The sequence below is a fragment of the Malus domestica genome, chromosome 17, assembly GCF_042453785.1.
Source record: "Malus domestica chromosome 17, GDT2T_hap1".
NCBI classification, from domain to species: Eukaryota; Viridiplantae; Streptophyta; class Magnoliopsida; order Rosales; family Rosaceae; genus Malus; species Malus domestica.
The window spans coordinates 3,641,579-3,863,243 of NC_091677.1; the positions used below are offsets into that span (position 1 = coordinate 3,641,579).

Below are 221,665 nucleotides of genomic sequence, written 5' to 3' on the forward strand. Positions count from 1 at the left end.
ACACCCTTTTTTAATCCTTGCCATTGATTCCATTTGACTTATTCAATTTGATGGCCAGAAAGAACGAGAAATATGTGAGAAATTAAAAAAAGGTGTGTGAAAACAATTTTTCAAGTTAAATGCTATAGATGGTTGATGGTACCACATGTTGTGAGAACACACCCACACATAACTTATTCACCGCAAATTAGAAAATCAAGAGATGGCAAAAAATTTCATAAATCGGTGAATTCCCATGCTTCGTTCGTATTGGGATTAAAGATTTCACAACGAACCAAATCTGCTCATATTTGCATACGTCCTTGTCTTATTAATATTATCATTATTTTGATTTGTACATGTATCAGAAAAGTATGGTAAATATAAATGCAACCTTTACATTTCTACATATAAATATATGTCATAAGAAAGTGTGTAATTGAAGAAAGATGAGGTTCCACCATAAAACTAATTGGCAATATGGAAAGTAACTCATTCTTTTATAAGCACAAGCAAGGTCTCTCCTTTCCTTGATGTGGGATTCATTCACACCCTCACATGTGACAAAGTTTCAAGCCTAATACATGGACAACACAAATTAAGTGATGTGGAACACATGTGGCAGTTGGGCTTCATACTCAAGACAATATGTTTGATACCATGAAGAAAGTTGAAGTTCCACTACAAAACTAATTGGCAATATGGGGAGTAACTCCATTTACTTATAAGTACATACAATTCAAGGTCTCTCAATTTTTCAATGTGGGATTTACTCTCAACAGCAACCTTTATTCTCTCATAAAGCTTGTGTATATACCTATCATCCTCCTTTTTTATGAGTTGTTTTTATGCAGAAACAAGACTTCAGGAAAAACTTGTTCGAATATGATAAGTATTCGATTGGGGTCGATTTTTGTTTTTAAGACACTGTCACAAGTACGTAAAGGAGTATATATAAACACAATTAGGATGAGATTAAGGTGAATTATCTGGGTTTATGCAAGTTATAACAGTGTTTATAATTACTAATTAATTAGTATAAATAAAGAATATATATAAAGGATGGAGATTGTTAGGGGACTACTAGATCACATAGTAGCTAGGACCACTAAGTCACTAATATATATATTAATCTTTATGCTGCAAATAATTGTGTGGTCCTTCATTGACTTGAAGTATTAATTAATTGTGTTTTATCTCCAAATAAATATGTGTTTGTAATTGCATTCCTTTAATATGTAGCATGTTAATTAACGTCAAGAAAAAAGCATTCGAAGGTAGCCTGGTAATAAAGATGTTTCTATGAATCTTCTCGGTTCATGAAAAGGTGATTGTCGTGACGAAGTCATTAGCTGATCTCTTTTTTTTTTTTTTTTTTTTTTTTGAAAAATGAACTTTGGGTTGAGTGCTTAATAACAAAAATACAAAATGAAAGAGGAAAGAGGAAAATAACTCCTTTGTTGTTTTGAGGCCGGGTTTTGTTCCATACTGAGCATTATTTTACTTTCAACTACTCTAAAATGTATAGAAATGAATGAGAATTAGGGTGCACACCAGAACCACTTATGCAGTAATTAATATGATTACACTTGCATTTGCTTGTTGGTTTGCGTTTTAAAGAAAGATGAATAATTTTGCTCACCACCATCAAGTGAATAGACACAAATTTAAAAATTTAAACTCATTCAATGATAATAAGTAGGGTGTTGAACATAATCGCCACTTGAAGGTGATGAAAAAAAAGCACTCTAAAACAAAATTTAGAAATGAAAATCACATCATCGGAGAATCTACAGCTAGCTAGTTGCTTGTGTTAATATCAAGCAAGTTGAGGTGCCCTTGTTTTGTTGTATTATAGATGATGAAGGGTTTGATAATTAGACGTTGCAGCTTTCCACGCTCGTCTTTTTTATTCTTTATCTCATGATCGGTCTCTAATCTTTATACCGTCCATCGATCATCTCTATCGCGAGGTAGGTTAAAATCGATGTGAAGAATGTTAACACCCAATCACCATCTATCCAATTCAAAGAGATGGAAAGAACACCGTAAGGTAACAACTACAGCTACCACAACTTCAAAATATTCCCCAGGTACCACAACTTTCAAAATATTCCTTAGTAATTTAGTTTAGGGGTTTGATATCCACACACCCATTTTTACTTCCCAAATATTCTTTTAATTTTCGACCGTCAGATAACTCCGCCTATGTCTTACATGGCCGGTCCCAAGCCCGGATAAAGGAGGAGGGGGAGGGCGTCAGGTAGTCGACAGCCGGCACTCCATGATCACGTCGAATCCTTATGAAAATGAATCCAGAACAAAATCGCGCTAAAGCTAGGGCGTCACCCGTAAGTGGCGCGCTGTGTGGCCTGAGCACAGTGATAAGTGAGCAAGGGTCGCTGTATCTCCATCGGCACCCGGATGCAGTGTTAAATGAGCAAGGGGGCCATAGAAACTTCTTTTCGAACGACTCCACTCAAAGTTGTTTGGGAGCATATGCTCCTATCAACTTTACCCGGGACACACAAAAGAAGTACTTTGATCCTATTAGACGGGGGAGGGTGAAGAAGCTAGGACAGAAGGGTAGAGTTCAAGAGAGCAAAATGCGTTTAGGAACGTGGAATATAGGAACCTTAACGGGAAAATCTATGGAAGTAGTGGAAGTTATGGTGAGGAGAAGGATAAATATTATGTGCCTACAAGAAACTAAGTGGGTTGGTAGTAAGGCAAAGGATCTAGAAAACTCAGGGTTTAAACTTTGGTATTCGGGCACAAATAGAACAAGAAACGGTGTTGGCATAATCGTGGACAAGACCTTGGTACAAGATGTTGTAGATGTCAAGAGGGTAGGAGATAGAATCATGGCAATCAAGATTGTAATAGGACAAGAACTTATCAATGTGATTAGTGCGTACGCACCTCAAGTAGGGTTGGATACGAGTTCGAAGGAGAAATTTTGGGAAGATCTTGGAGACTTGGTGCAAGGAATTGCTCAGACGGAGAAGTTATTTATAGGAGGAGATTTAAATGGACACGTGGGCAGGGAGACAGGCAACTATGGAGGTTTTCATGGTGGCCATGGTTTTGGGGAGAGAAACGAGGATGGGGAAGCTATCTTGGATTTTGCAATGGCATATGATCTCTTCTTAGCCAACACCTTCTTTAAGAAGAGAGAAGAACATGTGATCACCTACAAGAGTGGGTCGTCAAAAACACAAATAGATTTTCTTCTAATGAGGAAAGGGGATCGTATAACTTGTAAGGATTGCAAAGTTATACCAGGAGAGAGCGTGGCTAATCAACATCGCTTGTTGGTGATGGATGTACATATCAAAAGTGTAAGACAAAAGAACAAGACTTGGAAGTGCCCAAGGACTAGATGGTGGAATCTAAAAGAAGAAAAACAAGCCATTTTCAAAGAGAAGGTAATCACCCAATGTGTGTGGGATAGAGAGGGGGAAGCTAGCCAAATGTGGGATTCCATGGCTAGTTGTATCCGAAAAGTAGCAAAAGAGGTATTAGGAGAGTCCAAGGGCTTTGCCCCACACCAAAAGGAATCTTGGTGGTGGAATGAGGAGGTACAAACAAAGGTGAAGGCTAAAAAGGAATGTTGTAAAGCCTTATACAAGGAGAGGACTGATGAAAATGGTGAAAGGTATAGAAAAGCGAAGCAAGAGGCGAAGAAAGCTGTCAGAGAAGCTAAGTTAGCGGCTTACGACGATATGTATAAACGACTAGATACCAAAGAAGGAGAGTTGGATATCTATAAACTATCTAGAGCAAGGGAAAAGAAGACAAGGGACCTAAACCAAGTGAGGTGCATCAAGGATGAGGATGGAAAGGTTCTTGCTACAGAGAACGCGGTTAAAGACAGATGGAGAGGTTATTTTCATAATCTTTTCAATGAAGGACATGAAATGAGTGCTTCTTTAGGGGAGTTGAGTAACTCAGAAGAGTGTAGAAACTACTCTTTTTATCGTCGAATCCGGAAGGAAGAAGTGGTTGTAGCTTTGAAGAAGATGAAGCATAAAAAAGCAATAGGCCCAGACGATATACCAATCGAAGTGTGGAAACTTTTGGGAGAGACAGGTATAACATGGCTCACTGACCTTTTCAATAGGATTTTGAAAACGAAGAAGATGCCAAATGAGTGGCGAATGAGCACTTTGGTGCCTATCTACAAGAATAAGGGCGACGTACAAAATTGCATGAACTATAGGGGTATTAAGCTAATGAGTCATACAATGAAGCTCTGGGAGAGAGTCATTGAACATAGATTGAGGCAAGAGACACGGGTTTCGGACAACCAATTCGGGTTCATGCCAGGGCGCTCAACCATGGAGGCAATCTATCTCTTACGAAGATTGATGGAAAGATATAGAGATGGGAAAAAGGATTTACACATGGTCTTTATAGATTTGGAAAAAGCGTATGATAGGGTCCCAAGAGACATTCTTTGGAGGATTTTAGAGAAGAAAGGAGTACGAGTAGCATATATCCAAGCTATAAAGGATATGTATGAAGGAGCAAAGACTGCCGTAAGAACTCATGAAGGACAAACCGAAAGCTTTCCCATAACTGTAGGATTACATCAAGGCTCATCCTTAAGTCCTTACCTTTTTGCGTTGGTAATGGATGAGTTAACACGACATATTCAAGATGATATTCCTTGGTGTATGCTTTTCGCAGACGATATAGTGTTGATAGATGAAACTCAGGAAGGGGTAAATGCAAAGCTTAACCTTTGGAGAGAAGTGTTGGAATCTAAAGGTCTTCGCCTAAGCCGATCAAAGACAGAATATATGGAGTGCAAGTTCAGTGCAAATGGAGGCCAAAACGAGTTAGGGGTGAGGATCGGAGATCAAGAAATACCAAAGAGCGACCGTTTTCGTTACCTAGGATCTATCTTGCAAAAGAACGGAGAATTAGATGGAGATCTTAACCATAGAATACAAGCTGGATGGATGAAGTGGAAGAGTGCATCCGGCGTGTTGTGTGACCGCCGTATGCCACTGAAGCTCAAGGGAAAATTTTATAGGACGACAATAAGGCCGGCGATGCTGTATGGCACAGAATGTTGGGCGGTGAAACATCAACACGTACACAAAATAGGTGTAACGGAGATGAGGATGCTTCGTTGGATGTGTGGGCACACGAGAAAGGATAAGATTAGGAATGAGGATATCCGGGGTAAAGTAGGAGTAGCCGAAATTGAAGGAAAGATGAGAGAAAATCGGTTACGGTGGTTTGGACATGTGCAAAGAAGGCCTACTGACGTTCCGATTAGAAGATGCGACTATGGGACAGAGGTTCAGGGCCGAAGGGGTAGAGGAAGACCTAGGAAAACTTTGGAAGAGACTCTAAGAAAAGACTTAGAGTACTTGGATCTAACGAAGGACATGACACAGGATCGAGCACAATGGCGTTCTAAGATTCATATAGCCGATCCCACTCAGTGACTTGGATTTTCCAAGTCTCCAACCGAGAAGTTTTCCTCACTCGGGAAATTAAGGGAACACTACCCCAACCTACATGCTCCACTCAGAAAGTTTCAACATACAAGCTTTAACAAAAGAAAATTCAAAGAACTTAGCGAAGAAGGCTTTGGTGTATTTAACACAATACGTTGAAATGAAGGAAAGCTTATTTATTGATATCCCCGATAAGCTACAAATATGTACATATACATGAGTCAAAATAAGCACACAAGAGGGAGCCTTCACAAAGGTTGCTTAGGAGAAGTCTCAGCAGTCGGTAGAGCCCCAGAAAGAGAAGGCACCGGAGGGGGATCATTTGGAGCCTCAGTACTAGACAGAACCCTAGAAGGAGGAGGCATCAGAGGTTGATCATTTGGAGCTTCATTAGGCGGTACAGCCCCAGAAGACGAAGGCAATAAATGCCTTTGGAACAAACCCACAAATCTCTGATGATCAAGTAAAACCTGACCATCAGTTTCCTTCATCTGGTCAAGCTTCCTCTTCATGTTTGTAGCATAGTCATGTGCGAGTCGGTGCAACTGTTTATTCTCATGCTTGAGCCCTCTAATCTCCTGTTTGAGACTCATCACTTCAGCCGCCAATGATTCAACTTGGCGGGTTCGAGCAAATAGGCGTTGGGCCATATTAGACACAGAACCTGCACACTGAACACTGAGAGCCAGCGAATCCTTAACAGCTAACTCATCAGATCGTTTGGAAAGTAGTCTGTTATCTTTGGGAGTGAGAAGGTTCCTGGCCACCACCGCAGCGGTCATATCATTCTTCATCACGGAATCCCCAACGGTAAGAGGACCAGTAGGGGAGACGAAGGATGGGCGCCATATGTTGTCTGGAGAAGGCGGGGCTGCCTCTTCAATAAGGTTCAAGTCAAAACGACGGTCGGAGGGGCCAGACATTTTCAAAGGTGTTGAAGAGAGAAGAGGTCGGACAAATCAAGATCTTAGAAGTGCAAGAATGAAGCTTCTACTGGTGGAGATTCAAGTGTGCTTTGGAACTTAATGCCAGCCCCTATAAAAATCTGCACTCGACGAAGCTTCAGAAATCGAAGAGGCGCCTGCTCAGAAATCGAAGAGGCGTTTGCTTTCTCAAAAGCTGGGCTGCTTAGAGATCACGAGGGTTGATCTCAGAAATCGAAGAGGCGTTTGCTTTCTCAAAAGTTGGGCTGCTCAAAGACCACGAAGGCCGATCTCAAAAATCGAAGAGGCGCTCGCTTTCTCAAAAGCTGGGCTCCCCAGATACCACGAGGGCCGATATCAGAAATCGAAGAGGCACCTACTTTTCCAGCCTTTTCCAGCCTTGTCAGCACCTGTCACACGCACACTCAGTTTTGCGGAAATTATGGGCATTCTGTCAAAGACTTCTGGGGAAGTAGAAAACACATGAATCTTACTGTTCAATCACCCACTTCCCACACGCAACAATAGCTCATGGGTACCACAGATAACTTTGCCAAAGTTCTCTGCCAAAGTTGAGCACGTGAAGCTTGCAGCTCCCACTACATCGCTCTGACCAAGAAGGGTAAAAGAATAGCAAAGAAACAGCACTAACAAAGTTTAGACCCATAAATTTTGAAGGTCTAGCTACCATATTATTACCCACAAGGGTAAAGGAACAGTACCACTGCTGGATAATTGGAAAGTCCCTGTGTGTCAACCTCTGTGCTTCGTGGCAAGGTAGACTAGCAAACATGCCCAACCTTTACTCACATTCGAGAAAACACTCCCAATAAGATTGCTTGCTCCAAAATCGAAGAGGCACCGTCCTCCGAATCTCGAGAGCCAGACTCCCAACATGACTACTTTCTTAAAAATCGAAGAGAGGGTAAAGGAACAGTACCATTGCTGGATAATTGGAAAGTCCCTGTGTGTCAACCTCTGTGCTTCGTGGCAAGGTAGACTAGCAAACATGCCCAACCTTTACTCACATTCGAGAAAACACTCCCAACAAGATTGCTTGCTCCAAAATCGAAGAGGCACCGCCCTCCGAATCTCGAGAGCCAGACTCCCAACATGATTACTTTCTCAAAAATCGAAGAGACACTGCTCCCCGAATCTCGAGAGCCAGACCCCCAGCATGATTGCTTTTTCAAAAATCGATGAGGCATCGTTCTCCGAATCAATCGAAGAGGCGCTCGCTTTCTCAAAAGCTGGGCTGCTCAGAGACCACGAAGGCCGATCTCAGAAATCGAAGAGGCACCTACTTTTCTAGCCTTGTCAGCACCTGTCACACGCACACTCAGCTTTGCAGAAATTATGGGCATTCTGTCGAAGACTTCTGGTGAAGTAGAAAGCACATGAATCTTACTGTTCAATCACCCACTTCCCACATGCAACAATAGCTCATGGGTACCACGAATAACTTTGCCAAAGTTCTCTGCCAAAGTTGAGCACGTGAAGCTTGCAGCTCCCACTACATCGCTCTGACCAAGAAAGGTAAAAGAATAGCAAAGAAACAGCACTAACAAAAGTTTAGACACATAAATTTTGAAGGTCTAGCTACCATATTATTACCCACAACTGTAAAGGAACAGTACCACTGCTGGATAATTGGAAAGTCCATGTGTGTCAACCTCTGTGCTTCGTGGCAAGGTAGACTAGCAAACATGCCCAACCTTTACTCACATTCGAGAAAACACTCCCAATAAGATTGCTTGCTCCAAAATCGAAGAGGCACCGTCCTCCGAATCTCGAGAGCCAGACTCCCAACATGACTACTTTCTCAAAATCGAAGAGAGGGTAAAGGAACAGTACCATTGCTGGATAATTGGAAAGTCCCTGTGTGTCAACCTTTGTGCTTCGTGGCAAGGTAGACTAGCAAACATGCCCAACCTTTACTCACATTCGAGACAACACTCCCAACAAGATTGCTTGCTCCAAAATCGAAGAGGCACCGCCCTCCGAATCTCAAGAGCCAGACTCCCAACATGATTACTTCCTCAAAAATCGAAGAGACACTGCTCTCCGAATCTCGAGAGTCATACCCCCAGCATGATTGCTTTCTCAAAAATCGAAGAGGCATCGTTCTCCGAATCTCGAGAGCCAGATACCACAGACCACTTTTTCAAAGTGCTCTGACAGAGTTAAAACATGTGAAACTGGCAGCTCCCACTACCGTGCTATGACCAAGCAGGGTAAAGGAATAGCATTACTACTTGTTGTTAGGGAGACTCCTATATATGTCGACCTCCATCCCCAACGGACAGGCAGACCTGCAAAAATGCTCAACCCTTCATCATATCTGAGAGGGCACTCCCAACGAAGCCTTTTGAAATATTCAGCTTTCTTTCCCCCCGATAATACCTCTGTAAACAAGCTATACTAGAGCAAGAATATCTCATATCATCAGGGTTAAAAGCAAGAGTATCCCATATCATGCCTTTTCCCTGTCTTTTCTTTTGGCCTTGTTTTTACCTACAAGACAAGGAGAAAGAGAGCAATCAGTCAGCACTTGGAATCAAGCTTCCAGCCAGGAACTGACTGCCTGGAACCCCTTACCTGATTACTTACCTGGCATTGCTCTCGAGTACTCATCTTCAACATCTTATGTTTCCAGGGAAGATTCTGCATCTGCTTGAGGAACAGATAGGGCAAGTGCGAAGGATACAAGGAAGCATGTGGAGACAAGCGTAACAGCACACGTGCCGATACATTCATTACTCTGTCAAAAGCAAAAGTATCCCATATCAGCAGGGTGGAACGTACTCTAGATTTGATGGACTTGTTTTGACCCTCAAATTCTTCAGTCGGCCTTATACTCTGGAGAAAACCAGAAAACCCTCCAGCTCAGTTCAAGAATAAGCCTGTGGAAAGTTACTTCTTCAAAAGCAAAAGTATCTCATATCATCTCTTCTCATTTTTCTTCTCTTTATCCTTCATGCTGCTGCAAGATGGGGAGAAGGTGAACAATCAGTCGGAGCTCTGATTGCTTACCTTGTCTGTCACCTCTTTCAGCAGACCCCCTAGCTCGGCGACTTGGGGGACTCCTACTACATGGTTTGTATCGCGCTTGACCAAGCCTGAAACTACAAGTAAGCTTCAAGTGAAATTGATACATTACCTTGTGCATCTCCACCAGTTAAAGATACCACCCCTGGATGGAGGAAGAGTACTTCCAGAGAAGATGCCACATCTACCTATGAGACAGATAAGGCAAGTCAAGACGACACCACACTCCGATACTTAGAAGTTTCGTGATTACGAGATCATTCTCCCACAATATTTCCTAATGTCATTTGTACTAAATCATTCACTTGTACTCACTAAATGAGAGCTTGAATCTATGTACTTGTGTAAACCCTTCACAATTAATGAGAACTCTTCTATTCCGTGGACGTAGCCAATCTGGGTGAACCACGTACATCTTGTGTTTGCTTTCCTATCTCTATCCATTTATATATTTATCCACACTAATGACCGGAGCAATCTAGCGAAGATCACAAAAAGCGATCGTTTTCGCTACCTAGGATCTATCTTGCAAGAGAACGGAGAATTAGATGGAGATCTCAACCATAGAATACGAGCTGGATGGAAAGAGTGCATCCGGCGTGTTGTGTGACCGTCGTAGGCCACTGAAGCTCAAGGGAAAATTTTATAGGACGGCAATAAGGCTAGCGATGTTGTATGGCACAGAATGTTGGGTGGTGAAGCATCAACACGTACACAAAATGGGTGTAGCGGAGATGAGGATGCTTCGTGGGATGTGTGGGCACACGAGAAAGGATAAGATTGGGAATGAGGATATCCGAGGTAAAGTAGGAGTAGCCGAAATTGTAGGAAAGATGAGAGAAAATCGGCTCCGGTGATTTTGAACATGTGCAAAGAAGGCCGACTGACGCTCCGGTTCGAAGATGTGACTACGGGACAGAGGTTCAGGGCCGAAGGGGTAGAGGAAGACCTAGGACAACTTTGGAAGAGACTCTAAGAAAAGACTTAGAGTACTTGGATCTAACGGAGGACATGACACAAAACCGAGCGCAATGGCGTTCTAGGATTCATATAGCCGACCCCACTTAGTGGGAAAAGGCTTTGTTGTTGTTGTTGTTGTTGTTGTTTCGACCGTCAGATCAAATGAATTGATGATAATCAAAGTATATAAATTAATAAGGGGTTTGTGAGAAGTAAGTTAGGGTGTATGGATAGCACCCCTTTAGTTTATTTGTATGTTAGGGTATTTTCAGTATTTAAATTTAGGGTTTTCTAGTTGCATAAAGATTTTGAAATGTTATATGAGTTTTCAATTTGTCATATGAACTAAAACTTAAGCGGTTTATCATATTAACTGTTCAAAATCCTTAATTTTTCATCTCACCCCTAACACTGTTAAGTTTTCTATCAAAAATAAGTCATGTACCTCACATATGATTTGTGTCTGGTTATTTCAGACGTTTAACCTACTTTTCATAAGTTCTATGCTTCTCTTTAGTACAAATCATTAAATTTTGGTTAGTTGAAAAAACATGTCATGTTCGTTTGAAAAAATATGGTCAACTACTAAAAAGATACATTAGACTCGCTAATATGGAGTTGTGGCTAAGTGCAAGCTTTGAGATTTCAACATGGTCAATCATGTCTATAAAAAAAAGAAAAAAGAAAAGGTGGTCAGTCATGGCCATCTCTTCCATTTCATCGCTACCATATCAAAAATATTAGTCCACTGCTTGATCATGTTGAAAATCAAAGACTAATTGGAAGATGAGTAATAAATTGAAGTTTGAAAGTAAGTCCCCTTCCTTTTCACGCCTTTGTCGTTCCACCTTAGTCTAGATGAGGTAGGTTGGAGTTTTCACTCCTGGCCATGTATGGGGTATTTCTAGATAAGCAACTTTTAGTCTCTCTTGCAATCTCGACTAAGTCCTGTAAAGCTCCTTCTCTAGTCCATGTTCTTTGGCAGCCCCCTCCATTTTCTTGGGCCATAGTGAATTCTGATGGCCTTGCTAAAAGTAACTAAGGTCCTGTGTGGTTTTCTGAGATTTTGCAGGTTATTTTCTTGGTGGTTTTTCCTTGAGCTTGGGGCATCGTACCTCTTTTCATCCGGAGCTTCATGCTATTGAGTTGGCTTACGCACGGGGTTGGCAAAATTTATGGTTTGAAAGTGATTCTTCTAGCGTGATATCTTGTTTTGCGTTTGATTCTTTTTCTCCTCCTTGGTCGCTCCAGACACATTAGAAAAATTGTATTTTCCAATTGCAAAACATGGTATTCCATTGCTCTCATACATTTCAAGAAGGAAATGCATTTGCTAACAAATTAACTAATTAGGGTTTCTATTGTCTTTACTTGTTTGGCATGCTGCTCCTCTTACATATATTCTTCCTTTTCTATACTCAGATTTCTTGGGCATGCCAACCTACAAGTTTGTCTCCCTTCTTGATGTGTGATTTTCATTTTTACCTAATCTTTTTGGATTTTCCTTTTGTTTTGCAGCTTGTTTTGTTGGTGCTTACCCTTTAGATTTTATAGAGGGGTTTGGTCCTATGTCCACCCCATCTTTTTTCTTGTATTTTCTTTTTTATGAGAGTTAAGGTCTATGCCCCTCTCTTTTTCTTGTATTTTCTTTTTCAAGAGAAGTAAGGTGTATACCCCCCTCTTTTCTTGTATTTTGTTTTCTTGTTCTATGAGGGGTAAGGTTTATGTCTCCCTTTACTAGGTGCAACTTCTTCTTTTTTCATATCAATAAATTTCCCTCATACCGCCGAAGTTTTGCAAAAAAAAAATGTTGGAAATATAATGAGAAAATATTGGTTAAAGTTCACAACATTTTCAACTGATTTTCTTAAAATTCTATGATTTCCAAGGAGAACTTATTGGAGTTAGGGTGATATAACAAATTAGCCATGAACTTAATAGGACATAAGTTGTAACTTATTTTGGATGGAAAACTAACAGGAATTTAGGTGAAATGACAAACTAATGATTTTGGATAGTTTGTATAACAAATTGCTTAAAATTTTAATTCATATGACAAATTAAAAAAAGAAAAACTAATGAAAAGGGATTGAAAATTTTGAGTTTTAACGATAAGGACAAAATAAAGGGTAAAGTGAATAGTACCATGATTGACTTTTCAGTGTAAAAATATGGTTTTTCATTAAAGTGAACAATACCAGGAGCTTTTCATTAAAGTTCCCCATTAAAAAAAGGTGTATAAGTTCATACAACATTTCAAAAAAAAAATTCCTTACTTTCTTTGTTGTTAAGGTTCATTCTCTTTGTTTCAATATTAGGTCTCTTTATAAATACACATATCTTGTATATAACTTAGAAGGCGTCTTGGCAATTTTATAGTTTTCTTCTCTCTTTTTTATGTCACTGAATAAATAATCATATAATTTGCAATCCATTATTTACTTTTCTCATGCATACTTTGATTTGTTAACATAATTTCCATTGAACTTGCTTCCTTAGTAACTTGATATGCTCTTTTTTGTTTTGCATCCATAGTCCGATAATCAACATAATATGTTATCAAATTATCAAATTACTGTATTTAATATGTGATTTTTAACGAAAAATCTAGTTCAAATCGATAGTCTAGCAACAACCACATGAGATAAGAAAGCCTAAGTTTGGGGTAAATTTTGATTTACCAAAAAGGACTTGGTAGGCCTTCCCTCGTTGTTGGAGCTTTCTTCAAAAGTAGCTTGGTGCTAATTTACCCACTTTATTTCTCATGTTTGGGTTGTGCTCAATTCAAGAGAATCCACTAGTCTAGAGAGTGTTAATGGTCAAATCCTATAGTGACACAAAATAGCCTATAAGATTTGAAAGGTCCTCTATGAGAATCCATAGAAATTAAATAGGCTTGAATAATTAAAATACCAAAAAAACGTAGCCTACCGTGGCTCTTGGAATCACTTATCGAATTTCCCTTGTGAAAAAGTTAGAGAATAAAACCACTCAATATAACATAAATGGTGATTCACTACCAAAAATTACCATTTGCCCAATCAAGTTTTATCCGACAAATAAAAGATAATTCTTCAGGCAAATAGTCTTTACTCGACAGAATACAAATATTCGTTGGGCAAAAACAATCAACATTTTGGTTTCTTAAGAGGCTTTTGCTCGACGATTAGAGTTCGAAGGATAAAACTTCTAGTATCAGGTAAAGTTTTCGTGCGTGATGAAATATAAACCCTAATTAAACCCTTAATTGAAGCCATACAATATATTATTTGTTACTTAAGACTAAGACCGAATAGTGTTCCTCTAAGTTAGAGATTTTAGATTTAAATCTCATGAATGACAAGTCCGAAATAACAATGTTTTCCTCTAATCTCTTTATGTAAATATATCATTATATTTTTTTTTTCTCGAAACCATACAATATAATATGTGTGTCAAACTAACCTGTGGTTCTGTGTTATCCACTAACCCTAGCTAGTTCCCTGTACCGGGTTCTCTCTTCACATGCAGCTGCCATGCATATTGAAATCGTGTTTTTATTATTACAACACATGGAGCATCATCTATTGACACAAATTTGGGCAAACCAGTAGAACAGTGTCCTATTCACTTTTTATTGGACTGGCAATTGAGGGAAACCCTAAATTTAAAAGGGATGAAACATTGCATGATGACTCTGATCCAAAGTAATGAAAAATAAAAAAGCTTCTTTGACTAGGAATAATCCATATGATCCCCACCACTCCATTTGATGGTAACACTTTTATTTCACAAGTCGCAGCTCAATCCAGTAGTGATGGAGGAATCTTATCGTACAAACTTTGACACAACGTTTAAGAGTGCATGAGTAAAGAGTTTACCGTAAATCGACATAAGTTACTGGACAAGTACATGCAGTAACCTTGGAGCTAGAGGTGACAAGTCAAAAGAGAGGAAACAATGCCTGAAAATTTGATAAGGAAAGGGACAAATCAAAAGAAAGGAAACAATACCTGAAAATTTGATGCGGGAGAAATCGAAAGAGAGGAAAAAAGGGGAGGGGGGGGGTTTGGGAATGTTGTGGTTGAGTTTCTTTTTTCTTTGGTTAAATATACAGTTTTAAATTAATAATATAAAATTTTGAAAATGTTAGATTTGGAGTTGAGTTGAGTGAGGTGTAAAAAATTAGAAAGGAGACATAAATTTGGGACAGCAAACGGCCAGCGGCCGAAACGTTCCTATTAATAAGCAATTCAATTAGCGGAACGAAGTGAAATTTTATTAAATTAAAAAATTACATCTAGTTAGAGAGGCATAAATCTTATTTCACATAATAAAGAAAAACAAAATGCAAAAATACAAGTAAAAAGAGGGCATAAACTTGACCCTCTTGAATGAAAATAAAATTATAAGAAAGGGGGACATATAAAATCTAACCCCTCAAAAACAATACTTAGAAATACAATGCATCTTTTATTAAGTATATGCTTGATGCTTCTCCACAAAGCATTACGAACTAACTTTTTAACCCATAAGTACTTTTACTATGTACAATGTCAAAATCACTTTTGGTTAGGAGAGGCAATGGATCGTGTTCGATATTAATCAGTCATATGCATGTCGTGTTAGTATAAACTTTTAGTTACGTTCTTTGGAACTTGATTTTGATCTCACATTGTTCTCTTTAACTCAAAAGTCAAAAGTCATTACTTTACTCCTTGAAACTCAAAGTTTGCTCTACTTTGGTCCCTAGAACTCTATTTTGATCCCATTTTGCCCCCAAAAACTTGAAAGTTGTCTATATAAAACTCAAAATTCGCTTCATATTGTCTTAAATCTATTAATTTCTTATGTGGGTTTGATTTGAGTGCAGCAGGCTAATCAATTTCATTTTTATCTTTTTCATCTCTTCAATTTTTTTTAAACTTAATATTCTCTTATTGTTGAATGTTAGCACATAATGGAGATTTATAATCAAATTTATTACACATGTGGCATAGTCTTATTGAGTGTTTGGATCCCACATATGTTTCAGGAGGCGACCTATAAGTTTCAGGGAGAGAAAGAGTCCACAAGTCAAAGTGGAACGAATTTTGAGCCTCATGGAGTAAAGTGGTAACTTTTGAGTTACAAGAGGCAAAGTAAGATTAAAATGAATTCACATGGGGCGTAGCTAAAAATAAGTCATAATACTATAACTCATGTTATTCATTAGAAAATCGAGAAAACTTATCATTTTAATCATGTAATATTAATTACGCATGTGGTCCAATATCTTAGTGAATAGGGTATTGAGTTTTTACCCATAAGTTTCGAGTTCGAAGCTCCTACCTCTCTTGAATTATTATAATAGTTTTGAATCCTCCCCTTCTCCTCAATAATACTAATAATTTAAAAAAAAATCATATAATATTAGTTGAAAAGTGCTAGTGCACTCCTTAGTCCTCTATAATTCTCCATGTGTTGGAGAAGTGGGTTTTCAGGGGAAGGTTCAACTCTCTCTTCTCAGGGTTCAACACAAATCAAACACTAGCATTTAATCTTGTGTTAAATAGGGTTATAAAACAGCTTCAATATGTTAACCGTGAGTCAAAGTTAGGAAAAAAGGGAATGTAAGATATTGTAAATACTAGGAAACCTTTATTGTGTAGGATATTGTTTGTAGCTCTTTATTATTTGTTTCCTTATTGAACAAGGATTGTATATGAATATATTTCAAGAGAAGTAATACATGAAAATTATCCCGTAAAATTCTATTTGGCATCAAGAGCCAGGGCTGCCGTCACCCTACGTAACCCTAGTTGTTTCCGCTGTATTCTGTAGACTGATTTTCTGCAATTCTTCTCGCAGAATTCAGTTTGGTTGTATGTGGGTACTGCCGTGTGTATAGCAGTGTGGTGAATCACTGTTTTTTTTTTCCAGCGTGCAAGTGTCAACGTGCAGTTTTTTTTCGTAAGCAGTGTTTCAGCGTGCAAGTATCAACGTGCAGATTTTTCGTAAGGTAGTATGGCGTCAGCGGAAGAGAGTGTTTTTTTTTTAAACTGGAGGACAGTGCTCGTACTACTAATCCAGTAGTGAATCCTGTTGTTATTCAGAATGATGCATCTGCTGTACCAAACACCGTGAAACTACATGGATCGAATTATCCTTTGTGGTCCAAGGTTTTAGAGATGCACATCGCTAGACGCGGTAGGAAGGGTTTTGTGACTGGGAGTATCAAGGAGCCTGCTGAGAATAGTGTTGAGTATAAGACGTGGGAGATAGGGAATGCAATAGTCAAAGGGTGGTTGATCAATTCCATGGAACCGACTATCATGGGATTTTTTATTCACCTGCATACTGCTAAAGAAGTTTGGGAAGAGGTGGCTCGGACCTATTATGATGGTTCGGATATTTCTCAAATTTATGAATTGAAGGTTAAGTCGTTTAGGCTTCGTCAAGAGAGTCGACCAGTTGGTGTGTACTACGCTAATCTCAAGTCCGTTTGGCAGGAGCTGGATCAACGAAGACCAATTAAGATGGAATGTGCTAGTGATCTCAAGACACTCCGGGAAGAAATTCAAATTGATCGTGTGTATGCTTTTTTGGCGGGTTTGGATGATATCTTTGATAAGGTACATAGCGATATTCTATGTACTCAACCCTTACCATCTGTCGAGGAGGTGTTTTCTATTGTTAGGCGTGAAGCACAAAGACATGCCACTATGATGGGTGAGAGTAACAACCAGGAGGGGTTGCCGTCCATGGCCATGGTCTCTCGGCCACCTGCAACCTCCTGTCCTAACAACTCTTCTAATCCATCTTTCAATTCTTGTTCCTTTAATCGAGAAAACAAAGATGATTTGAAGTGTACCTTCTGCGGTCAAACTTGTCATACTGAAGATACATGTTTTACCAAGCATGGAGTACCTGATTGGTTTCCGAAATTTAAGAAAAAATTGCGTGCCAAGGAGCGTGAAGCATGAGGGTCCAGTGGAGGCCGTGCCTCCCTTGCTGCAACTACACCAACAGCTCAGGAGGTTGTGCCTAGCTCTTGTGAGTCTGGTCAAAATTTGTTGACTCGTACTCGGGGTGACTCGTCTTCTGACACAGGTACTGTGGGACGAGTTCTCTTAGCCTCCGAAACTCATCCACATAGAGGTTGGATTCTGGACTATGGGGCAACGGATCATATGACTTATGATAAAAATATGTTTCAATACATGACTACATCTCACAGAAAAAACATCACGACTGCTAATGGCACTATGGCAGCCGTGTGTGGTGCAGGCATCGTGCATCTTACCCCATCTCTCCCTTTATATCGTTGCTTACTTGTTCCTTCTTTATCCCATCATTTATTATCCATTCCACAGGTTACTGAACAATTAGATTGTGTGGCTCTAATGTATCCGTCCTTTTGTCTACTTCAGGATATCCAGACCAAGGAGATAATTGGGCGTGGCACTAAGAGAGAGGGGTTGTACTATGTGGATGACGTTGTTCCTGGCAGAGCTAATGTAGTTCGAGCGTCTTGTTCTAGTAATTTACAAGAAGTGTGGTTGTTGCATCGTCGGTTAGGGCATGCATCTTTTGGGTATTTATGGCATATGTTATCTAGTCTATTTAGTGGAATAAATGAATCAGACTTACATTGTGAAGTATGTATTCGTGCTAAAAGCCATCGTGTTTCGTTTCCTCCTAGTATGAATAAAAGAGCTTTACCATTTGAACTTGTGCACTCTGATGTTTAGGGACCTTCTCCCGTTATTACTTCTTCTGGGCTTAAGTGGTTTGTTACATTTGTTGATGATTGCACTCGTATGACTTGGCTATATGTGTTGAAAATTAAAAGTGAGGTTGGTATGGTGTTTAAATCTTTTTCTCAGATGATTCAGACACAATACTCCTCTGTGATTAAAGTTCTTCGTTCTGATAATGGTGGTGAGTATATTAATCTTAAGTTGTCGAAGTTTCTTTGTGACCAAGGTATTCTACATGAAACAACCTGTCCGCATACTCCCCAACAAAATGGGGTTGCTGAGAGGAAAAATCGCCATATCTTAGAAACGGCGTGTGCTCTACTTCTTTGAGCCTCTGTTCCTAAGGTGTTTTGGCCTGAAGCCGTTACTTATGCAGTCTACGTGATCAATCGTATGCCATCTCGGGTTGTTGATTTTCGAACTCCTCTCCAAGTCCTCACTCAACATGCTCTAGTGGTGTTTACTCATACACTTACCCCTCGGGTATTTGGGTGTGTGGCTTATGTGCATATCCAGAAGATTCATCGCACTAAGTTGGATCCATGTGCTCTACGATGTGTGTTTGTTGGTTTTTCATCTCACCAAAAAGGGTATAAATGTTATCACCCGGAGACTCGGCATTTGTATGTTACCAAGGATGTGACCTTTTCTGAATCAAAGTTGTTTTATGCTCATGTGTCTTCATCTTCAGATCACCAGGGGGAGAACATTAGTGGTGATCTGGGATGGTTGGATCTGGGGAGAAATACTACAGTAGAGATTACACATATTGTGCATAGTAGGGCTCGGGGGAATGATAGTGTTACCGAGAGTGAGTCTGCCGAAGTGCCGACAAAGCAGCAACATCAGACTGCTGCCGAGTATAGTCTGGAGTCACAATAGCAGGCTGCTGCCGAGTACAGTCTGGAGTCACCCCAGAATCTTACCGAGAGCAGTGTTCAACCATTTGCCGAGAGCAATGTTCAGCCATTTGTCGATTCTGGTGTTGTACCCCCCTTTCTTTCTAGCTCCATTGTGCCGCCTAATTCATCCTTGTTGGATATACCTGAGGTAAGTATTGTGGATAATTGTGTAACTAATGCAAGTAACGATGTATGTACATATAAGTTGCCACCGAGACAAAATCGAGGTGTTCCACCTGACAGGTTTTCTCCGGAAAGGAAAGTGAAGTATCCAATAGCCAACTATGTCTTATGTAGCAATCTTGCACCAGAGCGCCAAATCTTGGTGGACAATATGGAGTCTGTTCAAGTACCAACCCGTGTGGAGGAAGCTCTAAACGATCCAAAGTGGGCAAAAGCAATGGATGAGGAAATGTCGGCGTTACAGAAGAACAATACCTGGGATGTGGTGTCCTTACCAAAAGGAAAAAAAATTGTTGGATGTCGGTGGGTGTTTACTATCAAATACAAAGCTGATGGATCAATAGACAGGTACAAAGCAAAGTTAGTAGCTAAAGGATACACCCAAACACATGGTGTAGATTATCAAGAAACTTTCTCTTTGGTTGCCAAGATGAATACGGTACGTGTTTTGATATCTTTAGCTGCTAATATGGATTGGCCATTGAAACAGTTTGATGTGAAAAATGCTTTTCTCCATGGGAACCTGGAGGAAGAAGTATATATGGATTTTCCCCCTGGGTATAGTGCTGGTGGAAATACCGAAGTATGTCGGTTGCATAAGTCTCTCTATGGACTTAAGCAATCTCCTCGTGCGTGGTTTGATAGATTTACTCAAGTCATGAAAAAGTTTGGGTACTATCAAAGTCACTCTGATCACACATTGTTTGTTAAACGAAGACATGAAAGATGACAGCCTTAATCATTTATGTAGATGATAGGATTATCACTGGAGATGATTGTGATGAGATTTCACAGTTGCAGAGTAATCTTGCGGCTGAGTTTGAAATGAAGAACATAGGGGATTTGAAGTACTTTCTTGGGGTTAAAGTTGCTCGATCTCCGAAAGGTATTTTCTTGTCTCAACGTAAGTATGTTCTGGATTTGTTAAAAGAAACTGGTATGCTAGGATGTAAGCCAGTAGATACTCATATTGTTGAAAAGCATTATCTATGTTTGGATCCGAATCAGAAGTCCGTTGATAAAGGGAGATATCAGATACTTGTAGGGAGACTAATTTATTTGGCTCATACACGTCCGGATATTGCTTATGCCGTGAGTGTAGTGAGTCAGTTTATGCATTTGCCGAGTGTAGATCATATGGCTGCTGTTATGCATATCCTAGCATATTTAAAGTCGGCACCAGGAAAATGAGTTTTATATGGGAAGCACGGACATTTGAGGGTTGAAGGGTTCACAGATGCTGATTGGGCAGGAAATGTGAGTGACCGACTATCTACTTCGGGATATTTTACTTTTGTAGGAGGTAATCTGGTTACATGGCAAACTAAGAAATAGAAGGTGGTATCAAGATCCTCAGCTGAGGCCGAGTATAGAGGCATGGCCCACGACATTTGTGAAATTCTTTGGCTTCGAAAACTTCTTTGGAGTCTTGGGTTCAAACCAAAGGAAACCATGAGACTATATTGTGATAATAAGTCAGCCAGAGATATAGCTGATAATCCAGTACAGCATGATAGGACAAAACATGTGGAGGTTGACAGACATTTTATTAAACAGAAGCTCGAGAGGAAGATTGTTTCAATACCGTTTGTGAAATCGGAGGAGCAACTTACAGATGTTCTCACTCATGCTGTGTGCAGTCGAAAGTTTGATGACTCACTTGTCAAGTTGGGCATGTGTGATATCTATGCACCAACTTGAGGGGGAGTGTTAACCGTGAGTCAAACTTAGGAAAAAAGGGAATGTAAGATATTGTAAATACTAGGAAACCTTTATTGTGTAGGATATTGTTTGTAGCTCTTTATTATTTGTTTCCTTATTGAACAAGGATTGTATATGAATATATTTCAAGAGAAGTAATACATGAAAATTATCCCGTAAAATTCTATTATCTAACAAGCAAACCCCAATTTGTTAAGCTAAACTGCTTACTAATTATTGGTTAATTAACACTGTTTATAGCATTAAAGAATATGGGAATACACAAGTCACACCATAACTGAGCATCGATAAAAATTTTAGTATGCTGGAAATGCGGTTAAAATAAAAATTCAACCAATTGAACTATAACACTTGATGTACCGGACCATATTTCCAACACACTAAAAAATTTCTCATGAGCATCATAAATGAATTTAAAGTCGAGGCTTTGCATTCAATATTGTGCCCATATTTCAGAAACTGCTCTTATATCATAAGAAAGTACGTCAAATCTAAGCATCTGTCCGGTGTTCAAATTCGAACTGTAGATCTGAGAATTTGCTAGCATAGATTCGTTTAGACTGAGAATTAAAGAGAACCTTCTTGGATTGTAATTATGGTGAAGTTTTAATTAGACCTTGCCTTACTATCGGTCCATCCACCCTAAATTTGAAGGAAGATGTCCATCTTTCCATTGAAATATTGAGTTTGAACTTAAACTTTTTCACAAACCATCTTTCGAAAAAGAGAAATGCTAAGGAGATTTTTCAAAATGGGACTCTTCATGAACTCTTGTCATTTCATATTTTAGGCACAATATTTTATAATGTTGGCAGGGAAATTGTAGCAAAAAATGTTTTCGACACAATGTTTTATAACATCTATGGAGAGTCCCACTTTTGAGAGAGTCTTCTTAGCATTTCCCTATAAAAAATATTATATTTTAACTAGCGATAAATAGATAAGCAAGTCTAGAACCTAAATACCAATTTACGATTAATTGCGTATACACGTGTGAGAGCTGATTATGACTATTCACACTTATGAGACCTACAAAGCAAGAACGGTTACTAAGAGCAAGTCCACCGTTGGTGATTGCTCGGGGGAAAAGCTCCAGGAAAGGGCTCGAGGGCCGGTGGGAGGAAGTCCAGCGTTGGCTGGCGAGGGAGCCCGAGCAGGCCCGAGCGCCAGGGTGGTGGATTCGTGCCAGCCCGAGCGCCTGAGGTGGATCTGACGTCAGACGCCTTTTTTAATATTTTTTTCTGTCAGGTTCTGCAGGTGCGTCCAGGACGACGGTAAGGCGGGTGGGATGGGGAGTACAGAGGTGGGGGTGAGGGAGGAGGCGGGTGAGGGCGTGAGGCGGGCGGGATGGAGAGTACGGAGGTGCATCCAGGACGGCGGGCGGGATGGGGAGTACGGAGGTGGGGGTGAGGGAGGAGGCGGGGAGGGTTTGGGGGATGGTGGTGCTGATGACGTGAGGGTGAATGCGAGGGTGAAGAAGGTGAAGAAGAAGAGGAGCCACGGTGAAGAGAAGAGAGAGAGAGAGAGAAATAAATAAAATAAGAGAAATAAATAAAATAATAATATTTTATGGATTGGGTGAGAAAAAAAATATTAATATTTTTTTTCCAATTGCCAGCGGAGGGTTCCAAGGGTGGAGATGCAAATGACAATTACTGTTTATTAAGGGCAGCTATTGTTCACTAGGTGGATTGAATAGTGGATTGTCAGGGAGAAGGGCTCCAAGAGTAGAGTTGCTCTAATCCTATATAGTATTTCATTTAACAAAAATTATAGATCCACATGTTCCACTAAATTTTTTGAAAACCAACATTTACATCTTTTAACTAGGGATAAATAGTCAACCAGCATGTGTGACTAGAGTTAGCATTTCCCTTAGACAAATAGTAAGTTCGACCAGCATGCTGGACTTGTGTTAACATTTTTCTTATATAAAAGGTTAAAGTAGCCCCATCCCATTTCCCCACTAAAACGCTTTAGAGGGTAATTGACCGAGCATGAGCTACCCATACTTGGCAGTTGGAGCCCGGAAGGTCATGTACAGTCAAAGGACCCGCCCCCACGAAAACAAGATTTCCGACTTCTTCAAATGACAAAACAAAACAAACTTACGTTTCGAAAAAAAATATTCAGTGTGTTAGAAATACTATTTGATACGTTAAGTGTCATAATACAAGTGGTTAGAATTTTTTTTTTCAAATATCGAACCACTTGTATTATGACACTTAATACACTATGCCATGTTCCGGACACACTAGAAAATCTCTTAACATTTTTCGGTTGGAAAAGACACTTGATTGTTTTAAGTACCATTTTCCACTTAGCGTCATCATCATATCATTCTTATCCATCTAATCGGATAATTTATTCCAACCTAATTAGGGTTATCACTAATATATCTGCTTCCCTTAAAAGGCAAGGGACAAAACAATTAGCACACCTTCAAGCTTACCAACTTAGATTAAACTAATTGATTAATGAACACTTTTGGAATTGATTAAGGTTAAAAATCATAAAGTAATCCCCAACTGAAGCCTACCATCCAAACCCCACCACCAAAAAGGTCACAATTTGCAGCCATTATACGGATTTGTATCCTCTCCAGACCTTAATGTACAGAGCCTAAAGAATAGAAAAAATAAGCTCTTAGTTTGTGTGAAAATAAAAAAATAAATAAAAATCAGAGCACTTATTGTGTGAGGTGAGCCAACGAAATGAATTGATTATTGTATGAGGTGAACCAACAAAATGAATTGATGAGAACCGTCGAATCCAATTTAAGTGATCTGATTTGTCTGATCCTAAACTTCGGGCAGTGAGATCCGAAGTGGATCTCTGTCCATTGTTCTATGTATTGCCTTGTTTTTCTTCTGCTTGCACATATTTAGAAGGAATAAATAATTAAAGCCATGAAAGCTAGCTAGCGATTTCTTAATTTAGAGGCATATTAATATATGATCCAGCAGCAAGATGGTCCATACCACAATTATTAATTAATTAATATAAAAATCTAAGCCAATAATAGGGATGTGGATATTAATATAAAATTTTGTTTTCTTGAGATCTCTCTCGGATCATTCTCTAGTCTAATTTATATAATTTTTTAGATGTTGCTACACTTCTTTTTACCTATAATATATTTTCTTTCAATTTCTGTCATTTCATTATCTTTAATTCATTTGATTTAACAGTCAAAAATTAAAAAATTAAAAAATGTGCATGAAAGATAAAAAGAAGTGTGTTTATAACGCCATCCTAATTTTTTTTTGCCCCGAATTATTATATGCTAAGGAGACTCTCTTGGAAACTCTTTATGGTCTTTTTCTACATTTTTGACATATAAATTAACGTTAAACTGTAAGATGACAGAGAACCCATAAAGAGTCTCACTTTGAAAATCTCCCTAACATCTTTTTTTTTTTTTTTTACCACTCTAACCTTTTCACCAAAATTAAACGAGCAACTTAGTAATTATACGCAGCATAAATTTTGCTGTTTTCTATACCACTCTCGCAGACATGTAACAGGTCTTATTTAAAATTTAAAAAATAAATAAAAACAAGTAAATGTATTCTAACTTCTCTCAAGCAAACTTGTATTTGTAGAAGTGGGTGCAATTTGCTAATATAATTAAAAGTAAAGAAATTGCTTAAAGCTAACGGGATAATGTAGAATAAATTTTTTTTTTTGCAACCGCCCCCCAATGAAATGATCTTATGTTTTGCGCTAACACTTTCTGCTTCTTTGTATCAGACACAGGATAAGAAAATCTCTCCCTGATGAGACATTAGATCCACAAATTACAATGCCTCTCTCTCATAATAGGATTCTCTTCCCTATTTTTTCCCCTTTTCTTCCTTTTTCTTCAATCATTTTTCTTTTATTTGAACGATCACGGTTAAATTATTTTAATATTTTTTATTAATTATATATAAATAAATAAAAAATGTGAGAAAAATAAAGAAAATAGAATGAAAAGAAGAGAAGAGAGAATCATCCTTCATCAAGAAAATCTCTTCCTGATGAGACATTAGATTCACAAATTACAAGACCTCTCTCTCTCTCCCAACCCCTTCTGAAAAAGAGAAAAGAGCACCCTGCATTTCTGCAGCTTATTCTCAGAACAGAACATTAATAAAATCCAGTTTATGATATATTAATATGCTTCTTTGTTTTAGTAACAAATAATTGAACACATTTCAAGCTTCGCATAGCTTCACAACAACAACAAATAATAATAATTTTTGCACTCTTATTTTTTCTACCCACTACGATTTATTTCTATTTCTTTCTTGACGTTTGCTTGTAAACTTATTCATTATAAATGCAATAAATTTATTTAATACAAATGAAATAAATAAACAGATACTTTTAAGCAAAAAATAAAATGTCTTTTAATACCAAAAATTGGGAAAATGGAAACAAATTAAAAAAAAAAAATTAGAGAAGATATGGGCAGCAAATTAATTCCCTTTTTTGGACCAATCAATCTGTTCCCAGGTAATCCTCAGCAAACTGAAGTATTGATAGTCTCTCATTAATTAAACTAAACACGATGAGAAAGAAAAATTAAGAAAGAAAGAAAATTAAGAGCAACTAATTAATAGCACTGGCCTTACTCTAATGCTAATTAAGCTCCTCTTATTATTCATCAAAAGGATCAAGAAGACGACGACGATCCATTGTTGGCACCACCGTCAGCACCCTGGTAATGATGATTCGGATTCGGAACTCCGTTTTTGTTGTCGTCTTGATCATCATCGTCGTCCTCGTCGTCATCATCGTTGTTGTTTCCGTTTCCGTTTCCGTTGCCGTTGGTGCCATTGTGGGGGTGGGTCTGCTGCAGTAGAAAGTTGGGTCTACCTAGACCACCACCAGCACCGCCGCCATTTAGCACGTCTCGCTTGGTGAAGGTGTTCTTGTTGTTGTGCATCCAGACTTTGAGAACACCTTTTTCGACGCCGACCTCGTTGCAGAACTCCTGTACGATTTCCTCCTCTCTCTTCTGCATCTTCCACCCGACCCTCTCTGCGAATTGGTGCATCTTATCTTTCTGGTCCTGGGTGAACTTGGTCCTGAACCTCTTCCTTGCATTCGGGCTCGCCGACACAATCGGGGGCATGACGGCGGCGTGGTTATTCAAACCCACTAAGGCGTTTTCGTGAGCGGTGGACAGAGCCAGGAGCATGTGGGGGGCGGAGGGGTAGTAGGAGGACGAGATCGGCGGCGGAGAAGCTGAGTTGGGGCTCCGGTTGCCTGGGTGAGTCGGCGGCGGAGGGTGGTGGCGGTGGTGTGGCTGGTACTCGATCACATGCGTTGTAGCGGCGGGGGTATTTTGCTGCACGGGGTCCTCGGGGTCCCGGCGGTGAAAATTACGGTGGCAGCCACATGCAGCGCATTTTAGAGAGGTGGGGTCGGCGGAGTTGGCGGTGGGAGACGGCATAAACTCGCCGCAGCCGTCTAGGGCGTGGCCGCCCAGCGTGGCGGCGTGGTTCTTGAGGCATTCTTTGTAGGTGACTACAACAGGGGTGATGGGGATGTTGTGGTGGTGGAGGTGGTGGGTGGGGTTGTGACGCTTGAGGACGCCGTTGCTGAAGGACAGAGGCTTTATGTGTTGCTGGATCCGTGTCGGAGTTTCGCTGTCTGCTTCCGGGGATTTGGTGCTGGCGGTGTTGGTGGTGGTGGTGATGGGAGGGGTTATATCCATCTCTCAAACATCTAGGGGTCTCCAAAATCAGAGAACGAAAATCAAAAGCAAAAACAGACAAAGTTAAAGGGTAGCTGCTTTAAGTCGTTAGGGTTAGATTTCTGTGCAGATTACAGCTCTGAGCTGCCATGGAAGCTCTGAGGATATTGAGAAGGAGAGGGGAGATATGGAGGAGTGAGAAAGATGGTGAGTTTTTTGGGGGGATAGAGAGAGAGAGAGTTTAGCTAGCTGAGAGAGGGTTGATGATGATGATGAGCAGTGATGACTGTCCATAATAAAAATCTGGGTTTTGTGGTTGTCCTTCTTAACCACTTGTATTTTTAACCCTAGTTCTAATCCATGGTTAAGTTGCTTACCCCACTTGGGGTTAGATGTTGTGTGCTATAAATTGGGTAGTGTTCCATTTACTCTTTTACCTCACACACACTCTTCTTAATTTTTAGTCACCAGATCGATTGAACTGAAGAAGATTAAATTAATGTAAATTAGAAAGGGATTTGTGAGATACTACACTTACCACATATTTGTACCGTCATTTATATCATCTCTCTAATAGAGATATTGTCTACTAACACATGTAAGTCTTATCTCTATTAGAGATGGTACAAATATGTAGTAAGAGTAACATTTGTAATAAATATAGGAAGCATTTTTGCTCGAGTAATGTTACACGTACCACGTATTTTTACAATCTCTCTAATAGATGTAGGGCCCACCAACGCATGTGGGTTCCATCTCTATTGGAGAGATAATACAAATTATGGTATAAATATAAGGTAAAAGTAGCATTGTTTTTGCTCACTAACCTAACTATAGTGTATGATCACCATACACCTAATAATTTGCCATATGTCTTTTTAACTAACTCTAGTTAACTTTCATTTAAATGTTACTTTTTCAATTTTTGAAAAAAGTAACCATAATAAAGTGAAATGACACGTGGCAGATGATTTTGTGTGGTGAGCATACACAAAGGTTTAGAGTAGTAAGCAAAAATGCTCCCATAAATATACCTTAGCAGCTTATGCTATAGTTGCTACTAAGTTGAGTCCGAAATAATTACCATAAACCCAATTTTTCCTTCTATGCTTTTACTTTGGTCTCTTTAATTCTTCACTAATTTATTCAATCTAATGACTAAAATTAATAGTGTGTGTAAAAAAAAAACAAAGGGATGTACAAAAATCACTTCAAATAGAGATTAACCTTTTCACATTTTCGCATTTATTGATTTTAACTGATTCTGACTTAATAGCTTATCCTTCACGCATGGTTCATACGTGTCGCTGATTATATATGCATATTTAAGTCACTGTTAGCTGGACTGCATCGTTGCTCCACATCTTGACAGCTTAATTTTTTCAGAGCCAAGTGGTTGTCATGCCGAGTTTTGCAGTTCATTTGTCTGCATTTCTTTCTAAGTGCAATATGGAGTTGGACCGTTGGTGGTAGTGGCTTGATATACATCGTTGTGTCAATTCTCTTTTTGCACACTCTATTTATTTTTGTTTGTTAATTCTCCTTTAGTAGCTATAAACAAACAAGGTGCATAGTAAAAAATAAATAAAAATAAAATAGGAGTGCGAAAATTATTTCCCATAAGAATTAGCCCTTCTAAACTTTTTCTATTATGGACTTTAATTAATTCTTTGACTTAATAGCATAGACTTCATCCATGGATCGTATGAGCAACTGATTATACATGTAAGAGAAATGCTAAGGGGGCTATCTCAAAATTGAAACTCTCCATAGACTCTCTGTCACCTCACAGTTTAACGTGGTTCCCATGCCAACATTATAAAATATTGTGCAAAAAATATGAGATGGCAGAGAGTCCATGAAGAATCCCACTTTTAAGAGAGTCCCTTTACCATTTCTCTACATGTAATAATGTGCGTATTTAAGTCATAGTTAGCTGGATTGCTTCATTGTTCCATATTTCGACAACTTAACTCTAAGTGCGTATTTAAGTCATAGTGTTGTGTAGTTTGTCTGTCTACATTTCGCTCTAAGTGCAAGATGAAGTTGCATGGTGGTGTTGGCTTTATATACATGGTTGTTTTGTGCAACTCTGTTTTTGTACACCTTTTTTTTTTGTCCGATGATTCTTCTCTAATAACTAATGACAAATAGGATGTGCAAAGAGAAAATAGGTGTGTGAATATTACTTTCCTATCGAGACTTCACCTTTCCAAGTTTTATCAATATAGATTTAATTAATTCTTTGACTCGATAGATTATACTTTGCTTATTGATCATACACATTACCGGTTATACATGTAATAATGTGCATATATAAGTCGATCTATATCTCTTTATGTGCAAGATGTAGTTGCCCGAGGGTATTGGCTTGAAGTAAACAAGAGTGTGCATGTGAGAAAAAATGTCGAAAATCACTTCTCTTTTGAGAAATGACCTTCCCACAAAACTTTCCTTTATCAATTTTAATCAATCTTGTACTTTGTAGCTTATATTTCACGTATTATTATTTACGTATCCTCAACTGTTTATGTAATAATGTGTGTATTTAAGTCTCTGTTAGCTCGATTAATTGAATCGTTGCTCCATATTCTAATTGTTTAACTTTTTGAATCCAATGGTATGTCATGCTTAGCGTTGTCATTTATTTCTCTGTATTTTTCTCCAGGTACAAGATGGAGTTGCACAGTGGGTGTTTGTCTCTCGAAGTGCAAGATGGAATCCCACGTTAGTGTTAGTTTGAAATACATTGTAATTCCATGTTCATTTCCTTGTTTGTCTTTACAATGTAACCTATGAAAGAAAGTACATAAGCATTGTGACCAATAATAGTTATGACTCGGTTGTGGAATAGGCCGAGTTAACTCGGTGGTGTCAATTCGCAGTGTAATTTTGGAGTGAACGAGTTAACAAAATCTTGATGTGGGGTGATGAGGAGGGCCTGCAAATCTCGGACGTTGACTGTAACCTTTCTTCATTTTTTTTAGGTCAAGTGGGCACGGTGAAGGTGTGGACCGCTTTCACAGTACGTTAAGCTTTGCGATTTGCTTCTTGGACCGTCAAAAGACAGTATTGCCCTTGTTCACGAGCTCTGTGTGTTGCAATGTACGTGATGATATGCAGTGGCACTGTTGAGTTTTTGAATGATAGGGGGCGGATTTATCAAATCAAGGTGTTTAGGCAACCACGTCCCTATAAATCAAAGGTATCTTTGTCGGCTTTGACAGAATTGACGGTGAATGGTGGTTTGTCCAAAGAACATTTTTTGATTTTCTCACACTCTAACGACGTCGTTTGCGGTACCTCATTCCCCATGTTCAAAATTCGACCATACATCAGATGCATCGTTTAATTTGATGGCTGAACTTGCGTTCTTAAACTTATGGGAGTTTTAACAAAACACTTCTGATACTGTTTATTTTTAATAAAAAAATTATATTTTTTACCTTTAACTGGCATTATTCACTATACCTTTAAAAATGACTTTTCGTTAGTTTTCCTTAAACGCAACTACAAGGACAACCCAACTGTAGTTTTCACATATGTGAGTGCATGAAAAGAAAATCATTACAAGACATGAACACCATCAAAGTAGCATTCTCATTTTAGCATTCTTTCATTTCTCAGTGGTTGTAGACTAATTCTAGGATCGTATTCCACATGACACATTCTGAGATCGATTATCGCCTGGTGATTAGGGAGAGGTTGACACTGAGTCTTTTCAACCCCAAATTGTGGATTGTCGTGGCAAAGCCACGAGCTGATCTTCTTTTTAAGACATTATTATGACCAGCCTAGTTTGAGGGTTAGCTCACTCTCCTACCCTCTTAATGAAGATAATATCGTTTGTTAAAAAACATCTTATAAAAAAATGGTGTCGTAGGCAGGTGTAAATGATAATTCTTTAGATTTAGAATTCGTGCATTTACCCATATTTAGATCTAAACAGTTGAAATGGTCTGATAGCTCAAAGTAAGCCAGTTCTGAAAAAAAATGACAATTAAAAACTCAAAATACTGTGATTTTGATGGGGCTTACTTTAAACCATCAGATCATTCTGAATAGCATACAGATGTGCACGAATTTTAAATGCATAAACTTCAAATCCGCGCAGACATATTAGACTCTCGTTTGGAGCTTAGTGCATGGCCCTAATCTTACTTAGCACGTAATAAAGCACCTTTATTCCCCGACACGTGTATGAGAGCTTCTTACTGTCGACACGTGTGTGCTAACTTGGTCCCTTACGCTTGCCACGTGGCTTGGTAATCCAAGTTTATCCAGCAATTAAAGTCAGATTACGATGTATTTAGACGCGGTGAGGGGGGAATGTTACGCTACGCGCGCGATTACTGAAGTGCAGCGTGGTCCGAAAACCGTTGGGCTGCACTGATTCCGTTGTTCTTAATTAACGGCTGATTGGCTGACTAATTCTGTGATTAAAGGTGGGATTAGCGAAAAGGAATGGTGAAGCTGACGTCAGCAGGACAATCATGGCGCAGCAAAGGTTTACATCGAAGGGCGTGCAGATTAATCAACAGCCGTTGCATCCATTGCATCGAAACTCACAATTCGTTGCTAATTTTTTTTTATATGATTTAAAAGGATAGAAAGAAAAAAAAAGCGCTCTGCATAAGCAACTTTGAAGTTTTTCTATGCGGCTAGGAAATTAAGAAAAAATTTGAGCCCCAAACAAAGGAAAATGGATCATATTTTATGATGTGTTAAGAAGATTAAATTTGTAAAAAAAAAATTAAAAAATGAAATAACATGAAAATTAATGATTAATTTATTACTTAAATGTCGATAAATATGTCATTTCCTAATGCTGACATATCACATTTAGTTTCTCTATCATTATTTATATTGTATAATTTACATTTTGTTTCAAATATCAAAATTTAGTATTTTTTTAGACATGTTATGGAAAAGTCGACTTAAAGCCACCGGAATCATAATAGAGTTATCCAAACTAACCAAATTCATAAAAATTAATATTCTTTTTATAAAAAATTCGAGCATTATTATTCATAAGCATTTGAGGATTTTTAGCTTCAATATGAGGTTGATCAATTGTTTGACAACTTAAACTCGTTTGAAAGTGTTTTTCAATAACTGAAAGTATTTTTTTATGCAAATACTCTTTGAATTAATCGTTCGTACAATGATAAGTGAATCTTGAAAAAACACCTTATTGCTTCATGCAATAAGCACATAACTGGTGCTTTGCAGAAAGCACTTTAAGTACTTTTAGAATCTAAAAACATTTTCTTCAAAAATAGGGTTTCAATCATTTTAAAAGCAGTTCCAAATAAGTTTTTTAAACTTTTAAAGATTAATGATTGTCCAACATAGTATCATAACTTTGTTGGATGTGTAATCTTATAGTACAATTGTACAAGTACGCCTAAAGTTTCAAATTCATACCTCAACTCACGAATTAACATTTAACTCTTATTTTAATCTTGTTCTTCTATCCCTTTCAACTATAAACCTTTTAATTTAACTAATGATTAAGGATCAATATATTGGAGATGAAAATCTTGAATCACAATCAAAGTAAGGGCCATATATGTAACAAGGCACATGGGAATTTCAATCTATGAGGATACATTGCCTTAATTAGAGATTTAGACCAATAATTTTCTTACGCCATCAATCCCACTGGCTAAATTGCTAAGGGGAAACAGAGTTGTATGACTTTGTTGCTGGATTTCATTGGTGGAGCCCATGATCTTTAATGGGATAAGAAATGTTTAGTATGTCGGGAAAACGTCTCAGTACACTAAATGTCTTATATACTTAGTTGGAAATTGTTTTTTTTAAGTGTCAAACCTTGTGGTTTCACATTTTGTCTACTGAATTGTATTCACGGCAAACTAAAAAGTCACTCCGATGGGACTTAAACTTTCAACTTGTGAGCTAGCCCAAGTTCCTCAGTCCTATGTCCCGACCATGACCGCGGGTTGGATATAGGGACAGACCACCTCCCTCACACCTACAAACTTCCCATCCTTTAGGGGACACCGTCACATTTTGTGGAGTGGTATCACTGCCATGACAATTACTTGCTCTCTTCTCCTCTTAATTTCTTTTTGTTTCTTAAACTTTTTACATTTGTCTATGTCAATTTGTTCGTAGCCTGTCTTGGACTACGATGGTTATATTTTTTGGAGAAGTTTCTTGTGTACGACTGTCGCATGTGTTAATAACTTCTGATACATGAAGGGTCGAATAAAACTAGGTTATAATTTCATGTTCTTGGTGCAATGAAAAGGACACTTAATCCATTTGGCACGTAGCAAAAAGATTTGCTGATCGATCCAAGTTTATCAAATTCACAACTCCATAACGATACTATTGCAGGTCAATATGCTTATTTGCTGTGAGTCACATCTTCAATCTTATCATATAGGCTTCCCATACATGGATGGACTAGGTTGGACATATAGGAAAATGACTCCTACGACGTCTATCTATCCTGCCTTTCTTGATGTAACTATTTTCGGGTTTTGTTAAGAATTATATTTCGGTTTCTTAGATTCAATGCACATATGCTTTATATCCCTGTTGTTTAAGTATTTATTTTGGCATTCACCATAAAAGTTTGACTCTTCTTTGTTGATGTACTTCAATAAAACTTTGATTTCTTATGAATCAATTCATGAATCAAAGATGCACGATCTTAGCACTCACAATTATTTTAGCACTCACGATGATTTTAGCACTCACGATGAAAGTTCGATTCTTGTCTCCATGGTTTTATATCTTTGATGTTTAAGTATTTATGTCATGTCTTGATCCCGACCTACGTCCAAGATCGACACATGACATCATTAAGTAACCATATATCCAATAGATCCCGCCTTTGGGATATGTAAGAAGCATAACTTCATAATTGAATCGCAAAGTAATTTTTCGTATACTTTATGGCTACATCTAACCTCCTCGTTAGATTGCCTACATACCCTCAATAGGGATCAAGTCATTCGTATTTCACCCAAGCATTATCCTTAACTTTTATCATAGTACTTTTAAGTGGAAAATCATAGCACTCATCAATCAATTAATAGAACTTGACATGCTAGAAATTTCTAGGTTCAAGGTTACATAACAATCCCACATGACCATTACTATTTCCACTTCATCCATCGCATAAATTATCATGTTTCTCCACATAAAATCACAATACTTAGCATGTAACATATTAAAGAATCAACAAAGCACAATTTTATTTTCTAGCCACATCGATCAACTAAACAATCATATCCAGTGTCATTCCACAATCCCGTCAATTAATCAATTCATGAATCAAAGATGCACGATCTTAGCATTTAATTACGTTAATCAATCAATGCAATAACATATCATTTCACGAATTTAACCAAGGAACTCTATATAATTCCATACTTAGATTATGAGTAATAAACATGGTAATTCTAATTTATATTCACAATGTCTATTAGGAGTAATTCCCATTCACTCGAATCTAGAGTTCTAGACTAACCTTATGGAAATGAGCAAGAGCAAGGATTCCATACCACTCAATGGAACTAAAATACCAAGTTGTTTCCTATAATCTACCCAGACCTGTCATATGTACAATCAGGCCTACATTAAGGAGATAGCACACTGGGCAAATCAGACACTCAAATAAGGTGCGAAGATCAGATGAGTGACAATAATACAAGTATGTGATATTCAATTAAAACATACCATCGATCACAATCATTAACATCAAGTATAAAATCATGCTTTATGGAATCATAATCAAGTCGCTGAAAACTCTGTAGAAGTCACCCAGACATCCAACAATTTTTCTAATTCAAAATCACAAGATTCTTAAAAACCATTGTTCATATGTATATTAAAAACTAGGGTTAGAGAGATGTAGTTCGGCCGAAGCCTACATAAATAACCAAACAGGAAATGGCCCCCCAACAATTTTTCTAATTCAACAATTTTTAAATAACCAAACAGGAAATGGCCCCCCAACAATTTTTCTCTGTAGAAGTCACCCAGACATCCAACAATTTTTCTAATTCAAAATCACAAGATTCTTAAAAACCATTGTTCATATGTATATTAAAAACTAGGGTTAGAGAGATGTAGTTCGGCCGAAGCCTACATAAATAACCAAACAGGAAATGGCCCCCCAAAGTGGATTAACCAAGCAGAGCCACCCCTGAAAAAGTAACCAAGTAGACAGTGACCCCCCAACGCGGATTAACTAAGCAGAGTCATTCCTACAATTGTTAAGAAGTGATCACCCAATGCGGATTAACCAAGCAGGACCACTAGTGACCCCCCAATGCAGATTAACCAAGCAGGGTCAAGATAATCAGGTAGGTAGTGACCCCCCAATGCAAATTAACCAAGCAAAGTCACACCTACAGAACTGTTAGGCAGTGATCACCCAACGCGGATTAACTAAACATGATCACCCCTAAGTATAAATGGCCATAATGATCGCCCAACGCAGATTAACCAAGCGCAATCCATATATAGTATGGTCCCCCAATACAAATTAACCAAAAAGGACCACTAGTGACCCTTCAACGCTGATTAACCAACCAAGGTCACAGTCCCCTACTAACCCTCAATTTACAAAACATTTCAATATCCAATTCGAATCACTTTTTCACAAATATTACCAATTCATGAATCAAATCACTTTTAAAAAAAATAGATCGATGGTCAATTATAAAAGAATCACATCTAAACAGAAAACACATTTATAAAACCGAATCATATCCACAAAGGACATTAATATAAGGAATCGGGTAATCACCATATCACATTTATTAAAGTCACTCACCGAAACAAGTTCGCAAAGCTTCACTGAGTCTCTAGTAATACAAATTTTAGTAATTCAAATGGTTCACGACCTGTTGTCCAAAAGTCAATGGTGGGTTCCACACCCTAGCAATTTAATTCGGAAAATCCATACATCACAATCTAGATCTGTAACTTCCTAAGGTCCACATTATGCTCAACTAACAACATACTAAAATCACATTGCGATCTGACAGTCGGATCTCCACCAATTGCTAGAATTAAGGGCAGCTAACAATTAATTTTACTAACTTAGAAATCTAATTCGGGAAGATCCGTACGTCGAATTACCAATCCGTCAGTTCCAGTAATCCTCAAATATTATTTTCTATAACGCATTAAGTTTTGGTGACGATCCAATGGTCGGATTGTTGATTCATATTTTGATCAAGTAATGTTTCGTAATGAAACTAATTTCAAACAATCAAATTACGTCATACGGACATCCATTATGGAATCAGGGTATCTAATTGAACTTAGGAAGACATCATCGGCCCACTAGCCACCCGCTGCCACACGAGCCGCCGTGTGTGGCGGTCGACCGGCCCGACTCGTCGGAAAATTCAACTATGTCTAAAAATTACCAAATTTTATAGGCATGTAGATCTTAGTGAGGGGATGTCGCATCCCAGCCCTGGATGTGGTGGGGGCCCAGCCCCCAGGGGAGTGGATCCTATAAGCTTATATGTATATTCCCGTCTCTACCTAGCACGAGGCATTTTGGGAGCTCACTGGCTTCGGGTTCCATTGGAACTCCGAAGTTAAGCGAGTTCACACGAGAGTAATCACATGATGGGTGACCCACTAGGAAGTTCTCGTGTGAGTTCCCAGAAACAAAATTGTGAGGGCGTGGTCGGGGCCCAAAATGGACAATATCGTGTTACGGTGGAGTCGAGTCCGGGATGTGGTGGAGGCCCAGGTCGGGATGTGACAATTTGGTATCAGAGTCAATCCCTGGCCGGATGTGTGTCAACGAGGATGTCGGACCCCTAAGGAGGGTGGATTGTGACAATTGTTACATCCCACATCGCCCAAATGAGTGGATCCTGTAAGCCTTATATGTATATTCCCGTCTCTACCTAGCACGAGGCTTTTTGGGAGCTCACTGGCTTCAGGTTCCATCGAAACTCCGAAGTTAAGCGAGTTCGTGCAAGAGCAATCCCATGATGGGTGACCCACTGGGAAGTAAGGGTGGGTTCGGTTCAAATCGGTTCGGTTTTTTGCCAAAACCGAAACCAAACTGAAATTTCGATTTGGTTCTTTTTTTTTCGGTTTGATTTTTTTCGGTTCGGTTTTTTCTGGTTTGGTTTCGGTTTTTTGTTTTTTTTTCTTCAAAAAATGAAAAACATTGAAATTTTAAATTTTAACATCTCCAACAGAATCATAACATAAGCATTCTAACTAGAATCAAGGACAATGAAAATAAACATTTAAAGTTGAACTAAAATAATCAATCAAGTCTTCCAAAGTCCAAACTAACAACCTCACAACACAAAAATCGTACAAATGATTTAGAAAAGTTAAATTGTATGATGTTGTTCAAAGATCAGGGATGTATGCTTGTAACTACATGTCAACAACTTGATTAGTAAAAGTAATGCATGGATGGATTTATTTAGTGTGTGTTGGATTCTTTTCCATCACAAATTACGCAAGTAATCTACCCGAAATAAATGTTTATGGATTCTGTTACATGTTATATGAGAGTAGATTTGGAAAAGAAAGTTGGGGCAGAAGTAGATAGTGCTATGGAGATGGATATAGGTACTTCAGGATGAGGTTTGGTTCTGGAACCTTATATGGGGGAGAAATAATAGGTTAGGGTTTAGAGTTTTTATAGGCATTTTTTAAAATATTTTGAGCTTAAAGTTTGGCAACACATTGGGTTTAGCACATTTTAACTTACAAATTGGGTTTAGAAAATAATACCCAAAACAAATAATTAAATAAAAAAAATTAATTTAATTAATTCAGTTCGGTTCGTTTTTTCAATTCGGTTCGGTTTTTTGGTTCGGTTCGGTTTTTTCGGTTTCGGTTCGGTTTGGTTTTCGGTTCTTTTCGGTTTTCGGTTTTTTAAACCCACCCCTACTGGGAAGTTCTCGTGTGAGTTCCTAGAAACAAAACCGTGAGGGCGTGGTTGGGGCCCAAAGCAGACAATATTGTGCTACGGTGAAGTCGAACCCGGGATGTGGTGGGGGCTCGGGCCAGGATGTGATAGGGGAACAATTTTCATACTTGTGACCAAGTCCAATTTGGTCGGGAAGTGATCGGAAAACCCTAAAAGGGTGAACATCGATTCGTTTATTCCGTCACTTTGCCGCCCCAAATATTGATTGGGCTTTGTTCCTGGCTTCAAAGGGAGTGGTTTGATGGTGGTGGTGCTCGACATAACCTTAACGATTGTCGGATTCCGCCATGACACCCTCGGAACCTATGGGTTTCGTTCTTCTCGAATCCGTGTTCAAACCTAATACAATTTGGTTGGAAATGGAAGAGGGAAGGCTAGGAAGTTGTTTCCATGTGGCAATTTGCATCGATTCGTCGTGGAACGCCGTGAATGGCGTCGAGTTTGCAAGTCGTCGGGTCGGGTCGGCTGTTACCCGATTCCCCCTATTTTCTTCTTCTCTCCTTTCCCCTCCATTTCCTCTTTCTGATTGGTCCTCCCTTGACTAACATAAATTTTGATTGGCCTCTTTCCCACAAGGTGGGAGTTTAAAATAAATTTAAAGTCTATAATTTAGTAACACAACTTCAAATGTCTGTATCTATATCATTATAATCCAGACTCACAAATGGCTTTCGCCTATGCGCTCGTAGTTTCAAGATCTATTAAAAAACGTTACTTGTGACCTCGAAAGGTCAACAAATTTTAGATAATTAATTTCCAAACTTCAAACTTCGTTACTAATTTAATTAAAATCTAAATTCAAATAAATTAATATAATTTCTCGAAAAATAATATAAAATCTCAATAATACAAATATGTAGATTATAACAGTGAAATCCAAGAACGGGATTTCACAATTTATCTCTCCCTAAATTTTCATTTGCAAACAATTCAAAGAATTAATGAAAATGCAAAAATCGTAAACAAAAATTCATCGGATGACTTAAAATTTGCTAAACAAATGGAAGTACAAAATTCAAATTCCCCAACAAATATTAATAATGCATCATGTTACCTTTGCACAGGTGCCAGAAGATAGTGCCACAAAGTGAAAGCTCAGCTACCAAAATAAATCAATTCGGACTTGGAAGAAAAACAACACACCTTCTTCAATCATACAACAAAGCCAGTAGTGATGCATTTGGACCATCAGACAGTTCCCTACCATCCAATAATAATATCACACAATCATTGAAATATAAATGTGATATTGATGTTATAAGGGCATTTTGTAGCTTCATTTTTTTTTTTCAAGTTCTCTTTCTTTTCTCGGCGGTGTTAAATTGTGTGGTGTCGGTATATAATATTGTGTCAATATTAAATCGTGGTATGAAAAATATTTGCAAATTACTTGGCTCATTTCTTATAAAAAAAACAGTTATCCTTATATACAAATCATAGATTAATAAATATGCATAATATTCACTAAATGCATGTAAACGGAAGATTATGTACATGTATAAACGACTCAAACCGTGTTTTTGTTTCTAAAGAGAGTCCTAATTACGGAGAAGAGCCATGTATTTATCATGGATTATCTCTTTCGTAGCAACTAGCAAGCATTTGCTTGTAATTGTTTTTTTGGTCAAACTAAAAAACAATGCTAATAATTTACGCGTGCATTGATAACTAATTAGACTCACAGCCAATGACTGAGTTAGAGGAGCGAAGTGTCTCTTGTATTTTGGTAGAGAAATGCTAAGGAGATTTTTTTTTTGGCAGGCTAAGGAAATTCTTTTAAAAATGAAACTTTTTATAAACTCTCTATTATCTCATATTTTTAGTACAATAATTTTATAATGTAGGTACGGAACTGTAAGGTGACATTGTGACAAAAAATCCATAAAAAAATCCTAACTTAAGAGACCTTTGTTAACATTTATCTTTTTGGTATCCAATAGACCCAATAATGCTGGTCTTTTTCTATTAATGTTGTCTGATTTGCTCATTTACCTAACCAACCAATCAGTGCCAAACTATTTAATTAATTTCTGACCAATTTCCCTTATGGAGGAAAAAGTCAAAAAAAGAATTAAAGTATTAGATACTAAGGATGCATTTGTTGTACCGGACTATCTCGGACTGGACTAGCTTCAGGGACTAAGCTAGACTGGCTTAGACTAGATTAAGCTGGATTAGCTTAGTGAAGCGTTTGGTGCAATGTCGGACTAAGAAGTTGGATAATTATCTAACTCAAATATTATATTATTTTATCTATATTTATTAATATTTTATTATTAATTTATCATTTTATTTGTTTCTAGAATCATATATCCTTCCGTAAAGGCCAAAATATTTTTTTATTTTTTCCAAAAATTATCTCTCTGTAGCCTATTCATCTTTTCCTTCGCCATTCTCCCTCTCATCTCCCTCTTTTTATTCCGTTTCACCATTTTTCTAGAATATTCTTCCTCTCTCTCCATACTTCTCCCTATTTTCTTCCGGCTATTGTCTCCCCCCCTCTCCCTTTTTTCCTCCGTCCACTTATCCCTAACCTCTCCCTCTTTTCCTTGTGCAGAAGATTCACGCCGAGGATTCATCGGAGCTCTCCACCCAGCGCCTCCTCTGAATTTCTTGAAAAATTTCAGGGTTATGTAGTGATTTTGCCTTTTTGTTTTGAATTTGTGTGGAGATTCGTAGGTGCTTAAGCATTTGGTACGCTTTTGGTCCCGACTTGCGTTTGGGTCGCGCGTGAACGTGGAGATCGACGATGAGCTTCTGGTGATGGTCGTCTGGTGGTGGTCTGGTGGTTGCAACCATGGCGATTTTGCTGAGAGAGAATGAGAGAGTGAATTGAACGAAGAAGAAAGGAAGGGAATCAGTGGATTGTTTTTCAGTTTTTGTTTGAGGTCTGGGTTTAGGCTTTTAGGTGGGATAGTAAAGGCCCAAGGGAGTGGACGAAGGTGCGAAGGAGAAGGAAGTGGACGAAGGTGCGAAGGAGAAGGGATAAGGCGAAGCAGCGAAGGAGAAGGGAGACGTAGAGGGATCAGCGGCGGGGTAGAGAACGGGACTAGCAGTCCGCTTGAAATTAAGGGGTCTCGCTAAGAACGTTTAGTGAAGCGTTCAGTCGGGGCGAGTCCCCCGTTAGTCCCATTAAAACTAGTCCAGTGTGGACAACAAACATAAGACTCGACAAACAATTAATCTAGTCTAGTCCAATGACCCCTAAGAAGGTCAAACAAACACAGCCTAAAGATCCAATCTTAGTACTTAGTAAGACTTCTCATTTCTCCACATCTAGTTAGAACTTAATTAATTAAGGGGGTGTGATATCCACACACCTTTTTTACTTCTCACACACCTTTTTAATTTTCGGCCGTCGGATCGGATGAATTGAAGAAAATCAACGAACAGAAATTAACAAAGGGTGTGTGAAAAGTAAAATGGGGTGTGTGGATAGCATATCCCTTAATTAAGTCCTAATCATTGGAATTGGTGCATCAACTTGTAGGGTTAATGCCAAGTACTCAGTAGGGCAGTGCTAATCCTTTTTTGGATATTAAATCTAGTTGTTGTACTTTGACAAACTTAAGAGAAATCAATGTGCCAAAAATACGGATCAATATACAAATATCATAATACAAGTAGTTGAATTTTTTTATTTATTTTTTAAGTGTGATGATCCAACTACTTTTAATATGACCTTAATGTTCCGTGTTCTCGACAAATTATAAAATATCTCTGCACCTCGGGTCCAAAACAAAATCATACATTGTTGCGGTAAAACTAAAAGCTACCAGAGATCGGTAAAACATTGAAAACTACAATATTGACCATTGACATCCTGCACTTTTTTGTTTTGTTGGGTTAAGGCAACAACCAGCATCACTTTAAAAGAACACTTGCGTGTTTCTCCAATGGTCATGGTGGTAAAGTATACGACCTACATGAACATGGGTTATTAGGGATAACCAAATAGGCCAAATGTGTATATGATTAAGATTATTGGGTACGTTAAAGTACTTTTTTAATCCCTGTGTTTTACTAGCTCGAATTTTCAATATGATTTAATCATTTTCTATTTGGCTGATTTGGTTAACTGATTAGTCATTTTCGTCAAATTTATGCGTTATTGTGCCTACATTACTCATAGAGAGATTCACATATCGTAGTTGATTAGTGCAAAGTTATGCATAATTAATTATGATTGTCAATGTGACGAGACACAAAAATCAAGTTAAGAATCGTTTTATAACCATTTCGTTTTCAGATTTATATATTTTGTTTCCACATTTTTTTTAAAACTAAAAAGTGAAAGCTATTTTTGTAAATTCATTGATATATATATATTTGAGTTCCGACTTGAAGGCTCTTAGAAATTCAAAACCAAAAGGCATGCATAAAGTGAGACTAGTGGCAGCGAGTGAGTAGTACTCCAACGGGTATGTGAACCAAAAATTATTGCAGAGTTTAACCCCCAAAGAGTATGCAGGAGTCTAAAATGATGGCCTATGTGTCAAGAAAAGTTCCAGCTGGGTTGATTGGGCAAACACTAACACATGAGGTTTGCCAAAACATTGACACCAAACTCGATTGCTCGTGGTTCTTACACATGGCAATAATTATTGATGATGGATCTGCTGCCACAAATTTCACTCCTAAATTATTGAAAGAAAGATATAATTAAAACAATATTTCTTTATAGAGACTTATGAATATTTATCTTTTACACAAACAATATTTTACCGTAAACTAATTTAAACTGTGAGATAGAGAAGATTTCAACTCGGCTATCGAAGGTAACAGATCTCACAGAGAAACCAGATATATTCTTGGAGATATGGAGCAGTAATGATTCCAGGAAAACCCAGATATAATTAAAACAATATTGAAACTTATATTATTGAAACGAAGATATAATTAAAACTGATGGGGGAATGTTAAAGGGAGAGAATCAACTAGACGAACACTAGCACAACTAGAGAAGGAGACTAAGATAAAGAGCCAAACTCTGTTCATAAATTCATTCAAATACATCCCCCTCAACCTCCAGAATTCTAGCATTTTAAAAGCCTAACCAACTGCTTAATTAAACGCTAACACAACTTCTTAGTCCACTAAGACTTCATAAATGATAATCAAGCCCCAACCCAAATACATAATTAAGACACAACTTACAAAAATACAAATTACTAAAATATAAATTAGCCACTTAATTATGAGAGCTCAATGAATTTCTCTTTCATGCACTGCATCAAAAACAATATTTTTTTCTTATAGAAACTTATAAATTGTTTAATACAAACAATATTCTACTGTAAACTAATTTACACTGTGAGATAGAAGATTTTCAACTCCACAATCGAAGGTTACAGATCTCACAAAGAAACCAGAAATATTATTGGAGAAATGGAGCAGTGATGATGCCAGGAAAACCTATGGTTTCAGAGGGTGAAGAACGATCAAGAACTCAACTAGTCTCATACAATTCAATGGATGTTTCTTCGTTAACATTACAAGAGAAAGCCATCTGAGCCTTATACAACTGCAGACAAAATTAGTGCTACCTAATCAGAAACTAATCATTAACAAAAAAACGCCATGATTAATCGTCACAACATGCAGTAGAAAGTGGGAAGCATATGGACTAATCAACTCGCAGAGCTGTAATTAAAACTGACTAACAGTAGAAAGTGGGAACCTAGATATAACTAAAACTAATCATTAACAAAAAAACACCATGATTAATCGATTCACTAAACTAATCAACATGCAGACTGTCGAAACTAATTTAAATATTGCACTGATGCGGAATATACATGGACTAGCTACTACTCAGGAGAAAGTGAGCACATCCGCTCCAACCAATGAAGCTCCGACAACGTATGCAATAAGTATCTATTTTTAGTTACAAACTCGTAGTGGAAAGGATCACCTGGGGACAAGCTTATCACATTAATGGCGTCTGACAAGTCTACCTAACAGACCTTCAAATTGTTGTACACAGTTTGTATAATTTCTCTGGCTGGTGGTGGTGAATCAGCACAGCTCATATGAGGCATGTGAGAAGCCCGTTGTTAGACTAATACCCAGTGGTCCTACGTGCATGCTGCTCCGATCGGGCACCGGGTCCCCCGTTCAGGTCCGTTTCGAAACGTAGGACTCAATTTGCATTGTTAGTCCAAGATTCTTAATGAGATTGGTAGTATTGTCCAACTCACTAGCATGAGTTGTTGGTGTAATTACGAGCTATCCATTCGGTTCATCTGTTCTTAGGAACATGGATTTGAATTACCCTGTAGTACATCCTTTCTACTGCTACAAGTTCGCAACTCAATTTATTTGCTTTCTACTTTAAGTACAACAACCTGGATTGATTCACTAAACAACAAAAGAAAACAAGTTTTTCAAGTTGAATCTATCTATGATATTATGAAGGAATATTACTATTCGACTCACCACGGCTATCACAACGATTCTTCGGTCCCTCAATTCACTCCACCACCACCAGCCTAAAAGAGCCCTTAATGAAGGAGAAAAAACAAAAATGACAAGATAGGATGCCCAAACAAAGCCATTTCAAAGCAAAAACCGCTCTATAGGGGGTAAATTCACCACGAACAAGAAGGAAAAAGCTCAACTACTTACATTTTTCTCTTTTACCTGGTCGAATGGTTTCGGCAGCTCAAGTCTTCGATAGTCAAGAAAGCTTGACAACATCTATTCTCAAAATACCTAATCTCTGAGACATATCTACCCCTAGTCCATGCCTTCGGTTTGTCCAGTGCATAAATAACTATTCGTTTCCTCTCCCGATGGTCGTGAGTAATGTGTCATATATATTTTACTATAAAAAATAATAATTTAAGGATTAAAGTTTCAGGCAACCTAATCACCAAGGGTGGAGCTAGAATTTTTGAAAAGGATACGAAGAAAAGGAATTACAAAACAAAAACCAAGAATCACCAATTAGGGTTTGAAAATGGGTAGAAAATGGGGTGATAGTCAATTGTCCACAAATGTCTAACCCTAGTTTTTATCATTTTATGTGCTAAAATGGCAAAAGCCCAAAATCTTTCAGGATAGCCCCAAAGCTAATTAGGCATGAAGCTGCCCTGGCCTACAACCCAATAAGCATAGCTCCTTGGGCTACAACCCAATGAGCATAGTGAGACATTATTATGAGAGTATCTCACCATTTAGATCGCCAAACTATCTTATTCAGTTATTTCTCTAATCTAACCCTTGCTTCCTTTTAATCCCGACAAAAAGTAATCAAAAGCTTGGGCTTAGGGATTTCTATGAAACCCATATACAAAAAGACCAAACGCCAAAAGGCAGAATTGTGACAACCTTGTGGAAGAGGGAAAAAAAACCCCAACTTCTTAAGGAAATGTAAATATATGTAGGCCCATTTCTATCTGGCGTGGCATACCTCTCTTTGTAGTCCTGTCCATGAGTACTTTCTTTTGGGTAGATAGCCCATGTTTAATACTTTCTTTTGGACGAGCACTATATTGCAAATCTGTTAATGTTATGTGCGCATCTTATCTTTACAATGTGGGCTCCTAAAAGAGTGGTACCACGTGAGATGGCGCATTGGAAAATGTTAACTTCCATATCGAAGGGTTCTATTATGACTGCATCGAGGTTTTTTGGGACAAAATTCCAGATACGTTAAGCTTTGCAAGTGTTTAAGTATCAAATTAGTGTTAATTAGTGGTGGATCGTTTCCCTGCTACCCTAAAATAAAATACATTGGTTTTATTAAACCTTTCCTCTAACAGGAAAAAAAGTAAGAATTTTGAGAAAGTGCTAGTTGTGATCATGCATGTGGCTTTTAAACAAAATTGAGCCTCTCCCCATGTGGAAGTTGGATCATGTTCACATGAAAGAACAAGAGTACTTGAATAAGGCATACCTTCGGTCCTTCTTTCCGTGATGTACCTTGCAATGCATGATACTTTTTATATTCTTGCAAGTTTAGGCATCATTCATTTCATTTATGTATGATTGTGAAATCTTGTTGTAAAAGTTTCTCAAGTTGGTGCAATTTCTTCCCAATTACCAATGCCAATGCCAATCTAAGAAATTGAGGATACCCTACAGGTTTGTTTGCCCATCCGATTTGGTAATTTAGAGGATGTCACACATCATAGTCGAGAATATATGACAACATATGCTTTTCGGTTTAGAGAGTTATCAGAAAATTTAAAGTTATTTTGCGTACAGTCGTGTGCAAAATCTACTTCTTTTGATTTATAATATAGTAGTATATGATAAACTAACAAGCATTACATTATTTATTTATTATAAACCTATGCACTTCTCATGTCATATAGGATGGTCAAACCTTAGTTATTATTAATCTTGATTAGCAATGTTTTATTGATTTAGATAAAACATGACACGAGGTCTTAATTCTCATTTTCTTTGTTGGTTTTGCTAATTGATAGATATTGTTGTTCCATAACATGAGGTCTTCTTATATTCACAACACGCTGAGCTTGATACGTCAAATTTTGTTGAGTGATGTGAGAGCATGAATCGTTGTTGTTGTGCCTCCATCCATATGCATAAACTACTATAACATCAACCCAAAACAAATATACAAAGGAGAAAAATTAAGCACTAAATGTAACACACACATCTAACATTCAAGAGAAATTTACCTACAACGTAAAAGGATGTTACGATAACAATATTTCAAGCTGATCATGCATCATCATGCGCTTAACTATCTTATATAGCAATACATTATTGATTTATCGTTCCATCATTATGACATTCTCGTTGTCTAAAAGTTCATTGCCTCATCTAGATACATAAAACAAGTACCGAAAAACACAAAATTTTGGACTGTGGATGTAAACCCTAAGAGCATCTCCAATGGAGATGTCAAAAGATAAATGTCAAATGTTAATTTGATGGTTGACGTGGCAATATCAAATTTTCTTTTTTTCCAACCGATATGTTTTTTTTGTTATAAATGATATTTGTTGGACCCATTTAAAAGAAATTAATTAAAATAAATTTTCAAGATCTATAATTAGTGCATTAATTAATGAAACCTACACAATAAAATAATTAAAAATTATTTGACATCACATTTTCTCATGTGTCAAATTTGACATATGAAAACTCATATATCAATCCACATAGATTGGCGTATCGATTGGAGCTTGCTCTGTCTTCAAATTTTAATTTGACGGTCTCTTACAGTTGCCATAGGGATGAAACGGAAACAGAAATGTCGGTGAATCCGTTGAATGTAGACCTAGTTTGGGAGTGAGGTGCTTAAAAAAAAAGCACCTATGAAAAAAAACTGTGAGGGTTTTAGGTGTTTGGTAAACTGAAAAAAAAAGGCTTATTTTGGAAGCTGCTGTGAGAATAAGCTGAAATCAAAGGAAAAAGCTGAAGCTGCTATTTGCAGCTTTGGAAAACTGGTTTTTTTTCAAAGCACACGGAATTACAGTGCTCCTTTAATGAAAAGACCCACTATCAAACTGCTTTTTTTTCTTAAAGCACTTTTACAAAAAAGTTTACCAAACGCTCTGCTGATTTATTTCACAGCCGCTTATTCTTACAGCACAGCCGCTTATTCTCACAGCAGTTTTTTTTCAAAGCACAGCAATACCAAACTAGCCCGTAGAGAGTTGAAACATAATTCACCCAGCCATTTTTGATTGGCACAGAGAGACTGAGAGATGAGATTTGGACCAGACACCGAAAAGGGATGGGAAGCACTGTATGCGCACTTTGTCAAAACCACAAACGCATGCAGATCTGCTTTGGCTCATGTGCTCTCATCAGTTGAAGCACATGCAGGTGCAGTAGAGATACAAAACCCTTAAGACTTTCTTTTAGCTTTTCTTCTACTTCTTTTTGTTTCTGTATTTCAATTTTGTTGTTCTTTATATGGAGCAGGTTTACTATCACTATAGCTGTTTAATCCAACTACACATTGTCATGTAAGAAAAACTTAAACACAAAAAAAATATTATTAATCTAAACATTATGCGGTGATGAATTGTTCATATAAGTTTTCATTTTTCAGTATTGTGTGAGAATTAAAAACATATATATTCATCTAAGAAAATTGTTATCGACATTCTAAAATGAGAATTTTCCGTTTTCTTGAAATCTCTGCCCATTATGACATTGGAGGACCCTCAACTCCCTTAACTACCTCTACCCTCCCTTCTTCAATGCACCGTTTGCCTCCATTTACTTGTTTAAAGAAAAATAAAATATTAGGGCACATTATTTCACAAAGGTCGGGTTTGATATTGAATTATTGCTATATTATACGATCTAGTCAAATTCTCAACTCTGTTATTGTATCAAAGAGAAAAAAAATTAGGAAGGTAATAATTCCACTTTTTGCTTAATAATTTATTTGATCACAAAGTTAAAACAATATACCTAAAGAGAAAATAAAAGTGCGGAAATTAAAAACTCTACATAAACCTAATTGAACTAGTGGGCAACTTTGCCCTCCTTTTTTAAGGCTGAGCATGAGCATGAGCTATACCCTTTGATCCATAGCGACCTGCCAAGTTACCCAACTTGTTCACCTATACAATGTACCTTTCTTTCCCTTCCATTAAGGCTCACCATTTTTGGACCAAAATAATAAATTGCATCCATCCATGGACAGGAGAAGGAATTAGGTAGAACGTAGGGATTTAGTATTTTGTTTCTAAGTTTCCAATTTAGTTATATCCTAAATTAATTGGTTGATGCAATGCTATCTGAATTTATGAATTGCTTGGCGTCCGGAGTTATGCCTCTTTTTTGTAATTGTAATCAAAATATGAGGAATTGAATTGATATGAAGTAAGAATAAAACTGCGTTCATACAAGTAGTTTACTAACTCACCTGAATCTGAATAAAAATGAATATGATTACTAAAATACCCTTTTTTCTAGATAATATATTTGTATGTTAATTAATTGCATAATTTTTATTCAAATTAATCGTATCATTACTGATGGACAAAGAAGCATTCCCACAAGTCACTCTATTCTATTTTTATATTTTCATCTGTCAAAACTTAGTTAAGTTGGTTATAATTATGTACTTTTTTTATAGGGCACTTTAACGAAAAACTCCCGGTACTATTCACTTTAACGAAAAATCACATTTTTACACTAAAAAGTCAATCATGGTATTATTCACTTTATCCTTTATTTTGTCTTTATTGTTAAAATTCAAAGATTTCCAGCCATTTTCATTAGTGTTTTTTTTTTTTAACTTAAGTTATTGTTTATACATATATATACACACACACATATATGTATGTATAATAAAATAAAATAAACATTTCATCCATACATCCTGCTGCCCATGTGATGATGTTTTTATATTAACAGTAGATTCAGAAGGATATTTTGAAGCAATGATGAATCAAGAAGACAAAAGTTTGGATAATGTTATGAACCTCTTTTCCCTTTTTAAGCCATACTTAACCTTTGCTTCATCCTAGCCGCTCAATCAATGCGCCTGCACACGTGTCAGTTGATGCCAAAGCTGGCACACCTAGTAGTCTGTGTGAGTGTTTTTTACCCCACAATTGCATGCTTATTGATTTTCTGCTATTTATAGCCCCGCACCACCAAGTACCCACCACACTTGAATCTAAATAACTCCCACTTCCTTCTCTTCTTGTTCACATCTCCCTCCTCTTGCTCCTGAGGTTATTTTTGCCATTTCAGGAGGGGATTGTCTGTAACAATGGCCATGGCTAAGTTCTTTGCTGCCTTGTTCTTGGCTCTCCTTGCCATCTCCATGCTTCAAACCATGGTATGAACTCAAATATTTATCTTTACACCCCCAAGAAGTTAAAAAGGAAAAGAAAACTTTTTTTCCAATGACAATATAAAGCCCACCTACAATTACAAACTAACATATTTTGTTCATCAATTTTGTTGCAGGTTTTGGCAAATCATGGGCATGGAGGTCATCACAAGGGCAATGTAAGCTCTCTCTCACTACACCTCTCTCACACACAGACCCACTATTTATACCCAGCAAATAATGTGTATTGTTCTATAAAGATTGAATCTTTATCTTTCTTTTTTATTAATTTTTTTACGAATTATGATGATGAAATGTCATTTTGCTTAAATGTTGTTTATTTTTTTTTTTTCTGATTTCAGAATGCCTATGGACCTGGGAGTCTCAAGAGCAGCCGTAAGTAGATAATCTAACAACCTAATTTTCTTTTCTCTTCTTTTTTAACATGACTATATTTCAAACTATTTTAATATACCAAAAAAATAAGAAAAGAAAAGGATTTCAAACTTGGATGCAACCGTGCCACCAGAAGGCGAAAACACTAAAAATATTGTATTGATCAACTGACTTAACATACTTACCTATTAACATTTCTTTCTTGATACTAAAGTAAAGATTTTTCTTTAGCCAAAAGAAGAAAAACAAGCTTGAATTTCTCTTCCCAGTCAAGTTCTTGATGATCTTTGACTTTTTACTTTAAAAAATCACTCTTATACTATTCTCTTACAACATATTTTTATCATTTTGATTAAAACTTAAAATTTTCAATATATTTTCGTTAGTTTTTCTTATGTTTATTTGTTAGGTTGAAAAAGCAGGGTGACTGTTACAATTTCGATTTTGTGACTTTTGCCTGTCTCGGTGTGTGTGATAAAATGACCAGAATGCCCGTCCGAATGCACGAGGAGGTGCAGCCAGACGCAGTACCACAAGCCCTGCATGTTCTTCTGTCAGAAATGCTGCAAAAAGTGCCTGTGTGTGCCCCCTGGGTTTTACGGGAACAAGGCCGTGTGCCCTTGCTACAACAACTGGAAGACCCAGCAAGGAGGACCCAAATGCCCCTGATTAATTTATCCCTTAATTATCCCTTAATCATCTTAGTATTACTAATTAACTATATATAATAATAATATATAATATAAGTTACATATATACATAAAATGTATGAGTTCTCTTTGGAGCTGGGTTTGTTCTGTTGGTTTGAGAAAGACTTGAATTTGTCATTGTCTTGCCAATTTCCAGTCACTGAGAATTTGGTTTGAATTAGAGAAACCCTAATATGTATTGTCATCAATGCAATTTCTGGTTTTATAAATGGAATAATTAAAAATTAAAATTTGCACTATCTTTTGTATTGTGGATGGTGGAATCCTACTTGAGTCTTGTGCCCCCATAGTGGTCGGCCTAATGTGAGGGTGGTTGTCCACAGGAAGCAAGGGGGTACTCACGACTCATATCTATTGTGTGCCTTTTAAACAAGAGATTTTCTATTGTTTTAGTGGCGTTACCGATCTAATAAATGTTAGACATATATTTTAGTGTGAAATTTCTGAAAGATAGCATGCCAATGCTTAATTGCATGAGAATATCTCACATTTGAAAATTATGGGGTAGCACAAGACTCAATTTTGTGCAGTTTGATATGAACAAGTATAATTAGTTACAAAATTTCAATTGAAAATAGAAAACTACAATAAATGTGATTTGGGAAAGAAGGAACAATGCATAATTACTTTATTAGTGTTGATAACAATCATTACAATTAAAATGGGCCACAAGCCGCAAAAGCTTTTGCTTGAACAAAAGTCCTAAAGAATGTTTGGGCCTCTATCTTTAGAATGTGGGCCTATCCTATTGCAAGCAGCAAGGAGCCCGGTACCATATATAGTAAAATTTTCTCACCTCCAAATCTCCTTCCCTCCCTTCCCTTCCTCTCGTACCCTGCTTTTCTTTCGCTCTCCATGAAGAAGTCAATACCAGATGTTGACATGCTTAATCGTAACTATTCAAATAGGAGGGGACTGGAAGGAAGGGGAACTTGGAGGAGAGAATTCTATTTCGTACCATATATATGCCATCATATGAGGCAGCAAGTATAATAATGGGAGTTTTAACGAAAAGCCCACGGTACTGTTCACTTTAACGAAAAACCACATTTTTACACTAAAAAGTCAAATCTGGTACTATTCACTTTACCCTTTATTTTGTCATTATCATTAAAACTCAAAGTTTTCAAGCCCTTTTCATTAGTTTTCCTTATAATATATTAGTGGTTTTCCTCTGATGAAATGAACGGCTGTTTATATAGTTCATCCCTACTAACTAGTTTGCTCCTGTAGATATTAATAAAAAAATAGTACAGAAAAGTAAAATTACAAAACCACATGAATAAAACCCATAGGTACATTACATACTTTTCTTACAGGAGAAGAGAATTTACTGGTTTATACAACCATCGTTATTCACCATACAATACACAATTGTTTTAAATAAAAATAACACAGACACATACTATATGCCAACATTACAAACACATAACTTCAGCTTTCCATTCAAGGTGATTCGAAACACCGAACTCCGAAGAAGAGTCTTTATATCAATATCGATGAGAAGTCGTGTTAATACTGCGACGCTGCAACTGAGACCTCCCCCGCTGCCAAATTGCCTTCACTTCGGTTCTGTGCACAACACTAGTTATTAATGAGAATGTGTAATTAGATAATTTATCATGGAAGAGTTCAAGGTAACAGGAACTAAATATCTGAGTCTGAGTCAGTGCTTGCTTACACGTGTACTTGCCCACCATGCTATGAGATAGGATGGTAAAAGAAAACCCAGCAAAGCCTGTGTGTATCAATCGTCATGGTGCTGAGTTAATCTTAACCTTAACAAAAAAGAAACATTTTCTAAGAAGAAAATATATAGATTTAGTGTTGATTAATATCCCACTTACACAAAAGACAGTAAGAAAATCGCTATCCTCTCCATTTTCGTGGATGTAGTAGATATCTTTCATCACAAGAAATGTGAGGCACTGCAAGGCAATTAATTGGACATGTCAGGAGCGCATTCGGTTCTATATTTGTGTGTGTGTGTGTGTACATTTGTATATGTAGTTCATGAATTTGATTGATATATAACTGAAACTATTATGACTTAACAAAGATATATGATTAGCTTCTTGGCCTTACAATAACAGCTGCAATGCGACATAGTACACCTGCATTGAAAGATTTACCACCATTAGCCTGCATAGCATGCTGTTGGCGGAGGAACTCTGCCGCTGCCTCTATCTGCGCAGTCCTTTGCGCAGCTTGCAGCCCCGCCTGATCAGTATCCACCGTAAAATAAGTTCCATCTCTGCTACACATGCATCCATACGCATGTATATCATATTAGGTACATGATCAACGTTAATTTATATGGTTATAACTATAGCTTTGGGGCATTGGACTTGCCTGATGCCAACAGTGACATTTTCTGTTTGAGCACCAGGCGGTGGTGGGGGTATCACCATCGTATATCCGGCCTCATAGGGCTGTGTATTCAGTGGCACAAGAGAAACAGAAAAGAAAAAAAAGAAAAAAACTTCATTTTTCATAAACCCTAAAACCAATATTTATATAGAAAAAAATGCAGAAATGAGTTAAGAAGCATGCTATATAATATATACCTGGTTGCAGATTTCACAAGTCATACTTAGCCTCTCGTTGATCCACTTTTGAATGCAATCCCTGTGAGCAAACTATACAGCGGAAAAGAAAGCCAGCCATATTAATTATTGATGCCAAATTGAAAAATATTTATTTGAGCTATTTGCATGGTTTTTTTTTTTTATTATTTTCAACCGATAAAAAGATAAATAATCATCACATTTGGACATACGAAACTGACATTATTGCTGATACATCTCTAATAAATAGGTCCTACAAACCTACCAAACCTAAAGTTGACTAGCTGACATTGCTGACACGTCTTTTTGAGGATAAAAAGCGTTACATGCATGTTCATATGCAAGTAATTAACAGCACATGTATGCTATGGTGTACCTTAAGTGTGCCGTTGCAGCGGCAAGGAGCTTCGAGTTTGTGAAGGTAATCCTCCTCCTGGCAAATTCTGCATTCATTTTGTTCTCCAATACGAGATCCCTGCCCTTCTTCTATGTTCTCATTCGAGGATCCATGACCTGCTTTTATGTCTTCACCCAACGCCTCTACTTTCTCCATTGCTTCAGTGCTACTACTTTCGCCGGAGGCCGCCGATTTCTCTGCCATCTTGCTCCCGGTCTCCATCGAAGATTAAGTACCGTTACCTTAAAAAAAACTATACAGATCAGTACTTTTTAACACACAAAAAAGCCTAATTTGTCAGCAGATCAGGCATACATAATAAGATGCCACCAGACCAGATGATCAGATCTTGAAACATGCAAAAAAAAAAGAGAAAGAATATATAATCACAATAACCAATTAAATGTAAGCATTTTAATTTGCACGAATATGTAGAAAAATCATCAAATGTTTCCATGGGGAAAACTATTAAACAGAAGCAAATCCTTGAAAAATATGAGGAAAAATTGGGAAAGGTGGTCTCCTTAAACCCTAGATAAATATTTATATATGCTGTATTATATGTACATAACCGACCAAAAGAACTATATATACACACATAAAAATAGCTCGAAATCAGTATATATATATATACAGCAAAATTAGACAGAATGCTCAAGGGTAATGAACTGAAGGACAGAAAGAGATCAGAGAAAAAATGCACCGCCGACTGGTGTTCTTCTCTAAGCTTCTCTCTTCTCAGACTCTCTCTCTCTCTCTCTCTCTCAGAGCAGTGCGTGTTTTTCGCTTTGCATCGAGGGCTTAGAATAGCTCACATTTATAACGCAGTGGGTGGACTAGGCTCGGAAGGAAACAAAGTTCATGAAATCCATTTGGCGCCCGGCATGCATGGCTGGGGATGGACGCGTAATCCAGTTTTTGTGCCACATAACCATGCTTTTGTGTTGCAATTTGCTTTTTCATTCAATTTCTTCTGGTTTTTTCTCCTCTTGTTTTTATCTACGACGGTTACCCAAGGTTGGATTTTTCCTACTCAATTACTACCATGCCATTCATTTTATCAGAAAAGCCCTTCTTATATTTTACAGATATGTGTTCACGAATCCACAAGAGAAGTTAACATGTATAATTAGCCATGAAATTAATACATACTGAATTTCATGATTAACAACTGCACAATACTTGTGCCTTAATCAGAATGTCATTCATATTTTAATCACAATTTATAGGAAAACTAATGAAAAGGGTTTGAAAACTTTGAGTTTTAACGATAAGGACCAAATAAAGGGTAAAGTGAATAGTACCAAGATTGACTTTTTAGTGTAAAAATGTGGTTTTTCGTTAAAGTGAACAGTACCGGAAATTTTTCGTTAAAGTTCCCTTTTAAATATTGATTCTACAAATGTCAAAATCAGAGTACCACTTATATATAAGTATTAAACAAATTGATGGTTCATAATGAGAATGCCAGTTTTTATCAGATCATTGATTTGTTATATACATAAGGATAATTACATTAATGACCTCCAATTTGTTATTGTTTTTGGTTTTTTTTTTTTTGTTTTGTTTTGTTTTGTTTTGTTTTGTTTTTTTGTTTTTTTGGTAGTGGTATTCACACATTTCTTTTTACCTATCACATACCCTTGTTATGATCTTCTTCAATTTAATTAATTCAACGGCCGAAATTTGAAAAGAGTGCGTGAGAGATAAAAATGAGTGTGTGGATAGCACCATCATTTTTTTTTTTTTTTTGCAAAAAAAATATTTATATTGATGGTTAACAAAAAAAAAAAAAAAAGAAAGGCAATTACACTGTGTGTATGGTTAAATTTCATATTCGAATATGGGTGACACCAAGAAGGTGCCCTAATAAAGTGTATGTGAGTATTGCCACTAATTAATAAATATGCATTCCTCACCTCTTAGTATAAAATATACTGTTGTATTAAAACAAACAAATATACGTGTATTTTAAATTTTAAATACTCAATGTTGATGCACAAAACCGGAGGTCTTGGTACAATGTAAATCCGACCGTGAATCTGCATGAAATGTAAATAACACAAGATGTATCATGGTTCACCCCAAGGTTTGGGCTATGTCCACACTGATTATGTATTTATCTGAGGGAGAGAGAGCTCTAAGAGTGAGAGCTTGGAGAGGGGTGAGGAGCCTTAGGAATTGGCCTAAAAAATGGCCTCCCCTAATTGTGAGGGTAAGGGGTCTTTTTATAGAATAAGGACTCCTCACTTATTACATATTTGCCTCTTCCTTTATCACATAATTACATTTAAGTCTCTCGATTATTTGTACGAGATCTAAATACGAGGCCCTAAATATGGTATAAACAGTAGTCCCCCAAGTCTTCAGTCAAGAGAGTCCTTTGGTTGGAGACTTGAAATTCAGTCCATGTGTGGGCCGAAGTAACTAGATGCTATCTTGAACTGATGCTCGATATGAGGCAGTGCTCAATCTGAAATGACGCTCAACTGAAGTAGCACACACTGCGAGGCTACGAGGCTCGTGGCTTATGTTGCCTTGGTTGGCTCGGCTTGCGGTGTTTGAAGGTGAGGGAGTCCCTTTTATAGAATAAGGGCTCGCTCCTCAATACATGAATGATGGGCTAGAGTTGATACTCTCTAATGATGGTGAGGGAGTCCCTTTTATAAAATAAGGGCTCGCTCCTTAATACATAAGTAATGGGCTAAGTCCCCCAAGTATTTTTCATGAGGCCCAGTTGAGGCCCAATATATGGTACATAATGTAGTCCCCTAAGTTTTCGGTCAATAGAGTATGTTGGCTGGAGACTTCAAATTGAATCCATGTATGGGCCGAAATGACGGTTGTTCGAAGGCGGTATTTGTAAACCCTGCATTGGAGCTTTGTAGGTGAAGCTTTGCAAGTGAAGCTTTGGAGCTAGAGCTCTGTAAATGAAGCTTTCGAAGCTGGAGCTTTTGTAAATGAAGCTTTTGAAGCTGAAGCTCTGTAAATGAAGCTTTTGAAGCTGATTGACATGAGTGATGCTCATGAATGTTTATGTTGATTGATATGAGTGATGCTCATGGATGTTGTCATGAGTGATGCTTATGAATGTTAACATGAGTGATGCTCATGAATGTTGACATGAATGATGGTCATGAATGTTTATGTATGATTGTCATGAGTAATGCTCATGAATGTTTATGTATAAATGACATGAGTAATGCTCATGTATAATTTGGAGTACTATGCGTACTTTTGATCACCTGGTTGGTGGCATGAAGGAGAGTACGGGTTGTACATTTCATCCCCTGGTTGGTGGCATGAATGGCTAGTTGCCAAATGATATTAGAGTACGGGTTGTACATTTGATCACCTGGTTGGCGATAATAGCGGCGGGTTGCCCGAATAATTGTGGAGTACTGGGCGTACTTTTGTTCACCTGGTTAGTGGTAATAGTGAATAATTGTGGAGTACTGGGCGTACTTTTGATCACCTAGTTGGTGGTAATAGTGGCGGGTTGCCGAATAATTGTGGAGTACTGGGCGTACTTTTGATGACCTGGTTGGTGTTATTTCGGGCTTATGGGCTTTCGCCCTCCACAACATGCCAACCCATTTGTTTTGGGCTTTGCCGTTTTTTTTTTAAATTTTTTTATTACCCTCTGATGGGGTTTATACAGATATCTCCGAAAGATAAGAAAAATAAATCACATCATACATATGCCAAGAAAAGTAAATCACATCATTCTGGTGGAGTGTTTATTCCTTGCTTTTGTTTTCTCTTTTACTTTCTGCTTTTGCTTTCTCTTTTCCCTTTTGGCAAATGGTAGACAACGCTTCCGTATTGGTTGAGGAAGTGCGCAGGCAATTATAAGCTATTACAGCTGGGTTTCTTTGGTCATCCTCGGGAATATTTCTTTCAGCCTTGCCGACAAGATTTGCACCGACATAAGCAGCTTTGGTATACATGCCTTCTCCTTTTTCTTTTTCTGCTGTTTGAACACAAGCTGGTGTACTCCAGCTATAAAAACCCCATTAGAGTGCTTTTCTTTCTTTCCATTTTACCCCTCATCTCTTCTTCAATTTCACATCCAAATGCCATCCCACCTCCACCACGAAATCTGAACACCGGAAGTGTGACTAATAATTAAACAACGGTGCCGTTTCACTCATGTGCACCCTCAACAGCCGGTCATAAATGATTTCGTGGCACGACCTTTACAACGTGTTGACAGTTGTGGTGCCGCTGTATGTGGCGATGGTTTTAGAGCTGCCATTAAGCATGTAATTGTATACCAAATTGTCCCGAGCTTCCATTCTTCTTTATCAACATTAACATAGAACTGCTTGATACCCTCAAAGGTGAGCTCATCACGCTTTACCAAGATCCTCACAGGTTTGTTCATAAACTTCCTTATGATTTCTAGGGCTTCAGGTGGCATGGAAGCAGAAAAACACCCCAACCTAAACCTTTGATGGTAGGAGTTGGAAAATGTCATAGATCTGATCCTTAAAACCACGAGAAAGTGTCAGCGACGATTTCCCAATCACTTAGCGGCATCTTCTATGAGTTGGGTTTCGCGGGTGGGACTCGCTGTCACTGTCTCCGCCATCGTGGACCACGGCTGAATCCAGAGAAGAATGCATGGCCCTTTTCGAAGTCAAAAATAGAGGGGATGACGACTCGGGTGAGTCACTGAGTTGGTGATGCTGCTAATGCGAAGCAAGATGATGATGGATGAATGAGTGATTGATCACAGGCACCCAAAAGAAACAAGCAGCAGAAGTAATAGCATCAGGATTCGGATTGGGTGATTTCCATTCACCAATCATGACAACGTCGACTTGTCAAACAAAATTGAGGTAGGAAGAAAAGTAAGAACCTTGGCTATCAAGAGAGAGAGCGAGAGATCTGCGAAGGTTTGTCTCTGGAACAGCCCAATGAGGGAGGTTCTTGAAGCTTCGTGTGGGTGGTGGAAGTTTTTGGTGGTGGGAGTGGGAGAGACAGTGTTGTCTTGTCCAAGGATGATGAAATCATCCATGAGGTCATAAGAAGCTTCTGCTGTAGCTGCAAGGTTATCGGTGGGTCTCTGACTGAAACTGCAAGTAATCCCCTATTTTCTCGTCTGATGAAGATAGAGACACTTGCAACTGTGGGTTCCCGCCTTCCATGATTCTGGTTCAAGGCGTTTTGGCCTCAGGAGATGGTGGTGGTGGTTGACTGCCGCCAGAGCAGGAACTTTGGCCAGCATTTCTACTGCTTCTGGTTCGAACTTCACAAGTATTTGTGTGTGAAATTATGATACAAAATGGAAGTGCAAGTCATTTGAGTTGGAGTTGGATAATGGAGGTGACAAGTATTAACGGTTATCTCTTTTCTATCTTTCTTGTTTTTTTTTGTTTTGGTTTCCGTGTGTGATTGGCTAAAAGAGGAGAGAGAGGTGGTTGGAGGTCTGCGAAAGTTTTTCTGGAAAGCCCAAGGGAGGTTCTGGGTTCCTGGGTTGTGCGGATTCATGGTGGTGAGATGAAAAAAATGAAAGAGAACCGACATAGCTTTTTGTGTGATTCCCATAGACGGCGCCAAATGTTGATGCACAAAACCGGAGGTATTGGTACAACGTAAATCCGACCGTGAATCTGCATGAAATGTAAATAACACAAGATGTATCGTGGTTCACCCCAAGGTTTGGGCTACGTCCACATTGATTATGTATTTATCTGAGGGAGAGAGAGCTCTGAGAGTGAGAGCTTGGAGAGGGGTGAGGAGCCTCAGGAATTGGCCTAAAAAATGGCCTCCCCTAATTGTGAGGGTGAGGGGTCCTTTTATAGAATAAAGACTTCTCACTTATTACATATTTACCCATTCCTTTATCGCATAATTACATTTAAGTCCCTCGAGTATTTGTACGAGATCTAAATACGAGGCCCTAAATATGGTATAAACACTCAATAATTAGATATTTACATAGGGCGCTGATAAAACTTCACACGTAAAGAAACTGTATTTCATAGTAATATTACAAAAAGTACAAATAAAATGAAAAAAAAATTTAATGCACACATAACATAATGACTAGAGAGATCTCAGTAATTTCATTCGGATTAAAAGAAATGTAGCCATTCGCAGTGACAAAATTGTAATTCAAAACGATGATTTTTTCGGACAACATCTAATCAAATTCCGACAAAATTTTACTTTTAGGTTCGTTAGTGTTCTTTTATAACCTAGATTTGTTTGTTTGTTTTTTTTTTTCCGATAACCTAGATTCGTTAGTTATGAACTTATGATACGTTACGTAGACAATTATAAATTAATACGACAAAATTGTAATACGAAATGATCGTTTATTCGGCATAACGTTGCGACAAAAATATACTTTCGGCTAGATTTGATAATTATGATGTGTGCTATACGTAGACAAATGTAAAGGAATTGCACTTTTAAGACATGATCAATTAACTAAACCTAGTTGTGTTGTGCCTAAATACTAAACCTAGTTGTGTTATGCCTAAATGTAATGCTTAACTAGATTGCACTTTATTACAAATTTGCTTGGGTGTAAAGTTGAATAAATTATGTGGAGAGCTTATAATTCTAATGCAGACAGTCCATACCAAAAGTCTTTAAGATAAATAATATATGTATCCCTTATTATTATTTTTTTATTCTTGGTCATCCAAACATAGAAAAAGATGGAATAGTTACTCACAATTTTACGTCATAATTTTGATTTGGCTAAATAACCAAAATGGTCCTTAAGATTTGCATAACTCATCACTTTGGTCCCTAACATTTCAAATCAATAAAAGTGGTCCCTGAGATTGTCCACCATCCATCATTTTGGTCATCCCGTTAAAAACTTCGTTAAGTGTCCCGGAGCTCTTGTCCGGAAGTTTGGGCAATTTTCAAAGTTTCGTAACTCAATCGTTTCTTAACCAAATTCGACCCATAATATATCAAAATGAAGATAGGAAAGTGTAGAATAAGATTATACATATTTGGAAGTCCAATGGTTGCCGGAGATGGCCGGAAAATAGCCTCAAAGTTGACTGGTCCGATGGAAAACTTGAAAACTCGTCAGAAACTGGGTAAACTTTAAACGTTCATAACTTCTTCAATACTCAATGAAATCAAGTGATTCACAAGATAAAATCATACTTCTCGACGAGAAAAAGAGAATGATACCTTTTTCGACGGCTAAATCTCTATGGTTTGGCTAGAAAACGGCTCGAAAGTGGTTGTCTTGGTTTCGATTTAGCCACTTTCGAGCCCTTTTTTTTCCCAAACCACTGCGATTTAGCCATCTAAAAGGTATCATTCTCTTTGTCTCGTCGAGAATTATGATTTTTGTTTTTGAATCACTTGATTTCGTTGAGTATTGAAGAAGTTATGAACGTTTAAAGTTTACCCAGTTTCCGGCAAGTTTTCCAATTTTCCTTCGGACCAGTCAACTTTGAGACTATTTTCTAGCCATCTCCGGCAGCCATTGGGCTTCCAAATAGGTATAATCTTATTCTACACTTTCCTATCTTCATTTTGATATATTATGGGTCGAATTTGGTTAAGAAACGATTGAGTTACAAAGCTTTGAAAATTGCTCAAACTTCCGGCCAAGAGCTCCGGGACACTTAACGGAGTTTTTAACGGAATGATCAAAATGATGGATGGTGGACAATCTTAGGGACCACTTTTATTGATCTGAAATGTTAGGGACTAAAATGATGAGTTATGCAAATCTCAAGGATCATTTTGGTTATTTAGCCTTTTGATTCTCACCTTCTATTCACTAAGAAAAGAGCTAAGCCCAAAGTAAGAAAAGGGTTGGCCCACTAAAGGAACAGTATGATGAATGGAGAAAGAAGAGGCCGTTAACGTGAGGTCAACCAGTGTGGGGTTAGTTGACTATGTAATTAGGATTTCTTATAATTTTATAGTTTTTCTATTCTTTTGTAATTAGCTTGTATAGATATTGCCTCCATACAAAGAAGAATATTATTCAGAACTTCCCCAATATTTTAGCATGGTACCGAGAGCATGACGATTCTAGAATCATTCTCTCAACTACATATGTGATCCCCAAACTTTAAATTTCAACACACAAATCAAATCTCAAACACAACTTCAAATTAAATTCCTTAATTTTTTTTAATCCTACATTTAAATCAAATTCCTCAAAAGCCCAAAATCTAAAAATCATTCATACAATTAATTCCGCTGTGATTCAAGAAGACGTTCATGCCATAATCCAGGCTATATCACATCAGGTGCCTCTGCATCATGACAGACTAGTACTTAGATTATTGATTCTGAAGTGACGGATCACGGATCACGGATCATATGACATGTGACCCGAGATTAATCAAATCTTTTCTTCCATGTTGGCAGTCGTTGTCTACGTCTGATGCTACTCCCGCAACTGTGATTGGGGAGAGCTCAATCTATCATAGAAACTCTTTGCATATGTACTCCATATTGGTGGTTCCCTTCTTAAATTACAACTTGTTGTCTATGCTCAAATCACAGATGCTTTGTTTTGTGCTATTTCAAAGTAAGATTCAAGTTCTTCGTTCTAATAATGTCGGTGGGTTTGTGAGTCATGAACTATCAAAGTAAGATACAAATCACAGATGCTTTGTTCTTCAGAAGTTCACTACGTACACTCCTCAACATAATGAGGTAGCGTGGTAGAAAAATCGTCATATAATGGAAATTGTTCGGGCTTCTCTATTCGAAGCCAATATGCCACAATGTTTCTGCGGAGAAATCGTGATATATGCAGCTTACCTGACTAATCGTGTTCCTTCCAGTGCCGTAAATTTTTAAACTCCAATTCAGACTCTTTATCAACATGTAGAAGTTTCACCTCAGCAAAATCTTGAGCCTTGGGTGTTTGGGTGTGTAGCCTTCGTTTATGTTCACAAGCACCAGAAAGTAAATTGGATCCATGTTCGGTGAAGTGTGCCTTCATGGGTTATGGTCTTGATCAAAAGGGGTACCGGTGCTATGATTTGACTATATAGAAGATGCATGTCACTATGGATGTGTTTTTCAGTGAATACGAAATGTATTACTTAGGAGGTTCTTAAAGAAAGAGCTGCACTATAAACATACTTGTCCCAAGAGTTTGAGATGAAAGACATTGGTCCTTTCAAGTATTTCTTGGGGACTAAAGTGTCTGGATCGCTGAAAGGCATTTTCCAATTTCAACGAAAATACGTGACAGAATTGCTAATGGAGACTGGAATGCTTGCTTGCAAACCTGTTGATACACCTATAAAGATGAATCACAGGTTTTGTGAGTAAGAATATCAAACACCAACCAACAAGGAACACTACAAACACCTTGTTAGGAGGTTAATATATTTGGCACACACCAGACCAAATTTTGCATATGCAATAAGTGTGGTTGGTTAGTTTATACATGCTTCTAGTATTTAGCATCATAGTGTGGTTGATCGCATTTTGAGATCTAAAGGCTACCCCAGGGATAGGACTTACGTTTTCAAAACATGGTCACAGGATGTTTCTGGGTATACAAATGCAGAGTTGGTAGGTTCTATTACATTCATTTCTGGAGGCAGTCTGTTACCTAGCGAAGCAAGAAACAAAATGTTGTTGCTAGATCAAATGTTGAGGCAGAGTTTTGAGGTGTGTCTTATAGCATTTGTGAGTTGTGGATTTGAAATTTACTTTCAGACTTGAGCTTTAGAACACGGAAACAATGAAATTTCTTTGTGGTAACAAGGCTGCAATCAACATTGCTCACAATCCAATTCAAAATGATCAAAATAAACATGTTGAAGTGGATCGACATTTCATCAAAGAGAAATTGGAAGTTAGACTAATTTTTGTACCGTTTTGTTAAGTCTAAAGATCAACCGACAGATGTTCTTACAAAAGTTGTGTCTAGCAAAGTATATCATAGCTCGCTCGACAAGTTGGGCATTGGTGAAATCTATGTACAAATTTGAGGAGTGTTAACGTGAGCTCAGCCTGTGTGGGCTTATTTGTCTTTGTAATTATGGTTTCCTATAATCTTATAGTCTTCCTATTCTCTTGTAATTAGCTTGTATATAAATTGGCCTCCATGCGGAGAAGAATACTATACAGAATCCCCGAATATTTTAGCAGAGGCATGCCAAAGTTGTAATTTTAATTCATCTGAAATTTTGTGATTGTAGGTTAGATGAATTCATGACAGGATTCAATGCAATGTCGTTGAAGTTAAAGGAAATGTATCAGATTGGTCAACTGATTTCTTTTTCTCTCCAATTTGTGATGGACTTTATATTTCTTTCTCTGCATAAGGTTGGTTGATTGCTGTTAATGGATTATAACTGGAACTACTGATATCAAATTCACTTTGAGCTGTCGTTTCACATAACATTTTATATTGCTTGCATCCTAAGGAACAATATGTTTGAGTTGGGGGATAGATTGGTTGGGATATATATACAAAACGGATAATTGCACGAAGAGCATTATCTTCAATCCAGAGAGTTTTCTGGTATGCGTACAAGTTGCTTTACGCGATTTGCTGACTTTTGGAAGTTCATATAATTATATTGATCTGTACACAGAAATTTCAAGCTGAATCCAGAGGGTCTCTGAAGGTAAGTTGTCCGTTGCTGTCAGTCTTGATTCGACGAAGCTTGGATGTGAATGAGGGTGGTGATACTGCCTGGATGGGGTTATTGCTGACCCGAATGAAGCTGTAGGACCATGAGCCAAGTAGGGCTCCTATCACTGGTCCAACGACGTAGACCCATATTCCTTTGTAGTATGCATTAGCGATTGCTGGCCCTATTGTTCTTGCTGGGTTCATTGATCCACCTGATATTGGTCTGTGTATTCACAAAACACCATGCATGTTAGCTGTTTCACTTGCTCAAATATATGCACGGCATGTTTGTCTAGTCTCTCGTTTTTTGTTTTTTATTACATGTTTCTAACCAGTTCTGTTTGTGTGTATCTCCATAATCTTTTACTTACCCGGCAAAGATTGAAGTTATGCAAACCGCGGAGCCAACTGCGATGCCTGCTAGTTCTCCTACCTGTTGTGAACAGTCCCCATTGAAATGTCAAATAAAGAGTTTGAATTTCTTTTTTTAGGTCGAAGAAAAGAGTTAGAAATTCATGTCAATATAAAAGAGTTATATCTGTGGAAACAGTACAGCTTTGGTATCAGTTGCGACGGCGGAGGCGATGAACACCATGGAAAATGTCATGATTATCTCTGCGATCAAAGCTTGGGTCTCTGATCCAGAAGGTGATGTGGTGCCAAGTTGTTTAATTGGGTGCAACAGTACATACAGGGTAAACGAGGCAGATATTGATCCTGCTATTTGAGCTACCGCATAAATTGGGACCTGAAAATAAAGGTCCATAAATATTTGTGCTACAAAAGTATATGGTATACATTCCTAAACCACTACTTCCCCTTTTCTCTCTCAATACAATTGCTTCCCCTTTCCCTCTCTCTAACGACTTTGCAGACAACACAACTCGCCCTCTTCACTTTCTCTCACATGTTCACTTCCTATTTCTCCTTCTTAGTGCAGAGGTATCGGTGCTCATCCCATTCGTTGTCGACAAAAACTCCCTCTCTCACAGCCAAGCTAATGAACAAGTCACACAATCAGCAAAACCCATGGCACGATTTGGTATACAATTCCTAAAATCACAATAAAGATTTGGTAGTCCAAATTCTTTTTAATTACTCCATGGCTCCAAAAGCCTTTTGGGAACTTTTTTATGCTTTTAATTTTTTTTTATTCATACAATGGTATCTCTCTAAAAGCGGAGAGAATTGGATTAAGCCACATAAAGAGTTAAGAATAAGGATAGTATTGTTCACTCACTTTTTTTTTTATTTTCTACACACTCCTTTTAACTTTTAGCCATTAACCTTATTTAATTCATTTGATTCGACGGCCGAAAATTAAGAAGAGTATGTGAGAAAAAACAGGGGTATGGATAGCACTACCTAAGAATAATAACTAAGTATTGAACCCATCATAAAAGTAGGTCGAACTTCATAGACCTTTCACATATAAGCATAGATGAATACAACTAAATTACCTTGTTAGTAGCTTCACGAGACGATATTTCAAAATATTCAAATTACTGGTAAAAGAATTTAAATTTGTAAGGGGATGGGCACACGTCTACTTAATTGGACTAACTCACATTTTTACTTAGATAAGAAACGACACACAAGTATTTTATAAACTTTTTGGGGTTTTTTTTTTTTTTCGAAGGGTGGGGGAATTGATTTTAGAATCTTGTGTATAAAAGTAAATGCTCTTTATTACTTGAACTAGAAACACCTTATAAAATCTTCGGGTGAGGGACTTACAAGTATTAAAGAGAGTGAGATCAAGTTATTATTGTAAAGGATAATGATAGGGAGACTAAAATTTTAAATCAAATAATATGTCATTAATAGAAAATAAGCACATTAATCAACACTTAAGTAATAATCCAATCATCCACCACAACATCATTGGTTTACAAATTTTGTTTAAAAATTTGGTCTCCCTAACATTACCTGTAGATCGGAGGGATTAAAAATACATTACATGTGCAGTACAAAGACATGTGAAAAGAATTTGCAAATCCCTCATTGGAAGGTGTTATTTGTAAATTCCTCTTACATAATTTTAAATGATCTTGTAGTGCATTTTTAAGAGAATAGATCATCTCTGGATCTTTTCCACCAAGGTCACCGGATCAAGTGATTCGGGCCCTTCAAATTTCATCCAATGACCCACCTGTTTTGACCCCTTAAAAACTGTAATAATTTTTTGCCGTTTGATGAAATTTGAAAAGCCTGGATCACTTGATCCCATGGCCTTGATGGAAGAAAGGAGAGGATCTCTTCTCTATTTTTAATCCCTCTTATCTAAATTTTGTAATAATTTTTTATATACTTGGCCATGGGCCCAAATGGGCCTTAGTTTGGACCACACACAAGCATCTATCAAGTGAGTTTCATGGGCCTTTCTATGGCATTATATTGTCCATAAATCACGTTGCACACATAGTTCCGAAACGAGGAAATAAAATAAAAAATTTGCTATTCCATTAACTTTCTAAGTGCTCCATAACAAAACAGAAACATGGGGACCTCAGAAGGCTAGCTGCAGGTGTACCTGTTTCCATGGAAAGTGCCTAACGGCGGCGAAAGCAAGAGTGACGGCCGGGTTCATGTGTGCACCGGAGATGTGGCCGACCGCATAGATCATCACGGTTATGATGAGCCCTCCTGCAATCGAAGCTCCAAGCTTTGAGACTTGGTGTTCGTCGCTGGCAGCAAGAGCAGCCGAGCCAGCCGTGACAAACACCAACATATACGTTGCTATCATCTCTGCAACCACCTGCAAACATACACACACACACACACACACACACACATATGAAGTTGCATATTTTTTCTACTGAGTTACATTAATTCATTTATACTGTGGGAAAGAAGATTCGAACTTGAGTTCAAAGAGAAGTACAGTATTCTATCTGCGAAGTTGGATAATTGAAGAACATGATGAAAGTGTATGGTTGCAACCAAAGCGGAATTATATATACAATGTTTGTACCTTTTCGAAAAAGCCATGTGGGTAATATTGTTGTTCGACAATCGGTGACTGCGGATTGTGATCATATGTGTTTGGATTTTGGGAGGTTGCCGGGTGGTTTTCCGGAGAGGCTAACTGATCAATTGGAGCCATTTCTCGATTCACAATAAAAAACCTGGAATACTTGAAAAAAATTTATAAACTAGTGATGGAAGAAAAACTAAGTAGTGCAATGGTTGCAGCAGCTCTTGACGGATAACTATGTCATCCTCCAGGCTAGTTTGGTTCCTAGTAAGAGCTTAGTTGATCACCATATATAGAGTCCAACAATTCATTGCCCTATGTGGGGAGACTTTGATTGATGGAAAAGAAGAGAATAAAATAAGGTGGCGAAAAGGACTATATTATTTAGAGAGATATATTTATGTTGCGGCTAACTTTATTTATAAAAAAAAAAAAAAAAAGACATGTAGTTGACATGTCATTTAAAAATTATCGATATTATTGTTAAGTCGACATTATGAAGTTACACTTTATCAAATATTATTGTTATAGTCATTGATATGGGGTTAATTATACTAACACCCCTTGAGGTATATCGTTTTTTTCACAAAACCCCCTCAAGTTTGAAACATTACACTCACACTCCTTGACGTTTTAATTCACTTTCACATCCACCCCTTAAGGACAAAATTTGTCACATCTTGGCCCGGGCCCCCACCACATCCAGGCTCGACTCTGCCGTAGCACGATATTGTCCAGTTTGGGCCCTGACCACGCCCTAACAGTTTTGTTTCTGGGAACTCACACGAGAACTTCCCAGGGATGCAATTGACATGTCATTTAGAAACTATTGATATTATTGTTAAGTCAACATTATGAAGTTACACTTTATCAAATATTATTGTTATGGTCATTGATATGGGGTTAATTATACTAACACCCCTTGGGGTTTATCGTTTTTTCACAAAACCCCCTCAGGTTTTAAACATTACACTCACACTCCTTGACGTTTTAATTCACTTTCACATCCACCCCTTAAGGACAAAATTTGTCACATCCCGGCTCGGGCCCCGACCACATCCCAGGCTCGACTCCGCCATAGCACGATATTGTCCGGTTTGGGCCCCGACCACGTCCTCACAGTTTTGTTTATGGGAACTCACACGAGAACTTCCTAGGTGGTCAACCATCATGGGATTACTCTCGCGCAAACTCGCTTAACTTCGGAGTTCCGATGAAACCCGAAGCCAATGAGCTCCCAAAATGCCTTGTGCTAGGTAGAGATGGGAATATACATATAAGGCTTAGAGGATTCACTCCCCTGGACGATGTAGGATGTTACAAAATTACCCTTGTAGTTAATTAGTTAAAAATAAATTTTTTAATAAATAAATGGAAAAACAAAATCAAAATAAACAAATTATATTAAAACATTAAAAAATAAAATGAAACCCTAGATGCATGTCTTATATCATTGGATCCTTCATCCATGCCAATTTCTTAGCCGGCACCCTAAATGCATATATATATATATTATCTCTTCTTCCAAATGAAACCCTAGATGCATGTCTTATATCATTGGATCCTTCATCCCTGTCAATTTCTTAGCCGGCTCCCTAAATGCATATATATCGTATCTCTTCTTCCCTTGCAATTGCTTAGCAAGCACACCCGGTGGGATGCAGTGAACATCCTAAGTTAGAGAAATATTTTCCTTTGTTGATCTCATGCTGTTCACAGGCTCCACCCAAAGACAAAGGGGCATATTTTACAAGGTCTTTTTTTACTGAAGGATTGGATTCAATAACATGCATAGCCATTGATTCTCTTGCTGTAAGGATTTTCTGCTGATCATAACGAAAAAGCTTATGTAGAAAATCAATAGCCTCTGGAGAAGCTAGATGCCGATTTCCCACATTGATAAATCTTAGAAGAGGATTTCTTTGGGTTTTTTTTTTCTTCTAATGTTTAAATGTAATTTTTGATTTATTTATCTATAAATGTTATTTTTAATAATTAACTACAAGGGTATTATCGTCCTTAAGGGATTCTTAAGGGGTGGATGTGAAAGTGAATTAAAACGTGAAAGAGTGTTGGTGTAATGTTTCAAACCTTAGGGGATTTTGTGCAAAAAGGATAAACCTCAAGGGGTGAGTGTGTAATTAACCCCATTGATATGTTGTGGTTATTATGTCTACAAGTTCAATTAACCGCAATTTTGCTGTTTGGTGTTTCTAGTTAGCAAGTGATAGAGCATGGTCAAAGAGAGGACCGTCTAGAAAATCTTTGGTGTCATTAGGTATAATCTCATATGTTATTTTACAAAATTTTGGTCTCACTAGTAGGCACAGTTGTGTGTGGCTTAGTTAGTGTCAGTAGGTATAGTCTCCACTAGTACGCATTTTTTTGGTCTCAACCCCAAAAAATTAAAGAAAAACTAATGAAAAGTTTAAAAAAAAACTTCTCTTTTAACGAAAAGCCATTTTTACAGGTATAGTGAATAGTAACAGTTAAAGGTAAAAATATGGTTTTTCGTTAAAAGTGAACAGTACCAAAAGTATTTTGTTAAAACTCCTGAAAATTAAACCTAACTTGACGGATCAATTCATTTAAAAAAGAAAAGCATTAATACAAGCATAACGCAATTTACAAGCACCAAATAAATCAGTCATAAGAGCTGGCCCAACCTTGGTAGGAGGATCACTGAATTCAAAGTTGTTCCATGTTAAAACTCTAATTCACCATTTGGTCAGCAACACAATTCTCTTCGAAGTAAGATTCTCTCTCATTCTAATCTCTCTCATCTTCCATTCTCTCCTATTTAAACAATTACGAATAAACCACGTCAACATTTGTTTTGAAAATTTTATATAGAGAAAAGCAAAAATGAAAAATGAGAGGAGGAGAATGAAGGAAATGGTAATATAAAGGAAAATAATCATAATCCCCTTAAAAATATGTTTCAACTCGTATCTTACTAAGTGTCTTATCATTAATCTACAACTGCTCAAATTCATACGATTCATACGAAAAGAATGAAAGTTGTTAATCAGATTTTCACGTGAACTCTTTATAATTCTAATGTAGAAAGTCCATACCAAAAGTCTTTAAGATAAATAATATATGTACCTTTTTTTTAAATTTTTTATTCTTGATCATCCAAACATAGAAAACGATGGAATAATTACTCTCACAATTTTATGTCATAATTTTGATTCTCACCTTCTATTCACTAAAAACAAGAGCTAAGCCCAAAGTAAGAAAATGGCTGGCCCACTAAAGGAGCAATATGATGAATGGAGAAAGAAGAGGCCGTTAACATGAGGTCAATCTGTGTGGGGTTAGTTGAATATGTAATTAGGATTTCTTATAATTTTATAGTTTTTCTATTCTCTTGTAATTAGCTTGTATAAATATTGCCTACATACAAAGAAGAATATTATTCAGAACTTCCCCAATATTTTAGCATGGTACTGAGAGCATGACGATTCTAGAATCATTCTCCTACATATGTGATCCCCAAATTTTAAATTTCAACACACAAATCAAATCTCAAACACAACTTCAAATTAAATTCCTCAAATTTTTTTTTATCCTACCTTTAAATCTAATTCCTCAAAAGCCTAAAATCTAAAAATCATTCATACAAAAATACAGGCTACATCACATCAGGCGGTGCCTCTGCATCATGACAGACTAGTACTTAGATTATTGATTTTGGAGTGACGGATCACGGATCATATGACATGTGACCCGAGATTATAATCAAATCTTTTCATCCATGTTGGCAGTCGTTGTCTACGTCTGATGCTACTCCCGCAACTGTGATTGGGGAGAGCTCAATCTATCATAGAAACTCTTTGCATATGTACTCCATCTTGGTGGTTCCCTTCTTAAATTACAACTTGTTGTCTATGCTCAAATCACAGATACCTTGTTTCGCGCTATTTCAGAGTATGATTCAAGTTCTTCGTTCTAATAATGTCGGTGAGTTTGTGAGTCATGAACTATCACAGTATTTGCATGATCATGGAATAGTTCATCAGAAGTTCACTACGTACACTCCTCAACATAATGAGGTAGCGGAGGGGAAAAATCGTCATATAATGGAAATTGTTCGGGCTTCTCTATTCGAAGCCAATATGCCGCAATGTTTCTGGGGAAAAACCGTGATATCTGCAGCTTACCTGACTAATCGTGTTCCTTCCAGTGCCTAATTTTAAAACTCCAATTCAGACTCTTTATCAACATCTAGAAGTATCACCTCAGCAAAATCTTGAGCCTCGGGTCTTTGGGTGTGTAGCGTTCGTTTAAGTTCACAAGCATCAGAGAAGTAAATTGGATCCATGTTCGGTGAAGTGTGCCTTCATGGGTTATGGTCTTGATCAAAAGGGGTACCGGTGCTATGATCTGACTATATAGAAAATGCATGTCACTATGGATGTGTGTTTTTAGTGAATACGAAATGTATTACTCAGGAGGTTCTTAAAGAAAGAACTGCACTATAAACATACTTGTCCCAAGAGTTTGAGATGAAGGACATTGGTCCTTTCAAGTATTTCTTGGGGATTGAAGTGTTCAAATTGCTGAAAGGTATTTTCCAATTTCAACGGAAATACGTGACATAATTGCTAACAGAGACTGGAATGCTTGCTTGCAAACTTGTTGATACACCTATAAAGATGAATCACAGGTTTTGTGAGTAAGAATATCAAACACCAACAAACAAGGAACACTACCAACACCTTGTTAGGAGGTTAATATATTGGGCACACACCAGACTAGATTTTACATATGCAGCAAGTGTGGTTAGTTAGTTCATACATGCTTTTAGTATTTAGCATCATAGTGTGGTTGATCGCATTTTGAGATCTAAAGGCTACCCCGGGGATAGGACTTACGTTTTCAAAACATGGTCACTGGATGTTTCTAGGTATACAAATGCAGAGTTGGCAGGTTATTTTGCGTTCATTTCACATTGTTGGAGGCAATCTCATTACCTGGCGAAGCAAGAAACAAAATGTTGTTGCTAGATCAAACACTGAGGCAGAGTTTTGAGGTGTATCTCATAGCATTTGTGGGTTGTTGTGGATTTGAAATTTACTTTCAAACTTGAGCTTTAGAACATGGAAACCAATGAAGTTTCATTGTGATAACAAGGCTGCGATCAACATTGCTCACAATCCAATTCAACATGATCAAAATAAACATGTTGAAGTGGATCGACATTTCATCAAAGAGAAATTGGAAGTTAGACTAATTTCTGTACCATTTTGTCAAGTCTGAAGATCAACTGACAGTTGTTCTTACAAAAGTTGTGTCTAGCAAAGTATATCATAGCTCGCTCAACAAGTTGGGCATTGGTGAAATCTATGCACAAATTTGAGGACTGTTAACGTGAGCTCAGCCTGTGTGGGCTTATTTGTCATTGTAATTAGGGTTTCCTACAATCTTATAGTTTTCCTTTTCTCTTGTAATTAGCTTGTATATATATTGGCCTCCGTACGGAGAAGAATACTATACAGAATCCCCAAATATTTTAGCAGAGGCACGCCAAAGTTGTAATTTTAATTCATCTGAAATTTTGTGATTGTAGGTTAGATGAATTCATGACAGGATTCAGTGCAATCTCGTTGAAGTTAAAGGAAATGTATCAGATTGGTAAACTGATTTCTCTTTCTCTCGCCTCTCTCTCTCTCTCTCTCTCTCTCTCTCTCTCTCTCTCTCTCTCTCTCTCCAATTTGTGATGGACTTTATATTTCTTTCTCTGCCTCTCTCTATCTCTGATACTGTTTATGTTTATTTCCTTTGTTCGGAAGGGATTTTTTCTCGAATCTTTTCTTCATAGTTGCGCCCTAGGTACTTTTTTCAATGAATGGTAGAGCTAAATTCTAATTTTATATCATATCAGTTTACGCATCTTTTGTATTCCTTTGACCATCATCCTTTTATGCTTGATGTCATTGTAGACTTAAAGAACGTTTCAGCCGTGGGACATTACGTGAACAGAAGGACCGCGAAAGATGCCCAGTTCGTAAGCATAAGGTTGGTTGATTGCTGTTAATGGATTATAACTGGAACTACTGATATCAAATTCACTTTGAGCTGTCGTTTCACATAACATTTTATATTGCTTGCATCCTAAGGAACAAAATGTTTGAGTTGGGCGATAGATTGGTTGGGATATATATATATATATATATATAAACAGATAATTGAACGAAGAGCATTATCTTCAATCCAGAGAGTTTTCTGGTATGCGTAAGTTTCTTTACACTATTTGCTGACTTTTGGAAGTCCATATAATTATATTGATCTGTACTCAGAAATTTCAAGCTGAATCCAGAGGGTCTCTGAAGGTAAGTTGTCCGTTGCTGTCGCTCTTGATTCGACGAAGGTTGAATGCGAATGAGGGTGGTGAAACTGCCTGGATGGGGTTATCGCTGACCCGAATGAAGCTGTAGGACCATGAACCAAGTAGGGCTCCTATCACTGGTCCAACGACATAGACCCATATTCCTTTGTAGTATGCACTAGCGATTGCTGGCCCTATTGTTCTTGCTGGGTTCATTGATCCACCTGATATTGGTCTGTGTATTCACAAAAACCATGCATGTTAGCTGTTTCACTTGCTTAAATATATGCACGACATGTTTGTCTAGTCTCTCGTTTTTTGTTTTTTATTGCATGTTTGTAACCAGTCCTGTTTGTGTGCATCTCCATAATCTTTTACTTACCCGGCAAAAATTGAAGTTATGCAAACCGCGGAGCCAACTGCGATCCCTGCTAGTTCTCCTACCTGTTGTGAACAGACCCCATTGAAATGTCACATAAAGAGTTTAAATTTCGTTGTTTTTTTTTTTTTTGGTCGAAGAAAAGAGATAGAAATTCATGTCAATATAAATATCTGTGGAAACGGTACAGCTTTGGTATCAGTTGCGACGGCAGAGGCGATGAACACCATGGAAAATGTCATGATTATCTCTGCGATCAAAGCTTGGGTCTCTGATCCAGAAGGTGATGTGGTGCCTAGTTGTTTAATTGGGTGCAACAGTACATACAGGGTAAACGAGGCAGATATTGATCCTGCTAGTTGAGCTACTGCATAAATTGGGACCTGAAAAGAAAGGTCCATAAGTATTTGTGGTACAAAAGTATATGGTATACATTCCTAAACCACTACACCAACTGACTAACTTGTTGAAAAGAGGACCATGAATGTACATGGTATACAATTCCTAAAAATCACAATAAAGATTTGGCAGTCCAAATTCTTTTTTATTACTTCAGGGCTCCAAAAGCCTTTTGGGAACTTTTATATGCTTTTAATTTTTTTTATTCATACAATGGTATCTCTTGAAAATGAGAGAGAATTGGATTAAGCCACAAAAAGAGTTAAGAATAAGGATAGTGCTGTTCACTCATTCATTTTTACTTTCTATACACTCTTGTTAACTTTTAGCCATTAACTTTTTTTAATTCATTCGATCCAACGATCGAAAATTGAGAAGAGTGTGTGATAAGTAAAAGTATGGATAGCACTACCCAAGAATAATAACTAAGTATTGAACTTGTCATAAAAGCAAGTCGAACTTCATAGACCTTTCACATATAAGTATAGAGGAATACAACTAAATTACCTTGTTTGTAGCTTCAGGAGACTAAATTTCAAAATATTCAAATTACTGGTAAAAGAATTTGAACTTGTAAGGGGATGAGCACACATCTACTTAATTGGACTAACTCACATTTGTACTTAGATAAGAAACCACACACAAGTATTTTATAAACTTTTTGGGTTTTTTTTCTCGAAGGGTGGGGGAATTGAATTTAGAATCATGTGTATAAAAGTAAATGCTCTTTATTACTTGAGCTAGAAAAGCCTTATAAAATCTTTGGGTGAGGGACTTACAAGTATTAAAGAGATTGAGATCAAGTTAAATAATGTGTCATCAATAGAAAATAAGCACGTTAATCAATAATTAAGTAATAATCTAATCATCTACCACAACATTATTGGTTTACAAATTTGGTCTCCCTAACGTTACATGTAGATCAGAGGGATTAAAAATACATTACATGTGCAGTACAAAGACATGTGAAAAGAATTTGCAAATCACTCATTGGAAGGTGTTATTTGTAAATTCCTCTTACATATTCTTAAATGATCTTGTAGTGCATTTTTAAGAGAAGAGCTCCGGATCTCTTCCACCAAGGCCACTGAATCAAGTGATTCGGACCTTTCAAATTTCATCCAACGACCCACATGTTTTGACCCTCTTAAAAGCTGTAATAATTTTTTTGTCATTGGATGAAATTTGAAAGGCCCGAATTACTTGATCCGATGACTTTGGTGAAAGAGATCCGGAGAGGATCTCTTGATTATCTCATTCATTTTTAATCCCTCTTATCTGAATTTTGTAATAATTTTTTATATACTTGGCCGTGGGCCCAAATGGGCCTTAGTTTGGACCATACACAAGCATCTATCATGCGAGTTTCATGGGGCTTTCTATGGCATTATATTGCCCATAAGTCACGTTGCACACATAGTTCCGAAACGAGGAAATAAAATAAAAAATTTGCAATTCCATTAACTTTCTAAGTGCTCCATAACAAAACAGAAACATGGGGACCTCAGAAGGCTAGCTGTAAGTGTACCTGTTTCCATGGAAAGTGCCTAACGGCGGCGAAAGCAAGAGTGACGGCCGGGTTCATGTGTGCACCGGAGATGTGGCCGACCGCATAGATCATCACGGTTATGATGAGCCCTCCTGCAATAGAAGCTCCAAGCTTTGAGACTTGGTGTTCGTCGCTGGCAGCAAGAGCAGCCGAGCCAGCCGTGGCAAACACCAACATATACGTTGCTATCATCTCTGCAACCACCTGCAAACATATATATATATATATACACACACACACACATATGAAGTTGGATAATTTTTCTACTGAGTTACATTAATTCATTTAAACTGTGGGAAAGAAGATTCGAACTTGAGTTCAAGGAGAAGTACAGTATTCTATCTGCGAAGTTGGATAATTGAAGAACATGATGAAAGTATATGGTTGCAACAATAGCAGAAGTATATATACAATGTTTGTACCTTTTTGAAAAAGCCATGTGGGTAATATGGTTGTTCAACAATCGGTGACTGCGGATTGTGATCATATGTGTTTGGATTTTGGGAGGTTGCCGGGTGGTTTTCTGGAGAGGCTAACTGATCAATTGGAGCCATTTCTCGATTCACAATAAAAAACCTGGAATACAAAAAAATTATAAACTAGTGATGGAAGAAACTAAGTAGTGCAATGGTTGCAGCAGCTCTTGACGGATAACTATGTCATCCTCCAGGCTGGTTTGGTTCCTAGTAAGAGCTTAGTTGATCACTACATATAGAGTCCAACAATTCATTGCCCTATGTGGGGAGACTTTGATTGATGGAAAAGAAGAGAATAAAATAAGGTTGCGAAAATGACTATATTATTTAGAGAGAGATATTTATGTTGCGGCTAACTTTATTTATAAAAAAAGACATGCAGTTAACATGTCATTTAGAAACTATCGATATTATTGTTAAGTTGACATTATGAAGTTACACTTTTGTCAAATATTATTGTTATGATTATTGATATGTCGTGGTTATTATGTCTACAAGTACAATTAACTGCAATTTTGCTGTTTGGTGTTTCTAGTTAGCAAGTGATGAGCATGGTCAAAGAGAGGACCGTCTGGAAAATCTTTGGTGTCATTAGGTATAATCTCATATGTTATTTTACAGTATTTTGGTCTCACTAGTAGGCACAGTCGTGTGTGGCTTAGTTAGTGTCAGTAGGTATAGTCTCCACTAGTACATATTCCTTTGGTCTCAACCCCAAAAAATTAAACCTAACTTGACGGATCAGTTCAATTAAAAAAAAAAAAGCATTAATGCAAGCATAACGCAATTTACAAGCACCAAATAAATCAGTCATAAGAGCTGACCCAACCTTGGTAGGAGGATCACTGAACTCAAAGTTGTTCCATGTTAAAACTCTAATTCGCCATTTGGTCAACAACACAGTTCACTTTGGAGTAGGATTTTTTCTCCTTCTATCTCTCTCATCTTCCCTTCTCTCATATTTAAACAGTTACGAATAAACCACGTCAATATTTTATTTTGAAATTTTTATATAGAGAAAAAAGCAAAAAAGAAAAGTGAGAGGAGAAGGAAGAAAATGATAATATAAAGGGAGAGAATCCTACTCCCCTTAAAAATATGTTTCAACTCGTATCTTACTAAGTGTCTTATCATTGATCTACAACTGCTCAAATTCATACCAAGAGAATGAAAGTTGTCAATCAGGTTTTCTCGTAAACCCTCCCAATCAATCAACATATGAACCTCATTAACCACGTTCCAATTCCACCCTCATGTATTGTATACGCGCGTACAGACACAAGAATTTATTGTCTATAGGTCTTTCAATATCCTCTTAAGCCATCTCCAACTGAATGGCTTGTTTTAGCCCTCTGGCCCTCCAAGATATTAAGGTTATCTCTAACCGAAGAGTCCAGAGGATCAGATGGTCGAAAATAGCCCGAAAATGTCTCCAATCGAGGGTTAGGCCAGAGGGCTCGTGGGCCCCACGGAATATGAAATGGCCAAAGGGCTGGCCCAATGCAGCCAGCCAGCCCAGGAATTGCCAGAAATTTAAGAATTGATGTCAGATATAACCGACATCATTGTTATTAATCATGTCGGTTATATCTAATAGGAATTCTTAAACAAATTTTTTAATCCAACGGCTAGCCGACGTCAGCTAGGCATTATTTTTGAATTTTTTTATTTACAGTTTTATTTATTTATTTTTATTTACAATTTTTTTTTCCTATAACTTCTATTTTTAAATTCTATTTTTTTTCTATAACTTCCTATAACTTCTATATTACAAAATTTGTTTCATATTTTTTTTTAAATTCTATTTTTTCCCTATAACTTCCTAAGCCATCATACAACATTAAATTAAATTAAGTAACATAAAACAACATTAAACAATATGAAAAAACATTAAATAATATTAACCAACATAAAAATTATACAACATAAAAAAGACATTTAACAGCATGAAACTTAAACAACATTTTTAAGAACATTTAACAACATAAAACTTAAACGCCTACTTGTGACGACTCATCCCTACTTTTCACTGAAATTTCTTTTCCATTGGTGTGAACTAACGATTTTACCCCTTTTTGGACAAAAGTGGAATCTAACGTGGACGTGGTTTTCAGCTTTCAGTTTCATTTTCTTGGTTTTGTATTAAATTAGTACTCATTGCCACGAACGCGTAAGTGCGTGTTAGACTTGAATCAGATCTGTAATGAGAAAGCTACGCTCTGTTAAAGTACGTTAACTACATGTATTTTTGTACACGCACGTGCAAATTTACAGTGTCGAAACACTGTCAAAAGGATAGATTTTGTATAATTAAAATTGTACAAATCCATCTAATCCCTAAAAGGGATCCGGTCCCCTTCTTTCACACCCATCAACCATCAAACTTTTGTTTTTTCCTTCTTTTCCTCTCCACCACTCACATCCTTTCCTTCCTTGTGGCACCCAATCACTTGTTCCCTCAATTTGGTATCCAATCAATGACCTTCACACTCACAATAGCCACCAATAAAAAACTCAACTTTCTCTTTCTCTCTCTCCCCCGAAGGTCTCATTTTCACTCTCTCGCTCTCTGCAACAAAGAAAAACCACCCTCAAAAGTCACAAGCGAGACCTGCAACCTACACCATTGAATCCCCCTCAACCCCACGAACACAACCATGCAACCAGATTTGAGAACGGATGAGTTTTGACTCACTAACTCGGAAAGTATGACTCAGTGAGTTTTGGTTCAACGATTTTCAGGCCGTTCACGGCTTAGGTAAGCCTCGGTAAATCCTAAGAACCTTCATTTCATTCATATGGGTTGATATTGACCTCGTGTTCATGTTTTGAACGAACGTTTTAGCACAGAAAGCTCGAGGGGGGAAAGACTGCTCAGTTTTCCAGCAAAGGAACTGTGACCATTTGGTCACTTTCAACTCATTTTTCCGACCAACCTCGACTACGACTGGATTCCTAATAGGTATAGACTTGTTCTCTATATTCCTAACTTCAAAATGGATTTTGAATGATTGAGTTTGATTAACTATCGAGTTAGGAATCAACTCTGAAAGTTGAGAAAAAATTCCCAAATTTCTGAAAAAGTTTGATCGTGGCCATTTGGCCACTTTTAGGCCAAATTCCTTGACAGCACGGACCATATTTAAACTTTATGTGATCATATATCGTTTTACTACATTCCTAGCTGCAAATTGGTCTTTGTAGAATTAAATTTGATTAAGAATCGAGCTCGTTAGGAGCTCTGAAAGTTGGACCTTCAACCTACAAAACGCAGGAGCTTGTGAGAAAGGCGAGTACAGCCGTACTCGCAGGCGCATGGGCACGAGTGGAAAGCCCAGCATGGTCGGCATGTGCAGCGCATGGCTGCCAGTGCAGCCACTTGTGGAGGCGCGTGGCGGCGCGTCCAGCCTCCGATTGACCTTCTGTCTATTTGTGTAGGTCCGTGATGTCGAGTAGATCGATTTCATGTATTCAAGCCCTATGTTTGAGCAATCTACAGAGGTTTTATTTAAGTTTCCGTGTATGTGTTATTAAACTAAGTTAATAAGTAATTTCACATATAGGGGAAACGTATCCCGAGGACGTACGAGGTCAAGCAAGGCTAGGAGGCTTCATTTCGACTACGTATCTGTGAATGGGCAATTTATTTTATACCTATACATATTGATAGTTTCCCTAAATGTGTAGTTACTTCACTTTTTCGCTTATATTGCCAAGTATCCGTTATTATGATATTAAATGTGATAAATGCTGTTATATGGTTGAGATATTATTGTCATGACATTCATACACATTTGTACATGTTCATCTTCCTGCACCGGTGTTAGTACTCGCCCCAGGGTCAAGGCCAGTCCTTCACGTGTATGTTCACATCGCACCGTTCGCTCTCTTTGGATCCAAGTTAGGTGCCATTCTTGTCTGGTAGATTGCATTAGGCAATCCGACTTGTATGTGACCGTGCTCCTACACCAGCTTTCACGTGATCGTAGTACTAGAGCATATTGATTACACCCAGTCTTGTTCGTATCAGAAATTATCTGTTCGAACTCGTGTGTCAGCTTAGATGGATGAGCACTTAGCTATACTTGATTATCACATGATTTTATTACTGTGGCATTTATTTATCATGACTTGACATATTTCTTGTTATAATGTTGTCGTATTATTGTTTACATACTTACATAGTATGTTTTAAGGAAACTATACTTGTTTTACAGTGATGGGTTATTATATTCGAAAATAAAGGTTTTTACAAAACGTTGTTTTGCTGACCCACTCAACTTTGTTTTTCACCCTTCCAAGTTTAGTAGCTTACGTATTTACAAGGATTCTGGAAAATCTCAGGAGATGGTTACCTTCAGTGGTATAACCTTCATCCTATTCATTATACTGTCTTATACTCTAACATCACGTGTGAAAATGGTTCAATCCCGCTCACCCGTGCACTCTTTTGTTTAGGCACTTTTAGGTTTAAATTTATTCACATTCTTTTTTCACTACACTACACTTTATGGCTTCGTCACCCTTCAGGTGTCAGCCAGCACAACTCGATTCGGAGTCCAATGGAACTTTTCAGGTTGGGGTGTGTCACTACTCCATGCTTCATTTGGCCCAAAGATGTGCAACAAGATCATGTTGTAGGTACTTGTTTATGGCACGGGAACATATCATTATATAGCGTCTCATGTACTCATTTATAGAGATACTACCGAGTTGGGGTTGAAGTAGTTGTTCATCAGATTGGCATCTGTCATCGTTCTGTTTCGTGGTTTGTAAGAGCGACTAGCAACAGAGCCACCCCATTGATGTTGTTCCTCAGTTGGCTGACACACCATGGTCGCAACCATGGCTGCTGCTCTTTTTTGTTTGTTGCGCCTTACTTGAACTTCTTTATCAGACTCCTTATCTTCTCAACTCATTTGCGCCCATTTTACATCCAATTTGGAATTGGATGAGGATCCCCAGTTGGAATCCAAAGTTGGAATTCATTGCAAACTTGAATTGAAATAGATTGAATTGAAATAGATTGACTTCAAAGTTGTGTGAATTATAACCTAATATCCACCTTATTTATAGCAAAAAAAAAAAATTCAAATCTAACGGCTACCTGACGTCATGCTAACGTCACTTAGCCATTGGATTTGAATTTAAGTTGTAGTTTTTAAATAATAAATTATGTTTGGCCCTATGGCCTTTGACCCTCGGTTGGAGATGATTTTTTGTGACAGGGCTAAAACGAGTCATATGGCCCTCGGTTGAAGATGGAGGCAAATATGACCATGTACGGTTCATTAAAATATTAATTTCTTGGAGGGCCAGAGGGCTAAAACGAGCCATCTGGCCAGCCTTCGGTTGGAGATGGCCTAAGACCATCTCCAACTGAAGGGTCCAGAAGGCCAGAAGGCTAAAACGAGCCATTTGGCCAGCCTTCGGTTGGAGATGGCCTAAGACCATCTCCAACTGAAGGGTCCAGAAGGCCAGAATGCCGAAAAACTCCGGAAAACCGTCTCTAACCGAGGGCTAGTGGGCCTCACTGGACAAGAAAGGGCCAAAGGGCCAACCAACTGGCCCAAATGAGCCAGCCAGCCAGCCCCGGGCTAGGCCAGAAAATTGAGCATTCCTATCGGATATAACCGACAGGAATTCTAGGCCAAATTTTCAAATACAACGGCTAGTTGATGTTAGCTAGCCGTTATGTTTGAATTTTTTTTTTACTGTTTTATTATTATTATTATTATTTTACAATTTTTTTTTCTTATAACTTCAGTTTTTTTTTTTTTTTTCTGTAACTTATATTTTACAAAATTTGTTTCATATATTTTTTTTTAATTCTATTTTTTTCCTATAACTTCTATTTTACAAAATTTGTTTCATAGTTTTTTTAAGTTCTATTTTTTTCTATAACTTCCTAAGCCATTATAGAACATTAAATTAAATTAAGTAACATGAAATAATAAATTATAGAACATTAAGTTGTAGTTTTTAAACATAAGTTGTAGTTTTTTAAATTTAAGTTGTTGTAGTTTTTAAATTTAAATAATAATTTATGTTTGGTCCTATGGCCATTTAGCCTTCGGTTGGAGACCGTTTTTTGTGACAAGGCTAAAAAGAGTCCTATGGCCCTCGGTTGGAGATGGAGGCAAATATGGCCATGTACTATTCATTAAAATATTAATATCTTGGAGGCCAGAGGACTAAAACGAGTCATCTGGCTAGCCTTCGGTTGGAGATGGCCTAATATTTTAATGAACAGTACATTGTCATATTTGCGTCCATCTCCAACTGAGGGCTAAAGGGTCATAAGGCTCGTTTTAGCCCTGTCACAAAAAATCGTCACCAACCAAGGACCAAATGGCCAAACATAATTTATTATTTAAATTTAAAAACTACAACAACTTAAATTTAAAAACTACAACTTAAATTTAAAAAACTACAACTTATGTTTAAAAACTACAACTTAATGTTCTATAATTTATTATTTCATGTTACTTAATTTAATTTAATGTTCTATAATGGCTTAGGAAGTTATAGGGAAAAAATAGAATTTAAAAAAACTATGAAACAAATTTTGTAAAATAGAAGTTATAGGAAAAAAAATAGAATTTAAAAAAAGATATATGAAACAAATTTTGTGAAATAGAAGTTATAGGAAGTTATAGAAAAAAAAATAGAATTTAAAAATAGAAGTTATAGGAAAAAAAATTGTAAAAATAAAAAAAATAAAAAATAAAACTGTAAATAAAAATTAATGGCTAGCTGACGTCAGCTAGTCGTTGCATTTGAAAATTTGGCCTAGAATTCCTGTTGCTTATATTCGACAGGAATGCTCAATTTTCTAGTCCAGCCCGGGGCTGGCTGGCTGGCTGGCTGGATCATTTGCCCCAGCCGATTGACCCTTTGACCCTTTTTTGTTCAATGAGGCCCACCCCACGATCCCTTTGGCCTAGCCTTCGGTTGAAGACGATTTTCGGGTGTTTTTCGGCCCTCTGGTCCTTTAGACCCTTCGGTTTGAGATGGTATTAGATATCAGTTCCTTTATGACTCACCTGGACCTATTTGTAAATGTTTAGAGTAGGACCTCCTTAGAACATTTCCGGTTGTTTTGGTAGATCAAGACGGAATTGTTAGAGCCGATGTTCCTTAAGAAAGGGCAGAACTTAAATATAGTGTTGAACAAGTAGGTGTAACTGTTGAGTTCTATGGCGGTGAACTCAACGGAGTAGTTATAATGATCCCGCCACTATGAAAAAATATGTTAGACGTGCTCAATTGGGTGAGATTTTTTAATTAGATCATGCTATGTTGAAATCCGATGGTGTTTTTCTTAGCAGTCCAAGGGATTGGTTTACTTTTGGACATGCTTCATTTGCTTTGCTCTTCTTTTTCAGACACATTTGGCATGATGCTAGAACTTTGTTTGAAAATGTTTTTGTTCGATCCAGATTTAGATGCTCAAGTTAAATTGGAGCATTCTAAAAACTTGGAGATCCAACTATTAAGAAGACAAGCAGTCTGATACAATAAGCTTGTGGCCCATCATATGTTGTTTTCCCTTGGGCTTAGCTACAATTATTCCAGAAAGAGCAAAACATACAAGCATGTTCCATCAACGTGTGTACAACCATTCTTCTATCTATTCCTAACTTTTTTAGTCTCAAAACGACAAAAAAGGTAAAAGAAAAAAGCAAATAGAAATTGCTAAATATTGCTAATGATTGAACTAGTGGGATTAATTGAACATATATGTAGCAACTGGCAACTAGTACTCTCCCACATACGAGTTTTCAATGAAAATCCAACCCTATCAGCTAGATTTTCTTTTCCAGATCAACACGATACGATACCTATCCTTATCCTTTCAGCATATAACAAATTATATAATCCAGGCTTTAACTTTTTCTCTACAGTACAATAATTTTATTTTATGATAAATGATGTTAAATATGATTCATGCATGTTGAGTGATGTTATTAAATTTAAACTTAATTGAACATGACTGACACACTTCAGTATTAATCAACTATTTACATATGAACTATATCATTTACTCTTATTATAATTCGTGAATTAATAATATACGACTGTCACATTAAAAAAAAAAATTCTCAATATCATTCAAAATCCATGATTGTCATACCACATCATTGTTTTGATGATGTGGTGCAGCAGTGATTGGGGGCCTTGAGCCTTGTTTGTGGGGTGTTTTCAAGCGGAATTGGATCCTTTCTTGAGCACAAGGAGTGAATCTTCCTGACCAACACATATGGACCGTTAGATAAAAATTCAACGACTACAAACAGGAGATCCATTTAAAGTTATAATAATATCGTTTGATGAAAATCCAACGGCCCACTTGTGTTAAGGATCCGCTCCTTGTGCTCAGAAGATGATCCAATTCCTTTTCCAGCCTCCTCCCAAAGAATGGAGAAGTGGGGTGAGACTGATTCACCAGAGCCATGATTATAGTTGATTAAGTTAAAAATACACTACCCTTTATACATTAATGTGTATGAAGTGTGCAATGTCCAGGTTTTTCTTCTTCCTTTAGAGCCGCCCATCAAAGCAAACAACTTACAGTCTTTTCTTTGTCTCTTTCTGTGTCTATTTGTGTCCCTCTGAATCTGGGTCATGGAGGCGGGAAACCGTGATGGATTTCTCCTGCATGAAAACCACGACAAATTACATGACGATGACGTGCGCACCTCATTTTACACGGCTTGCTCTAATGGACTAAATGACTTTTCAGGTACGTTCTTCGTCTTGATCCGCTTTCTGTTCGGAAGTGAGCATCAAATTCAAAATCAATAAGCAATAATAAGAGAGATCGAGTTGATCTAAATTTATGTTTTCGTTCAAACCCTAGCTGGTTTGGGTTTTTCTTTTGGGACATTATTTCATCACAATTATTTTCTTTTGGGAACTTTAATGAAAAATTTCCAGTATTGTTCATTTTAACGAAAAATCATATTTTTACACTAAAAAATTAATTCTGATACTATTCATTTATTCTTTATTTTGTTCTTATCGTTAAAACTTAAAATTTTCAAATCATTTTTATTAGTTTTCCTTTTTCTTTTTCTGCTTATCTATGAAATTTGAGGACGGCAAAAAATAAACATGCATGAGTATGTAGGAGAAATGTTTTTTTTTTTTGCTCTCTTTGTTTGTAGATAAATGCTAAAGATATTCTTTCAAAAGTGAAATTTTCCATAAATTATCTGCTAAATAACATTTTATTTGCATTGGGACTCCTGATCCCTTTGGAATCTTTGATTTGCAGATCCACAGACTGGACGAAATTTTATAAAGCCATTATTTGATTTAATTTTTCTTCCATGACTAGTTTAAAGTAGTGCATGCAGCACGCCTAATGAGGCTTCTGACCTAATTGTTTTTATTAATCTAAACACAGATATGAAAAAAAAAAAAAAACAAACAGAGAGAGAGAGAGAGAGAGAGAGAGAGAGAGAGAGAAAGATATCATGTGTTTGAAAAAGAAGTAAGGTAGGTAGCTTCACCAACCCACTATACTCCCTTTATATCCAATGAAAAGGGTTTTGTATCCAAATGTCAGCCTCTTTTTGGAGTCAAGAACTGCATATAGCTGCACTGCAAGAGCAACTTGAATTATATGAGTAGAATACAATGTTAGACCATCTCTAACCAAACGAGAATCAGATGCTCGTTTTAGTCATCTGATCCTCTAAGATATTAATATTTTAATAAATATTACATTATCATATTTGCCTTCATCTCCAACCGAGCGCCAAAAGGCCATATGGCTCGTTTTAGCCCTATCACAAAAATCGTCTCCAACCGAGGGTCAAATATAATTTATTATTTAAATTTAATGTTATTTAATGTTGTTTCATGTTACTTAATTTAATTTAATGTTGTATAATGGCTTAGGAAGGTATAGGAAAAAATAGAATTGTTAAAAAAAAAAATTTAATTTGTAAACAAAAAAAAGGCCTACCATTCCTGTCAGATATAATCGATAGGAATAAGTACAATTCTGTTGGATATAACCGACAAAAATAATGAAAATTCTGGCTAGCCCGGGGCTAGCTGGCTGAGTTGGGCCAGCCGGTTGGTTCTTTGACCCTTTTTTGTTCAGTATGGTCCACGAGCCATTTGACTTAGCCCTTGATTAGAGACGATTTTCAAACTATTTTTAACCCTCTTGACCCTTTAGACCCTTCGGTTGGAGGCTCCCAGAATATTGGCTTTTATACAGCAGCAGAGTTGGCATGATACAATAAATTATTCAACCTTCCATCTGTTTTTCTATTACTGTTTACAAATTATGTTGCACATGCTGTTCTGTTGTTTTCATATAAAAATTATCAGTGGCAAAGATAAGTCTCTTTCAATAATAACGTAAGTGGTGGTCTTCCTCAGTCTGCACGTCAGTTTTGATTGAGGAGAAAGACTTACATGAAATGGGTTTATAGTTACGTGGTGTGTTTTTTTTCAGTAATGCATTATTATGTGTAAATTTTTTTCTACATGACAATGTATTACTAAATTGGAAAATTATGTGACTATGAATTCATTCCATGTAAGTTGTTCTCTCGATCAAAGGCCAAAATCTTGTAATTAAGCCTTCTGTTATATATTATTATAACTTCCACCGAATTAACTTAATGAATTTTAATGAGGAGAAAACAAAAACAGTACACAATTTGAAAACTATTTCTAAAACTCCATATATATACACATATCACTACCCCTGTTTACACATATTGCACGTGTCTGGATTCATTGTTGCTCTTCCTTCTGTTATATATTATTATAACTTCCACCGAATTAACTTAATGAATTTTATTAAGGAGAAAACAAAAACAGTACACAATTAGAAAACTATTTCTAAAACTCCATATATATACACATATCACTACCCCTGCTTACACATATTGCATGTGTCTGGATTCATTGTTGCTCTTCACTCCTAGTTCTTTTGACAACTCTCTCTCTCTCTCTCTCTCTCTCTCTCTCTCTCTCCATGGATGCTGATCCTTTAGAAAAATCATCATCCTTGAGCTTGCCTCTTATTCTTGGTGAGGGGCAGCATGAGCAAGCTGGAGGCAAGGTAGTAGAAGAAGTAGAGTCAAGCTTTCATCACCAAACTACAGCCACAACCTCCTTCCTCAAAACCTGTTTCAATGGACTCAATGCACTCTCAGGTAATTATCTACTTCTTAATTAATTATGTCAAATTCGTCTTCTCAAATTATTGTTATTTTTTTAAATAAGCTTAATTAAGGCATAAACTTATCATCTTAACAACTTTTTTGGTGTTCCTTGCTAGAATATATTGCCTCTTCATTTTGCACTCAGCAAGTTTAGTTATGAACAAATTTATTTTATTTTTCATACTGTTAGTCTGATGATAGCTAACCTCATCTGAGACTATAGATGGTGATTTTCACACTCTTGTTTTCTCCTTTTTGCACCTCTCCTTTTTCTTTGGTCCCTTGATTCTCCTTTGATTTATTCAATCTAAAGGCTAGAAAAACGAAGAGTGGATTTGGAGAAAAGTGGGGTGTGAAAATCACAACCCAGGTTCATGTGGAACCATGACATCTGATCTGTGTATGATTTCATATCGTTACATTTGCATTTAAAATGTTCTTCACTTCTAGCTCAAGAAAAGTAAGGTTTTAATGCCCAAAATTGTGCTCTTTTCGGTTTTCAGGAGTAGGAATACTGTCAGTTCCTTATGCACTAGCATCAGGAGGATGGCTAAGCTTGATCTTCCTTTTCTTAATTGCGGCTTCAGCCTTCTACTCGGGTTTGTTAATCCAGAGATGCATGGATGTGGATTCTGATATAAGAACTTATCCGGACATAGGTGAACGCGCATTCGGGAAGAAGGGAAGAATACTGCTGTCGATTGTCATGAATGTAGAACTGTACTTGGTTGCAACGGGGTTCCTAATTTTGGAAGGAGATAACTTAAACAATTTATTTCCTGGCGTAGAATTAGACGTGGCCGGATTAAGAATTGGCGGAGAACAGTGCTTTATAATTGTTGTTGCCCTCATTATTCTGCCAACGGTTTGGTTAGATAACCTGAGCCTTCTTTCTTACGTATCTGCAAGTGGAGTTTTAGCCTCTGCCATCATCCTCGGTTCGATTTTGTGGACTGGTGCCTTTGAAGGAATTGGATTTCATGAAGAGGGCACACCACTGAAGTGGAATGGAATCCCTACGGCTATTAGCTTGTACGCGTTTTGTTACTGCGCGCATCCGGTGTTCCCGACCCTCTACACTTCAATGAAAAACAAACGCCAGTTCTCCAATGTAAGCAGAAACTTGTTACCAAGTGACATTCATTCTATTTTGTTTCAGGATTTTTATCAATCTGTTGTTTCCTTGTTGCAGGTTCTTCTCCTGTGCTTCATCTTGTGCACCATCTGTTACGCATCAATGGCAGTTTTCGGGTACCTAATGTTTGGATCTACGGTTCAATCACAAATAACTTTAAATCTCCCAACACACAAAATCAGCTCAAAAGTCGCGATATACACCACGCTGATCAATCCCATATCCAAATATGCTTTGATGGTTACACCAATTGTGAATGCTGCAAAGAAGAGGTTCCCGAGTCACTACAACAAGAGACTCATCAGCATGCTAGCCAGCACCACCTTGGTGACGAGCACCGTTATAGTAGCTTTGGCTATACCATTTTTCGCTTATCTCATGTCACTTGTCGGAGCATTTTTTAGTGTAACAGCTTCGATTATATTGCCGTGCTTGTGCTACCTTAAAATTTCTGGTATTTATCGACGCCTCGGATGTGAGATGTTGATGATAGGGCTTATATTACCACTGAGTGCTGCAGTTGTTGTATTCGGCACTTACACATCTCTAGTAGATATAATAGGGCACTTGTAAACGGATTCTCTTTGTGGCCAATATATTTGTTTCGGTGGCAGTTTTCAAATTCATTCCTCCTTTCTTTCGGGATAGTGTATCTGCAAGCTGCTGCAGTTTGTACCAATCTGCATAGAATGATAAAACAGACTCAGAGTTTGAGAGGTCTAGGGTTTGTAAACAAGAGTGTTTTTAGTTATTGAAACTACAGATGCTTCCTTTATTTTGTTTCTTTGGGATCGAAAGGATTCTTTATCGAAGAAATTCATTTGATTAATGATCAAATAACTCGGAGAAGACCCTTTCCAGAATGTAATGCATTACATCTAATATGATTGAAAATTCATCGTTTCTTCGATTCTACAAATCACAATTCGAGATACACAGAGGAATATTATCCATGACGGACAACACTTTCGAAAAATCAGCAATGCGCTATTCCATTAATGAATTTTGAAATAGAAGAGGTTACATGATTACTGATTTTGATTACATGTTAACCAACTTCATGTGCAAGCTCAATACATCTAGTATCTGGTAGACATCCTCATAATCAGCTTGGGAATCAAAGCCAGAAAAGAACTTATGGATAGACCCGCCTAACTCAACGCAACTCTCCCCCGCCATCTTCTTCATTTGTCTTTCTTTCATAACCATCCTCAAATTTGCGGCTTTGTCCCACATCCCAACTTCGGCAAACATGTTCGCGGCCATCACAAGATTCCCACCCCTCTTTGGCTCCAGTTCAAGCAACTTCTCTCTTACTTTGTTTCCTACCCCTTTGTTATCCTTGGCACTATGAGTAGTGCATGCACTAAGCAATGTTCTCCATATAACGGGATCGGGGTCAAGGGGCATGCTCATCATGAAGCTATAAGCCTCGTTGAGACGGCCAGCACGACCTAAGATATCCACCATGGCACCATAGTGCACCATCATGGGTGTAATCCCATGTACGTGTTCCATATCATTAAAGAATCGGTACCCATCCTCCACCAGTCCAGCATGGCTACAAGCACAGAGAACCCCAAGAAAGGTGACGTAATTCGGGTTTATTGGTGAGCTCAGCATCTTCGGGAAAAGTTCAAGGGCTTCCTTGGCAAACCCATGCTGTGCTAACCCTACAATCATGGCACTCCACGTCCACACATTCCGCGTCTCCATCTTATCGAAAACTATCCTAGCATAACCCAAAGCCCCAGACTTTGCATACATGTCCACAAGTGCAGTACCCAACTGACAATTCAAAGCCAACCCTCTTACAATTACTTGGGAATGAACCCATCTCCCAATGCTCAAGTTCCCAAGCTCTGAGGATGCGTTCAACACAACCACCATCGTAGTCTCATCCGGCTCAAACCCACAATCCCTCATCTTCACAAAGTATTCAATCCCCTCGTTGAACCAGAAATTCTCAATGCAAGCGGTTATAACCGCATTCCACGAAACAACACTTCTCTCAAACATTTCATCAAACACTTTCCGCGCATCCTTAATTTTCTTACACTCACCATAAAAATGAACCAGATTGTTCTGAACATACACATCACAGTCCAACCCACACTTCACAACTCCCACATGCACTTGCTTCCCTTCTTTCAGTGCAGCGGCCGAAGCGCAGCACTTGATCAGGAAAGGGAACGTCAGCAGATTGGGTCGAACACCGCTGTGGAGCATCACGCGAAAGACCCAGATGGCCTCTCGGGGGGAGTCGCTGGGGGCATAGCCGCGGATGAGGAAGTTCCATGACGACGGCGGTGAGGACTCAGAGTGGCGGAGGAGGGTTCGGGCGTAGGCGAAGTTTTTGGCGGGAGAGAGGGCGCAGAAGCGGACGAGCTGGGTGAGGAGAAAGTGGTCTTTTCGAAAGCCGGAGACTTGGATTTGGGCGTGGATCTGAGAGAGGTGTTTGAAGGTTGAGCAGAGGCTGAGGAGGTGGAGACATTGCTGCTTTTTGGAGCCAAAGTTTGAATTACAGTTATTGGCGGTTGGGATTGGAAGCCGAACCATGCATTTGGATTTGGGGATTGGGATTTAGGGAGAAGTCTCGGCATATAACAAAGTAAAAAGCAATAGTGTAGGTTAAAGTTTAAGAGGCTTTTAACGAAACACTTTCAGTACTATTTATTTTAACAAAAAAAGATATTTTACTCTAAAAATTCACTTCTTATACTATTCACTTACAACATCTTTTTGTCCTTTTGATTAAAACTCAAAGTTTTTTTAGCCATTTTTATTAGTTTTCCTTAAGGTTTAAGAGAATTGTTATTAACATTCCAAAAATCTCATTTGACACTCCAAACTTTTTAAAACTAGAAAGAAAAATACACTTTTGAAGAGTGTATAATGAGATTTTTTGAATGCTAATAATAGTTTCCAAAGCTTAGTTCAGAAAAATTATTGAGATATTACATTTTTGTATCATTTGATGGGACGTGATGTGTACATATCACATCAATTATCAAATGTATCTTATTGGACGATAGTTATATGCATCACTTGCCACATGAAATAGTACACTAATATGGTCTAAAATCATGGAGAGATTTTTCAGTGTGCTGAAAACACCACACGGTACGCCAAGTGTCATAATACAACTGATTGGATATTTGAAAAAAAAATTACAACTACTTGTATTTTAACACTTGGTGTATCGAGCCGTGTTTCCGGCATACGGAAAATTTTCTCAAATTGTGGTCTCCCTTGAGAAACACCAATTGTATTGTTACATTTGGTTTACCAAACCGTGTTCCCGATATACTGAAAAATCTCTCCTCCCTAGCATTACTTTTTTGATAATTCCAAAATCATGCATTGAGTTTGAGATGTGTATTTTTTTTATTAACAAACGATATTATCTACACTAAGGGAGTAGGGGAATAGATTAAGTCTCACACTGGACTAATAATAATGTAGTTCAAATTCGCCTTTAGCGAGAATCGAACCTAAAATCTTTACTTACAAGTGAGAAAAACATATCACTAACTAGATCGTAATACTAAGTAGTTGTATTGAGATTTGTATTAACTTGTCTACATGACAATGCTTTAGAATACTCTTAGAGTAGTTCCACCGGAGGTGGATAGCCTAGCACCTTGTCTAAAATCAAGGCCAGCACACTATCAATTTACTCCACCCCTTCAACTTGATTGGCCCCCAGCCCAAGCTGGTCTCTGGGCCAGCCTAAAATAGACTGACCAAGAAGCCGGGCTGTTTGCCTGGCGTGTGCATTTCACGGGGCCGTGGCGCGAGTGCCCGATAGCTTTTCAGAGGCGGGACCCCTGTCGCAGGCGCACTTAAAACTCACCACAAGTAGGCGACGTGGCTCACTTTCTGCCATTGGATTTCCAACGGCTATTTTTTCTAGACCATTGGATTTCCAACGGTAAAAAAAATTAATTTTTACTTTTAAAATAGATCGTCCAATCACAGATCAATGGTCCACATTTTTTTCACAAAAAATTAAAAAAATTAAAAAAAAAAGGCCCAACGATAAGAAATATGACCATTGGCCACGTGGCAACTCCTTGGCTCTTGGATTTGAATATTTTTCAAATCCAACGGTCCAGATTAATTAACTATATTAAAAATTATTAAAAAATACAGAAAAATTATTAAAAAATACATAAAATTTTTAAAAATGTTATTTTTTTTCTATAAATACCTAACCCTCATCTTCCACCTTTACACCACATTTCAATATTTTCTACACTTTAAGAGAGAAAAATGTCTTCGTGGAAGCTCATTGAAGATGTTACGTTGTGTGAATGTTGGGTTCACACTACTCATGACCCAATTACGGGTAATGAGATGGATAAGCGAGAAATGTGGAGTAAAATTACGAAAGCGTTTTGTGATGTACATGGAAAAGACGCCAGAACTAGTCAAGGTCTTCAAGGTCGTTCGAAAAAACTCAACGCATCCTTTACTTGTTGGAAAAACGTCATCTTTCATGCTTCCGATAACCTCCGTAGTGGGACAAGTTTAGCGGATCAGGTGACAATATTTTTATTTATTTTTACGCATTCCACCCACATCAATATTTTGATTTATTTAATTTCGTATGTAATTTTTATGTTATTTCTTATGTAATTTTTATATGCATTCCACCTGCATCAAAATTTTAATTTATTTAATTTCTTATGTAATTTTTATTTAATTTCTTATGTCATTTTTATGTAATTTATATGCATTTCACCTATATCAATATTTTAATTTATTTATTTGTGTTACACCCGCATTTTTTAACACTATCTTATCCCACATTTTTATAGACACTACAAGCTCAAGCATTCTACAATTCAAAGAACCAGAACAAATCATTCACCATATGGGAATGTTGGCAAATTGTCAAAGATTGCCCTAAATACAAAATTGTGGTAACCGGTCCAGAAGTTGTCAAGCACGGCGTGGGTCTACATAGTTCGCCAGAACCAGACACAGCCGAACAAGAAGCCGACACATTTCAAGACACGGAGGGACGCCTGAACAAGTGCCCGAGACCCAACCGACTCGTCACTCCCCCAGGCCTCAAGGTAAAAAGGCATCAAAGAAAAAAGGTAGTTCTTCCAAAAATGACTACACTAAATATATGGAGGAACTTGCTCACCAAGGTGAATTGAACATGGCACGGGAAAAGGCTAGAGATGAGGAAAAAGTTACTGCTATGGCAGCAATAATAGCAGCTACCGAGGCCCGTGATGCGGCGGCTGAGAGACAAAAAGAAATAGTTAATTGAGAGAACGAGCTGGTTAGACAAGCACTTCATCGAGAAAATGAAATGCTTAGAGAAGAAAGGATGGCTCAAGCAGATCGTGACACTATGAGCAAGTCTCTAGTAGGACTGTCTCCGAATTCAAAATATTTTTGGACATTGGAAAAAAGAGATGTCGTGCGAATGAGGCGTGGAAGAGATGAGGAAACAAGTCAAGGGGGTTCTAGCTACACAAATCATAGCAACCAAGATCCTAGCACCACATATCCTAGCTCCAGAGACTTTGTATAATTTTATGTAATTTCTTATTTTTTTAGAATTTTATTTAATTTCTTATGTTTTTTTCTTTTTTTTTCTTTTGAACTTTATTTAATTTCTTATGTAATTTTTATGTTTTTTTCTTTTTTTCTTTTGAACTTTATTTATTTTTATTTAATTTATTATGCAATTTTAATGTAATTATTTATTTATTTTTGTACTTTATTTAAACACATGAAATAAGATTACATAAACTCACCAAATAAGATTACATAAACTCACGAAATAAACTTAAAAACAAAACACACTACATAGAATTACATGAACTTAAAAAAAAATACACTTTATTTTTCAACCACAAGCCTCATTTTAATTATCTTCACCTTCATACAATCTCCACTGGTGCTCAATCAAGTCATTCTGGCGGGTTACGTGCCAATATGGCATTTGCACATCAGTGTACCGCTGAACGATCAATTCATTGTAACGTCCATCACATTCCAACAGCTCGTGTTGCACGGGATCTTCGGTCCTGTCATGAGCACAGTAGATACGTGTTCTTGAGTTGTTCATCGGATCTGGCTCATATTCATCGACGACATCATAATCATACTCATCTTCAACAATCATGTTGTGGAGAATAATACATGTCATCATGATGGATCGAAGAGCCTCGACATCAAACAATCTAGCTACAGCCCTGACAATCGCCCAATGAGCTTGCAGGATACCAAAACAACGCTCGACATCCTTTCTACACCCTTCTTGACATTTTGCGAAGTCTTTTTCCTTTTCAGTCTGTAAATGTGGCACTGTTTTGACAAATGTTGATCACCTTGGGTAAATGCCATCTGCAAGGTAGTATGATCCCTCGTATTGGGTACCATTAACCCAATATGTGCATCTCGGTGATTTTTCTTGTAGCAGTTCGTCGAACACTGGGGATTGGGCAAGGACATTTAGGTCATTCTGAGCTCCTGGAACACCAAAAAAAGCATGTCAAATCCATGTATCAAATGAAGCCACCGCTTCCAAAATGATGCTTTTGGCTCATTTTCTGTCGCCATAAGCTCCTTGCCACATACTTGGATAGTTTTTCCAAGTCCAGTGCATGCAGTCGATGCTTCCAATCATGTCAGGGAAGCCTCGCATCTCACCCTTCCTCAGAAGCCTTCGTATGTCCCTTGGCGTGGGTGTCCGGAGGTACTCATTGGTGTAGAGGGCTTCAATTGCAGAGCAAAATCGCATCAGGGACTCCAGAATAGTTGTTTTTCCCATCCTCGCGATCTCATCCCCTTGATCTGCAGATGCTCCATATGCAAGCATTCGCAAGGATGCCGTAATTTTTTGCTCGGGAATAAGACCTAGAACATGAAAAGCATCATCTTTTTGCACAAAGTATGGATCATGGTTGCAAATAGCACTCATGATTTTGTCGAACAAATTTCGTTGCATTCTTAAACGACGTCTAAAAACATGATCAGGGAATGTGCTGTTAGGAATAAAATAATCCTCCAAGAGATCTTTACCTCGTCTTTCTCTTTTTCTATCAAAATTTGCAGCACGTCTTGGTTTGGCTATCTGACCCACGGCTTCCATGACACGGCGAGAATGTGAGGCCCTCTGCCTTCTATGGTGATCATCCTCATCCTCCTCCATAAAGAAAGCCTCATCTCCACCTCCACCTTCCTCGAGATTGGCCAATTCTGACTGTTGTGCCAACAACCTTTTATGTTGCTCCTGCAACTATTTATACACTCTCCTTGAAGAAGACATTGTAATAAGCACTCAAGATTTGAAAACAATGAACAAGGATTCTGAGCTAAAAAGAAGGATTGAGCTTGGTGTGAGGATGGATGTAGAGATGTAGGGTTTATATGGACAAAAAAAAAAAAAAGATGAGGTTCTGGACAATGCCATGTGGCACTATGTGATTGGTTGAAAATCTTATCGAAATCTTGGCTAAATTATTGTAAACCGGAAGTGAAACGTGGCGTGTCGGGATTGGTCGAAAATATTATCGGAAATCTATCCACAAAATAGTATGTTCGGATAATGACACGTGGCATGACGTGATTCGTTGAAAATCTTATCGAAATCTTGGCTAAATTATTGTAAGACGGAAGTGACACGTGGCACGTCGGGATTGGTTGAAAATCTTAGCGGAAATCTATTCACAAAATAGTACGTTCGGATAATGACACGTGGCGTGACGAGATTGGTTTAAAATCCAATCCGAAATTAAAACTATTTTATTTTTTTATTCTTTTAGAAAAAAATTTAAAAATATTTTAAATGGGCTGGGTGCCAGCGCATTTTGTAGGGATGGAGATCGTTTGTGCAAGCGCATTTTTTCATTGGGTGCCAGCTCATTTTTTTAGGGGTGGAGATGCATTGGCCTATTACTGTTCATTGGAGTCTGTTACTGTTCACTGAAGTGGATAAATAGGCTGAGTGCTGGCACAAAGTCCTTAGAGGTGGACTTGCTCTTATGAGTCATGACGTTCCAAGAGCATGAAATTTCTTTTTATTAGTCATAGGGGAAATGATCTAATCGTTGTTGTATGCTAACATGGAGAATCAAATTTAAAAACCTCGAATTATTTGAATTATTTTCAGAAAAGCAAAACAGATAATTATATAAACCAGTTAACAGTTCTCCAAATAACCGTTGATGAGTACCTAAATTTTGAATTTTAAACTACTGACAAAAACCTTTATATATATATATAATTCAGAAACCGTTCCAAAGTGAAAATCCATATTCACAAAACCAATCAATCGAACTTTCCCAGAGAGAGAACAACCGCAAAAATGGACCAAAAGACTGACGGCGTCGGAATCAAAATCTACAATAATGTAGTCTACGGGGATCCACACGACGACGAGGCCACCAAATCTCCACCAAAGCCACCGCAACCTTCTTCTTCATCTCAGCCTCTGCCCCTGCTCCGACTGAACCCGGACCACTTGCACGGCCGTAAACGGCGTGCCGTTGCGAAAGGGGTCCAGAAAACCCTATCCAAGACTTCAATGCTGGCCAACTTTCTTCCCACGGGCACTCTCCTAACCTTTGAAATGGTTCTCCCCGCTATCTACACAACCGGGGAGTGCACGCGTGTCACCACCATGATGACGTACGGGATCTTGGGCATGTGCACCCTCTCATGCTTTTTCTTCCACTTCACGGACAGTTTCCGTGGTCCGGACGGGAAGTTGTACTATGGGTTCGTGACGCAGAAAGGGCTAGCGGTGTTTAAACCGGGCCTGATGGTGGAGGTGCCGAAGGAGGAGAGGTACAAGTTGGGGCTGTCGGACTTCGTTCATGCCATTATGTCCGTCATGGTGTTTGTGGCGATCGCATTTTCGGACCGCCGCGTGACGGACTGTTTGTTTCCGGGGCACGAGAAGGACATGGATGAAGTGATGGAGAGTTTCCCGTTGATGGTGGGAATCGTGTGCAGCGGCTTGTTTCTTGTGTTTCCGAGTACTCGCTACGGGATTGGCTGCATGGCTGCGTGAATGAAGCAGATGCGTAATTCAAGATACAGTTTTATTAGTTAATGATGTTTGTATTTCTGTAAGTTGTATTAATATGTTATGTTGTTTGTGTTTATATATATAATATATGTTATATTGGAAAGAAGTGTTTCGGGAACCAGGTTCGGTACATCAACCAATTATATTATTATATTTAGTTTATCCGTCCATATATCTGGCACAATAAAAAATCTCTCGTTATATTGATATGTTGTATTACGATTCACTTTGACAATGATTTTGCTTTGAGTAATAGTATATTAAGTTGCAAATTTTAGGCTTTATATATTTGATCGATAGATCATTAGTTGACCTAGGGCATGTGCTTGACTTGATTTCCTCTCCTAATATCGCTTAAATCTTCTTTTATATTTGCAAAAGAAAATCAAAATAATTATCAAATATAACTTATGTTGTAATCATTAATTTTCCTACTCAGTAAATATATGACATATGTTGTAACCATTACCTTGCCTAATTCCCATATTCATGTGAAATAATCATTAATTTACCTTCCAATATTGGTCTAAAAAGTAGTGTACATATCTGGACAATCGAGCATATATAGTTTCTCATCCAAATTAAGGTGGATGAGTTTTAGATATTGATCAACCCACCCATCAATTATATTCTTGTTAAGTTGTTAATATTTCTGAGAAATGGCTAGCGTCAACAAAATTGTATTTTGCATGGCGGTCGTACTGTTTATAACTGTGACTACGACCATGAAGGCTCAAGCAACTACGCGGCTCCCAGACCTCTCATATCCATATGCAGTTTATCTCAACGACACCAGGCTGTCTTCCCCCGCCAAGGCCGCCGTCGCCAGTATGTAATTAAAAAGTTTAATGAATCCCTAATGGTACTCTAATTATTAATTAATTATATACTATACACATTTAATCGACTTAATTTTGTTTGTTGAATAATATGTTGTAGAATGGGACGGGAGATGTGCATGCTGATTGTGCTGTTAAAATGCATGAAATAAACATGTTGGAATAATGGTGTTGGATGACTAGTGAAATTAGGCTAGTCAACTTTCTTGTTCAAAGTTAGTCAAGTTAGGTTAGTCAAGCAAGATAGGTAAGTTAGGCAAAATTAGGCTTATGATCTTTTTCTTCCCTATATATATGTTTCATCTTGTAATTGTTTCATTAAGCAAATATACATCAAAATTCAATATGGTATTAGAGCTGTGATCTGGGAAAAACCACAAAACACAGCTCTAAAGCAGCCACGAGGTCAACCATTCTAGGCATGGCCTCTCATTCAAAATGGGAAAATCCCAACCACCCGCTCTATCTCCACCACTCGGATCAACCTGGTGCAATCCTCGTACCACAACCATTGGTGGAAGACAACTACAACACATGGGTTCAATCCATGAGTATGGCCTTAACGGTCAAGAACAAACTTGGTTTTGTTGATGGAACGACCAACAAACCAAGTGAGGATAATTTTGAGGAGCTACAGCAATGGAATCGCTGCAACAACTTGGTCAAGACATGGCTACTAGGCTCTATGTCAAAGGAGATTTCAGGGAGTGTCATCAACTACAAGGATGCTCGACAAATGTGGACCGATCTGCAGGAGAGGTTCTCACATGTGAATATAGTTCAGCTGTTCCATGTTGAGAACGAGATCCATGATTGCGTCCAAAGCAATATGAGTGTAAGTTCTTACTTCACTAAACTTAAAAGTTTATGGGATGAACGTGATACTTTGTGTTCCATTCCAGCATGCAGTTGTGGAACAAAGAATGAGATGAACTCATATGTTGAAACTCAGAAAACCATGAAGTTCCTTATGGGACTGAACGAATCGTATGCTACGGTTCGAAGCAATACTCTTCTTCTCGAACCACTACCTACGGTGAACAAGGCATATGCGTTGGTCCTTCGACATGAACGCCAGGCAGAGGTTTCCAATGGGAAAAGCACACAACTAGAAACTGCTGTCTTTGCAGTGAAGAATCTGTCGCGAGAACCTACACCTGAAGACAAGGAGATGCGATGTGGAAAGTGCAATAAAACCAATCACATCACCAAAAATTGTCGTGCACATCTCAAGTGCACTTTTTGAGGATGGAAAGGCCACACCTTCGATTTCTGTCGAAAACAGAAAGCAGCCACAGAGACCGAATCCAATCGTCTCTTTTCTTCAAAGGGGAATCAAGTTTCACAAAGTAACAAGCAAGAGACAGTGCCTAATTTCCCGTTCTCTCAGAAGGACTGCAAGCAAATCCTTCAGATGTTGAACAAGAACAAATCATCATTTGCCAATCAAGTCAGTAATCTTCCTAGTCATGAAGAACTTTCAGGTAAATCCTTCTCTTTTTCATGTAAAAGAACCAAAAGTATTTGGATCCTGGACAGTGGTGCCACGGATCACATAGTTTGCAGTCCTAGTCTCCTTACACACTCACGAGCTGTTGAAAATCATACAGTTGAACTGCCAAATGGTTCCGTTGCCAAAGTCACTCACATTGGACAAGTTGTTTTCTCTCATAATCTTATCCTTGAAAATGTCCTATGTGTGCCGTTCTTTATGTTGAATTTAATATCTATCAGTAAACTAGCCTATGATTCCTTATATGTCACCATTTTCTTCACCCAATTTTGTGTCATTCAGGACCTTCGCTCGGGGAAGATGATTGAGACAGGAACTGAAAGGGATGGACTTTACTACCTCGACCCATCAAAGAAAGGAACATGCAACAATATTCAAACCGTCTCACCAAAGCTTTGGCACCAACACCTAGGACACCCATCTCATAAAGTCACTTCGTTATTACCTTTATTTAACAATAAGGCTTGTGATTTGGAAAAATGTTTAATTTGCCCATTGGCCAAACAAACAAGATCACCCTTTCCTTTGAGCTCTATTTCTACCAAATCATGTTTTGAATTATTGCATATTGATATTTGGGGTGGTTATCAAGTTGCTTCTATTTCAGGTGCCAAGTATTTCCTTACCATCGTAGATGACTACACTAGAAGCACTTGGGTTTATTTGATGAAACATGAATCTGACACAAAAGACATTTTAGTCGGATTCATTCAAATGATTGAGACTCAATTCAATACCAGAGTTCAAATCATACGAAGTGACAATGGCCCTGAGTTTAAGCTTGAGCAATTTTATGCTCCCAAAGGCATCATACATCAATCTAGTTGTGTCAATACACCACAACAAAATGGTGTTGCCGAACGTAAACACCGGCATTTGCTCAATGTTGCTCGGGCTTTGCTCTTTCAAGCTTGTTTGCCAAAACATTTTTGGGGGGATGCAATCTTAACCTCAGCCTACCTCATCAATAGAACACCCACTCCACTTCTCCAAGGTAAAACACCTTACGAAAAACTGTTTCACAAAGCACCTAACTATTCCCATTTAAAGGTTTTCGGTAGTTTATGTTTTGCTTCTACACACGCCCAAAGACCCTCTAAATTCGACCCCCGTGCAATCCAATGCATTTTTCTTGGGTATCCTTATGGTCAAAAGGGTTATAAATTGTTTGATATAAAACACAATAAGACTTTTGTTTCTAGGGATGTTGTTTTTTTTTAAGATCATTTTCCATTCCAAAATCATACCACTTCCGCTGCCCCGTCTCTATCAAACATTACACCCTCACCCATCACGTTTGACTTGACCTCTCCCATTGAGTCACACTCAAGCCTTGCACCCGAAGAAATAAACATCACCTCTCCCACACTTGCCGACATCACACCACTCTCATCTCCTTTACCTACTACAACTCCACCACCAGATACCTTATCAACACCTTCACATACCCTACACTCTTCACCACCTCCAACCACTCCATCACCAGACCAACCACCTCCACTCCGTCGTAGCACTCGACCGACCAAAACTTCCACATTTTTGCAGGACTTTCATGTTGAGGTGGCCCTCCCTTCCCGTGTTGCTCCCACATCTTCCACAAGCATGGTCCAGTCATCAGGTACATCTCACCCCATATCTCGTTATTTATCTTATGACCATGTATCCCCCACTCACAAAACCTTTCTCACCACCCTCACCATTATTAAAGAACCCACCAGTTTTTCGCAAGCTGTTCAGGATCCAAAATGGCGTGACGCCATGCAAAAAGAGATTGTTGCCCTTCATGAAAATCGCACTTGGACTCTTGTGCCCTTACCACCTCACAAACATCCCATCGGTTGCAAATGGATCTATAAGGTGAAGCTTAAACCTGACGGCAGTGTTGAACGCTACAAAGCTCGTCTCGTTGCTAAAGGCTACAGTCAAATTGAGGGGCTTGATTATCGGGAAACTTTTGCTCCAGTTGCCAAGCTCACCACCGTCCGCGTCCTCCTGAGTATTGCTTCCATACGAGGCTGGCATCTTCATCAACTTGATGTGAACAACGCCTTTTTGCATGGTGACTTATACGATGAGGTTTATATGTCCCTGCCTCCTGGGTTCGGACGAAAGGGGGAGACACGAGTATGCAAATTACACAAATCCATTTATGGTTTAAAACAGGCCTCGAGACAATGGTTTATCAAGCTGTCTAGTGCTCTCAAGACTGCTAGTTTTCATCAATCATGGTCAGATTACTCATTATTCGTCCGAAACCGTCAAGGCAGTTTTATGGCATTACTTGTGTATGTTGATGACGTGATACTTGCAGGTAACAATTTGAGAGAAATTGAAGAGACTAAACTCTTCCTTTCCCAACATTTTAAACTAAAGGATTTGGGAAAACTCAAATACTTTTTGGGGATAGAAGTTGCAAGATCTAAACAAGGGATTGCCTTGTGCCAACGCAAATATGCGTTGGAGATACTAGAAGATACTGGGTTCCTTGGTGCGAAGCCCTCACGATTACCAATGGAACCAAACCTATCCCTTACATAAACTGATGGGACGCTCCTACATGATCCTTCTTCATACAGGCGACTCGTAAGGAGGCTGATTTACTTAACCATCACGCGGCCTGACCTGACTTATGTGGTTAATATGTTGAGCCAATTCATGGACAAGCCACGACAACCACACCTTGAAGCGGTGCATAAGGTTCTCAGGTACATCAAACAATCTTCTGGACAGGGAATTCTTTTGCCTTCTACAGGTTCACTACAATTACAAGCCTTTTGTGATGCTGATTGGGCTCGGTGTAAAGACACTAGAAGGTCAATAACCGGTTATTGTATCTTCCTTGGACAAGCACCGATATCTTGGAAAACGAAGAAACAAAGCACAATATCTCGTTCTAGTGCAAAGGCAGAATACCGTTCTATGGCTACTACTTGTTGTGAAGTTATATGGCTAAGAAACATTTTGAAGGACTTGCAAGTAAATCATGCACAACCAGTCACAATGTTTTGTGATAATCAAGCTGCCATGCACATTGCTTCGAACCCAGTGTTTCATGAACGAACGAAGCATATAGAGATAGACTGTCACCTAGTACGTGAGAAGATTCAAATTGGAATGGTGCAAACAGCTTACATACGGACCTCGAATCAACCTGCAGACTTATTCACCAAACCACTAAGCTCGGCACAATTTGAGGTCTTAATTAGCAAGTTGGGTGTCATCGACATTCACACTCCAACTTGAGGGGGAGTGTTAAAATGCATGAAATAAACATGTTGGAATAATGGTGTTGGATGACTAGTGAAATTAGGCTAGTCAACTTTCTTGTTCAAAGTTAGGCAAGTTAGGTTAGTCAAGCAAGATAGGTAAGTTAGGCAAAATTAGGCTTATGATTTTTTTCTTCCCTATATATATGTTTCATCTTGTAATTGTTTCATTAAGCAAATATACATCAAAATTCAATATGTGCGTGCATAATCCAAAGCCCTATTGCTTTGAGTGTTGCGATCCGACAGGCACTGCCCCGACCCCGACCCCGACGACCTCTGCTTTTGCAATATGATGCATAATCCAACTGCTCTCAGGACTCTGAAGAGTGAAGGATGCCTTTAACTTTTTGATTAATTAGTCAATAAATGGTGATACTTCCGTCAAATAATCATCTGGATGAACTATATATATGTATTAATTTTTAGGGTAAAAGACTGTTTACTATCCTCATGTTTCGTGGTTTTCAACATTTAGTACATCAGGTTTTTTTCGTCTCAGAGTCATACCTAAAGTGTTAATTTTAGGACAGTCTCATACATCTGTTAGTCAAACTGTTAATTCTCCCATTAATTGATGACGTGGCGCCTATGTGGACAATGATTAGGCGCCACGTGTCATTAAAGTGTCCACGTGGAAATTAAAAATTCAAAAAAAAAAAAATTTGGTCTTCTTCTTCCTCCCTGACATTCCCTTGCTCCCTTATCCCTCCATTCTCTTCTTTGCACGAATCCACCAAATCCCGAGTTCCTTTCAAACCCTCGCCACGGAGTTCCCTCCCCTCACTCGGCGTGCCTACTTCGCGGCCACCATCTCCGCCATCGACGACATATCATCCTCTGTGTCCAGATCCTGGACCCACCGCCACAGTGGCGCTGTTGTAGTTCTTGGCCTTTTCTCTGCCCTCCTGTCTCTTTTCTTCCCTTCTTCTTCCTTTTTCATTTTGATTTTCCTTTTCCATTTCCATTTTCTTTCATCTCGAAAGAGACCCCAATTTTTTTGGGTTCACAAAAGAAACCCAATATTAGTTTATTTGATTTTTTTTTTCTTTTAACTTTATAGTTTTCTGGAAAATTGGGAGGATTTGGGTCTCCTCCACCTGGGTTCACAAAGAGAAGATCCATACTTGAAAATACCAAATTCTTGAACCAATTCCAACCAAAACCCTTTTGGATCAAAACCTAGTAGATTCGTACCTTTAGAATTTGAAAAATATAACCCCAAATTGTTGAACCGACTCTCCAAATCGCCCGAATAATCAAGGAGGAGTACCTGAATTCGCAAAGGTTAGAAGCAACAGCTTGGAATCTTCTCACTTCAGCTTTTCTGAATCTCTGGCTGTGCGAAGAAGAGAATGAAAAACAAAACAAAAAAAGAAAAACAAGAATCAGGGAGAAACCCACCAAACCCTCAAAATCGTTAGTCTGTCCCTCGCTCCCTCCCTTCTTCTCCCTCCATTCTCTCCTCTGCACGAACCTACCGAATCTCGAGTTCCTTCCAAACCCTTGTCGCCGAGTCCCTTCCCTTCACTCGGCTTGCTTACTTCACAGCCACCATCTCCGCCATCGACGACCGGCTTTTTTCCTAACCTTGTGGTTAAATGCTCCAGCATGCACACCCATGGTTAATGGCTTCGAAAGCTGGTACTGGATACGATGGTGAAGAGATCAGTCAACGATGGTGGATCAGAGCTGAGAGTTGAATCAAACGAGTCTGGTAGTTGCGGGATCTGGGTTCTGTGGGGGTTTGGTGGGTTGGTGCATATATCCACACCTTGAAGAGTTGAATCAGAGCTAAGAGTTTGGTGGGTTGGTGCATATCTGGGTTCTCAGCTTCGTACTCATTGTGGGATCTGGGACTCGTTTTGAGGAGAGAATGGTGGGATAAGGGAGGAAGGGAATGTCAAGGAGGAAGAAGAAGACCAAATTTTTTATTTTGAAATTTTGAAATTTTAATTTCCACGTGGACGCTTTAATGACACGTGATGCTCAGTCATTGTCCACATGGGCGTCACGTCATCACTTAACGGAAGAATTAACAGTTTGACTAACGGATGTATGAGACTGTCACAAAATTAACACTTTAGGTATGACTTTGGGACGAAAAAAACTTGATGTATTAAATGTTGAAAACTACGAAACATGAGGGTAGTAAACAGTTTTTTACCCTAATTTTTAAATGGAAGTTTTCACTTAAGGACGAATTTTTACTTCTTTGGTTTGCATTTGTTGCAAAATTATGCAAAGTGTGTAAATGGGATTTTGCAATTGGTACTAGATAGGACCCTTTGGAGAAGATAGGTCTAGCCGATCCATTGCATGTAAGGCTGGTCACGGTTCAGCTTGGTTCGGTGTTAATTGATTGATTATTTAATAGTAGATTACGACCGGTTCGATTCCAATTTGAACAAAACTGAGCAGATCAATGAACAAAACTGGATTTATCCAAGAATGCTTCGGCACAATTGGTTATGTTTGGTTTCTGCCATTTGATTTTTTGTTTAGAGATTTTAAGAATCTCAATACAGCCTTCAGTGGGAAAGGGTCTTTTGTTTTTGGGGGGGGGTTGATACCAGAGAGTAGACCATGATGGCAACTAGGGCAGTGGTTTGTTTTTTTTATGTCTGCAACTTAAAAGTTAGTTGGTCCGGCTGTGAGACTAAGAATTTCTCTTTTTTTCAGAAACATGTACATTACATTATGGCATGCTTAAAAACTCTACCAATTGAACCAATTCATTTCAACTTTCAAATTTGTTCATTATTCGAAAGCAAAATGATTGACTAAAGCACTTTCAAGTTTAAAAAGCAAAAAAGTATAAAGAAAGCGATTACAAAACTACTTGATTGATCAAAGATTGGAAAGTAAGTAGAAGACAGTTGTCTTCTAAATTTAAACAAATAGATAGAAGAAGTTGAGAAAAGATTTTGGGATCCTTCAATTACATTCATTCATCGTATATCATGCAGTCAATTTTTGTCAAGTACTGTTTATATTCAATTTTAAATAAAAAAATTTATAATGATTTTTAACTGTACGATGTACAATAAACGGATATGATTGAAGGATCCACTTATTTTTGGGAACAAGTTATCATTTCATGATTCAAAATACTAAAAAATTCCTTTGATGAAAACTTAATCCTGACATGTTAATCTTGTAAAATATTCCACAATTTCAATCATCAACCTCTTAGGTCTATCTACCAAAACCAAAAGACACTACAACTTTTCACGGTGTCACAGTCAATGAGAAACATGTGGCAGCAGATTCGAAATAAAAGGAAAAACGTGAAATTCGTTTGTGTTCTTTCTTATTTCTTACAGATATAATTCAATCACCTAATGAGATTCTGGATTTCTATATCTGGAGTTCGCATATCGAGAAATGTAAACAGTTCAAGAGAAAAAAGATCTGAACTATTCAAGTTTTCGAATTTTTGTAAAATGAAGTAATGGAATAGATCGTAGAAATCGTATAATTAAAATTAAACGATCCAAATTTTTTGGTCTGTAAATTTCGAACACAAATCTAAGGTGAATCTCAAATTTTCAATCACTACCACTGAGTCTGAGCTGGCGGTGAATGTGACTCATTAAGGTATATGCCTACATACACGTTTTCAATGATTTTGTGGAAAAATATACAATAGTTTTGGACTGCTTGGATAGGGTCAGTTGATTTTGCATCGAGTTCGAGTCTTTCCTGCAGACAAACAGACAAACAGAAGGGGTGGGCTGGGGAGTGAGACCAGAGAGTAGACCGTGATGGGTTTGAAAATCAAAGAGGGTAGAATAGGGTGTTCCTTTATGCGTCTCAAACGTCGGAATTGGTTAGTGGAAATTCTACGAACACTACTTGGTTACTAGAAGTTCAGCGGCCACTCTTGTAAACGTAATGCTAAAAAGGTTAAATTTACAAATTAAATGATGTATTATCAATAGAAATATGCACGTTTATCAACATTTAAGGAATAAACCAATCATCAACTTTCATGTCTTTTAGTTACCAAAATTTTGTCTACAAATTTAATTTCCTTAACATTACCCATCTTGTAATTACATTTAGACAAGTGTCAAAATAATTAAAATGATAAACGCAAATTAGAAACGAGTTTAAATATGATTAGGTATCAATACGAGTGGTTGGTGATCTTTCAGCAACCAATTAGTGTCCAAATTCTACCAATTGGACCAATTCATTTCAACTTTCAAGTTTGTTATCATTATTCTTAAACAAAGTGATTGACTAAAGCACTTTCAAGTTTAAGCAAAAGGTTTAAAGAAAGTGATTACCAAACAACTTGATTGATCAAGATTGGAAAATAAGTAGAAGAAAGTTTCCTAGTTGTAATCATTTCATGATTCAAAAAACTAGCAAATTCCGTTGATTAAAACTTTATCCTAACATGTTAATTTTGTAAGAGAAATGCTAAAGAGACTCTTAAAAGTGGAATTCTCTATGAACTCATTTTTTATATAATATTTCACAACATTAACACGAAAATTAACGTTAAAATATAAAATGATAAATAGTTTATAAAGAGTTTCATTTTGAAAGAATATTCTATAACGTTTCTTATTTTGTAAACTATTCCACAATTTCAATCATCAACCCTTCAATTCTCGAGAATTCTAAAGAAATGCTTGTGAGATGGCAAATATTATACAAAGATTACCAACACCAACCTTTTAATTTCAAGAATTCTCCAGAAAGCTCTACCTCAATTCTATCAAAACCAAGATACTTCCACATAATTCTCGAGAAAGCTCTACCTCAATTCTTCAAAGATTACCAACACCACCCTTTTAATTTCAAGAATTCTCAAGAAAGCTCCACATCAATTCTATCAAAACCAAGATGCTTCCACATAATTCTTGAGAAATCTTTACCTCAATTCTATCATTCTATCAAAACCAAGATGCTTCCACATAATTCTCAAGAAAGCTCTACCTCAATTCTCGAGATGGTAAATAGTGTACTTTCTTATTTCTCGGACTTCAATCACGTACGAGGATCCTTTTCGGATTCTTTTTATGAGGATTTCAAGAATTCTTAAATTATGTTCGTTTATCGTACATCGTACGGTTAGAAATAATTTTAAATAATTTGATTTAAAATTAAATATGAATAGCATCTAACGAAAATTAACCAAACAATATACGATGAACGAACACGATTTGAGAATTCGTATGATGCTCGGAAAGGGGATCCGAATAGGATCCTTATTCTTCAATCACGATCTCCGAGTCTGAGCTGGTGGTAACTATAGCTCATTAAGCCATATGCCTACTTGCACGTTTTTAATAATGTTGTTGAAAAATATGACCTGTAGTTTTGGACTGATGCATTTGGATGGATCAATTAATTTTAAGCACTGCTTTCGATAAGTTCGAATCTTTCCTTCGGATGATGATTGCATTTAAAAACATATATTCACATTCACATAATTATATTTAACAAGAGGTGGTTGTATTCAATGTGTGACTATTATAGCTAATTCTATTCATGTCAATTTCTTTGTATTTTTTTTTATTTCTCCTCCTTTCTAAACTAATATAATTTTAAGAAGAATATCGCTTTGTTGAACAATATAATAAGTGAGGCAATTTTTATTTTTTTAAATTTTATATCAAAAAAAATATAGAATAACAATAAACAGAAATGTGCAAATAGAAATTCATTTTAGTGCCGTGCAATTTATATAAGGAGTGTGATATCCACACACCTCTTTTTATTTCTCATATATTTTTTTAATTTTCGGCCGTCGGATCGTATAAATTGAAGAAAATTAAAGGACAAAAATTAACAAAAAATGCGTTAAAAGTAAAAAAGAATGTGTGAAAAGTAAAAATGATGTGTGATTAACACATCCTTTACATAAAACAACGAGTTATGACTAAACTAAACAACAATCTTTTCTTTTTTTTTTATCAAAACTGAACGATAATTTAATTTAATAATATAATGTTATGTGTGATTTTTTTTTTTTTTTTTTTTTTTGACATTGTCACCAAATCTATAAACGTCGTTAAATACTCCTTTTTCACTTCACGAGGGTGCCAAGGAAGCCCAGGCCCACCACAGAAGCCGAGTTTCTGGCAGAAGAATCACAGTTGAGCAAGGACTCTGTTTGTGGTCAGTAGACACTATCATCCTCATTTCTTCCCCAATTTCCATCAGCAAATTTGAGCCTCATCAACCCTTCCATGATTTCCCCTTCTTCAGTGGGACCCATCTCAACGACCCTCCTCCCCGATTGTTCTGTTGCTTTTTCTATCCCCGTCTATGGTTTCTCTTTCTCCCGTTTCAGTTTCTCCTCCGATTCGTCATCATTGTTCAATCCGGCTTCGTTTTCCCACAATTTCCTCGATCGGGTTTGTTTCTGATTGAATTTCCTCAACTGGGTTTGCTTTATTTTCAGCGGAATCGCCTCAGTGTGTTGTATCCGGTCTATGACCTCCTGCTAGCTCTCTGAGGCATTTCGTCGAACACCTTGTCTAATGGCTTCCATTGGGTCTCTGCCTTGTATAATAGAGACCAAGACTGACAGCTCTGTGCTTGTTCATAGCATTATTAATCGCCGGCTCAGATTCCCATTCTTGACGAATCGTCCAAGAAGCTCCATTGAAGTTAGTGGGATCAATGCTTCTGCAGGTGGGTCTTCAGAAGCTGTGGGAATGTGCAGAGGACAGAATGATTGGTGCTCAAGAGGGAATCTTTGGAGGATTAAGCCGCTTCATGCGATTGGAAAGAGCTCCGCGCAAGGTGAGGACGGCGGCGAGCCGGAGGATCCCCTTCAGGCCACCATTGAAAAGAGCAAGAAGGTTCTTGCTACGCAAAGAGAACTGCTTCAACAGGTAATTTCAGAAATTACTCTCTTTTGTAATGAAAGTAAATAATTTTAGGCCAAAAGATTGCATCTTTTGTGCTTTTTTTAGTAGTTTGGGATAGTTCAAAATTTGGAATAAGCAAGTTTGGGTTTGCAGATTGCTGAAAGAAGGAAATTGTTATCTTCTATACAAAGTGGTGATATAAGCCAAGAAGAAGAGGAAGCTTCTTTTGAACAGGGGAACGAATCGTTTTCGAATGCAAAAAGTTCTTCAAGTAGTGGTGATGATACGGTTGAAGACCAAATTGGCAGCATTGCTTCGAGCGGCTATGAGCATTCAACTGAAGAAAAGGAGTTCGAAACTGTGCCTTCTGCTCTTAGTAGAGGGCTTGATGAAATAGAAAAGGATCATGGAGACGCTTTACCTTTTAATAAGTCTCCCATTGAGCTAGAGTCCAGTAAGCATGTGAGTACGGATAGTTCCAAGACAGAGTGGTCTGATGGTTTGCCATCTTTTCTTACAAACCTTGAGTCGTCAACGCTAAAAGATGAGGAGCTTGTTGATCTGAAAGAACCAAGTGTAGAGGAGGTCCATGAGGGGGCAGCTGGTTTTACCAGTGAAGACGTAAAGCCGCCTCCTTTGGCGGGGCCTAATGTCATGAATGTCATATTAGTAGCTGTAGAATGCGCTCCATGGTCGAAAACAGGTAATGTTACGTAAGACCAGATTGTGAGATGGCAATGTCCTTGATAGAGACTGAAAATGACGAATTCTTTTAGGTGGGCTTGGAGATGTTGCTGGGGCTTTGCCAAAGGCATTGGCTCGGCGTGGACACAGGGTCATGGTAATGCATCTCTCTTTTGTAATATGTAACTTATTTCCCAAATTTCCCTGCTCTGTAGTTTCATGGAAAATGAGCTGGGAATATAATGAGTTAGGCATGGGGATGAAGTAAACTGACATTTCCAGCACCTTGCATTTGATTTATTATTGTATGGCTGTTAAACCCAGAGTCTCTCTCTCTCTCTCTCTCTCTCAGGTTGTGGCACCTCTCTATGGTGATTATGCGGAACCCCAACATTCAGGAGTTCGGAAAGTATATAAAGTTGCTGGCCAGGTGGGCAGCATCTGCAGCATTTGACTGTAAATTAGATACATTTTAACTACTCTTCGTCTAACAAATAATTTACTTTGCAGGATATGGAGGTAGCATATTTCCAAGCCTATATTGATGGTGTAGATTTTGTCTTCATTGAATCTGCTGTGTTCCGTCACATGGAGAATAATATATATGCAGGAAAGCGTGAGGTAAGATATTTGTTCTCATTTTAGCTTCAATTACTTCTCAAGAAGGATAAACAATGTTCGTCTTATTTAGATTAATATTAGATTACTTTTGCCATGCTAATGCGGCAGAATTATCATTAGAGACTTGTGTTGAAGAACCACTACCACTTAAAAGAATGACTCTGACTTATTGACACCTCTTTCTTCTAAAAACTCTTAACATCTATGTCATTTGTACTCCTCGTTAAAGAAGATTGGTTGGCTGATTGTTTACTACTGTATCAGGATTTAAATGTGTAAGGTTTGTGCAGATGGTACTCGGATGGGCTTAGTTTCTTAAGCAAAAAACAAAGTTTAGGCGGGGTTTGGGATTTTAAATTAGACCTCATGTAGCCTTGTGCAGCTCAAGATTTATTCCTTAAAGTATATTTTTTCATGAATCGGTTAGAATTGATTAGGACTTGCTCAGACATACTCTAATCTTAACCTTTTGTGATTAGAAATGAGAAGGTAAACTAAAAGTAGATAACTCTGTGCGTGAACATTTACAAGATAGGCTGCAGCGGCTGCACAGATAACCAAATAAATAAATTAAGTCTCTATAATCAAATAAATAAATTGAGCCTAAGCTTGGCTGGCTTCTCAACCTTGATGGTGATCCTGTTTCGATTCTTGCTGATTACAGTGTTGATTTGGGGCATCGTCAGTTTAAATAAGATTATAAATTCCTTTTTGCAATATGGACCGCTGTTATTTGCCTGCCATTTTATGCAAATTGAGTTACTTTTCTTTGGATTTATGGTGCAGGATATTTTAAAACGCATGGTGTTATTTTGCAAGGCAGCAGTTGACGTACACCAGCTCACCCCTTTGTGTAGACTCTGTAGAGTCAAATTAGCAAATGCTATTTTCCATTTTATCTGTTAAGACATAACAAAACAAAAAAACTGGTTGCAGGTCCCTTGGCTTGTCCCCTGTGGTGGTGCTTGTTATGGTGATGGAAACTTGGCTTTCATTGCAAATGATTGGCATACTGCATTGTTGCCGGTGTATTTGAAGGCATATTATCGAGACAATGGCTTAATGATATATACGAGGTCCATCCTTGTAATCCATAACATAGCTCACCAGGTTAGTTCCTTTGATAAAAGTTCATTTAACTGAAACTTATTTTCAAGTCATTTTATTGTCTAATGGAAACACAAGCTAAATTTGCATCATAGGTCGTTAGACAGTTAGCTATGAACTAAGCTCCTAGTGTATTTTATCCAGGGTCGGGGGCCAGTAGCTGATTTCTCCTTCGTTGATCTTCCTGGACACTACCTGGACCTTTTCAAATTGTATGACCCTATTGGAGGTGAGCACTTCAATATCTTTGCAGCTGGTCTAAAGACAGCAGACCGTGTGGTTACTGTAAGTCATGGATATTCGCGGGAGCTTAAAACTGTTGAAGGTGGTTGGGGATTACACGGGATCATAAATGAGAATGACTGGAAATTCAGAGGCATTGTTAATGGAATTGACACGAAAGACTGGAACCCGCAGCATGATGCTTTCTTGAAATCAGATGGTTACACGAACTACTCCCTGGAGACACTTAAGACTGGCAAGGCTCAGTGTAAGGCGGCATTACAGAAGGAGCTGGGTTTACCACTCCGTGAGGATGTCCCAGTAATTGGTTTCATTGGGAGGCTGGATCACCAGAAGGGTGTCGATCTCATAGCAGAGGCAATTCCGTGGATGATGGGTCAGGATGTGCAACTAGTCATGTTAGGCTCTGGGAGACCTGACCTGGAAGAGATGCTCAGGGCATTCGAACACCAACACCGAGACAAGGTCAGGGGATGGGTTGGGTTTTCTGTACAAACAGCTCACAGGATAACTGCTGGTGCAGACATTTTGCTCATGCCGTCAAGATTTGAGCCGTGTGGACTGAACCAACTATACGCTATGAACTATGGGACAGTTCCAGTTGTTCATGCAGTTGGTGGACTGAGAGATACCGTGCATCCTTTCAATCCGTACGAGGAGTCGGGACTTGGATGGACATTTGACAGCGCTGAGGTCGGTGAGCTAATCCATGCATTAGGGAACTGCTTATATACTTATCGAGAGTACAAGCAGAGCTGGGAAGGAATCCAGAGACGAGGGATGATGCAAGACCTGAGTTGGGACCATGCTGCTCAGAATTATGAGGAGGTTCTTGTGGCTGCAAAGTACCAATGGTGAGCTATTGCTGCTTGGTGGCCTACAATTCTGACCTTTTGCAAGCTCCGTCCAACCACATCAATCCGCCGAAGTTCTGTTAAGGAAAATAACTACGGCCGTTGTTACCATGTAAATTTTGTTCAGACTCTTCTTTTTTCCGATCAATCACACGGTTGCTCTTTGTACTAAGTCCGGCATGCAAAAGTGAAAGAATGATGGTTGTTTCTCACTCTTGTTTTTAATCAGTATTGCTTCTTATTGCTATTGGAAGCCATATTCTAATCTGATTTAAATTACAAGAAAACGTTTCGAACTTGGGGGTAGATGGGAGCACATTGTTTTAGTCAACTTCGTTACGCGTATGTTTACAGAAACGTCACCTTATGTCGCAACATCCATTAAGACTCGGACACACCAGGAATACAAACTAAATTTATTAGTTTATCAATCCGAATAGAAGACTATTATTAACACTAAGCGAACAAATTGATAAGATAGACCAACTCTAATTTGTGTTCCAAAGCATCCAAATATATCAAACCGCATCTCCTCGTAAAAGACACATTCGATGTTTGCTACTCTACGAAAATGAAACTCCCCTCTCCCGATCAAACTGCAGACAGGAACGTGTAGAAAGCAGTCCTGCAAAGCCCTTCAACAGGCAACCTTCAACTGCGCATGGAGATTTTGAAGAATTCAGTGGACTGCTATGTCTTACGGTTTCCATGGAATCATCCACAGTATTTCCTGATGTAGTATCGTCCCAGTTTGCTGGTATGCATGACATCGCACGACTTTTTTTAGTGCTTAATGCAGGATTCCAGTCTGTACAGTGTGGGAACAGGGTGGGTGAGGATACCATTTCATCGATCTGCATGTCCCCAGGTAACTTTCTCTTCAAACCGGGTACAATCTTCAATCCTGCATCACAATATTATTAGGACGAAGGCTTGGGATGTTCCACCAAATACAAGTCTGGCATTAGCTAAGGTAGTGAAAAATGGGTCTGAGCTTGGAAGTATAGTGACGTACCAGGAAGAGGGTCATCATATGTACATGACCAGGATTCTGAATCACCGCAGTTACAGTTGAAGCTAGAGTTATCGCTCGATCCCAAAACCCTGCAAGACAAAAAGTCTGTTCAAGTATACATTTACGTAGACCTATCATTATGAATATTTAGACTCACATTATGAGCTATTATTACAAGGGTACAGAGATCAAACCTGTACATATGTTCAACGAAGTCATCTATTAAAACAGGCCAAGCTCCTGCAAAAATGATTTAAAGCAATGATCATTCAGATAGGAGTCTCATATCTGATGGACTCAAAGGGCAATTTGAATTTATTTATAGTTATTCATGTAATTTGTTGACAATCTAACGTGCTTAGATAGAAGGGAGTACGCATCAGTGTAAGACTGATGATATATACCTTCAGGATCATACCCTTCCAGATTTTCGTGCACACAGCGGCTAAAAGCTAAAACTTGCCGCCAAGTATCTTCAGAGATGTTATGCCGCTGATTTTTCTAAGAGGAATACCAAAGATTAGTTGCCTTGTAATACAGAAACACTTTATGCACATGAACCCAAAAAACATTATGCTCTTATATTTCAAATAATTTTGCATTTAACATGCAGAATTCTTGGTTCTAGCCACTACACTGTTGACAATTTGGCTTTGGTCTGTATATAACTTTATATCTCAACCAACTACATGACATAGAACCATGAATTCTTGGTTCTAGAACTTCTAACCATGGTCACCATTAGCAAGACAATCATTGCTATATCTACAAAACGTAGTAGCAAGCATTGAGTTACAGAAACCTTAGAATGTTTGTACCTCAATAAAATCACACCATTGATTCAGCAACCGAAACCTCCCAGCTAGGATGAATCTCCATGCAGTCACTGCCTTATTTACAGCTGCAAATAATTCAAGAAAACAAGAAAGGCAAAGTAGGGTGTTCATATTGCAGGGAATGAACAAATACGTTTAAGAACCATCGAGGGTTGAAGAGAATAAGATAACTTACTGATATTCTTCTGACCATTTTCACGGCACATGAAGAAAACAAAGTCGTAGAAACGTGAGTATTCAGAAAAGTCTGCCTGCAGAGGGAGGTTTTTCTTTTGTCAGGAACTCATTGAGTCATGTAAACTAACCTCACACATCAATTAACAAGAATCTACTTTAAAGACTTCGATAAATAAATTTTACCATCAAATCCAGACGCAACATTAGCTTGAGAACTTCATCAAAAATTGATATCCTGTCAAAGCGAACAGTTTACTATTCAATCAACTGATAAAGAAAAGGGGAAACAAAATGCTCGAAGGCTAAAATAAAAGCATGATGCAGGATGACCTCGTCCTAAGGGCTCTCCAAATCATGTTTTGTCTCTTAACTCTAGCTTCTATATAAAGATATATACCTAGCGTGTAGTTTTGAATCCACCAGATGCAAGAGCTGAGTTAACGCCTCCCTTGAATATTTAGCCATATGTGTCTCATCATTTTCTCTGTAACCTTCCGCATGACCATATCCATTTCCTGTCCTGATATCTGCAATTTAACAGTCAGCAGTCCTACTCGAGACTCATCAATTATCTAAACTGAAATTTACATAATGACTGGTTATACTTATACACAGAACTGGAGACTAAAACTACTCAAATTGAAAACAGAAATTTCCGAAAATACCTAACGAAAAGAAAGCTATTCTTCCCGCATACAGGTAGAATTTTTTAGTAAGTATAGCCAAGTAAAAACTAAATGAAACCAGAAATGCATTTGCTTTATTTCCTTAGTTAATAATAACCGAAAACATTTTTTATAATTCACAGCCAAATGCAGTTAGCTAGCACAAAAGGGTAACCTTTCGAGCAATGAAACTGATAATCGATCAAAGACCCGAAGACAAAGGCAGCAAGAAATATACAGCCCTTGCACCATATCTATCACAAAGCTGCAGTATTTCACACAATTGAACCTCAAACAAGTAAATTCACGTGTTAAATCAGCTCAATGCATGTGTCCTCCACACTTTCTCGGCAACCAAACAGAAAATAATTAACAACCCAACTTCAGTAAGGAAAACACCGCAAAGGTAACGTATTTATTTTCAAACTTCTCGCACCAAGTTGAAAACTTTCAGAAACCCATTAGAAAGAAGTTAAAGGTTCAATAAATGAACAACCATGATGGAAAGAATTAAAGCTAAATACGAATTGGGAGAATTTAATCAGTGAAACAACAATCAAATAAATTAGGAAAAAAAAAAAAAGGGTGGAGCACAATAATTACCGCAGAATCGGCGATAAATCTCAAAGATGTCGAAACGAGTGGACCCGGACGGATCCATACAGCTCCGGGGAGTTTAGAGTTTCCACGAAGAAGGAGGTGGTTGGCCTCTGGTCTCCAACACGACGCCAATTATCAGCTACCGACGCCCTTTCTCTTTCTCTCTCTCTGGTTTTTCTCTCCTATTTGAGTTGGGTATGTTGATGTGTAAGTTTGAGCGACAGAGAGAGAGAGAATGAGAGGAGAGAGAGAGGATGTTGTGAACCGGATCTGCCAGTCTCAGCCCAGAGTGTTGGGCGGGCTTTATATTGGTGGGCATCGGAAATTCGGTTGGCTCAATCCGAAAGCTAGAAAAAAAATAAGCTAATACAAGAGTGCAGAGTCGAAAAAGGAGTGCGAAAATTCGGTTGGCGTATCCAAGTTGGTTATAACAGCGTATTTTTCTTTTTGCATTTAAGTTTAAACTCTCTTTTTCTAAAATTTAGATTTTGTATTTAAGTTTAAATTCACTTTTCTAAAATTTAGATTAAAGTAAGGGAAATTTTATTTGAACCTACGTAACTTATATCTAGACCCAGTTTACTCACTACACCCATATTATTTTTAATTAAACTATCAATATATTTTTAAACCCAAATTTATTACCTAAACTACCCTCACAAACTCAATTCAATATGTAAATTTATCTTTACACCCATGATATTAACTTACTGAATTTGGGTTCTTTCCGAGTTTTCTGATTGCGGTGACGACGAAGTCTCCCTCTCTCCTCTCACTTTCTCCTCTTCATTTAATATTGGAGCTTCGTCATCTCTTAGAATATGCTCCCCTGAGCTTACAAGAATGGAGTAAGCAAAGGAAATCTCATATGCTCCTTTCTTTTTCGTGGAGCATGATGCAGCAACAAATATTGATCATGTAACAAATAAAAGAGTAGGTTGAGATTTGCACCTGAAGAACCAAAAAATGAGTGTTTCTTTGATAGCGATGGCCTTCAATTTTCACGAAGATCAGACAAAAGATAGTCCCTACTCGTGGGATAAGAGAAAGGATTTATGCATAAGCGTCATTACCAGCTATTATCCTATGATTCTGTGCACCCAGCAAGGTAAATATTTTCTTCTGCTTTCCTTTCATTTGTTGCAATTTTCACCATGAATCTTTCTTGTTTTTTGGTTGTATCATGGTAAGAGATTGATTATTGGGTTTTGGGTTCGTTGATACAATTTTGTTTTATTGTTAAATTCATTTTGTACTTTATGGTAATAATGCAATAGGGTCAAAAAGACACTTCTCATTTAAAATTTAAGCTGGGTGTAGAAAGAGGTTGCATGGGTTCAAATAAAATTTCCCTTAAAGTAATTAGAATATGACTTGAATTAAAAGTGCTTAAAGAGTGATTTCTTCTGCACCCTAATCAGAAAACATTTTTATCTTTAATTGTAAACAATCCGACAAGTATTTTTTAAACAAAGTATTGAATAATTAAACTAACTTCATCTTATGAGAAGAGGAATTCGAATCTAGGTGTAAAGTGGACACCACAGCTGTAGAAGATTTGGTCTAACAATGCGAGTTTTAATTGCTAATAATTAGCTTATTAACGCCTTTATTTTTTAGATATTTTTAGTTATCTTGAATTTCAATTCAAGTATAATTTTTGGAATGTTAGGGTATGTCGGTAACATTTTACAAAACGATTTTTTAACTGTTTTGTAAAACGAATGACAAATAGGATTTGAGAATGCGTATGGTATTTTAGTTCGAAAATGATTTCGTAAAACAAAAACATTGAAAACGCATCTGGTATCAAATGTCAATATATATTATAAAGAAATTTATGTTTGGTAGTAATAGTTGCCCTGGTGGTAAGAATGGTGTTGTTGAGACGAGAGTGGTGTTGATACAAATGATGGTTGGAATAGGGTAGTAGTAGTGAGAATAAAGGTATTAGCAGTGGAGGAATACAAGTGGTGGCAATAGCAAGGTAGAGGGCAATGGGGAAGTGAATGATGGTGGTCATGGCAATGGTGGTGGTTGCGACGGTGGTAGAGGATGGTTGTGTGTAACAATGGTGATGAATGATGGTGTGAAATGGTGGTTGGGAGGTAGGGATGATAGCGGCGGAGATGGTGGAGGTGGTGGTGGCTATAGTGAGAGTAATGGGTTGGAGAATGTGGTGACACTATGATGATGGTGGTGGTGGTGGTAGTGATGGTGGTAATGGTGGCAGTGGTGGTGGCCACAACAATGAGATGGTGGAGGTAGTAATGACCATGGTGGTGGTGGTGTTATGGCGATGCATAACATGGTGGTGGTGATGGTGGCATGAAGGTACAAGTTTTGGTGGTCATGTTAAGATGTACAGTGGCGGTAATGTAGGTTGTGGCATCGTTGAGACAATGGAGGTGGTGGTAGCCCTGGTGGCAATGTTGATGATGGTTGAAGATATCATAGTGGCAACAATGGTGGTGGGAGGTGGTAGTATAAAAAATTATGGCCACGGTGAAGGTGATGGTGAGATGGTGGAGAATGTGGTGGTAGTGATAATAATGACCATAGTGGTTGCATATACATGATTTTATTTTATATTAACTTTGTTTTATAATATATATTTTATTTTTTATTATTTTGAAAACTGCTTTTGAAAAACAAAGGAAACAACAATTTGATGTTCTACAGAACTTAGACTAAATATTTTTTCTCTGCGTTTTTCGTTTTCTACCATATTTTCACAAAATAGTCTACCAAACGTCTTTTTTACCCGTTTTGATATCTGAAAAATGAAAAATAGTTTTGCAAAACATTAGCTAACGGACCCTTAGCTTCTTTCCTTATATATTTTGAAAAATGGATTTTGATGTTGGGAAATTGTAACCTTATAGTTAACATGACCAAACTAAACTATTTTCTCTAGGTGGGAAGCTTGCCTTATTTCTTCAAAGAATTAACTTTAATTGGTACCGCACCCTTTATATTGGCCTAAATCTAACTCCCTACTCGGTCTTTTCGCTCTCTTTAATTCTCAAAGCTTCAAAGACGACAAAAGCAATGTCTTCCCAATCGCAACCCACCGGCCCTTCCACCAACCCACCACCGAACACTGCTACTCAACCGACAGCGTCCTCCACACTACACGCACACAACGTTGACTCCGACAATACGTCCGTTGTACTAGCCCTACCAGCTACCCCAGCGATGGCAGAACAAGGAGGACCACCCCAACCCAACAGTTTCCTCCACTCTTATTTTTATCCAAATCCCCCGCCCGCCGCTGCCTTGGCGGCTGTGGCGAGCCTGTCTTTGGTGACGGCCTTGGCTGGGGCGACCCAGGCGTCGATAGAGGCCTTGCCGAAGGTCACTGTGACGGAGGAAACGTCGGCGGAGTGCTGTATCTGCCTGAAGAAGTTGGAGGTCGGGGAGGAAGCCAAGGAGATGCCATGTAACCATAGGTTTCATCCGCTTTGCATTGATAGCTGGCTCGAGAGGCGTCCTTCCTGCCCGCTTTGCCGGTTTTCGATGCCTACGAGGGCGGAGGCGGCCGCACAAGGGCGAGGACATCAGACCAACAGGTGGGATTCGATTGAAATGGTTGATTAGGGTTCAGTGAGTGCTAGAGACTCATGGAATAATAATAGTATACATATTGTCGTGTTACTTTTTTTTTTAAATGTTGTGTTACTTAATTACTTTAAATTAGGTATTAGATAATGTTTGTCTTATATATATATATATATATATGAGTAAGACTATATGACACTAGTATTTTTCTTCTTCTGGTACGAATACATATTCATAATAATTTTTTAAATGATTTGATTGTTTATATTTTCATTCATGACTATTATTCAAAATGTTAAAAAAAATCAAAACTATTAAAGACATCAGACTATAATGAAAAATAAATAAATTAATACGTTTCTTTAAAGAAATACCATTATTACTACTATTTAATCCAGTGATTAAATAATTACGAATTATTCAATGGTTGGAACATATTGAACATTATATCATTCTCATCCTTTTTTTGTGGTGGCCCGTGCCAACTAACTACGAAAACACCAGAAGCATGAATATTATCATTTTCTCATACTCTTTAATTTTTTTTTTTTCACTTTACACCTTACTTTTTAGAAGGCTGTACCTAAATGACAACATGAATGACTTTCTGTCATTATAAAGCACTGTATTACATAAATCTTTTGTGAGACGATTGGGACATTATGATACATAATCTTTCAAAGTAAAGACGTAAGTGTGGGAGGCCTCAACTTTCTCCGAAATTACATCTCCAATTCATGGTATTTTCTAAGTCACTGGCCTTTTTTTCAGCCAAAATAGTATCTCATGTTAGCATAACTCTTCATTTTAGTTTTTCGAGATTTAAAATCAATAAAAGTAGTTTTTAAGATTGTCCACTGTCAATCATTTTGATCATTATGTGGAAAGTGGAAAGTCTCTGTTAAATTGAAGAAACCACTAGTTCAAGTGGAGGATTTGATTTGACAAAAGTACCCTCAATTTTAACGGAGAGTTTTCAGGAATGATTATATAATTGGTAGTGGACAATTTCAAGAATCACTTCTATCTATCGATTTCAAATTTCATGGACCAAACTGAGGAATACCAATCTTGAAAACCATTTTAGCTAAAAAGCCGGCCAGCAAAATAAACCAAACCTTAAGTTTTAGCACAAACCAAGATGACGATTTAAATAGCAGGTTTAAGCTAATTCAGGGCGTTACTTCGGATGCCGTATTCTCTGCGGATGATAATGCAATAATCGCTTGTACCACATTGGCTTTCACTTTCGCAGTCTGGCAATCTGCGTCCAACCCTGCGCTCAGGTTTGTTCCTCGAATGCATTGGCTTGATAAGGAGGTTAGACCTTTTGCTTTTATGGGTGCCTCATATTCTAGCTGAGCTTAGAAAACTCTTAAGTTTGGGGGGACGGTGCTCAGTTTTGCGGGGTTCAATTGCTTATGTGCTAGTTTCTTAGGTTTTCGGTTTTTTGAGCTCGTGCAGAAACTATGAAGATATCGCTAAGTCATTGCTTGTTGCTAACGCCACATGTGAAAGTTTTTGCATTTCGATATGTCAGCATATTGCATTGTCGACGAACTTTGCATTCACCAGTAGCTTAGTTAGTTATTGATGGAGGCTCTTGTTGAAACTTTTGTCACCTTTTCCTTGTTTGGAAACATATTCACAAACAAAAAATTTAAGCACCTTTGCCTGTGAAGAAAATCAAAGAGAAGTTAATTAATTTTTTCTCGATTCAACAAACAGGAGCTGCTATCCACCCCACCTTAACAAATACTACCGAAAACTGACAACTCAAGCTGTTAAAATTTCCCAATCTTTGGACATGTTTTGTTGTGATTGCCGCCCTTAAAGGGTTTTCCCACTCTTCCTACACCACATACAGGCCACAGATGAAGAAAGAATGGGTGAAAAAAGGAAAAGAAAAAAAAAACTAAATAGAAGAGCCCTGAAAATATAGAGACCAGCTTGAAACTCGAAAGAATCACAAACAAAACACCATTTCCTCCCAAGTCCGCAGTCTTACTACCTTCATTCACCTCAATCTTCATGTAGTGTGGGTGCTGACGATGCGCCAAATACCTTAATCCTCATTAGCCCGCGCCCCACAGATGCAACAACCCCATATCCTCCCACCTCTCCTGGAGGCTGCCAGCGCCTTCTCCTCCTCTTCCTTATAGCTCGACTCCTCAAGATCACTCAAAGTTTCCCCAACAGCCACGGCCTCATTTTCCTCGTCCACCATAACGCTCAAAAGTACAGTGCTCTGAAATTGAACCGAATCCCCCAAAGCGCTGAGGTGGGAAGCTGTTGGCCCATGGTTGTTGTCTGGATGTATACCAGTTCCCTCTATGTCAAGGTGCTCCAAATATTGCTGCCTTCACTCTTCTTCCCCATAGCTTGACTCTGCAAGATCACTCAAATTTTCTATATCATCGCTCTAGAGGACTCCCCCATCAGCCAGCGCCTCCTTGTGCTCATACTTGAGCCTGCAATATCAATCAAAGGTGCAGCGCTTCGAAACTGAGCCAACTCCCCCAAAGTGCTGAAATATCGCTGTTTTTTACCAGTTCCCTTTACATCAAGGCGCTTCAAATACAACAAGTCCTCAGGCAACTTAGAAAGTTTTGAGCACCCACTGAGAGTGAGACATTCAAGACTTAACAAATTGCAGATACTGTCCGGAAGATAGACAAGGTTTTTGCAGTTTTTCAGATTTAACGACACAAGCCCCTGAAGCCGTTCGATTGATTGGGGAAGCTCTCTGATAGATGTTTCATCCAGATCAAGGCTGGCTAATCTTTCCATATTTTCTACAATGTCCGGAAACACCTCAAACTTTGTACAACCAGAAAGAGAAAGATAATTAAGGGACTTGAGTTGACAAATTCTGCTTGTCAGACTCTTAAAGCCTTTGCTATACCGTAGCGTCAAAGTAACAATCCCGGTAAGATTATAAATTACCGATGGCAATTCTTTGATTGCAATCCCTGAAACATGAGGAAGCTGCTGAAGATATTGGTTGGTAAAGGTTCGATGATCTTGAATATATCCTTCATGCTCTGTAAGATTATTGGATGTTGTTGAGTCTAAAGACGAATCTAGCTCTGTAGGTTTTTCAAATTTTGTTGAGTAAACAAACCAATCTAAGTGAAGCTCTGATAGGTTCTCCATAACTTCTAGAATCATAGGAAAATTCATCAGATTTGAGCAGCCAGAAAGATTTAGGGCTTGAAGAGATCTCATATGAATGCTGCTTGGAAGAACCTTAAATCTTTTACAACCCTTCATGTTCAAAGTAACGAGCCCCGTAAAATTTTTAATGGATGATGGCAGTTCTGCTATTCCAGTCCCATCTACATAAAGCTCTGATAGGTTCTCCATAACCTCAGGAATTTCTGGAAACCTCTCCAAATTTGAGCAGCCAGAAAGATTAAGGTTTCGAAGGGATCTCATATGAATGCTGCTCGGAAGACTATGAAGTTTTGTGCACTGCTCCAGACTCAAACGCTCAAGGTTTTGAAGAAAGAAAATTGATGGGCAAAGCTCTCTAACGGATGTTTCATCCAGGCAAAGCCCTTTTAAACCTTCCATATTTTCCACATTTTTCGGAAAGGCCTCAAGCTTTGAACAACCAGAAAGATAAAGAAATTTAAGCGACTTGAGTTGAACAATGCTGCTTGGAAGCATCTCAAGCTCTCTGCAACATTCAAGGTTTAAAGTAACAAGCCCCGTAAGATTGTTAATTGATCGAGGCAGTTCTTTCATCGATGTCCCTCGCAAACACAGCTTTGAAAGCTTCTCCATAACTTCTAAAATCTCTGGGAACTTCTCAATGTTTGAGCAAAAAGAAAGATTAAGGGTTTCAAGAGATTTCATACAACTGATGCTTGAAATAGTCTGGAGTCTGTAGCACCAACTTAGATCCAAGAGGACAAGTTTTTCGAGAGCCCAAATGGATGGGTGAACCTCAGATAAACTTGTACAACCATCAAGAATTAGTTTCTCAAGATTTCTTGCCTTGGTGAAGTCGGGAGTTTCTTCCAGTTGAGAGCCTTTTAGATTGATAACTTTCAACTTTTCGAGAGGCTGTCGAAAAACATTCGCAAAAACATATGTTACATAACAAGGCATAACGAACTAAACACAGTTAAAGGAAACATATATATGTAAATGATGAATTAATGTACGTACCTTAGTTCCTTTCCAAAGGTGTTCAATGCGACTATATTGCATGTCAAGGTCAACAAGATTCTCCGGGTTAAATTTGGATGACAAAAACTTTAGAGGGCAATTGGGCCAGAAAAGACAACTTAACTTTCTAGAAAGAAACTTTAAATCCTCATATAGGTTTTCATCAACCATTGGGTGTTTTGCTGGTAAATAGTACGAGTGGACTCTGAGTAGTCTTAGTTTTGTCATTTTAACAAAAGCCATATTTAATTCTACTACATTGTTTGAATGCAGCCAACGCACAATTATACTTTCAACTGCTTCAGTTGCCTGGATAACCAAAAATTACAAATTGAGTGAGTACAAACCTAATTAAGAATGTAAAGCTAGTGCATGTTTCTCATGGATTTGTTCTTGGTCAAAGTTGAAGCTTTATTTATACTAATGACTTCTACTTAAGAAAAAAAAGGAGGTCATGAATATAATGTGTATCTTACCGTATTGTGATTTAACACATGACAGACATCTTCATATCTCCACAACCTACTGCGCTTCCCAGGCTCTTTCATACATTCTTGGCGGACAATTTCGCAACCCATTTCCTCTAGTAAATCATGCATCTCGAGTGTACCGTCAGATGAGATAACTACAAGAGCTCTACCAACTAGAACTTCTAATCCAGTATGGGGATGGAAGCCACAACCCTCCATAATGCTTGTTGCATAATCTTTTTTCATTTGTTTAAAGAAACATGCAATATCAAGAAATATTTCCTTCTGTAAATCGTCAAGTCCATCGAAGCTCGTTCTGAGGACTTTCTGAATTCCCAAGTGCGGGGTTCTCTCGATTTTCTTTAACTCGTCTTTCCACACAAGTACACTTTTGTTTTCGAGAAAAGCTCCCAAGATTTTAAGTGCTAAAGGCAGACCTTGAGCATATTTTATCAAATGGCTTGACAAATGATTGTATTCTCCTGTGGGTTGCTTTGTACTGAAAGCATACTGCATAAAAAGTTCAAGAGCGTCGTCGTCATTTCACAATTCGGGCTTATATCTGATCACCAACTCTACTTAGCGATTGCCTATCTCGAGTTGTTATAATGATTCGACTTCCGCCACCAAATGAAGGTTGTTTTCCGATTAAGGCTTCAATTTGGGTTGAATTCTCTACATTATCAAGAACAAGTAGAACTTTTTTCTTACCTACTCTTGCCATCATCTTCTGAAAACCATATCTCAAAACCATATCTCAAGTTCTTGCCATCATCTACTTGATACTAGATAGAAGTTCTGCCTGCACATCGAGTGGTGCTTCACCTGCATCAAATGTCGGGAAACGTTCCTTGACATTTTCGAGAAAGCAGCAACCTTCAAAGTGATGATTGCTTCTGTCATACATAGCTCTGGCGATGGTGGTTTTGCCTATACCGCCCATACCCCATATTCCAACAAAGCGAACATCATTCACCTCGGGACATAATAGTGAATCCATTTTCTGTAAGCGGGAATCCATTCCAACCAAGCCATTCTTTTCACTTGTTGAGATGTTGATCAGTTTCTTGAATATATCTTCTACGATCAACTCAATAAGCTTGGCATCATCCCTGCAGAATTCGAAAAACAGTATTATTATAAAGTATCTGAGCAACAAGCAGTAATGTCGAAAACAGGAAACTAGCTAGAATTCCAAACCCTGACAATTAATAAGATCATGAAGGAGTGAGAGTTACTCGTAATTTCGTGAATCCCAGCCAGATAAATTGGGGACTCTTCTCAGGGCGGAGCTCCAGCCCTGCACCTCTTCCATGCCGGCGTTAGAATCGTGTTCATGTTTAGAAAAAGCTTCTGCAAAACTTCCCTCGAGTTTACGAACATGAGATGGATCTACTCCGTAGAAAATAGGGACCACTATGTGCTCATGCGTATCCATGCAGTGCAGGATGTGGACGAGTTCTTTTAAGCACCATCTGGAAGAAGCATAGTTTTGAGAAAAAACTACAATCGAAAGCCTCGAGCCGCTAATAGCTTTTAGTAGCTGCGAAAGGTCGTTGCCTTTTCTGAGCTCTTGGGCATCAATGAAGGTGTTGATTGAGTTGTGAACTAGAGCTTTGTACAGATGGCCGATGAAGGTCTTTCGAGTGTCTTCCCCTCTAAAATTCAGGAACACATCATATTTCCAATCAATAGCAGATGAAGACGACGATGAAGAAGCCATTGACAAGCACAGGATCGACAGCCTCTAAAGAAACTCAAGATTGCAGGTCAACGAACCCATTCATTGTTCTCACTGGAAAATAAGATCTTCAAGGGGGAGCTTGGAATTGACAAAAAGAGAAACGGCCGGCTTAGGCTAAAGTCCAATTTCCATTTTTTAATTGCATCGGAATGGACTTGGATTGTCTGCCCTCCAATTTCTGTGCCCTCCCGTGCCCTCCTGTTTTTGTGGTCACGGTTAAGCCACGTCAACATTTTATATTACTATTTCTTTTTGTTTTATTATTTTTATAAAAAAATAATATAAAATATTAACGTGACTTAACCGTGACCACACAAAACAGGAGGGCACGGAGAGGGCACTTAAATGGGAGGGCAGACAATCCAAGTCCCATCGGAATTTCCAATCAAAACTTTTGGAAAAGTTTAATCAATATCTCAAATTTTTGGAACATTTGTGCAATTTATTTTTCTTTTTTAATATTTAGTATGTTTAAACATGTATACATTCAATTAATTCGTAGTATACTATGTTCATCATTTCAATATATAAATGTACGTTAAATGTAAAAGCTAATGAATAAATTGTATAAAAAAAATAATCAAAATACAGAATTAAATAATAAAGAAACAGAATTAATAAATAACCATAAAATATTTGAATATTTAGAAAAAATATTTGTCACCATAAGTTGGAAACATAAATTTGAAACAATTCAGGTCGAAAGTTCAGAATTCCTATATGCATTCCAATTTCCATATGGATTCAGAAATGTTTTTATTCCAATTTCCAATTTCTATATGCATTCAAATTTCCATATGGATGCATCCAAGTTTCAAAAGTAATTGGATTCAAAACGGAAATCCAATGGCGGAATCATAAATTTCAATCAAACTTTGCACCCCTAATTAGTCATGAGTTAGGACAGTTAATCACATTTGAGTTAGGACAGTTGTATGAATGTGCTTGTTTTTAAGGTAATTAACGTGCTTGTTTATTTACATTTAAGTTTAAATTTTTCTCCCCGTAGTTTATAATTTACAATATACGTTATCAAGTAAAAGAAAAGTTACTCTTTTCAATAATTTTTTATCCTTGGTAGGATTGCATCTTCTGCTCTCCTCCAAAAACAAACCAAAGAAAGGTTTCCTACAGAGTTTGGGAGATGGACTCGTCCTTCACGATGCAGGAAATAGCATGCCTTTTATATACAGAGGCCAAGTACTCCTCAATAAGCAAGCAAATAATCAAGGTGTTTAGTAATTCGGAGGAATTTTGCTCGAAGACAACAACGATGTCCCAAGAATCCAGCAACGCGTCTGTATTTGCGGCGGCATCCATAGGATCACTCATGGAGGAAGCATGGACGACGAAGTCTTTGCTGTCGGATAATTACAGTATTTTCTCAGAAGGGTTGAATGGTGAAGAAGCCAATAAGGAGATAACAATGGCTTGTATTCGAAAATCAATAAGTAAGCATATTAATCAAACCGTGTCTGATAATTCGGAAGACGTAAAGATAAAGACCAGGATGATGTCCCAAGAATCCAACAATGCTTCTGTAGCGACGGTGGCATCCATAGGATCACTTATGGAGGAAGCGTGGATGATGAAGCCATTGTTGTTGGATGAGTGGCAGTGCTGCAGTATTTGCACGGAAGGCTTGAATTGTGAAGAAGTCGATAAGGAGATAACATTGCCTTGTAAGCATAAGTTTCACTCAGCTTGTGTTCGAACCTGGATCGCCAAGCGCTCTTCCTGCTCGCTCTGCCGGATCAATGTTAAACCTGCCATTCCACTCTGCAGTATCAATGTTGAGCCTGACGTGCCGGCAATGATGGAAGAAGACGATGAGATCAACATGCGGGTGAATATCATCACCAATATGGCTCAAATATGGCACTTTCCTAGTCTTTGAAGATGTTCTTGTTTTATGTCAACCTTTTCTTATTCATCATATGCCGTTTCCTATTGATATGCAGTTTCCTATTGATATTTTACTTTAATTAGTTTGTCTTTTATATTTTGTTAATACGTTGATTTATATCATAACATACTTTTTTTTTTAATTTTGAAGAAAAAATAATTGGCTCAATAGACTAATAAGGATTCAACGTGAAAAAGGAGTGTCAGTTGTCGACTACCTGACACCCTCCACTCTTCTTTATCCGAGCTTGGTACCGGCTGTGTAAGATAAACTTACATAGGACAACAATTTTTGCAAGCAATATGAAGAAGAAGAATAAAAAGATCTTGATTCTATTCATTGGTCTTTATTCTTTGTTTACAACATATAGTATTTAACCCTAAGGCTGAGAGAACTCGTACAACAGTTTGCGGAAGTGATTTTCACATTCTCTTTTTTTCGTTACACTCCACTCTCTATTTTGTAAATGTACGATTAAATAAATCAAAGAGGAATCAAAACACGAGTACATAAATAACTCTGCCATCACCAGTAATTTCCACAAGAGCAACTCCCATCCTTGAAATGGTGGAATCTGCTGGCGTCCCTCACTACGATTTCCCTTCCCGTAACCCTAGCAATTAACATAACCGCAGAATGGCAGTCTCCGCAAATACGGTGACTCTGCACAATTTGCACTGGCGTCCCATCCGAAGTACTGATCAGACCATAAGCTATGGCTAGTTTCTCGCTGTGGTAAAACGACGTCTGCTCATGTTCATCGACATCAGGAAGTGGACACTTCTCCTCAGGGATGTAACCGTGTTTTGAAATCTTGATCATCAAGTCATCCACTTTCTGGTAAATCTCTCTTGTTTCAGCGTGGCTTTTGTCTCCAGAACGAAAAATATTTACCTGTTTTTTAATTTCAATCCAAGTGCATGCCGGAAGCATTCTCAAACCCTTTCTTCTTAAAGTCTGAACAACACCGGCAGCCTCCTTCAACTTCCCAGAACTGTTGTATATATTTAAGAGCACAATATAATTACTTAGCTTATCAGGTTCCATCCCATAAAGTTTCTCTGCAGCGAATTTTCCGAGCTCTAAATTCTCATGGACTCGACAAGCTGTTAGCAGGGCAGCCCACATATTTGCTGTGGGATCAAAGGGAGCGTCTCTTAATAGTTCATAAGCTTCATCTAAAAGCCCTTCTCGACCTAGCAATTCAATCATACAAGCATAATGCATTGCCCGGGGCTTGATCTTGTGATCCCTGCTCATTGCGTCAAAAATCTCCCATCCGCATTCTGATAAACCAGAATGACTGCAAGCAGACAATACAGCAAGAAATGTAACATGGTTAGGTACCATTCCTTCCTGAAGCATCTTCTCAAACATCTCAACAGCCTCGTCACCCCGACCATGATTACCATATCCAGCTATCAAGGCATTCCAAGATATAACATTCTTGAGAGGCATCTGGTCAAAAACATGACGGGCGTCTTCTATTCTTCCCCATTTGCAATAGAAGTCTACAAGTGATGTGTTCGCCACTATATCTAACCCAAAACCGTGACGAACTAGACCTGCATGAGCTTGCTTAGCATGTTCCGGTGAAGCCAACCTTGCACAGATTCTTATGATCATAGAAAATGTGAAATGGTCCATCTTAACACCAGAATCACGCATGTCATAGTACATACTCAGAGCTTCCTCGCTGTAACCATGAAGTGCATAACCTGCAATGATAGTATTCCATCCTACTGTTGTCTTCCGCGGCATCTCATCGAAAACACATTGAGCATCTTCGATACTCCCACACTTGCTGTACATATCGATCAACGCACAAGGCACAAAAATATCAGAACCCAGCCCCATCTTCAAACAACAGGAATGAAACTGTTTTCCAGCAAAAATGAGTGCCAAACCAGCTGATGCCCGAATCATGGCGGCAAAAGTCCGCGATCCAGCGTCAGAAAATTCGTGCCACATAATTTGAAACAAATGGAAGGCCTCCATGAAATTCCCCGAATCCACAAGGCCCCCGATTATCGTGTTCCAAGAAACCTGGTTTCTCTCAGGCATTTCCTCGAACAATCTACGTGCATCAATCATCATCCCGCATTTCACATGCATAAGAAGCACCCTGTTCCTCATATACTGATCCAATTCAAACCCATTACTAATCATGTAACTAGAAACCCTCTTAACCCCCCTAATCGATTTCAAACTAATGCAAGCACTCACCAAAGCGTCGTACGTATGACCCGCCAATTCATACCCACCTTCAAACTCCAAAATCTCGAACAATTCAAGCGCTTCCCGGTACCGACTACACAAAACCAGCTTCTCAATCTGACTACAAAGCCCAGAATTGCGTTTCACGATCTGGGTATCTTCCAAAGGCGCCGCCTTCGGCTCATCGACCTCGATTTTCGACGGCACGGGCTTCGGACGCGGCTTCAGCTCCTGCTCCACGGAAGAACACTTGATATGCAGCAATGGGTTCCTCCATTTTCGTCGACTGAATTGGAAACAGTACCCAGAAAACAGAGATAACGATCTCCGCCTGAAGAACTTAGGATCCGAGAACGAAAAATGTAAGCTGGATCCGCTCTGGAACTGATCCAACGCTATATTTTCGTAGCGCAAGAGTGGGATCTCCATGATTTGAAACATGGAACTAGATCAGCGAATCAGAAATGGAGCTGGTGAGGAAAGTTGGTACCCTTGAAACGGAACACCGGAGTCTCTCCGTTCAGTGAAACGACGAGGTTGCGGTTGGGAGGAGAGGAGAGGAACGGTGCGGTTTCAGGGTGGAAAGGAGGAGAGTGAGGGGGACGAAGGGGTCGGCGGTGTAGGAGAGAGGATCAGCATTGGGAATTCCGCCTGGAAAATTCGGATGCGCCTAGTTCGAAGTTGCTGACCTTCCAACTGAAAAGCTTCTATATTTCTGTGCAGGCGCTGGAGTAGACCGGTAAACGGTCGGATTTATTGGGTTTGGGTCGGGTTAAACTCAACCTATTAATTTAACGGGTCACTCGAATCTAACCTGTTAAGCTAACGGGTCATCCGAACCTAACTCGTTAAGCCTAATAAGTCACCCGTTTCACCCGTTAACACCCGTTAACAATTTTTTTTGTTTTTTGTTTTTTTTTAACATTTTGCATTCCAATACAAATTACACATCTTTTACCCAATATTACAAATATTATATATATATATATATATATATATATATATATATATATATATCTCTCTGTGGGGATTGAAGTACATACACTCTGTAAATGTTTTACATCGTGACCTGAAACCGAGTAACCTACTTCTCAATGCAAATTGTGACCTTAAGATTTGTGGCTTTGGGAATGTTTTGCACCGTCACCTGAAACCGAGTAACCTACTTCTCAATGCAAATTGTGACCTTAAGATTTGTGACTTTGAGTCTCATAACTGAGGTATATACATCACCAAGATGTATTTTATATATATATATCATACTACAATGTTCCAAATCAACTAATTAATAGAACTCCATAAGGGTTTTACAAAATGTGAAGCATAGCTATACGTCATGGGGCAATGCCGTATTCAACATCACCAAGATGTACCACCCAATTACATCGCTACTTCAAGGAAAAATTTGCATATCGAACACCCAAAAATCTGCAACACACCCACAAAATCAAGAGCAATGAGCAAGTATACAAAATTGGACATTAGTCTTGCATAATCCATCCTAATTATTAAACATCATAGAAAATATCTTTAAAAGAACTCACACCTGATATGTACCCTATTGAAACTAACAACCCTACCTATTCTTGAGCTGTAAGATAACTCCAAGTAACACTCATTACAAACCATGCAGCAAGCCAAGGAAATAAGCACTTTTTTGGTAGGCTTGACTTCTCATCCCAAAAGTAATTCCAAAAATCAAACCGATAATATAGATTGCAAGTTTTGTCTTGAAGCTAAAATTTCCAAATTGATGGTTCCAAAGTGTTGACAAAAGCACTGGTGCTAGTGTCACTGAAGCAACTACATATGGCTTATACCATCTTGCTTCACAAACAATAGGAATAGTCAATCTCCTAGGCAGATAAAACGGCAGCTCAAGTATGAAAATCAGTCGGCGTAAAAAAACCGATAATCTAAGATTAGAGCAGCATTTCTTGACTTCTACTACTTCAGAACTGCCTTGTGCAGCTCCTTCCTCTACTAAGAATTGGCACAGTCAAGTCACTTTCATTGCTCGAATTACAGCTCAATTCTACACTTTTCTTCCGATGCTTGTGTGAGATGTAAACCACAATCGCATAAGCAATATAGAGCGAAGAGAAAGCCATTGCAGCCCACACATCTATTTCCTTGTGAATCAAGATAACACCCAAACATACAATGACCAAAAGGTAGAAGCAAATATCTCTCACAAAGTCCACTTTGTGAACTCGAATGCGCCTTTTGCTTGTAGGTCTAAATCAATCATTCACTTTCTAATTTATAAGTAACAAGAAGAGCATCTCTCTCTTAAATTCCCTCTCTATCTCCACCACCAGTTCTTGATTTTGTGAACAACAAAGGACCCATAAAAGGCAAAAGGCAAAAGAAATCGTAGGCTGCAAAATGAGGTTTCCTTACTTTTTCTAAACAATAAGCAATAAACAAAGGAACTAAAAAGGGAAAGCAAAGGAGAAAAGCAATGACCTTTTTTCCAATGCGAAAACAGAACACGTATTTTAATCAAAACCCAATTCGTCGAAGGGCTTGGCCGCCGCTTGCTTCTCCTCCTCAATCACCATCAAACCCATGATAGAAGAATAACGTATGTATGAGTGTGTGTATGAATCGAGTGTGTGATGGGATGGAGAAGTGGGAAGATCTCTCTCTATCTAACTTGCGAAGGAAGAGAACAAAAGCACAATCACACACAGAAAGCACCATTTGCACAACAAAAGCACAATCGCAATCGAAATCATTAAACACAAATCAACTAATTCCAAATTAATTCGAAGCTCATATGAAGAGTACCACCTCAAACCAAGCTCAAGCAAAAACTGAGAAAGACGAAAAATATAATATGCAAAAACGAAAATTAATTGCCATGGAAGAAGAGTTGAAAGGGAATCGGAACTTACCGGAGAGAGGGTGGCAGAACTTAGTGAACGGCAGCCAACTTTAAGGAAGAAGATGAGGGAGAGAACGGCGCCACTCAGTCGGGTTCGAACATGAGATAACAGAGAGAGCTAGGTTTTCTATTCCAACTATAAAATTACACAAAAGTCCTTCTTAACGGGTGTTAACGGGTGCTAACAGGTTTCGCGGGTTGACCCAAAATGACCCGTTACTTAATGGGTGACTAACGAGTTGACCCGTTAACAACCCAACTGGTTAAGCACTCACCCAAATACTAGTTTTAACGGGTCGGGTCGGGTCAGGTCAGGTTCAAAATGTCAGCCATACTCTGGAGGTAGAAACTAGAGAGTAAACCAAAACGATGCGCTTTTTGTATTTTATTTTTAATTTAATTTTTTATTTTTCTTTAATTTATTTAATTGATGATTTTGTAAAAGAAGGGTGCGGGTTTGGTTTCTCAATTAATGAATATGGTTTTGTATCTCACATGGAGTAACGATTTTTTTAAGTGCCAACCGTCCTTGATCACTTAATTTAAATCGTTAGATCAAATACAACGGTTAAATATATGTCAAGATTTACTACAAGTAAGTCCTAAAAAACATGATGAAAAATTAAGCACTTGAGATCTTGTGTTCAAAGTTTATCTCCTTTAGTATTGCTCTTATAGAAAAAATGACATATATGGAAAATAAAAACAATTTCAATTAGAGACATACGTAGACGTATCGACCATATAAATATTTATTATATTTGTGATTAGAATGGGAAACGTGTTTTATACTTTCCAAGTCGACCATACAATGTTACGAGTCTAAACTTTTCCGCTCGATTGTAATCAATTTGAAATACCGTTACCGTGAACAGTAATTTGAAATACCGTTAAAATGGACTGTGATTTAAAATACTACTATCATGGGCTTAATGATTAATTTAAAATAGTGTTACTATGTCACCTCAAATGCAGAAGTGTTCATTGCTGTGCCACTTTTAGCCACCATACATTGAAACCAAAAAGAGTGATAGGAAGCTTTTTCCTCACCCTTTTATTCTTGGAAAATAAAACACAAAAGTGAATTTCACCAAAAAAATGAAATAACACGACCGTTTCATGATTGCATCAAAGCATAGGAAACTTCCTTATGCCCAACATGTCCCTTCATCTTTCTCACTCCCAAGGATTTTTTTTAGTCAAACGAAATATTTTGTTAAATTAGTCCAAACGGAGTTCGAATCTACATCACCACGCAAGAACTCAACTGATTTCCACCACTATAGTAAATGACCAATTGGTCACTCCCAAGGATTAAAGGTGGACTAAGTTCATCGTCTTGTGCTCATTCCATCAAAGCAAACAACAAAGTTCACTAGTAATCTAACTACAAAGCATTCTGAACCTTACATGTCAAATATCGTCGAATGCATACGCACAGTCCGCTCTAGAACCCAGGTACCGCCAGCCACCCACGCGTGCAGGTGAACCGGTAGAGCAGCAATTGCACCATCACAACCAAGTGATCTTCACCAGTATTTCTTTCCAACCTAAACCATGACATCCGAGGATTTTTCAAACCCGAAACTCTCTACTACTCTAAGCAGAATGAGAACGCCTCAATCCTCTTCTGATAAGGATCTTGAAACATAATTTATCGACGAGGGAGCATACAATACAGTGCAATCGCAGATGAATGAAGAATGGATCTAATATTTCACTAGGAACCTTCATGCGTGCATGCACTAGCTATCCTATCAGACCGATTTCTTTATGATAAAGCTTAAAGCTAACCTAAAGCAGAATAAATTGCTAAGATAAAGCAAAGCAGCCAAGCAAATTATGCAGTGTGGTGCAAACATGAGTAGACAGACAAAGCATATCACAACCACAATACAGTCACAATCAAATGCTAGTTCCTTCGGGGAATTGCATTGAGTTTACCTCATCAGTTTCCACTCATCGAACCAGAACCGCTGCTTTCTAAGCCAGGTTTTCAAGATTACTGTCACCTGGCATGATATGAATGAAAAGTTTCCTGCTTTTATAAGTTTACACAGCCAAGTAAGCTGCAAACTTCAACAAAAACTTGAAACTGCGGAATCAGAGACCGCTTCTCTGCAACGGAAGTATAATTCCGCTACCTCTGAGCAAATCGATAAACACATTACTATTGTGCAAATGCAGAGAAACCATTTCAAGACAATATTACATCACAGAAGAATCATATTCTATAAACGAAAAGAAAAAGAACAACAGAACTGCATCAATGGATAACCAAATTTAAATTTCAAATTCAAAAACTTTAGACAAAACATATAACCAAAAGGAAATGAAATTAAATACGGGATTGTTATATATTCCCTGCTATAACCAAGGGTATATAATCCTTACAACTTATTCCATGAGCTAAGCTTATTTAAAAACAACACTGTGTTCCGAGAAGACGGCTTGCAGAACGGCACTCTTCTTCTCTGCATTATGACTACTCATGTCCTCATCATAATCCTACTTCTTGATCTTTTTAAGCTTCTTCGGTCCCGGAACTTCCAATCTACCAACAGAACACCCGCACCTAGCCCGAAACAAAAGCACTGCTCTCCCATTAGGTGGCGCCATCTTCTTAAGCTCGGCCTCCAATTCGCGGTGGTGATCGCGGGGCAATTCAAAAAGGCCCTTCTTCACTCCGTCCTTAGCCACCGAAGCCGAATTCTTCACACAGTCCTCCGTCTCCAGCTGAATGTCGAATTCAGCAGCCTTTCGGAGGCCCTTGCAATTGGGATTCCCACATTTCCTGCTGGTGCAGGCCAGCAGAGCCCAAGCGGCCAATGCCGCACAGCAGAGGCTAAGTCCCATGCATCCGTACACCAACGGAGCATTCGAAACCTCCTCCCTCAGCACATACATGATTATTCGCACAATTTCAATTGTCTTAACAGATACAAACTTCACATACGGCAGTAGCAAATATCCAAAAGCGCAAACCACCGCAATGAATAACACGACATCGATCAAAGCCGATCGAGATCGATCGCAAGAAGGAGTCTTTGAGCAATTGGGGGAATTGGGTATCTTTCTTCTTCCTTGAACATGGTTGGTTTGCTTAGATTTGGCACTTGGGTCGGTTAAACTCATTGAATCCGCCATGGGAGCGTTTGGTTGGTCAACGGAGTTGCAGACCGAGATTGAGCTATGGAAATATACCATTTCAAATCGAACCCAGAATTTTGATTTCCAATCCAATCAACAAAATCGGATCAAAATTCAAAACCCACCAACATATACCGAAAAATAAGATCGACCCAAATCCGATTTGCACCTGACGATCCGATTGAACCACTCGTCGGTGCCCCGAATCCAAATCAAAACCAATCAATCCTGTTTCGACCTCTCAAACCCCTCAATCCAATTCACAGCTAAGAACTTGAGAGATCAATACAGAAAAACAAAAAACAAATCGAGAGAATTGGAAAAGTAAGAATTGGGTTGGGATGCGATTGGCCGGCTCGAAAAGCAGAGGAAGCAGAGCGGACAACAAAGAAGCATTTACTGGGAGCTTTTTTTATCACATTTTTCTTCTTCTTCTTCCGCAATGAACTAGTAAAACCATCGATGCCTCTCTCTCTCTCTCTCTCTCTCTCTGGTGCGTTTATACACGCAATGGAAAATCCCGAGCGACACGTTGTGAGGATTACGTGGGCTGCGTCGGAGATGGGCTTTTCTATCTTTTGCCGCTGCCGCACAATGATGTGTGCATGATTTGTGGGGTAGTTCATTGGGCTTGGCCTACTTTTGCATAATTTGGAATATTTAAGAATTAAAAGTGATTTTATTTTTATTTCTTTTTAACTTTTTTTTGGGTCAAGATGGTGACCAGGTCACCCCAATGAGGAATTGATGGAAAAGAAACCAACTCTGGTGATATGTTCTTTTGTGGAATTAGTCATCTTAATCGATAGTGGAGTCGGAATTTTATGTTTGAGAGGCCAAACGTATAAAGTTTAATTATGTAATCGTCATGATTATGACATTTTTTAAAAAAAATAACAAAAATAGATTAGTTGGTGTTTTACCATGACATCCCACATTTTTAAAAGTCAGAAAGACTGGTCAAATGTAACATAAGGTCATGGTTGCACCACGACAGTCCACATTTCTTAAGTCTAGGGGGATTGGCGACATAAAGTTCAATTGTATAAATTGTTGTCATGATTATGACATTTTTTTCCTTAAAAATGATCGGTTTGTGGCTTTATCACGGCAGTCCAACCCTTCGCAAAGGCATTTCACTATATGGTCATCATTGTATGATTCACTAGCGCCATATATGAAATCCCAAACGTCCCGTGTGAAATACGAGTTTAAAATTCATCCACAACTACTAAATCACCTCGTGGTAGTTCATGATTATGACATGCATATTTATCTGAAATGTGTATTAAAATGTTTCTTATATTCTTAACTTTCGCGCAGTGGCGAAGCCAGGAATTTTCGGCAGGAGGGGCGAAATTTAAAAGCGTAAAAGGTTCATAAAAAATATAGACAACCAAATCTTTGTACATAATATACAATATTAATATCGTTCATAACTACCTGGAATACTCGAAGGAGGATTTGGAGTAACTGAAATATTCGAAGAAAGTCTATCCGGAAATATTCAAATAAGGACTATCCGTTGTACCCGGAATATTTGAAGGAGGATTTAAACACTGTTTTTTATAGTATTGTTACGTACATTACGTAATTGTACAATAGAAACAAAATAGATAAAAAGCATATTACGCTAATTCTATATCAATTAAACAACTAATGCAAAACACCACTTACAAATTGTAGGTATTATAGTAGTCAAACAATGTGCATAGTTATTATTTTTATATAAGTATGATAAATGTTTTATATAAAAAATAGATAAGTATACCTTGTTCATAAAAGGAAAAAAAACAAATAAAACATAAATAAATAAATAAAAGAATGAAAAATTAATTAGAGATGCTTGGGTTCAAATGACGTGTGAGCCATAAATGTCAAAGGATTTGTTCTATTTGAATAAAACGTCATCATCCACTTTAAGTGCTCAGCCAAACGACATCGTTTGCTAAGATTTGTTTTATAATATTGCTTCTTCTTCCTCCTCTTGACCTGGCCGCTATTGCTGCTCGGGTTTTGCCCTTCCTCACAGGGTGGTTTCAGGCAGTCTGGGTGGGTAAAATGGGCTTCGGTGAAGGGGTTTTTCGAGAGCCGGATGGGCAACTTCCCACTTTTTTCCATAACGTGTGTCCGCCTATGGGAGCAACAAAAGTTGCAGAACATTCTTACAGGTTTTCCGATTAACGAGAGGGGCGGCTACACGCTCCTGGCCTTATTTTCCGACGAGAGGAGGGGCGGACCCAGAAATCTAGTCCTATTTTCCGGCGAGGGGAGTGGCGGTCGCCACTCCTCGCCCTCACGTGGCTTCGCCACTGCTTTCGCGGTTTATTAAAATATGATATTTGATTGTGCCAATTCTCGACTTTTGTTTATTGAGACATGAAATAAATAAATAAAGTTTGAGTTTATCATTAGAACTTATAATTCAATACCTGAAAAACTATGAATCAAATCCATCTTACCCTATTCATAACTCCTCATGTCAAAATTGAAATATTGTCGGTTTGACAATATAACATGTTAGATTGCTTTCTATTTTTGCATTTTTGAGACATCCTAATGTTCATGTATGAAATTAAATAGGTTTCCATGGATGAATAAATGCCTTTCTTTGTAGAGAAATAGACCAAACAAGTGAGAACAAAAGGAAGCAATAACGAAATGAGGAATTTAAGTAATATGGAAAGAACCAAACACTTTTGGGTTGCATGAGCACTAAGGAAGGGTGGAAGACTAAGTAGTACGCAGTGCCATATTTTCAACCAAATGGACGCATCATATCCTTCAGTAGCCGTGTTGCCCTTGAGCTTCTTGACTTTCTTGAGTGCTTTACCTTGACGAAATGCCATGTTACCAAGTCAACTACAATATTCTGAATTAAAGGGTGGTTTTTTGTGGCTAAAATGATCTATGATATTATCATAACTCTTGACTTTGGTTATTGAGATTTAAAATAGATAAAAGTGGTTCCTGAGATTGTCTACCGTCAATTGTTTTGGTTCTTCTATGAAAAATACCTGTTATATTGAATAAACCACAAGTTCAAGGAGAAATGTTGATTTGACAAAAATACCCTCAATTTAACGGATACTTTTCACGAAATGACCAAAATGATTTATAGTAGACAATCTTAGAGACTTTTATATCGATTTTAAATCTCAAGAACCAAAGTGAAGAGTTATGCCAATTTCAAGAACCTAATGTTAGAAATAACTTCAACCAGGTGAAATTTTTTCTCTAACCTATACTATTTCATGGGTATTTAATTCCTTTTGCATCGCCCAAATTAGTGGACCAAACTACAAGGTGACATTGCAAATGCCCTTTACCATAGTGGTAGAAATGAGTTGAGCTCTTCCATGACAGTATGAGTTCAAACCCCGTCAGTGGCTAATCTAACATCTAATCTATTATTTGAATTAAAAATATATATATATATATATATATACACACACACAAGTGACATTGAGCCCAATGCCCAAAATTTACAACAAAAAGCCCAAATAACAAATTTTACAACAAAAAAGCCCAATGCATTATTCCTCTTCTCAAATTGATTTCGAACCGGATATCCGTACTGAATTTGAACTTCAATCCATTGTCCCGTATTCCTAGCTTTTTTTTTTTCAGTTTTCAATAATGTTTGGAAGTGTTTTTAATATGATTAGAAACGCTTTTGAAGAAAATGATTTAGAAGCAAAAGTAAAAATGCAAGTGAATAATGAAAAAAATAAAACACTTAAATACTTCATGCAACAAAGCACATAAACGGTGTTTCTTTCAAATGCACTTCAAATACAAGTATTGCTACTATCATTGGCTTCTTTAAAAGTAAATTATCATAACAAAGCCATCAACTGGTCCAATTCCATAAAAAAAAAAAAAAAGATAAGGTTCAAAACCAAACTTATGCCTTTTAGTTAAAAAAAGATACAAATATAAGCATAAAATAAATAAATAAACAACCTTAAATACTATTTCCGGCCAGAAGAATCATTCATAAAAATAAAAATTAAATTAACATGTGGTTAGCAATAAAACAAAGTACATAGAAAATAAATAAAAAAAAATTTATATTCCATCTAATCAGACGGCTACGAGTCACACGTGGAAAGGCCAAGATATGCTCCTGGTTTTGGTACACGTGTCAGCACAAGAGGAGATTTCTGTGTTTGAAAGGCAAAATCACAGCCGTTAGCAGGATTCTTTTTGGTGTTTCGCCCCAAGAACCAGGACATGCTTCACACGTATACCTCACTTGACACGTGTGATGAAATGAGTGGACCTGAATCAAGGGGTTCGCGTTTGGTGACTTTTCACTTTACTTTTCAGGCGGGGCCCACTAAAACGTCGGTCTGACTTGGCACTCTTTATCAACTTCTTTTTTCTGTCTAAAATTGCTTTTATTAATAAACTAGCGAACATGTGTTACAATTTACTTTTTATTTTATTTTATAATTTTTTTTTTTGAAACGATAGTGTTAGTGTCTAAGATCATATTCAAATAAGATATCAAATCCTAAATGGAATACCTTGTAATTAAATTTGAGGGTAGGAGCAAGTTCATATCAATATGTCAATCCCATGTGGATTGACATATGAGTTTTCATAAGTCAAATTTGAGATGAGAAAAGGTAATGTCAAATAATTTTTAAATATTTTATTGTGTGAATCCCATTAATGCACCAATTATAGGAAAAAGATCATCACCAAATCCTTTTTCCTGGGGATTCGGGAGATCCTGTGATCATGACAGTTGATCGTACATTGTGCGATAAAAAATCATTTAAAATTTAAAATTAAATATACATAACGAAAATTGATCGCACGATGTATGATGTGCGATGAGCGATCGATCATGATCATGAGATCTCCTGGATCCCCTGGAAAAGGATCCGGCAAGGATCATTTTTGAAAATTTATTTTAATTGATTTCTTTTTTAAAATGGGTCATACAAATACCATTTATAACAAAAAAAACATATCGGTTGGAAAAAAAAAAGAAAATTTGACATTGTCACGTCAGCCATCAAATTAACATTTGACATTTATCTTTTGATATGTCTATTGGAGATGCTCTGAGTTGTTAGTTGTTCAAAGGTATGGGGTTCGGTATGGATCAAACCCACACCTAGATGCATAGCCATGATTACTTTTTATCATTGCAGTAAAGAGATATCTGCTTAATTTATTTTTTTATTTTATCTTTTTTGTTTTTATTTTTTATTATTTCACTAATTTTTCTTTATTTAATGCATCATTATTTTTTCTTTTTTGTCAAACAATATATTTTATTAGATTAAATGTTAGATTAACCATCGACGGAATTTGAACTCACGTCGTCATGTAAGAGCTCAAGACTTTTCTACCACTGTGGCAAAAGTTCACTTGCAATGTAGCATTATTTTTAAAAGTTGCAAGAATAGATGAGCTTTTGGTGTTATGATGTTTCACCAAATTTGTTTCTCCTTTTATATATAATTCAATTAATTTATAGACTTGGTTTTCTATGCAACTACAAGGCAAAGACTCGGCAAAAGTCGTTTTTCTTTTTCTTATAAAAGAAAAAAAAAGGTTCTTTACGCTATCATTTGACCTTAATGACCTTAAAACTGAGTAAAATTTCATTTAGAATTTGGAATATAATTTATCATGTGGAAAAATATGGAATATAGGTGTTCTAATCATACTCATATTTAATTTCATTTCAAACTATATTTAATTAAAATACTATTTCAGGTACAATTTGGTGCCACATTTGATTCTGTTTAATATTTTTATTTATTTAAAAGAAATGTATATCCCTTTTTTTAATTGAACAATTCCCTCTTACTAAGAAGAGTCAAAAGATGTTGCATTTAACAAAATTTTATTTAATATAACTGCAGAACAAAAACTTGTTAACTTGTTTTTATTTCAATATATTTGCAATACATTTATAAATGAAGTAATTAGGATCAAATAATTAAAAATAAAATTGGGATCAAATGCTGATGAGCTAACTTGAAAAGGTATGAGAAATATTTACACACCCCGTGTAACATCCCACATCGTCCAGGGGAGTGGATCCTCTAAGCCTTATATGTATATTTTCATCTCTACCTAGCATGAGGCCTTTTGGAGGCTCACTAGTTTCGAGTTCCATCGGAACTTCAAAGTTAAGCGAGTTCGCACGAGGTCAATCCCATGATGGGTGACCCACTAGGAAGTTCTCGTGTGAGTTCCCAGAAACAAAACCATGAGGGTGTGGTCGGGGCCCAAAGCGGACAATATCGTGCTACGGCGGAGTCGAGCTCAGGATGTGGTGGGGGCCCTGGTCGGGATGTGACAATTTGGTATCAGAGTCAATCCCTGGTCGGATGTGTGCCGACGAGGATGTCGGGCCCCTAAGGAGGGTGAATTGTAACATTCCACATCGCCTAGGGAAGTGGATCATCTAAGTCTTATATGTATATTCTCATCTCTACCAAGCATGAGGCTTTTTGGGAGCTCACTGGCTTCAGGTTTCATCGGAACTTCAAAGTTAAGCGAGTTCGCGCGAGAGCAATCCCATGATGATGGGTGACCCACTAGGAAGTTCTCGTGTGAGTTCCTAGAAACAAAACCGTGAAGGAGTGGTCGAAGTCCAAAGAGGACAATATCGTGCTACGGTAGAGTCGAGCCTGAGATGTGGTAGGGGCCCAGGGCGGGATGTGACATCCCCGACCTGAAATATTCACTTGAGCACTTGAATTGAGCTGTATTGGTTTCGTCACCTAGAACCCTGACCCACAATGTCCACTCAGACACCTGAATCGAGTTGTGATTTTCGACATTTAGAAGGTGACGAAGTCAACATAGCTCCATCCGAGTGTCCAGGTGGACATTTTGATCCTGGACATTTTGGATCAAAGTGTATCATATATGCTCAATTTCATTTGATGGAATAGTAGACTCAACTACTTTAAAAATGATCACAAATCATTATATTTTATGGTCTACGTGAATAACCAAACATAATTGAGAAAAGCTGGTCCGAAACTAGAGTTAAAAATGTCTTTTTCGTTTTGAGACTTTTCAATAAATACCACGCTTAATATAGACAAAAAAAAGAAGATGCTGCCTAGGATTTGAAGACTTAATGGGGGAAATTGGATCGAACTTTTGAAGACTATTCAACCAAAACCCAAAAAATGCGTTTAGTAAGATGGAGATGGGGCAAAAGGTAAAGACAGAAAGAAAAAGCAGAAAATTACGAGTTCGTGGTCCAGTAGTAAAAGACGGATTACGAGATTTTCTTAAAATTAAAAATTGGAGGTTTAGGGTTCAAAACTCGTTGCTGGTGTGGAAGTCAAACTTGTGACCAGGGGAAGCTGAAATGACATTGTGAGTCTTCTTGGCCCCCAGAATAAGTGGATAACCGTGACTTACCGCCAATTGTCCCAATTAAAAAAAAAACTAAATAAAAATTCTTTTTCAAAAACCACTACTGAACTTGTGGCTCAGAATTCCCTTCCCCGATGACGTGGCACACCACCTCCATAGACAGCTGAGAAGATAGACGACAAACGCACACACTTTCTCTCTCTCTCTCTCTCTAAGTTTTTTTTCCGAATCGAATTTTTGATGAGAAAAAGATAAAGGAAAAGAACGGAAAAGCGTAGCAAACATGTCGGAGGCAGCAAAGGACCCAGCGATCAATCTTTTCGGGAAGACGATTTCGGTGCTGAGCTCCGGCAGCGACTCGGTCAGAGTTACCGGAGCTCCGGAATCCGATCCGTCGTCCGGGACTGTGGCGGAAGAGACTGTCGATCAGGACCGCGCCGCCTCCTCCTCCTCCAACTCTTCGCCCGAAGTCAATGCCCACAGAGACCGGGAAGAGAAAGAGGTCAATGACAACAAGGTAATGGAATTTGGGGATTTGGGTGTCCGAAATTTTCTATTTTTAGTGTTGAGCATTGTTTGGAAGCTCGAACGGATTCATGGGTTGCTTTCTGTGGCGGATTTTTGTTGACTTTTTGATATGCTGCTCTGGCTTTTGCTTTTGAGGGTTTTTTTTTTTTTTTTTTTGGTGATTCATTTCAATTGATTTTTGAACATATTTTTTGCTTGTTTTTGCTTCTTTGGGGTTCGAAGGTGGGGTTTAAATCTTATCAGGTACAAAGTTAAAATCTTGTTTGCTTTGAGGCATGCTTATCAGATTATTGCTTTTTAATTGTTTTGGAGATTGCTGGTTATTTTTCAAAGAATTTGTTTTACTTTGTGTTGTCATTGTACTTTTTCTGCTAGTGATTAATCAAGCAAGCAAGCAAGCAACTTTCTCATGTTAGCGCTCAACCTCATTTGGAATTTTGCTATTTCAAATGGGTTTAGTTTGCACTTTCTGGGTTTTTCATTTGTGTCTTCTTTTGAAATTTCACCTGAACTTTGCTTAAATGGATTCCCTTTATGATTTGTGGCAGTTTGGAGTTAGGTTGTTTTTTAAACTCTGCTTATTTTACATTTGAGGGTTGAAAAGATTTGGAAAAATGCTCTACAAACAAGCTAATCATTTGCTGCTTCTACCATGATGCATTCGGAGGCCGAAACTTCTGTTAGCTAGTACTGATCTCTACTTTTAGCCTGCTTGCTTATAAATTATAATACTTTCGTGTGGCCAATGCGCTACTCGGATGACATATGATCTGATGCTATTTTACTCATTGCATAGTGGCTTAGTACTACGAATCTGAATGTTTCTCTAAAGATGCCGTTAACCCCTCATATCCAAATTGATTAAAACTCCTTTGTAATGAAGGTGAAGGAGGCTATTGTGTCAAAAAGAAAGAGGGGTTTCATATCTTATGTAGAGGCAAGTCCTCAGGAACCTTCATGTCGTGTTTACTTTTAAGCATTGGAGTTCGATTTTCAACACAGCCATGTAATATGGAGTCTAATTGTTTCAGTCGATTCAGCATGCCAGCAGTAGATTGTTAAGTTTCATACCTTTTTTGTATCCTGTAGTAACGTAGTGGACATAAAAGATAAATGATAATGTTTTGTTTATATTTCAACGATACTCAGTTTTGAAACTCATCTTCTCAATTAATTTTTTATCAATTCAGGACACATTGGGGGAAAAACCAATTCAAACGAAACGGGAAAATGGAATCCCAACATTATCTTCGGAAGAGTTAACAAATCCAGATGCGGCATCCAGAATAGGTGTAAACCGTGAATCACCTATTGAGAAGGAGAATGCCACACTAAAGACTGAGAGGACTGAAGAGGAACAGAGTGAGACAAGTAATTCGCAGGATAAGACCCTGAAGAAACCAGATAAAATACTTCCATGCCCCCGCTGTAATAGTATGGACACCAAGTTTTGTTACTACAACAATTACAATGTCAACCAACCCCGGCACTTCTGCAAGAACTGCCAGAGATACTGGACAGCTGGTGGGACAATGAGGAATGTGCCTGTGGGTGCCGGTCGTCGGAAGAATAAGAATTCTGCTTCTCACTATCGTCACATAACTGTCTCCGAAGCTGTGCCGAATGCTCAAGCTGATGTTCTCAATGGAGTTCACCACCCTTCAGTACAACCAAATGGTACTGTCCTAACATTTTGCAGGGATACGCCCCTCTGCGAATCAATGGCTTCTGTCCTTCATATGGCCGATAAAAATATACAGAACTGTACGCGTAATGGATTTCAGAAACCTGAAGGATTGAGGACTCCAGCTTCTAATGGAGGTGGAGTAATTGGAGATGATCATTTGACTGGATCAACAGTGACAGATTCAAATTCAAAGGACAATGCGTGCAAATTTGGATCACAAGAGCAAGTAATGCATAATTTTCAGGGCTTCCCACCTCAAATACCATGCTTTCCCGGGGCTCCTTGGCCTTACCCTTGGACCTCTCCCATCCCACCACCTGCTTTCTGCCCTCCAGGTTATCCTATGTCCTTCTACCCTGCTGCAGCTTATTGGGGTTGTGCTGTGCAAGGTGCTTGGAATATCCCTTGGCTTCCTCCTCCATTGTCTTCAAACAACAGTGCTTCAAGTTCTGGTCCCAACTCTCCCACCTTGGGGAAACATTCGAGAGAAGAGAACACTGTGAAACAAAATAGCTCTGAGGAAGAAGTGCCACCAAGAGAAAAGAGTGCTGAGAGAAATCTTTGGATTCCAAAAACTTTGAGGATTGATGACCCGGGTGAAGCTGCAAAAAGCTCTATATGGGCAACATTGGGGATTAAGCATGATAAGGCTGATTCAGTTAGCAGCGGGGGACTCTTCAAGGCCTTCCAGTCAAAGGGTGATCAAAAGAATCACCTCTCTGATGCCTCTCAGGTCTTACATGCCAATCCAGCGGCATTGTCTAGATCACTCAATTTCCAGGAGACCTCATAAAATCGGTAGCTTATTATACACTTCTTGTTTGTTCCAACTGGTGCCAACAGTTCAGCAATGTTCAACTGCTCCACACAATATGACACCGCCTTTCTACACCCAGCAGTCTTGTTGATTAACCATCGTCGGCCACAAAACCAAAACATCAAAGCCGTCAATGGAGGAAACGACAGGAGGATTCTGCGGCCTTTTCTCTTAATTAGGAGCTGGGAACCATCTTACCTTAGCTGAAATAGCCACTAATTTTCCCCCTGTGAGTGCTACTATGAATATTTGCAACGTACGTATTTTGAGTTAGATGGTTTGCTGAGTTCTTGAATATATAATTACATGTAAAATTGAGAACTAGAAGAGTTCAGGTTTGTGTAGCATAATCCCAATATGGCAATATGTAATGAAATAACATGGGGATTTAAATGAAAAAACTTTCTTTTCATTTGTGGTTTTAATTGAAGATGTAGTATTTTTCTTCTTATATCCACTTAAATACCATAATTTCCTCCTGCAGGAAAATCTCAGATTTGGATTTCTCGATTCGCTTTTTACTGTCAATTGTTCATTTTTGTTAAGTAAACATGAGAGTTCATTTCTCGACCCCACGTAATGAGAAAAGGTTTTGTTATTATTGTAAACATGACGAGTAACACATTTGTTAGCCATTTCTAGTATAACTATATGAAAGTTTAGAATTTTGTAAGCCAGTTACATAGAGCCACACGGAGGCTGGGGGCCATGGCAGCCTCCAGTCTACCTGCAACTACTGCCTCCGCCTCGGCCCCTTTGGAAAGTTTAGTTACTGGAGACCGACAATATGATAGAGGATGCGGGAAGCGGTTGGAGAGAAATTTACATGAATTGCGACACCTTAGTAGTAATATCCTAGCATGTAGGGGTGGGCAAACGGGTCCTGGACCCGCGGGTCGGGGCGGGTACCCGCGATTTGGGACGGGTAAGGGGCGGGTCCTAAATTTCAAAACACAAAACGGGGCGGGGCGGGGCGGGTACAAGAAATTAGCGGGGCGGGGCGGTTCTAGAAATAGGAGGGAACGGGCCCCCGGCCCGGCCCGTTTCTAGCAAGAATAATTGGTTTTATCCTCATTTCAGTCTTCTCAGTTCTCATATACTCAGTCACTCACTTTTCCTTTTTCCCAACTAGATCTCTCATCCCGACTCACTCTCACTGTCCCAGCTTCGTCTGCCGCCGCCATCATCAGCTCCGTCCGCCGCTGCCATCATCAACTCCGTCCGCCGCCGCCATATCAGACCTCGATCCAGGGAAGCTGAAATCGTCTCTTCGTTTTTTTTTCATTCAATTTATAGCGAATTTCTTTGTTTTATGTGGCTTTAATTTTTGAATGCATGCAAGGAATTGGGATGGGGAATGCAATCATGGTCGATGATCTGGAGCTCCTTGTTTTCTAATGTAATCTTAAACTGCTGCTGCTGTGTCTCTCTCTCACTCACTCTCTCGAAATCAGTCTCTCTCTGTCGAACTCGAATGGACGAACGACGAAGTCAAACAACTCAAAACGACGAATCAATCATCTCCTCCACCTGACTCAGACTCATATTTGCAGTGCAGTCGAGCTCTGTTAACAGTCCTCTTCAGTTAAGGTAATATGTTTTAGGGATTTAGGATTTAAAATTAAATTAAGGTTTTCTAGATTTAGGGGGGTGTATTCAATTGGGATTTTAAGGGATTTTAATTCTTTTAATGAATCTAGGGGTATTCAATCAAAATTTTAAGTGATTCTCTGAAATTCTAGGTGTATTCAATTAGAATTTTAAAATAGTTTATTAAAATCCTTAGAAATCCAGGTGTATTCAATTAAGATTTTAAAGAAGTTTATAACATTCCAGGTGTATTCAATTAGAAATTGATTTTAAAGAATTTGAGAAAGTTGAGGAATTAGAGGGAATTTGAGAGATTTCGTAGTGTATTTTAAGTATCCACAAATCTCACCTCTTCCCATGAGATTTCGAGGGAATTGAATCAAAATTTTATATGAAATCTCTACAAATCAATTAAACTCCATAAAAATCCATGGATTTATAAATCCATTAAAATTTCTCACATTCTCAATTGAATACACCCCCCTTAGAGATTTTGTTGGGTTTTGAAATCTTGACCTCTGTTATGTTCCAATTTCAAATCTTTTGTTCAAATGATTTGGGTGGAAGGGGTCGAAATTTGGGATTAAGCATTAGCTGGTATCAGTTTGTGAACCATTTTTAAAATGAGATCATATTAATATGTGCTGATGTGCATTTGTGCTTCAACAATCTGTGCTTCAATATTTCTATATGTGTAAATGTAATATGTGCTGTTGTGCACTGCAGTGCAGCGGCAGGCTGCAGCTCCATTTTATAAAATGATGTATTAAAAAAAAAAAAGGTTGGACCCGTGGACCCGCCCCGAATCGGCCCGTTTGAAACGGGCCGGGTTAGGTCCGGTTCCAAAACTCAAAATCTCTTTACCCGGCCCGTCCCGCCCCTTTACTATTTAAAACGGGTAAGGTCCGGTTCCTCCAAAATTGGGCCCGACCCGGCCCGTGCCCAGCCCTAGCATGTGCCAGCTTATGATGTGAGTTGCCGCTATTGTAGTGCAAGCTTTTAAAAGACGTTAGACGCTAGTTGGGCAATGGGCTGGAGCCTAGTGCATAGGCGGACTAAGCAAATTTAAGTAAATCTATTATATTTCGTGTAAATAAGTGTTTCTACATAAAATATATGTACTTACATCATAAACTACAAAATAGGACATGTATATTATGAAGTATTGGAATATAATGAAAACATGGGGAACAAACATATAATGTGTGTTTATTTAAGTATTCAATAAGTTTCTTACAATTTACTAAAAAACTAAAATGCAAAATGAAAGTTATTTATTTATTTTCTTCTAAGTAAGTCGCAACCTAGGTGGGTGCCTAGGCAGTCTAGGCGGGCGCCTCAGTAGACCGAAGCGCATTTTCTTAATTTTCAAACGTCTAGGCATTAATCGGAACGTTAGCCAATCGCCTAGCACCTAGGCAGCCTTAAGCAGAAATTTTTATGACAGTGTTGTAGCGTTATAGTTGCATATAAGTTTTGTTCATGAACTGTGGGATTGAGCTATTACACTTCACTTTTCATTCAATTCAAACCAAAAGGCACCAAAATGCTGGAAAGTGGACATAAAGTTTGCCTTTTCCATGTTCCATTTGTTAGTGTTGTTTTCACTTTCTCTTTTCTTTTTGGGTAGTGCTATTCAGTATTCACACATCTTTTTTTATCTTTCAAATACTCCTATGAATTTTTTTTCAATTCATTTGATCTGAAAATCGAAAATTAAAAAGGGCACAAATAAAAATGTGTGTGTAGACAAGTTATTCATGTCACGTTTTGAGACGTACGAAAATCATGAAAGAAAATGTGTGACTGCAAAACAAAGAACATTGAGATGCTTTAGGTGTAGGGTACTTTAGGAGAAAGGTTGACCACCAGTTTTTGGATGGCTCGAATTTGCTGGTCTTGGACTTGGGACCCCATACATGTGAGCTTTCTTGGTTCCCCTCTTTCCTGGATTTTGTCTCGTCAATTTATCAGTTTGCAGTTAATTGCATAAGAGGCTCGTTTTAGCCATCTGGTCCTCCAAGATATTAATATTTTAATGAACAATACATGGCCGTATTTGCCTCCGTCTCCAACTGAGGACCAAAGGGCCATAGGGCTTGTTTTAGCCCTGTCATAAAAAACCGTCTCCAACCGAGGACCAAAGGGTCATAGGGTCAAACATAATTTATTATTTAAATTTAAAAACTACAACAACTTAAATTCAAATCCAACAACAGCTTAAATTTAAAAACTACAACGGTAACTGGCCCAAAAAAACCAAAAAAATTAGAACTTAAATTTAATGAATGGTTTGGTTATTTATAGAAAAAAAAATGGCCCAAAAAACAAAAACAAAAAATTGTACAAAAAAAATCAAAAAATAAAAAATAATGGCTAGCTGACGTCAGCTAGCCGTTATATTCAAAAATTTTCATATTTGTGTCGGTTATAACAGACACTATTTTTGTCAAATAGCCGTTAGATTAAAAAATTTCCATGCTATTTGTGTGGGTTATAACCGACACTATTTCTTTATTTCTGTCAGTTATAACTGACAATAAAACCGATAGCAAGCAAAAAATTCCAGCCAGCCCTTTGGCCCTTTTAGATTTTGTGGGGCCCACGAGGTCCGGTTGGAGACGATTTTTGAGCTATTTTTGATCCTCTTACCTTTTGAATCATTCGGTTAGAGATGGCCTAACTAGCTATGTGTGGCCAGACTGCTATACTTAAGTTTTTATCTTGTCCCAGCTCGTGATTCCTATGCTTTATATATGTTGACGTAGTAAGACAACCTTACCGAATACTTTCGTTGAGCAAGTTGATGGTATATGTCAGCTCACACAACCTTACCTAGATAGTCCGTGGAGTTCATTAAAGGCATGAATGCATGGTTAAATTATAGCCTCTCGATAGAAGTCTCCAATGTTGTGGTTCTCCTTCATTGTTTCCTAATCTTCAGCTACACAAGTCCTAAACCCCACCCCTGTTGGGGTTTCTTGTTCTTAATTTGAAACTTTTGTGATCGGTCCACAAAAGGGTAGTTGATTTCATTGTTACAGTCGATGATGAGTGCTAGAATCAGTAACTAACGCATGCAGACACATCTTGATTTTCTGATTTTGTAAATCTCGCAAACATGAATTTTCATCAAATCACATTTGCACGAGCGACCGATCTTAATATTTTCTTTATGTGATTATATTTACTTATATATTAAGGTGCTTAAAGAAATAAAAGTGTGTTTCTTCCCTCTGTGTGAGGGTTCATCTCACCGTTCTGTGTGAGTGGTTCCCGATCGTGTCCATTTCCGGTGCCGTCGATCCTAGCTCGGGCTGGGATCGGTGGGTTTTCGTTTGTTCCTTTCTCCCTCTCTTTTTCCTCTTCTCTCCGCTGTTTTCTTCCCTGGATTTCTTGGCCGATCTGCCATTTTCGCTCCCCTTTGCTGTTTCTCTTCCATCTGCCTCCTCTTTCCCAGCTTCCGTCACCCTTTACCGCACCTGGTTGCGGCGTTTCGAGTTGGTGTGCTTTGATCTGGTGCTGGCACTAGGTCGGGTGATCCTTGCACCCCCACCTTCTCTATGTTGTCTGCCCTTGTTGGCAGTGTTGCTCGTGGACTGCCATGAGCTTCTTTCTCTTGGCTGCAGGTTCTCTGGGGTCTGTCGCTGTGCTGGACGTGAAGCTTGGACTTGGATGCTGGTGGCGGTGAGACGTGGCTTTGTTTGGGGACCGAATTTGACTGGATCGACATGCCCGGCTGCTATTTTGGTGGTTGCAGCGACGGTGTTGGCGGATGTTGTGGCGGTTCTGGTTGTTTCTGTGTGTTTTTTGTTTTGGGCTCACCTTTTGGTTGGGCCTCTGTTGGTTGTTTGTGTTTTCGTTCTTGGGCCTTTGTGTTGTAAATTTTGGGCCTCTGTGTTGTAGTGTTTTATCTTTAATGAATTTGTTTTCTCCAAAAAAAAAAAAAAAAGTAGTAATATATTAGGTAGCTTTATGGTGTAGGTTAGAGATCATCGAGATTTGTGACTTGTAAAGTCAACTCATTTGGGAGTACTATGTTTTGTCTGGTTCTTTCCAAGTCATTAAGCTGTAAACAGTAAGCTAATCCATTTTAAAAATTAATAATAAAATAATAAAAAGATGAATTTCAAGCATGTATTCCACACGTCACATTCTATGTTCGATTCCTAAAGCTGGTGAATCACATTATAGTGGTCAGGGAGAGCTTGAAATGCCTTTGTGAGTTTTTTTCGGCTTCCAAAAATGTGAACTACCATAGTAAAATCATCAGTTGATAATTAAAAAAAATTAACTAGCAAATATTGATAACATACATGAGGTCTTAGGTTCGAGGCTCCAAGCTGGTGAGTCTGTTTGACTGTGGTAAGAGAGATGCTGAAATAACTTTGTGAGTCTTCCCGACTCTAAAATAAGGTGGATATCTGTGGTTTACCACTAGTTGTCCCCTTTTAAGAAAATAAAAAATAAAAACTAATGAAAAAAGTTTCAAAACTTTGAGTTTTAATAAAAAATCATTCACTAACTTTATTTAATGATAAGTTCAAGAGAAATAAAAAAAATAAAAAAAAACCTAACAAAAGCGCGTGCAAGCCCTACACCTCTGTCAATACGTGATCCACCACTTACAGAGAAGAATAATATCAGGAAAGATTTTTTTTTCAAACTGTCAGTCGGTAGTCTTTTTCCAATCAAATGTCCATCTCTCTTCAAATCTCTTAGAATTCAACTCTATTTCAATATCCAATTGTTGAACATCCAAATGGACCTCAAAGTCCTATTGATTCAAGCAAATGAAGTTGAAGATCAACAAAGCCTGCAATTTCCATACACCTGTGTCAATATGTGATCCGCCACCATGACAACGATGATTATGATCTTCTTGCTTATCAGACTGATCTGAAGGGATGGACCCCAACATTAGCATCCCCATGTTGTAGTTAGACATTATCATATGGTGTTGGTGGGGGTATTGGGATAGTGCTAGTAAACTCTTGTGATGTCCTCCTCCTCTTCCATGATTTAATAAGAATTTCCTGCTCCCAACTCCAACTGCCCTGTTGATGGTACGATGGAAATTATGATCCCAAGAGGAAAGTTACTGCTGCTACTCACCTTCAGCTTCTTTTATGCGGAAGTTTTTGTGGCAATTGCAGGCAGAGCAGTTGAGGCCCTTGAGGGCTCCGATGGTGCCCTATTCTCCATTGGGCATGAATTCGCAACAACCATTCATAGTAGTCCCTCACATGGCTAACGCATGGTTCTCGAGGCACTCCTTGTACCTCACCCTATTGTGCCCAACTTTTTTATTATTAAAAGTGTTGTGTTTGTAGGGCACAACATTTGCATTTGGCGGAGGAGAAGAGGAAGCTGTAGATGGGCGGACAATAGAAGAAAATTAAGCAATTGATGTATAAAGTTAAGAAATTGAAGAGATATAGAGAAAATTTGATGAGTATCGAAGAAAATTAGAAGAAGAAAATGTGTTTGGAAGGTGAAAATGTGCCAAGAAAATTCAAGAAGAGGAGAGAGAAGAATGTAGTATCGTTAAGTTTCTTAAACAGTGTCGTAAGTTTTCATAAACAGTGTATTAAGTTTCATAAACAGTGTCATAAGATTCATAAACAGTGTAGTAGGTTTCATAAAAAGTTTTGTGAGGATGCATGGGTCTGTGCGTCAAATTTTTTTTTAATATTAAAATTATGTCTTTTTCATTAAAATTTAATTTTTTTTGTCCCTTTTATTAAAATATAAGGGGTTTTCATTAAAATTTAAGTCTTTTTTAATTAAATAAAATTATAGCATAATTTTTTATTAGAACAAATTTAGCTCAAACTCTTTTCATGAAAGTTTCCATAAAAAAAAGATAGTGATAACACACATACAATGGACTGAAAGCGTGACAACTTTTCAACTAGTTGGCTGCCCACTGGTTACGAGCTACAAAATAAAATTATATTATGCAATAAAAAATATTAAAATTTGAGAGAGAGGGTTTTGCTCTTAAAAAATTAAAAAACCATGTGACAGATTGAGAGGGGGGTCGAAGCTTCACTTTGCCTGGAAAGCAAGAAATATATAGAGTTTATTAGTGGGAACACTAATGGCTTCCCACTTTTAATTACGAAAAGTTTTTTCTTGAGAAAAAAATTATGAAAAGTTAAGTTTGATTATTTTAATTAATAATAAATAGCATTATATATCATCATAAAATAGCAAAATCTTAAAAGTTTAAAACATTGATCACTTGACGTACATTTGGATGATCACTTAATTTTACCTTAATCATGGTATTGCATGATTAACTTGATACAATTACATTAACATGTTCCCGTAACATGGAAGTCGTTCTCCATCATTCTCCACCATATTTTAGGCAGATATAAGAAAGTGAAAGGCTTAAAGAACAAAGAAGAACCTTGGCAACTGTGGAGAAGATTAAAAATGGAAGGGACAAAGCATGGGGCATTAATGTGGGTTAACACCTGTGGAACTGATTAGAACCCATAATCCCACATGCAATGCAATCACTAATATTTTAAGTTTAATGATCATCATATGAAAATTTATCTCCTTTTCCTTTCACTTAACTCCGAAGCTTACTTATAATAAGCAAAATTATCCATGTTAATCCTGAAATTTTTATTATTATTATTTTTAAATAAACTAGCTGATGGCTTTGCCACTGTTGTTCATCTTTCTTGGAATCGGAACGAGAAAGAGGCATTTCAATCTTTTTCTGACCAACATCGTGTGATTTATCAATGTCGACAATTAAACTCAAGACGTACCGTGTAAAATACGAACCTGAAATTAAAAACAGAAAAAGAAGTCAACTTTCTTAGTGTCTTTGGTTGTATGAAACTAATTAATTTGATTAATTATTCAACTGACCGACTTAATCCCATCCGAAAATAAAAGGACATAAGTAAGTACAAAAGATTGTGTATAATCCCAATGTCCTAATTGCTAGAAATTGAGTACTCTCACAGCAGCTGTTTTGGGATTTTTATTTTCCTTGTAGCTAGCTAGGTGCCTAGGACTCGTTGTTACTAATGTCTTTTGATTGGACTTGCATTCTCTGCTCTCCTATTTCGGTGCTCTTCCCGTGCCCTCCTGTTTTGTGTGATCACGGTTAATCCATGCTAACATTTTATATTGTTTTTTATAAAAATAATAAGACAAAAAAAAATATTAATATAAAATATTGACGTGGCTTAACCGTGACCACACAAACAGGAGGACACGTGAAGGGCACCTAATTGGGAGGGTAGAGAATCCAAGTCCCTTTTGATTATCATCCTAAAATTATTTCATAACATGTTGTCAGGACGTAAAGATCACATTGTTGTATTACATTGTTTATTATATTTTTAACAAAAATAAAGCGTATTAGAAACGTGATATAATATGGTATGAATAATAAGTTCTTTCTAGCATATTTTATAAAGCCTAGATAGACGAAAGTGATTAACCCTAATAGGAATTTTTTTTTAAATAACCAAATCATGCTAAATTTTGGACCATGTGGACTCGAACACGGGTTTTAGTAGATTTTAGTGTTGTAATTTTTTTAGTTGTTTGTGTGAATTTTGTAATTTGAAAATATTTCTTTTACAGTTATATTAAAACTCGTATGTTAGGATGTCTTTGATATGGTGTTAAAGTTTAATTAATTAATAAATATCATAAAAAAAAAAACCAATCATACCAAATGGAAACTTAACCACATTCTCAATAAAAGAACCTTAACCAAGTAACTGAAGTATTATGCAGACTTTATGAACAACTTTTACAAACTCTACAATACTATTAAAATGAATTTTTATTGACATTAAAAAATTGAGTTACACTGAATTATTATTTCTTTACAAATATGATATGATAGTGATATCCATACCACACACCTCTTTTTACCTTCCACACAATTCTTGTTAATTTTTATTCGTTATATCATTCAATTCATTCAATGTGATGATTGAAATTTAAGATGAATGTATAGGAAATGAAAAGTGAGGTGAATTGTCTGCCCTTCCATTTTTATACACTTCATATCCTCTCCTGTTTTATGTGGTTACGGTTAAGCCACGTCAACATTTTATATTCCTATTACTTTTTGGTTTATTATTTTTATAAAAAAACCAATATAAAATGTTGACGTGGCTTAATCGTGACCATACAAACAGAAGAGGATGTAAAGAGTATGAAAATGGGAGGGCATACAATCCACCGCCAATGAAAAGATATGGGTAAATAGCACAGTCAGAAATACGACAAAAAACAGTCCCAAAAGATTGGGTTACAGTTGGGATATTCAATTCTCTCTTATCTGTATCATCGAAACTATCTTCTCTACATTACTCTTTTAATTTCGGGTATTATTACATAATTTCTGATCTCCTCAGTCCTCAGGTGGTTGGGTATAAATAGGGTTCTTGAAAGAATCGACCTCTTCACACCTTTATCCCCAGCCAATAATCTCCCTATACATATATTTTCCAACATATAATTTACACCCCAAATTTAACTCTCTTTTTTATCAGATCTGAAAGCTCATAAGTCGGTTTCCTGGAAACTTTAAAGCTCCAGGCTTTTCCCATTTCTTCCTCAAATCTCATCAAATCCCAAATCGTATTCAGAATTCCGAGAGCTACCCAATTCCCAGAATTCTGCAGGAAAAAATGGGTCGTCATTGGTTTCTGAGATTTCTCATTGTTTCTTGCCTTCTCGCTCTCTGTTTCTCTCACGGTACGTAACACACACTGTAACGTTTCTACTGTTTCATTGGAGAACTTCATATTTTGGAAAGTGACTTTCGCACAATCATTTTCTAATACCGAGGCATGCAGAAGTAGAAGAAAGTGTGCGGAAATCATTTCCTAGTATTTTTTTCGATTCCCGAAAGACCAATTGTGAATTTGGTTTTGTTTTTCTATAGGATTCGGGAGAAAGCTGGTGGAGACTGCTGAGCACGGTGAAGATTCTTCAGTTCTAGTCTCAAGGGTAAGAGTCTTTGTCCCTTCACTTTTGTTGGGTACTTTTTACTTTATTTTGGAGGATGAGTGGTTAATAAATTTTCTGTTTGTTTCTCAGGAAAATCATGGAAAATCGAGGAAGATGATCACAATGATGGATTATGCAGATCCAGAACCGAATGTGAACCCGAGAACAGGGTATATCTTTACCCCTCCTCCTCATCTCAACTAAGATGATCAAACTTTTGTGGCAAGAAAAATAAAGTCATGTCAGTTGGTTTTCATTTTTTCTAGTTTAACTCATGGTGAAATATGAATCATTTCATTAGTTCGGGATTTTTTGTCAACCAACGTGTAATTCTCTCTCTAAATTTGAGTTCTTGTTACTTTTTTTTTTCACTGAACATCATAACAATGCTCTTTGTTTGCTATTTGTATATCTTTCTTTTTTTGGTTGAAAATGTTAGGCTTAATCGGTTTAATAGCTTGGTGATAGTGTATATCTTAAAAACATTAGGATTTAAATCTCGATAGGAAAGTTTGTTAAAATTTAGACCCAAAATTGAAGGTCTCGTCACTACGTTAATGAGGTATCATTACGTTATAAATAATACACTGAATACAACAATTTTACCTACAAACTCACTAATAAGTCATAACGTAGTGATGCCTCATTACTGTTGATGCACAAATATATAAAAAAAATGTTATGTAGTTTGCAAAATAAAGTCTAAAAGAAAATTCTTCGTAACATTTCTCTCTATGCACAATATATAAAAAAAAGTCATGTAGTTTACAAAATATAATTAAAAAAAAAAAAAAGTTCCTCGTAACGTTTTTCTATAAGTATGGTTGACCTTTTGCTGAAATAGGGCAAAAAACGAGGAAATTTGACATTGGCATTTACTTCGACTCTTAAAAAAAAATATAAGCTAAAGAGTGCACGGCCCTGTCTCAACGTTAGATTTGACTTTTACTTGGTTATATATAAATATGGATTATAATATAATCTTGCTCCCTTTGATCGAATAAAGTTTTCACGATTTTAATACCTAGAAACACCACTACTATTGATAATATTTATGAGATTTTTTCTTCTTCAATATTACGTAATATTGAATGATACGAAAAATGAATAGTTAAGATTAAAATTAAAAGATTTGAACAATTGTTAAAATCAAATCCCACCACTAAAATGCTCATAGCATAATTGTAGCATTGAGCTCACATGGTTGCAAGCTACCAACTCTTATCTTGCATCAAATTAGAATGAAACTAAGTTGATTAAAGTAGTGTGTCCGTCAGTGGCAGAGATAGAATTTTATCTATGGCTCTTACATACATAGGTAATTTGAGCTCAAAATATGAGAGATTGAAGTAATTTGCATAAAAATTGAAAATCCCTAAGTTCAATAGAGAGAACTAAAAACAATGTATAAACACAGAAACTTGAATATGAGGTAAAGAGTAAGCAAGAAAATTTGTAAAATATAAGTTAAAGCTAAAAAAAAGTTGATAGAAGTGAAGTCTACACTGCAATAAGAGGTATGGAGAGAAAAATGAGGCCTAGCCTAGAACGAAAAAGAGTTTGGATTGAGAACGTACTTAAAATTTTAAGAGTATCAAATTGATATGCAACAACAAGATTTGTTAGAGTAGCGAGAAAAAAAAGGCAGGATGGACTAGGGACCATTATAATCTCTTAGTAGCTCCGCCTATAATATCCGCTTTATAATTCCAAATTCAAACCTCTCCCCTACTTTATACTATTAGAATATCACTTGAATAAACCTCGTCGTGCCAATCAAATTAGGGCTGGGTAAACAGGTTCTGGACCCGCTGGTCGGGGCGGGTAATTGAAATTCAGGGGGGTACCGGGCAGGTACATATATTGTAAATTCAAAACGGGGTGGAGCGCGCCTCTCTGAGTTCACAGCTCCATTGTTAGCTTCCTCGATGTCGAAATTCACATCATTGTCCGTCAAATCCAAATCTTTACCACCAATATTCAAATCCACGGAATTGGCTTTCGGCAATTCGACATCTTTAGCCTCCAAAACCTTAGAACCACTAACTGGAGCGGTTGGAACAGAAGCGGCGGGAGCTAGGGTTTGGGAATTGGGCGGGTGAGAAACAGAAGGATTAGAGTGCGGAGCTACAAAATGGATCTTTTCCTCTTCGTCGAGGACCTTGGGATCGATCAGACAGTGGAAAGATTGGGGCGCGGCGGAGGATTGGTGAGGCTGCGGCGCAGATGATGACAATGGTTCGGACGATTCGAAGGGTCGAAGAACGTCGGTGTAGAGATCTCCGAATTCGTCGTCGTCTTCCATCGGAAATGAGGGAGATTTAGAGAGAGAAAGTGTGTTCTAGAGGGAGAGAGAAGGAGGAGAAGGTTTTGATGTCTGTACCATGCTACCGTAGGAACCGTGGGAACCGGCCCGTTTCAAAAGAGTCGGGTTAGGTCCGGATCTCGTTTTGAAAAATCTAAAACCCACACCGTCCCATCCTGTGTTATTTACAAACGGATTTGGTCCGGTTCCTTCAATTCTGGCCCAGCCCGGCCCGTACCCATCCCAAAATCAAACAATTATTTGACTTATAGTGGTGGACGTCTATATGAGCTTTGAGAAATTGGCAGTAGGATCGAATCAAAAGAAGAGGCCTGAACCTGACTGAACGTAAAAGCTACTGGACCCTTCTCGCACGTCAGAAAATCAAACGTGTGTGGAATGTGCAACGACCAAATATCAACGTGGAAAAGCCTTAGAAACTTCAAAATTCCAAGGCCACACTCTATGACTCAAATCGCAATTTCCACAACTTTTACCAACAAATAAAGTTAACTTGGAATTTCCTGTATATAATATTTTCTTTTGCAGGTAGATAGAGATAGTGAGATTGATGGGAAATGTAAAGGGAATTTTAATGTAAAGTTCTTGGTACTGTTTATTTAAAAAAAATTACATTTTTACACTAAAAAATCAATCCTGGTACTATTCACTTTACTCTTTATTTTATCTTTATCGTTAAAACTCAAAGTTTTCAAACATTTTTCATTATTCTTCCTAAATGTAGAGAACTTTGACGAAAAACTCTCAGTACCATTCACTTTAACGAACAATAATACGAAAAAGGAGAATCAATTTTGACTAAATAAATAAGGCGGAAAAAAGAGGCATGCGGGGTTTTTTTTTTTTTTTTTTTGCAAATTGCAGGCAGTAAAAAAAAATAACACTACATACTTCTTTAAAATTGCAGTAGAGAAAAGTGGTGTACGGGTATTATTTTCTTTACCTAAAATGGTCTTTAAGATTGTCATAACTTCTCTCTTTGATTCCTGTAATTTAAAATCGATAAAAATGGTCTCTAAGATTGTCCACCATCAATCATTTTGGTCATAATGAGAAAAATCTCCATTAATTGAAAAAAAAAAACACCAGTTCAAGGAGAGGTGTTGAATTGACAAAAATACCCCCAATTTAACGGAGATTTCTTACAGAATGACCAAAATGATTGATAATCGATAGTCTCAAGGACCACTTCTATCGATTTTAAATCTTAGTGATCAAAGTGAGGAATTATGCCAATATCAACGTTCATTTTGGATAAAAAGAGTCAATTAACACACATGCACAAATAACTCATAAAAAACACAAAAGAAAAATTTATAAATTATAATCAATAGGTAAGTATGCTCATTCTATCAAATCACATGCCCACACATATGCATAAATAACTCATTTTCAGAAACGTTTTCACACTGTAGTTAGCAGGTAAGTATAGATGGTTGCTTTCAAGGAAATAAACAAGTAATTTTCTTAAAAAAATCAGTGCATGGAAATTGAATTGCAAAAAGTGTGAACCAAGAGCCGCCCAAAATCAAACCATACTATCCACATTTAGAGATTTTTTTTTTCCATTTTCTAATTCCTAGGGATTTACTAGTCAAACAGCCGTCTGATTCCCCAACACAAAATCTCCACGTACACCCCCAAATTGCACAAAGCCAAAACAAGTGCAGTCCAGCCGGACCCGCTTCAACTCCCTCCGACAGAAAACAAACAAACTTCTCCACAACATGCTTTCTACCAAATGTCTAATTTCTTTGGTAACCATTTCTCCTTCAACTTCTTCAACTTTCCACCATTTCTTCCCAAAGACCTGCATCAGCAACTCACAAGCAACTTCCCTTGTATTTCCGGGCTTGACTACTTTGATATGGTGGCTTCAAACACAAGGACTCAATCCTTGGTCTCTATAAAACACCTCCCTCCTCTTCTGTCTCTCCCATGAACCAAAAACTTAATGTAAAACAATACCCTACTCTTCTCTCTCTCTCTCTCTCTCTCTCTCTCTCTCTCTCTCTCTCTCTCTCTATATATATATATATATATATATATTAGCTTTCTCACACTTAGAGATTTCTAACTTGGTTTTTCCTTTTGTTGATATCCACATCCAAGCGTTTCAGCCTATACCACTCTATCACAATGGAGAAGACATCGTCGTTGACTAATCCTAACACATTACCGTTCTTTGTTTTGATCGATGAAATCTTATTGCACACGATTTCTAACTGGTCAAGTAGAGTTCAGAAGGGTTTTTCAAGGTTTCAGTCTGCTTTCTTCCAATCCCAAGAGAATTGTTGTAACTCAAAGCTTTTGGAAGAGAAGAACTTGGATTCTGAGTCAAGGCGCCCGCAGCTGGTCTGCGAGAAGAGAGATGATGGGAGTTTGAGAAGAGAAGATGTGCAGAAGGTGATGGGAGACTTGGGAATTTTTTGCGGTCCAGAAGGTGAGCAACTGCCGGAGACATTCAGTTCCGATGAGCTTACAGGGCTGTTTGATGAGAAGGAGCCGAGTTTGGGGGAAGTGAAAGAAGCTTTTAACGTGTTTGATGAGAACAAAGATGGGTTTATCGATGCAAGGGACTTGCAGCGAGTTCTCTGCATATTGGGGTTAAAGGAAGGATCAAAGCTAGAAGACTGCCAGAAAATGATCAGAAGCTTTGACAAAAACGGAGATGGAAGAATAGAGTTCAATGAGTTTGTGAAAGTCATGGAGGCCAGCTTTTGCTGAATCAATTTTTCTTCTTTCTTTGGCTAATAAGTTACAGTCAAGTTAAGATTTCATGCATTTCTATTCTGTCGTTTACGACGTCTTAGTAAAATTATTACTAATGACAAATTAAACGAACTTCATGCACAGACTGTATTACAAGATGAGAAACGTTAATGTAGATCATATCGTATTAAGAATCAAAGAGAAATTTATATGACTTGTAACAGATACTATACAAGAAACTTTGATCTTTTGTGAATAGACGAAAGTCTGCAACGGAATTTGACAGACGATTAAATAAAATGAAGAACCTGAGCTCCAATTCTGATACACAGCTGTAGAGTGAAGAAAAATTAGCCCCAATCCATATATTCTTAATCTGCCTTTACACTTTACTTGACTTTGCCTTGGGCTCTAGGAGCATAATCATGTGACTCAACAAAGCCTTCTGCCGGATGTCTTCACCTGAAAGGTAGTAGAAACTCATTTGCACGACGACCTCTGCTACTTGCGTTCCCAAACCATAATTCTTATGTACATTACAAGCGTTGAGCGAAGTTCTCCAAGCAACAGTCACTTGACTGGCATGGTCCTCATATAATTCTCAGCATGATCAAGTTGGCCAGCCCTGCTGAGGAGTCCCACGATACAAGTATGGTGCTCTAGTCCAGGTGCAATGCCAATTTGTTTCATTAACTGGATCAAATAGTGGAATCCTTCCTGCACAAACCCAAATGAGCACAAGCAGAGAGAACGTCCCCCGACAAAAGTAATTTTGTTGGGACAGTCTCCAGCTTGCAACATGTCTTGAAAGTTTGAAACACATTTAGCTCTTCCTTGCCAAGCACGCGATGGGAATATCCAGATATCATTGCATTCCAAGTAACAGAGTCTCGATATGTCACATCCAAGAACAATTCATTTGCTGCGTGAATGTTGCCACACTTGGAATACATATTGATCAAAGCATTCCCAACATTGACATGTCTTTGAAACCTGACTTCTGAACACAGGCAGCAAAAGTACATTCATTTGGAAGAATGTCTTCAGTTCCCATTTTCGACACCACCTAATGCATCCTCAAAGTACCCATTTTGGTAACAAGCAGCCATGATTGGGTTGGGCTATGGATTTGTAAATGTACAACACCATTTTATGGGCTTTAAGCCCCTACATGTGTACTTGTGTTCATCAAGAAGACCACATCAACTGTAAGTTATTTTATGGCCCATGGAATACTGCAATACGAGGGGTCTCCTTCGTTTGTGTACGGGTGTAAGGATGATGGGGTTCTCTGAGCGAACGCGACAACTTCTCCTATATTGCAGCAATTCTAACTTGTAACAATAATATATCATCTTATTAATATTTCTTTCATCACGTGTTAGGTGACATAAAAGAGGTACCAATATGGAAATATACCACTTGAGAATACCCCTACACTTGAGCCAAAGATCAAGCCCGAACCAGCAAGTATTTTCAGTAATTAGTCCACTCTACTTTAAACAAGGGCCATTAGGTATGTTGAATGGGAGAGTGTTAGATCAGCTGCGCATCTTATTTTATGAGTCTAATAAATATGAAAAGTCAGAATCAGCTCACAACGTATAAATTAATTCTAGCATTTCGGGGAGTTGCATTTTGCTGGCAGTGATGAACAGTTGAACTGTATCAGATTTGTGATCTTGATGGCCATACATGTCATGCAACCAACCAGCTGGTGACATCGTTTGATGAAACATTAGCTTCCCTTTTACTGTCACGCACCATAAGTCCCAAAAGACCTACAAATTAATCATCATCAATTCACTCAAATATCAAATCAAGTAGTTGCCGCGGATCTAAGTCTAAATTCATCGCATTTAATGTTGTGTGAGAATCTGCCGCGTAACAAGTTTTATATCCCATAAATCAGGGATAAGAGTTTATCCTTGGATTTTATAATTTGAAATCACCAAGCTGTATGTCAAATGTGGTTGTCCTGACTTGATAATTTGATCGCATTTGGCATCTGCATTCTGCGTACAGCTTGCCTAGATGTCAATGTGGTTGTGATTTTGATGTGACATAACTTTCCAGTGCAATTATGTGAATAATTAAGGTGCTCAAATTGAAGCATCAAATCGTATATTCAGGGAATTTCTATTAAGAATCCTCTTCTGAGTTTAGGAGGCCGAACCTCCTAAGCAAATAATTCAGATCGTTGAAATTTGATCAAATGGCTGCAATTATTATAACTTTTAAAGGAATCCCCTGTTTATAGTCATTGAATCAAATTTCAACGATCTGGATCATTTGTTTAGGAGGCTCAGCCTCCTAAGCTTAGGAGGAAATCCGGTTCATTTCTATTAGCATACAATCAAAGATACATTATTTAAAATTAACATCAAACAACGTGTTTAGGAGATTAACATACAACAAGGATATATTTCTCTCGAGATATAGACGTCAGGTGAGGATAAATATAGAGAGGACAGCGAAGAATCTCTTTTTGTATTAGATTAGATATGAACCCTACTAGCTTAGGACTAAAAAACAAAATTGTAATCAGAAGTCCCATAGAGATTAGTTGCAGCAATCATTGGAAACCCTAACCCTATCTCTTATTTGGGCACTGGCTCCATTAATTTTATAGTGTCGGTGCCTCTGCTTTCCATATTTGTTACACCAAAAACATTCCTCACTTGTACCTGGTGAGAGTAAATCTTACATCGGATAAATGAGAAATTTTGCATGTATTTATAAATAGTTGGGCTATTCCTTATATTGTCAATTGTTTTTATGGTGGAATCTCAACTTTTTCACGATTTCAGAGCAGATTATCCCATAGGTGAAGCCTAACTGCCACACGTGCTACACATCACTCAATTTGTGCTGTTCACATGTTAGGTTTGAAAATTCGCCACATGTGAGGGGTCATGTTGAGAATGAATTTCACATCAGGGAAATAAAGGACCTTGCATGTGTTTATAGGTAGTTGAGCTACTTCTCAAATTGTCAATTAATTTTATGGTGGAAACCTTAACTTCTCAATTACCTAACTGGGTTAAAAATCCTCTATCCCATAAGAGTAATGTTAGGAAGACTAAATTTACAAACTAAATTATATGTCACAAATAGAAATAAGCACGTTTATCGACATTTAAGTAATAAACCAAACATCAACTTCCATGTTCTTTAGTTTTCAAAACTTTATCTCCAAATTTAGTCTTTCTAACATTACTCATTTTCAACTACTAAATGGAGGAATGGAGATTGGAGACATCATGTTCTATTCCATTCGTACTTTCTGCTGTTTATATAATATAGTTGAACATTTGGCTTCATTCTGATGATTAAAAGAGCAAACAGCTCCAAAATATTTCACTATCTGCATTAAAATGGACGATATATATACATGACAATATATAAATATAAATATATATATATATATATATATATGTATGTATGTGTGTACTCTCTTTTGGGGTTTTCCTTCTTTTTCACCAGACATAAGTTAAGATTTTTCTTCCAGCACAGTGGACTAGACAAAGCATGCTTCATCTTTTACACTCAATTATAATCTCGAACGTAATTGTAGGGCTACGTTAGTTTGTCAAAACAATATGTGCATATGCTCCCTTACACTTGAGTTCAAGTTTCATCCCATAAATTAGAGTAGTTTAGATTAATATCGGCTTAGAATGTAATTAAAGGCGCAGAATAAGCAGCCCGAGTTTATTACAATGACATTACACAAGCTGATTGTAAGACCTCTTCTGCTACAGCATTTGCTAATCGTAGTAAAAGAAACACCTCTTCTATTCAATATTCATAACTTCATGAACTAACAGCGGGTGGTAAATCTCCACTACCTAACTGCCTTGCAAACTGATTCTCTCTCTCTCTCTCTCTCTAGCAGATATGGCCATGAGGCTTCAGAATAATCCAAGCCATGACCTGAAAAAACTAACAAATCTATAATAAAATGAAAGAGGTCACTCAACCCTTTCCATTTTTTTACCCTTATAAGCAAACCCTTTTCATCTTTTACCCTTAAATTTTTACCACATATGCAGCTAAACAAACAGCTAAACAAACTGGAGTAGTAAAATAAGCTTTTTTAACCATACATAGAGAGATAATTAACTAATAGAGAAACTGTCTCCCAGTGTATGTCTGACCAAATGACCAATTCGGAGGGGCAACATTGTAAGAAACCAATCTGCGGCCATCACTGGTGGTCACAATAAAAGAGAGGCTTTGTCCATTGAGGTAAGAATTGCTCTGCCAGTTTTGGCCCCAGTTTCTTGACATTGCTTGCCACCGAGTCCTGGAGCCCTTGATGGCCACAGATTGCACATCTCCAGCACCACCGACGTTTGTCACAAGGACTAAGTTGAAGTAAGAGTGTCCATTCACAGTGAACCTTATGCCTCCTCTTCTCCTGCATCTAACCCTACAAAGCACATTGGAAACACGTCGGAAACTTGACAAAATAAAATATAGTATATAATAGTGGTTCCACTACTAATATAATGACCTCTTTGTGATAAAACCCTTAACCTGAGTTACGTAGGTGGTTAAGTTGAGGAAAATTAATGTCAGTGTTAGACCAAGTCTCTGAAATCTTAACATAATTAGGTCTCATTGGCACTCAGCACCTTATAAGAGAACCCATTAGGGACAAATGATTTAATTTACCTTCTGTAGGACACTGGGACAACCCCAGCTTTGTATTGGGCAATGCGGAGGAAGACAGGCTGAGAGAGATCAAAGTGTTGCTGGGGAGGGTCGCACCAGCCACCTGGTGGGCAAAAGTTTGTGGCAGTAACTATGATGGAGCCAGGGAGGCACCACTGTGGGTCATTCACACACCTGATCTGATAGCATGCTCCACAGGTCAAGCCATTGTTGAACAATGCAGTGCTTAGAGCTGCTGTGTTAGTCCCATAGCCCTGGCTGTAGAGGTTCCCATACCCACAAGCCCCACCTATAAACAAATTGCATGCCCAAATCTAATAAGGACAAATAGAATAAAGTAAAAGTCTAGTTTGCAACAAATGTATCACTTTTAACATAAACGATTATCCAGAGCTGTTATTGGCACTTCGAAATGATAACAGCACTTCGAAATTGTTATCATGTACTTTTGTAAAAAAAAAAGTAAGGAATGAATTAAGGAGTACATGATGAATATTTTGCACTGCTAATAACCATTCCGTTCATTAAATCAAAATCATAGAGCGAGGAATACCCATTGTGCCGGAAGCATCACCACCTCCATAAAAGGTTGCATGAGCATTGGACCAACCTCCATAGTAGCCATTAACAGAAGAGACAAGTGAGAGAAACCCAATTACAAGAATACCGAAAAAAGCCATTTTCCTGCACAACAAGGAGAGTATGAAGTTATGAACTCTTTAGCATTACTAAATTTATAGAAGAAAACTAGATAGCTAGTAGTAAATGGTACACAGTAGTGTACTATTTATGAGAAAAGGAGAAAGAGGAAAGAGAGAATTATTACAGTGAGGAAATGCTGATAAGATGAAGAAGTGGTGAGGAAATGAAGAGGCAGGGAGGGAGGGTTTGATTATTTTTGAAGAAGAATAAATAGAAGTCAGTCAACATCACACCTGAAATGACAACAGCTGACAATTTTTGAGCTGTTGGGACCATGCATGCTGCTAAGTGGTTTTGGGGACTCTCATTGTAGTAGAATCAATGCAGTTTGTGGGGACTGAGAGTGGTTTTTAGGGTTCAAACCGCGTGGTTTTCAAGTTTCCACCATTTGGCAATTGCCGTAGTGAACCTTAAGTGTGGCAGAGAGTAAACTTGGCTCAACTTCTCTACTAACAAGATGCCCCTCACATGCGAGAAATTTTGGTAGGGCTACGTATATAGGGCAATTCTCATACTGGTGGGGACTGCTGTGGAGTCCGACATAGAACTAAATGTATGAGATATCGTAATGTATGAGATATTGTCTTTGTGAGAGATGTCCAACAGATTACGTGGTTGAACACCCTGACTTATTCAAAATTTTCTCCTGTCATGCATAGAAAAAATAAAATAATCTGTTTGTGAAAGCAGAGATACTGAAGATGGTAAATTTTAGTAGCTACTCATATTTACTCTCAATTTATTGGCATGATGGAGTTTACATGTCCAAACTCAAATTTTATTGAAAACAGATCATGTAGTAGTTGGTAACGGACTTGGATTGTCTGCCCTCTTAGTTATGGTGTCTTTCCATGCCCTCCTATTTTGTGCGGTCACGGTTAAGCCACGTCAATATTTTATATTAATTTTTTAATAAGATAATAAGACAAAAAATAATAAAAATATAAAATATTGACGTGGCTTAACCGTGACCGTACAAAATAGGAGGGCATGGAAGGGCACCACAACTAGGAGGGCAGACAATCCAAGTCCGTTGGTAACTTACTCTTTTTGTACTACTGCCTGCAAAGACTGCAAATAGCTAGGGCTTGAAAGTTTTCATTTCCAACAAGTGTGCCTTGCTGTTGTTAGATTTGGTAATAAAATTCCGTTCATTCGGACCAACCATTGATGGGATAACCGCACATGTATAATGTTTCATGTTTATTATCTTCTTCTTTTAATCGATCATATAGTTCATCGGATTTATTCATCGACACGTGACCAAGTTACGTAATAAGAAAGTTAAACACAATAAAATATACAACCCGAATAGGCTATAGCTAAGAATCTCTCAGAGCACTTCCAGCGTTGGCTGGAGCTCGGGGGACAGGCCAGCAAACAGGGCCCGAGAGCTTGGCCTATTGACTCCAACGTGTGGGAGCCCGAGGGACAGGGCAAGCCCTCGCACCAGGCTTGTCACGAATTGCCAACCCACAAGCTCGAAGGCTGATGTCAGCCCCTTTTTTTATTTTTTTCTGTCAGGCGCGTGCACTGCACCCGCGCGCGGGGCACGTCACCCGACATGTTTTCAGCGAATGGGGCCTGCGGCGCAATTTCAAATTGTTACCGTTAGGAAGCCACGTGGCTTCCCATGGTCCATTGGATCTCAACAGCAAGAAAATGTGGATCGTTAGATTTGTAACAGTAAAAAAAAAATTCTTATTTAATATCAACCGTTGGATCTGAGATCAACGGTTGATATTATTCTCCTTTATAAATAAATAAAAAAAGAAAAAATAGTTATAAAATTAAGAAATGTTACTGTTATGCCACGTGGCACAATATAGAGTTTTGGAATTCAAATTTTTTTTTAAATCCAACGACAGAGATTAATTAGTTGAATAAAAAAAATTTAAAATGAATAAAAATCGGAAAAAAAAAATTGTTTTTACTTTTCTATAAATACCTTCTCATTATCATCTACCTTACACCACAATTTCATATTTTCTCAACTACTTTCAACCACATTCTTATCTTTCTCTCAAAGTTTCAATCCAATTTTTTTCAACAAAATGACTACTGATGCAGGTACGAATTGGACGCTTCTTGAAGATGTTGTGTTGTGTACTAGATGGGTTGAAGTTACTCATAGTTCGCTTACGGGTTGAAGTTACAAATAAAATTATTTTGTATTATTTTATAACTTTTCGGATAATGACACATGACGCAACGAGAATGATTAAAAATCTTATCCGAAATTACAAATAAAATTATTTTGTATTATTTTATAAAAAAAATACTAATATTTTATTGTCTATTGTCAGGGCTATTGAAGTGGAACGGTGGAGATGTAAAAGACAGTTACTGTTCATTAAAGATAGTTACTGTTTATTAGGTGAATAATATAGTGTATTGCCTGGGAGGTCCCACGCTGGAACTGCTCTCAAGGTGTATGGGAAAGATAGATATCATTTAGTACAAGCCAAACGGTAGATAGAGAGGGAGTGACTTTAAATCTATGGGGGTAGCCTTGTGGTCATATGGTGGTGTGCAGTAGGGACAACCATTTCGCAAGGTGGTCATGTGGGTTTTTACCTTTACTTCCAGAAACTTTATTCTGCATCTGCACCTTGATTTGGTGTCAAGTTCATGAAGAATAGAAACCTTGTCTAGTAGTCGATGTGAAAACAGCGTATCTTTGGACGAAATTGTGTGGACCTTAATGCCTTCAATTTTCTCGTCTCCGTGATCTACACCAACGACCTTATCAGCATTAGATAAATAATACTGATTGTTGCAAAACCAAGAATTTGGGTTTACTCAACATTGTAAAGAAAAGAGAAATTACATGTGTTTGTAGAAGATCTGAGACCGTATAAAGATAAATATGCACAAATAGAATTAGTTATTAACTTTCGTTAAATACAAATCTGCAATATATTCGCTAAACAAACAATAAACCGAATGTATATTTCACGACTTAGCGCTCTTATATTCTTCGTTTAGTGCAGCTTTAGTCCTATTTGTGTTCATTCCCTAGTAAAAATAAACTGAAGCTGTTCTTTTATTAGTAAGTGAACTCTGTGATTGGAAGAAGTTTAGATTGGTCTTCATGGTCAACAAGGCAGAGGCCAAGGTTTTCACCGACGGACTTGGATTCTCTGCCCTCCCATTTCGATGTCCTTCCCGTGCCCTCCTGTTTTGTGTGGTCACGGTTAATCCATGCTAACATTTTATATTATTTTTTATAAAAATAATAAGACAAAAAAAATAGTAATATAAAATATTGACGTGGCTTAACCGTGACCACACAAACAGGAGGGCACGGAAAGGGCACCGAATTGGAAGGGCAGAGAATCCAAGTCCTTCACCAACTGCCAACTGCACTGTCAGAAGACGGATGTTAGCGTATGTCTGCACCACTCACTCACTCACTCACTCACTCAGCACATATATATGTGTGCGCGCGCATATATATATATATATATATATATGTATATATATATGTTGAGGACCTTGCTTTTCTGGATATTTGGACACTTGGTTTCTGAGCCATGTTGAACAGTTTTGCAAATACAGCTAAGCCTAACAGACAGTGTCTAATTAATCAACCAACCCCAAGTGTTATTAGTACAAGGATTGTCTGCCCTCCTATTTTCGGTGCCCTTTCGTACCTTTTTGTTTGTGTGGTCACGGTTAAGTTACGTCAATATTTTATATTACTATTTATTTTTGTCTTATTATCTCTATAAAAAAACAATATAAAATATTGACGTGGCTTAACCGTGACCACATAAAACAGAAGGACACGAGAGCCAAGAAGGCATCGGAAGTGAGAGAACAGACAATCCTTGTCCGTGTTAGTATGCATCATTTTCAACATAACTGAACTCACAAAACCTTTGAAAACAACGGCCAATGTTTGTGACTGATGATATGGACATTAAAATATTGTAACTAGGGTTTGATGCAGATGATGCATGCTTTCTTAATCCGTATATACTTCTCGATCACATGCACTTGCCTTTCGAAGGCATTTGATGGCAATTCTGCGTTATTAATTTGATGAGTCTATTGACTGTGACGTAAAGTATAATATGCATGCGTAGACGTAGAGTGACTGGAGAAAAATCCTATTACTTCCAAAGTCTCTTCTCATGTAATAATTAACACATTAAAGACATGATGTATTATGTAGAGAGAGAGGGAGACAAACCATGATTTGCATGTTACTAGGTGTATATGATTATGCGTGTATCTTTCTGGATGAGTGACACATCAAAAACATAATTACGTTTCTCCGTTAATAACGTAAGCATGCTGCATTAGGCCTTGCACTCCTAACTAAGCCATCAAGTTAGACCATATTAGACCATATCATTGTTAGTCATTTGCGTCCAATGCACAGCTAAATACACCCAAAAAATTCATTGCTGCAGTTAATTAATGTTTTGTCTGGCTCTGACCGGGCATATGACGTATAGTTAGCCGGGTGAAATCGAATAATATATAAACACAAAACGTGTATGTTCAATCTCCTTCATTGTCTTTCATTTTCATCACCACAAGGGTGAATTACCACATTCTTTGGAGCTACCGATTTCTAACTGATTTCTAAGTTCTGGTAATTATTAGAATTGGATCCTACTATGAGGTAATTGATCCGATTTTCATTCCATCCTATTTTTATTAAGTTTTAAGTTTGTTACTCTGTCATTCTTGATAAGTAAACATGTCATTAGTCACTTTCTTATTTACTTTCTTACTTACATGCTCAAGGTTATTGTACCCATAACAAGTGCCCGAATTTTGGCCAACTCATTCTTGGCCTAATTTCTCTTTCTAATGTTCAAAGCTTTCTAAGTTTGGATTCCTCCTCTCAATCGATAATATATATATATATTTTTTTTTTATCACAAATAGTCATTGAAATTGACCAATCTCATTAAGATGCTCCATGAAATTGAAAATCGATCAATACAGTCCCTGAAATTGAATGCTGCAAATCAATGTAATTCTTGCGTCACAATTCTGTCAAAAATTATGTTAATTGTTGATGTGTCAAGTAATTAGATCCTATAAATCTAATTAAATATTATTATATCTATTAAAAATATTTAAATAATAAAAAATAATTTTTTATTTCTATATAATTATAAACTTAAAAAAAACAAAAGAAGATTACTGTTTATCTTCTCCCTATCCCATCCGAGCAACACCCAACCCCCAACCCACCCCCACCCCCACCCCCACCCCCACCCCCACCCGCACCCCCACCCGCATCCCATCTGCAATATTCAACTAAATTAAAACAGTAGTCTACTTCCTCCTCCCCTACTCTGCATTGCGAAGTGATATTTCTCCTCTCGACTTGGCTTCCATAGCCAGAAAGCTCACTTCTGCAGCAGGAAGCAGTCCCCGTTTGCCCCTCAGTCTCCTGCGGCTTATTCTTCAAGCACGAGCGGCCAATTTTGCCCAAGCCCTATGTGGAGCTCTTCGTCGTCGCCGGGGAGGAGTCCAAGGAGGCACTAGCGGATCCATTAAGGGGAAGGGGTCAGCTGACCTCCCGAATTTCGATGAACGTATACCTTAGGTGTTGAACTTCCGAACTTCGATGAATGTCTATGGATACTTTGAATGTTACCCTTTTGAAGATGAGAGTTGACTTCACACTTGTTCTCCAACTGACTTCAGGCCTATCCAAACTTGATGAATGTCCATGAATACCCTAAGTGCTGCCCCTTACATACATTAATATATCTGTAGTATGCATTTTTAAATGACTTCAGGCCTACCAAAATTCGATGAAATAGCGATATGCATGTTATTTCTGGTATAAAAAATTTTAAGCACTGCGCTTGCTATTCTTACTGACCCCTTAATATTATTTTCTGGATACACCGCTGCAAGGAAGAGTCAGGGGAGGTTTGTGGAGTAGGAGAATTTGGGTATGATGGTGGATTATGGTTATTAGAGATCGTCGCGTCGTTCGTGGAAGCCGCTGTTGGATACGATAACGGAGAGATGGGGTGGGGGTGGCCGAGAAGATAAACAGTAATCTTCTTTTGTTTTTTTTTTAAAGTTTATAATTATATAGAAATAAAAATTATTTTTTATTATTTAAATATTTTTTATTTATATAATAATATTTAATTAGACTTGTAGGACCTAATTATTTGACACATCAGCACTTAACTGAATTTTTTACGGAATTATGATGGAATGACCACATTGATTTGCAGCATTCAATTTCAGGGACTACATTAATTGATTTTCAATTTCAGAAATCATCTTGATAAGATAGGTCAATTTCAGAGACTATTTGTAATAAAAAGCCTATATTTAATTAACTTTTGATAACATATTTCTAGTAAACTTTTAACTTGGCATGTGGTACGACATCACCAGCCAACATGGAGGAACCGTATTTTTAGACAATGCTGCATTGTAAATGAGAAGGACCTGAATGTAACATATGTTATAACTTATAAGTGAGATAACTTTTCTCAATTATTTGGAGTTATTTTGGTGGACCATATTTGAGGTTGCAAAGGACAACCACCACCTAATTGACAGCATATGAATGCTTAACAGATTAATGAAATGTGGTACTTAGAACTGAAAGCTGTTTGATGTGTGACGGGATTGGATCTTCTCTTGATTCACTTTGTAGGAATTTTAGGGATTCCCACATCTTAATAATTTATCGTATATAATGCGGCTAATTTTTATCAAATATTATTTATGTTTAATTTTAAATAAATAAAGTCAAATAATTTATGACCGCACGATATACAATAAATGACTAAGATGTGAATATCCTAACGATCCCCACAAAGTGGATCCAAACGGGATCCAATTCCATGTATAACTTATTCTTAAAACTTTTCACTATTGATTAATTAAAGATTTATAATAGGCTTTTTAGTCAAAATGATATATGATATTAGCATAACTTATCACTTTGTTTACTGAGATTTAAAATAAATAGAAGTGGTCCTTAAGATTGTCCATTGTCAATCATTTTGGTTCTTTTGTGAAAAAACTTCAATTAAATTGAAGAAACCACCAGCTCAAGGAAAAAAGTTGATTTGACAAAAATACTCTCAATTTAATAAAGATTTTTCACGGAATGACTAAAATGATTAACAATGAATAATTTCAGAGACCATTTCTATTGAATATAAATCTCAAGGACAAAGTGAGTAAGTACTCACATTTCAATGACTATTTTAACTAAAAAGCCTGAAAATGGGCAGTGATTTATGCGCTTCATTTTCACTTTCTACACCATCTGTTGTTTTTTACTATTGAATTGAACAATCAAAAAGAGATTTAATAAACAAAATGATAAGAAAAAGTGCAGAATATTATAATATAATTGGATCTCCAATTTAATCACTTCCCTAATAATATGATTGTCTTTCAAATAAAAAGATTCACATATTATAATACTAAAACAAATTGGATCTCCAACTGTGTCAAGCTACTGATTATATTGGAGGCGATTCTTTGCCCTCCTATTTTTCGTGCCCTCCTGTTTTGTGTGGTTACGATTAAATTACGTCAACATTTTATATTATTTTTTTATAGAAAGAATAAGACAAAAATAAATAATAATATAAAATATTAACGTGTCTTAACCGTTACCACACAAACAGAAGGGCACGGAAGGACACGAGAAATGAGAGAGTAGAGAATCTGCCTCCGATTATATTAGTATGATCATCATCAATGGGGATTGACAGTCTGCAGTATACTAATTACTTGTAACTCTGCAGAAGTACCAAGTCAAGATTTGCCATGTTCCTGAGATGACAATCATCTGCTGCCGACATAGACAAAGGCACATGTTTTCTCTTTCTCCCACTTCTCCATGAAAATGCAATGAAAGAAAATGACAACCATGTATATATGAAGATGAAAACAGATTTCGATTTTTAGTTAAAGGCAAAGACTGACAAAGATTACAACTAATGAAAAAACAACTGTATGAATCTCATAGAAGTTCTTCACTCTAATTGTGCCGAGGGTTCTAGTCACAAAGCGATATACAATCGGTTACAAAGCGGATTTCTTGAACAGTGTCGTATTGTATAGCAAGTGTAATCATGTGGTGATACGTGATTACATATTTAATGCTAATATCTGGCTTTCTGACCTGATTAATGCTGGCTGTGTTTGATTAATCTTGGCATATCTCGAGGCATCCAGGAAAGAAAAATAGTGGAAATATCTTGGACAATGGGATGTTTGAGATCCAAGAGCTCTCCAGTCACCATCGAGGCAAAATCTTTGGCACGATCAGCGTATGTCACATTTTGTGATCATCCCTCGGGGAGATAGGTAGAAGGCATATAACACCCGTTGCATTTAAGTTTTTCTCCCCCATCGGGGTCTGATTATCTTTGGATGCGGACGCTTGGCAGCTCTCATACTCCCACTGTCTGAATCACATGGTAACTCACATGCCCTACTGGTACTGTGATAAGGTTGTTCGTGTTACGTTGAACCAGAAGCCTGCACGGCTCTCTTGTTTTAAACAAAGTAGGCCAACCCTGAAATTGACCTTTCATTACAGTCTTCGCACGAGTGGTGCTGTCCACATCTCTTTTTTCTTCCCACACATCTCACTCAATTTTTGGCCGTCGGATTGAATAAATTGAAAAAAAAATCAAACATAAATTAACAGAAGGTGTGAAAAATAAAAGAAATGTGTGAATAACAACTCTTCACAATATACTATTACTTTGGTTGAACTTTCCATATGGTTCGTGAAAATGATTTCCCTGCTCAACAGCACTGGATGTAACCGTTGCAGTCCAAACTAATTGTGCACTAGAGATTAAAAAACACAACAGGCAGTGTACAATTGATTTGGAAAACCGTCACAATAGAATCCCAAGAAAAAGCAAGTTTGAGGAACCATCAAATTGTTGTTGAGCATATTAAAACCGTACCAGGACTTCCGAGGGTGCGGATACACAAATGTATTGGAAAACAATACATATGGCCTATTCAAACTAAAACCAAAAGAACGGGGTTCCAATCAAAGCAGGGGCAGTGCTGAGTTTCCGACACTGCAAATTGAATTCGGGGTTTTACGTTTAAGGTCTGGACACATTCCCGACCAAAAAACACAAAAGAGGAGACCGGCAAGACCCAGCATTCTTTTAAATACTACATCCTATTGGCCGTAGTAGGATGGTGAGGCACCAGGAGGCCGAACCCCGGGAGATGAAGCACCACCACCAGGTCGCACATTGGGTGGAACGCCTGGCTGAGACATTCCCCAGGAACCCATACCCGAAGAAGTTGGGCCTGATTGGAGAGGCGAAGAACCCACTGGCATTGCTGCAGAGGCATATACAGGACCAGACGATGCTTGGTATGGTTGACCAGGAAAGGTACTAGGAGCCGAACCAAAGGTGGATATGCCTGCCTGCATGGCTGGATCCCATGATGGGGATTGTCCTGGAGGACCTGGAGGAGCTTGGGCCTGCACAGAAGCTGCACCACTGTACTCATTGCCATGGTACATCGGAGCAGCCTGAGGATTCTGCCAAGCTCCTGGAGGAGGGTAACCAGAAACTTGTTGGGCCGCAAGCAAACTAGCATCTGGGATAGTGTAGTCCCTACTTTTGTCGCTATACGCCTGCAAGTAAAAATAAATACAAGCAATCAAATTCTCAGGAAAGATATTTTGGGAATGCATTGGGATAACCAGATGGAAAAGTAAGTGTCAAGAAGCATACATTAAAGGACCAAATCGTTTTTTGACCAAGAACAGATCCACTTTTTCCTCGAAAGATCGTCTTTACATTTTCCTTCTTATTTTTATTCTCATGAACAGTTTTAACTCAAAAACTCATATTTATACCTTTACATTGAGATCAGTATGACGAGAGTATGATAGATGAAGCTTACAATAGCCACCATCATATATGCAGTGTCCCTCTAGAGCTTCTCTGGCAACTGCTGCGGTATTGAGATCTGAAAATAACATCTCACAAGTCAGCCACAGTCGAATTCTCAAAGATCAGTGACAAACCAAAAAGTCATATTGAAAGAGGAAATACCAGGGTATTGAACTAATGCTTGTGTTTGGCCATTCTTCTCAAATATAGCAATTTTTTGGACAGTGCCAAACGCAGAGAACACCTGTAGCATATAAGAAAGGATCATGATATCTATAAATCCTCTTAGTAAACTGAGTACTAAAAATGCATGAAAGGTATAAATCCTAACCGTGTGAATAACATCCACAGTGACAGCATACTGCATATTTTCAATTGAAGCAAGAAGCACGTTACTCTCCAGCTCTTTCCTCTTTCCATCAGGACCTACAGTAGGCTGGAGATAGAAATAAAGTCAGGGCAACGCTGGGGCGTATCGCTTAGGTAGTAATACCCAACACTGCATAATACATATTAAAAAGAACGTTCTAAAAGCAAGAAGAAACCTGCATAATTCCCTCTATTGCAGTAGGATTTACAGGAAGGAGCGGATTTGTATAGTCCCTGCAGGATCAATGCAACCAAAATCATACTTATTAAGCCACAATTACATGCACAAACTGATGTGAGAGTCTAAAAAACTGCCTGAGAGCAGAAACACATCCTTAAAAAGCCAATTTGAAACCCAAATAAAAAAGGTATATAGTGTTTTACCAATAAAAAAAGGAAGATATCGAATAGAAGAACACTTAATAAGAATGAACTTTGATAAGCTCTGTGGAAGTATTATTTAATCACCTTATTGTCCTTAACAGTTAATATATTACTCAATTCATTAAATACTGGAAGGATTAAGTCACCATTTAACCTGCTTTAGTAGAAAAAGAGGGTTCTCTAAAATACAATATAGATAGTTCCAAATTATAGATGTTACATGCAATGAATAAGAATATTTATGACATGTAAGTTTTTACAATTCTCTTTTGGCTGTGCATTAGCCTCTAAACACTTTGTGTAAGAAGCATACAACCAATAAATTTATGTCAAATTTAAATAAAAGTGATTATTTCTAGTAATCATGAGAAGAATGTAAACACATTTTCACTATGCATTAACAGTGTCAGTAATATATGTTGTCTAGCAGTATCTTATTCCAAATCTAATAATTTAGTATAAAGTATGTATGTTTATATGACACTGACGATATGCTGGACAAGAAGCCATCCCACCAAGAAAAATGTGATGACAAAGAAAATAGAAGGTATTGTATAGTGTGTGATAGTGTAAGATGAAGACTGAATACAATGCTAATTTGGTACATTTCCGCAATAATAAATACATAAAGGGTACTATATAAGATCAAGGAATTACTAAATGGCCATGACAACACATCTGTGTTCTGGCTACCAAGCTTCACTAACCCCTAGATGACAAAAAGCACACACACCAATTAGCATTTGATTTAACATGCAATAAAATCAGCGAAGGAGTGTAGCAATCATCACAATCTGACACAGAAGAGTGCAGCCAGTATAAAAACCAGAAATAGATTATTGACCTGTTGGGTCTGTTTCTTACCTGCTTCGGTGAGACTGGAACTTGATGTTCAGATCGGTGTGTGCGGAATATGAAATACGTAAGTTGCATGAACCGACGTTCTCTGGAAGCAAGTACCTGAATGCAAAGCATTACATGTCAAAATTAGCAACAATGTACACTTTCCCAGATGTACTGATATCAATGAGAAAATGATGGTGGGAGGAGGGAACGTATGTAGTGTGCTTGCCTGGGTATACTTCTTCCATCCAATGCATTCCTTGCCATAGATGCGGTGACAGCATCACTGAACTGAATCAATGCCTGCAAAATTAAAATGAGAGAATAAGCATGTAGCATCTGGAGTACAAATCATATGCAATACTAAGAAAGATCATCCAATACACACCTGGAAGCCTGCTGCTTTTTCAAAAGTAGCAATCTTGTGCACAAAGCCGAAAGCAGAGAACACCTGAAAAATGATTCAGTTCATCATAAACATATTACATTGATGTAGCAGGAAACAAGACAACAGCAGAAACCCTCCCAGATGAAAATACTAAGGGCAGCAAAAAAATTCTGAACAGATGAGTTATAAGTGCAGAATGACACCTGTGCATATATGCGTGACCTTAGAAAGGAGTATGACGTACATGATAATAATTCCAAACTGCTTCCAACAAAGGAATTTAAATAAGAGACAAAACCATCTGTTTAACTGATTTCAGTAAAAAAGAAAAAACGTAATATGTGTTATACACAAAAAAAAATTTGAACGTTCATCAAGAACCCCATGACATAGAAAACACCTCGGCATATCATGATCTCTAGACATGGATCAGGCAGGTTGAAACAAAGTTTTGCAATTTAATACAAGATATGTCCAAATGTGGGCCAAAAAGCACTTACCAAGTGAATAACATCAATGCTCACATCGCCAGCTTCAACACCCTCAATGGTTACCAACAAGACATTTCCGGGCACATCTCCCGGACTTTTGTTGTTAACAATTTCGTGTCTATTTGAATACTGAATGTACACGGTTTTACCACGGACCTGCGCAGGCTCCGAGGATGAAGCATAATACGAAACCATATTGATGGCCTGGTTTAGGTCCGACTGCAAAATAAAAAACCACATTCATCAACATATAAACATTGCGAGATGCGAAAGATATAAAAACTAAAATCCTTACAAGAAATAAGCATATTCATACATATTAGGCAGCTAACTGGATAACCCTGAAGCTAGATTTCATTAAAATTCTGAATTTTTTTAGTAAATCTATTAGAATTCACACAAATTAGGCAGCTAACAATAAAACCCTCAAGCTAAATATCATCAATCCTGGAAAATTCAATAAATTTATTAACATCCGAAATACGACACAGAAATTAGAAATGAGAAAAGTGAGAGGGGCGTACGAATTCGACGAAGGCCTGATTGCGATTGGCGCCGACATTACACTTGGTGTTGACGATCTTGCCGAAAGGTTTGCAGAGCTCGATCAGCTCCTCCTCGGCGCACTCCCACGGGAGGTTACGGAGGTGGAGCACCTTCGACGGCGTCTGCGTGTACCGGAACTGCGGCGTCCCCGATGTCGACATAGGGCAGAGATTGGGTCGGCCAAGTTGGGGATTGGGAGTTAGGGTTTGGGGAAGAGAGAGATTAGAGAGGGATTGGGGTGTTTGGCCGTCGAGAAAGTGGGGGAGATTTTACCGTGAAAATTGCGAGTTTGGGTCGATTCGATTGGGTGGGAACTGGGGACGTCAGGTGGGACCGTGGGAGGATTTCTATTGATAAGAGAACTCACACAAGGGTAAATCTGTTTGTGAACTGCGTGATGTGGACAAATTTTTCAATATAACCGAAACACGATTCGATATATAAAATATATTATCTTTAATAATTAATGAAATTTTTTTTATCAATTAAAAGAGGATGAAAAAAAAAACTTAGTTTTCTATCATAAAAAAAAATGATGGGCAATAATGTAATTTCATATATCTAAATTTTACTTTTTTTTTATTAAAACCTCGTCTACAGATGATATTAAAATATCTCTAATATTTAAAATTAAAAAAAAACAAAAAAAAAACCTCTCACTGCTCTCACGTTCTCTCTCTCCATCTCTCCTTATTTTCTAAAAAAATATGTTCATACATACAAAGTGGGTGGACAAATACTAATTACAATTAATGTACTGCATCGTTTTTTCGACGTAGTAAAAATTTTATTTTGGTGAACACGATTTTAGTAGGCAGAGGGGTTTATATTAAATAAAAAGAAAAAATTCATATTATTTGGGAGATAATTGCTAATTATCTTTTTAATTTGTAAGAGCTGGTAGCTTAGTTGAATACAAATATTTATCCTAAACTCTCGTCTTGAATTAAATTTTTTGTCACACAGTTCAAAGAATACAAATTGCTTAAATGAAACAAAAGTGATGAAACAAAGGTAGTTTATATTTTATACTGGCTAATTATTGATCTGGCAATATATATTTTTTATGCACAAATGATCCGTACCATTGAAACCACTGACACATCAAAAACAAATTTCTTTAACAATACGTAATATTAAATAATACAAAAATGCAAGATCGAGATTAAGAATTTAAAAAACTAAAAAATTTAATTTGAAGGTTAAATTATTAATAACATTAAATGATACGTGATATTGAAAGACACACATCTGCAAGTGGCCATTTACTACAATGATAAAAAGTAATTGAGCTCTTAACAGCGTGGGTTCGAATCCCATCAGTAACTAATTTAACATTTAATCTAACAAATTTATCGATAAAAAAAGAAAATGACACTTAACTTAAAATTAAAGGAAAACTAATGAAAAGGGCTTGAAAACTTTGAGTTTTAATGATAAGGACAAAATAAAGGGTAAAGTGAATAGTACCAGGATTGACTTTTTAGTGTAAAAATGTGATTTTTCGTTAAAATGAACAGTACCAGGTACTTTTCGTTAAAGTTCTCTAAAATTAATTGTTTTATTTTCCTCACAAGAGAAAGGGCGGTCAAAAGTGTGAAAAGCTGAGTGTATAACAAAAGAAAAAGAAAGGGCGGTCAAAACCCTAGAAATCTAAATCTAAGATTCCAAAAAGCAGAGACAGCATAATCTGGCAGTTCGATCGACATCTCTCTCTGTTCAAAAGGTACTCGATTTTCTTCTCCAATTTAGGGTTTCTGTATACCCAATATTTCTAAATTAGAGTTGAATCAGATTTCGTACTGATGTTGTTTGTTGATTGAATGATTGGGAAACAGATAAGCGATGGCAGGTCAGAGGAATAGTCACGGAAAGCGTTCTCATTCGCAGTCGGAGTACGCCGACAGCGGCGGCGGAGGAGGAAACAAAAGGAGAAATCCCGGCGAGGAAAGGGAGCAATTCATCATCGATGCGGAGGACACGGTGTACCGGTACTTGTGCCCAGTGAAGAAGATTGGGAGCATAATTGGGAGAGGAGGAGAGATTGTGAAGCAGCTGAGGGGGGACACCAAGTCCAAGATTCGAATTGGGGAGACGGTGCCGGGCAGCGAGGAGCGGGTTGTTACTATTTACAGTGCGAGCGATGAGACGAATGGGTTCGAAGATGGCGGGACGTATGTGGCTCCGGCTCAGGACGCTCTGTTCAGGGTCCATGATAGGGTGATTGCTGAGGACACGCATAATAATAACGACGAGGAGGCAGACGGTGGCAGTAGTGGTGGCGGGGGGCACCATGTGATTGTGCGGCTTCTTGTGCCGTCTGATCAGATCGGTTGCATTATTGGGAAAGGAGGGCAGATTGTTCAGAACATTCGGAGTGAAACCGGTGCACAGATTCGGATTCTCAAGGATGACCATCTGCCTGCTTGTGCCTTGAACTCTGATGAGCTTGTGCAGGTATTTTGAATAAGTTTTTGAACTTTTTAATGAATTTTTGAACTTTTCCTGTTTCTTGCATACGGATGTCTTAAATTTATGATTCGATTTGGGTTCTTGGTGCTTTTGATCTTTAATGGGTAAATTTCTAGGTAGCATTTCGACATCTTACCTGAAGAGAGTAATACTCTGCATGTTCTTATTGGTCTGTATGGTACTTTCTTTTATGTTAATTTGCACAATTCCACTCTTTGGACCCTTAACATTATATGCTTGTAAAATGTGTGTGATGTTTATTCTTTTTTCCTTAATAAGTGGTCAGGGTTTGATGGAGCATGCTATATTAGAATGTGAGACGTGGAATTGTTGAGAAATCTTTGGAGTCACTTTGTGCAAGTTGTTTGTTTTCTAGGTACTGGAAATTCTTTTCATATGTATGCTTATTAAGTTCTTGATCATGGATTCAGATATCTGGGGACGCTCCACTTGTCAAGAAGGCTCTTTTTCAAATTGCATCTCGCCTTCATGATAACCCATCACGATCTCAGCATTTACTTACTTCTTCGGTGCCTATGTATTCGGGTGGTTCACTCATGGGTCCTTCTGGTGGTCCCCCACTAATGGGAATTGCTCCAATGATGGGTCCTTATGGAGGGGGGTACAAAGGTGATGTTGGAGACTGGTCACGCTCCTTGTACTCAGCTCCAAGAGATGAAGCATCCTCGAAAGAATTTTCTATTCGCTTGGTTTGTCCAACTGCGAATATTGGAGGTGTGATTGGAAAGGGTGGTACCATAATTAACCAAATCAGACAGGATTCGGGGGCTGTTATTAAGGTTGATAGTTCAGCTACTGAAGGAGATGATTGCTTAATTAATGTATCAGCAAAAGAGGTGAATTACTGCTCCATTTGTTTTTTGCGTGGAGTTGTATCGGTGGAGGATTTACATCATCGTTTTTTTTAACATGTACCATTACAGTTCTTTGAAGACTCATTCTCAGCAACTATTGAAGCAGCAGTGCGTTTGCAACCCAGATGCAGTGAAAAAGTAGAAAGAGATTCAGGAATTATCTCATTCACAACCCGCCTACTTGTTCCAACCTCACGAATTGGCTGCCTAATTGGGAAAGGTGGTGCTATTGTAACTGAGATGAGGAGACTTACCAAAGCTAATATTCGCATACTTTCTAAGGAAAATCTTCCCAAAATTGCATCTGAAGATGATGAGATGGTGCAGGTAAAGTCTTTTTAACCGTGCTTCTGGATTTTCCTGACTCTTGTATTTTCTTGTGTCATTTTGAAATTTTTCTTTTTGATATTGTGTTTAGAGTTTCCTTGATTTGGCTCGTATCATACAGATATTGACAATTTTGTGTTTCATTTTACAGATTTCTGGAGAACTTGATATTGTTAAGGATGCTCTTATACAAGTAGTTACCAGATTAAGAGCAAACCTTTTCGACAGGGAAGGTGGAATGCCTGGATTCCTGCCAGTTCTGCCTTATCTTCCTGTGTCAGCAGATGGTCCAGATGGTCCGAATTATGATAGTAGGGATGGTAAAAGACATGGTCGTGGGCATTCTTATTCTGCTGGCTATGGTGGCTCAAGTGATTTTGCTACTAATGACAGTTATGGAAGTTATGGTGGTTCGCAGGTATATTTTTACTGCTATTTTTAGACTTTTCTTCGAAGAATGAGGTGACTTATTTTCACTTTACAAAGGTTTTCTTCTTTTTCACTTGACAACACTTTTTCTTCAAATCATATGTAGATTGGTGGTAGCGGCAGCGCTTACGGTGCCTACGGGGGTTATTCTTCCGGGCGGAGTGGTAGTTCTGGGTAAAACTTTCTTCTCTTTTCATTCTTGAATTGCCTCTTCTTAGTTTCATATCCTCCCCTCCTTTTTTTTCAAATTTTTTTTGTGTTCTGTTGCTCTTTTTGTGCAAATATATATCGAGTAGCTAGCTGTATCCCCAATTTTAGGTTACAACTTCACAGTAAGTGTAGAACCTCAAGTTGGATATTCATAAAATTTGAAATTTGGGACTTTGTGGTAACACTTAACAAATTTTAGTCACAAATATCTCTGAATAGAGTTATCTGGGTTTGTTCATGAGCGCAGTAGGCTTCTAATCTTGGGTTTATTAATTAAGTACCCTGTTTCTTTTTTCCACAAATGCTGTTCTTGAAACGCATTAATCCTGATTTGAAGCTTATGATATCAGGTTATCTAGCCAGAACCCTGTTTCTCGGAGGAGAAACTATGTTTAATGATGGTACCAGCAGGTAGACTATGGTTGTCCCTTGAGATTTTCATGTCTGTTGTTATAACTGGCATTACCCCTTGGCCAGTCATTTGATAATCATAACCTATCCAATCTCCCTGTATATAAAATTCTGATGCTCATGTTTTCCCTTTTTTGCCTTTCCCATCCCCATCAAAACAGCTGAGTTCTATGAAGCCTGAAGCTAGCCTACTGTCTGCCTAAACTGGAAGATGAACCAGCATATGACATAGTCATGGCCCACCTTGACGAATCTACTTATAAGTCCAAGAAACCAAAATTACCAAGCTTCCCTAGAACCTATATACCAGCATGCCCGCCCATGTTGCTGTTTTTCCTGTTACACTTTTACGTTGTGAAGCCATGTTACTTCAATGTTACCTCTGTATTTGTGCTTCTCAGCTATGTAGTTTGATTACTTTGTTGTTTTAATTTTTATGTTGTTGATCTTGAAAACTTAACCACTTACTTTGTGATGTAGCAGATTGTTGTATCATCTGACTGCCAGCATTTATGATCCATCTGTATCATTTTTATTATGATTTTGGTTTACAGCGACTGTTTCTGAAATCCATCTGCATTAAAATAACTTTTTTTGAGTTCTACCAATCCTGAACTAGTTCTGATTTAAAAGTGTGAATTGTTCATATACCACACAAACACATGTGCACACACACACTTTTTTTCTTTTTGATGTCTACCAATCTGAAATTAGTTACAGGTTTTAAAGTAAGAATTTGTGTATTTTGCATATACCAAACACATATATTAATGCTAATAGAGCAGGATGTGTAATTGAAGCTCAATCTCAACACGACTTCAGTAGCTGTGTGCATGGTGGTGTTTGTGTTGAGCTTTAGTTAGACAGATGGCTGTATTTTAACAAATTGAATGCCATGCATCAAACACTCTGCCGTCCCAGGAAATTTTTGGTTGAACACCAAATTTAAGTGCAAGTTTTCTGTTAAGTTCTGCTGCTGCCAGTTTTGTTCATGTTCAGGTAAGTTTGGAGTTTCCTTCAATGTTATGTTAATTACAAATTTGATGGATGCTGGAGCTTCAGATCTTACTTTTGAAGGCCATGACGGAAATTTGTAGGGTTGAAACTCAATGATTCAAGTGGTAGGTTGATTTACTATGTTATGCATGCAGCATGCTCGTTGTGCCACTCTGTAGCTATGGTTAAAAGTGATCTAAGTCTCTTGTACGACGCATTTGGCAGGTTCTATTTCTGCCCGTTGGCTTGATCATTTGGCAGGTTCTATTTCTGCCCGTTGGCTGGATCATGATACAAGAATTGATTGTTGCAAACACGATTTAAGCAAGCATATATCCTCTGTTGGTTGAGTACATAGTATGATTGGCAGCTTTTCGCATATTAGTTGTACTTAGTGGCACTGGTTGGATTTAACTTTTGCGTTTGTTTTTCTCTTTGGAGGAAAGGGGATGTGTGCTGGTTGTGTACATGTTGGGGCGACGCCCGTCTGCTTTTAAACTGAATGGATTAAGTTTATTGGAAATGCAGTTTTGATATATTTCCTTTGTTCACACTTTGCTGCTCATGTAGTTCAGTTTATGGGTTGGTGTGATGTGTTTTGAAGCCATTGTTTGCTTTCTGCCCTTTGGGTTTTTATCACAAGTGTCTGAAAGGAAATCAAGAAATTGCATTTTCAGTGTTTATTATTACAACCTTTGGATGTCTCGATATTTAGAAGGTAAGTACCATCAGACCGAAAAATAAGTACCACTAGATCGAGAGCTAGATGGTGACTTCACTTGCACAGAAAAAAAAAATTGCAGGAATGCGGATGAGTACATGAAGTGATGACCCTCTTGCAGAACATGATGGCGACGCTGAGATAAACGTCGTTCAACTTGAAGGCTTCAAATCGGTGGAAAGTTTGGACTAAAATGTTATATTTGGGTCTAAAGGTTGTTGAATAAAGCAAAAAGTTGTACAACGAGCATCTCACAAAATATATATCAAGGGGTGTGCTATCCACATATCTTTTATTAGTTCTCACACATCTCTTGTTAATTTTTGGTCGTTGATCTTCTTCAATTTATCTTATTCTACGGCCGAAAATTTAAAAAGGTGTGAGAAGTAAACAAGGGTGTGGAGATATCACACCCCTATATCAATTGGTTCAACTTTTCATTGAACCGAATTCTTTAGAATAAAACTCCACACCTCTTTGGGTTACATGTGGTTAGCCTGTCTTTTTGAAACTTTAACATGGTATCATAGCGGGTATTTAGATTAAGGCTGAATTATTGGGTTCACCTACAACCATGACTGATGTAGCTCCATGCATGGCTACTCCAAAGTGGTCGAACATGAGGGGCATGTTGAACAAAGCAAAGAGTCTCACATTGGTCATCTCGTGAAATAAGTCACAACTTATATTAAATAGTTCAACTTTAATTCCACTGAGGTCTTTTAGGATAAAATCTCACACCTTTCAGAAGACAAAACTTATATCAAATAGTGAGTCTTTGAATTCTATAACGCCTTTTAATTCCAGCATTTCATATTGAATACACAAAATCTAATTTTTGCTTGTTGATATTAATCAAACAAAAACTCAAAACAAATCCAAAAACTCAATTTTTAAAAACTCCCCACAGACAAAAAGTCGCTATTGACCTGGAAACTGTAGAGTTTGACGAAGTGGGAGTCGTGATGTCGTCGCAGTGGTGGAGGAGGAGCTTGGGAGGGGAGATAGGTGGAGGCGTGGAGCATCTGGTGTTGGCCTAGGGATCAGTTGAGTGGGGTTAGCCAATTGGCCAATTTGGGAATTGGAATTGTAAAAGTGAATGAAATGGGATTTGGTAAAGTGAAGTCTCTGGTCTGGGGAGTGGAAACAGTCATTCGAACCTTTTTTTTTTTTTTTTTTTGAATTAAAAAGGTGAGGGTCTCACATGGCTTATTAAGAAGGATGAGTTTTATTTTATTTTTTCAAATAGTTTGGCTCAAAACAGCGTTGTTTTGGTGAAGTCATTTAAAAAGAAAGTACTCTTCTTCTCTTTACATTGCAATGCAGCTGTCGCCACTTTTCTTCTCTTTAAACTGCAATGTAGTTGTCGCTTCTTCTTTTTAAACTGCAATGGAGGTCTTCACAACCATTTATTTGTGCTTCTGAGTGGTCCTAAAACCATCCAGGCCCTCTAATAGATTCGCTCCTAATTATGGGTAGATAAGGTTATCTCCAACCGATCCGGCCAAAAGATCATAGGGCTACAAATAGCTCGGAATGACACGAAAACCGTCTTCAACCGAGGGCTAAGCCAAAGTGCTTGTGGGCCTCACCGGGCCAAAACCTCTAAGTCAGGCTAGCGGGCTGGCCATTTCTAGCTAGCTAGCCAGCCCTCCAGGGTGAGAATGCCAAGCTTGACATTTTGTCAAACCTCCAGCGTCAGAATGTCAAGCTTGACATTTTGCCAGCCTTCCAGCTTAGCCCATTTGAATGCCAATGGCTACTTGGCATCAGCATGACGCCATCTAGTTGGCGTCAGGTTACCGTTGGATTTGATTTTTATTTTTTTGGACGAATTTAAAAAAATATTCTAATTTTTTTCCTATAAATACCTAAGTCATTCATACACAATTTCTCACATAGTTTTCACTTTAGCATTACTCACTTTACCGATACGTGCCACTCGAAATCCTGTAACGACTCGTCCCGCAATTTACGGAATGGAAAGGCATTTTCATAATTTTCACTTTGGGTTGAAATATATTTTTGAATTAGTTACTTTTAGTCTTAATTGGTAAGCCACGTGGGGCCCACCCTTACAACTTTGTCCCCTGGCCGACTTTTCCCTATCCCTCTCTTTCCTTATCTCTTTCTTCCCTTATCTCGTGAAGCTCTCAAACTCTCAGACCTCTCTCTCACAGCTCACTCTTATCATCTCCCTCCCTATTCGTGAGCAAACCTATACCCACACCTGCAATGAACACCATCACCCACCACCAGTGGTAGACCTTCTCCCCCTCATTCTCTGTGAAGCACAAAGACTACCCAACAACCTTCTTTGGACGTCAAACTATGAAGAAACACCTCGGAGGAGCTAAACCTAGATTCCTGGCTTGAACCGTGGGTTTTCAGATGACTTTTCCGGCCAACTCTGGCCACTAATTAGGAAACCAAAGGTATAATCCTAGTATACTCTTGTTCGTCTTCAATTTGGTAGGTAGATCATAGGTTATAGTGGAGGTTCGAGGTTGACCAAAGCTTGGAAAGCTCCGACTTTCTTCTTCGTTAAAATCGGCCAACCCGGCTTGAAAACGAGTCAAACGTGATCCGCAAAACCTAAGCTGGCCCATCCCAGAACTCTGGCCATCGCGTAGAGCACACGCGCCTCCACTAGAGGTACTGTGCCGGTGACTTTTCCAACCAACTTTTCGGTGACCTAAATCGGCGGGTGGCCGTCCCGGCCGTCGCCGTGTGGCGAGGCGTGAGTGTGCATACAGCTGTGCATGGGGCTAGCCTTGGTCCCTCTTATGTTTTTCGAAGTCCTGAATCCATTTATGACGTCTGTTTCCCGAAATTCAACCATTTTAATATAGTTTTATTAATTGATACCTTTATGTGCTTAGGTGTAATTGTTTATGGCGTTTCCATCTTCTCTAATTTGCACGACTCTTAGACGGTGAAGTATTTGTGAGTGGACCCCTTCTAAAATGCATGATTTTACTATTAGAAATGCATACATGAAAAACATGATTTAATGGCTACGTTTTATGAAACGTTTATGAGTAAATTGGTTTCACGCTTTATGAATTATCATGCTTTATCGACTTTACGTTCTTTGTGGTATATATGATTGATGACTACCTACTTATGAACGTGGTTTTACGACATGACGTTTTAGTTACTGAGCTTCGTTTTGAGATATATATATATATATTAGAAATATTATGTTAATGTTTTTATGTGCTTACTTAGTGGTTATTCATACGATACTGCCTACGGGCAAATGATACTTATATATGGCTTCGGCCTGGCATCTGGTTGGTGGCTTCGGCCGGAAGATACTTATATTAGCTTCGGCCGGGCGTAGGTTGGTGGCTTCAGCTGGAAGATACTTATATATGGCTTCGGCCAGGTGTAGGTTGGTGGCTTCGGCCAAAAGATACTTACATTGGCTTCGGCCGGAAGATACTTATATATTGGCTTCAGTCGTGAGATGTAGTGCCTACGGGCAATTGTGATACCACTACTAAGCACACTATATATGATATATGTTTTATGAAGTTTTATGGCATGCTAGGGTTTTGGAAAACCTATTACATATTATGCTATTGAGTTTTCATAAACTTTGGGGGTTTGTACGTTGTTGAATAACTGTTTTAGTATTACTATATATCAACTTGGACCACTCATGTTTTGTTTTGCGCCTCCTCAAGACTTAGAATCGAGGTGTACAATTTCGGCGTCAAGGTACTCCGCCATTGGCATCTTCGAGTCCTCTCGGTGTAGGACCCATCTCCTTGTTCATTCAAATATTATATTATTCCTTTTTAGTGTCTTGGATTAGTTGTATGCTTTGAACACATTTCATAATTGCATATTCATTATGGTTAAATTTACAAGTTTTATTTATGTTAGTTATTTCTTTCTAGTTCTCATGCATTCTAATATGGCGTCATCATCTTCGGGTGCGGCCAACACGTGCCTACCTGGTGTTTGGAGAATATCAGGGTAGGGCGTGTCAAATCCTATCCGAAAAATTATTGAAATTACATAAAGAGAAGAAATATGGAGAGTTACTCACATTAGCGACACATGTCACTTGAAATCCTATCCAAAAAATTATTGAGATTATATAAAGATAAGAAATCCGGAGGCTTATTCATTTGGCGACAAGTGACACTCAAAATATGTCCGAAAATCTTATTTTAATATGGTAGTTTAATTTAATTAACTATATTAATTCAATTAAAATAATAAAATATGTTTGGCCTATGACCCTTTAGCCTCCACGGTTAACCCTTTTTCGGTTGAAGATTGCCCAAGTATTTTTCGCCTTGGTCAAAATGGAACCCTAACCCTAAAACTTTTGTTGGGATGCGGCCTTACCCAAATCCAGTAAATTAACCCACCTCACCTAACCCATTCCTACCCGGTAGTACCCGTTCTGAAGAGAGCCATACCAATTAATCTAAAAGCAAATCAAATCCCTAGAAGTAATGCAACGACTTAAATGGTGTTGTGAGAAAAAGTAGTCAGAGATAGCAGACTTCAAGGGTGATGGGGATGGATCTATAGGCTTCAATATCTCTTTGGTTTATGCACCCATGCAAAGTCACATCCAAAGTCTTAAGATCTAAATTACTCATTTTCTTGTTCAGATCCTATTGGACAAGGAACACGGATCGGACAGTTCTAGGGTTGCTCTACTTGTGCAACAGCTGACACCATTAATACTTGGACTGTTTGGGTTTGGATACAGAGAAAAGCAGTTTTCCAATTTCTTATACGTGCAACTAGCCAACTACTAGACAGTAGATTCTATGGTTTGCTCTATATTTATGCTTGCCTCATAGCTTATTCGTCTAAACACTGCCTATCGGACTTTGGAGTCCAATCGGCTTCTTCTTCTCTACCTGTTTCTAACAGCTTCCTTGTTTGGGAAATTTGCTTGTTTTCTTGTTGAAATAAGTAGAGGGTTTTGTTTCCGTTTTCTGCTCGGGAATGTTGTCTTTCTCCTTTGGAAAAAAAAAACCCCTAAATTCCTGCCTCTGTTTTTTGAGTTTCTTGCAGTTAAGTCTACTTTGATTGGTTGACTTGTGGGAAAGTCTGCCCCTCTTTCGCTTTGCTGCCAAACATATACTCTTCATTTGTATTGTAAAAGTTCATATTATTCTAGGTATATGGTATTTTTCATCTTAAGTCTTGCATGTGGGAATGAGGTATGCAGTGCAGCCAAGGATGACTTGCCGGCAGCAATATATATTCAGTTACAATATTATATATCAACCCGTATCTTCTATATATATGTATATGTACATAGCATATATATGGGATGTATCATGTATATATGTTGATGTCATCTCATGCATATAAGGTACAGAAAGATACACGATCTTGTGACAATGAGATGGTCGGCAAGTCGTCTCTGGCTACATTTTTGCCTCCTTTTCTCATGCTAGATTGTTATGATGACGATAACAATCCCGATCTGGACAACCATATATGCATAAAGTGATGGTAGTTGTAGTCATTAGAGCATGTTCTCATGCAATAGACCTCAAATTTGAAGGGTTAGTTTATCTAGTTTTATGGAAATCTTGTTTATTTCTTTATGTATTTAACAGTATTTTTTTACTTAGATATTTGGGCATAGTCACATTAGCTATAGCAGATACGCTTTCCTTATGCACTCAAGTTCGCATATCTCCACTGTAAATTAGATTAGTTTTTGGTAGAATATCGCTTGTATAGTTAAAGGAACACATTCCTCTTTCATCTAATCTTTTCCTATCTTTGCAGATGGAAGTCGCCAGCTTGTATATATCCGATTTCATGTGAGTCTACTTGAAATGACTCACATGAAACTTTCTGCTTCTTTTGTTCGATGTTTTAAAACTTTCCACATGATTCAGAAGTTGGATAGTATATGGAGCTTTACTGTCCAGCTAATCTCTCTTTCTGCATTCACTAGGTATGATCACAGATTACACAGTACTAACTGCAACTTGAAGGAAATGTCCTTGTCTGCTAAGTTGATGCTTTATTCATTTTAGGGCAATTTCGTGTGTGTGTGTGTGTGTATATATATAAATATATAAACAGGTCGTGTGTAACTTATGATAAATGGTGAATGTGAGGTAGTTGGGATTGGATTAACTTTTCTCATAACATGAACGTGTTACCATAATTTTGCATAATCTATGAAAAAATGTCACTTTTGGAGAAATATTGGAGAAATTTGATTCAAAGTATTTAATCTGCCGATGATTTGGAGAAATACTGGGGATTCATAATTAGGAGATTATTACGTTGGGTGTCGTCGACCAAATCTTGGTATGGCAATTTTTGGGAGAAAACTAATGTATCCGTCCTCACAAAAATGGTGCTAAGGTCCACTCACACCCACCTGTTGCATAATTTGGTCAAAGCGGTACGAAAACAAGGTAGGTTAGGCAAATTAACCATGTACTATTTAAGTAGACTTAATTACTATCTTTGTAAATGTAGGCCAGTTGGTTATCTTAATGTGTCGTTCTTGTTATATTCAAGTTCAAATATCTCATTGTATTAACGATCAAATCACTCTTTTGTAAATAAAATTAACCATGTACTATTTAAGTAGGCTTAATTACCACCTTTGTAATTGTTGGCCAGTTGGTTATCTTAATGTGTCATTCTTGTTATATTCAAGTTCAAATCTCTCATTGTATTAAAGTTCAAATCGCTCTTTTGTAAAAAGTTTAGAATATCGCCTTGTTTAAGGGAAAAAAAATCTCTTTTAAAAGAACATATATTATTTTCGCCATGATCTCATGCCATACAATAGTTATGTAATCTATGTTGGCCTCTAAATATGAAGATCTATGTGTCCTTTTTGCGCTCATTTTCTCTTACATCTGTCTTTCTATAGTTTTGAGCTAAATAAATCAAAAGGAAAATGATTTCCTTTAAATAAATTGGAAGCAAGTTATTTTCTCAGAAAAGTATTCCCATTTGCACTTATGCAGCTTTGATTTGCATCATAATTAACATATAGAAAAAAAGAAACATACATATTACATATAACAAAAGCCCAATCCAAATAACTACTATGAAACAAACTCTAGATCATACAAATCTCCAAGAAAAATTTGTATGAACCATATCAATTACAAAAACGTAATGGGAAACGAAGGAAGAAATTAAGACTGATAGATGGAGTTAGCTAAAGAGATATGAGACCTTCCCTGACCAGCAATCCAAACATGAGAACAAAGAGACCGACTCCGATGCACTGAGTTGGAGAGACGAGAGTCTGAGAATAAGCAGACAAGGTCACTGCTGCACCAACTATTCCAATGACAAAAGCACTCGACTTCGGATCCATTTTTTTACCTTTTCTGTTAATATCTTAAGAGGAATGAGAGAAGACACTTTTTGATGAACTTAAACGCTGATATAGTTCAAGATTTTGGTGGATGATCAGAGTTTAAGAGCAACTGAGGTCAACTCTTTTTGCATCTCAAGGGCAATGCTTGCCCCTTGATGCTCTCTAAGAGTGCCACAAGTCAACCCCTTAGGTGGATCATCGATAATTTATCACACAGGTGGCTAATTTTTAAACATGATATAAAATTTGGCTCATTTTTCAATATTTTTCAGAATTGAGTCCATTTTTTAATGTTATATTCGGTTTAGATGGTGATTTTCACACTCTTTGTTTTTTTCCTTTTGCATTTCTCCTTACTGATGTCTATTGACTCGTCTATAATTTATTCAAATCAAAGATTAATTTAAAAGAGAACCGTGCCAGAGTTACACGAAGACACGTCGGTACAGCTGCCCTACTGGAGTAGCTCTCAACAATGCGGGTTGGGCTTGAAGCTAGTAAGGTTGAGTCTTTGTTGAAAATTTTCAAGTGGGTTAGTGGGTTGCTTAGAGAAGTTGAATTCTTGCTTTCCACAATGGAAAAGAAAGAAATTGTATTGAGTATTCATGTTCTTAGTGATTTGATTGAAGGGTTTGTTACTGGTGAATCAGAAGGGGGCGTTTCGATGTAAGATAGAGTGAGGCGGCAATTAGTCCCTAATTATGGAAATGAAGAAACCCCAATTGGCTTTTTCAAGTTTGTTGGGTTATGGTGGAATTGGTTGTCGATTTGGGAGGTTCGAAGGAGGTTACAGTTGAGAAAATCATTGGATTGCTTTGCAAGGATGGAAAGATACAGGAAGCAAGAAATCTTGTGAAGAAGGCTATGGCTTTTGAGCTCAGGCCTAGCAACTCAGTTCTTTATGACATTACTTGTGGTTATAGTGAGAAGGATTTTGATGATCTGGTTGAGTTTCTATGCCGAAATCAAGTGTGCACCTGATGTTCAGGCTGGGAATAAGATTATGCGTTTTCTATATAGCAGTTTCGGAACAAGAAGGGCGGAACTATATATGCGAGAATGAGAACATTTAGGCTTCAGTCCTGTTGGGTTAACCTTCGGGTGCTTCTCATGATTATGAATGGAAAATCGCAGGTATACAGCACGTCAAGAGATAGCCCGAATTCTTAATGAAACTCAAAAGCTGTTGATTCTGCGTATATTGTTAGTAGGGCAAGATGCAGTTGTACATACAACAGAGCAAGTACTAGTCTGTGGGCGGAGTAGAAAGATAAGCGAGAGCTGGCTTGTTTTTCCAGCATGCAGGCGTAGCTTTTGGTGGTCAAGGATATTATAAACTATAAAAGCTTACCAACTCTTGAGTAAAAAAACCGACCCAGATATATAACATTGTTGTGGAACATGGTGGGGAATTTGGATAATTGTTAAATGGAAAAGAGTCAAAGGATTAGATCCAACATCCAAGATTGTATAATTAGGTTTAATGGAGTAGGGAAACTTTGATGATAAATCTTATCATGGTTGTAAAGATGGAGTAAAGTATTTATTATTATTGCCTTTTTTTTTTTTTTCCTTTTTTATACAAAGTCATGCTCTTCTAAGGTCCTCTTTTGAGGACATTTGAGGACCAAATGAATTTGTTCACAAGATTATATAAATATTTAGATCTAAAAGCTAAAATATTTGACAACTTCATAATGCAAAACAAGAAAATGTGTTTTTTTAATGAGTTATGGATTCCAAGTTGGTTTTACTTTATTAAGTTGTCAAATAGTTTAAGCTTTTGGATCTAAACTAATATAATTTTGTGGCTAATATGTATTAGGTCCTCAAGTCCTCAAAATGAAGCCTTAGCAGAGCAGGACTGTTTTTATACAAGCGATAGTAGGAAGAGAGAATTGAAATTAGGACTTCGAACACAAAGGTAAATACTGTTAGTTTCTAAAAGATGATTAAATTTAATTTATGAAGGGTATGTGGAGAGTTTTTTCTATATGTCGGGAATACAGTTCGGTACACCAAGTATCATAATACAAGTGGTTGGAAAAAAAATTTCAAGTATCCAACTACTTGTATTATAACACTGGATATACTGAGTTATGTTTTTGGCACACTGAAAAATCTCTATTATATATCAAAAATAAATTGTCAAAGTTAAACACATTAAGTGATTAGTTTCAAAGTGACAGTAGAAGACACATGTCACACAATAAATGAGAAAGGTAGCTATTAATGGCATTCCTCAAGTCCAGTCTCAAAATCTCATATTATATGCATGTTTCCAATTTGGTCGTGATTCACTTTGCCAAATTGGGGTCAAAGTTGGTGCAGTTGGAAGTGTGTGGTGACCTCTTTTATTTGCTCTAAAATATTTGGTATATCAGAGCAAGTACGAGAGCAGGTAATACACTTCACAATTCATGGATCCGTCCGCACAAAGAAGATTTTTTTTGGGAGCTTTAACGAAAAGTTCTATTTATTTTAATAAAAAATTATATTTTTTATATTAAAAAGTTAATCATGGTACTATTTATTTTACCATTTATTTTGTTCTTATCGTTAAAACTCAAAATTTTCTAACTCTTTTTATTAGTTTTCTGATTTTTTTCATTTTTTATGAATCTTTTCAGGTCCTGATGTAAAGTAGAGAGAGACTTTATGTGTTTACCGCATGCAAATAAACACCCCTTCGACTCCTGTTCCAAGCACAACAATTAGCTTCCACAACTCGTGTTACCAAAACCGATTAAAAACCACGAATTTAATCCAGCACGAAAAACATTTGGAGAAACATGAAGGCAGGAGCAGCTGTTGAGCTTGGTCATGGTGAGTCCAACTCCAAAGGGATAGCTTCAACCACTGCAAGCGCAGGGGTGAATCGAGGAGCATCAATCCTCGACTTCATTCTGCGTATAGTTGCGTTTCTTGGGACCTTGGTGAGCGCAATCGCCATGGGAACCACCCAGGAAAGGCTTCCTTTCTTCACTCAGTTCCTTCAGTTCAGGGCTGAGTACGATGATCTTCCCACATTCACGTATGTTTCCTCACCATCAACTTTTCTGTGTTCATAAAATAGTAGACCTTCTAATGCATAAACTAATGAAGTTTAATCTTCTTATAATAACAGGTTTTTCGTGGTTACGAATTCCATTGTGTGCACCTATCTGGTGTTTTCTCTAGCCCTTTCCGTCTTCCACATCATACGAAGCAATGCTAAGAAGAGCAGGATTATCTTGATCTTCTTCGACACGGTAATACCTCATTAAGATTTTGCAAGTTTACAGCGTACTATCCATTACGCTTAAAGTTCGCTTAACGAAAGTGAGTTTTATACCTTTGTGCAGGCAATGCTTGCTCTTCTGACGGCAGGTGCTTCTGCAGCAGCAGCAGCTATTGTGTACTTAGCACACAAAGGAAATGCCAAGGCGAATTGGTTTGCCATTTGCCAACAATTCAACGCCTTCTGTGAGCATATCTCTGGCTCTTTGATCGGATCATTTGTTGGAGTTGTTGTGTTCATCCTCTTAATCTTGCTGTCAGCTGCGGCCCTCTCTAGGCGCTGAGCGTTTAACACATGCTTCGTGCATCAGTTTGTTGATTCACGTGACAGAGTGAATTTGCGTGACTCGTGTGTCATCTAAGATGTTTGTTTTTCCATTTGATACAAAATGTATGTTGTGTTAATGTATTCCATTTTCTTTCCTTGCCAAATTCGACTGTGAATCCGGGTTTGTGTAACTATTTCAATGTGCTATATTGCATGCAGTCTATCATTTTATTTGGACACAAAATGTTGCTCTTAGAACGAACTAAAATGAAGGCAAACGAAGATCGGTAGCCAAGAAAACTCATTTACAAATCATATCAGAACTTTAAGAAGCAAAACTTTCTCTTAGAACAACTATATTGGTCACACTTGTTTAACAATTTCGAAGACACATTATAATGACATCAGAGCACTGGGTCAACAATCTGAGGCTTAAATCCACGGTGTTTTTAACAGGACTTAGGTTTGCAATCGAACAAAAAATGCAAGAGAGCACTGTTATCTGCTTCAATTAGGCTATAGCCAGGCTCCTTCTTCACCTCTACATCCCCTTGCCTCTCACCTCGCAAAGCATATATGTTAGATAATAGCACGAAATCCCACTCTCGTCCCTTCTCATTTCAAGTAGTCGCTTATTTGCACTCCTTCCCAGCTCAAGGTTTCCATAAACTCCACAAGCCCCCAAGCAGATGTTAAAGTCCCACGTCGGTGGGGTGAAAAAGAAACCAAGGGGTTTAAATAGTATTACCCCACTCTAACTAATACCAAGGTCTTTTGTGGTAAAACCCCACATCTGACGGATTGGGCAGGTGGTGAAATTGGGCATAGTATTGGTGTTTTTAGAGTGGGGCGGGGCCGACGATCTAAAAATCCAACATGGTATCAGAGATGACCGTTGAGTTCCATTGAAAACAAGTGGGCCCAACATGAGCCGATCCCTGAGTTTCGATCTAAAAATCCAACATAGTATCAGAGCCCACGATTTCGGGACTGTGCAAGCCAACGAGCTTGTGTGCAAGCCAACGAGCTTGTCACCCACAAGGAAACAAGTCTGAACTCTTAATATAGAGACAACCGCTGATTTCCATTGAAAACAAGTGGGCCCAACGTGAGCCGACCTCTGAGTTTCAATTATCGATGTGGATCTCCATGTGTGAACCATTAAAATGGGGTAACACGTGAGGGGAAGTGTTAAAGTGGGGTTACCGATATGGATCTCCACGTGTGAACCACTAAAATGGGGTTACACGTGAAAGGGAGTGTTAAAGTGGGGTTACACTTGAGAGGGAGTGTTAAAGTCCTACATCGGTAGGGGGTGAAAAAGAAACCAAGGGGTTTAAGTAGTATTACCCCACTCTAACTAATACCGAGACCTTTTGTGGTAAAACACCATACCTGACGGATTGGGTAGGTGGTGAAGTTGGGGACAATATTAGTGTTATTAGAGTGGCACAGGCCCTGCAATCTAAAAATCCAACAACAGATTCCTCCAAACAATGGCATTGGGAGCAATCTCCATTTTCTCTATGAACTAAAATACGTCATTTAGTAGCCCGGCACGCCCTAACAAATCCACCATACACCTGCAATGCTTTATGTTCGGCACAATTCTGTAAACATTCTTCATTAGATTGAAATATTTGCACCCCTCTTCTACTTTCCCGGCATGACTATAAGCACCAAAATTCCAACAACATGATCTTGTTAAGCCTGAATTTCAACCTTTGCATCTCTTTAAACAGATTAACCGATTCTTTAGTGTGGCCATGAAATGCCAACCCTCCCATCATCGAATTCCATGAAGACACAACCTTGTCCCTCATCCGCCATAATACATATCTATAAGCGCATTTCCAAGTACGATGCTCATATCTCCTGAACCCATCTCCAGAAGAGCGAAATTTATTGCCCTACGTCCAAATCTCTAATATCTTTCAAGCAAACAAAAGTGTTGGTTAAACTTTTTGAAATTGTAAACTTAAGCTACTAAAGAGATGGCTAAGAAGCTCTGAATTTCATTAATTCAACTTGAATGAGAAATTACAACTTAAATAAGAAAAATAAGTCTACTGCTGCAACCAACATAACGTCCACTTTGTAGATTTTGTGGACTACATACCACGACTCCAGCATGAAAATACACTCATGCCTTTCTATTAAAGTCATCAATAAAAGAAAAATATTTCTTCTTACCATTTGATATTGGATTGATTGGACCACATATGTCTTAATGCACCAGCTCCAGTAGGTTTTGAGCTCTCCAAGCCTTTCCTTTGGGAAATTGATCATGATGTTGTTTGCTAATAACACACTCTTTGCAGACTTGAGATGGAGGTGTGATCATGGGAAGGCCATTCACCATTTGCTTCTGATACAGTGTCCTCAAGCCATTGAAATTCAAATGGCTATATCGGAAGTGCCACAACCACGATGAATCGTCTTTCTTAGCCATCAAACAAGTTTGGACAGTCTTGATCTTCAGCGTAAAAAATCTGTTTTGGCTCATTTGAACCATAGTAATGGCACCCCTTACAGAATCATATATCTCATATGCATATTTCTGAAGAGTTATTATAATAGGGAGTTTTAACGAAAAACCCACGGTACTGTTCACTTCAACGAAAAACCACATTTTTACACTAAAAAGTCAAACCTGGTACTATTCATTTTACCCTTTATTTTGTCCTTATCGTTAAAACTCAAAGTTTTCAAACCATTTTCATTAGTTTTCCTATTATAATAACCTTTTTCTTGTAACTGTCCAGCGCTCAACAAATTTGTTTTCAAACTAGGCACATAAAACGCATTTGAAATTGTTTCAACAAAATCATTCTTTGTCCTATTCTTAGTCCCTATATGTCACAGTAATTCGAAAGTTTTCATTCAGAAATGAAAATGATGACTTACAGCCACTTATATGATTGTTGCAACCTGTGTCTACATACCACACTTCTGAATCGATCTCCTCCTTAACGTGAAAAGCCATCAAAAGTGTCTCATCATCCTTCTTTTCAGCAAAGTTGGACTTTTCACCCTTCTCTTTGTTTTTTGGCAACTTCCTATAGCATTCATTGCGATAATGCCCATAGTTTCCACACCTGTAGCACTCAATGTTAGACTTGTTAACTTGTCATTTTCCTCTATTTTGAGAGTGATCATCATGTCTCTTAGAACTTTGGTGTTATCTGTCTCCATCTTGGTTGCCTCGACCACCTCTTCCTCTACCTCTACCTCGACCTCTTCCTTTTGAGCTTGAGGATTCAGAAAAGGTAGAAGCTTTCAGAGCTTGTTCTTATGAGTTGACACATTTTGTGGTGCCACGGTTCAACTATTGCTAATGACCAACAAGGAGCTTTGAAGCTCATCAATTGACATCTCCACATTGTCGTTTGACTCTTCAATATAGCAAACGATGTAGTTGAACATTGGAGCCATAGGTCTCAGGATCTTATCTACAATGGAGCCATCATCAAGCTTGTCACCATGGATTCACATTTTGTTTACAATCTTCATGGTCCTTGCAAAATACTTGGTGATAGACTCTCCATTTTTCATTTGAAGAGTCTCACAGTCTCGCCTGAAGCTATGCATGCTACACTCTTGCTAACCCTTGGTACTTTTTCTTCATGGAGTCCCAAATGTGCTTCGAAGTATCCTTCTGGAGAATAGTCTCCAAAATCGCACGATCAATTGATTGGAATAGGTAATTCTTTATCTTCAAATCCTTCAACTTCAGTTCTTCAAGCTTCCGTTGCTGCACAGCCGTAATCGTGTTTTCTTCGGGTATAATATACCACATTTCCACAAGATCCCAATACTCTTTGGACCTTAGGAAATTCTTCATCAACATGCTCCAATGATCGTAGTGACCGTCAAAGCATGGAATCGTTGGCTGAATGAAATTCTCCGCTGGCTTGTCAGACGCCATGGATGCTTGCTATTGCAAGGACAAAAGTTGTTGCTTCTATGTGAGATTCTCAACATAGGCCCAGTGGGGGCTCTGATGCCAAGTGTTGGTTACACTTTTTGAAACTATAAACTTAAGCTTGCTAATAAAGAGATGGCTAAGCAGCTGTCAATTTCATTAATTCAACTTTGAATGAGAAATTACAACTTAAATAAGAAAAACAAGTCTACTGCTACAACCAACATAACATCCACTTTGCAGATTTTGTGGAACTATATACCACGACTCCAGCATAAAAAATAAACATGATTAACAAACTAACCATGACTCATACAATTTAAGGATTCTCATATAGATTAGGTAAACAAGTCTCTAACCACGTGCAACCACTTTATTGAAAAATAAATAATCTAAATATAAATCTTAAAAAAAGACCCGAAAACATTGTCACTTCATCAGGCTTTTCTCCCAGATTTCTCATCTCATCAAACATTTGCAATGCCTGCTCATTTGAGGCGCAGAGTACATAATCAGCAATCATTGCATTCCAAGTCACGTCTCTCTTCGGAACCTCATCAAAGAGCTTCCTTGCACTCTCCATCTTCTTGCATATCCTGCTGTCAAAGCTGACCACGGCACAACCCCCTCTTCGCCGAGTCATCAAAAAGCGTGCTTGCAATCCTCAAATCTCCACAATTAACGTGAAAATAAGTAAGGGTATTCCTCACAAACGTGTTCGACTCGAACCAGAACCTCGCAACCTTCCCATGAATCCCCATTCCCATGTTAACCCAAGAAAGCTTAGTGCAGGATTTTCCATCTGGGTATACAGTAAAACCGCATTTAAAGGGTTTTGGCTCTGAGCTGAGCCTCTGATCATGGTGTCCCACATGAAGGTGTCTGGTTCAGACACATGATCGAATGGCATACTTTATGGTGCCTGAAATCCCCATGGCGCAGCAGAATATGAGTTCTCGTATGGCGGAATAGTTCGAATTGAAGCCGTTGACCACCATGGAACCGTGGACTTGCTTGAGAGCTCGGAGGTTGGTGCATTTTCGCCATAGGCTTGACCGTTAGTGGCGGTTGGTGCTCCTGTCGTTTGGTCTCTTTCGGATCATTACACGTTGCTCCGCCACTAGGACTCTTGGGAGGAAGCCCAAACTCAAATTAAAAGGAAAATGGGCTGAAAATGGGCTTTTAGCTCGGATTTCGGCCCATCTAATTTAGAATGGACCACCAAGCTACAATTTTAAGCTCAAATTATTGAAACGGAACAACGCACAATGAGAAAGAGTGAGAGTTTAAATAGTTGGAATAGTTGTGGTAGAAATTTTATGTGCAGAATTACTATACTGTGTTAAAGCATAAATTTTGTGTTAGTAGTGTTGATATTTGAAACCGCAGAAGATCAATAACTTGTCAATACGTTTTGCTACTAATATATTATCAATACTTTATTGGCACCATATCAACTGTTTACATAATAACTGGTTTGTGTGTCTTAGCTAAATGTTTCATCATCGTAATTGTCAGCATCACCATGGCAAGACCTAGTTATTTGTATCATTTGTGAGTGTTGTATAATACAGGGTAGAAGTGGAAATGGATCGTCTTAAAGTATACCAATTTATATTTTTGTGTTATGTTCATATCAATCGACGAGTTGATTAACACACAAAATGATACAAAAGTAATTTTTTTTTTTGTTGGTCCAAATACAAAAGTAATTATCTAATAATAAGATAATAGTTGGACAATGTTAGCTACGTTCTTAACGTGTTCGCATTGAATTTTTCATACGAGTTTTGAACCATATATTATGTCGTGTCTAGAATTACCACTCTTAAGGGTGGTTTGGGAGTGAGGTGCTTAAAAAAAAAGCACCCATGAAAAAAAGCTGTGAAGGTTTTAGGTGTTTGGTAAACTGAAAAAAAATGGCTTATTTTGGAAGCTGCTGTGAGAATAAGCTGAAATCAAAGGAAAAAGCTGAAGTTGCTATTTGCAGCTTTGGAAAACTAGCTTTTTTTCAAAGCACATGGAGCTACAGTGCTCCTTTAATGAAAAGACCCACTATCAAACTACTTTTTTTTCAAAAGCACTTTTACAAAAAAATTTACCAAACACTCTACTGATTTATTTCACAGCCGCTTATTCTCACAGCACAGCCACTTATTCTCACAGCAGCTTTTTTTCAAAGCACAGCAATACCAAACCAGCCCTTAATATAGACGGTAACGTGCACTTTGTTCATGGTCATTGTGTGTTTCAAACAATAATTAAATCAAGCACAAATAATTGTGAAAAAAAAAAATCAACTTAGGTGGTGACAAATCTATGAAATAATAACCATACAACTGCCTCCTACATAAGAAATTGTTTCAAATCTGTCCCCAAGAATCTAACATGATAATTTCGTCAACGATACAGTCATGATCATCCTGATTTCTCAACAGAAACATGTTCTTGATAAATAATTGTTCAAACACTTTGAAAATTTTAAAAGAAGAAATAATGTTGCCTTTTTTAAGAGCAAATAAGAAGAAAAGAAAGAAAAAGAAGATCTGCCGCCTCCCCCAGATACCATATATAATTTGTTCAAATAAAATTTAAGGTACTTCTGATAGCTATCACATCTTAAAGAATAGAATAAATATATTTAATTAGCTATGTTTATGTCACATAAGATAAGACTAGTCACTGGGATATAGTTATAAATATTATCTTTCAACAATATTATACAGGAATATATCGCTCGTTTGAACGTATTTTTAAAATGATTTAAAGTTTTTTTTGTTAAAATTGTTTTTGGACTCTAAAAGCACTTCAAGTGTTTTTTTTTTCCAGAATTTACTTGTATTTTTTGTTAATGATTAGTTCCAAAAGCACTTCAAGTGTTTTCAGTTATTTTAAAAACACTTCCAAATGAGCCTATAGATGCTATAATTCTTAAATAGATAGTTGGAGACAACAATTTTTTTTTCCTTTCCTTCTGAACTAATAGTATGTTTTCTTCTCTTGATTCTACAATGTAGATGGCAAAATTATTGGGATCTAATAAGTGTTGGAAATTTTGAGTAGAAATTTCATTGTCCTATGTTAGTCACTATCAAAAGGATCCCCTCACTTTATAAGGTTTTGTCCCTTATAGAAAGTGATTGGAGTAATGAACCATGGAGCATAAAATTGGACTCAACCTTAGGATTGGACTTTGGAGTGTACTAATTACTTGATAATTATTTTTATATTAACAGACTCATCTTTTCAAATGAAGTCTAAAGTGATGAAAGAATGCCAGAGAGCAAAGCACCCCTCTGAGAAGATGGCTCTCATACCTGTTGCAAACATGCATGAACCTATTATATATACATCCATTTGCAGGCATTTAGTACAAAGAAATATAAAATTCTTCTTCTACAATCCCAAACATTCATGTTGAGAGAACCACAAGGAAATTCGTCAAAAGTCAAGTTTTCCGGTGCTGGAATTCTGTCATTGAATTTTGGTGAAGCAGACGTCCGTAGAACTACAAGTACTGAGTAAGGACGAAATTTTTGTTTCAAGGACATTGTGGTACGCAAGCCTCGATCTTTAATTTGTTTGTTTAATATTATTTCGTTTTTGTTTATACTCTGTTAAGATATTTATTCGTATTTATTATTTATTAGCATATATAAATTTATCATCGGTGGTTGATATTTACCTAACAACAAGTAAGTGGTAAATTTCACTGTAGCATTTGTGTCTCGTCAATGTCGTCACACCATTAGTAGAGTACGAAACAGTACATCTAATAAAGGTATTTGATAGTGTTATAACTTCTAACTGGTTTATTGTCTGAACCACTATGGCTAGTTTAGTGGTTAGAAATGAATTTCATATTTGTATTATATATTGCACGTTTAGGGTTTGATTAATTTATGCCGCTGATGAATCATGTGGTAATGGTCAGAAAGATGTTGAAATGTCTTTGTGAGTTTTTCCAACCTTGAAAAATGTAGACTGTATTGACGAAACCACTAGCTGGTCCCCTTTTTCAAAATAAAGAAAGCCGGTTTATTGTCTGATGGTTGTGGAACTGTGGTCCAAACCCTTCTTTTTGTATCCTGCGTTTCCACAACTCTCTCAAAGATAAGTTTTGGTTTTGGTTTTTGATGTGCCACATCCACTTAAAGATAAGTGAGAATTAAGTGGAACAACTTGCTTCCACTTTCGATTAAGCAACTAAAAAGCATCCTTGTTTGTGAATTGCTAAAAATTTGGTCTGATTAATGAGAGGGACTTTGAATCATGTTCCCAAAAGTTCTAATTAGTCTGTATAAATATCCCAAATCGTTTGATTTAGGTGCACTAATTCCATCATTAGCCCAAGTTTGATCACCACTAAGCCTATAGTTAGATACCTAAATTAATTAGAGTGCCCTTAATCTAGACAAGATCAATTATCAACAACTAATTAAATCTGATATTTTAGGTCTAGCTAGATGCCATGCCAATTATTCCTCTCTGAAAAGAAAAAAGAAGCGAATCTATACGATAACTAGAAGTATGTGATGAAAAGAAGATATTAGTCATATCGCAGAGAAGTTTTTGGCGTCAATACATATATATTAATCGTGTCGCTCATTCATATTTTAATACATAAATTAGAAACGTTACGTGACAGTATGATTATCGTACTAAAAATTGTATGTTAAGGGTACAAAGTTGTATTTATGTCATTTTAGTCAATGTAGAAAGTAGTATCATTTCACTTAGGGTAAAGTACATAAAACTACCTCAACTATTGGACCAGTCACAATTTCATATCTCATCTTTAAAAAATGTCAATGTCATACCTCATCTTACGAATTTGTTATAATTTTATGTTCCATCAGGTTGTCTGTCAATTCTTTTGTTAAATAGTGACGTGACTTAAAAAAATATTAAAATATTAAAAACTAAAAAAATAAAATCATTTAATATATATTTTTTTGCATGGGGGACCTACCCCCTAACCCACCTCCATAATCCACCCGTAGTCTCCTTCCTCCCCCACTTTCTCACCGTGCCCAGAACCCCCTAACCCACCTGGGTTTTTTCATCTGCCATCCCCTTTCCTCATGTATTCTCTCTCCCTTTCTTCCTTTCATGATGCAAAAGCAGCCTCATGGCCCCAACCTTGACCTTGGATCCCTTCCACCTAATCTTCGCCATCCACTTGTCCTCTTTTTCTTTCTCATGTGGATCGGCCCCATCTGCACCCTCCCTCATCAAATCCCAGCCCTCCAGCCTCCGCACCACCAACCTCACCTCATACTTCTTCATCGTCAGAGGCGGCCATGGTCGCCACCTCATCATATTCACTACCATTCTTTTGAATCAGACCCTACCCACTGAACCACCAAAGCCATAAAAGAAAATTTGAGGAAAGCAACCCTTAATCTAAATAAAAAAATTTCTCTGGGGGTTGTTTGGTTCCCGGGAAAATAAATGTTTCTGATGGGTTCTTGTGTTTGCAATGAAGGATTTTCCGAGAAAATTTGGGATTTGATTTGTTTGAGTAAATGAAAAATTGGGGACTGAAATGGGGAAGAAGGGTGAGGGTGATGAGTTCGGGGGAGACAGGTGGGGAAGAAGGTTGAGGGTGATGAGTTTGGGGGGTAGGTTGGGGAAGAGGGGAGCGGGGAAGAAGGGTGAGGGGATACGGGGTGGGTCCCCCATGCAAAAATAAATAAATGATTTTATTTTAGTTTTTAATATTTAATTATGTTTTTAAGCCACGTCACAATCTAACGGAAGAATTGACAGACAAACTGACGGAAGGTATGAAATTGTAACAAATTCGTAAGATGATGTATGATATTAACATTTTTTAAAGATGCTGTATGAAACTATGACTGGCCCAATAGTTGAGGTAGTTTTATGTAATTTACCCTTTCATTTAACATATCATTAATATTTCATCTTACCTTTAGTAGACTAATCTTATTGGTGGTGAGGACTACTTAGAATAAATTGAACTATGTTTTATAATTTTTTTAATGAACAACTCCCAAATTATATAGCTCGTCTGAAAATATTTTTAAAATAACTAAAATGAAAAATTGGGGACTGAAATGGGGAAGAAGGGTGAGGGTGATGAGTTCGGGGGAGACAGGTGGGGAAGAAGGTTGAGGGTGATGAGTTTGGGGGGTAGGTTGGGGAAGAGGGGAGGGGGGAAGAAGGGTGAGGGGATAAGGGGTGGGTCCCCCATGCAAAAATAAATAAATGATTTTATTTTAGTTTTTAATATTTAATTATGTTTTTAAGCCACGTCACAATCTAACGGAAGAATTGACAGACAAACTGACGGAAGGTATGAAATTGTAACAAATTCGTAAGATGATGTATGATATTAACATTTTTTAAAGATGCTGTATGAAACTATGACTGGCCCAATAGTTGAGGTAGTTTTATGTAATTTACCCTTTCATTTAACATATCATTAATATTTCATCTTACCTTTAGTAGACTAATCTTATTGGTGGTGAGGACTACTTAGAATAAATTGAACTATGTTTTATAATTTTTTTAATGAACAACTCCCAAATTATATAGCTCGTCTGAAAATATTTTTAAAATAACTAAAAGCGTTATAAAGAAAATATTTTTGAGTTGCAAAAGCACATGAAATGCTTCCTGGAAGTATCACTTCAAGTGCTTTTGAAATATTTTCGTTTTTGCTAATAATTAGTTTCAAAAATAATTTTTTAACAAAAGTGTTTTCAATTATTATAGTCAATGTAGAAAATGGTATCATTTCATTTAACATATTATTAATATTTCATCTCACCTTTAGTAGACTAATCTTATTGGTGGTGAGGACTACTTAGAATAAATTGAACTATGTTTTATAATTTTTTTAATGAAAAAATCTCAGATTATATAGCTCATTTGAAATTGTTTTTAAAATAACTGAAAGCGTTATAGAGAAAATATTTTTGAGTTTCAAAAACACGTGAAGTGCTTCCTGAAAAGTATCACTTCAAGTGCTTTAGAAATATTTTCATTTTTGCTAATTATTGGTTTCAAAAATATTTTACCAAAAATATCTTTAATCATTTTAAAAGCACTTCTAAACGAGCCCGAAGGTTATGATTAACACCAAAAAGAAAACCATTTTAAGGTAATGATTTGGCACACAAATATTACCCCAATGATTGAAACCCTAATTTCTATGCCTCCATCCAAGGTATTGGTCAATAGAAGAATAAAATGAATTAATAAACAATAAGAGAGCAGTTAGGCAGCTGTAGCCTACTCTTATTTATTATTTTTTATTGCCTAACCTACTTTTTTAAATTTAATAAAAGATAATTAATAATATAATCACATTATCAAAAACCATACCATCACTTGGTCAACATTTTCTGCGAACCCCATTAACCCACGTGTCAATCTCTATCGTGGCCTCTTGTCGGAGTGGAGGAAGCAGGACCCACAAATGCCAACACAGCACTTATGGTCAACATAGGTTTGGCACGAACTTTTCCTCTCAGCCAATCAGAACTTGCCAAGTTTACGAGTTTGGTTGCTTTTCAGTGGGTAACGGCGGCACAGTCAATTTTTTTCTGGACGGCGGATGGGTAGATATTAACATTGACCGGGCGATCAAATATGAGCCGTCCGATCATGAAGATTGCCTAGATGATTGGAAACCCTAAGTTATACTCCTATTTCCCGATCATTTTGTTAATTTTTTACAATTTATTCGATTTGATAAGCAAAAATTGAGAAGAGTGTTTGAGAGAAGTGTAGTGATATTGACACGCTCATTTTTACCTCTCACACATCTTTATTAATTTTTGTTTATTGATCTTCTTCAATTCATTCGATTTGACGATCAGAAATTAACAAGAATGTATGAGAGGTAAAATGATGTGTGAATAACACTATCCTAAAAGAAAATATTAGAAAAAAAATCACGGGCGATAAGTAATTTCACAAAAACAATTTTGCTATTTTGTTTTCTTTCACAAACATGTCATCAAAACACGCCTCTAAATCTTAAAAATAAAAATAAAATTATCTCACTTTCACGTTCTCTTTCCCTTCCCGTCTCTCTTTTACATTTCTTTTCAACTTCTTTCTCTTTCAAATATATATATATATATTTTTTCTTTTTAAATCGTTAATAGATGAAGTCCGTACCCCTACGCTTTCAACTACATTATTAAAATATTTCCTGAAAAGGAAAGGGTTTAATTCTTATCAAGATTAATCAAGAAAGTAAAAGGTTGCTTAATTAGATAGTTATTGAAAACCAGGCACTGGATGGAAATCAGCTGCTAATGATGCCAAATTGTGCTGCTTTATTTGTTGGCATTGAGGATGTAACAAAATGCACGTGCATGTTTAATTTCCATATGATAATAATTTTTAATACATTTTAACCTGACTAAATCAAACACTCTATTAATTAAAAGGGTAATTTGGATTAGGTATTCGCAAGTTAGATGAGGAATCGTTTTTTTTTCTAAGCCAAAGTACTAAACAATACCTAATATAGAAAAATTTGACGAAAAACACACAAGCTAGTACGAAAATGTATTATTACGTGTGAACGTGAGTTTCTGTCTTCTGATACGTTTGTAGTCTAGATATTGAAAGTAGATTTGTTTATTATTATGACTTATGTGTTTTCAACCTTATTAATTGTATGACCTTGGTGTTTACACCTTCACCACATAAAAACGGTTACAGGCTATTACCAATTTCGAGTTATGTTAGCATTAGTCTCGCATGCTCCATTCATATTAGTAAAATGTTGAGACCATGTACGTATATGCCCCATCCATGTGCCTTAGGTGAACCCAGAAATAATTGATAACTATGGAGCCCACACTTAAATTTCTATGAAACCAGCTAGCTAGCTAGTTGGGACCCTATATACTACATATAGTTTCTCAAGGCAAAGCCATAGGTCCCCTTTTTTTTTTTCTTAATTATTTGTTGGATACTTTTTAACCAAAACCATCCTTCAGATTGTCATAATTCTTTATTCTGATGTCTAACAATGAAAATCGCTTAAAGTGATCCTTGAATTTGTCCAGTGTAAATCATTTCGGTCATTCTATGAAAAATTTGTCAGTATCTTCGTTAAGTGGAAGTGTTAGTTTGACAAAAATACCCTTAAAAAGTAATCATATGATCGTTCACGTAACAATTTAATGAGAATCATGAACTATTTTGACTTAAAAGGCTTTGCTCAATGACAATAGACCTTGTTGGCAGAAGTTAATACTATTTTGAGGTCCTAGCATAATTACTAAAACTAGTTTGAAAAGTACAGTGGAGATTTTGGTGCACCACCCACTTTTTTTTTTCTTTTTTTTCCCCTAAATTGACTGCCTATTTCACGAATTGAATGTGACTTAGCCGGTTTGAGTATAACTAGGGATTCTATTTCTTTTTGGTTGATGGAATTGGACCGTAAATTGCAACATTTGTTATGGAATTGTTCTGGTCTTCAATGCGAGTAATTTGGTTTTAGTTGTAGTTACGTGTGATATTACATGAGTAATTTGACTGTGAAAGGAATTTATGCGCTTCATATTTAAGTTAATTCTAAGTTACGTCAGCATTAAACAGTTGATTAGATGTAAAAATTGACAGAATAGTTAAATTAGCATAATTATGATTGCAATATCAGAAAATTTGCGTGTTTTCATTTTGGAAAATGACTCCAAACCCTAAGTTGTAAAATGAGGTTAGTCCTAATGTATTTGGTAATTCATCTTTACAGGCGATTTATTACTTACCTGTTTGGGGCGATATTCCTTATATTTTCATGTAATTTTTTTTAATCAACGAAAACTTTTAGTTTGGAGGCAAAAGAAGTGCACGCAAGAGCTATAACTTCATGATGTTTGGCTAATTCAAGTTGGAGCAAGTTCCTCGATGCATCATCGTTATATATACAACCAAACACATGAGTCGACTATATACCTACCTCAAATATGCATTACCACAGAGAGATGGTCACTGTTCACACCTAGCTCGCATGTATTGGTAAAGAAGTTTTGTCTGCTTATCCAACAGACCAAGTCTCCTCCCATAACAATAAAATAGAGCTTTTTTATTGCCAAAAACAAAAATGTTGCAAATAGAAAATAATTCTTTTGTTATTTTAGTACTTTAACGTTAGTTTTGATAATTGTTTTGTTTTTCGTTTTTATTTTTTTTGTGTTAGAGTTATAAGAGGAATATGTGGGAGAAATGAGAGATGAAAAAAAGTAGATTAAAGAATAAAGACTGGGACAAAAAATGTCATAAAATGTGTTATAATTTTTTTTTCTCATATAAAAAGTTGTTGGAGTGTAGTCTACTATTTTGTTTCTAAAAATGACCTAATTTTCACTAAATTAGGTAGCGCTGGAGTGCGGAGCTTGTCCTACATTACTCGGTAGGAGTCTCTTGGGTGAAATAGTGAAAGCAAAAAGTTAGTGTACGTTTTTGCTGACCAACGAGTCCGCAAACCAACCAATCAAGTTTCACTTTAATAGGTCGTGACTCGGATTGATTTTTGACATATTAAACTTTCGAGACTGCGAACATAGTTTTAAATGGCTTATTTTGAAAATTACCACTAAATACCGAACTTTCTAAGCATTTGCACTGTGTTGCAACCCCCAAGTTTAATGGGTTGTTCTGCCTATGGCGAGGGTGGTGAGAGTCCGTGCAAAAGAAAAAAGGAAAAATAAACTGAATTGGTTCTCAAACAATCTTTAATTAATTACTTTTTTTTAATGATAAAATTATAATCCATCGGCCGGACAACATGCTCAAGTGAGGGCTATTTGGTCAATTTGACAAAAAAAAAAAGAGTTCATGAAGCGTTTTACCTTCTCAAGTGAATCCTTGTGCTGAGATCTTAATGTATCATTTACATGCCAAAGAGAAATCGAACTCTTGCACCATTTAGATGACTTTAGTTAAACAAAAATAATTAACACAGTGACTTTGGTCTCTGAATCTTTCCCCACCTAAAGTCAATTAATTACATGTTCAAAAGTCAATTAATTACGGATTACAGATTAGAGTTGAAATTAAGGAAATAATTCTTAATCCTATTTTTGACATGCTAACCATCTCCAAAGTCAAGAAGCAGGGAAGGATTACAGAAGAGTTAAAAAGGGAGAGCCTGAAAGTTTGAAACTGTCCACCAAGTTGCCTTACAACCCACGCTTCCTCTCCCTTTCCCTCTCCCTCTCTCTCTTTCCCCACCAGTATTTAAGGAGGTTCTGAACCTTTCCACACATTTTTTTTTTCAAACATCTTTCAATCTCTCTCAGTTAAAGAGAAGCTTTTCAGTTTCATATCTTTTTCCTCCCTTCTTTTTTTCTCATATAATATCTAGTGTTCAAGCTTTTGGTAGCTATAAATCCGTTTGTGATTCGTAGTTCCAGAGGATTTTCGTGTCTATTTCTCGAATTTAGAGCTTGTTGGTGAAAACCCAATTGAGATTCAGAAAGGGGTTTTCAGGTTCTTAGTTGATTTCAGTGTCAAAAATAGGGTTTTAGTGGAAATTTGAAGAAATGGAAAATACTTCTGGGTTTATTATGGAAGATGAGCAGATGGAACTTCCTCCGGGATTCCGATTTCATCCGACGGATGAAGAGCTCATAAGTCACTACCTGTCCCCCAAAGTTCTTGACAACTTCTTCTGTGCAAGAGCAATTGGCGAGGTGGATTTGAACAAGTGTGAGCCTTGGGATTTGCCTTGTAAGTCCTTTGATTACACCAAACCATATGGTCCTCTGTTTTTCTCTGTTTATTTTTCAATCTTTATCTAATTTTTTTTCTTCTTGTGTTGTGTTGTGTTGTGTTTTTGTTTTATAAAGGGAAGGCAAAAATGGGAGAAAGGGAATGGTACTTCTTCTGTGTGAAAGACAGAAAATACCCAACTGGTCTGAGAACAAACCGGGCAACGGAGGCCGGGTACTGGAAAGCCACAGGCAAAGATAAGGAGATTTACAAGGCCAAAACCCTGGTTGGAATGAAGAAAACTCTGGTTTTCTACGAAGGAAGAGCCCCAAAAGGTGTGAAGACTAATTGGGTCATGCATGAATACAGATTGGAGGGCGAAAGCTCTGCCCATAATCTCCCCAAAACTACGAAGGTATCAATCAAAACCTTGCTCTGCTTTGCTCTGTTTTTCTATCGATTTTTTCCCGGATTATTTGCTAATGATATCTGTTTGTGTTTGTTTTTCAGAATGAGTGGGTGATTTGCAGAATTTTCCAAAAGAGTAGTGGTGGGAAGAAGACTCATATTTCAGGGTTGCTGCGGCCGAGCCCCTTCGGGAACGAATTGCGCTCTTGTTTACTCCCGCCATTAATGGATTCTCCAGCCTACAACAGCGACGCTAGAACAACAACCACCGCCTGCGAAACCTCTCACGTGTCCTGCTTTTCTGATCCAGCGGAGGATCAGAAGACTGAGGACGACATTATGGACAGCTTCAACAACAGCAACAACCACCACCACCACAACAACATTCATTTCGCTTCTTCATCGTGTTCTAATCCCTCTGCTCATTTGAACACTTTTTATTCCAACCAAATCACACCAAACATTGGACTATTGCAGCACCAAAACTCAGTTTTGATGCTGGACCAGTCCTTATCGCGGATGTTAGTTGAAAACCAAGCGCCAAACTTGAGGCGTAGTGCGAAAATAGAGTTCTCACCGGACACAGGGCTGAGCATTGATGCTTCCTCAGTGGTTTCAAACAGGGAAATGGTACAGGACGATCCATCGTACTCGTCCGCTCCGATAGAACTCGATGGCCTCTGGTATTATTGAACTCGAAGGTCGAATATAATGATGAATTAAGAGAAGATTTTTCAGGGATGCATAATTAATTGGTACTTAATTACTGTGTACTTTGTATAGGAACTCTCCATTGAATTGTTGAAGAACCAAGGACGTGCAACTCGTTGTAATTTGCAGGGATTGTTAAGATGCTCATAAGGAATTTTACATAAGAACAAACATTGACGGGCTTGGAAATTGATATTCCGATTGAATTGTTCATGTGGATTACTTTATTAATTTTGATTTTTTTTTTCTGGATGATAACAAATAAAAATAATTCATGGAGTGAATATGACGGATTTGTGATAGTGGCGATATCTTAAGTTGATTTGTCATCCCCGGCTGTGGCTTTCCAAGTCACATATCGTCACCAATGGCCCATGTTTGGTGTGATATATTTCTCTGTTTGTGCTAGATATGACATTTGGTAGATTAGTTACATAGTAGCAAGTTGGCAAATGTGACATGCATTGTGTTCTCTATTTTCAAGTTCATTGGTTAGGCTTAGGCCACCAACCAAGAGTTTTACTTGGTGAAATAACAAATGAAAGCTTATATGATAATGTTAGGAAGATAAAAAATTTAAACTAAATTTGCAAACTAGTTGATGTGACACCAATTAAAAATAAGCACGGATCCAAAACTGTCAGATAAAACATCAAAAGCAATAACATCTTTCTGAGCTTTTCAACAAAAAAATCTGCATGTGGTACAATATCCTAGTAGATAGTGTGTAGGGTTCCTGCCATACGTCCCGGGTTCGAAACTCTGTCATCTTCTTAATTATTGAAATAATTTTGAACAATCCCCTCCTCTTAATAATAATAATAAAATTGAAAAAAAAAGCATAAAGAAATTTAGTTAAGCTTATTTTTGTTTTACTCTATTTTCATTTGTGGATGTATACTGTATAGATTCATTTTTTCAACATTTAAAAAACATGTAATAAAAATAAGGGTAAATTACATAAAACTACCTCAACTATGGGTTGAATCACAATCTCATACCTCATATTTTAAACATTGCAATGTCATACCTTAACTTATGAATTCATTGCAATGTCAAACCTCCGTTAAATTTTCTATCAATTTGGGTGTTGACTGCTGACGTGGCAGGCAACGGGCCCACTCACTCATCCAATTGGAATAAAAAATTAATAATTTATTAGATTAAAATTAATTAAAAAATAAAATAAAATAAACTCTATCTCCTTTGTGTTCGTCCCCTTCATTTCCTCATCTTCATCCTCCTATTTCCTAACCTTAACCCTAGTAGCAACCCGAATACGATTTCGAAAATTTCCTCCTCGGCGACGCTGCGCTAGCAGGCGGTGGATCCTATGTCAACCTTACGCAGCCGTTTGTCTCAAGCTCCGATCTTTTCATCTTTAGAAAACCCTTTAAATTTGTCGACGGGAATCTCAGCAACTCGCCGTCGTTTTCCACCGAATTTGCAATCTCGATGACGCCTGGGAGTGGCGACGACCTCTTGGTCTTCTTTGCTCCCAGAGATTTTGGGTCTAGATTATCAGGTAATGGCCCATTTGGGATTAACAGTGAGAATCAGTTTGTGGGTATTGAATTTGATACTGAGATTGAATGAAGATAGGAAGAGAAGATGAGAATGAAGGGACGAACAAGAAGGAGAAAGAGTTTTTCATTTTTAACTTTATTAATTATTTTTCAAAGGAAAGTGTTATTGACATTCTAAAAATCTCATTCTACACTCCTCACAAATGTAATTTTCTTTATAAATATAGAAGTTTGGAATGTAGAATGAGAAATTTGGAGTGCCAATAACAATTTCATTTTCAAATACAAAATTAATAATTTATTATTCCAGTTGACAAATGAGTGGGCCTCGTTCTTGCTACGTTATCATTTAACAATCAAATTGACAGAAAATTTAACAGATGTTTGCCATTGTAACGAATGTATAAGTTAAGGTATGACATTGTAATTTTTAAAACATGAGGTATGTAATTGTAGTTCGACCTAAAGTTGATGTAATTTTGTGTAATTTATCCTATAAATAATTAAGGGCCTTAATGATATGATGTCCCATCAAATTACTTGAATCCAATTACAAATGCCAAAATTTGATATAAATGATCTGTAGACTAAATACATGTGACCCACCTTTTATTATTATTTTTTATTTATCTTTTGACCAGAGGATTTTGGGATATATGATTTGCAGAGTATTACATGTACGACCCACATTTTATTATTATTATTATTTTTGTTTATCTTTTGAGGAGGGAATTTGAATTTGGGATTAATCTCTTCCAACATTGTAAATACGAAAAACCAATAGATTATCAATAAGAGTCATGTACTTGAATAGATTATGATCGGCAACTCTGGCGGCAAATCCACATGGGAGTCAGCGTATGCAATCGCATCCACTCTTCGTAATTGCAATTGATGACATTGTTCAAGATTCTTTTAGTATTCTTTTTAAAATAACTTGATTTAAATCATATTATGAGGACAAGATGTTTTACAAAACGTCTAAAAGAGGTTGTAATGATTAGATACGTTGTTGGTAGCCGCGGGCAACTAACAACAGTGACACGCGAATCTCATCTTGTATTTGAGAAGATAAATTCACGAATCTGTCATTGATCAATTATGTGATTAATAAATATATCATGCACAAAACGTTTACATATTATATTGGAAAGTAGTATATGAAATTTAAATATTTTGTTCATGCGTAGTTGCATACGTATAGAGAGCTACAAGCTTAGCATTATAATCCTTTAGATTATATATTAAAGTATGAATATATATTTATAATATGTGTATTTTATAGCAGTTATACATTGAAGTCTTGAAATATGCATGTAGGCAATTTATATTGCTCGACCTCCACATCATAACGTGTATGACCTTAATATTTCCCAGTTGATCAAGTTGATATGAACACTTTTTGTCATATTTGAGACTCATTGTTTTTGAGGAGTGACATAAGACATAACTGTTTCTTTATACCATGACATGAGGAGGACGGCATCACCACGTCAGCGTATGATACTTTCATTTAAAATTCGACACATGAACAATTTTCACAGTTGGATTTAAAATTTCTTTTACTCTTTGAAAAGAAAATAAAATAAAATAAACAATGCCGAGCATACACTTCCTTCCACGGCAAAGCTCCACCCCTCACTCACACTGCCTGTCATGGCTGCTGCCCCTCCCTAATTCTGTAAGAGGCCCAAATTTTTCTGCTTATTTTCTTATCTGATCGCAGCAATTTATTGGGTGTTCACCATTTTACTTTTTGGGAATGAGAGAGATTGTTTATGGTATTCAAAAAGAAAGAAAGTGATCTGGAGTTTAAACCAGATGAACCTTACAAATTTTCTAGTTAAGCCAGATGGCACATGGTAAATTTTGAATGGAAGTATCACGGCTAATGTGGTGCTACCGTATTACCAAATAGTTGTCACCCCTAAAACATCCACATACGAAATTAGATACATATCATAATTTTGTATCCAACAGTAATTATGTATATAGAAATAGGTCACTTTCTTTATTCTGATAATCTGCTATATCTTATAGAAAGTTCATTCCCCTTCAGTTTTTTTTTTCTTTCCTTTAATTAACTTGTTTTAGATTTCATAGGCTGCATAAAGGAATTTGAGTTAGGAATATGTAAATTGTGTTAAGGGTTTGAATTCCTTGAAGATATTATGTTATAGTAAAGAGCATATGTGCTTTACCAGTTGTACAACTGCTGGATGATAGGATAGGAAAATGAGTTAGGAATTATGTAAATTGTGTTAAGGGTTTGAATTCCTTCAAGATAATGTGTTATAATAGAGAAATTCAAACCCTTAATTTCTTAAGTATGTATTTCTAAATGATTCATTTACCATTATCTCATAACGTCTGAGCGTAGCTAACAAATGCATGCCCAAACTCTTAACGGGTAACTTAGCTTACGTATTTCTAACTCATGCATGTCCAAAACTCATGACATTTGAACGACGCTAGTTAGCAAATTAGGAGAGTTGTACAAGTTTTTAAGGTTCATAAACCTTGTAATTTAGTTATTAGCTCCCACATGATTATGGTCCTAATCTTGCAACCCTTGCACGTACGAAATGGTCCATATACTATATTCTGAGCATGTGAAATAGTATATTTGATGCTTTCTAACTACGTCCTTTTCTCATACAAGTTTTTTAGGTATTTAAAAAGAGAGAAAAGTTTTAAGTATAAAGGTTTGGAAGTATATGTATTATGTAGAGCTCTCGACCTCACGACGGGTATGAATTTGGTGTGTTTATAAGTAGTGCTATTTCGTCGGTTACTATTGATCATAATTAGCTGTTGAATTACGCCAAACAGAAAGATCCAAATACTTTTGCATCCTCCCCTCGGCCTTATTTGCAAGAATATATATACTCATTCTTCTCTGGCAAGCTAGCTGCATGCCTTATCGAACGTTAGAGATTTTGTGTGGGATAATATTCAACTAATAAAAAAATAGTAATAACTGGGTATTTGGCAAAAGGAATAAACCCTATTTAGTTTGTAACCATTGTGGTCTAAAACATCACGTTAAGATGAAGATTTTTGCCAAATACGAATTTGAACTATATTATTGCTAGTATATTGTAAAGTTTAGCCTACTATTCTATCATTTTAATGGATAATATCATTTTTTCATAAAAAAAAAGAAAAAAAAAAAAAACAAGCCTGCCTCAGAACCAGTGTGGACAAAGAGGGAGTTAGGCCGAAGCCGCCATGCAAAAAAAGGAGGTTTGGAGGCCCGTCTTTATTCCCAACGGTCCAGATCACATCACCTACCACGTAGGTCCCACATACCACCGCTACTACTCGACACGTTGTTCAGGAGCTTACGTCATCCTTCTTTGCCCTAATCCATCCACCATTCACGTGGCACATCGTCATTCTGGTATCTTCAGTCACAGCAAGCCATCACTTTTGCTATGCGTTGTTAACTGCTCTTCAAGTATGAACATGTGCAAAATTAATTCCGTAAATCACTTAATTGGTATTTATTTTGACGATATGTTCCTGCATGAAATCACTCACTGATGGAGCGATAAAGGATGAGAGTTTCAGTATTGCGGTAAACAATATCTACGTGTTAATATAAAAAGAGTCATCGATAAAACGCCAACAACATTAGTAGATAATATGTCAATAAACAAACATATTCATGTGTTGTGGAGCCAACTATTAACATTACAAATCCATCTTTGTATACGAACGTCTTGCACATACATATATCTCTAATAATGGCAATAATGAATAAGCTGGTGATTAATCAACTTACCCAAATAGAAAACAAGCAATATAAGATAAGGCCGTTACTCAAGATGATAAAATTTGTTAAAATTGTAGTAATGTAATAATATGATATGAGTGGATAAAAATTGCGTGGAAAATATATAATTACTTTGGGATAAGGGTTATACCTAATAGTACGTACATAACTCAAGCTTATCAACTCGTTTCTTCTTTTATGTGCATGGAGGAAGCCATTTCGTGAATTTTCAACAAGAACTGATGGCGCGTTTACTAATCCGTAATCAAATTGAGAGGAATTGAATTGAGGAGAAAATGGATTGAGGAGGAATTGAAATAAGGTGGAATCATAATCAGATTCTTGTTGAAGCGACGTCGCACAACAATGAGCCATTGCCTTCTGAACGACGGTGTGTGTTGGCGGTGTCAAAGCCTCTGGTCCATCGCCTCCTGAACGACGACGATCCAGAACAACGAAGACGAGATCTCGTATGCGATCTCTTGATGGCAGAGTGATAAGAGGGCATACTAGGAATGCAAAATGCATTCCTGATTCCCTCACCCTCCGGGAATTCAATTACCTCATCCATGGAGGGAGTCCAATTCCTCCGTTTTCAGGAATTGAATTCCATTTTTCGTGTAGGTCCCACACACTATTGATTCCTCTCAATTTCAGTAAACAGAAGAGTGATCCGTAATCGGAATCGGACTTCTTATTTTCATTCCGATTACGGATTCGTAAACACGTCATGAAAGTTTTACCAATTTGGGAAAGGCTCCTGGCTAGTTTTATATATGGCAAATGCACTGAACTCTCTCCCTATGCGTCCTTTCTAGTTAAGTAATAGATTGGGTTGCAGTCTGACATGAAGGACGATAAGGCCTTCCCGCGTGCATCGTGATGTGAAAGACAATCCACGCTTTGACTCTATCCAACCAGGAGGATCCACTTTATAAAGATTTTGAGAATCTTCAAATTATGTTCGATAATTGTACAATCAGTTTTTATTAAGTATTATTTATATTTAATTTAAAATAATAATATTTAAAATCATTTCTGACCTTACAATATA

At 37.6% G+C, this 221,665-nt stretch overlaps 25 protein-coding genes and 2 long non-coding RNA genes across 38 annotated transcripts; 12 read left to right on the plus strand and 15 right to left on the minus strand.

Moving 5' to 3' along the window:
- The first annotated feature begins 19,916 nt into the window (after positions 1 to 19,916).
- LOC139193643 (uncharacterized mitochondrial protein AtMg00810-like) lies at positions 19,917 to 20,381 on the plus strand. Its single transcript, XM_070817082.1, has one exon. It carries the CDS (start codon positions 19,917 to 19,919, stop codon positions 20,379 to 20,381), a length of 465 nt encoding a protein of 154 aa, XP_070673183.1.
- A 4,900-nt stretch (positions 20,382 to 25,281) lies between these two features.
- Positions 25,282 to 26,908, minus strand: LOC103404443 (zinc-finger homeodomain protein 9-like). The gene has a single exon (XM_008343352.4). It carries the CDS (start codon positions 26,617 to 26,619, stop codon positions 25,573 to 25,575), a length of 1,047 nt encoding a protein of 348 aa, XP_008341574.2. The 5' UTR covers positions 26,620 to 26,908; the 3' UTR covers positions 25,282 to 25,572.
- Positions 26,909 to 49,114: 22,206 nt separating this feature from the next.
- On the plus strand, positions 49,115 to 50,685 carry LOC103404444 (gibberellin-regulated protein 4). The gene is made up of 4 exons (XM_008343353.4): positions 49,115 to 49,346; positions 49,478 to 49,519; positions 49,703 to 49,736; positions 50,224 to 50,685. The coding sequence occupies exons 1-4, from the start codon at positions 49,278 to 49,280 to the stop codon at positions 50,403 to 50,405; spliced, it is 327 nt and encodes a 108-aa protein (XP_008341575.1). The 5' UTR covers positions 49,115 to 49,277; the 3' UTR covers positions 50,406 to 50,685.
- A 1,273-nt stretch (positions 50,686 to 51,958) lies between these two features.
- LOC103404608 (uncharacterized) lies at positions 51,959 to 53,632 on the minus strand. Its single transcript, XM_008343532.3, has 6 exons — positions 53,390 to 53,632; positions 53,014 to 53,085; positions 52,799 to 52,878; positions 52,532 to 52,703; positions 52,294 to 52,374; positions 51,959 to 52,018 (listed from the first exon to the last, which is right to left on the minus strand). The coding sequence occupies exons 1-6, from the start codon at positions 53,630 to 53,632 to the stop codon at positions 51,959 to 51,961; spliced, it is 708 nt and encodes a 235-aa protein (XP_008341754.2).
- A 10,128-nt stretch (positions 53,633 to 63,760) lies between these two features.
- On the minus strand, positions 63,761 to 67,240 carry LOC103404609 (aquaporin NIP2-1-like). The gene is made up of 5 exons (XM_008343533.4): positions 66,988 to 67,240; positions 66,547 to 66,771; positions 64,567 to 64,761; positions 64,385 to 64,446; positions 63,761 to 64,236 (listed from the first exon to the last, which is right to left on the minus strand). The coding sequence occupies exons 1-5, from the start codon at positions 67,117 to 67,119 to the stop codon at positions 63,978 to 63,980; spliced, it is 873 nt and encodes a 290-aa protein (XP_008341755.3). The 5' UTR covers positions 67,120 to 67,240; the 3' UTR covers positions 63,761 to 63,977.
- A 5,907-nt stretch (positions 67,241 to 73,147) lies between these two features.
- LOC103404445 (aquaporin NIP2-1-like) lies at positions 73,148 to 76,321 on the minus strand. Its single transcript, XM_008343355.4, has 5 exons — positions 76,074 to 76,321; positions 75,631 to 75,855; positions 73,892 to 74,086; positions 73,707 to 73,768; positions 73,148 to 73,559 (listed from the first exon to the last, which is right to left on the minus strand). The coding sequence occupies exons 1-5, from the start codon at positions 76,203 to 76,205 to the stop codon at positions 73,301 to 73,303; spliced, it is 873 nt and encodes a 290-aa protein (XP_008341577.1). The 5' UTR covers positions 76,206 to 76,321; the 3' UTR covers positions 73,148 to 73,300.
- A 2,313-nt stretch (positions 76,322 to 78,634) lies between these two features.
- LOC103416993 (amino acid transporter AVT1I-like) lies at positions 78,635 to 89,083 on the plus strand. 5 transcript variants are annotated; one of them, XM_070817302.1, is made up of 6 exons: positions 78,636 to 78,885; positions 78,978 to 79,089; positions 84,762 to 84,873; positions 87,152 to 87,313; positions 87,826 to 88,433; positions 88,515 to 89,083. In XM_070817302.1, exons 5-6 carry the CDS (start codon positions 87,942 to 87,944, stop codon positions 89,028 to 89,030), a joined length of 1,008 nt encoding a protein of 335 aa, XP_070673403.1. In that variant the 5' UTR covers positions 78,636 to 78,885; positions 78,978 to 79,089; positions 84,762 to 84,873; positions 87,152 to 87,313; positions 87,826 to 87,941; the 3' UTR covers positions 89,031 to 89,083. The 5 variants fall into 5 exon arrangements, with proteins under 5 accessions (XP_070673405.1, XP_070673403.1, XP_070673404.1 ...); XM_070817303.1 differs by having other exon boundaries at positions 78,637 to 78,885; positions 78,973 to 79,089; XM_070817304.1 differs by lacking the exon at positions 84,762 to 84,873 and having other exon boundaries at positions 78,635 to 78,885.
- A 340-nt stretch (positions 89,084 to 89,423) lies between these two features.
- LOC103416994 (pentatricopeptide repeat-containing protein At2g36730) lies at positions 89,424 to 91,076 on the minus strand. The gene has a single exon (XM_008355202.4). The coding sequence runs from the start codon at positions 91,014 to 91,016 to the stop codon at positions 89,499 to 89,501; it is 1,518 nt and encodes a 505-aa protein (XP_008353424.1). The 5' UTR covers positions 91,017 to 91,076; the 3' UTR covers positions 89,424 to 89,498.
- Positions 91,077 to 96,737: 5,661 nt separating this feature from the next.
- On the plus strand, positions 96,738 to 97,624 carry LOC103416995 (protein DMP9-like). Its single transcript, XM_008355203.4, has one exon. The coding sequence runs from the start codon at positions 96,793 to 96,795 to the stop codon at positions 97,498 to 97,500; it is 708 nt and encodes a 235-aa protein (XP_008353425.2). The 5' UTR covers positions 96,738 to 96,792; the 3' UTR covers positions 97,501 to 97,624.
- A 1,053-nt stretch (positions 97,625 to 98,677) lies between these two features.
- Positions 98,678 to 100,471, plus strand: LOC108169891 (uncharacterized). The gene is made up of 2 exons (XR_011578286.1): positions 98,678 to 99,841; positions 100,153 to 100,471. It is a non-coding gene; the product is annotated as an uncharacterized lncRNA (long non-coding RNA).
- An 8,117-nt stretch (positions 100,472 to 108,588) lies between these two features.
- On the plus strand, positions 108,589 to 113,693 carry LOC103404446 (granule-bound starch synthase 2, chloroplastic/amyloplastic). Its single transcript, XM_070817490.1, has 8 exons — positions 108,589 to 109,996; positions 110,126 to 110,675; positions 110,749 to 110,813; positions 111,009 to 111,086; positions 111,167 to 111,277; positions 112,064 to 112,108; positions 112,214 to 112,387; positions 112,529 to 113,693. Exons 1-8 carry the CDS (start codon positions 109,640 to 109,642, stop codon positions 113,483 to 113,485), a joined length of 2,337 nt encoding a protein of 778 aa, XP_070673591.1. The 5' UTR covers positions 108,589 to 109,639; the 3' UTR covers positions 113,486 to 113,693.
- A 190-nt stretch (positions 113,694 to 113,883) lies between these two features.
- Positions 113,884 to 117,171, minus strand: LOC139193803 (defective in cullin neddylation protein AAR3-like). Of its 2 annotated transcripts, none has more exons than XM_070817491.1 (9): positions 116,778 to 117,171; positions 115,907 to 116,036; positions 115,693 to 115,744; positions 115,508 to 115,583; positions 115,315 to 115,397; positions 114,901 to 114,997; positions 114,691 to 114,736; positions 114,497 to 114,585; positions 113,884 to 114,385 (listed from the first exon to the last, which is right to left on the minus strand). In XM_070817491.1, the coding sequence occupies exons 1-9, from the start codon at positions 116,833 to 116,835 to the stop codon at positions 114,045 to 114,047; spliced, it is 972 nt and encodes a 323-aa protein (XP_070673592.1). In that variant the 5' UTR covers positions 116,836 to 117,171; the 3' UTR covers positions 113,884 to 114,044. The 2 variants fall into 2 exon arrangements, with proteins under 2 accessions (XP_070673592.1, XP_070673593.1); XM_070817492.1 differs by having other exon boundaries at positions 115,907 to 116,024; positions 116,778 to 117,111.
- Positions 117,172 to 119,825: 2,654 nt separating this feature from the next.
- Positions 119,826 to 120,374, plus strand: LOC103404610 (E3 ubiquitin-protein ligase MPSR1-like). The gene has a single exon (XM_008343535.4). It carries the CDS (start codon positions 119,826 to 119,828, stop codon positions 120,372 to 120,374), a length of 549 nt encoding a protein of 182 aa, XP_008341757.3.
- A 1,745-nt stretch (positions 120,375 to 122,119) lies between these two features.
- On the minus strand, positions 122,120 to 125,641 carry LOC103404612 (disease resistance protein RPV1-like). The gene is made up of 3 exons (XM_070817241.1): positions 124,988 to 125,641; positions 124,512 to 124,820; positions 122,120 to 124,406 (listed from the first exon to the last, which is right to left on the minus strand). Exons 1-3 carry the CDS (start codon positions 125,495 to 125,497, stop codon positions 122,745 to 122,747), a joined length of 2,481 nt encoding a protein of 826 aa, XP_070673342.1. The 5' UTR covers positions 125,498 to 125,641; the 3' UTR covers positions 122,120 to 122,744.
- A 115-nt stretch (positions 125,642 to 125,756) lies between these two features.
- On the minus strand, positions 125,757 to 126,704 carry LOC139193644 (TMV resistance protein N-like). The gene is made up of 2 exons (XM_070817083.1): positions 126,220 to 126,704; positions 125,757 to 126,093 (listed from the first exon to the last, which is right to left on the minus strand). Exons 1-2 carry the CDS (start codon positions 126,702 to 126,704, stop codon positions 125,757 to 125,759), a joined length of 822 nt encoding a protein of 273 aa, XP_070673184.1.
- Positions 126,705 to 128,934: 2,230 nt separating this feature from the next.
- Positions 128,935 to 131,586, minus strand: LOC103404448 (pentatricopeptide repeat-containing protein At5g50390, chloroplastic-like). The gene has a single exon (XM_008343359.4). The coding sequence runs from the start codon at positions 131,287 to 131,289 to the stop codon at positions 129,157 to 129,159; it is 2,133 nt and encodes a 710-aa protein (XP_008341581.3). The 5' UTR covers positions 131,290 to 131,586; the 3' UTR covers positions 128,935 to 129,156.
- A 560-nt stretch (positions 131,587 to 132,146) lies between these two features.
- On the minus strand, positions 132,147 to 133,865 carry LOC139193805 (uncharacterized). Its single transcript, XR_011578288.1, has 3 exons — positions 133,749 to 133,865; positions 133,318 to 133,502; positions 132,147 to 132,276 (listed from the first exon to the last, which is right to left on the minus strand). It is a non-coding gene; the product is annotated as an uncharacterized lncRNA (long non-coding RNA).
- A 2,135-nt stretch (positions 133,866 to 136,000) lies between these two features.
- On the minus strand, positions 136,001 to 137,425 carry LOC103404449 (uncharacterized protein At5g19025). Its single transcript, XM_008343360.4, has one exon. The coding sequence runs from the start codon at positions 136,943 to 136,945 to the stop codon at positions 136,247 to 136,249; it is 699 nt and encodes a 232-aa protein (XP_008341582.3). The 5' UTR covers positions 136,946 to 137,425; the 3' UTR covers positions 136,001 to 136,246.
- Positions 137,426 to 144,374: 6,949 nt separating this feature from the next.
- LOC103404450 (cyclic dof factor 1-like) lies at positions 144,375 to 147,697 on the plus strand. Of its 2 annotated transcripts, XM_008343361.4 has the most exons (3): positions 144,375 to 144,770; positions 145,665 to 145,718; positions 145,972 to 147,697. In XM_008343361.4, exons 1-3 carry the CDS (start codon positions 144,537 to 144,539, stop codon positions 147,259 to 147,261), a joined length of 1,578 nt encoding a protein of 525 aa, XP_008341583.3. In that variant the 5' UTR covers positions 144,375 to 144,536; the 3' UTR covers positions 147,262 to 147,697. The 2 variants fall into 2 exon arrangements, with proteins under 2 accessions (XP_008341583.3, XP_008341584.3); XM_008343362.4 differs by lacking the exon at positions 145,665 to 145,718 and having other exon boundaries at positions 144,440 to 144,770.
- Positions 147,698 to 161,955: 14,258 nt separating this feature from the next.
- Positions 161,956 to 163,137, plus strand: LOC103404453 (probable calcium-binding protein CML46). Its single transcript, XM_008343365.4, has one exon. It carries the CDS (start codon positions 162,344 to 162,346, stop codon positions 162,929 to 162,931), a length of 588 nt encoding a protein of 195 aa, XP_008341587.1. The 5' UTR covers positions 161,956 to 162,343; the 3' UTR covers positions 162,932 to 163,137.
- A 3,462-nt stretch (positions 163,138 to 166,599) lies between these two features.
- Positions 166,600 to 168,589, minus strand: LOC103404452 (expansin-A10). The gene is made up of 4 exons (XM_008343364.4): positions 168,423 to 168,589; positions 168,150 to 168,280; positions 167,597 to 167,885; positions 166,600 to 167,351 (listed from the first exon to the last, which is right to left on the minus strand). Exons 1-4 carry the CDS (start codon positions 168,572 to 168,574, stop codon positions 167,042 to 167,044), a joined length of 882 nt encoding a protein of 293 aa, XP_008341586.2. The 5' UTR covers positions 168,575 to 168,589; the 3' UTR covers positions 166,600 to 167,041.
- An 8,607-nt stretch (positions 168,590 to 177,196) lies between these two features.
- Positions 177,197 to 181,566, minus strand: LOC103404458 (polypyrimidine tract-binding protein homolog 1). Of its 4 annotated transcripts, none has more exons than XM_070816702.1 (11): positions 181,197 to 181,566; positions 180,682 to 180,891; positions 180,385 to 180,442; positions 180,182 to 180,244; positions 180,023 to 180,096; positions 179,815 to 179,910; positions 178,743 to 178,800; positions 178,529 to 178,633; positions 178,360 to 178,441; positions 178,208 to 178,273; positions 177,197 to 177,935 (listed from the first exon to the last, which is right to left on the minus strand). In XM_070816702.1, the coding sequence occupies exons 2-11, from the start codon at positions 180,693 to 180,695 to the stop codon at positions 177,928 to 177,930; spliced, it is 624 nt and encodes a 207-aa protein (XP_070672803.1). In that variant the 5' UTR covers positions 180,696 to 180,891; positions 181,197 to 181,566; the 3' UTR covers positions 177,197 to 177,927. The 4 variants fall into 4 exon arrangements, with proteins under 4 accessions (XP_070672803.1, XP_070672802.1, XP_028954215.1 ...); XM_070816701.1 differs by having other exon boundaries at positions 178,161 to 178,273; XM_029098382.2 differs by lacking the exon at positions 180,385 to 180,442.
- Positions 181,567 to 182,793: 1,227 nt separating this feature from the next.
- On the plus strand, positions 182,794 to 187,489 carry LOC103404456 (RNA-binding KH domain-containing protein RCF3-like). 3 transcript variants are annotated; one of them, XM_029098384.2, is made up of 9 exons: positions 182,794 to 182,944; positions 183,057 to 183,675; positions 184,122 to 184,547; positions 184,635 to 184,892; positions 185,044 to 185,310; positions 185,428 to 185,495; positions 185,882 to 185,942; positions 186,104 to 187,063; positions 187,164 to 187,489. In XM_029098384.2, exons 2-7 carry the CDS (start codon positions 183,064 to 183,066, stop codon positions 185,925 to 185,927), a joined length of 1,677 nt encoding a protein of 558 aa, XP_028954217.1. In that variant the 5' UTR covers positions 182,794 to 182,944; positions 183,057 to 183,063; the 3' UTR covers positions 185,928 to 185,942; positions 186,104 to 187,063; positions 187,164 to 187,489. The 3 variants fall into 3 exon arrangements, with proteins under 3 accessions (XP_028954217.1, XP_070672784.1, XP_070672783.1); XM_070816682.1 differs by having other exon boundaries at positions 182,806 to 182,944; positions 183,062 to 183,675; XM_070816683.1 differs by lacking the exons at positions 185,882 to 185,942; positions 187,164 to 187,489 and having other exon boundaries at positions 186,104 to 186,480.
- A 7,101-nt stretch (positions 187,490 to 194,590) lies between these two features.
- Positions 194,591 to 195,187, minus strand: LOC139193668 (uncharacterized). The gene has a single exon (XM_070817132.1). It carries the CDS (start codon positions 195,002 to 195,004, stop codon positions 194,843 to 194,845), a length of 162 nt encoding a protein of 53 aa, XP_070673233.1. The 5' UTR covers positions 195,005 to 195,187; the 3' UTR covers positions 194,591 to 194,842.
- Positions 195,188 to 197,799: 2,612 nt separating this feature from the next.
- LOC139193575 (casparian strip membrane protein 1-like) lies at positions 197,800 to 198,570 on the plus strand. Its single transcript, XM_070816846.1, has 3 exons — positions 197,800 to 198,041; positions 198,135 to 198,258; positions 198,352 to 198,570. Exons 1-3 carry the CDS (start codon positions 197,800 to 197,802, stop codon positions 198,568 to 198,570), a joined length of 585 nt encoding a protein of 194 aa, XP_070672947.1.
- A 2,211-nt stretch (positions 198,571 to 200,781) lies between these two features.
- On the minus strand, positions 200,782 to 202,482 carry LOC139193645 (uncharacterized). The gene is made up of 4 exons (XM_070817084.1): positions 202,163 to 202,482; positions 201,462 to 201,652; positions 201,299 to 201,406; positions 200,782 to 201,167 (listed from the first exon to the last, which is right to left on the minus strand). Exons 1-4 carry the CDS (start codon positions 202,480 to 202,482, stop codon positions 200,782 to 200,784), a joined length of 1,005 nt encoding a protein of 334 aa, XP_070673185.1.
- An 11,259-nt stretch (positions 202,483 to 213,741) lies between these two features.
- Positions 213,742 to 215,496, plus strand: LOC103404454 (NAC domain-containing protein 100). The gene is made up of 3 exons (XM_008343366.4): positions 213,742 to 214,206; positions 214,326 to 214,603; positions 214,699 to 215,496. Exons 1-3 carry the CDS (start codon positions 214,020 to 214,022, stop codon positions 215,287 to 215,289), a joined length of 1,056 nt encoding a protein of 351 aa, XP_008341588.3. The 5' UTR covers positions 213,742 to 214,019; the 3' UTR covers positions 215,290 to 215,496.
- The last annotated feature ends 6,169 nt before the right edge of the window (positions 215,497 to 221,665 follow it).

Coding starts and splice junctions, on each gene's coding strand:
- LOC103416993 (XM_017327255.3), top strand. CDS start 84,756: ATGGAGGCGGGAAACCGTGATGGATTTCTCCTGCATGAAAACCACGAC. Junction 87,314..87,825: donor TGGACTCAATGCACTCTCAG/GTAATTATCTAC, acceptor TTCGGTTTTCAG/GAGTAGGAATACTGTCAGTT. Junction 88,434..88,514: donor ACAAACGCCAGTTCTCCAAT/GTAAGCAGAAAC, acceptor TCCTTGTTGCAG/GTTCTTCTCCTGTGCTTCAT.
- LOC139193643 (XM_070817082.1), top strand. CDS start 19,917: ATGACAGCCTTAATCATTTATGTAGATGATAGGATTATCACTGGAGAT.
- LOC103404445 (XM_008343355.4), bottom strand. CDS start 76,205: ATGGCTCCAATTGATCAGTTAGCCTCTCCAGAAAACCACCCGGCAACC. Junction 75,856..76,073: donor CACATGGCTTTTTCAAAAAG/GTACAAACATTG, acceptor ATATGTTTGCAG/GTGGTTGCAGAGATGATAGC. Junction 74,087..75,630: donor GGCACTTTCCATGGAAACAG/GTACACTTACAG, acceptor CTTTCTTTTCAG/GTCCCAATTTATGCAGTAGC.
- LOC103404453 (XM_008343365.4), top strand. CDS start 162,344: ATGGAGAAGACATCGTCGTTGACTAATCCTAACACATTACCGTTCTTT.
- LOC103404608 (XM_008343532.3), bottom strand. CDS start 53,632: ATGGAGACCGGGAGCAAGATGGCAGAGAAATCGGCGGCCTCCGGCGAA. Junction 52,879..53,013: donor CTTGTGAAATCTGCAACCAG/GTATATATTATA, acceptor CTGAATACACAG/CCCTATGAGGCCGGATATAC. Junction 52,704..52,798: donor AATGTCACTGTTGGCATCAG/GCAAGTCCAATG, acceptor ATGCATGTGTAG/CAGAGATGGAACTTATTTTA.
- LOC103404444 (XM_008343353.4), top strand. CDS start 49,278: ATGGCCATGGCTAAGTTCTTTGCTGCCTTGTTCTTGGCTCTCCTTGCC. Junction 49,347..49,477: donor TCTCCATGCTTCAAACCATG/GTATGAACTCAA, acceptor ATTTTGTTGCAG/GTTTTGGCAAATCATGGGCA. Junction 49,737..50,223: donor TGGGAGTCTCAAGAGCAGCC/GTAAGTAGATAA, acceptor TAAAATGACCAG/AATGCCCGTCCGAATGCACG.
- LOC103404458 (XM_008343370.4), bottom strand. CDS start 181,379: ATGTCGACATCGGGGACGCCGCAGTTCCGGTACACGCAGACGCCGTCG. Junction 180,245..180,681: donor GCATTGATGTTATTCACTTG/GTAAGTGCTTTT, acceptor ATCATTTTTCAG/GTGTTCTCTGCTTTCGGCTT. Junction 178,442..178,528: donor CTGTGGATGTTATTCACACG/GTTAGGATTTAT, acceptor TATATGCTACAG/GTGTTCTCTGCGTTTGGCAC.
- LOC139193644 (XM_070817083.1), bottom strand. CDS start 126,704: ATGGCTTCTTCATCGTCGTCTTCATCTGCTATTGATTGGAAATATGAT. Junction 126,094..126,219: donor TGGGATTCACGAAATTACGA/GTAACTCTCACT, acceptor CGAATTCTGCAG/GGATGATGCCAAGCTTATTG.
- LOC139193803 (XM_070817491.1), bottom strand. CDS start 116,835: ATGGATCCGTCCGGGTCCACTCGTTTCGACATCTTTGAGATTTATCGC. Junction 114,998..115,314: donor AATGGTGTGATTTTATTGAG/GTACAAACATTC, acceptor TATTCCTCTTAG/AAAAATCAGCGGCATAACAT. Junction 114,586..114,690: donor TTCGTTGAACATATGTACAG/GTTTGATCTCTG, acceptor TTTGTCTTGCAG/GGTTTTGGGATCGAGCGATA.
- LOC139193668 (XM_070817132.1), bottom strand. CDS start 195,004: ATGGATCCGAAGTCGAGTGCTTTTGTCATTGGAATAGTTGGTGCAGCA.
- LOC139193645 (XM_070817084.1), bottom strand. CDS start 202,482: ATGGCGTCTGACAAGCCAGCGGAGAATTTCATTCAGCCAACGATTCCA. Junction 201,407..201,461: donor CAACAATCATATAAGTGGCT/GTAAGTCATCAT, acceptor TGTGACATATAG/GGACTAAGAATAGGACAAAG. Junction 201,168..201,298: donor TGGACAGTTACAAGAAAAAG/GTTATTATAATA, acceptor TTTTCGTTGAAG/TGAACAGTACCGTGGGTTTT.
- LOC103404612 (XM_070817241.1), bottom strand. CDS start 125,497: ATGCAGTATGCTTTCAGTACAAAGCAACCCACAGGAGAATACAATCAT. Junction 124,821..124,987: donor ATGTGTTAAATCACAATACG/GTAAGATACACA, acceptor TTGGTTATCCAG/GCAACTGAAGCAGTTGAAAG. Junction 124,407..124,511: donor ACCTTTGGAAAGGAACTAAG/GTACGTACATTA, acceptor GTTTTTCGACAG/CCTCTCGAAAAGTTGAAAGT.
- LOC103404456 (XM_029098384.2), top strand. CDS start 183,064: ATGGCAGGTCAGAGGAATAGTCACGGAAAGCGTTCTCATTCGCAGTCG. Junction 183,676..184,121: donor ACTCTGATGAGCTTGTGCAG/GTATTTTGAATA, acceptor TCATGGATTCAG/ATATCTGGGGACGCTCCACT. Junction 184,893..185,043: donor AAGATGATGAGATGGTGCAG/GTAAAGTCTTTT, acceptor TTCATTTTACAG/ATTTCTGGAGAACTTGATAT.
- LOC103404446 (XM_070817490.1), top strand. CDS start 109,640: ATGGCTTCCATTGGGTCTCTGCCTTGTATAATAGAGACCAAGACTGAC. Junction 111,278..112,063: donor TATATGCAGGAAAGCGTGAG/GTAAGATATTTG, acceptor TTTATGGTGCAG/GATATTTTAAAACGCATGGT. Junction 112,388..112,528: donor TCCATAACATAGCTCACCAG/GTTAGTTCCTTT, acceptor TATTTTATCCAG/GGTCGGGGGCCAGTAGCTGA.
- LOC103404610 (XM_008343535.4), top strand. CDS start 119,826: ATGTCTTCCCAATCGCAACCCACCGGCCCTTCCACCAACCCACCACCG.
- LOC103404450 (XM_008343361.4), top strand. CDS start 144,537: ATGTCGGAGGCAGCAAAGGACCCAGCGATCAATCTTTTCGGGAAGACG. Junction 144,771..145,664: donor AAGAGGTCAATGACAACAAG/GTAATGGAATTT, acceptor TTTGTAATGAAG/GTGAAGGAGGCTATTGTGTC. Junction 145,719..145,971: donor GTTTCATATCTTATGTAGAG/GCAAGTCCTCAG, acceptor TTATCAATTCAG/GACACATTGGGGGAAAAACC.
- LOC103404443 (XM_008343352.4), bottom strand. CDS start 26,619: ATGGATATAACCCCTCCCATCACCACCACCACCAACACCGCCAGCACC.
- LOC103416994 (XM_008355202.4), bottom strand. CDS start 91,016: ATGGTTCGGCTTCCAATCCCAACCGCCAATAACTGTAATTCAAACTTT.
- LOC103416995 (XM_008355203.4), top strand. CDS start 96,793: ATGGACCAAAAGACTGACGGCGTCGGAATCAAAATCTACAATAATGTA.
- LOC103404454 (XM_008343366.4), top strand. CDS start 214,020: ATGGAAAATACTTCTGGGTTTATTATGGAAGATGAGCAGATGGAACTT. Junction 214,207..214,325: donor TGAGCCTTGGGATTTGCCTT/GTAAGTCCTTTG, acceptor TGTTTTATAAAG/GGAAGGCAAAAATGGGAGAA. Junction 214,604..214,698: donor ATCTCCCCAAAACTACGAAG/GTATCAATCAAA, acceptor TTTGTTTTTCAG/AATGAGTGGGTGATTTGCAG.
- LOC103404609 (XM_008343533.4), bottom strand. CDS start 67,119: ATGGCTCCAATTGATCAGTTAGCCTCTCCGGAAAACCACCCGGCAACC. Junction 64,447..64,566: donor TCGCAACTGATACCAAAGCT/GTACTGTTTCCA, acceptor TGTTCACAACAG/GTAGGAGAACTAGCAGGCAT. Junction 64,237..64,384: donor ATAACTTCAATCTTTGCCGG/GTAAGTAAAAGA, acceptor GTGAATACACAG/ACCAATATCAGGTGGATCAA.
- LOC103404449 (XM_008343360.4), bottom strand. CDS start 136,945: ATGGTATATTTCCATAGCTCAATCTCGGTCTGCAACTCCGTTGACCAA.
- LOC103404448 (XM_008343359.4), bottom strand. CDS start 131,289: ATGTTTCAAATCATGGAGATCCCACTCTTGCGCTACGAAAATATAGCG.
- LOC139193575 (XM_070816846.1), top strand. CDS start 197,800: ATGAAGGCAGGAGCAGCTGTTGAGCTTGGTCATGGTGAGTCCAACTCC. Junction 198,042..198,134: donor GATGATCTTCCCACATTCAC/GTATGTTTCCTC, acceptor TTATAATAACAG/GTTTTTCGTGGTTACGAATT. Junction 198,259..198,351: donor TCTTGATCTTCTTCGACACG/GTAATACCTCAT, acceptor ACCTTTGTGCAG/GCAATGCTTGCTCTTCTGAC.
- LOC103404452 (XM_008343364.4), bottom strand. CDS start 168,574: ATGGTCCCAACAGCTCAAAAATTGTCAGCTGTTGTCATTTCAGGTGTG. Junction 167,886..168,149: donor TGATGCTTCCGGCACAATGG/GTATTCCTCGCT, acceptor ATTTGTTTATAG/GTGGGGCTTGTGGGTATGGG. Junction 167,352..167,596: donor GTCCCAGTGTCCTACAGAAG/GTAAATTAAATC, acceptor TGTGCTTTGTAG/GGTTAGATGCAGGAGAAGAG.